Raw genomic sequence first — 278,855 nt, forward strand, 5'->3', positions numbered from 1 at the left:
TCTGAATGTAGGGTTTGTGAGACAGAATGGATATGTAACATCTGAAGGGCCAGGACTGCCCAGAAGGGGTGGGCAAAAGAGGCAGCTTGCCCTGGGACCCCTGTTTGAGAGGGGCCCCAAACCTGAGTGGCACTGGGACCTCATGCGCCAGGTTGTAACGCAGGGAGCTGGGGCCAGACCTGTGGGACTGGAGCTGTGATTGTGGGGTTGGCTCGCTCTCCAAGCCCCCCAATCTTCCCTCAATGTTTTGCACCCTTGTTTCATATTTTGCCCTGGGCCTCCAAAAACCTCTGCAGCCCAGGGAATTTTTTCAGTATCAGCCTTTCGGTGTCCCTGTTCTTTACACACACACATGGGTGAAACACGGGGACACTTTACTCTGAGTAACTGGAGGATCCCACTCTGCCTTGCCACATTTGGCCTCTGATTCCTTCCCCACCCACCAGCTCCATCCCTCACTCGTGACCCCTTTGTAGTGTATAGGACAGGGGTCGGCAGCCTTTAGAAGTGGTGTGCCGAGTCTTCATTTATTCACTCTAATTTAAGGTTTCGCGTGCCAGTCATACATTTTAACGTTTTTAGAAGGTCTCTTTCTATAAGTCTATAATATATAACTAAACTATTGCTGTATGTAAAGTAAATAAGGTTTTAAAAATGTTTAAGAAGCTTCATTTAAAATTAAATTAAAACGCAGAGCCCCCCGGACCGGTGGCCAAGACCCGGGCAGTGAGAGTGCCACTGAAAATCAGCTCGCGTGCGCCACTTAGCTTCTTTTGGCCTCATCATTCCTCCCTCCCATTGCTTTCTGCTCATTTTCCTCCTATACATGCAGTCTGTGTCCAGAGTTAGCAGGTCTCACCCGCTAGCTGCCTCCACTCTTCCCTACCCCAGTTGTTCCAGGGCCTTGGATCCCCACTCACTCCTGTGGTGTACTGAGGACTGTGTTTGAATAGTAAGCCATCACTTTAAGAGCGCGGGGGAGAAAAGGGCTGAGTAAGGGTGCAGGGAGGTCCTGGTCCTGTTTGCAATTGCAGGCTAGGGCGGGGGCTCAGCAACAGAGTGTGTGATCAGAGTCAGTCTGGAAAGAGCCAGGTTAAAGCGAAGTGCAATGGGTTATGCCTCGCTGCCTTAGGGAGTAGCCTGTTTTCTCTCTGTTTATGGGTCCTTGTGTGTTATTGTTCTGAATTCTAAGAATTCAAGAAGCGTTACATTACAACATTCCAGCAAGAGCATTTATGTTTTTATCTAATGTCTCTGTGTGTGTGCTGTGAACATAACCACCCTTTCCCTTGACAATGTTACCTCTCAGTCCTGGCATGACAGCCCTCTCCTGTGACTTTTCCCACCGGGGTGGCTCTATGTTTTTTGCCGCCCCAAGCACGGCTGTCAGGCGGCTTTCGGCGGCATGCCTGCGGAAGGTCCGCTGGTGCCGCGCCTTCAGCGTCCCCGCCGCCGAAGCCGCGGGACCAGCGGACCTCCCACAGGCATGCCGCCGAACGCAGCCAGACTGCCGCCCTCAGAGCGACTGGCAGGCTGCCCCCCGCGGCTTGCCGCCCCAGGCATGCGCTTGCTGCGTTGGTGCCTGGAGCCGCCCCTGTTTCCCACTCCTCAGTCTTGATGCATTAGCTGCTCTAAGGCTCTAAGGGTCTTCTTCACCTGCCACTTTCTCATTCCCTCTCCCATCTAACCATTCCCAGCCTCTCTCATGTCTCCACTAGCCATCCCAAGACTCTACAGTCCCTTGCAGCTCGGCCTCTCTGTCCCATCCATGTAGGGCACCAGACAGAATACACTGCTGCAGTTACTAGCGCTGACCACTGGATGTCACTGCAGGTGCACACACCAGTCACTGCCAGGGGTTTCTGTGAATGCCAATGACCAATAGCTGGCACTGACAATGTCCTAAAAATTTAACAGGGGGCTTAACATTACATGAGCCAGGAACGGAGCACTAGTAGAAAGCACTATGGGGGCTGTGGACTGCAGCGGGATCTGTGCTCCTATCAATTGAGTTTAGGTAGATTTGAGCTCTTGGGTTTTAGCATGGATGGATGAACCCCTGGTGATAAAAATCCACTTGAAACACAATCCTGGAAACGTCTCTGTATTTCAGCAAAGTTCAGGTAACTATTTCATCCAGGGGGGGAAAATCCAGCCCTTTGGTGCTTCCTATTTTACCTTGGGTCAGAAATGCTGAAATACAGTAAGGAAAACTGTTTGAGGATATTTCTGTTTGGAATTTTAGCTCCTTGGATACATTTGAACAAGATTTAGATAAATATCGGAACCTCTAAACATTTGGAATTGGTATAATGAATATTTTATATTCCAGTAGTTCCTAAAAGCCCCGTTAACATAGTATGAGACAGTCCCTGCACCCAAGAGCTTGCAATCTAAATAGACAAGACAAAAAAAAATGAAAGAATTTATACCCATTTTACAGAGGGGAAAACTGAAGCATAAAGAGATTAAGTGACTTGCCCTAGATAACACAGGGAGTCAGTACCAGAGCTGGGAAGTGAACCCCCATCTTTTGAGACCTAGTCTGGTGCCTTAGTCACAAGAACAGCCTTCCACCCTGGGAAAGATCCTCTCAGTAGTGATTATGTCCTCCACAGAGTCAGAACAGTCAGTTCCATAGTTCCAAGCACAGTATCTCATGGTCTCTCTTTACTCTTTCATGATCTATCTATCTATCCCCATACACACCCCACTATCTATCTATCTATCTATCTATCTACTATCTATCTCCATACACAGTCCACTATCTATCTATCTATCATCACCAAGATATCTGGTGTGCAAACAGAGACCCATCATCCAGATGTATCCAGACATGTATACATGATAATTACATTTTCCACTCTAAACTTTTCCACACAAGATGTAAAAACTGAAGGTGTTTTATTCCAAGTTCATCCTTCACTTTGTGGGCTCTTCTCTTCCATCGTGGGTAGCATGCCAAACAACATGAAATTTGCAAGGGTGAAGAATGACATATACTCAGACACAGCATCCCTTGCATGGCATCTCCCCAACTGCAACGTTTCACACTTGGATGTGGCACTGAATGTCATGGACTCAGAGCTCAATTGTGCTTGCACTTTTGAGATTACCAGTGACATGGTCACCTTACAGGAAGGAGACTTTCTTTAGGGCAGAAAGGGATTGCAACCAGCCACACCAAATAATAACCATCTGTGGGCAGGTCTCTTGTGTTTCAAGAGAGGTTATGCCCAGACCTGGCATTAAAATAAACCATTGAAGTAAAGGGAAAGACTCTCATTGACTTCAATGGGTTTTGTTACAGGACCATGAGTTTGCTCCACTAATGAGCATGAACCACTAATTGAGGCAGCAGGTTTAAAACAAACAAAAGGAAGTGTTTTTTCACACAACGCACAGTCAACCTGTAGAACTCCTTGCCAGAGGATGTTGTGAAGGCCAAGACTATAACCAGGTTCAAAAAAGAACTTGTTAAGTTCATGGAGGATAGGTCCATCAATGGCTATTAGCCAAGATGGATAGGGATGGTGTCCTTAGCCTCTGTTTGCCAGAAGCTGGGAATGGGCGACAGGGGATGGATCACTTGATGATTCCCTGTTCTGTTCATTCCCTCTGGGGCACCTGACATTGGCCACTGTCGGAAGACAGGACACTGGCTAGATGGACCTTTGGTCTGACCCAGTGTGGCCATTCTTATGTTCTTATGCATACTGGAGGAGTCCTTCTGGAAGGCTTCCAAAGAGGTGACACCAAGTCTCGTTAAGTTTTCCTGAAAGGCGGCTCTGGAAGTTCATGTAACTTAGATCAAGCTGGAGATGGGAGACGGAGCAAGGACTTCTGCAATCCTACAGCTACACAGGTATTGGGCATCATTCACTCAAGTTCCCTATGATTCTTTTAACAATCATGCATCTTCCACTTATGCACCTGGCCCAAAAAGCCAAGTATTATGACTGAGTGCCATGCTCTCAGTTTGGCACATCTGTTGGTGCTCATGGGCGGGCTGGGGGACAGCAGTGGGGTGGGGACTGGATGTGGGCAAGTAGGACTCTAGCTTGCATGGCAGATCTTGGCTTTATATCACACCCAGCTGCAAGAATAAAAGCACTTCCCTCCTGCCTTTAAAGCAGCAGCCCCTCTTACTATTTGCTGCTATTTAAAATTACTTGGGGGAGTACGAGTCTGTTCCCAGGGCCGTTAGTTGGAGAAGGAAAATCTTGTGCCTCTAGATCAGAGGTTCAAATCCAGCCTAGGCTGGTAACAAGCAAGCAAAGGCCATCTCCCGGCCCTGCCTTGCTTACTGACTCTGATTGCAAATGTACCTTCAGGAGTGGGTCCTATTAGCTCAGTGGGCTCTGGTGTAAATCAATTCTGAGAGGAGAATCAAGACCCTGCCCCCTCTTTGCTCCCCTCCCTCCTCTGTTTTCCTAGCAGCTGTCCCTCCCACAGAAGCTCATCCCTGTTGCATCAAAAGCCTTCTCCCCTGGCTGCCTCTAGCTGTCAGCTACAACCTCTTCCCCCCGCCAATAGCCCATGCTTCTTCATTTCTCCTTCTCCCTGCTCTTTTGGGTACAGCTTGTGCAAAGGGCACCCTATAAAATGAAGCCATATTGGGTTAGTGTCTGGTTCAGTGGGCACATGTACACTGAACCCATTGTTCATGGAGTATCTCCAGCCTTTTTCCAGCCCTACTGCACCTGAGCCCAATCTCCACCCCTCCACCCTGGTTCCCATGGCCTATCTGAAGCCAAGCATCTTCACCCCCTGCCTCATCTTCCGGGCCTGCCATCGGATCACCTTGATGGCCTTCAGGCTGATGTGCATGAGCGTGTCGTACTTGAAGACCATCTTGTAGAAGGTGTCGGTCATCAGGGCTCCAGTGGGGTCGGCGTGTTTCAGGGCCGTCATGGGCGTGTAGACGGGGTTGGTCTGGTGGCGGAAGGGCGGCTTGGCGGCACTGATCACCCTCAGCGTGTGCTGCAAGGGAACCGAGACAGCCCCACATGAGTCCTGTGATGCCCTTAGCTAAGCCGGGAGCAACATAATACTTTACCAGCATCATGCTTTGCAGCTCCATCCCAGAGCTCCCTGTGAACATCAGCCTCACCGTGCCCTGGGAGGTAGGTCAGCACCCATAGCCCTGCAGCGGGCTGTGCTTTTAAGAGAGATGGTAGCGATGCCCCCCTGGGACTCTGGTTGTGCCGCAGGTGGTGGGATCTCAGAGAGGACACAATAAAGCTCTGTGACTGAATCTCTTGGGTTCGTCAGTTGCCTCTATGTCCAATACCCAAACGGGTCCAATATGTTACAATCCCCTTTGTGCTGGGGGGAAACTGAGGCTTGGGGAAGGGAAGTGACTCACCCCAGGTCACCAGAGGGTCAGTGTCAGAGCTGGGAACAGAACCCAGGAGTCCTAGCATCCACTCCTACACTTTAACCACTAGACAAGTGGCAGATGTTTACAGTGTACCTGACTTGATGGAGCAGCGGTCTCATCTGACAGGGGGAACCCCCCCGTTTCCTATGCATCATCTTCCCACAGGGCGGGGGAGGAAGTGTTGTCTAAGGATTTGTGAATCATGGGGTAGGAGGCAGCACCATGAATCAGCTCAGTGCCTGACACACATCCACCAGTAAGCAAGAGAGTGGGCGAAGGGAGACATCCCAGACAGGGTTCCTACCGGGGAAAAATCCTGGGTTCCACCCCAAAACACAGCTCCTCAAACTGATGAATCTCATCTTGTGGAGACTAAATCCCTTCCCAACTGACCCCACCCCACCCCCAGCTCCCTGGACCGCTGCTGTGCCTGGGGTGAGTCACACAGAACCCTAGAAATGTCAGGCCAGATGGGACCTCAAGAGACCAGCAGGTCCAGCCCTCGGTGCTGAGGCAGGACCAAGTAAATCTAGGCCCTCCCTGACAGGTATTTTCCTAACTTGTTCTTAAAAACCTCCAGTGGCACGGATTCCACAACCTCCCTTGGAGGCCTATTCCAGAGCTTAACTACCTTGAGAGTTAGAAAGATTTTCCTAATATCTAACCTAAATCTGCCTTACTCCCATGGTGATGCCATGAAGGGCCGTGTGACCAAGTGCAGACCAGGGCCGGGAAGACCCACTGGACTTTGCATGTTGGTAGCAGGGAATCAGAGACCCCCTTTGTGCCTTCCAAACAAACCCAGGCTGGCCCCGCTGGGATTAGTGGAGAGGGAGAGCCAATCTAAACAGGCTCCTGATGGCTTAAAGATGCTAAGAGGCTTTGGGGCAGGATAACGTGGGGATTAGGGAGGATTATTTTGTGAATGTTGAGGGGGAGGGATTAATTAATTTGCGAACGAGCCGGAAGATATAAACAGAGGGAGGAAATATGAGCTAACGGGACATGACGTTCTTTGTGTAAAAGGAAAGGAGGCCAGATAGTGGCAGTGCTAAATGGAGGCTAAGTGGGATTGGTGAGGAGGTTCTGGGGAAGCTTGGCCTAGAGGGGAGAAGAGTGGACTTGCAGCTTTCAGTCACTGGGTTTAGAAACAGGAAGTAACTAGAGCAACTGGTGCCTGTCAGCTGTTGGGCAGCAGAATCCAGATGTTCATGGCAGGTGAGCGTGAGGAAGGCAGAACCAATAATTTGCCTGCCAGTAGTGGTGCTGGAACTAGGGATGCTGCTGCACCCCCTGGCTTGAAGTAGTAATAACAAACACCAAATCCACTTCCTGGACACTACAGTGCAAATAAGTGATGGTCACATAAACACCACCCTATACCGGAAACCTACTGACTGCTATACTTACCTATATGCCTCCAGCTTCCATCCAGACCACATCACACGATCCATTGTCTACAGCCAAGCTCTAAGATACAACCGCATTTGCTCCGATCCCTCAGACAGAGACAAACTCCTACAGGATCTCTATCAAGCATTCTTAAAACTACAATACCTACCTGGTGAAGTGAAGAAACAGATTGACAGAGCCAGAAGGGTACCCAGAAGTCACCTACTACAGGACAGGCCCAACAAATAAAGTAACAGAACGCCACTAGCCATCACCTTCAGCCCCCAACTAAAACCTCTCCAGCGCATCATCAAGGATCTACAGCCTATCCTGAAGGATGATCCCTCACTCTCACAGACCTTGGGAGACAGGCCAGTCCTTGCTTACAGACAGCCCCCCAACCTGAAGCAAATACTCACCAGCAACCACACACCACACAACAAAAACACTAACCCAGGAACCTATCCCTGCAACAAACCCCGTTGCCAACTCTGTCTGCATATCTATTCAATGGACACCATCATAGGACCTAATCACATCAGCCACACCATCAGGGGCTCCTTCACCTGCACATCTACCAATGTGATGTATGCCATCATGTGCCAGCAATGCCTCTCTGCCATGTACATTGGCCAAAGCAGACAGTCTCTACGCAAAAGAATAAATGGACACAAATCAGACATCAAGAATTATAACATTCAAAAAACAGTCGGAGAACACTTCAATCTCCCTGGACACTCAATAACAGACTTAAAAGTGGCAATTCTTCAACAACAAAACTTAAAAAACAGACTCCAACGAGAAACTGCAGAAATGGAATTAATTTGCAAACTGGACACCATCAAATTAGGCCTGAATAAAGACTGGGAGTGGATGAGTCACTACAAAAGATAATTTCCCCCTACTGTTACTCACACCTTCTTGTCAACTGTTTGAAATGGGCCACCCGGATTACATTGGCCTCATTACCATTACAAAAGTGATTTTTCCTCCCGTGGTATTCTACTGTTGAGAATAGCCCGCTTCCACCTTAATTGAATTGTCTCGTTAGTACTGACCTCCCACTTGGTAAGGCAACTCCCATCTTTTCATGTACGGTGTATTTATATCTGCCTACTGTATTTTCCACTCCATGCATCTGATGAAGTAGGTTTTAAGCCCAAGAAAGGTTATGCCCAAATAATTGTGTTAGTCTCTAAGGTGTCACAAGTACTCCTTGTTGTTTTTACCAAATACATGGTTTCCATCATCAGCACCCCTACTATAAAAATTGTTCCACCTGCCAGGTGAACTGTGGCCCTCGGAATCCATTCCAGGAGGGCACTGGTGCTCCAGTCCATGTGACAGTGACCTCCTTATTCCAAGTGACCGAGCAAGCTGAGGGAGCCCTCTTTAGCTCACACTTGCCTGCCCAGAATAGGGTGACCAGATAGCAAGTGTGAAAAATCAGGACGGGGGGTGGGGGTAATAGGAGCCCATATTAAAAAAAGTCCCAAATATCAGGACTGTCCCTGTAAAATCGGGACACCCTAGCCCAGAATGGATTGCGGCTATGGTGTACTGCTACCTGGTGTCAACGTTAAGACTTAGCATCTCATCATACAGCTGGGGCAGGGGCTCGGGCTGTCTCCTGGCACCACCTGTCTGCAGGGAGGGAACGTGGAGATCGGGTTGGACAAACACCTGTCAGGGATGGTCTAGCTAATACTTAGTCCTGCCAAGAGTGCAGGGGACTGGACTAGATGACCTCTCGAGGTCCCTTCCAGTGCTATGATTCTATTATTCTATGCCTGCTGCTGTGTGGGCGATGCATAGGGCATGTATGAACAAGGATAGAGGGCATTCCTCTCTGTGTTTGGGGGCACACCCGCGAGTCCTTTTACCTCTGCTATGTCATTGGGAGTCTGCCCAAGGCTGGAGAAAATCGCCTTGGAGTTCTTCAGGTAGAGGTTAGTGAACATGTCTGCCGTCTCAGGGTCTGTCGTGGAGTAATCTGCATTCTCTGCATCTTCATAGACCTTTGTCTCAAACTCGGTCACCACGGGGCCAGGCTCTATCAGGCTGACGCTGGAAACACAGGCAAGCATAACAGCCCTGTTCAGCATGCAATGGGTCTGGAGATTTTAAGACCAGAAGAGTCCACTGTGATTCTTTAGTCTGATCTCCCAGCGTTAAGGTATCATTCTGCCTCAGCACCTCCTACCATGTCATCCCTGGAGGCCAGACCTGCCTGTGTTAATGTCTCCTAGGTAACCACACCCTCTGACATCATGATGCCGCATTGGCATGGTACCGTGACAGTGCCCAGTGATGCTGTGTTAACGAGGGGGAGCAACACATCCCTATGCGGCGACGTCCCATCTTCATTCGCTGATGTTGCTCCTTCCCTCAGCGACGTTGCCTCGTGACACCTCGTCTTGCACTGACCGGATGTTAGGAGTCAAAACAGGCCAGGACAATCGCCACGACACAGTCTCCTGGGCAACTTCACTGCAGAACTAGTTACGGGAAAGCTGGCCACGCTCTGGGCCTTTAGAACCCAGACCGATCCCACTAGGGCTTTCTGGGGCTCGTGTCTGACCGGTTCTCTGCTCCCTCAGGTCATGTTGCAGGAGTTCTGACAGGAGCAATGGTAGGGCTAGAATAGCCTCACCAGCTGAGCACAAGTTCCCTCCCAGGCCCCAAGCTACCCCTCACCTCTGCATGAGGCACGAGAGGGGTCAGCCTCTCACTCCCAGGCCACTCTGCTGCCCTGCCTCTTCCTTGCGCCTGCCCCTGGCCTGCCTTCCCTTGGTGACTCCCAGCCTGCAAGACAGGCCAGAGTCAGATCATACTAGGACGGAGACTAGGCTAAGGCAAGGGGGTTGGGATTTGCTTCTCCTAAGAATCCAAACCCAGCATGCCCTGTAGTGGCCTCTGATGAACTCTGGAAATTAGCTAGCTCCCAAATGACACCTCTCTGGGGACTGGCCAGTATTTTAAGGGCCAAGCAGCAGTCACCCCCGAGGAAAACTCACCCTAGCCAACCTGATCTGCACAGACAAGGAATCTCAGCACAAGCCCAGAACAAAGGCCTCAGTATACTCCCGTGAGAAAAGCCTACACGGAAGTTTGGGCAGCAAGGTTCCCCTGCGAATGCCCAGGGGTTATTTCACACACTGAGCCGTGGGGGACTCAGAATATCTCAAGCACTTGTAGATTTAAGATAAAATAATGAATAGGCCAACGTGCATTCCTGGGGCTTGGTTCTGGCTGGATGGCGGCTGCCTCACCTAGCTTTCTGCTAGCATGAAAATGTCATTATTTCTTACCCACAGTATGGAGCAAAGGGGGGTGGCAGCTGCAGGCTGGCTGCAGGTTGTGAGCACTTGTCAAGAATGTCCCACGAGACAGGACCTTAGACCTGTGCACGGGAGCCCTGTTGCTTGCCAAATGAATGCTAAGGGTGTATTCCCCAAAGGGGATCTGTTTCCTATTTGAAAGTGGTACCGTGTTGTCTCCGGTTAGTTCCAGGGCTGTGTTCCCAGGGATATTCCAGGGTCTGTTTCCTGTTTAAAGGTATTAATGATTACAAAGGCTAATCCCAGCTGTCTGTTCCTGTAGAGCCCGCACCACCTGCGCCCCAGGGATGTCCCCCCACACCTGTGTGGTGTTTTAAGCTAAGACCCTCAGAACAGAGAACGAACCAGCACAGTTAATTTGGAGCCCCGGCTGTGTCTGGAACATCATAAAGCTGATTCCCGTAACTCACAAGATGTTGAACTTCAGCGCCTGTATGACGAGGCTTTCGCAGAATCCTTCCACGGCAAACTTGGAGGCTGTGTAGATGTCATTGAACATAATGCCTGGAAACAAGAGAGTGATGAGAGGCGTGAGAACAGAGCTGAACCATAGCGGGGGTGTGTCAGTTACGTGAGCCCACAGAGGAGTATCTTGCAAGTTGGATCTGACGTGGTGAGTAGCTGGTTGTGGGCAGGGGTTGGAGGGATAAAGTGTACACCAGGTAATAGTAGCTACACCAGGTGTAGCTATTGATGGGAAGCCGTCTGGGATGACCCATTGGCCAGTCATGCAAAGCAGGGTAGTGGCTTTGAATTGCAGACGGCCAGGGATCGGACTGAATGCCCGGCACAGTGCAGGCTTGTTGATTGGTGAGTTAGACCCAGGTGGCAGAACCCACTGGGGTGCGGCGCAGATACAGCTCTCTCAGCTCCTCAGGGGCAGCTTGAGAACTGCTAATTACCAGCCTGCAATGCCCTGATCAGCCTGCTCTGACAAGCACCGACGTTTTCATTCCCTTGCAACTCGGGTCCATGGAGCCAAGTGCTGGGGCTCATGTGGTCTGGTGGTTGGAGCACGAGACTGGGACTAGGGAAACCTGGGTTCTGCTCCTGAATTACAATGCAGCCCAGGGAATGAGACGCTCGGCAGCTCTGTGCCCCAGCTTCCCAGCCTGTGAAAGAGGGATAAATCTGACCCAACGCTGAGAAAGCCTCACATTAAATATTGTGACAGTTCCCTGATCTGTCTCCGTTCTTATGCTGAGCCTCCACACATCGGTCACTACGCTGCACAGCGTGGCCAGTCAGAACGTCACAGCAACAGGGCCAGAACTGACGCCATCCTGCTCCAAAAACCTTAGTTCCCCATCATCTGAGCTAACGGGCACTCTCCATTACCTCCTGGCAGTATGGGGCCTATGGCACATAGCAAACAGATCTGAATCCCTCCATCTGGGAATAGTGGTGACACCTGCATACCAGCGATTTCATTACAATGTTACCAATCAAGATGTCAGGATCAGTGGTGCAGGAGGTAGCTGGGGAGTGGGGTGGGTTGGGTTGGGGGGGGCAGAAAAACACCCCCCCCCCACCAAGGCTTTTGCACTTGCTCGAAGTTCCATAGGCCATGGAGCTGGGGGAGGGCCACAACCTGACCACTTTTAAGCAGTGGTCCCGTACTAAATCAGTCTGGCTGCTGCTGGAGCAGTCCGGATCGTCGCTCTGGCTGCGTGGTCACAACACAGAGTGAGGGATGGGTCAAATGATGCCGTGACCTGGCACATAGTGAACCTGTCCCTGTACCGCAGGGTGCAGGGAAGTCTGCTGAGAATGCTAAGGCTGGCAGCACCGGCTCATGAACTGGGTGGGTCAGAGAGAGGGGAGACTCCCTGATTGAGAGAGACCCATGTCCCTGAGTGGGGAGGTAGGAGGGGATGAGCGGGGACTGGAACAGGGCCCCAGCCGGTAGACCAGAATTCTGCCCCCTTCCCCCCCAAGAAATGTCTGAATTGGCACTGCTGGTCAGGAGTCTTTTTTGGGCGTGTAGCTTTTTGTGTAGCCAGTAGAAGCCCTTACTGGACTTTATTCAGTGTGTAAAGTCCCAAGAAGAGAGAGGTCACAGGCAGGATAACACATGTGGACTCTGCATAATTCTCCTCTGTAATTAGATTTGCATCAGGCCGATAAGGAAGTGCTTCCTGACACTTGTACTTCATACGGGATGGTTATTTTTATCCCCCAGACTTTACTGTAAACCCACAAAGTGCCTCACCACAGCTGAAAAAAAAAAAACCCAACCAAAACAAGCCAACCCCGCAATCAGCTAACTCAGCGGAGCACGTAACACATGGAAAGCTGCAAATTAAAGCAGAAATGGACTTGCCATGGCAACGGGAGCATGGAAAGTCTCAGGGGGTCTGTAACAGGGGATACTGGAGTCAGTGGATACTGGCTCCAGTCACATGACAGCGGTACTGAGCGGGGTTACCCTGCTCCAGGCCAAGATGCTGCCTGCAATAAACAGCTGTGCCCCATCGCTATGCTCTGGTCTTATTCCAGACCTGTCCATCATTGGGGGATTTTGCACCCTTTGCCTGAAGCAGCTGTCACTGATCATTGGTGGGGACGTACGACTGGGCTAGATGGACCTAGAGTCTGATATAGGACAGCAACGCCTATAGCCTTGAAATCGCCCAGGTACCTACCTTTTCACTGTTATTAATTTATTGGTGTTCCGGGGATGTGTAGACACCGTGACTGAGATCAAGGCTCCGTCGTGCACATACACCTAGTAAGAGATAGTCCCTGCTCCAAAAAGCTTGCATATGAAAGACAGACAAAAGATGGGAGGGGAAACTGAGGCACAGAGCGACGCCGTGACTGGCCCAAGGTCACCCAGCAGCTCGGTCGCAGGCCTAGGAACAGAATCCAGGAGGAGCCCTGATTCCCAGCCCTGTGCTTATCCGCCAGGTCAGTGGTGGCTGCTGTAGATCAGAGTCACAGGTGGACTGGGCCCTGTAAATGGAACCAGGTCCAGCCCACCTGTGCCTCATGAACAGCCTCCTGACGGGGCCTGAGCGAGGCAGCTGGTCTGTATAAAGAGCCAGAGAGGGAGAAGCAACAGGAAGGAAGCTGTAGCCGAGCAGCAGTGAGCAGGTGGCTCTTCTCTGAGACCCGGGGGGGGGAGAAAGGAGCTTGGGCCTTGAAGCCAAAGGCAGAGAAAGCTGTAGAGAGGTTTCAGAGAATGACAAAGGCTCCTGCAGCAGGCACCCCGAAACACCAGGGGAGTTTTGAGACAGTACCTCAGGGAGTAGGGGCCGCATCCAACTTATAAATCTGGCGGGGGGGGAGCTGTTTTGTGTGTGTTTATTTTGAGCTTTGTGCCAATAAAAGCAGACCCTGAGGAGAGAGATTATGGAACAGCGAGATGCCTTTTGGGAGTTATGGAGGACTCCAGGAGGGGAAACTGAGGCAGAGTGCAACAGAGACCCCCCAGGTCTTGAGGGGGCACTCAGGAGGCGGCTGTCCCTGTTACTATCACGTAAACAAAATCCACTTTCTCTACAAGCCAAAGCTAAAGCAGCCAGGTCCCCAGCTGGTGCAAATCGGCGTCGTTGTCGGTACCCATGTACACCAGCTGAGGCTCTGGCCTGAGATGTGTAGGGGCCTGACTTTTGGCCTGCTCTCGGGGCTTGGCAGTAGTTGCCTTCTTGTGACCTCTGCTCTGGGTAAAGGGGCCATGTTAGCCTGCCGGCCTCAGCACTAGGTGACGGAGAGTGTGAGGGCTGCAGCCCACGATAAAACCTTTTCCCCCTGGCCTGCCCCCTCGGAGCAGAGAGAGTTAGTCAAATCCTCACAAACCACAGGCTGAGGGGAGGCTGTGCCTCTCATCCTTTTGATGTCACGGAGCTGAGCCCTGGCTCCCGCAGGTGTGCTGGTGTTGCTGGGTGACGGGCCAGGAGTTCCGACTGTATCAGCAAATACCATCTGTGACGTCCCTGCGTGGGACCCTGCCGTCAGGTGCTCTCGCTCCGGAGGCGTGAGTGGGCCCCCCCTGCCCACCAAATAGCTTGCTGTCTGTTTGGCACCAGGTTCCAAACACCTTTCATCTTCTGGTGGGGGGACAAGCGGGAGATGATCCCAACCTACAGACTGACCTTTCCATTTAAGGTAGCCTCTCTCAATGGGCCTTTCCCTCCCCAGAATTCCTCCTTCCACCCTTCCTTGTTTACGAGGAGCCAGTCACTAACAAAGGGCTTGGATCCCTGATCCGTCCAGCTTCCCATGTCAGGTCTACCCATTCCCCACCCTGAAAATGACTGATTCGATGGATGTATTTATGTTGATTTAAATAATAACCAGAAAGATGCCTGTCCAAGAGGCTAGGCCACCTGTCCTGTGTTAATGCTACACTGAAATCTCAGCAGTATTAAATGATCAACACAACTGGAACTGAGCCTGTCACCTACAGAAACTTCTTTCCACCCCATCATCATCAAGCCCTCAGCCTTCTCAGAAAAATCCCTTTTTCTGGTTCTACCACCTAATGCGGTGGATTAATTTAACGCTAGTTTGGGGCAGACGAGATCTTAAAAGTGAGTAATTTAAATGGTAAGTTCCTTGGGGCAGGGACTGACTTTCTGCTCTGTATCTGTACAGCACCTAGCACAGTCTATGAGATTTTTCACCTAATCACCTGACTCCAGGAGTTGGGGCTTTGAGAAAAAACATGAAATAGCACAAATGTAACTCATAAGTGGCACTTAGGCTAGTGAGTCTCACACTGTGGTGAAACAGGAGGCATGAGTGCAGGGAGACTGGATCTCTGCTCCAAAAACTTTAACAACATTAACGCTTTACAACTGTAATGTATCAAATAGAAGATTACAACTCCACAGTACAGCTGGAAAAATCAGATCCTTTTTAGTGATAGACAGACACATACTTATCCAGAGCCAGAAACTGGCATCCTTATGTGATGGCTGCCATCTTGGATGACACACCAGGAATTGAACCGGGAACTCCACTACTAAATCCATAAACTTGCTACCATTAGGGCTGAAGACATAGGTGTAGTTTGACTTCTGTATTTGGGCAGGGCGGCGGGGGGCAGCTGCAGTCAGGCCAATGGGGCCACATCGGGGGGGGGGGGGCAAATTCCACGCCTGCCCGAGGTTTGCAGCTGGGGGAGGCAACACCAGCTCACAGCCAGCTTTGCATAGATGTAGAGGGATGTTCTCCTGGCCTTCACCTACCTTGCAGGCCCATGACACTGCTGATCACCACAATGTGCCCGCTCCGTCTCCTCTTCATATCGGGCAGCACCTCTTTGATCATCCTCACCACACCAAAGAAGTTGGTCTCCATCACACCCTTCATCTCCTCGATGGTCTGGCATTCGATGGGTCCAATCATCCCCACCCCAGCATTGTTAACTGCAAGATATGGACAAGCAGTGTAGCATCGCCACGGGGCCCTCTTGCATTGAGTTAGCTTGGTTTGCACGGGCTTGACCGTTAGATGCCCACGTGTAGTCTCAGGCCATGTCTGCACACAGGCTTGCACTGGTGCGAACCCCTGTGTGGCTGCTCTGATCTCAGTTTCAGTGGGTTATTTTGGTTTAGCTTAGGATTTCATTGCCTGACACCTGCTTTCAGGCGCGTTGGTGCAGCTTTGCCAACTCAAGTGCACAATATCACAAATAAAGCCCCACGAAATCAGGAGGGTTTTTAAAAATAAAAATCAATTCTAGGTTCTTCCTCTTCAGGGTTTTTGAGCCTTTCGGGTTCATGCTGTGCTCAGTGGCCATGAGGGCTGGGACCTTACTTTGAAAGCCGAGATGCTCATCTAATCCTGTGAATCCGGGAGATGGGGCTTTAAGAAAACACGTGGTAAGACTCCTGATTGCGAGAGTTGGACACACTGTTGGTGTGAGTCTCTGGTTACAGGCCCGCATAACAACTGACAAGCCCCTTGGGGTAGGGGTGCAACAAGGAAGGGGAGTCAGGCCTCCACTTCTATGGCCACTGACCAGAAGCTGGAGGGCCGTCCTGGCCAAATTTAAGAGAGTGGCTTTGCGACCCAGCGAGCCAGGACGCAGTGCCACTCACTCAAATTTGACCCCAGCTGGCCCTCCCTCAAGGCCAGGCAGGTAACCTGGGCCCCTTCCTTAGTTAGCAACATTCTGGTTGCATCCCTAGAGATCTTTCTGTTTGTGAGTCTGGACGGGCTACAGGCTTTTAACATGCCTGCCTTCCCAGTGCTGAATAATTGCAGACTGGCTTCCCCATGGGTCTAGCAAGCAGCACAATCTGGAGTGTACAACCAGGCCTGCTCCTCGGGCTGGAGAATCCCTGTGTGAACCTGGCCCAATCCGGCTCCCAGGCCAGCTCTGACTGGGCCAGTGGCATTGTAGTTAATGGGCCAGGTGGGTGTGACTGAGATGAGCTGCAACCGCTTCCACATTAGACCCTGGCTCCTGCTGTGTCTCCACTCCCTCGCCCTGCTGAGGGCGTGAGCCACAGCCCTGGCTGGGCAGCACAAGAGCCGCCCAAGAGGCTCTGTTTGAGCCTCAGGCTGCAGCTGGGCAGCGGCGTTCAACATGGCTCTCGGGAAGCAGGAGAGCCAATCTCAAGCTCCAGGGGTGCCAGCTCCACATTGCTCCGTAATCCCAGGAGAGGGGGCCCGGGCACGTGGGTCGCTGACCTACATAACTTTCACAGATCAGCCTTGGTGTGATCTGTGCAAGCCGGGAGCAGCAAATGGGTCAAGGGCTCCTGTGATTAAAGACGTGACTCAGTTCCAGCCAAACTGCCGGCAGCCTCTGACCCAGTTCGAGGGCTGAGAGTGCTGCTAGCATCTTCCCCCACCAGCGGAGTTAAAGGTCACGGTCCTGTACGATGCGCAGCGGAAGTGGGGAGGGCAGACATGCATAGGGCACAGGGAAAGAAGAGATGTGCATGGGGACAGCAGACATCTATAGGGGAGAAAAGGACATGCAGAGAAGTCCAGGGGCCCAGAAGAGGACACACACACATATATAGGGGATGGCATATAAGGGTGAGAGTGAGAATGAATATGCAGAGGGGAAGCTCATAAATCACAGACATGTAGGGCTGGAAGGGCAGTCATGAAGTCCAGCCCCCTGTGCCGAGACAGTGACCAAGTGAACCTACACCATCCCTGACAGGCGTTTCTCCAAACTGTTCTTAAAAACCTCCAATAATGGGGGTTCCTCAACCTCCCTTGGACGCCTGTTCCACAGCATAACTACCCTTATGGTTAGAAATTTTCCCCTAATATCTCACCTAAATCCCCTTTGCTGCAGGTTAAGCCCATTACTTCTTGTCCCACCTTCAGTGGACACGGAAAACAATTGATCCCCATCTTTCTAACAGCCCTTTGCAGACTGTTCTCAGGTCCTCCCCTCGGTTTTCTTTTCTCTAGACTAAACATGCCCAGTTTTTTAACCTTTCCTCACAGGCCTCTGAACATTGTTGTTGCTCTCCTCTGGACTCTCTTCAATTTGTCTGCTTATTTCCTGAAGCGTGGTGCCCAGAATTGGCCACAGGACTGATACTGAGGCCTCACCGGTGCTGAGCAGAGTGGGATGATTATCTACCCTGTCTCACATGTGACACTCCTGTTAATGGGATCATATTAGCCATTTTCACAGCTGCATCACACTGTTGACTCATGTTCCATTTGTGATTCACTAGAACCCCAGATGCCTTTCAGCGGAGCTACCGCCTAGCCAGTTATTCCCCATTTTGTAGCTGTGCATTTGATTTTACCTTCCTCAGTGTAGTACTTTGCACTTATTTTAATTGAATTTCATCTTATTTGATTTTAGACCAGTTCTCCAATTTATCAAAGTCACTTTGAATTCTAATCCTGCCCTCCAAAGTGCTAGCAAGCCCTTCCAGCTTGGTGTTGCCTGCAAATTTTATAAGCCTACTCCCCACTCCATTATCCAAGTCATTAATGAAAATATTGAATATAGTAGCAAACCCAGGACTGGCCATGCGAGACCCCATTAGATACACCCTCCCAGTTCCACAGCAAACCACTGATAACTACTTTTTGAGTATGATCTTTTAACCAGTTATGCACCCACCTTATAGTAATTTCATCTAGACCACATTTCCCTAGTTTGCTTATGAGACTGTCATGTGGGACTGTGTCAAAAGCCTGACTAAAATCAAGATATTTCACATCTACTGCTTCTTCCCTATCCACTAGGTCAGTAGCCCTGTCAAAGAAGGAAATTGGGTTGGTTTGGCATGATTTATTTTTGACAAATCCATGCTGGCTATTGCTTATAAACCTATTAACCTCTAGGCCAGGGGTTCTCAAACTGGGGGTTGGGACCCCTCAGGGGGTCATGAGGTTATTACATGGGGGGTTGTGAGCTGTCAGCCTCCACCCCAAACCCCGCTTTGCCTCCAGCATTTATAATGGTGTTAAATATATAAACAAGTGTTTTTAATTTATAAGGGGGGGTCACACTTAGAGGTTTGCTATGTGAAAGGGGTCACCAGTACAATAGTTTGAGAAGCACTGCTCTAGGCAGGGGTTATCAACCTTTTTTCATTTGCGGATCCCTAAACAATTTAAAATGGAGGTGTGGATCCTTTTGGAAATCTTAGACATAGTCTGCGCACCCCCAGGGGTCCGTGGACCACAAACCACTGCTCTAGGTGCTCCCAAATTGATTGTTTAATAATTTGTTCCAGTATCTTTCCAGGTATCGAAGTTAGGCTGTCTGGTCCGTAATTCCCTAGGTCCTCTTTGTTCCCCTTTTTAGGTAGATCTGTGTAGGGGAGGTCAGGTCTTGTAGGGGCATGGGGAGCACAGATATATATGGGAAGAGCAGATAAGCACAGGTGATAAGGGGAAGGAATGTGGTGGGAGGAATGTGGTGGGAGCCCCATGCAGGGGGCAGCAGCAGGGGCTTGGGCAGAGGCAAGCAGGGGACCTCACTCAGTATATCGACGTGCCGGTTAGGGATGCTGTTGATGCAGCTGATGATGGATCGCTCGTCGCACACGTCCAACTGCCTGATCTCCAGGGTCTTGTTGAGGGTGACGCCGGCGGCCACTTCCAGGCACCCCCTCTTGCCCAGGTTCCTCATGGTGGCAATGACTGTAACACAGAGCAGCCCGGTTGCAGGCACTGGGGTGTGCTGAAGCTGGACAGACCCCGGTGATGCTGCAGGGCTGGGGGCGGGGAGGGCGGGTGTAGAGGGGGCTGCGATACACGACGAGCTTCTCCTGCTATTCTCACTGCAGCAGGGGTTGGTCCTGGGGAGCAGCCCGCGAAGGCAAATCCCAGGGCCATGTACCCCAGAGGCTGCAGGGAGTTCAAAGGAGGTGTGGTACCCTCGGCTCAATGCGGGGCCTCATGGGCCATCAAGGGCCATGCTGCTCCTAGTAGGTGTTCTGGCATCATGGGCCCAGATGGAGGGAGGGGACTCCAGACTTGGCTTGTGTCTCATTGCCCCAAGCACATTCTTGCCCAAGGCTGCTGCAGGCCATGCAGCCATTCCCTCCTGAAAAGGCCTTCGGACCTGTATTGACCTGGGGAGATGGACCAGCTAGTCGGGGTTAGCCTCCCCCTCCATGTCCTAAAGGAAGATGGCAGTCACGCTAACTCAGATGCAGGCCACTGGGTCAGATTCTCCCCCTCCCCTTACTGGGATCCCGGCCACTGGATCACATTTAAGGTGCCCAAACCATCCTGGGAGGGGAGCAGGTAGGAGGAAGGCAGCTACTCCCACTCCCTTGTGTTGTCCCACTTGCGTTCCAAGCTGGGGCCCCTGCCCCAGAGCAGAGGGGCAGGGGAAGGACCCATCACCCTCTCCAGTTCTTTCCCTTTGGAGCAAACTATTTATTTTACCACCTCATGTTTAAAGACTTCTCCTGTGCCCCGCCACTCCTGCAACATGTTCCTAGTTCCTCACCCCTTTCCGGCTGTGTCCAATAGGCCGGGTACCAAATGCACCCATAGCCCGGCTGCATGCCGGCACAGAAAGGCCCCAGGACAGGCGAGGGAGCTGGTCAGCTCTTCTTTCCCCATCCTGCTGCAGTGCTCAAGGCTTGGCGGCATGGGGCAGGGAGATGGACTCTGCCGTTCTGGGCGTGGGGGTGGGAAGGCGCAGCCCCTCCCAGCTGCAGGGGAGTCGTGGGTCTCCCATGATCCCAGCCGTACCAGCTCTGTCCGGGCACAACCTGGGCATTCATGCCCGTGTGCCCGACACCCCGGGCACATGTGGGAAGCGCTCACCTTTGAACCGCTTCTGTTTGTCCCGGGCCATTTTCACAGCCAAGGCCAAGCCAATGCCGGAGGAGCAGCCCGTTATCAGCACCGTCTTGGGAGCCATGCCGTTCCCAGGAAAAGCGGGGCACCGGGGAGGTCTGGTCTGGATGAGCTGGGCAGGCGCAGCAGGGGTCCCTCAAAATCCTCCTGCCGAAGGAGAACTCAGAGTGTTGCTTTCAGGCTGGAAGTTCTCAAGGGGTCTTGGCAGCTCCCAGATCTGTCTTCACATCCTGCTCCGACCTTCCTTCCACCCCTAATAAAGGATGGCCTGGCTCCTAACTGGCCAGCACCCAAGACCGTAATCTTCTGGGCCTTGTTAATCTCAGGATGGATTTGCACGATGATTCCTGGCTAATCTCGTCTGGCTGCCACCACACGTGATGCACAAAAAGCGCCACTTGGACTAAGGCGGCAGGCAAAAACCTCTTACCCAGCATGCCTTGCATTTGGGCCCTTGTCCAAGTGAGCACTGTGCAGGAAGGTCACGGTCTGGGTCAGAGGCAGGGCAGTTAGTTAGCACAATGGCAGCACTGTGTGAGGTGGGAGCAGGGTGCTTTGGTGGGATGGGAGGGTGGATTTCTGTTCTTCCGGATAAAATACCTGGAAGGTTCTCGGCCGAGCCGTGCCAAGCCGGTGCAAAGAGCCCTCTTCAGGCCATTGCAAACCTCCTTGGTTTTGCATTGCCATGAACCAGCCTGAAACGCTGCAGGGGGCTGATTCCTGAGCTTCTCAGGGTGACAGACCAGGGTTGTGTTGGTCCCATGGGAACAGCCGCCCTTCTGCTGGCAGGCAACTGCAGGGAGTCGGTTAGTGAGCATGGCAACGAATGGGCGCAGTGAGAGCTGAACATACCTGAGCCCCTCTCGGACATCCATAGATTCAGCCTCGCAACCCCTGCTCTGCGAGGTAGGAAAAGCATCATCCCCATGGGACAGATTGGGGAACGGAGGCCCAGAGAGATGAGGTGATTTGCCCAGGGTCACAAGGAGTCTGGGGCAGAGCTGGGAATTTAACCTGGGTCTCAAGTTCCAGCCCTATCTGGGGGTGACTTTGCCCAAGGTCATCCCGAGAGCCAAGCATAGAACCCAGGAGTCCTGGCCAGGGCCGGCTCCAGGCACCAGCCCACCAAGCGTGTGCTTGGGGTGGCGCCTGGAGGGGGGCGGCGCGGCGGGGCGCTCCGGCCCGAGAGCGGGGCCGCGACTGGGCTTGCCGCCCTCCCCCCGGCGCTCTGGCCGCCGGGGAGAGCGGAGAGCCCCGGCCGGGCTCGCCGCCCTCCTCCCGGCGCTCTGGCCGCCGGGGGCTCTCCGCCCTCCCCCCGGCGCTCCGGCCGGTCGGGGACTGCGGGCCCGCGGCCGGGCTCGGCGCCCTCCCCTGCCGCAATGGGGGGGCGGCCGGTGGCTTTTTTGCCTAGGGCGGCAAAAAAGCCAGAGCCGGCCCTGGTCCTGATCGCACCTCCAGGCCCCTTTCCCTTGATCCAGCCCTCCTTCAGCTTAACCCTTCCCTGGCTGTGGCCTACGTGGAATTTCCCACGGAGTTTGACGCTGCATGCAGATCAGAAGTCAGCGCCAATGCGGGAAGGCGGCTGGATCCCAAATTCCCCCGACCCATCTCCCCACCATATCGCCGTAAGGAAAGCAGAGCAGCCAGGTGTGAAGTAGACGAGATTTATTTGTAGTGAGTAGATTTTGGAGTAGATATAAATAGAGATAAATCTGTCTTCTTACAGGGCTTGGTGCTAATTTGGGTTATTTTTCTCTTTTTTGTACAAAATAAAAGCAAGGATATGAAAAAATAACATTTATTACTTGTATAAAACACATCACAGTTCGACTGGCCTCTCAGGTATTTACAACAGAGATAGATCCGTTCTCTTAGCAAAACCTGGGATCCTTCTAACACGGCAACACCACACCCCTGGCTGGGTTAGCAGCAGCAGGAGGTGAATCTGGGGATCTTAATACCTGTCTCTACTGCCTGAGCTGAAACCCCCACCTCTGTTAGCCCTGCCGACAGCAGGCTTTGTATGTGGCCTAGCCGCCACTGAAGGGGACAGAGCTCTGCACCGAGTGGGTCACATCTGTCTCCCCCATAGGGCTCTTTGGTGCTATGCGGGTTGGTAGCACCCCAGGCAGTCCTGGCTTTGGGGGTCTCTGGTGTGTTGAGTTCAGTGCTTGCAGCACGGTGGAGCGCACAGAGATGGGTTTGGAAGGACAGTCGGCATCTAGGCAGTCGGAGATAGAAACATACTCCCCTCCCACCCCCGACTTTCCAGACCTGTGCACAGCCCCATCAACAGGTCCTGGCAGCCTACACTGCAGAGAGCGGAAGCCCCTTTGGGCTGACAGGAAGGGACAGGGACAAGCCCAGCTCTTTCCTTATTGTGGCTCTTTCACTTGTCTGCTCTCGCCCTTGACACCTGCCACCAAAGCCCCCTTTTCTCCCCCCTGCCATGTCCAGAGCAGGGCTTGGGACCAGCCCCCAGCATCTGAACAAGGCCCAGCTCAAAGCATGACCCTGGACTCCCTGCACCTCCAGGTTTTCCCCGCCTGTGGCTCAGCCTGAATGGACCCAACTGCACCTTGATTCCCATGGCCCTGGGCAAATGGCAGAGGAATCTCTGTATGAGTCACCCTAGCTCCTGGCCAGCCCCTCCGCCTCGTTCCCAAGGAGGGACTTCCTCCCGGAGGATTGGGAGCAAGGCCAGCCATGTTGGCGGAACGTTATCTACTATCAATATTGACGCGCCCCCCCCCTCCCCCCCATGCGGCCTGATAACCTGGGGCTAACTCCAGCCAGCACAGATACAGCTGGGTACTGTTTTTTGCTGTGACCGGGCCTGCCGGCTTCCCCCGCCAGCTCAGAAAGGGAGACGTGGCCACTCCCACACAGGGGGCACGTGCGTGGGATCTGCACTACTTATCAGGGTCCGCTGCCACCGACGCATAGTTCTCCATGGCCGGGGAATGGTGACTGCCCTCAGGCAGGTTGCTGCTATGGGGAGCAGAAAGGTGGGCCTCAGTCCGTGCACAGAAGGGTCCGAACTCCGACCCCCAGGGAGGCCAGTGGTCTAGGTTAGAAGGAGCCACTCTGGCACTGGTCTGACGGAAAGAAGTGGAAACCGGAAGAGAAAAGCCACCCCCCGGGCTCGGCTCCTAGCGGTCACTGGCCAGAGAGGTGGGAACCCAGGGGAGAAAGTGCACGAGTGGGTAGATCTTCCCAAAGGATGAGGAGCACCGAACCCAGCCAAGAGGCTGCAGGGGCCCAGGGAGGAGGGCGCAGAACAGAGCATCCAGGGTGCAGGGAGAGTGCTGGGACATACCAAACGGGGCCATCCCCAAGCTCCCGGCTTGGCTTCCCAAGGGCACTGAGAATACGACCATTAACACTGAGTAGCTGGTGGGGAGGGAGGAGAAACGCTAGGATCAAAACCGATAGAGCATATTGGGGCAGAGCTGGGGGCGCAGGGATACAGGTGAGAAGGGGAATACAGGCATGGAGGGTTACAGGACAGAGGGATATGGGGCAGAGAGAGATGGGAGCGGGGGTACAGGGGGAGGGGCAGCAGTGATCCGAGGCTGTGAGCTGGTGGAAGCACAGGGGTGAGGACTCCCTTTGGAACGGTGATTTTTCGGTCCTTCGGGCTCCTTGGGCGCCGGGGGTGCCATCCCGGCCTCTCACCCGGCCGGTGCTCACTTGACGGGGCTGAGTGGTGACTGACACCCCAGCAGTGGGTGGAGCACGAGCCAGGTCCGTTCCCCGCGGCCGCGCTGCCCTGGCCAAAGTGGGGTGAGGGGCGGAAATTTGAGTTGATCCTAGTCCTGCTGGCGGCGCATTGGCCGTGGCCCGTCGCAGAGTCCTGCTGCCTGCCGGGGGCCTGTCACAAGGCGACGCAGGTGCAGTAATGTCTGAGCTTGCAGGGCAGGATGCCCCGGTTGATTTGGTGAAACTCCACCAGCTGGATGAGATCCGCAAAGCGCGTCTGGCCATCGTCCATGGTGAAGTAAAGCTGCCCCTCTTCCTCGCTCTGCAGAGAAATGGGGTGGGAAGGTGTGTGCTTAGCTCTCCTGGCCCATGCTTGGACAGGGCAGGCCGGGAACAGCTCCCCTACGAACTTATTACGCTATTGCTCTCCTGGCAGGAGGCGACACTGGAGGGACTGGAGTGGGAGCGTTCCCAAGGTTAGAGTTGTCTTATTATAGGTCTCTCTTCAGGGACTCACACAGGGAGAGGCTGGGAGCTCCCCATAGCCAGCGCTCCTGCCCCACTCCCCACAGCGCCTCCTGCTGGGAGAGGCTGGGGCTGGAGTAGCTGTGAGCACCCCACAGAGGCAGTGCTCCTGCCCCACTCCCCACAGCGCCCCCTGCTGGGAGAGGCCAGGGCTGGAGCATACAGGAGCTCCCCCCACAGCCAACACTCTTATCCCTACAGCTCCCTACAGCACCCCCTGCTGGGAAAGGCCCGGGCTGGAGTAGCTGGGAGCTCCACACCATTCCTATATGTGAATCTCCTCCCCATGGGTTTGCTCCTTGAGCAAGTTCATAAAGCACCCTCACCCATATTGCTGGGAGGGCACAGTCCGTGGCAGCTGGGGCTGGGGAGGGGCACTTACTGGCAGGATGAGATAGTGCTTGACTTTCTGTAGGTGGCACAAGGACAGGACATACCCCTTGGGGTTCCGCTGGCTTTCCCGCACCAAAAACACCCTAAAAAATCAAAACAAGAGAGGAGGCTTTTATCAACACGCTGCTGCTGCCCACCCAACCTCTTCTGTCCACCAGGGGGAGCCCAGAGCAGCATCTGAGCTTTTCAGTCAGCTCAGCTGAAAACAACACAGCCCCACGTGGAATGCTGTTGAAAGCAGCCAAACTCATGCCATGACCAAGGGGTACTGTAACCCTTTGCAGTGAGAGCTGGCAACGAACTTGTCCCAGACAGTGGCCTGTGCTGGATAACTTGAAGGCATAAAATCCTACCTAATTGCACAGCCCTGTCTCAAGGAGGGACATTCCCTCCTGACCCCAGAACTGATGGGTGCCCTGAAGCATGAAGATCAAAAGCTTTATTATTTTATCCTCTCTAGCGTCGCTGCTGGTGCTCATATTATCCACAAAAGCAGTGCTGCCGACCTCAATTATTCAAAAACGCAAGTCAGGCCCCAAAAAGCATGAGATTTATCTTAAAAATAATGATTTAAAAAAAAAATTGGGGGTTTCTTATTTGCCTTCTTGGTTTTGAGCCTGTAGCAGGGGGTCACATTTTCTCTGCAACCACAATGGCTAGAAACTCACTTTAAAAAAAAAAAGCTGAGATTTTCATGTCATTACATGTCTCCAGAAGCCTGGGCTTTAAGGAAAATGCCTTTAAGGAAACTTTAAGGAAAATATTGTGAGACTGGGGATTAAATTGCTGTCCAAGTGTCTTTGGAACATTGCTAAGCATCTGGCCTCACTGACATCCTGCAGCAGGGAGTCCCTTGAGTTAATGCCTACTCCGAGTTAATAGAAGCCATATAATCAGTGTTCAAAGCCTTTCCGTACCCATCCACTAATCCCTGCTGGATTATCAATCGCTGTGTGTCTTCCCTTGAGATCCGCCCGTGAAACCATGGCTGCGTTCGATGGATGGCTGAGAAGAGAAAAGAAAAGAAAAGAAAATGGAGGAAGAAAAGCTTTTTTGATATGACTCTTACAAACCCTTTCACAGAGAAAGTTGGTATATCGGGGGTTTGCAAAACTGAAGGGGCATTGGAGAGAGCAAGAAAGAGAAAAAAAGGCAAACTCTTTGGGGCAGGGACTGTCTCTTTGTTCTGTCTCTGTACAGTGCCTAGCACCATGGGGTCCTGGTCTGTGACTGCGCCTCCTAGGTGCTATCTTAACACAAATAATAAATTAAAGTAGCACTGGCCCCAATTGAGATCAGGCCCCCGTTGTGCTGGGTGCTGCACAGACACACAGAGAGAGACAGTCCCTGTCCCAAAGGGCTCCCAGGCTAAATAGACAAGACAGACAAAGGATAGGAGGGGAAACTGAGGTATGGAGAAATCAAATGACTTGCCCAAGGTCACTCAGGGAGTCTGTGGCAGAGCCAGGAATTGAATGAGTCTCCATTGAGCACCTTAGCTACAAGACCATTCTTTGGCTGGCAGCAGTAGTAGGTCCTTATCCACCATGTAGATCAGATACTGGGGAAGGTTTCAATTCAGTCCCCAGATTTCCTTATAACCAAAGTTAGAAGAATATCCAGGGCGGCATTTTAGATTCTATAAAATCTTTTTTGTTTTTTTTTTAATCTCAAAATTCACTTTTGGAACAAGCCCCAATCCAAGTTCCCCTCCACTTTGTGTCTCCGTCTGCACCAGTGACACAACCACCCTGGTCTGCTAGTGTTTCCCACCCACTTGGTGTGCTGGGTGTGAGGAGATTCAGAGGAATTGGGCTCATTGTATCCCTTCAGCGTCTGGTTCTGGCTCCCCTTCATAGAATCACAGAAGATCAGGGTTGGAAGGGACCTCAGGAGGTCATCTAGTCCAACCCCCTGCTCAAAGCAGGACCAACCCCAACTAAATCATCCCAGCCAGGGCTTTGTCAAGCCAGGCCTTAAAAACCTCTAAGGAAGGAGATTCCACCACCTCCCTAGGGAACCCATTCCAGTGCTTCACCACCCTCCTAGTGAAAAAGTTTTTCCTAATATCCAGCCTAAACCTCCCCCACTGCAACTTGAGACCATTAAGTCGATCAAGCCTAGAATTCCTTTGGGAAGGACCTCTCCCTGTGTGACCCTCAGCCTACCGGAGCGGGGTAGAGGGGTCTCCACTCACCTGTGCTGAGCGGGGAGCCCTGGCAGGGAGTTGGCAGGCTGTAGCGGTGACTCGTCTTCTTCTGCGGCATGGAAAGCAAGGAGCAGGGCATTACTATGAGGTGTTGTTATTAGGCCTTAGTGCAATGCTACTTTCATGGAAAATCAAACCAGAAATGAGCGCCGGATAGGACAGACCCAGAGAGGGCGAGAGTACAGGCTGCAATGTGAGGGCTACTGTAGCCTCATTCCAATCTGGTGCAATGGCACTGTGCCTCCATACACACCAGAGCATCCCACTGGACGCTGATGGAGCTGGGCTGAGACGATCTCACCTTTCCCAGACCGGAGGAGGAGCTCTGTGGAGCTTGGAAGCTCGTCTCTCTCACCAACAGAAGTTGGTCCAACAAAAGATATCACCTCACCCACCTTGTCTCTCTACTATCCTGGGATCAACACGTCTACAACAACACTGCATCCACCAGCCCATATCACAGTTTAATTGTTTAAGTTAACCCGGTGCAGCTCTCTGTGCAGATAAGCCACCCGCTGGAAGCTGCTTGGACAGCTTGATGAAGATGCCAGGCCTGAACACCGCCTCCAGCCACAGTCCACTTCCCTGCCCGGCCTCTGACTTCTAGCTCCGCATGGAAGCATGGACTCACCCTCCACGACTGAGCCTCTTCCAGGGCCACCGTCAGCGCCTCGTTGGGGTTCTCAATCACCCGCCCTGTGCACCCCGAGAAATCCATGGCCACCAAGGTGTTGTCAGACATGCTCCTCTGTGGGATGAAACAGCAGCTGAGGAGAGACGCAGCAACGGGGGTGGGGAAGGGGGACCCTGTACTGGAAGACGGGAGCGGTCGGACAGGGACACCGCCTGCAGCTCTACAGTTCAGGGCCCTGTAAGCAGCTTTGAGAGGATCCCATTATGTCAGTGCTGAGTCCCATCAGTGAGGGGTCTGGGGGCCTCTCAGTGTTGAGCTGTAGCAGTTCAGAGCATAAACAGGGCTCTTCATTGGGCACCTTTCCCCAGCATGAAATTGACTTAAAAATCAAAGCACCATTATGGGCATGATAAAATCCCGCCGCGGTCCATGGATCCCTGGGTATTTTAAAGGAAACATTTCCTGGCCAGCTACATCGCTGGGTACCACCCAGCCTCTGCCTCAACTAACTGCCCCATCATCTGCATAGGTCCTGCAGGGAATGTCACTTTGGACTGACGCTCTCCAGTGACCGGGTCCGATAGATGCCCTCCAGAGAGGTCGCCCTCAGGGAGATATTGTCAGGTGAGCAGTGCAGACAGAACCTGATATGTAACCCCCAAAAGGGCTCCATCTGGTCAGACACCAGTCTCCTTGTCCTCCCTTGGGCACCCAGTGCTGACAGGCTCCTCCTCTAGAGGGCGCTGTCTGAGGCCATCTCGCCTTTAGTTCTGTTTGAACAACAGCACCATGCCTTGCTGGGCAGCTTGGCTGGCACCGCTCCCACGCCCTGGGAGAGGTGGAGGCGCCCAGGGAAGGGCTAGTCGAAAATTTCCATTGAAACTGGTTTTTTGATGGGAAATTGGGATTTTGATGAAACACATTTTTCACAAAATGTGAAATTTCTGAAAAACAAACTCCCCCAAGCCCAAAAAGGTTTGATTTGGAAAGGCTGCTACGGTGCCTCATGGGAGCTGTAGTTCAGTTGGCCCGTGTTGCCATTCTTCTCTATGGGCCAGGCTCCTCAGCTGGACTACATCTCCCAGGATGCACCCTGGCCAGGGCCTCCCATGATGCATTGCCACCCCTTTCCAAGGAAAAATCTCCATTTTTCAACCAGCTCTCTAGACTAAAGGCATTCACCACACCCCCAGTGGCGGGAGGAAGAAACAGCATCTTCTGCTGTGCTAACAGGAGATCCGGAGGTTTCGACACAGGAGAACATCGGCCTGGAACAACGAGGGCAGTGAACAGCTGCCGCCTGTCCAGATCCTTTCCAACCCGGGCTCTACCCTTTCGGTGAGCATGTCAGTGAGGAAGGATGTAGGGAGAATGTGGGAATGGGGCCTCCCCAGTACACTGCAATTTGGAATCCACTGAGCCAACGCAACCCGCTGAGCCAGCCAGGGGAAAATGGGGAAGGTGTCCCGTGGAGACGCTGCAAAGGAAGCTTCTCAAGGCGGCTCAGGCGAGGCGCTTACCAGGGGCGTGGTGCTGATCCAAGACTGGTGGCTGCGTCTGGACTGGGACTGCTGGTAGTTCCTGTAGAGCTGCACGCCATACTGGGAAGGAAGCAGCCGTCGTTAGCATCGGCAGCATCAGAGCCAAGAGGGGGGTGCTAAGCAGCAGCACTAACCTCACCAGCCCAGGTGGTGCTGAGCTCCCCCAGGAAACAGAACCGAAGTGCAGTCCCCGCTTCCGCCAGCAGGTGTCGCTGTCCGCTCTAGCCTGCCAGTGGGCTGGCAGCAAGGTGCAGGGGCTGGCGGGAGGCTCTTACCTTAAAGAGGCGGAAGGCGGCCATCCAGCAGGTGCGGCTCTGCTCATCCTCGCTGCAGAACAGCTTGAGGCCCTTCATGCCGCTGCGCACCTTGTAGGGCTGCAGAGCAGAGCAACAACGGTAACCGCAAGGGGCCGTCTCCAGCGCCAGCCGGAAGACGACGGCACAGAGCTCCCCGGGCGCTAACCAAGCCCCCCAAGTTGTTAGCCCTGTTTTGGGGGGGGGGGAGCGAGGCACGGACTAGCCCCAATAAGTCTCTGGGAGAGCTGGGAAAAGAACCCAGGAGTCCTGAGTTCCAGTCCCCCCGCCCCTCCAACCAGTAGACCCCAATCTCCTCTGATTGCTGGGAACAGAGCCCAGGAGTCCTGTATCCCAGGCCCCTCTGCTCTACACTCCAATCAAATCTGGCAAGTGAACCCAGGAGTCCTGACACCCAGCCCTCCTTTGCGCTAACCACACGGCCTTAATGGTTGCTGCTGGTCCCTTCCACCTCAACAGCGACCAAAAGGACTTTGCGCACTGGGCCCCTGGTGTAACCCTCCTCACTTCTGCTGGGTTTACAGCAGGGATGGATTTGGCTCTGTTTGGGCAGGGGTTGCTTCACCCGCTGCTGAGGCCTCTAGGGTGCCAGGTGGCAGCCATAACGCCTTGAAATCCCTTGGCCTCCCTCACCTTGATGCAGAAGCTGAACTCGGTGGGCGTGCCGTAGTGCTTTTTCCCTTGTGTGATGAAGTAGACATTGGACTCGTTGAGGTCAGCAAAATACTGTAGGTGCCGTGGGTCCTGGGGGAGGAGAGGAAGGAAGAGCATGTGCTGTATTAGGGGAGGCAGTCATGGGGCAGGGGGACCAGGGACCAGGACACTTCCCGTCCAGCACCCTGAAGGGCCGGAGAGACCAGACTCCAGACGCCGCAGTGACCCAAGCACATGGCACAGGGGACTCAAACCCAGGAGCCACCGTGGCCCTAGAGCATGAACACCAGGAAGGGAAACTGACTGGCCCGAGGTAGGGAAACCGATCGGTCTCTAAGCTCTTTGGGTCTCCCCACGCATTTGTACAGCACCTAGCAAAACGGGGCCCCCATGCTGACCAGGCCTGTGGAATACCCATAATAAACACTGATCATAACTGGCTCAAGGGAATGAAGGGCAGATTTAAATGGCATCAAAGGTCAAGGAAGGGTTTTAAAAATCACTTCTGCTTTAATAGCTCAGTGCGTGCTCATTCTGTCAGTCTGCTGGGCAGGTTCTCAGCAGGGGAACTGAACCAGGAACCTTTGGATTGAATTAGAGGGGCCTCTGGTGCCTGAGCGAAAAGCTCCCGCTCCCTTAGCAAGGGCTGCAGCAGGCTCATCAATATGCGTGTGTGGCCCAGCCACCACTAGAGGGGGACAGAGCCCTACACAACATGCACATGGGTGACGTCTGTGTAGCATCAATAGGGCATGTAGCACTTCATACTGGGATAAGAGCCTACTACTGCTACCAGCTAAGGGAGCTATTCCTTTAGTCCAAGGGAGGTACGTCCTGTGCTTTGAGCTAACTATCCAGGGTTCAAGCCCCACTTGTGACTCATAGAGGGCACAGTTCAGATCACTCCATCCAAAGTAACTAAGAACTAGCCACTTCTATAGGAAACCCATCGGTCATAGGATGTCTTCAGCCCCACCCCTCCTGCGGTGCCCCCTAGTGGTGCTGGGGCGACCTGTTGGAAGGGGAGGGTCAAATCTGCCCAGGGTGGGCTCAGTCTCACCTTAGATGTGCCCTTTGTGGAGTAGTAAAGTCCTGAGCGGCGGAGGGAGAAGTAAAACCTCTTCCAGACCTTGCGCCCAACCTCCTTCAGGTGCAGGAAGCCCTGGATCTCTGGGCAGCTGCCGGAATTGAGGAAGTTCTGCAGGAGAGGAGGGGTCGGGGAGAGCGTGGGAAGGAAGAGATGACACTGAACTGGCCCCAAAGGTTGAGGCTATCAGGCCTCCAGCTCAAGCATTAAGCTCTCTGACTAACAGGCTGCAGGGTGGGTTTATCCCAGGTGCATTCGCTTTCTCCCCACCCCATTGCAGGCTCGTGCTATGCCTGTTTATAGGGCGAAGCTGCTTGTGGGCGGTGCCTATGGACAGTCCCCAGGGTCACGTTCCTGCTTCAAACCATGTGGCCTGGAGTCAGAACTGGGCTCCGGTGATGAGTGCCAGGAGGGCAGGCTGGCAGTGCATACCTGGATGAGCTCCGAGTGGGACATGCCCTTGTTGGCATCCAAGCAGCTGGAGACCATCACCTCGGGGAACAGGGACTGCTGGGATCAGAGAGAGAGAAGATGGTTAGCGGGGACTCTGGGGCAAGCACAAGTGCAGCAGAAGGGCTCTGCACCATAGCAGCCCCCCGCGTCAGGCCGGGGACCAGGACTGGCTCCCCTGGGATCAGGACCAGTGAGCTTGTGTAAGGATGACCTCCTGGTGCCCTGGGCAGTTGTCCAATTAATGCCGGGTGGTGCTGGAATTAATCTCCTGGCAGTAAGGGGTAGATGCTTAGTCCAGTTGCTTTAGCATATTCAAAGCTCATTCCCAGCTGGGCAGCTCCAGGACCCTGGGGGTTCAGGAGAAGGGAAGGCAGCCAGATCTCCCAGCAGCTTCGGGGATTCTTCCTCTGAGCCCCACCAGGTCCCCTCTGGTCAGGTCAATGTGTGTCCGGGATTGGCTTCTATCCAGGCAGGGCTGTTCTGTGCCTAGGATGCTGCCTGGGTCCTGCCCACTGGAGTCCAAGACATATAAGGCCGGTCGCCCCCCACCCCTCCAGGTCATGCTGGGCTGGGTCGCCCAGTAGCAAGGTCAGCAGGCACTTACCGGTGAGCTTTTAAACAGCTCGTACTTGGCAAAGTTCTTCCGGAAGACAAATCTGCTGTCTCCCCCAATGGGCCAGGTGGCCTGGACCTCCACCACGGACTCATGGTCTTCCAGGCACCGCTCTGTGGAGGAGAAAGCCACAGGCTCAGGGAAGAGCCCTGCCAACCATCATGCACCACAGCACACTGGCTTAGCTTGGGTCAGCCTGTCTCCTTCTAGCGGCCAGCCTCAGAGACTACAGCAGCTCGTCACTGCCCCAGCTCAGCAAGTTGTTCTCTTAGCACAAGTGGTAGGAGCTTGTGCTTTGGGGGCTAATAGTCCCTCGGCTGATCTCAGCCAAGCCTGCAGTTGCACACACAGACCTGGCAGCATGAACCTCCCCAAAAGTTGTGTTTGCATTTGGGCATTAGTGGACACACGTGCCCAGAACCAGCTGTACACGTCTCTCCCCAAGCTCCTAGTTGCATACACACACTGGTGGCCATGTGCACAAAGCCAGCCGTGCAAGGCTCCCCTGGGGGTGTACGTGCCTCCTCACCTAGAGCCAAGTGCTGATGGCGCTCCACCAAGGACCAGCTTTCATCGTGGAGGGCGTGAGTCTTTTGCACCAGCATCTCGCAGACGTGGCGGGCCGTGGCGCCTGCCGTGACCTCCAGCGAGCGGCAGGTGCCGTCTTCGCTGAAGACCTTTACCACCTGTGGGGCAGAGGCCAGGCCAGGTTCATTCCCCTCTCCCACAGCCCTGCCCCCTCAGTCTGGACACTCCCTGGGCTCCCTCCCCTCCTCACGTCTCAGTTCTGAATGCACGAGTGGCTGGGTCAGTGCTCTCTGCAGTGGAGGACAGGGGGGGGGCGTGGAGAGCCAGATAGCCAGCCCCAAGGACAAACCCATGTTGGGCTGAGGTTTATCACCCTCCCAAGGAGAGGCAGTGATGTGTGCAGGGTAGCAGGGCGCGGGGCCGGCTCCAGGCACCAGCTGAGCAAGCTGGTGCTTGGGGCGGCAGATTGTTCGAGGCGGCGTTCCGCCCAATCCTAGGGTGGCACGGCCGCTTTTTTTTGTTTTGTTTTGTTCTGCTCCGGCTGCCCTGTAGGGGGCGGCGGCGCGGAGAACCTGAGTGCCCTGCAGGGCAGTCCTCTTCCTTCCCTCCCCGCCGACCGGAGCGGAGCCCTCGCGGCAGGAGGCGGCGCAGCGGGAGGGGCCACGTGGCAGCGCCCCTGCTGTAGCCCTGGCCACCCCCTTCTCTCTCTCTCCCGCCCGCTTCCTCCCCCTCCCCCCCCCAGCTGGTCCCCCTGCACCCGCGCTCCGGCCGCGCTGCAGGTTTATTTATTTATTTATTTATTTATTTTGGTTTGCCGTTCTGGCCGCCCCGTTTTTTGTGTGTGTTTTTGTTGTTGTTTTTGCTTGGGGTGGCCAAAAAGCCAGAGCTGGCCCTGGCAGGGCGACAGCAAACAAGCCTGCTCCCCCGCTGGCCAGAGCAATTGTCCCCCAAGACCAGTTTTGGGGTGTTTGCACTGTGGGATCATACAGGAACTGCCAGCCAGGATCAGCCCCGGAATCCATCTAGCCCAATGTCCTGACAGGGTCCAGCACCAGACGATTCTGAGGAAGGTGTTAGAACCCTGCAGGAGCAGTGGGGTAATCTGCCACCCCCCATGGTGGGTCTCATCTTGGTCTCTAATAGCTAAGAGATCGGAGTAAGACCTAAGCAGGAGAGTTAATATCTCAGCGGCGGTTTCAGGGTGGAATGAAGTGCTCCAGGCTGGCTGGCTGTAACTGCTCCATGCAGAGGATAAGAACCTTCTACTGCAGCTGCTTCTTTAATTCAAGTGCTAGCGGGCTGTGCTTTTGGAGCAAAAGGTCCCAGGATTGATTCCCTGCACGGTTTGGACCCTCCCCCCATCCAAGCCAGAGCTCCCCGACACCAGCTCTCTCTGTCTCCCTCCCGTGAGGCCGGGTTATAGAGCAGTTCTCAGGCGCTGACCCTTTGGCACAGGGAGGTTTGCCCCCCGGGAGCCCAAATCCCTCTTGCAGTTCACTGGCCTCAGCTCAGCTATGAAACCCCCCAGCAGCTCCCCCCTCTGGCTGTGAGCGCCCCCTGGCTCTCAGGCTCCCTCAGTAAGTGAGCAGGTAGCTTCGGAGTCCCTCTGCTCCCAGCGCCTGGGGAAGTGGTGCCAGGGATGTGGGTTGCCCAGCGACCCGGTTGCCAGGTAGCCTTAGCCTCCTTTTGTGTCACCGCCACAGAAAGAGCGTTATCTAGGGGCTAGAGCAGGTACTAGGGGTACAGGACTCCTGGGTTCTATTCCTGGCTCAGTTGTAATGTCCATGCTCATTACAGTACTTGGTAGCAAATTGAGGTGTGAGGTGAGTCAGTTAGGGGTCGGGGGGGGGGGGGGGAGCTTGTATGAACGTAACAAGCTCATTGAGTTTCTAGCCGTACAGCCCTTTCACAGGGCTGTCTCCCGGGAGCAGGGGTAAGGGGTGTCCCCCAGCACTGAACCCAAACAGCCCCCCCAGAGGGAGCTGGAGCATTGCCCTTAGCAGGGAAATGGAGGCAACGTGAGGTGGCCATGGTCACGCAAGCAAGCCTGGGAGAGAGCCAGGAGTTGAACCCGGATGTCCAGCCTCCCATTCCCATCCCTGTTAGACCGTCCGTCTCCAGGGGATCCTGGCAGGAAGCAGCAGCATGGCCGGACCCTGCCCACAAGGAATTTACAACGAAATCAAAGCGCAGCAGCACCTGGGGCTAGGCTGAAACCAAATCCTCCCTGCTAGTCCCCAGTTAACCCACCAGAGGGGGCTACGCACCTGCTGAACTGGGCCATACGTCTAACAATGCCCTTTGCAGAGCCGGCCCATTGTGCCTGTTCTCTGGGCACTGCACAGATACACTGCACAGATACTTGCCCAGCCTACGCAGACACCGGGGGAGAGACAGGCGCTCCCCAAAGAGCTCGTGACCCTGTAAGCTCTTCGGGGCAGGGACCGTCTTTTCGTTCTGCGTTTGTACTGCACCTAGCACCATTGGACCTTGCTCTGTGACTGGGGCCCCTGGGCACCACTGCAATAGAACTAAGAAAGAGTGGGAGGGGAAACTGAGGCACAGGTCACAAAGCAGCTAAGGGAACAGCACGCAGGCTACTTAACTCCCAGGCTGGTATCCCGCCCCTTGGATCATGCTGCCTCTACAGTTTTCTCACATTTCCCCCCCTTAAAAAATACTCCGATGAGGTGTTAACGCTGGTATTCTAGACAAACTGCTCTCGCCTTGTTCAAATCCTGCCCTACAGTTGCAGCTGGGGATAGGATTCGCTTTCACTTCCTGCCCCATTCTGTGGCGTTGCTGTTCACCATCTGCTGCATCCCACCCCAGAGGTGGCTGAATGTCAGCGGCAGGTGGAGCAATTCAGATTCAATCCCTTCCCTGCCTGGCTGGGGGACTGTGTGAATGTCTGAGATCTCCCCGTGGGCAAAGGATTAGGATTGTTAACATCCCTTGTCTCTCTGCGCAGTAACCCTTTTAGAATCTGCTTGAATTGATTTAGGAATCGGGGCCGAGGGATCCATATGGGTCCTGTTGACTTCTGGATGAACCCGACTAACCCGTCAGCTTCTCCGTTGGGCCCAACCCTGCTGCCCTGGGCCTTGTGTCGTCAGTAACACCAGTGCAAAGCTCTCATGGGAGTGCGCCCAACTCTGTACTGGTGCAAATGACTGTGCAAGGGGGCAGGGCGACAGAGGGCTGCCCTGCTCTGAACACCCAGACCCCAGCGGGGAAGGGCAGGAGGCAGCCCAGGCCATGGGGTGGCTTGGGAGGCTGCCAGCCACTGTCCTGAAGCCACAGGCTCCCCCTTCCCACGTGCCATGAAGTTTGTGACCTTTGCAGGGAGGGTTCAGGTTTCCTTCAGTACCTTTCTCCTCTCTCCCCAGCTGGTTCTACCTGCTAGGGGCGGGGGGTGGGGGAGAGGAGGCTCTTTCGATGGTTGGCTGCTCTCTACCAGCCACCTGAGCTGCTCCTTGCAGACGCCAGCCACGCCCTGAGCGTCTGCACACGGCGGGGGCAGACGGCCGTTAGGGCTGCAATAAAGCAGCTCCTGGGCTGGCCCCGCATGACACCCGCTGGGTGGCTCCTTTTATCTCTATCCAGCGGCCGTTGCCTGGCAGGAACCAGTCCAGGCGCTGATCCCTGCTGTCTCCAGGACATGTTTTGGCTACGTGTGCCACGGACCCTTTGCTCTGTGCCCCCAGACGGCCCCTGCGCGGCCTGCCATGGGCATTATCCACCCGGCACCACTGGAGCTCTCTGGCCCAGAGAGAAGCAAGGGGTAGAAAACTCATGAACATCCCATGCCCGCCTCCCCTTCCTTCCCTCCGATGATGGCTCATCTGCTTCCCTCCGGGAAGTGCTGAATTTCCAGAGGTTCCTCATCCAGCAGCCAGGCCAAATCAAAGCCAAAGGCACTTGGCTTCTTGGGCTCTGGCTGCTCCGATGCTGCCGACCCCAGGGAACAGGGGTCCTGCTTGGTCGTCCCCTCTGCCGGAGAGGCCTTGGGAATCATCTGCCCCCGAGCTCACAGCCTGGGGGCAGCCTGTCCTTGGCAGAGGGTTGCAATGGTAACAGTGACGTGGGCTTCCTGGGAATGGCCCTGACTGGTCTCCCAGGGCTATTGGAGCTGTGGGGGGGAGGGATGAAATACGGGGGGGGGGGGGGGGGTGCTGCCAAAAGGGGATCGATTTACAGTCAGGCCAGCAAGGCCCCTGTGTGGTAGGACTCAGCTTGGGGGGAGGGCGCTGCCCAGCTGGGGCTGTACTGAGGTCTCTGAGCTGCTGATGGTGGGAGGAGACTGTCACGAGCATGTTAGGCCTCATGCTGCAGGTCTCCGTCCCACTGGCTTGTGGCCTCCACAGCCTGTTGGGATGGCTGCACTGGCCTCTCAGTAGGACCTCCCAGTGTGTGTGGGAGGGACACCAGCTCCCACCCTCTAACCCAGCCCTGGGGGTGAAGGGCCGCACCCAAGCCCCAAACCCCGACCCCATGGCGCCGGGATACTGCCGGACCCCATCACCGTCCCAGGGAAGATTCGGGTCTTGCGGCAGCCATGGGTTGATTTAAGGCTCATTGACTTTCCAGGGGAGGGGGCTGTGCCGTCCCCTACCCAAGGGCTCCCCAGAACCACCCTGATGCCTGCGACCTGCACCGCGGGCAGGTGAGATGCCCCCTAGAGGAGACAACACCCCTGGGGGAAATGGGAAGGGATGGGGCCGGCACCAGGGTGACCCTGTGGGAAAGTGACCCATCCGTGGCTATGCGATCCCCTCCCCCTGGCCGTCTGCTCCTCGCCCCACTGCTGCTCCTCCTGACTGTGATCAAATCCCCCGGGGATTAGAGCACCCCAGTGCCCCCTCCTGCTCACCCAGCAGCACCCACGCCCCAGATGAAAGGCAAGGGAACCTTTATAGTTATTATTCTCCAAAGCCCTTAATTGTAATCTTATTCCTTGCCAGCGAGTCAGTAAATTGGCTGCGAGATCTGAGCACGTCGGGACACACAGACCTCCAAGAGACGTCCAGCGACTCTTCCAGGGGCAGACACATAATCCCACTCTCCCCACCCCACCCGGGGTAGCTGCCAGCATCAAAACCCACAGAGTCCCTGTGCTATGTCCAGTTGTCCCTCCGAACCTGAAGGAACAGCCAAAGACCGACACATGGACAGAGACTGACATGTCTACAGGGCTTCTCATCCAAAAGGATCCCAAAGCACTTTGTTCACATAGAAGAAATAGAGTCCGCTGTCCCAACCTGCTGAAATGCAGCCACTTCTGGGGTGGAACATGTCAGCACTTTGAGCAAGGCCTCGGCAACACTGCCTAATACTTTAGGGCAGGGAGTGAAGAAAGGTACTGATCTGTAGGGGGAGTTTAGCAAGGGGGAATGGAGCTTTCCAAATTGGGATTTGGCCAGAAAGGTGCCGTGAAATCTTCAGTGACCACGATTGGTCCAGATCTTGAGAAAAACAAGTTCCGGGGATCAGAGAGCAAAGCCAAGCAGATTTGCCAGGGAAAGGGAATTGAGCCTAGAAAGAGCAGCCACTTCCCTCCCTTGTGGTTCAGCTCATCTGCTCCCTCCGAGAATCCGCTACATTTCCCAGCTGTTCCCTGGCTCTCCTGGGCTGCTCCAACCCGTCTCATCCACCTGGCTTGACTGTGGGGTCTTTGGGGCAGGGATGGTTTATACAGCACTCAGCCCGGTGGGGCCCTGATCGCTAACCACTACAGTGACACAGAGGTTAAATAATAGTAACCATCCAGTCTCTCTCTCAGGGTTATTTCCCAGCCCTCACTGCACCTGGTTTAGTGGCATCAGTGAATTTCATTATCCCGTGCCACAATGTTACAGGACCCATCTCTCACGTGGGGCTGCCAGTCCCTTTCCCCGCCCCCAGTACCAGCCCACCAAAGTCTCTGCACAAGGGGGCACTGATCCAGGTCTCGAGCAGGGGCGGGGGCACTGGGCGGGCCACACCGTGTTGGGGTGCCTGGTGTTTTCAGGGTGCATTGTTCGGCACACCAGGGGTTAAGCGGTTGTGCTGGACCCAGCTAGGAGGCAGGTGATTGCCTGGGGAGGTGTCAGGTGGGAAGTGCTGGAAAGTTTCCAAGGGTGCCTGGAAACTGTCCCACCTATAATTACAAGCTTGCGGGTCGAAACACACCGGGATCCATGCCGACCATCCCTATGGAAACCAACCGCCTGCCTCGTCAAGCCCCGTCATGCCCAGCTGCCCTGCACATCCCAGACTGACCCAGCTCGGGAGTTCAATGGGGCACTAGCACCATTAGTTCTTGAGTAACACGACGGGGGAAATGACCCACCCAGGGTCAAACAGCAGGTCAGCGGCAGAGCTGGGAATAGGACTCAGGAGTCCTGATACCCAACCCCACTGCCCCAACCACTAGACTCCGCCCCCTGCCAGAACTAGGGAGAGAACCCAGGTGTCCTGGCACGCAGGCCCAATGATTCCCCATGTGTCCAACCACCGCTGTGGCCAATGCAGCAAACCCGTCCAGGAGCTGCCGTGCCCTCCCAGCCTCTGAGCAGGTGCACTTACGTGGGGGCCGCTTTCATGCTGCGGGCCTTGCCCTGCCGAGGGGCTGCTGAGGATGGGCGACTTGGAGGGGCTGCAGAGCTCGGGGAAGGGGTTGGGGATGGACGGCAGCGACGAGGCTCGCGGCTCCTCCTCCTTCAGCTTCCTGCCAGAAAGGAGAGGTTTGGGGTGAGGACGCGGGCAGTGCAGGGGCCTGGCTCTCCACCCCCAGCCTGCCACGGCCCTGCCCTGCGCAGCACGGTGTTTGGCCCAGTTAGAGGGTAAAGCAAACCCATGGGAGCCACACAGACCCCCATGTAAGAGACACGTGAGCCACCCTGAGATCACATGAGCCACACAACCTTCCGATGCAAACAACAGCACAAAGGGCGGAGGATCAGGCCCAAAGTATCTAGAGCCTGAAGGCAAACGCCCCTCCCCAGGGACTGACGGCTGTGCCAACAAAAGCTACCCCCCACACAGCAGGGCTGGCTCCAGGCACCAGCGTAGCAAGCCGCCGAAGGACCTGCCGCCGAATTGCCGCTGTAGAATGAAGCGGCGGTAGAGCTGCCGCCGATCATGATCGCGGCTTTTTTTTTTTTTTTTTTTTTTGCTGCTTGGGGCGGCAAAAACGCTAGAGCCGGCTCTGCACCCTAGGCAGCAGCAGCAGCCTGGTGATTTCACTCTGCTCTTAAAGGGACTCCGAGCACTAGAGGTGGGCGGGCAAGTTAATAATTAACCCTAAACCCCTTGGCTCTCCCTAGTGCTGTTCATCCAGGCTCAAAGGTGGGGAAGGTGCCTCCACAAACGTCCATTTCCCCATCCCAGGGGCTGCAGCACTACCGGATCCCAGTGAATAGGGGGTTAATGCCACACAGGGGCTGTACATTGGCTTCTTGGGAAGTAAAGGTGTATGGGACGGCCGGGGGCGAGGCCCAAGCCCGGGGGCTGGGAGATTCTGGTTTCTTTTCTGTTCATGTGGAGTGATTTGGTTGCCTTGTAACAAGCACCCCCTCCTTGCAGGCTGCACCCCGTCTCCTCCTGCTGGATCCCTCCACTAGCTGATGCTCCCCTCCCTCCCCATGGGGGAGGGTTGTGGCACAAGCCTCCATTTTGCAGAGGAGGAAACTGAGGTATGAAGAGGGGAAGAGACTCACCCAAGGTCACACAGCCAGTCAGTGGCAGAGCTGGGACTAGAACCTAGGAGTCCTGACTCCCAGTCTTGTGCTTTAACATGATCAACCTTCCAGGACCATGTGGCTTGGGGGCTAATGGTGGTGAGGGAATCACAGCTCCACAAGGGGACCGAGACACTCGCTCTCCCCCCCACCCAAGTGGGCAGGACAGACACACTGCTGGGAAAATCATGGGACCCTGTTGTTGAGGGAAGGATGGAATTTCCCACAATGCCCTGTTCCCAACCTGTTGACTTGGATGACCAGTGGCTGTGAGCGCTTGACGTCGCTGCCGGCCAGCAGCCCGGCCTTGTCCCGCTCGCCGGTGGGGAAGGCATGGCCATTGGGCAGGCTCCGGGGTCGGTCCTGCTCCAGGTGGCCCTGGTACAGGTTGTCCAAGGTGGTGGGCAGGTCGTTCCGCAGCGCTGCCAGGTCCATGGCATTATCTGCAGAGAGAAGGGGAAGGGAGGAGACTGGGATGGTTACTCCTGCCTCTGTGACTTCCTTCCAACCACTGCGCCTTCCCCGCCCGCCATGCTGAGCGCCAGGCTCAGCCACAGCCTGGGTCCCGCTGGGCCAGAGGCACCACGGCCGTTTGGGGACGGGGGGCACCCCTGCTCCGCACAGAAGAGGGCTGGATGCACCTTCACCCATACCCCGCGCTGCCGCTGGAGCTCCTGCCACGGGGAGCTGCACTGAGGCGCACGCCCCTCCTCCAGCCTGGGGCAAAGAGCGCTGCCCTGCGGCAGGAACAGGCCACGCTGGTGAATGAGGCCTAAACGCCCATAGGAAGGTTGGGCACCTAGCGACACCAGGGAGAGGCAGCCGGCAGGGAGCACCCGGGCACCAGCCAAACAGTGGGGGATTCCCTCTCTCTAACCTCCCACCCCCAGGTGACCATCTGTGACCTGGGTGCGGAATCAGCGGCACTGGGCAGGGCAGCGATCACCCCATCCCCATGGTGCCTGCGCCCCAAAGAGCCAAGCTGACACTTCATCGGCTCTGAAAGCTGCAGCTTACATTACCACCAGCTACTCTAGTCAGTGGGGTCCCTCTGGCTGGGCGCCGGAGTGGCTAAGAGCAGATTCTGGCCCTAACAAAGAGAAAGCCCCATCTGAGGCAAAGCACGAAGTACCCAAACTTGCCAGAACCCCTCCCGGCCCTGGAGGGCCACCCGCTTGCCCCTGGAGTGTGCCCTGAACTGGGGCTGGATTCCTATTAGCTCATCCCTGCGGTGCGAAGGGGTGCAACCCCTCCCCTGCTATCGCCACAGCCTCGGGCCACATCCAACAGCCCCCTTATTGAACTGGGTCCGATGACTCGGGTAGAAGCTGACGCCTGATGGTCCCAGATGAGGCCGGCTTGGCCAGAGGCCTGTGTTGCACCAAGACAGTGGGACTGGGTCTAGCAGGCAAGGGCTGGAGAAGTCCAGTGGTAAGAGGCCCTGCTGAGCCACATGGGCAAGCTGGCTTGTTCAGGAACCTTCCACTGCCTTTGGTGCTGTCCCGGCAGGCTCGGTGGGTGCACCTGGGGCCTTGGCCAGGAATTTTAAGCAATCAGGCAGGTCTTCTGGGCACAGTTATCCCGATTGCCCAAGTCAATCGGCTAATTGCACATGGACTCCGTGCACTCGCACTAAGTGTACACCAGTCTCACGCAGGTGTCACTCGGCTTGTTGCACGTGGAGTTGCTGCCATCTCAGCCCATCAGCACCACATTTGGTTTAGGCTAAAGAAACATTTGCTGAGGACGGGTATCATGCTCCCTGGCACCTCCAGAAACTGACCAGTGTCCCCTCTGAGCGTGAGCGGTTACCCTTCCATCTTGCCTGCTCCGTGCCTGCTTTCTCTGGCAGCCTGTACCAGATTTTTACAGGTGCCAATCTCCCAGTCTGGCAGCCCATGCTGGGTGTCAATCACTGACTCACCCTGCAGGCTGCACCAGGCTCAGCTCTCCAGTTGTCTGCGTTTCGGCAAGAGCAGCTACACTGCTGGCACGAGCTAGAGCCCATCTGGCTACACCCCAGTGTGCCGGGCGTCAGAAGGAAGAACTGCAAAGCCAGAATCAGAGGCAGGGGGTGCTGGCATCTGGCCCCTTTGGCCACAATCCGGCAGCTGGCCTCCACGGGGCACCGGCTCCCAAGCCTGCCCTTGGCAGCTCTCTTGGCCCATTGTTTTCCCTTGATCCACAACGAAGGGATGAGTCAGCGTGTGGGCAGGTGACACAACATAGCCCTGCCCTTCCCACTGCAGACCTCCTCCACTTGCTTGTTTGCAGGCGGCCTGGCTAGAGGCTGGTGGGATCTAGAGCCAGGTTGGAGGCAGCATTAGTGTTTCCTCTGTACTGGGTCCCTTTCCACCTTGCCCAGAGGTTTGTGTTGGCTGCGGAGGTCAGGGCAGGCATTGCCCACACACTCTGCTGTGGAGTAACTGCTACTGGGGTGGGCATGGCCCAGCCTACTAGCTCCGGACCGGGCGCCTCTGCCCAGGCTGACCCACAGATGCAGAGGCAACCAGTTAGCTGCTCTGTTATATCCTTGGGGGCAACCAAATACACAACATGCTCCATCTAGTTGGTTGCTAAAGGGGCCAATGGTCAAACTGGCTAGCAGCCTGGACTGCGATGTCCAGATGATCCCCACTGGCCACTCCTGGGCTGTTGCCAGGCCCCTCCAGCTGGCCCGACGACTCTCAGTTTTCCTAAGGTGCCCATCACCATGGTGGCTGGGCTCCAAAGAGCCACGGATAGGTTAGAAAAGCAGCTTTCTGGATTTGTCTGTGTTGCCGTGATGTTGCGTCTGCCTCCTTCCGTCTGGGTCCGGGCGCTGTGGTGAGATGCGGGGTTGAGCTGGAGAAGCTGTGATGGAGTCAGACAAGCTGGGGCAGCCGGATTCTCCACTAGGCCCGGCCCCGGTGAGCAGGAGCGTGAAACAGATATTGGGTGGGTTGGATAATGAGGCCAGTCCTGTGGACTCCGGGGACAGATTCTGATCCCTGTTACTCCCCTGACTTCACAGGATTCATGCCAACCCAGCTGAGACCAGGACACGACCCATTCAAGGCTCCCATGACACCGCTGCTCCTATCAGCTCAGCCGCCTCCTCTTCCTTCCCTCACACCCCGGGACCCCTGTTTGCAGGCTGCGCCCCCAGCGAGAGGGGACTCCCTCTCCCGCCCACAGCACTCCCTGGTGTCTCAGCACTGCCGACCGACCCGGGGATGCTTGAAATAATTCGCAGGGCCCTGCGCTGGAGGGATCGATCCGGAGGAAACAGGATCGTTGGCATCTTCGGTTGCTAATTACCTACGTGACCTCTCCTGGCTCCCAGGGAAGGTGAAGCCAGAGCATGGTGCCAGGGGAGTAAAGACAAGGGAGGCGTGCTCAGCAGGAGCTAGCCTGCCCCACTCAGAGAGATGACAGGAGAGAGAATAGGGTGTTTGGTGGGTTTTGTGCGGCCTTTCATCACAGCACCCTGTGCCGCAGGGGAGGGCTTTATCCCCAGAGTACAGGTGGGGTACTGAGAAACAGAGTGGCCAAGTGACCTGTCCCGGGAGTCTGTAACAGAGCTGAGAATCGACCCCAGTGCTCAAGCCAGCGTCCTGCCTGCCAGACCAGACTTGCCCTCTAGCTCTCCATGGGGACCGAATGGCTCCAGGGGGATGGCTGTGGGCCACAGAGCCCGTCACCAGTTTGGATCCCTGCTCCGGTGAGTGGTAGCCGGATGCTGTCATGCAGCAGCCCAGGCCTGCTATGAGTCTGGGGGCCTGCACCACCACAGTCAGCCCCGTTGTCTCTCCAGGGCAGGATAATCTCTAGTGGGGATAGTAGGGGACTCCAAGGGCGGGGGGGTGGCCACACATAAGCCGGCCCCTGGCCCCTGAGTTAACCCTTCTCGCACTGCGCTGGGGGGATGCTGTCTACAAGCTAGCTCTGCTCACACCCCGTTGCCGGGGGCACGGAAGGGAAGGCACAACAAGCCCAACTCATTCTGGCTGTGGCTGCGGCTGACGCAGTTTTGGGGAGATAAACAGCCCCCCCTCCGCCCAGTATCACTACACAAACAGGTTTTATGGGCCTGGGAGAACGTCATTAAAATCACTGAAGTATTAAAGTTGAGGCGTCTGCGGCTCCATGGGCATGACGGGGGGTGGGGGTGGGTGGCAAAGGACACTTCCCCTGCCACGCTGGCACTCCCCCTGCAATGTTAGGCTCCCTGCCAGCCGGTCAGAGCCCTCCCCACACCAACATCTCCAGCCACAGCAATGTTGTCCATCCAGCAGGGGGTCTGGGCCGGAAGGAGGAGGGAGCATCAGATGTGGGCAGGGGAAGGGGTCACCTGGATTCTCAGCTTGGCAACTTCTTGCTGTTTCCTTCCCTCCCCCGCACTGCTCTGACTCAAGCCACCCTGGCCCGAAGGGAATGGGGCAGGGTTCCTTTAAGGCGGGCCCTGAGCTGTGATTCACCCTCACGGCTTCCTGCCTTTTATATCCCGCTCGAAAACATCCACCCACCCCAGACAAACTGCAAAACAAAGCAGCGATCGCCAGGCGGATTGCGCAACGGGCACTGCCAGGCACCACCGAGTCACTGGGTGTGGGACCACAACCCACCCAACCATGCTGGGCGTTTGCTCCCGCTGCAGCCCCCTGGCATGGGGGGGCTGCCCCCAGGGGGAGGGGGGCGGGGGAGTGTAATGGGCAGTGGGTGGCAGATCCCAGGCCTTTGACTTGCCTTGGACAGAACAGGAGTGTTGGGGAGGGAATGGGACGGGAGGTGTGAAGGGAGGGAGTGACCGATCCCGCCCTTTGCTGTCTGGTTTCAAAGGAGCCACCATGTCAGAGCAGGGTGCACTAGGGATGGCTGCAGGGCCCCACCTTGATCCCTAGGGAACCTACAGGAAATGGGGTGCGGTGCTCCCTCCGCAGGGGCTGGGGGACTGGGAACCACCGACAGGTGGAACCACTCAGCTGGTGGCAGGAGTCCCCCATTCATCTAACACCCTCCAAGCAGCGTCAGTCCCTGGTGCTGGACTGGGCCCAGCGATCCCATTCCAGTTGCTAGGCTGCATCCAGAGCCCCTTCCCAGTGGGAAGAGGGATCCGCCCCTGACTTTGCAGCAAGCTCACAGGTAGCAGGTGCCCTCCCCATGCCTGGCTCCTAGGCGTCCTGGGAGAAAAGTTTTTCCCTGGCAAGATCATCAGTAAATCCTGGCTAGGATTTCTGAACCCGCCGGGAATGGACCCTGTCCAGTAAGGACTGAGGGTCAGATTTTAAAGGTACTTTGGTGCCTAAAGATGAGACAGGTGCCAAGTTATTAATTGTATCAACATAGGGCCCAAATGGAACCTGCTCAGAGAGGGGAGAATCAGCACACAGTGGATATGACTTAGCCCCATACACAGGCTCAGCACAAGGGCTTGGGAGCCAGCTGATTTTACAACTATTATGCTTGCCGCTGAGGTCCAAGCTAAGCAGTATTACACTGGGTTTGTGCTTGGATGGGAGATTGTGCTGATCCTGTGGGAGAAAGCGTGCTGGCGATCTGGAAAATGGCACTCTTCGCACGCAGGCACAGGGTGACTCTTCAGTAAGCGAGGAAGGCATGGCCTTCGGCACTGAAAGTCCAGGGGCCTTCAATCCTAAATCATTCGGGCGCTTGTGAACATTTTCCCCGTTGTCCCCATCACATGGATGTGATGCAAATCTGAGGCCCTTATAGTGATTAAATCCTGTTGTACCTTGTACTGGAATCCAGGTGTTCACCTCAGTATCCTGGCAAAATTCCAGTCTAGGGTAACTGGGTTCTGCTGACCTACATTCCACCCCAGAGATTCAACGGGGTGCAAAATTCTCCTTCACGTTCTGACTGCACCTGTTATATAGTGTTGCTGTGAGCTGTTACAAACAGCTGTGACCTTCTACTCCAAAGGTGGCTGCATTTGGGAAAAAGAGGACATGATTCCCAATCACAATCAATCTGCTAAACTTGGGATCCTTTAGTAGGCAACAAATTCTATGGTTTTAAACTAATTTATCATAAAACCTCCCCAAGGCAGAGCAATGAGTTTTGCCTCCAATATTTAGGTGGCGCTTAGACCCGTCTGCACAGGAGTGGATTCCCCCTGGAACCACCAGCAAAGTACCAGCCTGAGTGTGCTTGGAGATCTTTGCATAGCACATGAGCGGTACATGCAGTGCAGGTAGGACACTGCTTCACACAGCCTACTGGAGCTGATCACCTCTTCCCCCTACCCCGCAGCCCATACGCCGCCCTGCTTCTGGCTAAACCAGTTCTGCAGCTGGACCTCCCCAGCATGATGAACTGCTGGCTCTTCCCTACTACAGCTCACCCCCTTGGTATCTGGGACATCCAGCTGGCCGGGACGTTCAGACACCGGGTCGTAACGAGGGCGCTGTGTGGTCCTGAGCCTTTGTCAAGGGGGAGAACCCTGCTACACAAGGCCATACTGCTTCACACGGCACTGGACTAAGGGGTGAATGGGAGAAATCAAAGGGACTATCAGTCCAGAAGTCCATCTGGCCCAGCATCATCCCCCTAATCTGGAGTGCTGGGTGAGCCCACTGGCTCCATCCAGTCTGCTATCCCCTGTTCCCTGCTGCCCATCTAGCCCTGCATCACACCTGATCTGCCACAGCCAGGCAGACCAGTGGGCCCAGCTGGTCCAGTAACTTGCCTCAGATGGTGACTAAAGCTGGATGAGTCAGAGGAAGGTGCAGTTTTCCTTCCACCCACATGCAGCACACCGAGCTCTGCAATACTGTCCCAGGAGGGCAGGTTCCTTCCTGACCCCTGTAGTTAGCCGTCGCTTTGTGCCCTGCTGCATGAAGATCGATATCTCTCGCGATTGTATCCTGGTAGGTGCCAGGCTTATTCAGATAGCGCCTCATGCCGCATGGATGCAGGTGAAAATGAACAGCCGCCGGCTCAGACTCAGGAGGGAGACGCCCAAGCCCAGCCATTAGCTCCGGCTGGAACAAATCCTGTAGCTGCCACGGCAATAAACCTGCTGAGGGATGTAATCCAATTGGCTTGATTCCTTGGCTCCGGTTTAAGAACCCTTTTCTACGGTCGAGTGCGTTTCTGGGAAGTCCCAAGGTCGCAAAAAAGCAACTTCAGTTTGATGAGGAACAGCAGGCACTTGTAAACAGAGATGCCAGCTCTCCTCTGCAGGGTCTGCAGGTTCCCTGGGCTGGCTCGGCCAGCCCTGAATTGTGCCCTTGCTTCAAGGCTTCTATGGGGCTTTGCCAGGGATAGAGGACCAGCAGAGTGCAGATAATCTCTGGCCGTTCCCCACCCCACCTCACGGCTCCTGCGCCCAGCAGCCCCCCTAGCTAGGGCAATGAGGGATCAGGGCTTTGCCTGTTTATGCTGGTTCTGAATGTGGTCCAGTGGGTCTGTCCCTGCGCTAGATCCTCAAGTCCCTGGAGAAGGGGCTGCCCGTTTGTGCAGCGCCCTGCATGCTGGCGGCGCCCAGCAAAGCATGAAACATCCCGAGGCTGAGGTTCATGGCAGGCGCCTGGAATCTACTCTCTGCCCTGACTGTGGCACTGGGGGGATCTGGGAAAAGGAAGGAATCCTGGAGCCAGGCTAGAGTCACACGGGGGCATGTTTAGAAGATTAGGGGGATGCGTGGAGACGCATCTGTGTGTGGAACTCAGCCCAGCACGGCAGCTGCTTCGTAAACCTCCCCGCTAGCACATACCGTACTGCAGCGCAACAGAAACTTATGAGCTGGATTAGAACAGAACCCACGAGGGGCCGAGAGGCAGATAGAGTCCTGGGGTTAAAGTCCTCTGAGGAGCCAGAGGCTGCAAACGCAGCAGAATTTCCACAGAGGGAAAAACATTCTCCCCATAGACGCATCTACAGGTCTGGATCCAGCATACATATACGCTTGGAGCAGGAGACTGCTTAGGATGACCAGATGTCCCGATTTAATAGGGACAGTCCCGATTTTGGGGTCTTTTTCTTATATAGGCTCCTATTACCCCCCCGTCCCGATTTTTCACATTTGCTGTCTGGTCACCCTAAGACTGGTGGTCAGGACTCCTGGGCTCTAGACAGGCCTCTGCCTCTGGCGCACTGGGTGAGTCCCCTCCCTTCTCTGTAACTCATTTTCCCCAGCTGTAAAATGCAGGTGAAGATACTGACCCTGGATTGTTAAGCACCGTAATTTTCAGGGATGAAACTGCTATAGAAGCGCAAACCAAGGTAGCTACGTTTCTCTGATGTCATATCACATATAGCATCGTGCATGAAACACCACACAGAATTTTAACTCTTCCACGCCCGAAATACCTGATACATTAACTGTATTACACTTTACAGATATGATTTTCAAAACAGCTTAAGTGATTTAGAAGCACAAGCCTTATTGACCTCAATGGGACTTGTGCTCCTAAGTCACTTAAGGGGCTTTTGAAAACCCCACCCCAGATGTCTATCAGCACCTGGGTGCCGTAATCACAGGTACTTTCAAGATGTTTATAATAAAAATGTTATGTGAGTGTGAACCAATCATGTAAACTGCTTCAGTTTTATTAGTTGTTTACACAAACTTCTAAAGGATTTGCACAAGTGTACAGGAAATATTTGAGTCTAAAGTTTGACTGTTGACTAGACTGCTAATCCAGTAGCTACCAGCGACGATACAACCCTAGTGTCATATGAGACTAGAGTCCTGCTGAGGGCTAAAACAATGACCCCAAAGCTGAGGAATGACCCTATGTTTACACTGCATTGTGAATCCAGGTGTGTGGACTTGGTAATTCCAAGCCCGCGCTTGAGCGTTCACACTGCATTTTAAAACTGGGTTTACAATTGCTGGACCTGGTACTCATAGCCGCGCTAAGGCGTCCACACTGCACAATGATAGGGCAGGGATGCAAGTCGCAGTGGGACTCGGGCTCTGATGACCCACCCCCCAGCAGGGTCTGAGGACCTGGGTGCTGAGTGCTCGCTGACCTGTCAGACTGATTTATGTGTGCACAGAAAGGGGGGCTTGGGCTCAGATCAGTGCACTAGAGACATAGCAAAGGCTACAGGGAGGAAGGGTAATTTAGCCGTTAAAGAACTGGAGAATTGGATTCAGTGCCCTGTCTCTGCCACAGATGTCCTGTGTGACCGTGGGCAAGCCACTTAGGACCAGATTCCTAAGGTATTTAGGTAACTAACAATGCAGAGAGGCTCCCCAGCAGGTGCCTAAATACCTTTAACCACGTGGCCTTTAGTCTCTTTGCATCTCAGTTTCCTGTGTGTAACCGGGGGCAATAGACCTGCCCTGCCTCACACGGGGTGCGAGGAGGAATGCAGTATTGCTTGCACCGATGCTCCAGTGTCTCCGCGACAGACACCCTGTAGCTAGGTAGAAAAATAGCACGTGTCCAACGGCGTGTCTGCTACACAGTTTTATGCAGGAGTGTAGAAAAGGGTTAACGCCTTTAAGAACCTGGTGGCTGGTTGCGAGGACCCCCAGGATCCTCTCTAGTTAACATCTTTTCTAAAATATGACCCATCTTCCTCATCTAAACATGGCCCACATGGAAATACCAAGAATGCACCCACCCAGTATGTACTGTACAGCCCAGGAGCAAGTTACTACTTATAACGAGCACCAAGCCCCCAAAAGCCTCAAGATCAACAGCCTGTCATCATTGGTCTCCAGCAATTTACAGCTTTGCCGTCTCCCAGTAACTTTGGCTCTTTATTCCTCTACCCATTTCTTGTTTTGACATAAGCACCGGCACAAGGACTTTTGGTAACACTTTGCTGCGTCAGCCGATGTTCTTTGTCACCTCTCAGGTCCTGATCCTGCTTTTATCCTTTACACAATGCCGGATCTGGTCCCTTCTAAGTGTTAGAGCAACCACTGTACCAATGTATTGCATGGACACAGGGGAATACAAGTTCTCTCACACTGGTATAAATAGGAATAACTCCATTGACCAACAGAGCTAGGCCAGCATCAAACTGCGGTGAGAGAGGAGGATGAGGTCCCACAGATCACAGAGGTCCAACCCTGCACAATAATGCTCCTCCCTGATCCATACAGTCCAACAGGGGACATTTCCTTCCTGGCCCCCAGTTGGGTGAGGGGTTTGTAACCTGAAGCATGACAGTGTCCTGGTGGCCCAGGACTTCTTACCATGAAATAAATTCCTGTGGCCTGAAGTTGTGCTGAGCCACCATGCCAAACAAAACCAGCGAAGGGCTGAAATTAACCAGCTGGGCTGGGTAGGTTCTTTGGTTACAGGTTCAAAATGGGGAGGCTGGGGGCCCATGGTTCCAGCGCTCTGAAGACACCATAAGCCCTGCTGTGCATGCAGAGCTGGATGCAGCCACTTACACTGTGTCTACACTCCGGAGACTACATCGGCACAGCTCTGTTGGCGTTGCTATGGCGACATAACCCCATAGTGTAGACGCCACCCACACCGGCAGAAGGGGTCTTCCATCGGTGGAGGAACATCACCTCCCAGAACGATTCTAGCTACATCAACGGAAACATTCTTCTGCCCCCATAGCAGCGTCTACCCTGGGGATTAAGGCGGCCCAGCTGTGTCGGTCAGGGGGTTGCTAGGCACTGACCCAAGTTTTAAGTGTAGACCATTTAATTCCCTTTTAATGTGGATGCGGATTCTTAGGGTGTGCCTGCCGAGTCCCAGGCCCGATTCCTTCCACCCCTCACCCAGGGGACCTGCCCCAAAGCGTTACTTTACGTGACACTCACAGAGGCACTGGGGATGGGGCAGGGGTGTCACTCTCCAACCTGGCAAAACAGGGTTGAAAGTAACTGAATGTGTTCCGGTGAAAGGAGGCGGGCGCCAACCTGGGAGAGACACCACCAGAAGAAGCACTCTGTAAAGAGCATAGATAGACAGACAGATAAGGTGGGTGAGGTAATATCTCTTGTCTCTCTAACATCCTGGGACCAACATGGCTACAACAACACTGCAAACGGATAGACACTCGGAGACATCAATGCTTCCAGAATCTCAACTGCACCTCAGAAAGCCAGGTACCCGAATACTCCATCGAAAAGTCTGTTTCTTTGATCTCCAAGCACCTCTACAAAGGGCAGCTGAGAGGCCCAGGCATGAAGTGTAGCAGGAAGTTGGGCCACTTGCCGCCCACTCCTACATTTGCAAACTACGTATTCTGCTCTCTGCCTGGGAGCCTACTCCTGGAAAACAACTTCCTGGCTAAAGGCAAAGCCACTGGCTAGGATGCAAAACACATACCCACACCCTCCCACACACACAGAGAGAGAGAGAGATGCATAAATAAAAGAAGACCCATACAGACACACACCCACACACAGCCCATTAGCACACCGACACTTGTGCACACACAGACCGACCACACGCACGCACCTGCACGCACACACACCCCTCTCTAAAAAAAACAACCCTGATGAAATCTGTACACGGCCAACAACAGCACGTCCTGGAGAAAGCAGCCCCATTTAAAGTTTAATTTGTTCAACAGGCCAAGGCGAGAGGCTCATTGATCTCAGGGTTTAATCATTCATTTATTATTTACAGTCCCCAGGGAGGGGGGCATATTTGTCTCTCCACAGCCCTTCTCAGGTCGCTGCCTGCCTGGTAGGGCAGGAAGCTCAGAGTCCATTGTCTGTCTCTGGTCAAGGTCCCAGGCTCATGCTCTGTCAAGAGCAACTTCCCAAGATGTTTGTGCTTGAAAGTTCACGCGTGCCGCTGGAGGGGGGAGCAATTTCAAGGCCTGACGTTGCGAAGCGGCTTTCCAAACAACTAGGTTCAGAGCTCGGTTTCGCCGGTGGAAATCTAGAGTGGCCCCCACTTACTGTGGATTTAACGCAAGCCAAACTGAGGTTTGAGCCTGGTTTTCTAAGTGCAGGATTCCGCTCACTTTCCATTGAATGCAGCCACCTCTAGGGTGAAACACAGCAGCTGTTTTAACAGTCGCCGCAATGCTACACAAGAGTTGAAGTGACGATTGCCGCATCCAGTTGAAACATGAAGGAGAATTTAAGGAGGCAGAGCTGGAATTTGGCTAGAATACAGGCCTATAATGCGAAGCATGAGCGAAACGATATGGCCACAAGTGGCTGGGACCTCAGTTTTACATCTCCCCTGAAACACAGCTAGCTCGTTACGATTTGTGCTTATCATCACAAATCTTCAGATTCATGAATTCTGTAAATTCCAAGCTGTCAGCAAACAAGAAGGAGAGACAGGAGCCACAAAAATGGGTAGAGACACCTGATCCAAATAATTTTCCATTACTTGCATCTGAAGAAGTGAGGTTCTTACCCACGAAAGCTTATGCTCCCAATACTTCTGTTAGTCTTAAAGGTGCCACAGGACCCTCTGTTGCTTTTTACAGATTCAGACTAACACGGCTACCCCTCTGATACTTGACACCATGCAAGGCACTGCATTTAGCCGTATGGAATGGAAATCTATCAACCTCATGAAGAAACTTGCGCCATACTGATTTATACCTGCCTCTGGAGATTTCCATTACTTGCATCTGAAGAAGTGAGGTTCTTACCCACGAAAGCTTATGCTCCCAATACTTCTGTTAGTCTTAAAGGTGCCACAGGACCCTCTGTTGCTTTTTACAGATTCAGACTAACACGGCTACCCCTCTGATACTGATCCAAATAGTTTGAGAAGACGGCCCTCGAGTCGGCATCCTCCCCAGACCTTACTGCAATGGGCAAGTGCAGATTATAGAGCGGCATCCCGGTGTGGAAACAGCTTATCCTTGACAAAACGACAAGGCGGAAAGACTGTGACGGATCAGAGCTCTGCAAATGGGGAATCTGATGGGAGGGCTTGAAGTGGGGAAATGTACTGGTATATTGGAATCAAACGAAGCCAGACCAAAGCACGAGGGCGCTTCCTTAACCTCACAGAGAAACACTGTCTGATGCTCCAAGCAACCTGGATGCCATGCCTGAAACTCAGCCCATTATCTCAACCACCTCCTGTAAGATGCTGCCCCCGGGACCTCACAGATCTGTGTGATCTCCTGCCACAAGGGAGCCTGAACAAAAGGCAATGAAAAGCAGTGCTCCCAGGGAAACAGGGGTTCCAAGATTGAGATGCCTGAGAGCTCAGAACTGGACAGGTGGGAAGCCCCCAACCAACTACTGACAACATCCTGGGTTCTAGAGTATGTGCCTTACACGGGCAGGTTCTTTGACTTTCTAAGTTTCTAATCAAAACAAAGAATCTCTCAGGATAGTACAGGCTCTAGAACCTCAAACTTTTTGAACTTTGTGGGTTTTCAAACTGAGAACCATTTAGAACTTCCTGGGTTCTACAATGGAGACCGCTTTAAACCTCGGTGGGTTCTGGATTTTAGAACCCTTAAGAACTTTCTTTTGGACTGTAAGCGCTTTGGGGCAGGGACAACAGGCCGAATTCTCAGCTTGTCTAAATCAGCAGAGTGCGATGGGTGCAGGCCAGTTTACACTGGCTGATGCTCTGGCCCCATGACTTGGAGCGCTTTGTGCATTTATCAAAACACAGTTATATATCAATAACTTCATAGGCTGAAGGAGCTTGGTCCTTTTAGAACCTCCCAGGCTCTTGGATTTCGAACCTTTTAAAATCCAACCGTGCCCATGAAAGCTGTTTAAAGTTTAAACACGACTAGAGCAGCCGCCCAGCCTGCCCGTACGGGCCTTAGTGATGGTTGACAAAGCACCAGCAACAACCAGCCAGAGCGCAGCATTTCTTGGCTCACGGACGCGCTGCTTCTTTCATCCCTGCCCTGAATGCCCCAGTGGTCTGCAGCCTGCTGGTGAGCTCAGGACAGCCGTGCCTGGCTGAGCTGATGGGCTGCGGGTGGGGAAGACGGGTGCCCCAGAGCTTAATTCATTGGATGTTCTGTCCCTGCCACCCGCTGAGAGACCATCCAGCACTGACGGCCCCCCAGCAAACACAAACCAAGGGCTTTAATCAGTAACCTACGCCCTCACCTGCCCGCCACCCCCCAGCTCAGCCATTAAAGCGTCTCATAGAAAGGCTGTCTGCCTGCATTTCATGTGCAAGCAACTTCCAAGCGGTGCCAGGCCACACGGCCCAGCAGGGGTTGGTGTGATTTCGACCACAGGACTGAAGGGCACTGGCTGGGAGAGGCTGGGAAGTTTCCCCACCTCAGCAGGAGCAGAACTCTTCGCTTGGCAGCCACGTGGATAGCCAGACTCCGGTTCACGGACCTCGGGGGGGGCAAGGACATGTACGTAGGGTCCTGCCGGCCCTGAGCAGTCCCCGAGTGGGCGGGCAGCACTCAAAGGGTTAATGGGAGGGAAAGGGACGATTGGCTTTGGGGACAAAGCCCTGCTGGGATGCAGGAAGGATGCGGGCCTTTTGCTGACGTCCTTGGACACAGGCTCCGCAGCAGAGGAAATGACCCGAGGGAAGAGGCCAAAGCACATTTGCCCCAGCAGGGCTCAGTCAAGGGGTCCCAGGTGGGCTGGCTCGACCGGTCCCATTGGCTATACTGGAGCGGGCTTCCATTTGTGCCATGTCTTGCTCATCCGTTGCCCTGGCTCTGAGCAGGGTGACGAGAGACCCAGCTTAGGGCAGGAGTAAAGAAGGGCTCCCCTCGTCCCCCGGCTTCCGTGCCCTTCCTCTTTGCGAGCTCAAAATCCGGCCCTCAGAAAGGTCCTCCAGCCATCGCTGTTCTCCTCGGTAACCTGGCCCCGCTGGGATATTCCTGGGGAGAAGCCACTCCCGCTAGAAGCCTCCTCCCATCCTACTTTATTGTATTTCCTAGTCGGGCCTAACTAGGTCCTTACCCCCTGCCCATCACCGTGGCACCGGGTCAGCGCTCGCTAGCGTCAGATTGCTCAGTACCAATGGTGCCTGTTTGCCCTGGGTACCCCTAATACGGCCTGACCATCGCCTGCCCCTGCAGGCACTTTCCAGCATCCTGGGGCAAGCCCCACATCGCGGAGGTGCCAGATCCGCCCGTAACCCAGGCAGCTGGAGACGATCGATGGAGCACAAAGACAGAGGCCGGGGGGGGGGGGGGGGGGGCCCTCAGCCGCTGAGATAATAAACCCAGCACACAGTCAGGTGCTGGACTCCAGGCTTCCGGGTTCGCTCCCGAGACTCACGATCAGCCCCCTGGCCCTGCAGGGAAGAGTTTGTTCCCTAGGTGACGACGTCGCTGGAGGCCCTGGCTTCGTTAGGTTCTGCCCTGCAGTTGCTGCAGCCAGAAACAGGTGCTCCCCGGGAATCCCTTCCTGTGGCTACTCCCTTCCCGATGGCCGACGGGGGTCCCGTTCCCATCTATCACCCGCCTCTGCAGACACCCCAGGAGCAAGGCACCGCACGGGCCCCAGCTCTCCTGCCCCGAGGGCGTCTCCTCTGCCCGGTTCCCGTCTCGCTTGGCTGGGCCAGAGCGGCAGAAGCAGGTGGGAAAAGCGGGGTAGGGGGAGAGAAATGAAGGGAAGAAAGGTAGGAACGGAGGGAGGAAGAAGGTGAGGAAGGGGAGGGTGGAACAAAGAATCGACGAAGCGAGAGAAGAGCCATGGCGGAAGAGAGAGCGCGTTAGTCTGAAACTAGGGATATTGCCCCTGAGCCCTGCCGGCCGGAGGAGCATGGGGTCACACACCTGCCCTCGCCCCCGCGTTACAAACCGTGCCCCGCGTCCAGACTAGTGTGTGGGAGGAGCAAACCAGCCGCTTACCTGGCCCCAGAGGTGGGGAGACGCTCCGTCTCTGCTGGCTTGACGGAAAAACTGGGGATTCCTGTTTCGCTCTAATCCTTTATCTACCTGCCTCGCTGGCGGCTGGCAGCACACGCCCCCTGCTTGACATCACGCCGGGGAGAGGAAAAACAGCTTCACCGGCCCGTCAGGATCAACAAAAGGCCCCGTGGCAGGTGCAGGGCCCCGCTGCGGCTGCCTGCTTTGCTATTAACTTTGTAACTCGGTAGCTTTGTTGATAACTCCCCCCGTGCACACGCCCACGCCCAGCCCCTTCTCCTTAGCTGAGCCTCTAGGATTTGGCATAGCCGGGAACTGGGAGATGCCAACTATCCCCACGCACCCCAGGGTCCCGCTGTTTGCATCAGGCTTTGTCCCAACCTCAGGGGACCAGGGGAATGCTGGACCAGGAGGGAGACAGGGCCGTGGGTTCACTCAGCCCGTGAGGCCATGAAAGAGCCTGTGATCACCACAGCCCTGGAGAGGGAGGCTGACCTAGTGGCTAAGGCACCGGGCTAGCAGCCAGGAGAGCGGGGTTCGCTCTGTGTGACCTTGGGCCTGTCTCCCCCTCTCCCCCGTCACAGGCTTAATTCTTCAGGGCTTTCTTAGCAGGCTGTGTGTGGGCCCCCCCCCCCCCCCCGCCCGGGAACAGACCTCTCTGCGGCAGGCCCTGCCCTCTGGGGGTGCCAACCTGCCTCTCGACCCTTTGCGGGCATTTCGGGGGCCGCAAGCTGCCCTGAGCAGCTGGGGCGGGGGGGTTGGGTGGGAGGAAGGGCAGCAGTGCCCCCCGGAAGGCCCATTGCTCTGAGCCGCTGCCATGTTTGCTCTCCCTCCCGCCCACCCGAAGTCTCCCCTTTTGGGGCCATTCACCCTGGCCAGGAAACGGGCCCTGTTCTGGATCCCACCCAGGGCAGGCTCTGCCCGGTCACTAAGGAACATAAATCCAGGCTGTTGCCCCTCACCAAACACAGGCATTGGGGCTCCTACGTCCCGAAGGACGAGCCGGGCCTGCAAACCACCTCTGGGGCGCATCAGGCTTCCGCATTGCATAGAATCGACCCGGCTCCGAGCCCCATCGCCCTCGCTGGCAGGAATGTTCCCTGGCACCAGCCAGGTGCCGACGGGCCCCTCCCTGGCCCAGACGAGACTCCCGCAACTCCTCGCCCTGCCCCGAATCAATGGGCCCATTGTGCTGGGGCAGGGTGCCCATGCCCTCTGGCAGCCGGTGTGGTTAGTGCCTCCCCCTCCCTGCCCGGCTGGGTGCGTCTGAGAGCACTCCCCCCTCCCCCCCCCGGCGTTATGAACCCCTCCTGACTGATCGGCGGGTGTAAGGGGAGCTGGGGAGAGGCACAGCCCATTGGTGGGGATGCGTCGAGGTGTGTCCCCCATCCTAGGCCTTTTCCTGGCTTTATGGACCGACCCTCAGAGCAGCCCTGGATGTGGAAGCAGCTTTACCGCCAACCCCCTCCAGCTCTGCAGCTTCCCTGGGGGGGGTCTGTGTCCCCGAGTCCCACAGGCAGGCGAATGTCTTTCCATGCCACCCCTCCCCAACGCAGCGCCCCGACCCCAGGGGCGTGCGCCACCCGCCAGGACTTGAGATGCCAGGCACCCGCCCAGGCCCGGAGCGGCAGCTGCTTACAAGGGGCAGTTCCAGGGATTCCAAGGTGGTCGGCAAATCTGGAGTCTCCTGGGTCCAGGGGCGCTTGGGGGGTGACGAGAAAGGACAAAGAAGGCCAGGCCTAGCGTGGACAGATGCTCTGCAATATTCTCTCACGTGGCTGGCTGATGCCCCTCAACGCCAGCCCGCAGCCCCCTGGCTATTCCAGCCCTGGGCTGCCCCCCACAACAAATCTGCCTGTCCCTCGATCTCAACCCACTGCCCTCCTGCCGCTCCAACTCTGGGAGCCCCACGCAATGGAGGCTCTGTTGTGTCCAGTACCCCCTGTGCTCCATTCTCTTGGTCTGATCTGTCTCTTCCCCTGTCCGGGACTCTCCGTGCCCCTTTGAACTCGCGGGCGGGTGCCAGGCGGGGCCGGCACTCTCATTATGGATTTCATAACTCGCAGAGGGCCCTGTCACTGCCTGGCCCCTGGCCAAGAGCAACATATGTCTGACCTGCACCGTTCAGGGCTTACCAGGGAGACGGGCAGAACGAGAGCAGCCGTGTCCGGGCCTAATACACTCCAGGGTGTTTATTACCCTGCCTGGATACGGAGAGAGGGCTGGGAGGTGCCAGCCAGCCCAGACGTTAGTCAGGCACAGCTGGAAGACGAATTTGAACAGTCACAGAACAGAGCTGCCCCTAAGCGCAGGCTCCAACTTGTTATCAGTGGGGGAAATCTCAGGGCAGGGGCAAGAGTTGCCCTGCGTGTCGGGCCTCTGTACCGCCTCCAGGGGTGTCCCTCTCCATACACAGCCCCCTTCTGGGGTCCGGGCTGATCCCTTTGCACAGCAAAGGGGCTGGGAGTCCCCTGCATGACCTGACAGCGCGGCGCTGGGCTTCGTCCTGCTGAGCTTATCTGCCCATCTGTGGCACAGGTACTTGTGCTTGGGTGTATGCACAGTGTGCGCTTGTGTACCGCGTAGGTGCATGGCGCAGCTTTGCACACGGTGGTTGTGCATAGTGCAACTATGTGCACAGTGACTGTGCATAGCACATGTTTGTGTGCAGGGTCAGGAATCAGGGGCCTACTGCAGAGGCCGACTCAGGCGATCTAACCAGGGTAGCTGGTCTATAAGCTGCCTGATTGGTTGGGAGAGTCAGCGAACTGTTCTTAAGCCAGCAGCAGACACAGGTCACTGCTTGCTTCACCTGCTGGAATAATTTATTCACGGCTGTGATCAGGGGCGGCTCTATGTTTTTGGCCGCCCCAAGCACGGCAGGCAGGTGGCTTTCGGCGGCACGCCTGCGGGAGGTCCGCTGGTAACGTGGATTCGGCAGCATGCCTGCGGGAGGTCCACCGGTCCCGCGGCTTCGGCATAGCTGCCGCCGAATTACCGCTGAAGCCGCGGGACTAGTGGACCTCCCGCAGGCATTCCGCCGAAGGCTCCCTGACTGCCGCCCCCACAGCGGCCGGCAGGCCGCCCCCCGCGGCTTGCCGCCCCAGGCACATGCTTGGTGTGCTGGTGCCTGGAGCCGCCCCTGGCTGTGATAGTGCCTGCAGCCCTGCTCCTGCCTTCGATCCAGCCTTGCCTTACTCTAGCTAACCCAGTCCTAACCATTGGCTCTGATTGCTGACTTCTGCTCTAACCACTGGGCATGACTGCCCACGTCCTCAGTGGTGGGTGTGCATAGTCCATGTCTGAGTTCAGGGTTGGCTGCGTATTGCAGGTTTGTACATAAGACGATTAAGAGCAGTCAGACCAATGGTCCATCTAGCCCAGTATCCTGTCTCTGACAGCAGACAACGCCCAGTGCCCCAGAGGGAATGAACAGAACAGGGAATCATCAAGTGATCCATCCCCTGTCGCCCATTCCCAGCTTCTGGCAAACACTGGCTAGGGACACCTGATGGACCTATCCTGCATGAACTTATCTAGTTCTTTTCCGAGCCCTGCTATAGTCTTGTGCAGGATGACTGTGCAGAGTGCAGGTCTGAGTATGTGTGGTGTACACTGGTGCACGGTGAGCGTGCATTGTGGGCACACATAATATTGACTTGCATGCCGACGGCCTGTTTGTGCCCACACATGCTCCTGCCCAGGTGCCTTTGCTGCTGCAGTGGCGCCCCCTCCAGGTAGCTGGTGCTCTTAACAGAGAGATTTTGTGTGTGTGCCCAGCCAGCAGCAGCAGTAGAGTCGTAAATCCTGACAAAGTGCTGGGACAGCATTTTCCACCAGACTCTTGTGCAACGTGCAGGGATTAATGTTCAAAATTCAAAACACAATCAGTGCCCTCCCCCGCGCCGCCCTCTCTCAACCCCGGCCGTGGAAGAAACAACTGTGACGGATGGGGAGACGTCAGAGCTAAAAAAGACCCCCACCCACTCACCCATGGCTCTGCAGCACACATTCCCCACTTCTCCCTCTGCAGCTGGAGGAGAGGGCTTGGGTGGGGACAGGGGATGCTGTTGAAGCAGCCATCGTCCTTCATTGGGCGGGGGGAGGCGGCCCCATCCCCTGCATGTCTGTTGCCCAACACCTGGCCCCAGCTCTGCGGGCTAAGCCCGTTGGGGTGTTCAGTGCTGATCCTGGCTTTGCCCCCCTCAAGCTTGCATCAGGCAAGTCACTTTTCTACTCTGTGCCTCGGTTTCCCCTGCACTGGGGTCAGGACAGCAACATGGGGACAGGGACTCAGGCTTTGTCTGTTAATTCTGTGCAATGCCTGGACAATCCATGACAATGCAGAAGTCAGTGCCTCAGTTTCCCCTCCCGCCCTGTGTCTGCCTGGTCTGTTCAGACCGTCAGCAGTTTGGGACAGGGACTGTCTCACCCTAGGCATCTGTGCAGTGCCTGGCTATGCAGCTGGATACTCTGTGTTCTGCTGCAACACGAATAATAAACAATAATCCATTAAACCCATTCTGAGGGGCATGGGGAGCTGGTGTCTAGACCCCTGGTGACAAGAGGGCTCAGAGCACTCCGAGATGGCCAGATCCCTTGACAAAATGCTCCACAAATCGTGGCACCCAGTGGATACAAAGCTGGACTCTAGCAGCCGGATTTCCTGGCAGGAACCTAACGCAGAGTCCTGTCCTCCCCAGCCATGCTGGCTCCAAGCACTGCTCCATCCCGCCTGGTACTGCTGCTCCTGCAGCACCATGAGGCCTGGCACCCTGCTCCTGCAGAGGCCTGAGCCAGGAGAGGAGGGGGGAGTTGCCCATATTGCACTGGGGCAGTTGCTCAGTGCTGCCCTTTCGAGTGTGGGGAGTAGGTCAGGATGCCTCACTGGTCCCTGCGCAGATGGGTCCATGCTGACGCCCCTTTCTGAGTCCGGAACGTCCCTTCCAATGAAGCCCCTGTCCAGAGCACCGAGGACAGCATACTAACCCTCCCTGGGCGCTCTGCCAGCACACACAGCCTCAAGCAAGCAATCTCTCGGCTCTCTGCGCCAACGCCCTGCTGGGGAGAAGCATAGCCTGGAAAGCAGTGCTTAGGCGAGACCAGTGGCCTAACGACAGCAGCTGGCAGTACTTTCCCCCTTCGGCAGGAGAGCAGAGCCTCTAGTCTAGAGGATAATAATTGACTCTTCTGTGGCAGGATCTCTAAGCACTTTACAAGCATTATTCGCCTTCTGCTGGGAAAGAGGGGAGGGTCATGCTGCTCATTATTTGATAGATAAGGAAACCGAGGCACGGATATGTTCGCATAGCACCTGGCCCATTACCGGGGCTCCTAAGGGACCTAGCACAGAGAACTGGCAATAGAACCCAGGTGTCCTACTTCCCAGGCCAGGTGACTTGGCCACAGAGAAGCTGTAGCTAAGTCAGAAATCCTAGAAGTCCTGGACTCGCAGTCCCCTGCTCCGATGCGCTAGGAACCGCTGTCTTTCCAGAGCTAGCTAGGAATAGAGCCTGGAGTCTGGAGGCTCAGTGCTGGCCCTTAACCACAAACCACCATCCCTTCTTCCGAGAAACAGTCAGCCCTACATCCGGCCAGTTTGGGCCGCTCTGCCCAGCCCAGTGACCGTACCCAGGGCACCAGCCTTACCTCAACGTCTGCCCCCTTCCCCTGGACACAAGCCCCAGAGATCAGCTAAACCCAGCCCGAGTGGGTGCGTTCCGCCGCCCCCGCCACTCCACCCTCATCGTCGGTTGGGGCTGAGGCTGCTCCACCAGCCTGAGAAATGGCTTGCTGAGAAGATGCAGGGTGGGAAGGAATTAGTCAATCAGCCTGACCAGCCAGTGCCGCCTGCCAGGTGCTGAGTCAGCATCCCAGGCTTGGCCCTCGGACGTCCTGATGCGGGTTATAGCCCGAGGCTGGGACTCTGGAAACCTCGGTTCAATTCCTAGTTCTGCTCCAGATGCCTTGTGAGACCTTGGGCTAGTCATGTCCCCGCTCAGTGCCTCAGTTTCCCCCCGCCCCCATTTAAAGGGGGATAATGATCTTCTTGCTTAGTTAGCTCTTTGGGGGAAGGGACTGTCCCATGTAGCTGCTGCACCCAGCAGTCTCTAAGCACTAGTGTAATATTCCCAGAACTCAAGCAGACCCTCTGCTCAATAAATCAGCTGCAATCCAGCATCTGCTGCAGCTTCCCCCTCCCCTGAGGGCGTTGGGGTTCCCACCAGGAGGGGAAGGGAACAAGCCCTGTAAATTCCCCATCGCTCATTCATGCTGCCTCTCCCATTCGCTCAGGCTGCTCTTGGCCTGCTCCCCCGCCCCTCTGATGATCCCAAAGAGCTTTGCACATGTTAACCCCCTGCCCCTCTCGCTGGGAGTGGAGTCAGGACATTGATCCCCCTTTCACAGGTGGGGAAACTGAGGCAGAAGGGGCGTGTCCCACATCACAGAGTTGGGAATAGAACCCAGGAGTCCTGGCTCTCAGTCCTGAGCTGGGATTAGAACCCAGGACATCCCAGCTCCGCACTCACTCCACGGGGTCTCCCGTGTAGCCGCATTGGTGTGCTCCTTTAGCACCCGTGGGAGGAGGCTGGGGCTGTGGAGCAAGAGGTTCTGGGTTCTGCCTCTAACCATTGCCCTGCTGGTCTGCATGGCAGTGGCGGGCAGTGCACTGATGGCCGTGAAGCCATCTGTGGCCCGGGGTTAGGGTCAGACTTGATTCCTGTCTATAAACAGCCTCCTCTTGCTTTTACCCAAGTGTTGCAATCACACAGACTTCCCGCCAGGTGGCACCGGACTCGACAGAGGCCTGCGCCCAGCAGGGGAGCTGGATTAGTTCACTAACTGGGCGTTTGAAAGCGGGGTCCCCAGCAGAGAGTGCGATGGGGTGACCGAAGTCCCCCTCCGTCCCCTGTCGCTGCAGCCTTGGCTGGGCAGAGTGGCTGCCCCAGGTTCGACGGAGTGTAATCCGATCGCTGTGCAAGCAGCCCCTGCGTGCTGTGCTCCTTCCCAGATACATGCACGCAGCCGTCCTGACCTCCAGCTTCCCCTATCTACCCAGCTCTGCCAAGGGACCTCGCCCCGATCCGTTTGTCCTCACGTCCTCAGTGCGACAGTGCGCGGTTGAACAGCTGTCTTGTCCCCCCCCAGCCCACTGGCAGGCCAAGCAATTCCCGTGGGTGCAAAGGGCTTTGGGACCCACGGGGACGGAAGAGACCGAAGCCGTCGAAACGAGAGCGATGAGAGATTGTGGCTGTTGGCGTCAGAACAGTAAGATGGTGGCGACTGGCACGCTGGGAGCCTTAGAAATCAATCACTTGAGTGGATGGGTGTGGCCGGGGGCGTAGAGACGGATATTTCTCTAGGTAGCTTTGTCCCTCTAGCTGCGGATTATCACTAGGCCCGTAGGCACCTTTTCACGTTCTTGGAGTTTCGGACCCTGGCGCCGCCCCCAACCAGCAGCCCTCCGAGGACGGTCTCTGCCTCAGCGCTGTTTGAAACGCTCCTGAGCCGTCTCTTAGCAACAGTCCCCCACGGGTGCGGCAGAGTCGCCTGGCCAGGCTGTGGGATTGCAGTGCCCAGGGCCAGGAGCTGGGCTGGCCGGCGGGGATGGCAGGGGGCAGCGTCCGGTGCACTCCAGGGAGAACACAGCGCTTGTGGGGGGCTGGGGCTAGAGCCCAGGGCAGGGAGCCAGGACACCTGGGTTCTATCCCCAGCCCCGTTTCCCCGTGTGGGGCAGGGAAGGTGACGGTGAGCCGCCACGCGGTGGGGTTGTGAGGCTCCTTGGGACCCTGTTTCGCGGGAGGGTCTCTCGGCTCCTGTGGGTTTGTCACAAGCCACATGCAGGGCTGGATTTACGCCCTAGGCGCCATTTCAGCACTCCCTCCGCCTATAGCTGACTTTTGTATTTTCCATAAAAAAATGAAACTTTTAACCCACTTTTAACTTTTAGGTGCCCCGAGGCACGTGCCTACTGTGCCTAATTGGAAATCCGGCCCTGGCCACGTGCGGCAGGGCGTTCCCTACCTTTCCCCTGGCTCTGAGCGGCGAGGCGGAGCGATCTCCCTCGGATCCAGGCCCGAATCCTGCGCCCCGACATCCCCAGCTCCACATTCTCCTGTGGGAGAGGACAGGAAGGGTCCCTCAGCCCCAGCACACACAGCTGCACCCAGGGCGCTGGGAGAACACCGGGCACCCAGAGGGAGAACCACCAAGTGCAAACAGCGGTGCGAACAGCTCCCCCAACCCTCATGAGCCCAGAGCTTCTCTATGGCCCATGCAGCTCTCAGCTTCACTACCAGTGAGGGGAGTGGTTAGTGCCAGCGACGGGGGAGCGCCATGGGAACTGAGTGGAGGCCCCCCTCTGGCTGTCTAGATTCTTATACTGCACCCATCACCATGGTGTCTGGGCGTTGCTCTTAGACCGTCACTGCATCCCACCAGGCCCTGCCGGTGAAAGGCTCTGGCTCCTCCCACCCCCCAGCCATGGTGTTGGCTATGGCATTGTATGTGACCCCCCTTTCCCCTCCCTGGTGCCAATCGTCTATAAACAGCAATGTCCCTGAAATCAGTGCCAGGACCCCCAAGGGTGGGCCTGAGGGACCCACTGACCAGCCCCCCAGAAAGAGAATTAGCAGTAAAGTGAGAGACTAGAATCCCCCATCCATCGGGGGCAATGAGCCCACCCTACCTCGCCCATGGTGCCCGCTTCCTAGCGCTCCCCTTCCGCGTCCTCTTGTCCTCTCCTAGTAGTTATGACCATTTCTGTTCCAAACCACCGGCCCCAGCTGGGAGCCTTATCTGGGCTCTTGCTTTGCTGTAATTTCCCAGCTATAGCTCGCTGCTGCTGCTGGCTTTGTGCAGAAGGGGAAAGAGAGACTGAAGAAGAGGGATCCTTTGCACAGCAACCCTCCCACACCCACACCCCTACCAGCACTCTTGAGGTGCCCCCTGCGTTTTCTGCTGTGAGCTGGAGCACACGTCTTTCTAGACCCCCAGCGAGGACACGTGTTTTAACCGCCAACAAATATCTTTAATCAGAGAATCTCATCTTGCTTATTGACCGTGAATTAATCCAGCCTCAAAGCCTGCCCATCCTTCGAGGCTGAGATCAGTATCTTCACTTTGTAGCGGGGGAAACTGAGGCACAGCGTGCTGAAGTGACTTGCGTGTGGCCACAAAGTGAGTTAGTGGCAGACCTGGGAACAGCAGAAATTCTGCCAGCCAAACCTGTGACCTTCCACCTCACTTGGCAACACTCCCTCACATAGCTGGGAATAGATCCTAGGAGTCCTGGTTCCTAGTCACCTGCTCTCACTAGATTAAACTCCATCCAGCACGCAGGCCCCCAGCCAGAGCAAAAAGGAGCAGTAAAGTCAGCCTATAATAAATTCCATTTTAAGCAATGAGTTAATTTAACTCTGTGAGTTTTTCCTAGGAAGCTAATAAGATTTTAGCTAATCCTGCAAAATCTCACGTTTGTTCCCTGCTGGGGACCAGATTGGAACCTAAATTTTAACATTTGTGCAGTGCCTTTCACTGGGAAAAATCCCAGTCTGCGTCACAGGTTGTATACAGAACAAGTGAGGATGCAGCCACCTCTGGGGAGGTGGGGGTGAAAAGTAGCGATGGGGAGAGAATAGCTTGGCGAAGAACGCAGGAGCAAACCCCTCTGATTAGGAAAAGCACCAGGAGCGTCCATGGGGGAGGAGCTGGATTTTCTTTCTTTCTTTCTTTAAACTCAGCCAGCTGGTTTTAGTAGGCAGCTGATAAAAGGCACTGGGAAGGCTGTGGGGTCCATAAGGTGGTCTCTTTAGCTGTGGGTCTCAGGTTGGTTTCCCTGTCATGCCTCCTCCTTGTATGTTAACCCTGCAGCCATCAGGTGGGGAGAGATTGGTTCCATTCCTGGCCCCATCACTGACTTTCTGATGTGGATCTCGGGCAAATCTCTTCCCCTACCCCTTTGTGCCTCAGTTTCCCAATTTTTAAACTGGGGCTGAGGGTATTTACCTGCCTGCCTAGCAAGGGACTGTGGTCGTTAACTGTCTGTGAGTACCACCCCTGGCTTTTATAGAGGCCAATTCGCACAGACTTGTAGGGCTAGGAACTCGGGGTTAATGACCCAATGATTTGTGACTGCCTGGTCCCAGGCTAGGGTCCCTGTCCAAACATCCCACCCACCCACCCTACAAGTGTCACCTCATCTCTGCTTCCCTGTGGGCTTGAAGCCCCCTGGCAGACGTCTGACACTATCAGGAAAGTCCACCAGAGGGTGCTGTAGAACAATATAGGGTTCTCTGCTCTGCAAGGAGACCGCTGCCTCCACTCCCAGCTCAGCAGAGCAAGAGGCCAAACAGGGCCTGCACCCAGGTGTCCTACCTAACGGCCCAGGGCACTGGCGGGCAGGCCGGTAGGAGCTTGTCTGTGCAGGCAGCAGAGCTTTCTTGGGGGCCAGTCTCAGACTGGAACAAACTCCCATGGGAGCCAAGAGCCATCCCAGATCTCCCCGCCTTCGGCTCCTGGTGCAGCGGGCACTCCTGGGAGCTGCACTTGCTGATCTCTGCACAGAGCAGCATGGACGTTCCCCACCCAAAGCCTGCCCAAACGAGCCATGCCAGACCCAAGCCACCCCCAGGCAGCGGGGAAGAGAGAAGGAACCACACGGGACGGATGTTAGCCGTGTCGCTTCATGCACAGGTGGAGGGTGCTCAGGTACCGGTGATGGGGGCAGGATAAGAACCTGACTAGATTAGCCAGCCTGATGCTAAGGGAGAAGAAGGGTGTATAGGTCCTTTCAGAGGGGGGCGGAAAGTCCCTGAGAATCAGGAATGGGGAGGTGGAGTAAAAAGTTCCTCGGTGGTCAGCATGACAGGGCTTAGCTCAGTTCCCAGGTGGGCCGGCGTCCGCATCCCAGTCCTTGTCACCCGCCTACTGGAGAGTCTCAGTAGAGAGGTCAAGGTTCAAATGAGCCCAGGGCAGGGCCTGGAGGAAGTTCTGTGGATAATTAAGGCCCCCCAGTCTCCAGGGAGCCTTTAGTTTCACCAGGGCTAACTTAATATTTGGGAGGAGGAATTTCAGAGCCAGGGTTGCCACTTGGAGCCGGGCTCTTGCATGGAGTTAATTTGCAGAACGGGGTTTGTCAGCCTGGATCAGACCAGGGTCCGGTTAATTCAGTATCCCGGCTCCAACAGGGCCCAACATCAGGAGTGAGAACCCCCCCAGTGGTCACTTATGGAATAACCCCCATCAGTTAGAGCAGGGGTCCTCAAACTGGGGGTCTGGACCCCTCAGAGGGTCGCAAGGTTATTACACGGGGGGTCGCGAGCTGTTAGCCTCCACCCCAAACCCCGCTTTGCCTCCAGCATTTATAATGGTGTTAAATATATAAAAATGTGTTTTTAATTTATAAGGGGAGGTCGCACTCAGAGGCTTGCAATGTGAAAGGGATCGCCAGTAAAAAAAAGTTTGAGAACCAATGAGTTAGAGGCTGTCTTGGACCCTGAAGCCAGCAGGTTTATTTCCCATTCAAAGTTTCCTCCGGGTTATTTTTACTCCTTTCTGTTCTAATGCTGGATATGCTTGTTCTCTATGTAAATGCCCAGTCCCTTTTTTAAATCCTGCTAAGCTCATTGATATCATGTGGCAGGGAGTCCCACCGGCTAATCATACTTCATCTGAAAAAGTATTTCCTTAAATCAGTTTTAAATTTGCCGCCTTCTAGTTTCACTGACTGTCCAATTACCCCGACCAAACATCACATGCTGTAAAAAGCAGTGGCATGTGCATCCGAGCGGTGCTGGCATCCAGGTGGGATTCAAACAGGCTGAAATGAGAGGAAATCTATGACTCTCTCCCTGTCCCAAAGTCCTGCGCAAGAAGAAGAGACCTGGCTGGACCAGTAGATGGGGGCACAATCAGGACTGAGGCTGGATTGGAGCAGTGATGATGAATGAGGATGTTTCCTACAATCCCCAGAAGGGGGCAGGGGTCACCCCAAATTGATCAGAGTGGGGTTCCTCCACCACTACAGTCCTCCTCCCCCAAGGGCCCCAGTGGTTTGGATTGACAGGAGACATTTTACTCTCCCAAGATTCCCAGGCAAATGGTCCCGCTGGCAAAGCAGCAGTGAGATCTGGGTTGCTTTGGAGGCTGGTGCCTGCCAGCCTGCTCTGTCCAGCAGGGAAAGTCAGTCCTGGCATCCCGAGGAAAGAAAAAGCCGTTTATAGCTATACAATTACAGCGCTGGCTTGGCTGCTGCCACCTCCCATCCCCGCGCAGCACAGAGGCTGAGCTTAGGTTTCCAGGAACAGAAAAATGCTTTCCAGGAATGTTCAGGATAGCAGCATTTTCAGGCGCCTTCGCAAGCCCGGCCACCCGGGGAAAAACCCAACAGGACACTGCAGTATGGAGTGCCAATCCCCCGGGGCCGGGAGCAGCCGTGGGCCAGGCCTGGCGAGCAGGGGCTGCTGTGCATCAGACCCAGGCTGTTCTTTCACCTCCCTTCCGCGCCCCATCCCACTCCCGCTAAGGGGCCTGCGAGCCGGGGCCACATGGGCTTCTTAGCCCAAGTCCGCTGGCTCAGAGAGCAGCCATGTTCGGCTGGCTTTGCGTTGTATTGTCCCCCGTCATGCCCAGGAGCAGGGGCTCTGTGGGTTTGTCTACACTGGAAAAAGAGGGGTGTTCTTAACACTGGTTAAAATAGCAGAGCAGACGCTGTCAGCTCAGGTTAGCGGCTCAGGTTAAAGCCCGGAGGGCAGCCTGGGGTTGAACAAGTTGCTAATCCCGATTCAAAGCTGCAGTGCCGCCTCCTCACTGCTGCTTTAACCTGAGATAAAACCCCCTGTTTCTGCAGGGTAGACACCCCCTCCACGTGGGTCTGGTGGCAGCAATCGCGCAGTTCCCCTGGTCATCAGCAATCCGGCTGGACCATGTGGGGACTGGGGAGAGCTGGGGCTTGGTAATGTGGGGCCTGCCGCCGGCTTTGGCCCCCGTGGTCGGTGTGGCTTGTGGGAATGGGCTCTGGGCTGCTCTCTGTACTGGGCCTAGGATGGCTGCTCTTTTTGATGCCCGGAGGGGAGGGCGCAGGGTCATCAGAGACCATGGACAAGGGCGCTGGGTGAGGAGGATGGCAGCAGCCTGCTGCCGCAGCGGAGTGAGCTGGCAGCGAGGGTCGATGCCATAGGTGGGCACGGGGCAGGAGAGAGAAAGGGAGCCTGGGTTACCGGCTTTGGCTCAGCGGCTGATCTTCTGCACTGGGCAGCGCTGGCTGCTGCGGGTCCCCCGGAGCTCTGAGAAGCCCCTGACAGAGGTCAGTAAATCAGCAGCACAATGTGCCGTTACCACCGGCCCTGCCAGGCGGAGGGCAGGCCTGGCCAGAGCCTGCCCGGGATGTCTGTACTCCACAGGCCCCCTCTGGGCCCTGTGCAGACCCACTCCCACGCATCCCTGGGTCCCAGCTCCTACAGCCTGGGGCCCCATGTTCCTGGGCCAAACGAGAGCAGGCCACAGCGCTCCCACTAGCAGCCAGGACAACCCTATGCCTAGCCGTTCCCCTCAGCACCATGCACGCCTGTTGCCCCTCCTCCATGCACTGAACCCCCGTCCGTGTACACACACATGTGAGTTCTCCCCCAGAGTGCGAGGGACTCCAGGCGTCTGCCCAAAGCCGCAGCCGTGTGGGACCAACGCACCACTGGGCGAGTCGGCCAGAGGCGACAACCCTGGAGGGGCCAGACAGCGGATCCCATGGCAGGCAGCAGAGGGAGCGGCGAGGAGGAGGGAATGCAGAGAGGCTGGAAGGAGGCCAGGGGGCTGGGAGCTGGGCTGACATTATGCCTGGGACACCTGCGTCTGAATTCTGGGAGCTCATGAAGGAGCCGCCTCTTGTGATGGGAGGTGGGGCTAAATTCAAGGGGCTCCAGCCTACTCCGGAGGGGCAGGGAGCTGGAGAAGGTTGGAGATTTGGTTCTGAGGTGGGGATTGTTACTATGCTGAATCTGGGCTTGCATCCTTATGTGCCAGCACCGCTGGTGGCTGCTAACTAGTCTTCACACGGACCTGCTGAGGCTGCATAGCCAGTACCCTTGCAGTGGAGATCCTGCTCCCGCTGGACTCCATGGAGAAGGGAGGAGAGGGTGCTACTGATGACACCAGGAGCTGAATGGGACTGTGAGAGCCCTGCCGATGTGGCGCTGGAACTGCTGTGGTGTGGGCAGGACCGTGCACACACGCACTTAGTCTATGGCCCCATCGAGCTACAAAGAACTTTCGAGCAACTGTCCTGAATTCAGGGACAGACTGGGCCCGTGTGAACCACTTGATCCCCACATCCCTCCATTGTACAGGTGGAGAAACTGAGGCACAGAGAAGATTTGCCCAATGCAGGTGTCCGAGGTGGGATTAGAACTCCTGGCTCCCAGCCCAGGGCTCAGCCCACACCTCTGCACCTACATGTGCCAGTCGCTGTGTGGGTGCATAAGGATGTACACAAGTGTGTACATATTTGCATTCATACATGCACGAACACACATTAGTGCATGCGTGCACCTCCACACGGGCACATGCATCCGAGCACACACCCAGGCACACACATTTGTGCATGCATGCACAGCTATGTGTACATGCAAAAGATTTACACGCTGGCTTACACGCTGGCAGGGCTGGGTCCCCAGGCCGGCAGGCAGCAGGCCCAGAAGCTCCCAAGGCTGTCCTTTGCGCTGCCCCTGTGGTGTTGTGAGTGTCTAGGAGCAGGTGGGACCCTGCTCTGCAGAGAGGAGATGGCCCCTTGGGGAGGGAGCGATTACCTTGCGGTGGGAGGTCAGGCTGAGTGTCCTATTCTGCTCAGGGTACGCCTGCGCCTTCCCTGGGGGGCTCCGCTTGCCGAGACAGGCGCAGCAGAAGACCACTCCCACGGCCTTCTTCCAGTGGAGCAGCCTGCTGTCTTGCATAACCCGATTCATCTCTCCCGGAGCCGATGCTCTTCCGTGGCTTCCACCCGACGCCTTCCCAGGGTTCCCCCACCCCGTTCCTGCAGCTCTTGGGCTAAATCCCAGTGCCCTCCACGTGGCTTTCACAGGCTGCCTCCCCCCTCCTTTCCTCTTCCCCTCTTTAATTGGCAAACGGCCCCATTAACAAGGGCGGGCTCCGGGGGCCCAAGCTTTACTGCCATCCGCCCAGCTCCAGTCCCAGTTCCGAAATGACTCAGCTGGGAGCCGAGCGGGCAGCTCCCTTCCAGCCCTGCACACACGCAGCCGCAGCGAGGGCCCCGTACACTTCACACTTGTGTGATGACAGGGCTGGATGTTTCAAATAGTGACAAGACCAGCGCTGAGCCGGGACCTCCCCCCGCTCCGGCTCGCCGGCCTCTGCACCTGCCTGCCCCTGGGCTCCCTTCCTTCTCCCTTCACAACCAGAATAAAGGAGAAGCCAGTTGTTCCGTTGCACGCTGGAATTCCCATGTGCTGACGTGTGGAGCAGCACTTACCCCCGGATCCGCAGACTCCACATGGTGCCAAGCCATGTCATGAGCTATTTCTGTCTGCCGGAGGGTGAAGGGAGGCAGGACGTAAGCACTCAGGTATTCCTCGCTGGCAGGAAACCCTGGACTCTGCCGCAGACTGGAAGTGGCACATTGAAGAGCAGTGGGGGCAGGGAGGCACCATAGGGCACCCTGCTGCTTGCATGTGGGGCTACCAATCAGTGTCAGCCTGGTTTTTCCAGCACCCTGGACCCAAGGGCCTCCTGGCACCTTCAGCCTGCTGCCAAACATATTGGCTGCCAGCGCTGCCTCCCTGCCTCTACAGAGTGCTGTGGCAAGGAAAGGGTTAATGGCATCACCACTCTTCTCTGGTACCTCACCCTGCCCTGCGTGGGGCTTTAATTTATACCAAGGGCAGCTGCACTCCAGTGGGGTGGCCCCCTCCAGCCATTGTGCTGACACGGGGTGCTGGGGAGCTGGGGTAAGCTCGGGGGGTGCTCACTGGTTTGTACCTTGGCTTTGCAGGACGCTGATCCTGGCTCAGGACAGACCCAGGGACCAGCGGATCAAGGTCTCACGTAGGGTTGATCTAAACCCTGGAGATCATGGTGAAACCCAAGTGCAGTGGGCCAGCAGCATAGCTCATTCCCCTCACTCTCGGGGAGGGGCAAGGCCTCCCTTGACACCTCCCGTCCCTCCACCTGCTCAAGTGAGGTGTAAAATCTGGGGCTTGGGCCTGGGAGCATGGGGCGGGCTAGGGGGTACAGCAGCACCCTCTGGTTTCAAGTAAGAGTAGCAACTGAATGCGGGGCTCCCGCCATGTACAGGGGTTAGGGTTTTGTTCAGTGGCTTTCAGCAGCCGCACCATACAAATTGTTCCAGCCCCGTCCCTGACAAGCTCTGCTGCCCCCGGTGCCATGGGTGAGAAACGCCAGGGCCACTGATTTGCTGTTTTCTCTCCTCTGGCTTTATAATCTGAGAGCTGGATCTGCAACTCCAGGTGCCACCACAGATTTACCAACCTGCAGGGCGAGAGAGGGGTGGATTCTCCATCCCATGGCGCTTCCAATTACACACTGGATGCCTTTCTGGAAGGTGTTTAGCCAAATGATTGGGCTCAGTTTAGGGGTAACTGGGTGAGATTCTCTGGCCTCTCTTATGCAGGGGTCAGACGAGATGATCAAACGGTCCCTTCTGGCTTTCAGATCTATGCACCTATGGACAATGTCACCATCTCCGCACCCTGTATAACGGACCATCTGCACAGAGCAGGGTATCTTCGGCCTGTTGTAACACAACTCCACCTACTCCAGAGGCAAACGGCAGGCCAGCTGATGCAGGCCGTGGCTTGAAGAATCTGCCCCTGGCCGCTGGTTTTAAAAGTTTAGCTGGATTCCTCCTTACCTTCCGCCTTTTGCATCGTGCACAATTGCTACTTGAGGCAGCTTCCTCCCACACCCAGCAGAACCTATGTTTAGTGCAAAATAAATCTGGTCTCGATGCTGCCTTGCTGTGGAGATTTCACGCACCCACAGAACAGGAGGCATTAGGGTGAGAGAGAGGTGAGTGTGACGGGGATCCCCGGGGTGCAGCCTGGGACCGTGGGTCCTCTATGTCCCCTTAATTCTTCAGCCTGGGCTGTTTTTCACAATGCTTTGCTAGTGACCAGCATAAGGTTACTAGACAGCAAGTGTGAAAAATCGGGACAAGGTGTGGGGGGGTAATAGGAGCCTATATAAGAAAAAGTCCCCAAAATCGGGACTGTCCCTATAAAATCAGGACATCTGGTCACCCTAGACCAGAAGCAAACCCCGTCAGGCGCTGGGATCACTCAGAACAACCGCATGTGGAGCTCCACACCCAGCTAGATTGCATGAATGCTGCCAGAGCCACTCATGAAACACACAGAGAAAGGCACCAGCCAAATCCCCCCAGCTCCCAGCCTTGTATCTCAGGAATATACCGTCCTGCACTGCTCAAGACAAGCAGTGCAAATTTATTAATTGGTTCACCACTTCATCAATGGAAAGTGGAGATACACCAGCCTTCGCAAAACCTGAGCAGGTTTGCCACACACTTCATACAAACTCACTGGTAAAGATAAATAGTACAAGAAGTTTATTGCCCCCCAAAAAGGTAGATTTTAAGTGATTATATGGGATAGGCAAAAAGTCAGAGTTAGTTACCAAAATAAATAAAATATAAGCACGCAGTCTAAACTCTCAACCCTATTAAACTGGGCAACATCTAGATTAAGCAGTTTTTCTCACCCACTGGATATTGCAGTCCTTAATATACAGGTTTGTCCCTTAAACCTGGGCCAGGCTCCTCTGTTGGAGTCTTCAGTCTTCTCAGTCTCTTTGTGGCTTGCGGCATAGGTGGGGGGCAGGAGAAAGGCCCAGCATGTGGCCAGTGCCAATGTGTTCTGTTTTATGATCTTAGTTCACGTGCTTGGAGAACACAAGTTCGGGCACGTCTTGTGGGCCTTGCTTGTGGGCCAGGCAAGGTTGAGGAATTCCACTGGTGTGGCTTTATGCAGGTGAGTCATTGCATTGTAGCTTCCTTGCTGGACAATGGCTGGTGATTTCTGTTCAGCGGGTTACCTCCCTGTCATTGTCTCTGGAGAGCTAGTATCTGGGTACCTCCCAAACCCACAGCATATTTTAGTGACAACCATACAGGACATTCTCATAACCTCATGAATTGATGATCTACATATTTAGATGGAACAATAGGTTTCAGCTGATCATAACCTTTCCCCTGATACCTCACATGGCCTGCTTTATATGCAAGATCACAATAATATATAAATGAGGACTATGGAGGTTACAGGGTGCTCCCCGTGGTATAGAATGTCACAGTAAGAGAATCCAGATGTGCTCAGATGTCAGGCCTGGTGGGCATTTCAAACTCAGCCTTTATTCCACAACAAACTTTGTACTGTAGATAGGGAGAGGTCTCCAGCCTTTGGCAAACACCAGCAGATTTCACAAGCAAGGAGTACCTGGCTGGACTCCTCCCACTGCATTCAGGGGAAACTGAAACTTAAGCTCTTTGCAGCGAAGAACTGGGAACCAGGACTTGTCCCAGCGCCAGTGGGGCTGGGCTTTGCAGTACGTTGCTTCCTGTGCAGCTCGGACAGCTGTTGCCTTGAGGAAGTGCAACCCTGCTGGAGTGCTGGCAGATCCAGTTGTGGGGAAACACCACCGCTAAATTCCCATCAGTGCAGCTGAAGCAGCAGAGGGAAGGAGGGCAGTGGCTCTGCCATGGAGGCTCCTCAGAGGCACCCAGTGGAGCAGAGTGGTGGCAAAGAAATGGAAGACGTGGTCTGTAACTTCCTGGAAGCTCAGGAGGGTGTGGAAAAGCTCCGTTGCTCCTACAAGAAAAGGATCCAGGCTACTCAGAGTGGCCTGCAGTCCCTTCAGGAGGAGGTGTTGGAGGACTTCCGGAAGATGCACAGCTTCCTGTATGCTGAGGAGCAATCTGTGATGGCCAAGATTGGCCAAGAAGAGAAGCGGGTACTCAGCAGCCTGGAGGACAGGGTGACGGAGATCACCAAGAGGGCAGCTTGTGTTCTGGAGCTAATGGATTACCTGAGTGAGGTGGAGGACCATGATGGGCACCTAATGGGTATGGCTGATAGCCAGGTGGATCATCTAAAGACAGAGCTGACCAGGCACAACAAGGAGCTGAGACACTTCAGGCCCACGGTCCTCTCCAGCCCTTCTCTGACGTACGTGGTTTGCAGAAGGATGCTGGGGTATGTGATGCGGTCTGCACTGGAGCGCCTCACCCTGGACCCTAAGACAGCCCATTCGCACCTGCAGCTCTCTGAGGACCTGAAATCGGCAAAACTGGGACCCGGCGCCCAGGCTGTCCTGGAGAGCCCCCAGCGCTTTGAGCCATGTCTTTATGTCCTCTGCTCTCAGGATTTCCGCTCAGGCAGGCACTACTGGGAGGTGAGCGTTGGGGGCAAAAGCAACTGGGTGATTGGGGTAGCCAGCCACTGTGTCAACCGCAAGGCAACGGAAGATCTCAACCCTGAAAATGGGTACTGGGCCCTTCGGAAGATATCAGGCAACCGTTACTATGCCCTGTCCTCACCCCCAGCCCTCCTGACCCTGGATTCCAGCCCCACGAAGGTGGGCATTTGCCTGGACTATGAGAGCGGCAGGGTTGGGTTTTATGACGCCGAGTGCATGGCAGAGATCTGCACCCTCAGGGGCAACTTCCAGGAGCCGTTGCACCCTTTCTTCTGCCCCGGCCTGGTGCTTGCCGAGCAGGACTATGAGCCTCTCCGGGTGTGCAATTAGAGCAGGGAGAGGGAGAGCTGGCAAAGAGACCTCTGCCACCCTGGTTCCCTAAGCAAATGGGGGGTCTGGATTGGCTGAGAAGTAAACTATGAAGTGAAGGTATCAAATCACCGAAAGGAAAGAGGAGAAATAAACTAAGTGCAACTCTGTGACATCTGGGAGTGTTTCATTTGTGTGGGGTTTGGGGTGTGAGTAGGATCCCTGGATTTCCTTGTGTAGCTCCTGCATCATCTGCAGTGATGTCCCATAGCCCCCTGTCCCCAATCTCTGTCCTGATGTGACAAATGAGCTTGTGGTGGTATCGCCGACCTGACGGATTCCAGGATCCTGAATCAGGCCCCCAAAGATGATGAGATTGGCTTAAAAAGCACGAGATTTAAAAACAAAACAACTTTGGGCGTTGTTTAATCTCTCTTCCAGCAGCGTGGCCTTTAGGGGCCATGTTTAGCTGCTCTCCACAGCCACGGGGGCTAGAAACATACTCTTTTTTTTTTTTTTTTTTTTAACTGAAAGCTGAGATTCTCGCAGTATCAGTTGAGTTTAGGAGCTGGGGCTTGAAGAAAAACCACCAAATACTGTAAAATCGCAACCAATGGCCAGGTTAATGTCATTGCTGGAGGTAGCAAAATATTTCCTGGGGCTTGTATGCATTAGGGAAATTCAAATGGATGTCCTGAGGTGGACGCATTCACGCCAGTGCAAATCCCTACCAGAGGGGCTACAAGTGGGTTAAAGTTTGTCATGGAAAAAATGGTTCTTGGAAAGACGGGACAATTTGGTATGGTTGCCAACTTTCTAATTGCACAAAACCGAACACCCTAGCTCCGCCCCTTCCCCAAGGCCTCGCCCCCTTCACCGCCTCTTCCCAGAGGCCCCGCCCCCTACTCACTACATTCCCCCTCCCTCAGTGGCTCACTCTCCCCCACCCTCACTCACTTTCACTGGGCTGGGGCAGGGGGTTGGGGTGCAGGAGGGGGTGAGGGCTCTAGCTTGGGGGGTGAGGCCAGAAATGAGGGTTTCAGGGTGTGGGAGGGGGCTCTGGGCTGGAGCAGGGGGTTGGGGTGCAGGAGGGGGTGAGGGCTCTGGCTGGGGGTGCGGGCTCTGGGGTGGGGCTGGGGATGAGGGGTTGGGGGTGCAGGAGGGGGCTCCAGGCTGGGGGGTGGGGCCGAGGGATTGGGAATGTGGGAGGGGGCTGTGGGTTGAGGCAAGGGGTTGGGGTGTGGGAGGGGTCTCCCCAAAACAAACAAGAGACAGATATGTCTAGGTGGGAGGGGGGGGTCAGTCCGGGGGGGGGCGCCCCTGGGTGGGGGGATCAGAACCCGCGGGCCTCCCTGGGAGGGCTGGGGGTGGGGTGAGCCCCGCCCCGCAGGCAGGTGAGCTCGGGCCCAGCAGCGCCCCCCCTCCCCCAGGCCGCGCGCCGCGGCGGCTGCAGTTCCCCACCCCGCCTCCAGGGGCCGCTACAGCGCGGAGCCGGCGGAGGGAGAGGCGGATCCCGGAAGCGCCCCCTGCACGTGACCAGGGAACCCGGAAGCGCTGAGCGGGGAGGAGCCGGGGCCGCTGGCTGTGGGGCCGCGATGAGCGAAGGGTCGGAGCCGGCGGCGTCCGCCGGGGTCCGCATCGTGGTGGAGTATTGGTGAGAGCCCGGCCCCAGCCGGGGGCATACGGGGCGTTATGGGGGCTCTAGGAGGCGGTGTGGACAGCGGTGTTTGTTGTGGGGTCTAGGCCGGGTGCTCTGGGTCGTGGGGATCCTAGGGGGGCTGTTGGGAGCTTTGGGGGCTGTGTGGGCTCTAGGGGGCTGTTGGGGGCATTGGGGGGCTCTAGGGGGACTGTTGGGAGCAGTGGGGGTTGTGTGGGCTCTTGGGGGGCTGTTGGGAGCAGTGGGGGTTGTGTGGGCTGTTGGGAGCTTTGGGGGTTGGGAGCAGTGGGGGTTGTGTGGGCTCTTGGGCTGTTGGGAGCTTTGGGGGGCTGTGTGGGCTCTAGGGGGCTGTTGGGAGCTTTGGGGGGCTGTGTGGGCTGCAGAGGGGACCTTGTCATGGAGGGAATGTGGTGGGGGAGTGTTTAGTGGTGGGCTAAATTAGGCAGATGGGAGTTATTGGCAGTTCACAGTGAGGGGACTGTAGTGTAATGGATGCATAGGGGGATGGGGGGTTCAGTGGGAATATGATGGGGTGATGGTCTTTGCGGGGTTGCCCCATATCCATTCCAACCTCTTTGCATGTTGCTCTACAGTTCAGCTCCCACTAGATCTCTGCTCTGCATAGCAATGGCACTGAAATTCGTCTTCCCCCATGTTAGCCTCTCAGTATCTCCAGTAGCATCTCCAAAGCTTTACCCTGTGTGTGCCTTTTCTGACCATCTGTTTTTCTTTCTTTCTTATCAGTGAGCCCTGTGGGTTTGAGTCCACATACCTGGAATTGGCAAGTGCAGTGAAAGAAGAGTACCCAGATATAGAAATTGAATCCAGGCTCGGGGGGAAAGGTAGGATTTTCCACCAAACTTTCATAACTACTTAGGTGCTACCATGCCAACCTTGCAGCCTCAAAGCTTGGTCCTCTAAAGGCCACCTAGGTGACACAGCTTGTGTGTTGGCAAATAATTCAAGGGTGAAAGGGGTTAAAAGTAAGTGGGAGAAGAGAGGAGACAGCTTTGGTGCCATACACATGGTTTTCCTATTGGATATGTAACTCATTGGGCCAGGACCTGCTAACCACAAGAACTGCCTCTTTCTGCAGCCAACTGAGAATATAGGAGTCAACAGGAATGCAGCGAGTGCTGGATCCTGAGGCAGGGCTTTTTGGATTGAGATTCATGGCTATAGAATGCCCTTTCACCAGCGACCCGCTGGAATCTGCATCTTCTAGGGCCCTGGGCAGGACACAGCTCTGTGCATATAAAGAATCACCTTTGTGTTTGCTACACTACAGACCTGTCTTGTCTTATCACAAGGGTCTCTGCACCACACATGCATACGACCCAGTCCAGTCTGTCCCTGCTTAGCACATGGTGTCTGATAATGTCACTGCCTCAGACCAAGTGATGTGGGCAGTAATCTTAATGGGGGAGAGGATACTTAACATTATTCAGGTTGGTTCAGTTGTACGAGGATGTTGGGATATTATTGTACACAGAAACTGATCCTTCACTGCAAATTTGAAGCTGTGTAATCGAATACAGCAGGATTCCTAGGTTCTGTATCTGAATGTCATGCCTTTTGGGTGACCAGAGTCAAGTCATGTGGCTTGTTTTCCTCTTATGTAAAGCGAGGATAATCGTTCCTGACCTCATGGTGAGGTGTAGGACATTTTATGCAGCTCTTTGAGATCCTTGGATTAAAAGCACATATTTTAAGACAGGCCTAGCATAGGCTTATAACATAGCGTCAGTTAGAGATGTTATTCCTTGTTTGCTGTCTGTATGCTTAAACTGACTGAATGCCCTGATCTTCAGCATTGAGTAAGTGATCCTGTGGGACTGATCAGTGAATGAAAAATGTAGTTTGGAAGTGTCTGTGGATTGTTACAGCTCGGTTGTGTTTACTGTTTTTAAGGTACCTTTGAAATTGAAATCAATGGGCAGCTTGTCTTCTCCAAACTAGAGAATGGTGGCTTTCCTTATGAGAAGGATGTAAGTATCCAGATCCCAGCTTGACCCTTGCATCAGCCTGTGTGGAATGTGCCTATAGGGACGCTCCTGTTTACAACAACCCCCTTCTGACCAAGAAGCTTTCTATTTTTGGAAGTGACATGCTTTTCAAAGGCATTTCATCATCCTAGGGCTTTGCTACTCTCCCCATAGTGTATCAAGGCACGTTTCAAGCTGAAGGGCATGTTATTACGATCAGAACCCTGCTGCCTGTAACAAGAATTCAGACACCATCCTGAACTCTGCTTTAATGCCGCTTAAACCACAAACTGTTGCCTGCCTCTAATATTACTTAGCTTAGAAACGCTGGCCAGCGTTTTCAAAAATGAGTAGTGATTTTGGATGCCTGGCTTGAGACACCTTTTAAGGTATCTTGATTTTTCAGAAGGGGGGTGCATAGCATCTTCGGAAAGTCCGGCCCTTGAAACTCTTTCAGGCTGAGCCCACAAGATCAGTAGACGCTTCTGCAATCTTGGCCCATGCGTGTGGAGAGGGCTCAGTTAATCATCTCCATTAGAGACCTATGGGAGAATCTTTGATGGAGGGATTAATGCCTTTCCATTCTGTCTCTTGTTCTCTAGCTCATTGAAGCAATAAGAAGAGCCAGAAATGGGGAACCGCTAGAAAAAATCACCAACAGCCGTCCCCCCTGTGTCATCCTGTAGCCCCGGCAGCACCCTCCTCGTCACTACAGGCCTTCTGTTCTGATCACCTTCGACTCTGCCCATCCACTCTTAAATCTCATTACCTTGCTGCTTTGCTCCTCTCTGCCTTCTGGCTTAATTATCTTACTCTTTGGCCAGGCAGCGTCATGTGTGGAAGAGACATCAAGGTAACCTGAATCGCTAACATTGCTGTACAAAGAGGCTTGTGGGGAATAGCATCACATCAGGTGACTTGGGACCGGGGATGGGTTAGCTGAGAGCTAACTTGCTGTTGGGTAGGAATGACTAAACTTTGGTACTACTTTGTGCATGCCATCTAACCCCAGACAGCCACCCAAGCCCCAAGGAGGAGGAGAGCGTCCCCACGCCATCATTTTCTACCCCTCTTCCACTCCATAAATGTCCCCGTTTCTCCTATTTCTGTAGCACATACATGGGCAACTAATTGGCTTGCTGCCACCCTCCTTTAAAATCCTGGTAGGTTGGGTGGAGTCTACCAGAGACCAGGAGTTCCCACCAGGAGTTCTAAGTGCACTGAGAAAGCTGTGCCTGTTTTGCTTAGCACTGTGGTGATATGGAAATGAGAGAGGCTTCCTGCCATAGAGTAGGAGATAGTCAGTGTTTTGGGGCAGAGAACTGACCACAGTGGTTATGAAGACCTGGTGATTTGGATCAGAAGGTTTTAGAGAAGAACTGAATTGTTCTTAAATGCTAAATAGTATTGTTAATCATTTAAAAAAACCCTTGTCACTGTTTAAACCAGTGCTAAAGCAGGATCAATTAGACATCAGTTTTTGGATAGTAAAATCCCTTTCTTATTTTCTCTCCTCCTGCGAGAACCATAATTAGTGACTGACTTCTAATTGCCCATCTGCTCGCTGCAGAAAACTTCCCCCTCCACCCCACCCATTCCTCCTGTTTAACACCCAATTTTCACTTTCTATTGTCATGACTTTGCCCTTTGACACTGAATGCCAAGGGGGTGAATGAGCTAAAGGATAAAGTGCTAAGTGACTTAAGAGAATGCTGGTGTTAAAGATAAGAACCTGGCAGTGCCAATGAAATTCTGGCTACCCAGTGTCTAATTTATGCTTTAAGGGGGGTAATTCTATTTATTATAGACTGTGTATTAAAAAAAAAAAAAAAAAGCCAGTAGTAAATAAAATCACAGTAAAACCTTGCTCCATTTTACTTTGTCGGGGAGTATAAATGACCAGGGAGATTATCGCTTTGTTATAAGATAGGGGTACAGTGCACTGGGCTATGAAAGCTTTGAAACTCTAGCTGTGGTGACAGTAGCGCTCAGGGTGAATATTGTTTATGGATTTCAGTCACCTGGAACTCTGGGTTGCCCAAAATGTGTCGCTTGTGGGTTGCAACCCATTTGATTAGAAAGGTACGTTACGTACCTATCGTTCAGAGAAAACAGTTATATTTGCGCTTGTGGGTGCCTTATGTTAGATGAATAATTAGCACTTGTGCGTTTCATCTGTGCATCTGCATTCAAGGCAGTCCCTTGGTCTTTTGCCTCAGGTTCTCTCTTCGTAAAATAAAGCTGTCTTCGCTGCCAACAAAAAGTGTGTGTTTGCGCATTGAGATAGTGAATGATGTGAAATCCTAGGGGAGACAAAAGGCATAGGGAGTTTTTTTTACCTGCATGCAGCTAGACGAGGTCAATCCCAGTACCCCCTGGGGTTGACCTGGTCTAGCTCCATGCAGGTAAAAACTCCCTCTGCCTTTGTCTCCACTAGCATTTTACATCGTTTGCTATCTCAATGTACAACCGCGCTGTTTTTGCAGCAGATACTCAAAGGAGATTTTCCTTGTGGGTGGAAGGATTAGGCCTTGTCTACACTCTAACAGTGTACACTTGAGTGCTTCAGTGTAGACACTACCTACGCTGACGGGAGGAGTTGTCCCATCATTTTAGGTAATCCAGCTCTCCGAGAGGAAGCAGCACTGTCTACACAGAGACTTGGGTCGGCTTAACACCCTGACCGACGTTGTTAAACCAACCTAATTTTCTAGTGTAGACCAGCCCTACATTAGTGTTTAGAAATTGTGCATACACAGGAAGGTTAGGCTTTGAGTATTTCAATGCCGGTCGGGGTTCCCTGGTTATAAAAAGCAAATGAGTTAAAAGATAGAAGGTGAACAGCTCAGATGTGTTAATGTCACAGCTAGCAAGCTCCTTGTCTCAAAGCATAATGGCTGCTGGAATATACAGAAGACAGAGCCGACACGATGGGCCATGTATCACAAAATCCTCTTTCTCTCTAGTGAAAACAACATTGGCAAAGAAATTTGAGACTGTCTCCCTCAGATAGCTTGGCCGGAGACCTGCATAGGATTCCTAGTTCAGCAAATTGGGCAGAAGTATTTCTTCTCAGGTAGATTTTGCTTTAGTGGCCAGAAAAAAATGACTTTACTCTACCCTTTGGTATGTTTTCCATCTTAATGAGGATGGGGTCTAGTTTGACTGGCTATCAGGCTCAGAAATGCTGGTTCAGAGAGAATAGACATTTCTGTTCTATCTTTGTTGTTCTACTGTGCTCCCCACCACGATATCTAAGCACCTCATCGGCCCTGAGGAGTTTATAATCAAGGTTAAACGGAGCAGTTGGCCGATTCTAATCAAACCATTCATTGAAAGATTCCAGGTTGAGAAATGCTGTTGGTTACCTTCACTTTTTCCAGCAGTGAGTCAGAAAGGTGGAGGTCTTTTCAGGTAATGCAGGTGAACCTGCCCTCTTAGTAGGAGACATTAGTCATCTCTGAATGAAGACTGGCAGGGATTGGAGGCTTCAGATCTCCTTTCTCCCCATCAGATGGCTAAATTGAATTGAATTACTCATCGTAATCATCGTTTAACATCAAACAGATTTTAAAGTAGGCCTTGGCAGTAGGGCTTTGCCATGTGTCTGCCTCAGTTTTCCAGCCTATATAACAAATGACTTAAGCTAGATCCCAGCCCTGAGGGATAGGTAACGGGGTTACATCCCTTTGCTCCCCTGCACAGGAGGATGCTACAGCAGTGCTAGGTGTTACTATCTGCTTGGATGCTGAATGCTCAATATTCCTACTTCTAATGTTTGCTGATAGGAGAAAGTAAACAGCAAACACATCTGCCTCAGAGTCAAAAGGGGATGTGCACTCTGGGGGGAAAAACACTTCAGACAAATAGAGTAGAAAAACAATGTACAATCAAATATACAAATAGTTTTGATACAGATGATTAAAAACAATCCATCAGTCACCTCGTACAACGCATAAAACCAACATTTTAAAACAGGATCTGGGGATGTCTTATCACAAGTCAGCTCATCCCCCTGAGAAGTTTTGTAAGAGCAAACTTCTCTCTTGCACATGTAGGTCTGGGAAGGTTTGAACTGAGGCACACGTGGAGGGTTTGAATGTTATCTAGGGCATTGCATGACAAACCAATGTAAACCTAAATGGATACAGGGAGAGATTGAGGCTTTCACGGAAGTCTGCGGGATTACCACACTGGAAGACCCAAGCCAGTTTTGGAAGTGGATTATTGCTATTTAGTGTAATATGTGGCCCTCTTGAATAATTTGGAGGGGCAATGAGTGACTGCCGATTTAAAAAAGTAAATACTCCAGGTAGAGTGATGAGGAAGCCATCACGTTTGTGTGGACAGTGCCACTCCAGTGGGAACAGGCTGTGCTCCTGTCTTTTAGTTCATTGTCTTAAAACAGGAAGTCAAAGCAAGGGTGGCCAGCTCAGTGGGTGATCTCATGGTGTGAGAGGTTGTATCGTGGCAAAGCAATACCTGTCTCCACCCCCCACTCGTTTCACAGAGCTTGGACAGAGGCCTGGTTCCCAGCTCCACGGGCAGTTGGAATGAAGGTCTGTTAAGTAGGTTGCTGTAGCTGCTGGACACAACGGGAACGGACCGGTACCCTGATCTCTGTTCCTTGTCTCTCGTTCCCATCCTGTTCTCCAGAATGGGTGCTGAATTGGACAGCTGAGCTGTCCTGTCCTTGGCCAGGACCTGTGCTAATAGTGGTCTGGTCATACCTCCTCCCTTGCTGCTCTTGATTACTTATTACAGAGAAAGCTCTGAACTACAGTGCCTGCTGCATGCTTCACCCTAGTTCTGTCGGCATGAGCAACTCTGAATTGTTTAGGGGCAGGGAAGGGCTGCTCACCGTTGCAGTCAGCTCCGATCCTCCACCACTTTTCAACCCTGTCCTGTTAAAGCTTTTCCATGGGTGTCTTAAAAAAACATTACTGGTAACCCCCTTCAGGCTGTGAGAGCACATCCAGCCTTATCGGTACCCCAGGGGAATGAAGGCCTGTCCCCCACCCTTCCTGTTAATGATGGAGCAAGGAGAAGAGATGCCAGTGGTTTGCCACCCTTGTAGGCTTCATTTCACATTTTGCCAGTCAGTCAGAATCACTCATTAAAGCCCTTGAATTTCAACCCCACCATTGTCCCGGCTCTGGCTTTTTTAAGCCAAGCGGCCCAGTGGTTGGCACGTGGAAGTGGAGGGGTCTGACAATCCCTGCACAGAGAAGGTGGAGATGGAAGAGACCCCGTGTTTTCCATAGACACCAAAGGTATTTGTCAAAATGAATCCAGTTGCATAGATAAATGAAGGACAGGCTTGTTGAAAGCAGTGCTCAGTCCCTACATGCTCGCTGGAACGAGACGTGGACCAGCCCTGTTCGGTCCTTCCAGGTCATCTCCAAGCTTCAACCAGATCTAGTTTGAAGAGGACTGGCAGAGCTGCCTTTGAGCAATAGTTACGGGCCTTGGTGCTATTCTTCATTACAGGACTCCCGCACGCCGCATAGATGAATTGTTACCATTCATACACTGATACATATCCAAGCTGCCTTGGCTGAAATAGCTTCTTTTGCTGAGCAGGCCCCAGCCGTTAATCTGATGTGTCCTTGGGCGGCGTGATGGATGCGGTGAGGCCGAGGTACTCTGGATTCTCGGCAGTCGGAGTCGTGGTGAAGCCGTTGGTTGTGGAGCCCGGTTCGGCAGGGTTGACTTTGGAAGGGTCCTGGTTCCAGTAGTAAGGGTTGTCAAAGGCCTGTGTGAAAGCACTCGCCAAGGAAAGCTTGTGTGGGGTCAGGTACTCCGGATTCTCCACTGCATTGGTGAAGCTGCCTTGGAAAGGGTTCTTTGGTTCCTTGATTAGCCCGTTCTTTCCCAGGTGTCCCTTTGGCTTCTCGAGCGTGGACACCTGGGATCTTTGGTGCTTGCTAGGCGAGAGGCAATCCTCCATCTGGTTCACGTACTCTACAAATGGGAGACAAAACGTCTCATGAATCACAAAAACTGGGCCTCCTTTCCCAACGCCCCATGCAGCTTGGAGCCCTGGGGATGACGCAGGACTACTCCGGCCCGTTCGCTCTTAGTACTTTGCAAAGCCTAGCTTTTAAATCATTCCACCACTTTCCCACAACCAGGTAGCTTTATTCTGCTTTCCTTTGCAGCTTCCCCTACAGGCCATTACCCTTAGACAGGACAGGGGGCTGGGTGGCTCAAATTGTCTGGAAAGTCCTGTATTCTGGATAGATCAAACTTCCCCTGCTGTTCAGTCAGAATTTGCCCTTGCTTCATTTCATCCTCTTGCTCCCAGCTGTGTGACACTAAACGGTTCCTCCTGGAGGTTCACACCCTTTAGATTTCGGTGGGTGGGTGGGTGGGTCTCTTAGTGGTTTGGGAGGTGAGATTTTATACTTTGACTATCTCCCTTGCTGCCAGTCTTCCTAAGCTCATGCTCCCTCTGCCCCATTTTTCATTGTTTTACCTTTTCATCACTTTTTCCCCCCAGTGGAACCTGCAGAACAGCTTGTTTTAGCGCCCTCCTTTCCCCTCCCCCCCAACACCCCCCCCTCCGGGCCCAGCCTGGAAACTCAGAGAAATGGCCTAACTCCAAAGCTATAAAGCAACAAAGCTGTAGGCGACGCCAACACAGCATCTCTAGCGCAGGGCACAGGCATCTTTGCAAGCGTCTCAGGCGGGGGCTGTGGGGTTGGAGTGACCGACGTTGAGACGCAGGAGCAGCTTATCTAGTGCTGGATGGTTCCACCCAGTTGGCACGGTCTTTAAAATCACAACCGCCCTGTATCATGCTCTCTCATACTCCTTCCTTAGGCCACGATCAGAAATTGCTTGAGGCTGGAGTGTTTCTGTCTAATGCTTTGCCCTTTGCTGAGGCTCCCAAAGAATGGCTGAACCAGTGCTTAGGGGACTGGCCTGAGAGGTAGGAGACACAGGGTCAATTTCCTGCTCCATCACACCTCCCCCCTTGCCCTGAGACCTTGGGCAAGTCACTTAGTTCTCTGTGCCTCAGTTCCCCATCTGTGCCTCCCAGGGGGTTGTGAGGATAATTACATGGCCGTCGCTCACTCTGATGGAAATACTGGAGATAGACAGCGCTTTCCAAGTATTCATGAATTAGGTCTCGAAAGCTCCTGAGAGCCAGCTATCCTCATTTCAGAGGGGGAAACTGAGGCAGAGAGGGGCAGGGGACTTGCCTGAGGTCACCCAGTGTGTTGGTGGCAGAGCTGGGTACGGATCCCCCTCAGCTGAGTCCCAGTTCTGTGCATTTGCCCCAAGAACACCTCCCCTGCTGATGCTCAGCTTAGTCCCTGGCCAGAAAAGGGCAGTTTCCACAGTGGAGGGCTGGGCCCGACCTCCATACCTGGAACTATGCTGCAGGATGCCGGGCTGATGTGACTCTCCGCTTCCGGCCCCTCGTTCTTGTCACTTGAGACGCTGGTGGGGTCCTCGCTGTACCGCTGGAGGGTGCTGGCCTCCAGCGCGGGCGGGCTCTGAAGGGCTTTGCTCGCCACGGAGTCCCTGTCAAACGTGTCGGGAGTGGGGCCCTCCGACTGCTCCAAGAGAGCCTGGCCCAGGTACGGGTAGTGGGCCGAGTCCGCTGCCTCCTCCGCATCCACCTGGGTCTCTGTCGTGCTCTAGGGAGTGGGAGGAGAACAAAGCGGGAGGGATGAGTGCTGAGGACCCTCCTCCTGTGAAGCTGGGATTCAGGCACCCAACAAGCCCCAGGGAGAGGAGTTGCTTTTACCCCTCAGGTGAATGAAGGCAGCATTAGCAGCCGGGCTGGCTGGGGTCAGAGCCAGCCTAGAGGGAAGGCAGTTCCAGCGCCCCCCTCCGCAGCACCTGCCATTCTCCCAGCCAGTCCTGACCTGCTCTCACCTTGTGAATTCTCACCCGCCCGCAGCCCAGCGGCCGGCTTGGCAGCCTGGTCTGGAACGCCGCAGTATGGATAAGTGAAGGCCCCGCGGCAGAGTGCGCTGCACTTACCCTGGTGGAAGGGATCCGGCTGCGGTAGCTGGCGGAGGGGTCTGCATTGAAGAAACCCTGGTGAGGGACCAGGTACTCCTCAGCATCCACCAAGTCCTGCATGTCCTCCTCTTCCAGCAGGGCGCGGTAGAAGGTGCTGTCTATGGGACTGGCCGGCCCCATCATGTCGTCATTCTGTGGGGGGGCAGAGGAGGGGAGTTTAGGGCATTTCACCTTGTTCTCATGCTCTACAAAGCACCAAGGACTCCCCAGGCTGGGATCACAACTCCAGGGGAAGTGGGCAGGCAGGACAATACTGTTGGGAAATTAGCCCTTTAGCTGCTAGTCCTTCTGTGTATGGGTGATTAACGGCCCGAAAAGGACGTCCCTTGAAGCTTGGAACTATTCTTTGTGCTTCTCTGGCATGTTCCATCACAAGATCCCCAAGCACGGGATAGACTTCCATTCTCCCCATGTCCCTGGGAGTAGGTCAGCATTATCCTGCCGCTACAGAAGGGGAACGTGAGCTACAGCAAAGTGACTCGCCAGAGACCGCCCAGTGAATCAGAGTCAGGGATAGAACCCAGGAGTCCTGGCTTGTAGTTCCCTGCCCTACACCACACTTTAGCTTCCCAGCTGGTAGAGAAGAACCCCAAGCCCTGGACTTGCTGAGGAGCTGAATGGGGTGGGTGAAGCCAGCACACTTACTGTCTGGGTTGGGGTGCGAGTCCCCTAGTGGTGCCCCCACAGCAGGCCAAAGACTGAAAGGTTTTGGGAACCAAGCGGTGGGGAGGGAGATGGCTGCTGCCCTGGCCTCTCACTGAGAGACAGAGACACCCCCTGCTCCCTGCCAAGAGCTGTGTAGTGACCTAAGCTGCTTCCATGTACCTGGATGACCACAAAGCGCTGTGGGTCCCTCGCCATACGGGAGAACTCTGTGACCAGCTCCCGGAACCTTGGGCGACACTCCGAGTCGATCATCCAACCTTCGGGCAGAGAGCAAGGCGCCAGTGAGCCCAAGGCACGTGCCCCACATGCGAGACTGTGCTCACTGATACAGGAGCAGGGACTAGTGCTAGGGGCCTGGTGAAGAGACACCTCCCAGCCCTTACTTGTGACCCTCTCCTCGGAACACATGCCTGAGCGTCGCCTCGATCCCAGGAGGCTGCACCACCAAGGCTGGCTTGAAGGACTTTTTAGTGTGTGCTGGGGTCCATCTCGCCTATTTACCCTCTGTCCCAATTAGGAGTAGGCAAAGCCCCAGTCCCTGTGCCCAGAAGGTAGCCGAGCTCACCCACCCATGCCACAGGCCAAATGTTGGCCTGTCCTGCAAAGATGCCCTGCCCTCTAGGATTGGTTGAACAGAGCTAGCTATTACCCATCCCAGAGGCTAGGCCCCAGGGTCTTTACCCAACAAATTCACCCGCAAGCCTCGGTTACGTAGTAGCAAGAGGAACCCCATCCTCTGAAGTCTGGAGCCTTTTCTTCTGAGCCTCCAAGACCAAACGTGCCTCCCGCCAGTACAACCCAGAAGTGGAGAATGGTGGGGGGTGGCTAGCGGATGCCCATGATGGTTAGGGTCCTCCGTACATTTCACCATGATCATGTAGACATCGATGGTGCAGATGGGAGGCTGGGGCAGCCGCTCTCCCTTCTCCAGTAGGTCGGGGATCTCTCGGGCCGGGATCCCGTCGTACGGCTTGGCACCAAAGGTCATCAGCTCCCAGACGGTCACTCCTGGAAAGACAGGCTCATCAGGACCAGGAGCAATGGGACTTTCGTCCCATGTCCCTTGCAGCTAGGGATCCCAGAGACAACGCAACGTACCGTAGCTCCAGACGTCGCTTTGGTGCGTGAATCTCCTGCGCAGGATGGACTCCAGAGCCATCCACTTGATGGGAACCTGGGGCCGGAAAAACACAGAGCAGACTGAGCCTGTTCATTTCATCCTTGCCTTGTTATGTGTTCAGGAGCAGGGAGAAACAGGACGGGCACTAAGAGCTGCCTGCAGATATGGGCCAGGCTCCCTAGTCAGACTACATCACCCATGATGCACCAGTCCCCTCTGGGTGAGGGAACATGGTGCATCATGGGAAGAGCCTGGTGCATAGCGGAGAATGGATGCTGTAGGGACCCAAATTATAGCTGCTGTGAGGCCCCACGGCCGCATTTAGGAATGGAGGAATTTCGGGGTTGGGCCAAAATATTTTGGATTTAGATTTTGTGCTAAGAATTTGAGGTTTTGGACCAGTCTCAGCCAAGAGCTCGGCCATCCATCACAGGCCTTTGTCGGCACTCAACAGCAAAACGTCCAGCAGGACCCAATGCCAGGAGGGAGGTAGCAGAGAGCTGCTAGGTCCATGTACGGCAGGGCGTCTCAAACTGGGGGGTTGCGAGCTGTCAACCTCCACCCAAACCCTGCTTCACCTCCAGCATTTATGATGGGGTTAAATATAAAAAAGTGTTTTTAATGTATAAGGGGGGGGGAGGGTCGCACTCAGAGGCTTGCTGTGTAATGGGGGGTCACCAGTACAAACGTTTGAGAACCAATGGCATACGGCCACTGAACGCAGCTCAGACATGTACCGGGCTAATTCCAGCAGGGTTTTGACTGCAAGGTGTACCCCTGACCTGGCCTGTCCAGATGGACAAGACTGGACCTACAAGGGCTTGTGGGTGCGTCAGTTTGCTGCCAGGCCTCTGAATTGCAGAATGAGCTGGAACGGTGCATGGAGTCAGCACCCCCCTCATCCAGCACAGCCAGACGCTCGGCTCGCTCGCTGCTTCTGATGACCCATTAGAGGGACACCGAATGGCAAAGAGGCCGCAGGCGTTAGCACCCAAGGAATACATTACAGTGACGGCCCCTCCCAAATCTGTGCACCCCAGGGGGGCCCTGACATGGCCCTGGTTTGGTTAGCTGCCCCTTGCTGGGGGGTGGGATGGGATGGAGTTAATGCAGGAGGCTCTCAGCCCGGCCAGCACTGGCAGCTCATGGTTGCCACGTGATGCCAGTGAGCCATTGCTGTGGGGAAGTGTGGCACAGGGTGTCTCTGAGTAAAGGGTTGGGGTCTGGGCCCCTCCCCAGTGCCACTGGCTTCTCCCAGTCCAGTTCCCTCGTACCCCCCACCTGGCTCACCTTCCCCCCGTCCGCGTGGTACTCTGTTTCATCGATGTCCAGCAGCCGGGCCAGGCCGAAGTCCGTGATTTTCACGTGGTTGGGGCTTTTCACCAGGACGTTGCGAGCAGCCAGGTCCCGGTGCACCAGCCGCACGTCCTCCAGGTAGCTCATCCCCTGGAGGGGGAGGGGAGGGAGGAACCAGCATGGAGACCCATAAGCACCTCAGCCCCATGGTGGAGTTCTCGGGACCCAGCTGGTTTGAGCCGCACCCCCCCACCCTGCCCCTCCCCCCCCGCTAGTAGTGCTCTGCACCTCAGAAGATCTGAAAGCACTTTACAGACATTAGCCCCATTTTATAGATGGGGAAGCTGAGGCACAGAGCTGGAAAGAGACTTGCCTAAGGCCATTCAGTGAGTTAGTGGCATAGCCGGGTACAGAACACAGGGGTCCTGATGCCCACCCACCTGCTCTAATCACTAATCAATACTCCGCCTTCATTTATGGCTGGCCATCCTTCGCTTGTATACTACCCCCTGTGCTGGAAGCAGCCTGCCCCCTACGGCCGTAGGGCTGGCGAAGCAGCTGCTGTGGCCATGTATCACGGGTGGGGTAGGAAACAGCAGCCGGGCTTTGATATTGATCTCTTCCTATGTTTGCGCAGCACCTTTCAGCCTGAAAGAGCCAAACGGGCTTGACGAACGATGCGCCTACAGGGCTAATGCAGCCACCTCTGGGGAGTGGGGGGCAGTGTGAACGACCAGCACACTGTGCAATTTCAAGGAGAGATTTTTGGCCTCAGGATCCTGCGGCAACCCCCTTCCCAGCTCCATGCTTACAAGCCTGGCCATGGGGTCTCTAACACCCCCGCAGAGCAGAGGGGACCTCAGGGCCCAAACAGCCTGGGAATTCTCCCCAGTGGGACGGCTGAGTCAGCCCTGCTGGAATGTGAACCTGTGATTTGTGGGTGGCAGGAAGGCGCCTGATGCTGGTCGTCCCCCCGGCCTCTCTGGCAGGAGAGCTGCACCTGAACCCCCTCGCCCAACCCTGGGGCTCCTCCTACCTTTGCGATCTGCACACACCAGTTGAGCAGGTCCTGGGAGCCGATGCGGTCCTTGTTCTCCCGCACGTAGTCCAGCAGGCAGCCGTAGGGCATGAGCTGGGTGACCAGCTGCACCGTGGAGGTGAGGCAGATGCCCAGAAGGCGGGAGACGTAGGGACTGCCCACGCCTGCCATCACATAGGCCTCCTGGGGAGGAGAGAAACTGGCTTGGAGCAAAATCAACCCCGGCAGAACTCGACTTGGGCATCACAGGGGAGACTCCTGCCAGGAGCCCAGACCCGAGAGCTGGCTTCCCACCCCCCTGCACCACAGAAAGGCCACGTGTGGGTCCATGGGGCAGTCTCGTGGCCCTGCCCAGCTGCTCCTGCCAGCTGGGTTTTGATTTCCACAGCATGATCCAGCCAAGTCTGGGGCCTTGCAGCGGGGAGATCAAATTGCAGAGCTGCAAGGAAACGAGATGGGTCCCTTGCTCCCCCTGCCACAAGTAATGATTCTGCAACAGTGGGTCACACGACAGCCTGTCCCTCTCCAGCAAATGGACGTGCTGGGATGCACAGGCCCAGTTTGGGGGCGGGAGTGGCATATGGAGGCAGGGTAATACGCGTAGGCACCGACTTTGGTAGCTTAGCGGGGAAAGTGCCCTGAGCCGGAGAGTTTGTACCCGCTACCAACAGCCACAGATGGGAGCAAACCCAACGTGTGTCAGACTAGGAGGGACCCGGCGGCTCAGTAACTTTGAGCGAAGCCACGTCTGGTGGCCAGGGCACGGCTGAGCCTGGCAGGCCGGGTCAGCGCCCTTCTGCACCCGTGCAGTGCTGGCGCATGTGCCCCCAGGGCAGGTGTGCCCACCACAGCGCCCGTCTCCCACTCACGTCCAGGATCTCCTTGTTGGCCTTGGGCGACGTGTTCTCTCTCAAGACTTTAATGGCCACGGGGATCTTCACGCTCTCGCCGTCGGGGATCCAGATGCCCTGAGAGGAGGGAGGGACAGTGAGGGCACTCGCCGGGGCCGCACCTCAGGGCTCGAATGGGGGTGCACAGGCAGTGCTCAGGAGGGCTGAGGGCTCCAAGCGAGGATGCAGCCGTGGGGCCGGACACTCGGGAGGGAGGGTAGAGACGCTGTCCAGCTGTGTCCTTTAGAGTCTCTCAGTGCTGCCTCACCCCCAGCCGGCTCCCCATCCCTCTCCTAGGTCCTGCGGAGCAGCAGCCTGGCCCTGGTTACCCGCTGCCCCCCCCCCCCCGCTCCGCCCGTCCCCGCCTCACCTTATACACGGTGCCAAAGGCCCCGGAGCCCAACACTTTCACTTTCTTCAGCTCGGTCTCCTTCAGGATCCGCATCTGGGCTTGATTGGGGAGGGCCCCGCTGGGCGTCAGCGGCTCCACCAGCTGCGAGGGGTGGGGAGGAGGGTCCTGTGTCAGCGAGGGCGCGAGCTGGGGAGCCTCAGGCCCACGGGCTCCCCGCTGCAGCCCCCAGGCGACATGGAGACTCAAAATCCAGGATTGACCCCTCTGCATGGCACCTTCAGGCCCTGCCCCAGAGCTCACCGTGGGGCAGCTGTCTCTCCTGTGGGCGGAGGGGGAGCGTCTGGGCTGTCCCCACTGGAGGATGGCAGGAGGAGTGGCTGTGGGGTATGGGGACAGTACACGCTTGCCTTTCTAAGTCACCTGCACACTTCGCATGGGCGCAACCTGGGCACCGGTCATGAGGGACACCCAGGGTGGTCAACATCCTCTGTCCCCCCACAGTAACCCCCCCGCCTCCTCCCCCCACCAGTCACTTCTGCCCAGGGCCTCCCTTGGCTCAGCTGGGATCCTCTGGCCGCTCAGGTGCCCTGGGAGGCCTTGCCACATTACCGGGCACCACCACGAGTGCCACTGGATGCCTGCCTGAGTGTGCGGGGCAGGTCCTTGGGCTTGTGGTGCCGTCCGTACCTCGGTCTCCTGCAGGAGGCGCCGCATGGCGTGCTTCCGCTCCTGCTGCCGCTTCCGTTTGATGCACACGACGATGATCAGGATCAAGACCAGGGCCAGGAGGGCGCCAACCACGCCGGCTATGATGGACGTCACCTGGCTGGGAAAAGGGGGAGGCTGCTGGATGGGCTGGTTCCACTGTGGGGGCCAGTCTAACCTGCGGGATTGGCTCTCTATGGGGGAACGGGGGACAGGGACGTTTGATGGGGGGGGGGGTGTAAAATCCAGGGCCTTCTCCAGAAACGAGCCCCCACGGGTGGCCCATTTGGAAGCCGTGACTCGTGGCTCCTTGGTGGCCGGGTGGTTAATGGTCTGCCTAGGAACAGCCCCTGGGGCTGGGAAGGCTGCGAGGGGGACAGAGCATCTGGCCCCATTGGCCAAGCCTGGTCCCCTGCCAATCAGCTGCAGAAGGCATTCCCCTCTGGTGCTTCCTGGCCAGAGGGTGGTGCCTGGCAGAGCGCAAGGGGGCTGCAGAAGGCAGATGGCATCAGCTCCCCCCAGGGAGAGGTGGACCCTGGCTACTGCCCAGGGTGCCGCCTGCCTGGGAAGTTGGCACAGAGGGGGCTGGGCAGATGGGGGTGCAGTACCTCGGCTTCTGATCCATGGGGCAGCCGTCTTCATCCCGGATCGTGCACCTGGGGAAGGACCCAGAGATGTTGCTTTGTTACTCGACGGGAGGCAGACGCGCCATAGAAAATCCTCCCACAGCCTTGGTTTCACTGCCAAGCAGTAGGGCATCCTGCCGGGCTGCGTCCCATGGGCCCCCATGCCAGTTTTCCCCCACCTGCAAATCTCTGCCCATCCCCACCCGCTTCGCCCCACTTTGCTGTCCCCTCCTAGGCCAGACTTGGCTCTTGGGATGCGCTGAATGCTGCAAGCAAAGAGCGATGCTCCATGCCAGCCAGCGCCCGGACTCACGAGTGGCTGCAGTTGGAGGGGCACAACTGGCAGACGCCATGTTCATCCGGATACTTCCAGATGGGCACAAAGGAGGAATCGGCCTTCACCCCGCTCGGGCACCTCTCCACACAGTACTGGGCATCTCTGTAATGGGCGCAGGCCACGCACTGGTCCGCCTCCTGCCAGGAAGGATACAGAGTGAGCACCGTGTGCATTTGGGGGGGGATGAAGAACCCAGGAATCCGGGGTCAGCCCAAAGCCTTGAGCCATAGTAGAAACTGGTTGGGAATGCAGATTCCCTCCCCCGTCCTAAAGGGGCTTTCATGCAATCTGCCCACCCCTGGGGCAGCTCCTCACCGATCCATGGCAGGTCTCCGTGCCGTTCTGGGGCAGGCACTCGGGGTGGCAGGAGAGGCAGCGGGTCCCGTTGACGTGTTCCCGGACGGCCCTGCCGGGAGAAAGAGCCTGAGTCAGTCGCTGCACAAAGGCACATTTCGCCCTCACCCCGCGGTGCCCGCTGATGGGGCAGGACCCAGCCCCTGCCCCAGCCCAGCTGAGGAGCAGGCAGCAGTGGGAGAGCAGAGATGTGCCCCTTCCCCCCTCTACCCCCAGGGCTGACACAGCCGCCTCTGCGACCAGGGGCCCAGCTTCAGATCCCTAAACTCAGGGCTGGAATGTGGTGCCTCACGTGGGAGGCTCTGCCCGCTGTCCCGTAGGCTGACCTCTCACAGCCATGCCAGAGCTGGCCCGCGTCCTTCCCCACGGCGCCGCATTGTGGGCGGGGCTGGGATTGGGGCAGTGCCCAGCAGGGCCATTCCCTGCATTGGTAAAGGACCGGGCTGCCACTCAGGACCCTGCACGATCTGGGCCCCATCCCCACGCCAGAGAGGGAGGGTATGATGGGGCGGGGGGGCAGGTTGGGGATGGCTCCTAACCTGCCCCCTGCTCCCACCAGGCACAGGCCGCTGAGCAGCAGCTCCAGCACCCCATCTCCCGCCCCGCTGCACCCTGATTAGCAAGATCCTCCCTAGGGGAGATACCCAGGGACTTTCCTCCCCTCCTCTATCCTCACCCCAAACCCAAGCAGGGCCACGCTATCAGTGCCAAAGGAGAAGGGGCCTGGCCACGGCTGGGCGGATGGCCCAGGGACTTGGTGGCATCCTCTGCCCCCATCGCATCCAGCCACAGTACCAAAGCCTCCCCCTTCTCCCTCTCACCCGGATCCCCCCCTCAGGAGGCTTGCTGGGCACAGACACGCAGCGAGCCCAGCTGCTCAGACCCCCGCTTACCCGTCCAGAAGGTTGCAGGACTCCACGCACTCCTGCCCGCGCAGGAACTGCTCGCAGGCCACGCACTGCATCGGGCCCGGCCCCCAGCACTGCCCCTTGGCACAGAGGCGGAAGCACACCAGACCCTCGCTCTCTGGGGGGAGGACGCCACAGTTAGCACTTGGAACCCAGCCTGTCCCCGTCGTTCCCTGGGGCAGCCAGACCAAAGGCCTTTCCTGGGGGGAACGCAGCCTCCACCGGGCACAGGCCCGCCGTGGATTTCAGCGCGGCATTTGGTATCAGAGTGACAGCCAGGGACACATGGTACCACGTGGGACTGGGGGGCTGTGCACCAGCCAGCAGAGAGCACCCATTGGCACCCATCTAACATGGCAGTGCCAATCAAAGCCCAGGTGAGTTGGGCATAGGAGGAGTTCCTGGGCGGGGCAGAGAGCCGGACAGAGCCCTGGCAGAGGCCCCCACCCCTTACCACACTGCTTCACCGGCTTGTTGTCAGTCTGGAACAGCATCTGGCGCCGGTTCCTGAAGATGGCTTTCCAGGGCACCTTCTGGAGGAAGCAGAGGTTGGGGTTCTGGTGGACCAGCACCATCCCGCTGCTGATCTCCTGCAGGGAGCGCAGGCCCAGCGAGACGATGGACAGGTTCTGCAGCGTCAGGGAGTAGGCACCGCTACAGAGAGACGTCGACAGGCACGGGGTGAGCCAGGAGGGGCAGGACAATGAAGCAGGAGTCAGAGGGTCCCTGCCAGCCCCACACTCTGGGGGGCTCTGGAACTGGGTCACACCCTCCCACGTGCTCCCTCTGAACCACAAACCGTGAGGGTGGCTTTTGTGAGCTGGCCTCTGGGCTGAGATACACCAAGCTCATTCCACATCTGCCAAATCCCAGCCACTGGGTTCGTCTCTAGGTTTCCAACCTGAAAGGCCCCATCACCACTGCCCTTGGGGACAGCTGGCTAGTACCACTCCCCCTCCTGTGACCAAGAGAACTGGGCACATCCCCAACTGGCTTGCGAGGCCCATCCGTTCTCCGGACCCCGTCTGAGGGCCTGTTCCTCCCCACCCCACGTCCCTGCCTGCGCACGCTCACTTGTGAAGCACTCTGCCTCGGATGATCCGGAGGTTCTGGAAGATGCTCAGGTCTGGGAAGGTCTCTGGCCAGGACTCGATGTATAAGAAGCCTGCGAAATGGAGCAGGAAGGCACGTCCTTATTCATGCGAGCAGCGGCCTCCCACCAGCTGGTCTCCCAAACTCCTTGGTGACTGACAGGTGCAGGGCCCAGGCCCGCCTCCTATGGCGTCCCCCCCCCCCCCCCCACACACACGCTAAGCAAGGTGGCTTAAATTTCCAGGGCAGGAGTGTGTGACCTTTAGCTAAAGCCCCACCCTGGGGTGGCTTCGCTGCCGAGCCCCGTCCAGCGACTTTGCCAGCGAGCGACATGGAAACAGGAGTCGTTGGCACATCACAGATGGAGGCTGCATCCCGCTCTCAGTGGGCACCGGCAGGAGACGGGGATGAGCGAGCCCGGGCGCTAAGCAGTCCCTCACCCACCTGTCAGCTCCTCCAGGCTCCTGAAGCTCTTGAGCTGCTCCGGCTCCAAGGGGGCAGTGTTGGTGGCGGGATCCCTGTTGGAGAAGGAACACGGTCAGGGAGGGGGATCCTTAGAGGCGTAAGCCCTTGGGACCACGGACACGAGAGGCGGTGGCTGCCCTGCGGCCGTGCAGTCGCAGGTGCTGCCCAGCCTGATGGGCTACTATCTCTGCAAGGCCCAGCTGGAGATTTTGGAAGAGTAAACGGACGCTCCGGGGGGAAGCCCCCGCTCACACCTGCTTCACGCCCTGTGACCCGCTCACGTGCACACTCGCCTCGGGCCTGCACGACTAAGGCCCAAGGGAGGTATCAGTTTCCAAAAAGGCCAGATCTAGACAGGACTGTAATGGACTGGCTGGTGTGTGCACTGCTGCCCCCTCCTGGATAGAATCAGAACCATTCAACTGTGTGGCATAGGCCCTACACTGCTAATGGCGATTCCCCTTTGGCTCATGCATTAAGGGCTTGGGCTTTGGAGCAGAGACTCCCCTGGTGGCCAGAAAGCTGAGCAGGAGTTAGCCAGCTCCTGGTGTCCCCACACAGTGCTCCGACATGCCACACACGCACCTCCTTCACCCAGGACATCTGAGTCCAGAGCTGGGCCCCCCCACCCACAGGGCCAGTAGCTCCCCCGGGGCGAGCCAGCAGGAACTGTGCTGAGCTTGCCTGGGCTGGACAACTGGCAGCGGAGATGGGGGCACCAGGCACTGCTACTCACCCCGTGAAGGTCTCGGGCAGGAAGGCCAGGCTGCCAAAGATCTTGGTGCAGTGGGCAAAGTGCTGGATGTTGGAGGCGTTGACGGCTCGGACGCCCTTCAAGAAATCCACGCCCAGCCCGTAGCAGCCTAGGAGAGAGCAGGGCAGGGGCTGAGAGGGAACCCTGGTGTGGAATAACCCTGCACCGACCACCCATGTGCTTCCATTCCACCCATCGAGCCTCAGTACGGAGACACCCTTCCAGCCCCCCAGACCTTCATGCGGCTCCCTCTCCTCAAATCCAGAGAATCCCACGCTGCTAAGCTGCTGGATGTGCCTCCTCTGGTCCCTCCGGGAGAAGAGAGGGGCTCCCCAGGGCAGGGCACAGGGGATGGGGGAACGTTACCTTCCGGGCAGGGCTTGCTGCACTTCTCGCACTTCTGCACGCTGTCCGTGCTCACCTCCTGGTTGTCCTGGGGACACACCAGCGTGCAGGAGCCCACCTCCGTGGCCAGATAATTGTCTGTGGGAAGGGGAGACATGGAGAGGAAAGATGGCCCCGTGATTAGGGCATTAGCCTGTGACTCAGGAGACTTGCCGTCGATTCCCTGCTCTGCCACCGACTGCCTGTGGGACCTTGGGCAAATCCCTTCACCCCTCTGGGGCTCGGTCTCTATTCGCCGGGGGGATAAATGGCACCGAGGAGCGGGAGGCACCCAGAGGCTACAGTGACGAGATAGACGAGTCTGCCCAGCTCACATAGAGCCTGGGTCCGATCTGGGGGCTTCACTTTGGTCACAAAGCTTGGATCCTGCAAGCTTGGACCCCAGACTCTGACCCTGGGTGGGGGGAGGGGAAATGGCCCCACCCCCACCGCCTGCAGCTAAGGGCAAAGCCCCCTTGCTTCAGCTCCCTCCCCATTAACCCCTCGGCTGCTGCATTCCAACACGAAGGGCTTAGTTTGCAATGTGGCTGTCCGGTTAACGGGAATTGCATGGTGTGTTGTGGGGTTTTTGGAGTGTGTGTGGGGGTGCTATGGGCCTTGGAGCTCTGGGAGTTTGTGGCCCCCTAGGAGCCAGACCCGACTTTGGGAAGCGCCAGGCAAACGTCAATAGAAGCCCCTCCGACCGTCCTGCCCTGCCAGCAGGGGGCACTTTGCAAACAGGGCCCTGGGGGGGTTGCCCTGGGGGGGTCTCTCCACAGGGCTGGGGTGCAAGACCAAAGCCCAGCATACGCAGCTGGCAGGAAGTGGGACACCCCACAGAGCCCACCCCCCGGGATCTCCCCGGAGGAAGGGGCGCTTACAGGGGCACTTCCTGACACAGCTGGCTCCGAAGGTGTAGCGCCCGTCCCGGTTGGGCACCGACTGGAAGATGTCCGAGTTGTAGATGAAGAGGGGCGGGCAGTGCAGCTCGCAGATCCCGCTGCGGTTGACGTGCAGGCAGGCCTGGGGGGGGAGCGAGCCAGCCCAGAGCGTGAGCAGCTAGGACACCCCCCCGCACCAATCCCTAACCCTCTCTATGCCAACTCCACCAGCTTCAACCAACCTCCCCATTCCATCCCCACGTGAGCCTCTCTGCACCGATCCAGCCATCCCCACTGTGCCTACCCCCTCCATGCCCCCACCTGCCACCCTCCCACTCCCACCACGCTAACCCCCACCCCAACCCCCTGCCCCACCCCATCCACTGTGCTGACCCCCTGGCCACGCTCACACCCACTGGCGCTCACCAGGCAGTCCGAGTGCTTGGGCCCGGTGCAGCCCGCTGCGCACTGCTCATGGCAGCAGTCCGTGGGCTTTGTGCCCTTGCACCTGGGGCACCCGTCGCAGATGCTTTGGGTCACTGGGGCAGAGAGAGAAGTGGGGAGGAACCATGAGGACCTGGAGGTTTGGCTATGGCCGCGTGACAGGCTCTTGGCATCTGGGGAGCTCTGCTGGGAACTGTCGGAGCCAGGAACCCAGATGGCCACAGCAAACAACTGCCCCCACCCCATCACGCAGGGGGTTCCCAGTCTCAGCAGCACCCAGGGCAGGGGCTCTGCGCTTCCTGAAATCTCCCCTGTTCAATGGATCCATTTCCCCCTCATCCCGCCCCACTCCAATGTCTGTGCCTCCTTTCCCCACCCCTCAGCCACAGCCTGCGTTTCCCCAACGTGCATCTCCACCATCCGCCCAGCCACACCTCTGCCATCCTCCCCTGGCACCTGCCCCACCCCTCGCTCGTGGGGCGGTTAGAAAGCCACACAGTTCTCCTGGGCACCAACACGCTCGCTTCACCTCCCGGCGACACAGCCGGGACCTTGGCACGGTGCCCCTCCCTCCCCCCCAGCCAGGCTTTGCAGGGTCCGGGCCCTATCTGCATGGAGGGCGAGCTGGCCCCGTGTGCCCCTGCAGGCCATGGGCGGAAACCTGAGTCCAGCACTTCTCCCCCCGTGCCCAGTGCTCACGTGTCTGGCAGTACTGCGGCCCTTCCCCCCAGCAGTGCCCTTGGGAACAGAAGCGTCGGCAGTCAGCACCTGGGCGGGATGGAGAGAAGACCGAGGGCGTTAGAGGAGGCCCGAGACTCTGCCCCGGGAGAAAGATGCAGCATGCTGCTGCCTCGCCCCCCTGCCCCAGGCATGGTAACCCCCTCCCCAGGCTCCTCGAGCAGCCAGCCGGGGTGGAGGCTCCTGCAGCAGCTGCTATTCCCCACCTCCCTCGCTCCACGACTGGCTTGAGGCACCAACACCCCTGTCCCCCTTGGACAGGCCAGTCTGGAGCAAAGGACTGTGGGGCAGATGCGGGAGTGGCTGAGTGGCTGAGTGTCAAGCCTGGGGGAGTCATAAACCAGCCTATTGGGGTGTGCCAGGCTTTGGGGGGGGGGGGGGGGGAAGGGGGCAGGCTTGGTTCCTGAAGGGTGTAGAGGCTCCGCCCCTTGTACCAGGCCCCACCCCTGGCATCCCCGGCACAGGACAGTCCCACGTCTCCTCTCCAGAGCCAGAGCCCAACGAACTCGCCCGCAGGCCGGCACTAGATGGGACAGGCCAGATCTGACATCTTGTCAGCCCTGCCAAGGAGGCGGACAGTCCCTCCCTCCCTGGGAGCCGGGTCGCACGCGGAGAGACCCAACCCGGGCACGTACACGTCCTCTCCCTGCTGCTGTTGATCTGCTGGTGCTGGGCCAGGTCGTTGTGTTTGTGGAAGATGTCGCCCCACAGGATGGTCTCCTGGAAACACAGCTGGGGGTTGCCCTCGATGTGCACCCCGCCCTTCAGGATCTCTGGAGCAGGGGGAGAACAGGACAGTAAGCAGAGCAGCAGGGACAGCTACGGGCTTCCCACCCGCGCGGCCACTGAGGGAGACTGGGAGACACGGGCCAGCAGATGTCCCAGCCCGGCGATCCCTGGTGCTCCCCCATGACCCAGCCACGTGACATTCTCCTGGCGGCTGGGGAATCCAGCCCCCAGTCGAGGGGGCCGCAAGCTTATTTGAAATGACATTAGCCAGGCAAAGCGCTGAGGGATGCTCAGAAAGGCCTTTGACCTTGACAACTGCATCTGCAGCAGCACGACCGGCGAGGGCTGTCGATCCTCATGCTCCAGGGCATCAGTCAGCTCTAAGGGGGGCCAGGAAGAATCTCCCCCCACCAACCCCAGTGTTGGGCTACTGCATCGCTAGGAGCCTTGTGTATCTGGTACTGGCCACGCTCAGAGAAAGGGGGATGTGTGACTGGTTGGGCCTACTGGTCTGAACTGGTGTGGCAGGGAGGTCAGGATTACCAGGCGCTAGTCTAATCCGGTGCAGTGAGGGGGATGCCAGACTATATGGACCAGGGGTCTGATCCGGTGCAGTGAGGGGGATGCCAGACTATATGGACCAGGGGTCTGATCCGGTGCAGCAAGGGGATACCAGATCACATGGACCAGGGGTCTGATCTGGTGCAGTGAGGGGGATACCAGACCACATGGACCAGGGGTGTGATCCGGTGCAGTGAGGGGGATACCAGACCACATGGACCAGGGGTGTGATCCGGTGCAGTGAGGGGGATACCAGACCACATGGACCAGGGGTGTGATCCGATGCAGTAAGGGGGATACCAGACCACATGGACCAGGGGTCTGATCCGGTGCAGTGAGGGGGATACCAGATCACATGGACCAGGGGTCTGATCCGGTGCAGTGAGGGGATGCCAGACCACATGGACCAGGGGTCTGATCGGGCACAGGATGGAGGCCTGGATACCAGGCTACGGGGATCACCGGTCCAACAAGGTAGAGATATTGCACTAGACGGGCCACTGCTTTGCTCTGGCACAGTGGTCCAGTGACAATCAGCTCTTCTAAAGAGGTCCCTGGTGCATCCCCCCTAATTCTGAGTGCTCACTGGGATGAGCCCGGGCCCCCCAACTGGCTCCGGGGCCAGCCTCCCCACCTGTCAGATGCCTCATGCCCAGCTCCTGCAGCCCCACCGTCCCGGTGGGGTCGGCGTTGGCGAGAACAGCCAGCGCGTATTTCTCCTCGTAGAGCTGGGTGCCCCGGATGATGCGGAGGTTCTCCAGCTGCACGCGGCTCACTTGGTTCTGCGCCATCAGCACGTAGCCCTGGACCTCCTTGATATCCTAGAGGGGCAGAGAGCAGGGTCAGGGGGAGGCTGGGCACCCATCCGGCTGAGGCTGGGCCGTCAGTGGGAGCAGAACCTATGAGCCCTGGAGCTAAACACAGGAGCTGCTACTGCCTGAGCTAACGGGCAACACCCACGTCTCTGCCCACGACCACGGGCCAACCTTGGCAGAGCCCGCTTCAGGCTCAGCCACTTTCCTGGGGTCAGAGAGCCCAGGGGAACGCAGCAAGCACTGGGAAGATGGAGAAGACTTTCTGTGGGGAGAGCCGGAGATCTACCCGTCCCACTGCATGATGTGGGAAGGGAGGATGCTGAGCTCAGAGTCAGGGTTCCCCCCATCCCCGCCGAGTTGCTCACCTTGAGGAAGGACATGTCAGCGTCTGGCCCCAGGTAGGTGATCTCCAGGTTGCCCTGCACCACCTGGCAGTTCTGGTAGAGGCGGCTGAGGGTGGCGTAGTGGTTTTCTGGGCTGGAGGGACGCAGCAACTTCATGTCAGTGCCCGTGCAGACTGCAGGGGGTTGGAAAGGAAGAGCCAGTGAGGCTGGGCAAGGGTGCTGGTCAGAGCTCTGGACAGGGGCAGAGACGATGGATGCCATTCGGAGAGATGCTCGGCACTGTTTCTCCAAAGGCTGCTCCACCCCAGCTGTGGGCGTTCAGATAAACGGGGCCCAGCCCCCACCCGCCCCTTACTCTGCAGGCATTTCCCCCAGGGCACAGAGCTGTGACTGGAGAGCTAGCAGGCGCTTGGCCCTTCTGCAGGGCAAGAAAGAGGAAGGGGGGCCTGGCCCCTAGTTCTCACGCCTATGGGGCCAGATTTGCAGCAGAGCTCAGTTGCCATTTAGGCACCTAAAGAAGGGCAGGTTTTCCAAAGGGCTTGCTGAGCTCTGTAGCAAGTCCAGCCATTGTGTGCCTCTATGCCTCAGTTCCCCACCTGTAAAATGGGAGCAACGCGCCTTCCCGGCTGGTCTAGTTAGATCGTAAATTCCTGGGGCTGGGATTCCGTTGGCACATGTGGGAGCAGCACCTGCCACTTCAGCCCCAATCAGCTACGCCCCCTAGATGCTACCGTAAATACACAGAAGAAACCCCCAGGGGATTATTATGCATCAGTGGCTGCAAGGAAAACACAGGGCCCTGAACTCAGGTCTCAACAGGTAAAAGCGCCTGGAGTGGGGTTTTTAAACACAGCTGCCTGCAAATCCCCAGACTTCTCTATTGCCTCCTGAAGCCCCCTTTGGGCAGACTCTGCCCATCGTAGGCAGGTTCCCTTTATCCATTTCAAAGGTTGCCCATACACCCAACCACTGCTGAGTGGTTGTAAATCAGGCAGTGGCTGTCTAAAGCCTTGCAGAAACCCCGAGGGAGAGATTACAAAAAAGGAATTTACAAGCAACCCCCCCCCCCCCCCCAAATCCTTTTGCTAGCGTTTGCCAGGGTCAAGCTGGGTTTAAAGCAGAGATTCGAGAAACGGTTGATTGTGCGTGGGTCTTGTGCCAGGACTTGTGCCAGGCAGAGAGGAAGGGTCCGATGGGAATCGGTGCAATGGAGCATCCGGGCGAAGTGCCGGGTTTATTTTTATCTTGAAGTGGTTGGAGTGGATGCAGAGCAGGTTCGAAGTTGCAGGAGGATTGTGAGGCGCGTCGCACAGCCGTGCACGGTGCCCATGTTTGTTACAAACCCTGCTGATCTCTAGAAATCTGACAGAGAGGCAGAGACGTCCACCCGGTTGGCTATTGAGGCTCAGTATCCAAGCCAAGTTTAAACCCCCTCAGCTGTGGGGACCGTTCAGGATTTCCCCCCGCCCCCAACTTCTGGAAGCGTAGTGAGGCTGGCGTTAATACCCTCCGGTCACGGACTCACTCCCCACACGGTCTGGACGCCGGACGTGTTTAGGAAGTGTCACTTTCCACAGGAAATGCCATGGACTAAAGTAACATCCATTTATCTCGGGAGGGCTTTCAACAGCTTCCTATGGGCTTCCTGTATGACTTCTCCCCACCACAAGGCAGAACAATGGGGTTTAGCCACAACCCTGTAAATGAGCAATTTGTTTGGTCCCAGCCCCCGTTCTCAGCCCCCTCACTGCCTCAGATAATAGCTCCTCCTGAGTGGGGGAGGCCCCGGTGGGAGGCCAAATGGATTGATGGCTTCTGCGTGTCAGGACCTCTCACCCCCACCATTGTGATCCGCTAACAAAAGGCTCCTGTCAATTAATTAGACAGAAGCTGTCAACATGGAACTCCAGCAAGGAGAGTTTTATCTGGATGCCCTCAAAGCGCCTTCCGCACAAAGCCTTCGCACCGGTCAGGAACGCTGGGTGACTCTCCTCCCTCCCTGGGCAGGGGGGTCCCGTCCGCCCCACTTCACAGAGGGAGAAATTTGGCACTCGCCCCAAGTCACCCAATCAGCTGGAGAACAGAAACTCAGGAGCCCTGGTTCCCACTCCTGTGTTTTAGCCAGGAGATCACACGCCCTTCTCAGAGCCAGAAAGCCGGCCTCCGCGTCCCCAGCTCCAACCACTAACACCCCGCCCTTCCCAGGAGTCCTGTCTCATTCCCCCCCGCCCCCTTCACCCCAGACCACACTGGTCCGAACAGCCTCCCAGGCGAGTCAGACGGAAGTGTTCGGTTCAAAGAACCCTAGTTCCTGTTCCCCAGCCATGCTGCTTGTCCGCTGGCCTTGCTCTTTTGCTCCTGGCCCTGCTGGGGCTGCCCAGGCAGATGAGTCAGATGGGGCGGGGTGGGGGGTTTGTTTCTGGGGGGATGTTTCCATGTTGCTGCTTGAATCACTGGTGGGCATGAGCCCTTTGCTCCGCTGAGGGTAACTGAGGACAGAGCATCTGATGGGCCTCCATGGCTCCTCCCAGGGGCACAGGGAACCACTTGGTTTAGATCCGTCCCCTCCGACCCCAGAGTATCCATCCCCGGCTCCTGTCATGCGCCCTGTTTATATGCCATGGGGTCCCCCCCCCAGGATGGTAAGCGGAGGTTAGGATGGGTTGCACCACACTATTGCTATCCCTCAATCGCAGCTAAGGGACAGGCGCACATACCCCTGGATTGGCATCAGCTCGGCACCCCTGCACCACGTTTCCTAAAATCCCGGCTGCCCCAAACGGAACAGTCCTGATTCACACAGCCAGCACGGGGTGGGCACCCCGAACCGCTGCGGCCTGGATGCCAGCCAGTTTCCAAGGGCCCCGGGCATTACGTAACCCAGTTACGCTGGCTTCAAAGCTCTCGGCTTTGCTGCCTCCTCTGGAGCGGGGCTGGGGTGGAGCTGGCTGGGGCTGGGCTAGGAAATCAGCCCAGTGAGAGAAGAAACACACAATAACACAAACCCACGCAGTATCTCCACCTCCTTCTGGCTTGGTCTCCAGAGCAGCAGGTGTGACCAAGCGTGTGCACGCGTTCAAACTAAAAGGCCTTAGCAAACCGCCTTCCAATTCCGAGTAAGTTCCTATCCTGTGCTCCCTAGAAGAGCCCCCCAGAAGGGAGGGGGGAGAAAGGAAAGAGACAGGGTGATAAACGAGCAAGCTATTCCGAACAGGCCCGACTCTCCAGTCCTCGTGAGTGTTGCGCTGAGCGGAATGTCTGAAGGGACTGGAGATTGTTACTCCTATGGTACTATACCTCCAAGGTTAGCTGGTTTGGAGCGAAGTCCTTTGGGGTGAAACAGGCTCCAGAAGAGCCCAGGGTAGGAACCCTGCACCTCGACTTTGTTCCCTGTTCAGATCTACACTCCAAACCGGGATAAAAGCACACTGCTGCTGCGGGGCAGTTGCTCCAGGCGGCTGGAGATCGTTGGAAAACCAACACGTGATTCTGGCTCTACAGGGCTTGCATGACCGGTGGGACTCAGATTGGTTGACAGCAGAGTCCGGTGAGTGGCAGGAGCCTTTGTACAGGATTTCCTGGCTCTACTCACGACTCTGCGATCGGTGCACCGTGCGATCCCAGTCAAACGAGGAGTCTGGACTCACAAGTGTTTGTGCAAACCTCTTGTTTGCCCGGGAACACACTTATCAGCCCTGTGAGTTTCCCTTACTGCAGGAGGTTCAGTCAGAGTCAGAACAAGACCATCAAAACCAGCTTGGGGTTCAACAGTGAGACTGGTACATGTATTGGGGTAACGCCTCAGCCGAGATCAGGGCCCCATCGTGCGAGGTGCTGCACAGAGATAGCAAGAGAAAGTCCCTTCCCCAGAGAGCTCACAGTCTAAAGATGGAACTAAACAGCGCCCCCACGTCCTGCCAATACAAGGTACCCCGCTTTTGGGGCGGGGTTTCAGATCCTAACTAAATAACTAGCCCCTCTCTCTATTACCAAAACTCAAACATGGGAAAAACTGGGATCTGGATACAGACTCCAATTCCAAGCCTCTGGCGCACGGGTCCTGGCCTATTGTTCACACTTGTTCAGGGAGCTGCAGTTCTATATAACACAATCCCCGTCGGTGGTTTGTCGGCTGCGGGGATCAGATGAGGGACCGCCGGATCTTAGCTTGAGCGTCTGACTGCCCAGCCACCACTAGAGGGAGACAGAGCATCACACCGCGTGGGCATGGGTTACACCTACAAGCATAAGATGCGTTGGCATGGGCAGAACGAACGCCAGTCAAGGGTGCTGCATCTACAAACCTGACCACATGCCAGTGGGAAGAGAACTCTCAGGTTGGCTTTGGCTGCCTCACCCAACATCCCCCTATAGCATTGCCCCTATTGGATCCCCAGTGCGCACCCAGCAAATGAAACACCACTTATAAAACACATCTTAGGGCAGGTGATCTAAGACCTCATTTTTCTGATTGGCCAGCAGAAAGGAAGAGCACCTTGCGCTGCATGTACTGTATTCCCCTCCCACGGTCCCTCCCTGCAGACAGACACCCAAGGAAAGCAATGCCATGATCAGCCATCCGGCAGGGAGAAAAGGCGTCTGGCTCCCGCCAGCTGGGATCGCTGCCACTGGCGCTCTGGCATTTGATCAGATAAGCCTCCTTGGCGGGAAATTGACTCTGCAAGCCTCCTGATAAACAATCATTACAGCCATGCTGATGGTTGGTTGGAGTTGGATAATCAAGGGTGGGGCTCGTATGTGGATTGAAACCACCGGGCGCACTGACTCAAACTGAACCCCCAACTTCCCACGGAAGTTGAAACGCTTTGGGAGACCGTTGTGTTCGCTCTCCATCTGCTTCCAGGCTGTCTCCAAGCTCGTGCCATTGAAATACTGGGAGGCAGGAGAGTGTCGCCTGATAGGAACCAAAACTGGTGCAGAATCTGTCCTACATAGTCTCCACCTGGATTTTGCAGACACAAGCCTGGAGTGTTTGGAGAAGTAGCCAAACTTTGAAGCATTTATCAGAACTTCTGAAGGGCTTCCAAACCTGGTCCATGAGGGAGGAGGTTGGCAGTAGAATGGTTCCTATAGCCCCTCTCTTTCCAACACAAGTGCAGGTACCTGGGTGAATGCAGACCCCCTTGCTGCCAGAGTTCTGCTAAATAGCCAGTGCTCCATTGCAACAGCTGCACTTTGATGGGGTGCAAGGGGAAGCTATGGAGGAGCATGTTTTCCCCCGAGGCAGGCATGCTGCGGCACTGGAGGGGAAGCTGTGGGGGCCATTAGCGGATGGGGCATTGCAGCACACAGCGCTGGAGAGGCAGTCGTGCCCGGGATATGGCTGTGCCCGGTGCAGTATCAGAGGTACATTATTTTTGCACAGATCCCTCTTAACTCCCGCCCCCCCACACACACACACGCCAGGCACTGAAGCAGTTAAACCCAAGTTCTGTCCAACTGCAGCTCATGAAATCAGAGACATGGGTTTTGTAACCCAAGCCCAGCCAGCAGATGCTGGTTTAAAAAACCCAGGCAGTTCCGGAGGAAGCCACCGGACCGGAGGGGCACGCGAGGGCTCCATTTCTAATCACATCCAGAGAGGGACACCCACAGTCCCTCAGATCATAGAAACACTCACTCCCGTGGTTCACTCTGATGTCACAGGTGGCTCTCAAATCCCTGTGTCAGGGGCTGGCGCTAAGTGTGCAGTGAGGGGGCCGGGGGAGCTAGAGGGATGCGGGATTTTCTCCTAGAGTCCAAGTGGGAAAAAAAAAGACCCAATTGTTAAGAGAGCTGCTGGTCAGAGCCCACCCCAGACAAACAAAACTAGTAACAGTTGCTTCTCCAAGGAATGGCAATGGCAGAGATGGGCCCAAACCATAAGGATCAGACCCCAAAGGGTTGTGAGTTCTGGTTCGGGTCACTGAGCATACACATCAGCTTTTAATACACACCCACCCGGTTGCCCGACATCCCCAGCTGAGGTTGCGCTGATCACTGGGGGAGGGGAGTTGGAAGACGAAGGGCGTTGGGACAATCTCTATCACCAATGTATGAAATGAGGGGAAACTTGATGCTGTGGTTAGGATTCTAGTCTGGGCCTCAGGAGACCAGGCCTCGATTCCCTATGTCACCATGGGCAAGTCACTTAGCCTCTCCTTGCCTCCATTTCCCCATCTATAAAATGGGGATAATAGCACAGCCTTGCCTCACGGGGGTGTGAGGACAAATACATTAAAAGACTGTGAGGAGCTCCAGTAACAGAGGCCATAGGTCAATTAATCCCAAACAGGATGGTGGGTTTTGTGTGAGGTGGATGTTTGCCCGATAGGAACTCAGCTGAGACCCAACAAACTCATTGCACTGGGGTCAGCAAACAGCCCTTAGGCCGTTAATGTGCTCGCCCCAGCATCTCTGTCTCTGCACGCGCTGTGCTGAGCAACGTCGGTAGCAGCAAGTCAGTCTGGTTCTTGGGGTTGATGGGGGGAAGATATGAAGGCCAACAGGCTGTCTAGCGTTCACACACCACTGCAATTACTAGTTACCCCCTTGTTAGCATTTATCCTGAGACAAAACATTCCCCTCACCAGACAGGGCTGCAGCCTAGGAAGGGGTCAGTCTGGGCCCAGGTTTAAGGCGTGCTGCGCATGGCGGCCAATATTTTAAGTTATTCAGTCGATCATTTAGGGAGAGAAACAGAGGTGTGTCTTTATCCCTCCCTGAAACCCCACCTGTGGCTTTCCCTGCTGGGACGCTCTGGGAACAGGGGAGACCCTTGTACCCCAGTTTCTGCCCAAGCAACTCATGCCTGAGGGAGTTCTGAGTGATATGAGATGAGTTGTTACAACCTCCCCCTAGACAGCTATGAATCTTTAGCTCTAGCTGTAGCAACTCCTGCTTTTAGGGCTGGCGGTTTCCAGTTCAGTCCCCATTGTGTCAGCCAGGAGGGTGTCTGTTGCATCTGGGCCGCCCAAGAGGGAACGGTCAACCTGGAGATAAGTCTCTATGCTGGGGCTCTTCATTCCTTCTGCTGAGCTGTGGTCGTAGGATACCAGAGGCCTTGGTGCCCCTTTGGTTTGGGCAGATTCACAGAGTTTAAAACCAGAAGGGCCCATCCTGACCATCTACTCTGACCCCCTGCAGAAAACTGGCCCTGGCAATTCCTGCCTCCAGCCCATACCTTGGGGTTGAGCTAGAGCAGGGCGATTTTTAGACAATGCTAATCCCTGGATTGGGACAGAAACACAGGACCTGGTGGCTCAGGGACACAAGTGCTCCCACCTGAGGCCCCAGTCGCTACCACAGACTCCTCGCAGAGCAGTACGGCCAAGGCTCTGCCTCACCCTGTCTCCCCTGATTGACGGCGGCAGCAGGTCACCCCCAGGCTGTTGCAGTTTTTGACGGAACAGCTTTTTCAGGTTGGGCGTGTTTAAAAAGGCAAAGGACTGACGCAATGTTGTGGAGCCAAGCTTCCCCTCCCCGACACACCTCCGCCTCGCCTGCCCTGACGCAGCCTTCCCCCAGCCCTGCCTCCTGCAACTGCTGCAGCTGTCACCATATGCTGTGAGCTGCCTGCTGTCTGCTTGCCCAGGGTGGCGCAGGCCGCCAGGGAAGGCGTGGGGGCTCGACAGGCCATCGCCCTGACTCTGCTTGCCCAGGGCAGTGCGTGCCACCTGGGGGGCAAGCCAAGATTCTTCACCATGTCCATTTTGGGCCCCAACATTTATAAGAGATCAAAACCAAACGGGGGTAAAATAGCTGCAACAGGATAATAAATATTGAGCATTTTACTTCTTAAAGATGAGCCAGGGCCTGCATACAACAAACACACAGATAATAAGGCACCAGAAACTCAGAGCCAAGTCCCGTTTGAAGTCCTGGAATGTGGGATGTTTTCCTAGACACATCTGGTCCACGGGGCAGCACAATACACTAGTGGAGGCCACCAGTTCAATCCCAGTGTTTTGGTTGGCCAAGATGGGCACCATCCCTAGAGCAAGAGGCAACCGCCCTGCATTGCTGGGCTGCAGACAGACAGACAAGTCCCTTAGGGGACTTGGGGGAACTCTGCCCAAGGAACTGGAGAAAGGATCAGATCTTAGAGAGGGGAGGGGCTGAGTAACCAGAGGATGGTGATCTCAAGGGAGGAAGCAGCATGGAGATCTTCCTCCTTGTCCAGACTGGGGCTTGATGGGTCAATATCTATGAGAGCAGCATTCCTGAAGGGGTGGGGCTGAGAGACCCAATTCCCATAGAGATGCTGGTGTAACCCACTGGTGCATGCGTGTTACTGGTCCCCCTCTGAGCCTGACCCCCGCCGTACTTCCAGCTCAAATCCAGGATATGGTCTCACTTCTATGACAGCCGCCATCTTGGCCAACACCTCGCCGATTGACCTGGGGAACCTCCAGAGCTAAGTTTGAGCAAGACGGATCCTCTGTGGATCAGGCACGGGGGGGGGGCTGTACTACGCACTGACCAATGGGCTACACGAACGCACTGGAGGAACAGGGTCTTCCCTTAGGCTCAGCCGGGTGGGTGGCCCATCAGGATAGTACAGAGGGAAAACTCCTTTGGGGGCATGCGTCTCCCCTTGGGGAAGCAGCTGAGTTGCTGGATATCCTTGGGAGGGTTGACCTGAGTCTCCAGGAATTAAAGATTAAGCTTTAATTAAAGATTATGTCGTGATGAAATCTCAAGGAATACATCCAACCAAAACTGGCAACCCTCGCCATTGGCCCCCACAATGGCGGGGGGGTGGCACCACCGCACCATTCCTCCTCGGCTTCTCCCACCCGCCCCCCCAAAGAGGCAGGCGTGCTAAGGACATCTCATTCCCAGCATTCAGTCTGCAGCGGGGTCTCTACAGGGGACAATGGCCCGCGAGGGCCTGTAATAAAGTCAACTCCCCGCGGCCAGGCATTCTCTGGATGTTGGTAGCCAGTCTCCTAGCAACTGGCGGTGGTAGGCCTCAGGCCTGCGTGGCCCAGCTGAATGGGAGGGCTGACTCTGGAGCTCTTATCTGGCGCTTGGGCAGAGGGCAGATTCAAATTAACAGCCAGCAAACAGCCTGGGCCATTCCCAGCCACGAGAGATGGGGGCTACTGTGCCTTGGAAGCAAGATGGCTGGGAATCAATAACCCCTGGACCGCACTGCCCCTGTGCTACCTCTGTTATCCAGAGGGTCTTCACTCAGGATCTGTCCCCCTTGGTCTCCTGGGGGGTGATTTGCAGCTAGCCCAGCATCCCTCCCCCCCACATCTATTGTTGCACCAGTGGGTCTGTAAACAGTACCCTGCCCCTAACCCCACCCAGTCTGGACTGTGTAGGCAAGTGGTGACTTTGCACAGGTAAAATGGACGCGTGCCTGATTCCCCAGGAGAGAATCTAGGCTGGCAAATCCAGGGGATCGGATGGGAAGAGCAGGGAGTGAAAACTGAGGGACAGAGACTAGTTCGCCCAAGCCTGGTCCTTTCCCTTCAATCAGCTTGGTTGGTATCCCCTGCCTCCCCCCAGTCTTTCCACCAGCTGGGGTATCGAGCCTCAGGACGGATCACTGGGGAATTTTATATTCATGTCCCTTTGCCTTTCATGTGAGCAGATCAAAGCCCCGTGCACATGAACAAACTTTCTCCACACTCCCAGACGCCAGGCTAATTATCCCCATTTTAACGAATTTAAGCTTAAATTAAGGTATGCGCAGCAGGCGGTCGTCAAGTGCTGAATAAGGAAGTTATACCATTTGGCAGGTAGGGAAACTGAGGCACAGAATGATGACCTGACTGACCCAAAGTCACACAACAGGTCATGGGGAGAGCCAGAAATAGAACCCAGGAGTTCTGATGCCCAGTGCCCCTGCTCTAATCAGTAGGAAACACTTCCCTCTCCCAGACCTGGGAACAGAACCCAGGAGTCCGGACTCACCCCCCGCCCCCCTTGCTCTCACCTCCCATTCGGTAGCCTTGTAGATTTGTTTAATTTTGCTGTTCTCCAGGATGCAGAATTATGGGGAAAAATAGGAGGGGGAGCAAACATTTCTCTGTCAGCTACTGAGGTGGGGGTGGGGAGGAAGGAAAGGGGCAGCAGCTGTTGAGCCTTTGAGGTTCACTCTGTGCCCCCCAAGTCCCTCACAGTAAAAGCAAACTGCCTTGTCATGCACCCCGGAGAGCAGTGCTGGCATTTGGCCCGGTGACCCTACAGCAGAAGCTCACTGGCTGCTCGCCACAGATCACGGGAGCCGGGATTCCATTTGTCAGATTCCTGAAAAGCTCGGGCAGCGTCGGCTACGTGACTGAGCAGCAGGGATAAGGGATTTGTCCTGGGCTGGGCTGGGAAGCCTGCAGGCTTGGGGACTTGAAATCCAGGTTGGAAAAACCTGATCCGTTTTGCCTCCTCTCTCTTTGTCACAGACACACTGTTACTTCAGGGAGAGGTTCCTAACTCTCCTTGTTCCTACCCCACCTCCGCAGTAGTAAATTACCAACCCTCCCCAGCCTTCGGCCTGTGGGCTGGGACAGCAAACAGATGGCTCCCCATGCGGCCTGACTGACAGCTCGCCTGGGGCCAAGCAGCTGCCCCGCAACGGCATGCCTTGTGCGTAAAGCCAGCCGCGTCCAGCAGCCTCCCGCCTGCTCTGGGTCACAGGACCTGTCTGCGCAGCCTGCTCCTGAGCTGTCCCTTGTCCCGGGAAACGGGCAGCAGAGGTTTGTGCTAAATGTCAAAAGGCGAGGAGTTCTGGCCTGGCACAAAGGGGCTGAGCCGGGGGCTGAGTTTGGAGCCGTCTCCTTGATCCCCTTGGGGGGCTCCAACCTGCTGTCCAGCTCCCGGGCTCCTAAACTGGGTGTCATTGTCTGCAGCTTTCTCTCATGCTAAGCCTGGTCTCAGCTTCCTCTGTGTCCTCTGCCCCTTCCTCCTGCCAACCTCCGCGGCTTCGCTGCCATCCCCTCCGGCCTGCCAGAGTGCAGCTGCTAACGTCACCTTGCCCTGCCAGCACTCTGGGGCAGTACCTGACTCCGACGGGAGCAGCGACTGGACTCTGGTGAGCCAAAGGGTGTCCGACCCCTTCGGTTCAGTCCCTCTAGCCCTCCCCAGGGTGGCTGCCGCTCTGTGGAACCACTGCACCAAACACATATCCATCGATACATGTATCTCCAGCCCCATTAGCTGGGCCCCCCCATTTCCTGTCCCCATCCATTCCTTACCCACCCCACTACTCAGAGTAGCCCCTGCCCCTCCCCACTGGCTGCATTTCCCAGGGCCCAGCAGGCATTTAACAGCTGCTGCTGGGACTCAGGGAGGCTCAGGAGAGGTCCGAGTGTGGGGGATCCCTGCTGTGGCAGGAGTTTAAAGGTCACCTTCGGAACAAGCTGGGCCAGGGCAGATTTGTATTTCATGCTAGGCTAGCACAGAGAGGAATCCCCCAGAGGGAAAGAGAATCATTAATGCCAGGACTGAGCTGATCCATCCTTGTGAGCTTCCTGGCTCAGCCCTGCACCATCACAGGGGTTCCCCAGTTTCCCGACCCCGCCACTGAGTGCACGGAGGGCAGCATGATGTGGGACTCCCTTTTGGATTTCTCCCCTTCAAGCAGCACGGGTGCTATGCAGAGGGAGGTGGGGCTCTCGAAGGTATGTGTTGTTTCCTAGGGGATTCTGGGAGCCAACCAAACAGTCCTGGGGACCATCGTTTGACCAGAACAGATCCAAGCGCGTGCCCAGTGCATAAAGCAGAACAGAGTACGTAAAGGGGAATCATTCGAGGGGAAGGGTCCCATCTCCCAGAGATGGCAAGAAAGCGAAAACAAGCTATCACCTGCAGCCAAAGCTCAAGGTCTAAATCCACCTGATAATCAAGAGATTGGTGTAGGATTCCAGAGAACAATGAACTGTGGCAGCTGAGGTGGGGCTTTCGGTGGGGCAAAGGCCAGAAGGGCCCAGCACCTGCAGCCAGGGCCAGATTTTCACAAGGGTTCAGTGGGAGCTGCTGGCCTTTTACCAAACAACACCTGGCCCCAGGAGCACGAGTACATTTTACAGGGGAGGTTTCCCAAAGCTGGATTTGGATGCCCCGTAACAATTAAATGGAATCGGGCTTCCAAAATCCATGAGCTTTGGCTTCCAAGTCTCACCCTCCTATCTCCAATCCTCTCCTTCCCCTCCCCGCAGGGTCTGTTGACCTTCCTGGCATGAGGCAAGGCCTGTCGGTTTACTCTGCCTTTTGGAAGAGGGTCAGTGCCATGCTGGAAAGGGAGCTGAGGTTTGTGGGGGGACTGCTGGTGGGGTAGTGTCTGGCTTTAGTTTCATGGCCTCTCTTTTCATGTGCTCCTAAGAATGAGACAGGGCAGCTTTTATCTCCGTCCGGATCCATATAAATCAATAGCCTAGCCCCACGATTTGTATACTGTAATGTGCCTTTGAATCTATTTATTTGCTGGTAGGAACCCCAGCTGAACACCTCACAATCTTTGCATTTATCCTCACACAGCCACATGAGGCAAGGTACTTATCCCCACTGTGCAGATGGGGAAACTAAGGCATGGAGAGGTTAACTGACTTGCCCAGGGTCATGCAGGGTGCAGTGACAGAGCAGGGACTTAAACCCAAGTCTCCTAAATCCCGGGCTAGTGGCCTACCTGCTGGGCCCATCCTGCCTCTACAGCCATTTGTTAATCAGGGGCGGGTTGTTCAAAGGAGCCTATGGGAGGGAGGCATTTCCTAAGGGAAATTCAGTGGGCACTGAGTGCCTGACTCTCTTAGGATAGTCTCAGCTTCTGGACTGAAGAAACCAAACAGCACAGAGAAACATTTTGAAATTAATGGAGATATCCCATCTCCTAGAACTGGAAGGGACCTTGGAAGGTCATCGAGTCCAGCCCCCTGCCTTCACTAGCAGGACCAAGTACTGATTTTGCCCCAGATCCCCAAGTGGCCCCCTCAAGGATTGAACTCCCAACCCTGGGTTTAGCAGGCCAATGCTCAAACCACTGAGCTATCCCTCCCCCCTCGCACCTGAGCTATCCCTCCCCCATCACACTCGGCACCTGCGGATCCCTTTATTGGTAGCCTCCGCCAAGCACTAAGCAGGTAGAGAGACCAGACTCCCCTTGGGGGTCAGGCACAAGACAGGTTGCGGGGATGCTGTGTAGGGAGGGAAGGCGTGGAAAGGGCGCCCTGCTGGTTTCTGGGCTGTCCTCGTTCTGGGGATAGGCTAAGAAGCGTTGGCCTCCAGGGCTGGCCAGCCAGCGGTTAAACTAGAAAAGGAAGATGCCGAGCCCTGTCCTACTTGCTCTGTCCTCTCTGAGGGGAGGGGGGATTTATCCTGCTGTTTCAGGAGGTGGAATCAATGCTCTGACTATGCTCCCACATATTAGGGGACGGAGAAGTACAACGAGCACTCCAGGGAGAGTGCATCCCACCTACACAGCCTGAGATGCAACGTCCTTGAGCAGGTCCCAAGCTGAGATCCAGCCATCCATTACAGGAAGATTGTCCCTTTCCCCGCCCTCCTTCTCTGCTACCTCCCGCTTCACCAGGCTGGCCTGAGGGCAGTGGTGGAGGTGGGGGGACGGGGCGGTCTCCTGTCTCCCCAGCTGTGCTTTGCGCCCCTGGCAGTGAATCTGAAGGGAGCCGGGTGCCAAAGGAGGAGGGTTGGGTGCAGGTTGTTAAAGTTGCATAGGAATGTGAGACAGCCCAGGCGCCCAGCAAGGTTAGTCAATTATCAATCATTAAAGGCTCCTCATTCAGTCAGCACTGGACATTTCGCTGGGAGGCTAAGGGCCTCTTGTTTATACTGCTGTTAAATGCCTTGTGTGCACAGAACCTGTTTAAAAACCTGGGAGACAGAAAGCCTCTGTTTAACCACAGAGCAGGGCAGCAGTGAGGAGAGCTCCCCACACAAACATGCATCAAACTCTGCTAACAACTCTCAGACCTGACCTGGAGGGAACAATTCTTCAGCAGAGCAGGGAGTCTAGCTTTCAATCCCTGCTAACACTTCTCCACTGCAAACTGGACTGAGGTGTCACAAACTCATCACACATTTGCCACTGAAAAGCCATCAGATTGTAACTGCTACTGGCCTGGACTGGATTCAAACAGGCCACTTAGCTATGAAAGCCTCTATATTCTATTGACCCGCTGTGGAGAGCGTGGGAGATTCCTGTATTGTTTCTATTAATAATTATGCGTGCCTCGGTTTACCTGCTTGATATTATCTTCCCTGATCGCATGGCATTAAATCAGAGGAAGGGAAACAGACAGGAAACTAAACAATGATGGAGAGAAGGTACCTCCAGAGAGAATACCAAGGGTCTTCCAGGGAGCAATGGTGGGGATAGGGGAAATGGGGGCGTTATTCATTGGGAAATGCCCATCTGCCTGTCTCCAGCTCGGCTAGCAGGTTTATTTTTCCCAGGCCCAAGCCTAGGATCAAAGGGACGCTAAACTATTAAAATCCCCCCGCCTAGAGAGGAAGGGTGGTGAGTGGACAGCAGGAGCAGGAGGTGAATCTCTGACAGAGATGCACAGAGAGGATGCTGAGTGAGCTGTCTGACTCTCCCAGGCCAGGTGGAGGGGTGTCTGGGCTGAGTGCAACTTGCCCAAACCTTGCAAGGAAAGAACGAAGTGTAGGTAAGGTTCATGCGTGTTGGCCTTTGTTGTTTTAACCCAGTTCTCTCCCTACTGTGTTCCTGTTGAGTAATAAATACTGTAATACTTTGTTTTGAAAAGGCTGAACTGTGTGGCTGCAAACATTATCTGGTTACACAGCTCCTGAGAGAGAAGCCTCCTGCTCAAGGAGCCCTGGGGAGAAACAGGGGTGCTATCACCCAGGGACCCAGTGGCACAGGTGCAGGACTTCGCCTCGAGTGAAATGGGCCTATCACTAGAGGTCTGCAGAGGGGTACAAAGCAGAGCACACTCTGTGATCCCTGGCATCAGCCCTTCGGTCAGGGATTGTGTCTTACTCTAGGGCTATGCCTCGCCAAGCACAACGGGGTCCTGATCTCAGGTGGGGCCTGTCGGTGCTATTATTTATTATCTACATTAAAATAACAGCCACCATTTAAAAAAAAAAATCTAAGCAGCGTCTGGAGAGAGTGAATTGAAGAGATGACTCTACGGGCAAAGATTCCTAATGGAGGGATCCATTAGGCTGTGGAACTGGATCTTAAGGAAGAGTCTGGATGCTCCATCTCTACAGATGCTTAAACCTGGAGGACTGCATAAGCACGGAGAACAGACCCACAGAACAATCCTGAACCTGCGGGGAGGATGCGATTTAACAGGGCTTTGCCCACTGCTAACCTGGACGATTCCATAGCCTGACCAGTACGGTGGAGATAGTTAATTTAGTTAGTTAATTTTAGATGCACCGATTCCAGGATCACACGCAAAACATCTGCAAACATCCGAAGAAGTGGGCTGTAGCCCACGAAAGCTTATGCTCTAATAAATTTGTTAGTCTCTAAGGTGCCACAAGTACTCCTGTTCTTTTTGCGGATACAGACTAACACGGCTGCTACTCTGAAACAAACACACAGACTCACCCCAGGGAAAAGCTGCACATAAACCTTGCAAATCACCCATTGTGTAAACAGACGGGCCTGACCTTGTGCCCTAAATGTTATCAGACTCAGGTTCTCTTAGTGTCCAAAGTAATTCTACCGTAACCAACAGTGACTCTGTAACCCAGTGGACCGAGTCCTGACAGGCGCCAGTCCTGCAAACACTCAAGCACGTGTGTAACTTGACCTACATGAATCATCCCATTGACGTTAATGGGAAGGCACATGTGTGTCGAGTTATGCACGGGCTTCTGTGTTTGCGGGATTGGAGCATGCATATCTGTAAAGCCCTGCAGCCCAAAACTAGGATATAGAAGTGAACAATCCCCAGTGACTCTTTTTAATGTCGGGGTGTCATCACTGTTTATTTTGGAACATTGTAACTCAGGCCCTGCCAGGATGTCCCCATTCCCGGGAACAGGTTCTCTCTCCTGGGAAATTAGGGAGTACAATTAACTTCAACATTTTTTCAGATATTCTGATACCGACAAACACAAAGCACCTTATTGGCATGTGAACTGGAAAAGGCGATTCAGAATTCAGTGCCCACTTGCTGCTTGGATCTCACAAGTTTAGCAGGGTTGGGCCTAGATGGAATGTATATGGGACAGACAGATACACACAAGCCCACAGGAAAACCCAAGCAGTGCTCCCAAGTCAGTAGGTGATGATCTTTCTGAACCAATGTCCCACCATGGCAGTAAGGGGGACACTGGTGCTGTTTTTTGGCTGAAATATCAACTAAAGTAATTAAAGATCCTGTGGGATTTTCTCCCCTTGGGAGTAGGGGGGGTTAATCTGGCTGTCTTTGCCAATTCCAGTCTGAGTAAATACATTCTGCCACCCTACATCCCCCTTCACTCCTGCAGATTCAACTGAAGGAGTTTCCCCCTTCGCTTTCTCCCTCAAACCGTTGGATAGTATTGCTCTGTGCTGTTAGGCAGCTGATGTGTTCCACCCCAGAACTGGCTGCATCTCATCTTGTGAGTGAAGTTACTCCTGTATATGTAAAGTCTCTGAAGCATTTCAGGATGAGAGGTCCTTTATAAGATACTGTTCTCTGAGGGCCACATTACCCAGGAGCTCTTATCACTAAATATAGTGTATTACAGGGACCCTAGGGCCTAGATATGGGTTTAACGTAGACCTGCCCAATTTGCAGGTCCAATTCATACTCAGCTAAGACATCAGAAAACAAACACTACTAGTTAGTAAATATTTGGGTTTGTGCATAAGGTGCTATGGATTATTTACCTAAATCTGACATACTGGATAACTCCCTTGGGAATCAGCACCTAGAATTTCCTGTCTGTCCTCTCGCCCAACAGTCAATGAACTACAAAATGTAACTGCATCAATAAAGCTGCAGCCCCCCAGTATCCAAATACAATAAACAGCTTGACACTGTAAACAGCAGACAAGATGGATGAGGTGGTAACATTTTCAATAAACAACTTGCCTTCTGCATAAATCAAAAAGGCTAAAATCTTTTTGGCTTCACTTATTTCCTCATTGTAAATATTGAAACACGCCAAACAAGCATTCACTTCAACCAGCCCCATCACAAAAATTGGTTAGAATCCTAGCCTCTGAAATTCGTAACATAAATTCCTTTCCAGACTATTTAATTTGTGAGTGAGATATAAAATAATTGCCCAGGTAAACTATTACTGGACTCAAATTCATCCTCAGAGGTGATTTCGCACACAGAGCAAAACACAAATAAAGAGAAAAATTCAGCCCGTAGAGTTCATCCAACACCTCAGAGTGAGTAAAGTCTGATCCAGCCATCTACTACTGTACACAACAATCAGATGGGTAACTCTGTTCCCTTACAACGCAATGCTTAGATATACAACTCACTCCAGATCTCTGCATGCAACTTCAGTGTCTGCCTGTGATTGCTTTTGTGCTATTAAGCAAACACCATGGATCCTATTTTTGAAACCCACTCTGTCCTTGTAACAGCAACAACGAGAACAGGGAATGAAAGAAACCATTTTAAAAAACAGCCAAGTCTCCCCCTCCCTACACTCCTGATGCAACCGCAGTTCTCTGCCTCTCTAGTCACGTCTGGATGGTGTAATGGTCCCTGGGAAAGGTCCCTTTCCCTGCGTGTCTAAAACAACACAAAAAGACAACATCTAGAAACACGCTCCCCACTGAAGTGGCAGCCCTGCTCTGAAAGCTCCAGCTAAATCCTTGCTGAACCAGGACTCATGGGACCCAGTCAATGTCATGATCGCGAAAGTAATTAACAAACTCCCCTCCCCACTCCCCCTCACACCTCATTCTGCTGGGTGGAATGATTAATTTCTGCGTTCTCGGTAGATCTTTGAGTAACGACACTAAGATTGTTAAACTAGGTCAGCTTTCTTTCTGTATGCAAGTTACACAAAACTTCAGACAAAGTTTTTTTTTTGGGTTTGCACCCCCTCCCCCCTTTCTTTTCCGGGGCTGTGTGTGCTTGTTTGGAGTTTTCTTCGCCCACATCCTAAGATCTCTCTCCCTGATCTGAAGTTTCTCTTTCCTAACGTCCCACACAAGCTTGCTTTTCTCTCTCTCTTTTTCAAATCTGACCCACCTTCTGTGCTCCAACAGCCTGGCAAGAAAGAGGCTAAAAGCAGCTCCATGCAGAAGCAGCAGCTGCTGGGAAGGATCATCGTTTTCATTGCAGACAACAACCCATGGCTTCTTGCAGAGAGAGGTCTTCCCAGAAAGTTTGGGTGGGTTTCCCTTCCTTTGCACTCCCAGATCCACAACTTTATTCGTGCCCAGCACTTCCTCCTCTGGGAGGCGGGGACGTGCCGCGCGCCCCCGAGCTGGATTCCAACTCCCTTGGGAGTGGCTAGGCAGTCTCACTCCTTGTAGCATGCCAAGACCATTGTGTGCCTCCTGGGAAAGCACTTCTCGCTGTCCTGTTGCTGCAGGGTCATTCTGATTTCACTTTTCTCTTTGCCTCTTTTGTTGGGTCTCAGCCTGGGCTGCTCTGGGACAGATCCGAGTAAATGGAGATGTCAAGAAAAAGGACGAGAGCAAAAAATAAAAGGGCTGATTGAGGCGTACCCATTGGAAAATCTCTCCTAGGATAAGGCAGGCTTGCAAACTGCTCTAAGAACCACTCCATAGCAGGGAAACTCCCTCCAGATCAAGGGAACTGGGAGGTGGGCATTAGCCGCTACCCAGGGGTTCTGGGATTTAGGGACAAATCTCCAAAAGGGTGCAACTCTCCAGGCACCTAAACGAGCAGCTGGGTTTTCAAGAGGGCTTTCAACAGGAGTGGTTGGGTGCTGTGCAGTTTGAATATCCGACCGCATCTTTCTGTGCCAAACTAGAGGATCACCTGCCTTAAAAATCAGCCCTGATTGTGGGGGTAGAACCCTCCTGGAAATTCTGGCCTCCTGCTCGGGTTTATAAGGGTGCTGAGCTCAGAGTGCCCAGCCACAGTGATCTGTACCTGAGTCTGTGGACAGCCTGAAACAATAGCGTGAACTGTCCTCAACCGTGTCCTTTAACTCTGAAAACTAATGATCATTAATGATTACTTCATGTGAACATTGTTAACCATTTTGGTGCTGATCTAGGTATGTGAGAAAGGAGAGAGACGGTGAGACTATGCAGAGCTGGAAGTAAAGTGACTGGAGTTTGGTTTATGAGCGAAAGAACATAACAACAGCCATGCTGGGTCAGACCAATGGTCCATCTAACACAGTATCCTGTCTCTGACAGTGGCCAGTTTCAGATGCTTCAGAGGGAATGAACAGAACAGGGCAATTTTGAATGAGCTATCCCTGTTGTCCAGTCCCAGCTTCTAGCAGTCAGAGGTTTAGGGTCACCTGGAGCATGGGGTTGTGTCCCTGACCATCTTGGCTAATAGCCATTAATGGACCTGTCCTCCATGAACTTAGCTATGGGCAGAATTTGGTTTGAGGGTGGAACTTGGGAGAGCATCACTGCAGGAGATGTTGTCAATTCAACCCCTGATTGGTAGAGCTGAGCCTCAACCAAACCCCTGCATCTGAACACCTCACAACGTTAGGAAAGTTTAGATTGGATCAGAATTTAGTAGCTTAGGCCTATCACTGCCTATTGGGAGAGGAATCAGACTGCTACAGCCATTCTGACTGACTGGGACACATGGGAAGACCATGCATTGGAAGACCAAGGAGTTCAGTTTGGAGGTCAGACCACTAGACCATCAGAATAGCCTGAACATCTATGAAAAGATGCCCTCCAATCTTCTCTGGGAGGGAATCCTTGCCTCATACAGAAGGCGGAAGATTCCCTCAAAATGCCACACCATCCATCAGGGAACCACAGCACTAGAGGAAGGGACTAACTAGTCACTATCATAAGTAAAGAGAAGTTGGTCTAGTGATATGGGTCTGGGAAAGAGGACACCTAGGTTCAGTTCCTAGATCTGCCACTAACCCAGCTGTGTAACCTCGGGCAGGTTACTTCTCTCACTATGTCTCACTTTCCCCTGCTCTAAAATAGCTTAATAACACTTAAATAAGGGAGGTTGCAAGACTTATTGCTCTGAAAGCTTGAGGCCCTTGGATTAAAGGCCCTGGAGAAGGAGAAAGTATCTTGTTAAGAAGAAACTAGTTTTCTTTGTAGTTTTCTGGATTCTAAACAGAGGTCAATATCTTGAGTACAAGAGAGTATTTCTAGTCAATATCTTAAACCAACAGTGCAGGGTGGGGAGTCTGCTTGTTAATATCCTAAGTGGAGATGCCAGAGTGGGGCAGTTGGATTGTGTCCAAGAGTATATGTATCTGTATCTCTGGATAGCATGTGCGATCTGAATCTGAGCAGGTATTGGCACTTCTGGCAGGATCCCACTGCTGGGAAGTTGGTGCTTGATTCCTGTTCCCAGCCTCAGAAGACTAATAGGCAGAACTTCCTATATTTGGCAGTCCTCCATTCATTTCCTCGCGTGGCTGGAAGTCCTCATCAGGGCTATAATGGGCTGCCACAGTTCTGTCTCAGAGGAGAGGGTGGTTTGGGGGAGGAGTCGGCCTGAGAGATTAGACCCTGGGGAAGAAAATCTTGGAAGCAGGAAGGGCTCTTAGAGAATGAACTCCATTCACGCTTCTGCTGAGCCTTCCACGCAGCCAAAAAAAAAAAAAATCCATCTGTTGTTGTTATTGTTTTTCTCCCTTTCCTGCAGCCGTTTGAAAATGGGAGGGAAAAAGAAGGCAGGAAAACGAGTTTATTGCTCGTGTTCCCTGTAATCTGCACCTGATAATAGCCAGGCACCACTTTACAATCCGTGCAATTGTGTTGCAGTTGGGATGTGTGTGAAAGAGTGGGCAGGGACAGACAGAGACAGGTCCAAGGGTTGAGAGAGTGCAGGCAAGAGAGAAAAAAGAAGAGGGTCCCAGGGGGCCTTGTCACATTACAAGGATGGTTACAACATATTTGCATCTTGGAGTGTAGATAGGGCCAAGCCGGCTGAAAGCTGTACCCTGATTCAGGGACAGAATTTACGAACAGTGTGATCTCATCTACTCTGGAACTATTGGGCAGTGAGAGAGCGGCCTTGTTTTGAAGGGATCTTGGGGGATAGGGTGGAGGAACTGGAGTTCCTTTTGGCCTGGATATTTCCAAATCAAACCCTCTGCCAATTTGGCATTAAGGCATTACCTTGTGTGGGCCTTGTTTACACACAGATTTGCACGTGTTTAACTGAGGTCTTGTCTGTATGAGAAAGTTGCTGCTGTTTTAACCGAAGGTGTGATTTTAAACTGATTTAACTAAACTGGTGCAAAAGGCCACGTGGGTGCGCTGGCTTTGATTTAAACCAGGTTTTGGTTTGGCCGATGTTGATTAGGAATCAGTTTAAGATACATGAAAATAAACTACTCTTTAAACCAAAATGTGTCCACACCGGGTTTGCACTTGTCTAAGTAAATCAGTTTAAAAACCTATTTAAGTTAAATCAGTGTAATATGTGTGTGTAGACAAGGCCTTGGTTTGGGGCAATTTGTTTCCTCATCCTACCTTCATTCCCCACTTTTGTCCCCTGCTTTAGCATTAGACAATAGCATTTTCACTCTCTGATGTGCTGGGCCTGTCCGTCTTGGAGGGGGAAATGGGCAGGACCAGAATAGGACTCTGCACCTGTATTGAACACAGACCCGCCTGTGTGTTTGTGATCATGTTGCCATCTAGCAGTTGCAGCCAAGAGGATACAAGCCCTGTTACTGCAAACAGAATGTCTCCCAGGTTGCAGCTGCTGACTGTTATGGTATTAGGGCTTTAGGAAGACACCAGAGGGAATGGCTTAGAAATTGCAAACCAGAAGCAGTCCACTGAAATCTAGGGGCCTTGCTCTTGTGTGTGCTGAGATAGTCAAGCTCTGACAGGACTGGGGTCTAGTGGTTAGAGCAGGGGAGTTTGGAGAGCAGGATTATGGGAACCAATATCCAATCCCAGGATTCCTGACTCCCCTCTAACCAGTAGACCACGTTCCCTTCAGAGCTCAACTACCTCAGTGGAAACCTGGGGATTGGATATTCGTTCTCATAAGCCTCTCAACCTGGAGAGATAGACACCATTTCCCATTATCCTCTCTTCTCTGGGTGTGTCTGGGATGCTTTCCCATGAACCTCAGTGTCTGTGTACCTGACCCTCTCTGCTCTGGGGGGGGGGGGGGGGGGGGGGATAGACACTTTCCCATGAGCCTCTCTGCCCTGTTGGGCTGTCAGGCACTATTTCCCATGATCCTCTCTGCCCTGGGAGTAGACACTATTTCCCATGATTCCCTCTGCCCTGTGGGGCTGTCAGTCACTATTTCCCATGATCCCGTCTGTCCGGGTGGGGAGTTGGACAAATATTTCCCATGAGCCCCTTCGCCCGCAGCGAGGAACGTTTGTGCGCGGCCCGTGTTTCCGGGGGGAAGCGGTCCCTTCCGGTGCGGCCGGAAGCGGCAGTCCCATGGTCCGGCGGCGGGATGGCGGCTAAAGGGGCCGCGCTGCTGCTGCTGCTCGGGGCGGCAGCGGCGCCGGGCCCGGTGCGGGGCTCGCAGGGGGATCGGGAGCCCGTGTATCGGGACTGCCTGGCCCAGTGCGAGCGGCGCAACTGCTCGGGGGCCGGCCTGCGGCACTTCCGCTCCCGGCAGCCGCTCTACATGAGCCTGACAGGTACCGCCCCGCCCCTCGCTTCTCCCCCTCCCCCTGAGCCCCGCCCCCTCGGGGTACTGGCCACGCCCACTCCTCTTAGAGCCCCTCCCTTTTAGGAGGGTATCCGACCCCATGCTCCTCTTAGTGGCCTGGCAGCAGCCCCTCTCCTGGCTCCATTGCTGATGCCTCCCCCCCCCCGTGCCTCCCCCCCACCCCCAGGCTCCTTGTCCTCACCCCTGATCCGTCATCCCCTAGTCCCCAGCACGTGCATTCCCAGACCCCCACCTGTAGGGCACCTTCCCCCCCCCTCCCCCCGAGCCACAAAACCCCTGCCATCAGCATCCTCGGAAACCCAACCTGTTCTCCCAGAGCCCAGGTCTCTCCCTTCCCTGCCTGGAACCTGTTTCCCTCAAACCTTGTGATAAGTCACTTGAAAGGGGACAGGTTCTGGGCATCCTGACAGAGGTGAAATGGGGAGACGTTCAGGCTGACAGTGCAGTTAGTGAGCCAAGGTGGGTGAGGTCATATCTTTTATTGGACCGACTTCCGTGTTTACGTAGAGCACTTTTCAGATCTAGGAAAGGTAATCTGAGTGTCGCAGCTAAATACGGGGTGGAGCAGGTTGCTTTGCATAAGAAGTGAGCATGCAAGAGACCATTCAAGGTGAAGAGGGCAGTCAACACCTCTGCAGTAGTAGGACAAAGGAGGGTTAGTGGGTTATAAATTATTGTAATGAGCCATAAATCCAGTGTCTTTATTAAGTCCATGATTTTTAGAGTCTAACAAAATTATGAATTTAAGGTCCCAGGCTAGTGTGAGAGAAATAAACTGATCCTGAGGCTGTTCAGAGGAACCAGTTTTGCCCTGTGGGTCTCCTTGCTATATTTTTAATCCTGTGGGTGGGTTCAGTTGCTTAGTTACACCAGATGCCTCGGAGGTGCAGCGGTCATGAGAATGATAGATAACATGAGAGAGAGAGAGAGCACAAGTAGCAGAAATAAATCAGCCCCAACCTTTAACACAAACTGGATCACCCAGGGGAGAGGAGAGGTTTTATGGAACCGATGGGACCATCTAAATCCATTCGATAGCAGTAGTAAAAGTTGTGACCCTCTGATGGCTGTTCCGTTGCCTATTTACTAGGGGTTGGGTGGTTCTCAGCACGGTTCTAGTGGACGGGTATCCACATCCCACAACCCACCGCCCTGTTTGGCCTGCTTGTTGATAATCTTAGCAGGTGTACTGAGGACTAAATGGGCTGCAGAACCCTTTCCTATAGAGGTGTCGCTTCCTGTTCAGACTGAGGTATGTGGGCATAGGGTCTTGCAGTGCTGCTGCCTGCACTGTACCTGCTCTGGGCATGTCTACACAGCAAAGAAAAACCCTTGGCTGGTCCGTGCCAGCCAACTTGGGCTCGTGGGGCTCAGGCTGTGGGGCTGTTTCATTGCTGTATAGACTTCTGGGTTCCGGGACCCTGCGAGGGTCCCAGAGCTCAAGCTCCTGCCCAAGTCCAGAAATCTACACTGCAATGAAACGGCCCCACAGCCTGAGCTCTGCGAACCTGTGTCGGCTGGCACAGGCCAGCCGTGGGTTTTTCTTTGCTGTGTAGACGTGGCCTCTGACCAGTAGAAGGGCCTCAGAATCCGGAACAGTCACCTTTGCCTGTTGGAGATCATATTCTCCGGTTCCTTGTTTATTTGTGACTGTAACTTACTGCAAATGCACAAGAATAGCAGTCAAAAAACGCCACCTAGTGCCAGTGCCTTCAGAACTTAAGGCAGTTGATTTCCTTGTACGTTCGCTTAATACATATGCAAAGCAGGAGATATCAAAGGGGATGTTGACACTACCAAAGGGATAGTCAGATCAACTCGTGCAATAGGCACATGGGTGTTGAGCTACGTTCCACAGAGACCTTTCTGTCCCACCCTCCTTCTCTGTCTGTTGGGGATGTGAGCAACCTGAACTGCTAAAATAAACTCTACATGACATTGTTGTCACCTCCTAATAAGTGGCTCCGTCTCTCCTCTTTGTGTCTCTTTCAGGCTGGACCTGCAGAGATGACTGTAAATATGAGTGCATGTGGCTTACCGTGGGGCTTTATGTCCAGGAAGGTTACAGAGTGCCTCAGTTTCATGGCAAGGTGAGCAGTAATTTGGCACAGAGCCATTTGGCCCCAGATCATAACTCCTGTGACCTGTGCTGCAGCCATGAGAATGCCTCTATCTTTGCCTGGTTTGGCAAACTGCCAGCTGTTGGTTCTTGGATCAACCTTGTGGCAAAAGAGAGTCCTGTAATTTCAGGGAACTGCCTGTGCCCTGCCTATGGGCACTTGGTTCCAGTTCACCACCCTACCTGTGCCATGAAGTCCTTTGCTTCATAGAAAAGGATGACGTGGTTGGTACCATTAGCAACCTGCCAGTGCAGGGGGAGGGTGACTCGTTATTTAGAAACTATTCATCTCCTGCAAGTTCTTTTGTCTGTGTTTCTCTCCCCTTGATCTCTACATGAGAAACAGGATCTTTTCTTGTACAGGTGATTGGTACCTAGTGCTGTGGAAAGTAAGGATGGGCTGTGGTTAAGCCTGGGAGTCAGTAGGCCTAGATTTGACTTCTACCACAGACGTTGGGGAAATAGTGTATGGCCAGGTTTTCAAAAGTACCATCTAGTTTAGGCTCTTCTGTTTTTTAAGTGCCCGCCTTAAGATGCCCAGGTCCTGGTTTTCAGCAGTGCTGGATGCCTGCAGCTCCCATTGACTTCAGTTGAAGCGCTGGGCACAACGCTTCCTCTGAAAATCAGACCCGCAATGCCCCGGTATGAACCCCTCGTGGGAGAGCTGGGTAAAAGTAAAAATAAGCGTGGGGGATTAATATGAACGTACAGGGGGTGACGTGGCTCAATTCATGAATGTTTGCCAAGCTCTCGGAGAGCCTGGCGTCGAAGGGGAGAGGAAAGGCAAAGTATTCTGAATTAGTTATTGTTTTCAGATGTGCTTGAAGGCTCCCACTGAGAAGCCTACTGGGAGCATCCAGCACGCACATTTTTTTTATGAAGCTTCTAAACAAAACAAAAAAAACCCTTTCCATCCTCCGTTAAAATCTGCTGGCACTTCTGGGTTCACTAGAGAGGCCCCCAAATGCCATTTTTCTAGCCCATCCCTGATGCCAGGAGCCTGTCAGGGCTTTGTGGATCTTGTGACCTCTCTGAATAGTGCATCGCTACTGAACCCAGGGAGCCTGGCATCTTCAAAGAGGCTCAAAAGAATTTTAAACAAGATCATTTAACCCCCCGTTCCACTCCTGTTTCTGTGCCAAATGCCCCTGGTAACCTGGTGAGTGGAAGAGCCTTTAGCATGCGTGTCTGGGCTTGACTTAGCTCTGATTTCAGCACTGATCCTGTTTCCGGTAGGCATCCTGAGGAATGAAGAGGAATGTATAGAGAGACAGGTTTGTCTTGTGGTTCAGGCACTTGGAATGGGACTTAATTCTTGGCTCTTCCACAGACTTCCCTGTATGACCTTGGGCAAGTTGGTCTCTGTTAGGGATGTAAAATGTTAATGGTAAGTGTTAGTCTTACCAGTTAACCTGCCTTAACTGTTAATCCCCAGGCTGGCTGGCCGGCCTCAGCAGCCCCAAGCCGGCCAGCCCCAGCACCTAGAAAGAGGAAGATGAAAATGACTATGAAAGCAGGTGAGATTTAAAACATAGCTTAGAGTTGTTCCTAGAACAGAGTGTTTGAAATTTTTTTCACCTGGAGCTCCAGTCTGGCTGTTCCAGCAGGGTAGAAGGTTTAACTCCTGCCACCTCCAGCTAACAGGAAAGAATGGGAAGCGTGAATTCATTTTGTTAACTGTGTCCCTCTTTTCCCTTCCCCTTTTACTTTTATTTTTTAGTGGCCCTTTTCCCGTTTCCTGTTCTTCCAGGAACCTGCTTCTGCCTTTGCTTCTTTCCTTAACGGACTTGCCAACTTTGTGATGTTGACTAGATACAAAGCATCCGTCCCGCCTTCATCTCCCATGTACCACACCTGTATCGCCTTTGCCTGGGTAGGTAGCTTGAAAACTTCTGTGGAGTGTTCCCTCTCCTCATTCCTTTCATTCCTCCTCCCCGACCCCTTTATAGAACTTCCTGTTTTGTTTTGTTTTTAATAGTGACTGTTTATAATAACTTTCATTTAGATAGCGCTTTTCATCCCCAGCAATTTGCAGAAGGGATTGCTAAAATGCAGCCACCTCTGGAGTGGCATGCAGGAGCTATTTGAAAGCGCAAGGGGTATCCGATCAGTTGGAAAGAAGGGCATCAGATCTGTTGAAACTGAGGAGGTACTTGAGGGAGGAAGAATACAATAGCCCCAGGAGGAGTTTCTCCCTGAAAATGAAAGACTCTTGTGTAACTTGTGGCTTTCACGTTGAACGGTTTAGATTTTGTTAGGAAGCACATCCCTGCTAAATGATGGCAAAGATTTCACACACATTGCCCTTGATCCTGAAATTAACACCATGCAAGTAGCAAGTAGCCTGGCCAGGCACTGGGCAAAGGCCCATCCATGTCTTGTCCTGTGCCCGGCTGCCCAAGCAGTTTCTGTGATTCTGGAGACAGGGACCAGATTTTGTATTTACAAGTGTTGCCATCTTGTAAATACTGGGTGTAACAATTTGTGTCCAAGGAGGAGAGAGTCTGGGGAATGAATGAACTGCACAACAGAGTGCGTGTCTGGAATCCCACTTTAAGGGTCTTCTAGAAGCAGGTTCGCTGAATAGAGCTCGGCTCTAGCGTCGCTTAGTGCATAGAGAATTAGAAATGAATCTTGACTTATCTCTGTGTCTCCCAGTGTGCTGACCACAACTGCAGTTATAATGGAGCCTGACCGGGGTCTCAGCTGTAAACAGCTGCCATTCAGGGCATCCTTGTCATGAAGAGCCTTCTGAAGAGAAATCCTCCACAGCCCTGTTATTAATTTATTCCCAAGGACTAAATGGGAACTGGTGACAGAGAGATTTAGATCCTATTCATGGGCATTGAAAATATAATCTCCTCATCTTTGGCCTAAGGAATGTGAGTGGCTATCGTGCCTGGATTGGTGAATGTTTGTGCTGGTTTTTGCAGGGCTGCACAAGGTGGTTATGTCCATCTCTTCAGTGCAAGACTGCGGACTGCTCAAAGCACTCAGTCTGAGGCATCCCGAGGGACCATTCGATCATCTGACCTCTAACACATACCATAGAATCTGAGCCCGATTACTTGTGTTTCGCTACAGCATCTCTTCCAAAAGAGCATCCAGGCTTGATTTGAAGCTAGTTAGTTCTAATGGTTAATAAAACGCACTGCTTTAAAAAAAGAAAAGATAGATACATTGTCCTTTATTATGGGGTCCTATTATGAGGTCATCCAAGATGGCAACAAACCTAATGTTTCACCCCAAATTCAAAGTTTTTTAAAAAGGTGAGTTGGTGGATTAGCAAAAATAATTCCTGCTCAATAGCTTGCCTACTTCTAGGACTGAAAGCAGTGTGCAAACTGTGTACGTGCAGTGAGGACAGATAGATGGGGGAGTACGCTACTCAGGTTTCCTTTAAGATACAAGGAAACGTGACCTTGCACCTTGCCCAAAGGGGATTATGAATTCCCCTTGTGTATTGTTCCCAACCGCACATTATGGGACAGACTAAAGAACACTGCTCTTGAGTTAGCAATGAATAGTGCTGTGTGCGCGTGGAAGAGAACAGACCCTCTGCTGTCACTGTCTGAGGCTGTGAATTGCCATTTTAATGCAACAGATTAACTTGACTCATTCTGTATTGTTGAGTTCCTTGGGTCGCAGCCTCCTAGACTTGCTGCAGGTGCTGTACTGTGTGGTGCTGGATTATCCGTCTGCTCTGTGGCAGCCTAGTATAGCAATGCGCCTTCTCCCCCAGGGCAAATAAGAGTGCTGGTTAGTATTCTGGGTTCTGTTGGAAAATTGCTCTAGTTTAATCCAGTCTGGGTTTCGTCAGTTAAATCAGGATGAGCGCCATCCGAATGAATCAAATTACTCTGGCTTACGCCTGCCACTGAGAGCAGGATTGTCTGTTGCAAGGTGACTACGCTTCACTGCTCCAGCTTTCAGCACCATGCTATTCGATAGTATCAATTTTCGACTGATTAAACCGTGTTTGCTTCCTGGGTTTATTAATTTAGCCTCTGGCTTGGTTTTCCTTCCTCCTTGAAATGCAATTTATTTCTTACAGCTCCACGGAGGGTTTTTTCCCCTTTGTTCTTATTCTTCCGTTACCCAGCTGTCATCTACGCCTTAAACACTCCATCTCCTTCCTTTAACTCCCTTGATTGGCTCCTTCACAGTGTCCCTATTGACTTTCTTTGATGAGTTTACTAGTACCAGGTAGAAGGACTTTTGCTCAGATGGTCACTGGGTTATCTGTCCCCAGTAGCCAGGGCTCTGTCACTAAGTTTACAGTTGGAACTTCACAGGTGCTTAGAACTTACCCTGGTCCAGTAAGTCAGGATTCTGCCTCCAGCAGACGCCAACACCTGATGCTTCAGGGGAAGGTGGAAAACATTACGCTCCTGGCTAACTGTGCACAGTTGCATGTGGTGGGGAGTTTTCTTCCTGACCCTTGTGGTTGTCAGTCTGTTCCCTGAAGCATGAGATTTGATTTACTCTCAGTGCATCATTACAGATGATATTGATCATAAAGTTGTCCAGCCTTCATCTTGGCCCTTTAAACCTTGTAACAGTGCTTGTGTTGTCTGGCCCTATGCCTGTGCTTTAGGGAACTGGTCTTATGAGATGCTGAGTGTTGTCAGCTCCCTTGGACTTCAGTACAAGAGGAGGCCCTAGGTGGAGGGTTGGCTGGTATCTGTGTAGAACAGGCTTGTGTTTGACAGTGTTTTGTGACTGTTGTGATTCCACTGCTGGATACAGGAAAGGATTCTCCCGTAGGCTTTGTCGGCACTGGGAGTTGGAATGCTACTAACTATACAATCTGAAATGTGAAGGCACAAGTTCTTGAAAGTATCCAGAGTTCTCCTCTCAGCCTAACTCCTACGGGGCCTGCTGCCCAGCGCAACTCTCAGCCCAGAGCAAGGCACGCAGTGCATGGGGAGAGCTGGGTGCCTCAGGAAAGGATTTGTTTCAGCCGCTGGCTAGCTGGGTGGGGAGCTTCGTAAGCTAGCCAGAAGTGAATGCTGAGTAGAGGGACTTAGGCTCTGAAGGGGCTGGCTTGGTGCGCACGGTCTGAGAGAAGTGCCTTCCTCTGCTCAGAATCCTCAGCCCTGAGCCCTCTCCTGGAGGTAAGGGCTGACCTGGCTTAGGTGCCTAAGTCACCTGTGCCCTACCAGCCAAACTCCTGTCTCTTTGTTTCCTGTTTCACTTGATGCTTCTCTCACTCTTGTTCTGCATTATCCTGTACCCTGACTGTCTTGTGTGGGTGCTCTGCAGCCTCTCCACCGATTGGTGGGCTGCCTCCAGCCCTCCTGATGTCAGGGTGGCAAGGAACAGGTGTTAGGTGTGCTGGGAGCACGCCTGCAGGACCAGGCTCTGCTGGCGAAATTGGAGTTCCTCCACCTAGTCCGAGAACCCGGCTTGAACGAGGGCTCTGAGCAGCTGTCGGGCAAGGTCCGTGCTTTGCAAATGCCGACGGCTGGAAATGTAGGTGCCCAGGCAGCAGCCGAGCAGCAGTTTTGAAAATGTCAATGGTACCTAAATGGTGGATGTAGACAGCCGTGTGCCTCTTTAGATGCCTGGGTATCTTCTAAGGATCTGAGCCCAAGTGCGGACAAGGACTGTTGTGTGCTTAAGCCACCATGAGACTTGATGTGGGGTGGCAGTTTATCCTACACCTGCTACTGCGGGTTTCTTGCACATTCCTCTGCAGGACACAGGGCGAGATGGACCATGGGTCTGACCCACTCTTGGCAATTCAATGTGTTTAACATTGTGTGGGCTGGCTGGGGTTAATCCCAGTGTCCTATCAAGTTAACGACTTGCTGACATGCTGTTAAACACAACAGCATTCGCTGGAGACCAGGACTAAGCTGTGTTTGATACTGGGTGGTTAACGCATGTTCTAACACTGGGTAGCTTTCCAAGTGCAGACCATCTTTTCGTGCAGTTTTGCCATGGGAGGTGCAGCGACAGTCATGTGGGGTGGAGATGGCAGCTGATCCAGGAGTAGCATTGTAGGAAGTTCTACTACAACGTCTTAGCAGAGCCTACAAAGAGGCATTTATGGGAGCTCCAGCAAAATTTGACAACCTTTGGATCCGCTTATCAAAGCACCTGCAATTACGTTCTAGGGCAGGCGAGGCACTGTTAATAGTGAGCACAGGCTGTTCATTTGTCTCCAGAGCAGGGGAGGGCAAACTTTTTGGCCCAAGGGCCACATCGGGGAATAGAAATTGTATGGCGGGCCATGAATGCTCACAAAATTGGGGTTGGGGTTTGGGAGGGGGTGAGGGCTCTGGGGTGGGGCTGGGGATGAGGAGTTTGGGGTGTAGGAAGGTGCTCTGGGCTGGGACCGAGGGGTTTGAAGGGTGGGAGGGAGATCAGGGCAGGGGTGTGGGAAGAGGTGCAGGTTCCGGCTGGGACTGTGGACTCTGCGGTGGGGCTGGGGATAAGAGGTTTGGGGTGCAGGAGGGTGCTCTGGGCTGGGATAGAGGGGTTTGGGGAAGGGGATCAGGGCTAGGGCAGGGGGTTGGGGCGTGGGGAGAGGCTCAGGGGTGCAGGCTCTGAGCGGCGCTTACCTCAAGCGGCTCCCGGAAGCAGTGGCATGTCCCTTTTCCGGCTCCTACGTGGAGGTGCGGCCAGGTGGCTCTGCACGCTGCCCCGTCCGCAGGCACTGCCTCTGCAGCTCCCATTGAAGCACCAGAGGGGGCCATTGGAGTGCGTAGGAGCCAGAGCGGGGCCATGCTGTGGCTTCCGGGAGCTGCGTGATGCGGCCCCCGACCCTGCGCCCCGGCTAGAGCACTGGAGCGGGTCCATGCTGCGGAAGCCGTGTGGTACGGCCCCCAACCCAGCGCCCCGACTGGAGCGGGGCCGAGCTGCATGGTGCGGCCCCTGACTGGAGCGCCAGAGCGGCCCCCGAACCAGCGCCCCAGCCGGAGAGGGGCTGACCCCCATGGTGCGGCCACTGGCCAGAGCGGCCCCGACCCAGAGCCCCGGCTGGAGTGGGGCTGGGCTGTGTGGTGTGGCCTCCAACCCCGCTCCCCAGCGGGACCTAGCGGGCCGGCTTAAAACAGCTCGCGGCCCATAGTTTGCCCACCCCTGTGCCAGAGCATTTAAATAAACAACTGATCCAAAAAATGTGCACAGCCCCATTAGCTGCTGCCAGCCCTTGCTACAGGCTTCTTCAAATCCAGTTTTCGTGGACTCTTGATAATGAGATTGACGGGATGTTTAGTGGAAACGTGATTCAAACGAACAATTGGCACTTAGCTAATAGCGGTAGTCACTTAATCCTTTCCCATCCACCCCATGCCTCGGCTAACGAGGTGATGAAGCATAGCTGCTCTGTAAAGGGAAATCTTGCTTCTCTTTGCAATACACTGGGCCGTATCCCTCCCTTAGCTAACTCCCCTGACTTCCCTGGAGTTAGGTGGGGGTGCATTTGGCCTGCTGTTGTTTACCATTTCCGTTTCCGCTGTTTTAGAAATCCTGCTTTTCCTTTTCACCCCTCTCTGTTCCACGTGGAAAGCACCGGGAAGTTTGTGCTCTTCCCCTCCACCTGCTCCCCACGCTACAAGGAACTCCAAGAGGACATCTACACTGCAAAAAAACCCACGACAGCAAGTCTCACAGCCTGGGTCTGCAGACTGGGGCTTGTGCTACAGTTCTAAAAATAGCATGTGGATGTTCCTGCTCAGAGTAGAGCTTGGGCTCTGAAACCCACACTCCTCCCTGGGCATCAGCGCCCGAGCTCCATCCCAGGGACTCTAACCTTTGCTTGGATTGTTTCTTTGTGCTTAGTCAGTTTCTGGGGTTTCTTTAGTTCTGCATGATGATTGATTTCACTCTGGCGCTTAAAGCTCCTACCTGTGTCACTTAGGATCATCTTCTTAATCTAGTAATTGGAGATACCTCTGGACTCTGTTCCCTCTCTTCTAGATCACTTTATTTAGATTGTCTTCCGCCACATCCCCACCCCACGAGGCTGAGCTGCTTCAGGTTTATCCTTAATAAAATAAGAAAAGCTGGTCATGGTCCCTCTTGTTGAATCTTCACTGTGGCTTGTGGGCTGATACTTTTGAAAGAGCCAAAGGGCATTATTTAGGTGTGGGTCCTATGAACATCTCAGGTATGTAGCCCAAAGCCTTTGATTTAATGATCTTATAACCCTGTTTGAAAGAGCTCATTTGCATGCAGGGATTAAAGAGTTGCAGGAGAGAGAGAGAGACTGGAAAAAGCAGGTGTTAATTGTGCCTCAGGAGGCGTGGAACTCTTATATAAGATAGCAGGCACCGTGCTGGAGGTACAATGTGTTTTCACCTAAGGATCGCAAAGCTTTCTCCAGGCATTTAATTAAGCTCATTAAATCCCTGAAGAAGTAGGTATTATTATTGCCAGTTCAGCTGTATAAACAGAATTGCAGTAAATGTCATCTAGGAGCTATGCCTTGGTTCTGTTTTATTTTTAAATATATACACTGCAGTGGAAAGACAAAAATGTAAACAGTGAAAACCTCAAAACCACGTAGAAGCGAGTTTTAAAGAGTAAAAGAAATTCTCCTAAGGCATTTAGGAGCTTCGTGCTCTTGTAGGTTTTACCCAGAGGTCAGGAGAACAGGGCCCTCGTCCAGCCAGGAGGCATGGGCTTGACACAGGAATTACTGGATGAAGTTCCATGGCCTGTGATACTGCAGATCAGACTAGATCAGTGTAATGGTCCCTTCTGGCCGTAGGTATCTATGAAAGTGGTCGGACAGCGCTAGGGTCTTTGGCAATGGCTGGCGATAGAAGACTGTAGGTCACGTTAGGCCCTCAGTTACTTCTGTGCAGTTCTGTTGGTGTCAATGGTGTTGCAGGGTGTACATGAGAACAGACGTCGACCCATCTGTTAAACGTCCTTTCTGGTTCAATGGTATTAAACATTAAAGGGTTTGTAAAAAGTCTACCCCCAAGTTATCCTTTTGTGCGCGCTCTCGACTGAATCCCATCTCCTGTGTTTCTCTTAGACTGTAAGTTCTCTGGGGCGGGGGGCTGTCGAACACAGAACATCTAACTGTCTGCCTCTCTTAGGTTTCATTAAATGCCTGGTTCTGGTCTACAGTCTTCCATACAAGGGACACTGATGTAACCGAGGTGAGTGTTACCCTGCTGTGGGAGCTTTGCATGTCTTGGCAGTTGAGGATCTGCTATCTACCCTTGCTTCTCGACCCCCTGAAATCTCCAAGGCAAACTCTGGGTGCAAATGGGGGTGAGAAACACATGGCTATTCTCTAGTTCAGTGTCTGCTGAGACGTGGCTGAGAGAGATCTGCCTTTACCGCCATAATGTTTTAAGATGCCCCTATGCTGCTGGTGTGAAGTCGGGGGGCTGCAGAAAGGGATCTGGTGAATCTCTGACCTGAAAAATGGGTTTGTGTAACAAATCTATGCAGCCTCCGAGAGGTGTCAGTGCCCTCTGTGATGTGAGAGAAACCTACGAAAATGTGACTGTAAAACCACAGACTCCAGCACTTGTCTCTGACGCTTGGACTGTCAGCTGTTTGAACCGGGGGCTGTCTCTTTGTTCTGTGTTTGTACAGCACCTAGCACAGTGGGGTCCTGGCCAGGAGTGGGGCTGCCAGGTGCTACTGCCGTACAAATACCAGAAACGGGCAGCCAGTTGTAGCATCTGAAAAGACATTGAATTCACACGGAGACTAGCTGGCTGCATTTCTTCTTGTACCCCGTTGTCTTGTCTGTCTAGGCCCTGATCCAGATAGAAGTGTAAATCGATTTTACCAGTAGACAGTCTCTCAGCATTATGGCCCATTTATGTTCACTGTGTGCCAAGTCCTAGGAGTGCTTACTCGAGCAAACTGTCAGTGGCTCCTGAGTAAGGATGGAGTTAAGTCCCCTGGAAACTAATCTGATATTGTTGCCTTCCTGTGCACAACATATGTTCAAATGACTCTTGAAAAGAGATCGTGGTAAGTTCCATTTGTGGAACGCTCAGCCCTTTAAAACCCTGATCTGTCCGACGCTCATCAATGTCTGTGCTGTCCCTCCTTGGCTCTCTTTGTTGCTCTTCTACCAATGATCTAACCAGGCCTCTTGTCCCACAGAAAATGGATTACTTCTGCGCGTCCACCGTCATCCTGCACTCCATCTACCTGTGCTGTGTCAGGTGAGCTTCCTACGGTCCCTGTCTCCCTGAGATGGTGGGCGTGTCTCTGGCAGCCCTGCAGCTAGATAAGCTGTAACCTGGTATTTACTTTCCTCCTCCCTTCTTTGTGCTATGAGAACCTGACTGCGGCTTTGTTTAGCCAAGGAGCTGGGGAGTGCCACTTCTCCTCACACAGTCTGAACTTCTGATAAGGGACATCAGCATTGCTGCGTCCTAACCTTCAGGAAGTGAAGGAGAGAGACCCATCCTAGAATCGTAGGACTGGAAGGGACCTCAAGAGGTCATCTAGTCCAGTCCCTTGCACTCATGGCTGGACTAAGGATTATCTGGACCATGCCAGAGCTGGCGTGTGCCCGTTCTAGGGTTAGCCACTTCAGGAACAGAAGTAGCCATCTGTAAGTGCCAGCGAGGTTTGCATTCTGCTAAAGAGGGCTGCTTGTGTCCCAGGGCTTGGGGCTTCTTATTGCTGTCTGTCAGCACAGCCCAAAGCGTTCAGCTGCTCTACAGTTTATGAAGCAAGCACTGGCGTACACCAGTGCCTCTCCGTACCTGGCTGTATCTGGGGCAGGAAGGTGAGCTATGAGATCTACAGTAGTAAAGAGGCAGAAAGACCTCTGAGTTCACTGACTCCTCCCCTGCAAGGGCAGATCCATCCTCTGCCAGGGGGTTGTGTCAGATACTAAACAGCTTCTATACTTCCAAGAGCATACGGCCAGAAGGCACTTTTAGATCTGCTAGTCTGACCTCCTGTGTGGCACCAGCTGCCCTAGACTGAGCCCAATTGTGTGCCACAGGGAGAGAAACGAAGATGCCATCGAGGTCCTGGGCGGGGTGTGCATTTTGTTTTATCCCCTTCCTCTGAAGCATCGAGGATGGCCATGCCTGGAGATGGGCACTGGGCGGGGTGGGCCAGGGTTCTGAGGTGACACCGAACAGTCAGTCTCTCTCTCAGGGGCGTGGCTGGCGGGTTCTTGCTCACATGCTCAGGGTCTATCAGGTCTCCATATGTGGGGCTGGGGAGGAATTTTCTCCCACATAAGATTGGCAGTGACCATGGGGCCTTTTCACCTTCCTCTGCAGCATGTGGGGATGGGTCACTTGGCAGGATTATCTGGGGGTATCTCACTTAACATTTCTCTGCCGTTGTGGGGGTGCCCTGGGCATTGGTGCACCTCGGTCCCTCCTGTTCTCTGCCTGCGGCACAGAGTAATCCAGTCTCCTCTGGGCTGTGATACTTGGGTCTCGTTAGGTGGTTGGGGTTAGCATGCAGGTGCTGGGAGGAGTTGGTGGCGGGTGCTATACAGGAGGTCAGACAGGATGATCCTTTGTCCCTTCTGGCCTTGAAGTCTGGGACTCTCTAGTGGCTGGGAATAGATTAGGTGAGATCTCCTGGGGTTGCTGGAGCTGGGGTGAAGCCGCTGGTGTATCCTGCAGGAGCTGTGTGAGCTGCTGGAGTTTGAGAGCTTCTCTGCATTGTTTTGGTTTCCATTGTAGGACCCTGGGTCTGAAACGTCCAGCCTTTGCTAATGCCTTTGGGGGTTTTCTGATCCTCTTCCTGGCCTGCCATGTCTCGTACCTGACGCTCGTGCGCTTTGACTATGGCTACAACATGGCCGCAAACGTGGCGATCGGTAAGGCCCGGGGGAGGCTGGAAGGTGGGGGCGGGATGGGCGGGTTGGTTTTTGGTAGTGACTTGGAACGAACATAAGCAATGGAACTGTATATAATTCACACGCAGCCAGTTGGTGCTCAGTGTCGCCCCCTGGGCGGGATTTGGGAATCTATGGTGGTTGGAGAGAGTCTCTCTGGCTCTACTTTCTGGAGATGGTGTCTCCTAGCTATTCCACTGCACCTGGGTGCTGAGGGAAGAGGGGCTGAGCCATTCCCTGGGACTTGGTGTTTATCTCTGCTCTCTAGCACAAGAGGGGTGGCTGTTTGTCTGCTAAATCTAAGGACTGCAGCTTGTGTGGCTGGTGAAATCACCAGGACAGTCCTGACATGGTGCTAGACCAACTTCCCCCTTCGAGTTAATGGAAAATGCCATTTTCTGAGTAGCCTGGCGCTGCCCCAGACCCCTGCCTGCTTCAGAAAATACAGCCGCTTCAAACCGTTGGACGGAGTTCTTAATGGTCAGAGCAGCAGGGGGAGTGGGACTCCTGGCTTTGCCATTGACTTGTCTTGTGGTGTTGGGCCGGTCATTCTCCCCCGGTGCCTCCATTTCCCACGTCCCCAGCTCTCCGTGTTATCGCGAGTCTCACGTTACTTGATGTTTTACTTTGAGCCCCAGCTCCTGGCGTCATGTTTTGTGAGAATCGGTTTTCATTGTTTTTAAAAGGGTAACTTTGCAGCCCTCGCGACTTCAGAGGAAAGTTTGAAAACGTGACCCTGGGTGTGTCGTAAAGGTTCAAAAAGAGGAAGGCGACCAGAAGGCAGAATGGGCTGTAGATGGCTCCGAGAAGCTGACAGTGCAACTGAAGCCTGGGTGCCACATGGGCACCATGGCCATGCCCTTTCCTCTAGCCACGCTCTGCTTCCTTGCTACGTTGGCAGCAGGGAGGCTGATGTCCCTATAGCTCTGTGGCACTGCAGGATCAGCCTAGTACTGAGGCAGGGCCCAGAGTGCATTGCAGCACACCGCTGGGGCACTCTGGACGGTGGGGGCATAGGGACAAATTGAGAGGAGCAAAGTGATCAGGACACTGATTGGCAGGCAGCTTGTTAATTCCCCCGAGGGTGATGTGTTTGGGGGAATGGGGATAGGTGACTATGGGGAGAAGATCCGGGGGGGGGGGGGGGGGGGAGAGGAAGGGACATGGCAACGTGAAGGCATGGCGGGAAGGTTGGCAGTTGTGGCTGGAGGGGAATATAGTCTCCCCCCGTCCTGGATCTGAGAGCTGCCTGCCTCTGGGGCTAGCCGGGGAGAGGGGAGCGAACGACGTGGCAGGGGCACATTTAAATGACGCTCGTATCAGCTTGTGAGCCGTGCTGTGGGTGAGTGAAGCGAGGGCTGAGTCACTTACAGGGCCCAGTCTCTACAGCCCTTGGGCTGGCAGAGGACGGAAACACCCCCAAGAGGGTGAGCTCAGCCATTGGGGAAGGGGAGGGGAGGCAAGGCAAGGGTGGTCAGGGTGTTGGCAAGCTCTCGATGGAGCCCGATCCTGGATAGCGAGATCGGTAAGAGGAACTGAGTGCATGGAGAGGCTCCTGGAGTGGGGGAGTAACCGTGTGGATGTGGAGTAGAGGAGGTGACTCCTTCTCTGCCCTTCCGGCTGAGCAGCAAACATCCGCCCAGCCCAAAGAGCAAGTCCTGCTTCCTGTGACCATGAGATCCTCCGCCCTGTACCTCTTGCCTTCCAGGCCTTCTCAACCTCTTCTGGTGGCTGGGCTGGTGCGTCAGGAACCAGCAGCGCCTCCCGTACGTGTGGAAGTGCGTGGTGGTGGTGCTGCTCCTTCAGGGCCTGGCGCTGCTCGAGCTGCTGGACTTCCCGCCCCTCTTCTGGATCTTCGACGCACACGCCATCTGGCACATCAGCACCATTCCTGTCAACGTCCTCTTCTACAGGTCAGCCCCGGGTATGCGGTCTCTGGGGGGCGGTCTGGGCGACAGAACTGTGTCATTATTTACCAGGCGACTCCCCCCTTTGAGATCCACTCCCTGGAGTGGCTACAGCAGGAACGCAGACAGCACAGCAAGAAGCTCTGAAATGTAATCCCCCGTTATGCAGCCAGGCTGCCATATGCTACAGCTCCATCCACTCTCACCAGCTTGACAGGGTGGGTTAGACCAAGCCACACCTGGAAAGGGGTGCTCTTTACTCGCTAGAAGACACTCTCCCTTCAAAGTGGGAACTGTCTCTAGCAGTTTCATGGTGAGTTCTTCCCAAATGGGAGCACAGTCCGGACAGGCAGATCTTACGACCCACCAACACTGAGAGCAGGGAGGAAGGGAGATCTCGTGGTTAGGCTGCTGGCCAGGGACTCTGGAGACCACGGCCTCCCTGTTTGATCTTGGGCAAGTCACCTAATGTCTCTGTGCCTCAGTTTCCCTACCTGTACCAGGGGGTAAATGCATTAACAAGTCTGAGGTTCTCAGGTACTAGGGACGGGGGCCATACAAGTATCTAGACAGTGTGCAGGATCCCTCAGCATGAGTGTAATTCTGTCCCATTAGTGTCCCACCAGCCCACATAGCCTAACCCAGTAACCCAGCAGGGAAGTCCCCCGGTGCAGAGCCGCGTGTGTCAGCAGCACAGGAGCAAACGCGGGGCAAGGACTTGGCGTCGTTAATGTTTTCAGACGGAGTAAATGTCATGTGAGCTCATTACGGTTAACAAGCTAACAGGGTGTGAGCTGTAGGAACTAATTATGCGAGCGGTGCCCTTTAGAGCACTGCTCAGTGGCGGCCAGGTCTAGCTGCTGCTCCAGACAGGAGCTCACAACTTCACTTCTGCCCAAGGACGCTTGTGCTGGATAGGCCTGTTTGGGTCGGGGGTGGGGTGGGGGAGGGACGGTGTTGTGTCCAGTTGTGCAGGAGTCGGTCCCGTCCTCCCCTTTATCTCTCCCTCCCCAGGATCTGCATTTGGACATCACCCACCCAGAGTGTGTCTGTCCACCCTATCCCACCCAAAGAGAAGCTACATCCCATTCCCAAAGCTCCTCCCCCCCACCCCCCATGCCTTCCTGGTCCCCTGACCCAGCTGTCAGCACCCCCAACCTCCTTGCAACTTCTGATCTGAGTGACACAGTCAGTGCCAAAATGTATGGTGGATGCAAAGTGCGGGGGATTTCGCTTCAGAGCCGTGGCTGGGGTAATGCTGACTTCCAGCTGCTGAGGAGCAGGCCCTCAATAGCGAACACAAAATGGTGGGTTCAGAGTGCGGTTGCTGGGAAGAGGTGCTGGCCTGGTACAGGTCAGACTGGGTGACCTGGTGTCCCTCCTGCCCTGGCACTGACTCCATCTTGCATTGACTGGATATTTCCGACAAAAGAGACCCTTTTCTTTTGGAATTAGCCTGAACTAGCTGCCACTGTAATGGCTTGGGTTCAAACGGGGCAGGTTCTGGCTAGAACCCCCCCACGCCACGCCGCCTCTAACTCGCTCAGGCTGCTCTCATTATCCTTGCAGTTTCCTCCGTGATGACAGCCTGTACCTCTTGAAGGCGAACTCGGACATTCTGAAAATAGACTAAAGCTGTCGGGGGGCCTGCCGTGCGGAGAGGAGCTGTCCCCTCTCTGATGGAAACTGTCACGTGAGACCTTCTGAGCGCTTTTCCCAGCAGCATGCCGGGTCTCAAGCCAGCTGCTCTCGAGAAGCGGTGATGTTGTGCTCTTTCATCGAGTCCCTGTCCGGAATCTGTGGCCGTGCCGAGACCTGCTCTCTGCCTTCTTTGACTCCTGGGTGCACCAGAATCCTGGGTAAACGTCACCCTCCGCCAGAGCTGAGTTTTGTTTCCTCTTTTCTTGCCTTCAAAAGTTTTAATTCTAATCCCATGACTCGTTCTATTAGAACATCAACGATCCATCTCGCCCACACGCTCCCCCCCACACACTGTAATTAATGCTCTTCTGTGCTACCGGGCAACATGGTGTGTTTCCGTTTCCACTGTTATGAAATCTGTTTGATTCTCAGCTTGCTGAGGGATTTCAGACTAAGTGGGAAATGTTGGTGAACCAACTGGTGACTCGGTAGACTGGAAGATGTCGCGAGCACGTTGTGGGGACATCTGGTCATAAAGTTGTGTGGCCCACAGGACCTCAGACTCTGCAGTCAGCCGCTGCAGAAATGGGTTATTGTAAATCTGTGTAAATAAGATGGGTGGCCCAGCAACATACGCTGCTCCGTACATTGGATTCACTCGTCCTCTGAGAATCGAGCCTGTGGTTCCGTGCCGTGAAACCTCCTTCAGTAGTTGTGGGGAGGTGGATCTCCCAGGCTGTGGGGCACTTGGGGGGCATGTGGGAGCTCTTTGCTGTGCAGAGGTGATGTTTTTGAAATGGGATACTCGGCGCAGTGTGAAATGCCAGGCTGACTCGGGCAGTTCAACACTTATTTTTCCGCTCCTTGACAAACCTGCTCTGATGAATCCTGTGTGCCCTATAGAGGGAAATGCCCCTTTCTTGCAAGGGGAGGGGGCGCTAAGGTCCCCCAAAGATTCCCTAGTCCCTGCATGCCACTTTAAGTCACCCACATGTTGTGGCTAGTTCACCATCCTTTCCGGCTGTTAAGTGCTGAGAAGGGACTCCCTGCAGCGCTGAGATGAGGGCCTCCTGGCTAGAGGGGGGGGTGACCCCCCCCCCCTGTTATTCCAGTTGCTGAGGGGAGCAGATGAAAAACAGAACAGGACTATTCTGTGCGTAATGACATTCCTGGCTCCCCCTTTGCCATTGCATTAGTCAGGGGCCTGCTGTATGGTACAGGATTAAGGCCTGACTGAGTAAAGTGAAAGTCTGAGTGCTCTGGGCTCCGCTCGTAAAAGCAGAGAGACCAGGAATGCGCCGAGGGGATCAGCAAGTGCCTTCCTGATCGCCAAAGGAAGTCAATGAAGTAGATGATAGCTCATCACAAAAGGTGTTATGACTATTGCTGTATTGCTGTGCCACCACTAGGTGGCGAGCGTTGCCAATCCATTGACATTTCAAACTCTCCCTGTCTGAGGTTTACAACCGGCCAGCTGGGCTGGTCCATGTTTGCCTGAAAGCCATCTGGCATCCGTGTGCCCTGTGCCACCAGATGGGGCTTGGGACATTGGGTTGGAGAGCCCATGAATCTGGGTGTCCTCCGTTGTATTGTGCTGTACGGTCTCCTAGAGAATTCATGCCTTGTGTCTGAATGGGCCCAGCCTGCGTGTGACCCTGTTAGGACCGTTCGTGGTTCTGTTAAAGGCTTGGCGTTATTAGCTCAGACTTCTAGTCTGCATGGGGCTGCAGGGTTTGATTTGGGGGAGTGTGAGTGTGTGTGTGTGAGTGAGTGTGTGTGTGTGGCTTGTTTGCAAAATTAGATTTACTTCCATTGTTAAGATAAAGTCCAGGTGTGGGGGTTTTTTTTGGGGTGTGTGATTGCACTCCAGTTGGGAACTGGATTTTATTTTTGTGGGTGCAGCCCTGAGTAACCTCCATGGCTGGGCTGGGCTGCCCCCCAACTCACAGATGTGACGCGAGAGAAGGGGGTAATACACAAGCTGGTCCGAGCAAGGGACAGGAAGCCAAGAACTCGCCAGGGGCCTGAGGTGCAATGAGTCTGGGGAACTTGGTCCCTTCGGCACCGACCCCGCAAAGCGCTTGCTCCCCAGTAAGGACCTGAGTGGTTCCATTGACTTAGCTGGGACTGCCTGAGGCTCTGATCCAGAGCCCTTTGCAGTCAGTGGACAGGTCAGATGTCCGTGCTTGGCGGACTGGGCCATACAGAAGTCTGCGAGGACGATGGCTTGGAGAACATGAGCGAAGCTGGGAAGTCCTGGCAAGTGGCTCCCTAGAGGACTCGTATTTATGTTGACGGCAGTTAGCACAATAGCTTGTGTTCAGTGGAAATTAGAGACTATGGCAGCATGGTGGTAACCCTGGAGAAGTGTGTGTCCGTCCCCCAGATGTAATTGACTACATACCATGATGTTTGCCCCTGCCTAGGTGCAGATGTCTGTCCATCTGTATCTCTGTCGCTGCTTTGTCTCATTGTTCAAAACCCAAACTCTTGAACTTAAGTTGCCTGTAACATCCTTGTCCCGGTGATGAGGAAATCTTCCACAGCCCATATGTTTGTCCCAGCGTTTCGTATGTGTCTCTCTCTTCTCTTCTGCCTTCTCCCGTGTTTAACCTGCCCGTCGCCTTCCCAGAGAAACCACCCAATGCCCTGGCTCTCCTCCAATTCCAGAGCTTGTAAACTCCACCGCTGCCCAGCTGCACTGAGCCGCTTAATGCAAAGAGTGACTTCTGCGTGTTCCCCAGGCGGCTGTGGAAAGATCAGTCCAGACAAGCCACCTTGAAAGCTTTAGGAAAAGTAGAGGCCAGCACAATCCTGGTCCTTATCGCTTATTAGCCCCTGCTTCGAATTCCAAACACTCTTTAACCTGGTATCCTCCATTCATCTTGCTTCGCAGAGAGCCCAGACTAGCCATTCCCCTGGGTGCAGGAGCCCGTAACTTTGCAGAGCCATACCCAGTGTGAGCGAACGGAGGAGTTGTATGACTCAGCAGCACTTTGTTGTCTGGCTAGCGGAGAATGCCAAGTCCAGCCAGATACTGGGGCAGGGAAATCTCAAGGTAAACAAGTAGACTCCTCTTCCTGCCGGGTGAGAGCCGTTTGCGGAGGGGTGCAGGTCCTGCCGCCCAGGAAGGGTCATCCCCACACAGGTGGATCTGAGCAGCCCGGGCCAGGCTCTCCGTCAGCTCGGCGTTGACAGCGCTAGGCAGGCCCTGGAATTTCATGTTGGAAGTGGCGTGATTAGAGACAATGCTTAACTCTTGATGGGGGGCGGGGTACAATGTAAAGGTTCGGTGGGTGGGGGGGGGGGGGGTGCGGCTGCCTCACACATGTCCTCTGGGCTGAGGAGCAGCAGGAGGGCCGGGGCAGCGGAAAGCGAGGGCCTCAGGGAGCATCTCATGGCAGCTGGTTTCCACTGGCAGGGGCTGGCTCCTGGCGGGATCACCGGTCAGCGCTGACCTCTTTCAGGGGCCTCAGCTCAGAGCTGTGCCGCCCGCCCTGCCTGGAGAGCACCCAGCCGTGCAGAGGCCGCCCAGCTCGGGGAGCAGAGCAGCCGGGCAGCCAGCCAGCGCTCCGGCTCCCACAGCACAGAGAGCCGGGGGCCGAGCGGGCTGGGCAGCTTCCCACCAGCTTCCAATCCTCTGGCTCCTGGCAAGAGGCGCTGGGCCCCACAGTTTGAAAACCTGAGTGCTAAATGGAGGGCAGAAATCGGGGGGGCTCACGTGCCCCCCTCTGGGCGTGATGTGCACTGATCACGAGCAGCGAGAGGGGATGAGTGGAGCTGATAGGATGGCAGCTGGCGCCGGGTGTCTGGAACTGGCTGAAGCTTTTCCCACATTCAGTGTATTGTAGAGGGTTCCTTCTCTGGCAGAGCCCGGCTGGGCAGTGATGTGTCTGACTCGCTGGGACCCCTCTTGCAGCCAGTGGATTTACCTGGTCTCTTCCCTGGAGGGATTCTGTATCTTCCTGGCACTGGCCCATGTGGTTCCACAAGGCCAGGCCCTCTCCTCTCCCTTGTCGTCAGTCGCAGTCCCACCCTCTGGCCATGCAGGGGTCCAGAGCCGTGGCTCTCAACCAGGGCTCCACCAAAATAACCCAGAGAGCAGGGCCAGCATTAGACTCTCCGGGGCCCAGGGCTGAAGTTGAAGCCCAAGCAACTTAGTTTCGAGGGGCCCCCTGTGGCAACAGGCCCTGGGCCAGGCCCTGCTTGCTACCCCCTAACGCTGGCCCTAGCTTTTAATCTACTGGATATGCAGAACACTAGTTGTTGGGGCACAGGTGGGCCATGGAATTTTCAAAGCATGTTGGGGGGTGCTCAGAAAGAGAGGTTGAGAACCCCTGGTCCAGAGAATGGCTCCTTCCCCTTGGTAGCCTCTCCTGCCTTCCTTACACCGGGGCTGCAATAAGGCAGCTGGGCTCGCTTGCCAAGGACGGCACCCACTGGCGTATCTGCTGCCTCCTAGGTCGCTGGCGGGCTTCAGCCTGTTACTGGAAGGAGTCGCAATAGGCCTCAGTATCCTCCTCTTATGATAGTGCTGAGACATGGCTGGGCTTCCCCAGGTGGGGCTGGTGCCAGCATTCCCTCCTGGCACTCCAGCCCCTGCTCTGTCCCCTGGAGAGCCAGCGTCCCTTCTCCCCACTTGCTCCAGGGCTTGGCACCTGCTCTGCAGGTCCAGGGCTCTGACCTCACCTTTCCATCCAGCAGCCTTCCCAGGGCCTTGCCTTATTCCCGCCTGGTCTCCTGTAGTCACTGTGGCCTGGGTCTCAGGGGAAGCATCTCTGGGAAAAAATGCCCTGCCTCTGGCTTTAAACCATAGTTTTCCTTGTTCGCTGCGCTTGTGCGTGTGCTGGAGCAGATCGTTTTCAGGCCAGTTTAAAAACTCCTGTTGCACTGGGAGAGCTTGATCCATGAGCCCCTCCCTCCCCCTGGCTTTCCACCGGCATGCTGTACCCTAGCAAGGAGGAGGCATTTGGTGTGATGCTGTAGTTAGCAGGGTTGTAATGGAGGCTTCTCGTGGAAATTCTTGCCAAGAACAGACTGATGGCTGTGCGTGCCGGGGTGTACAACAGGTGATCGTACAGTGAAAGCAGGTGAAGTTTCTCTTGGGGTGTGTGTGTGTGTGTGTTGGTGTGAAACGCAGCTCCTGGCCTCTGAGAGCTCTGTGCCAACTTCTTACTGAAACGTCCCAGTGTGTAATTTTAGAAGTAGAAAACAAACAGCACATCCTCCCTAGATAGCTCCCAGCCAACGCAGCACATCGTGTGCTCGTCCGCTGTCCAGTCACCCTCGGAGCTATCGCCAGAGCCTGGCATCTGTTTTTCACATGGAAAATGACCGGACATTCTCCTGGCATCGCCCCTGCCAGCCACTTCAGCTGGGCTTGGTAACAGAATTTCCTGAAGGTGACCTGAAAGTGCTGTTGGTGGGAGCAGCTGCTTTGCTGCGGGGGAAGGGGAGAGCATAGATTTGTGGGTTTCTTTTTCCTCCGTTTCCGAGGATATTTCCTTTTCTGGTTGTACAGGTGATGGGTTGGGATAATCTGTATATATCATGGAAATAAGGGAATGGGGGCAGATTTTCTATCACTGTACAGCCCACACACGTGTCGTATGGGGATGTGAATGTGACTAACGTGTATTCTATTGCTGTTTCACTTCTTAAATCAGCTCTTTGGAGCGTGATCAATTAATTGTATTAGACTTGGGTCAAGTCGACAATTATTGCAAACGGTGCAAATGAACCTTTGTCTGTATTGTTGTCCTGGTTTCTCTGAGAATAAAATTGTAATTAATCTAATAATCTTCACCCCCTTCATCTGTTGATTTTTTTGCCTCCAAATCTCCACCTAAAGAAAAACCATTTGGAGTTGCCAAAAATATTAATAACCACTCTTTAATCCCCTCTCTGCCTCAAATCCTGAATTAAGTGGAGTGCTGTCACATGGCCAGTTGGGGAGCGGGGCTGGGAGGGTCACGGCGTCTAACTCCAGGCCAGGAAGCAGCCACCTCCATCTGAGGATCAGGTCCAGGAGTTACTGGTTTGGGATGGAGGGAGGATTGACTGGAAGAAGTGAGAGTGAGATTGGGTTGGTGGTGCCAGCTCTTAGACCTTCTGTGGTTAATAATGGACAGACCCTTCCACTGCAGTTGGGAGCAGGGTTGGGCTTCCTACCAGGAAACCTGATTAGAGCAGGATTCCAGCCACTCTCCTGGCCCCCATCCTCTAAACCGCATGGCCAGGGGCCAGCCAGGAGACCCGGAGCTGCAGTTACAGATTTGGCTTACACTCTGGATAAAGTTCGGCCCATATTACCGGCCTTTCCAGCGTTTGGATTGGATGGCGCGGTTATGATATTCTTTAGACAAGGCAGAAAACTCAGCAAGATCAAATCAGCAACTCAAAGGCAGGTGGACTCCGACCTGTGCTTTCCTGGGCCGAGGCTGACTAGATGTGAGGGAGCACTTGGCAGTCAGGCCATGGGGAAACTTCTGTGCTTAAGGATGCAAGATCTCTAAATAAAAGTAGTGGCTTTATTTCACGCAGCTTGTGCGCTCTCTTCCAAATCCCCCTCTAGGGACAGGAATTGGGAATGCGAGCGGGGGGGTGGGGGGGCTGTCACTGGGCACAGCAATGACGCAGCCAGACCTAGCTCCTGCCTCTAGCAGCTGAAGCTAGGGAAGGGAAAGTTCCACCTAACCTCCCTGGGGATCAGTTAATCCCTTGAACGGGGCTCGCTGTCCTGTCCCCCGCGGTTACGGACCGTGCTGATGGGTGTGATGTCAGTTCTCTGGATAGTAATGTTACACTCCCTGGCCTCACGCGCGAGCCTAAATCCCTCTGCGCCGTCACTGGGGCGGGGATTGGATTTAAAGACTGGATGCTCATTTGAAGCCTTGAATTCCTTCCCCTGCATGAACTGCATGAACTAGCCCCCTAGGAGAATGGGGCCAGCCCGGCGCCATTGTGACCCAATGGCTAAAGAAGCGGTGACGTCATTACCAACCCTGCTGTTTGTACGGCACGATCCAAGGCAGGTATTTGCGTGTGGTGAAGAAGGAGCACGAGCTGGCGGGAGACAGCCTGTGAGAGTGACTTCCCATGGTGCTGAGGAGCTGCCATGTCCATTTTCAGTGACATTGTGGGGCACGGAGTTGGGCCTCTGAAAGACGCTGTGGCTTTAAGCTGCCTCACCCCTCCCCAATGCGACCTGCAGGTCCTGCGTGTGCTGCTGCAGCCCCGAGAGGAAATTAGAGAGACTCACTTAAGCACCATAAAATCCCACCCTTGGCTTCCAAACCATTTTTTGCTAGAGAGAGTTAACTAGAGGGGGTCAACGTGGGGTTACTGTGCCCCCCACCTTGGGGAAAGACCTGTTTTTCCCCCCAAACATTTCTTTAAAGGGTTGGTTCCAAATTAAACATCCTGTATTTATTAAAGTCGTCAGCTGAACTATTAACCACGTTGGGATTACTTAAATATAGACTCGCAGCTGCTTTGTAGGCTGTTTGTTTAACGTTTACACTTCCCCCAACTCGGAGTGAATCTAGACAGCCCCGTTTGCCTTGATTTTATAGCTTTTATTTTCAATGGATTCTCATGCAGTAAAACAAAGGCTCAGGTGTATAGGTCTCAGAGAACAGCATGGAATATGTATCTATAGCCACAAAATAAATATCTAGATAAAGTGCCATGGAAATCATGAAAACATCTCGTCATTATTAGGTTCTCTGAAATGTTTTTTAAACATACAGTAAAAGTCTAACTGTTGGGCCTAAATTATCTGGGGTTCCCACTAAAATTCTTCAGCAGATGGGATTGGTACCAAAACTAAATTGTGCTAATTCTGAAGTTGGAATCCTGCTGAAATTCTACCTCGGCTAGTTTTGTCTTCTCCCTATACAGTGAAATTCCAGATTGGGTAATTTATATTCTGCCTACCTCCTACTTCCCTTTCACTTTCAGATGGAGTGGGAGGCGGTTTTTCATTACCTGGTCGAAACTCTTGTGGAATGTTACTGTCTGCCCTTTAGCAGCTGCTGAGTTCTGCCCCAGAGGTGGCTGCATGTCATGTAAAACGATATGGAGAGAGAGAGAAACTAGTGCATTGAGTGCAGGATCACGAATTGGCTGAGTTCTAATCCCAACTCTTGCTCTCTAACTCGCCCCTTCTTAGTTTCTGTGACTCGGTTTCTAAAACAAGGGTGGTAAGGCAGATCTGCTTCACAGGCTGGTATGCAGATTAATTGAATGATGTAAGAACTTTGAGCCCCCCAAAGTGCTGTAAAAGCACCTGGAGCCGATAGGGAGAGGCTCTAGAAATGCATGCCCCAAATAGGATTTCACTCTCTTTGTACTGCACAAGGAGAACCTGGGTGCTACAGAAAGCCAACCCTGCCTGATACTCCAGTAGCTGCTCAGGCCACGCGTGGCCCTACACAGACACAGGGGAACAGGACCTGCCATTAATAGAAGCCTAGAATTTATGAATGAAGAGACCCTCAGAGAACCAGCTAATCCACCTGCCTCCAGTTTTATTTAACCCCTTCACTGCTGAATCAGCTACCACATGCAAAGGAGATGCGCTCTGGAGCTGGGGGCGGACGGGGCGTTAAGGAGAATCACGCAGCATCTCAGGTTATCTGCCTAGGATGGATGCATCTATTGCATTACTAGCTACCAAGCTTCACTCTGCTGTGGGACGTGCATCTTAGCAAAGAACAAGAGGATTGGCCAGGCCTGCCTAGCCACGGGCCTCAGGCCACGGGCTTCTTCTGTGCGTGGACAAAGAAGACCCCACTCACGTCATCCACGCCGATTTTCAGGCTGGGTGGCATGAGATAGGAGCGGAAGTCGTGGATGTGGTAGCCGCTCTTGCTCAAGGCCTCCTTGACGTCGGCCTCGCTCACCGGCACCACTGAGAGCTTGGCCTCACCGGCCAGGTAGAAAGACTCCTCTAGGGCGCCAATGAGGAGGAAGTGGCCCCTGGGCTGCAGCAGGGTGGTGACGTTACGCAGGGCTCTCTCGAAGCTCGGCCGGTCGGGGCTCACCGCCTCCAGGCAGAAGGTGGAGACCAGGGCGTCGGCTGGCTGGCACAACTGGGAGCCCAGTGGCTCGGGCTGGTGGACGTCGATGGGAAGGATCTGCCTCAGTTTCCCTCTCAGCTTCTGCTCTTTCTCCTTCCACTGCTCCCTGTGCAAGCCAGAAAAGAATGAGGCCCGGCCATGAGAAAGGGAGCATGGGAGTCAAGCAATGGGCATCAGGGGGCAGTGTACCCAGCCGCACCCAGGAGGGAGAGGGGGTGTTTAGGGTGCTCCAAGGGGGATGATGGGATCAGAGGAGCCAAAGGGAAAATTTAGGCCGAACTGGCCCACGGAAAAGCGCCACAGGGGGTGGGGTGAGAATTTTATGCCCGCTCAAGGTGCTGTGGTGATAACACCAGCGTCTGACAGGGAGCTTTCCCCCGCTGCGCCCCTCTAGCCCGCCGCAGTGCTACAGCGATCAGAGCCATGGGTGGTACCTATGGAGAGGGACCCACCCATGGTCCAGTCTCCATAGCTGAGACTCCTAGGGGGGGGGGGTTTAGCTCGCTCCGGCCGGGTGCCCAGCCGCGTCCCTGAGGAGCCGTATAACGAGGCTAGACAGAGCCCTGGGCAAGCCAGAGCTGGGAGGGACTCCAGCACCGCTGGGCAGAACAGGCCTGACTTTCCAGGGGGTAGGAGCTCAGGGCTCTCTGCAAAACCAGCCCGATTCGGCCACGCGCTCACCGTGGCTGTTATCGGTTACTGAGCCCCAGCATCATGTCCGTGCTCCTTAGAGCTTCCAGCCTCTGAGGCAGAGGAGCCGCGCCGTGCTGGGGAGCCTGACGGAAGGGGAACAGCGGGTTATACAGCGAGATCGGTTCGTTTCCAGCTCCAGATTGTCCCAAACGCAGCGTGGAAGAAGGTGGGGTTCACGCCGACACGGCTGGTTTGGCACAAGGCTGTGGGCGACTCCCCTTTCTGAGTGCAGGGTGTTCCCAGCTCTGATTGCTGGGGTAACGAGGGTGGGTGTGTAGGTTTTACCTTCTCTGCACTCAGGAGATCATTTCCCCCCCGTCTCTCGCTGCTCCCAAGCAGGGGGCTGGCCCTGGGGAGGGTTAGCAATCTGCACCCTGGGGAGTGCCCTGGTTGCTTCACAGGCTGGGAGATCAATGCGGGGTCTTTGGAGTGATGCCGCTGGGGCCTGTGCCCTACCCAGAGCTGGAGCAGTGACCTTACCAGACCCACGAGTCCCCCCCACCATCACTGACACTCTCCGGTTGTTATTTGGAGCCAGCAATTTGCTTTCCCCAACCCAGCCCTGCTCCAGGAGACGCCCTCCAGCCAGGGAGGCCTTTTGGCAGCAGGGCTGACAAGCTGTGCCGGAGCAGGGAGTGGGGTGTGGGAGTTTTACTGGGACTGTCTGCGTTGGTGATGGGGATAGCAGGGGGTGACTTCACTTGAGGGACGATACCTGAGCATGTAACCTGAGCCCAGGAGTGGGGTTGGGGCTAGGTGACACCTTTCCCCGGGAAACTGGACAAAGGCTGGAGGAGGAGCCGGGGGGGAGGCTGGGTGAGACTGCTGGAGGGGGTTTCAGTTTGGAGCTGGCTGGGGAAACAGAGGGAGCCCCAGGGCTGGGGTCTCAGCTCCCTGCCCCGCAAGATGGACCTGACTGAGGGGGTCCTGTTGTCTGTACCTACAAGCTCTGTTTTGGACTGTGTTCCTGTTGTCTAGTCCCGGTGAATCGCAGGAAGTTGGGGGGTGCAGGGCCCTGCCTCCCCCCCACTTCCTGACACAAGCGAGTCTTGGAAGCCGGATCCCTGGTGCGAGCGCCTTGTGCTTCCAGCCCCCAGTGCCACGCCGCCTGGCGGGCAGGACAAAGCCCAGGGGGTGAGGCCAGGCGGCGGGTGAGCGGCCCCAGGACACGGGCTTGCCGGGCGGTAACTTTGTAAGGCTGACTCTGGGTGAGCAGAGGGGAGGGATCGACGCCCAGGGCAGTCACTGGGTGAGCTAAGCGATCGGGGGGGGGGGGGGTGAGGCTCAAAGGGGTGTGTGGGGCTGTCAGTGTGCGTGTGAACGTGTGGGACACGGCTGGGCGGCGGTGCGCTCCCTGTGACATGCCGCATGCACATGCGTGTGCTGGCCAACAACGCTGACTCCTTTAACTCTGTGCCTCAGCAACCCCCCCCACCCCAGCTGCCAGTTGCTAAATCCCCCCCCCACCCCCCAGTCCATTTCCACCCGGCAAACAGCGAGTTTGGGAATTCAAGTGACACCCTCAGGTCACACAACCAGCCCGGACCACGGAGCATCAGCCAGAGCGGCTGCTCCGTCCAGTCCTGCTCGAACGCCCTCGCTCCGGCCAGCTCTTCCCCCGGCTCTGGTGCCACCGACCAGCCTGGTTTGCAGGCTGCCCCCTCCCATCCCCCCCAGACGCCTACCCTTTGCCCTCAATCCGGCAGACGTGTTTGATGTACGGGCTCCAGTTGAAGCTGTCGGGCTCGCCCCGCACCCACCGGCGCAGCACCTCCCGGTTCACCTCCAGGTAGTCGGTGGCAATGATCTCCTCGAAGTGCTCGCAGGCGCTCAGGAGCTGGTAGATGGTGGGCCCGGAGCCGATGTCGATCAGGGTGCGGCCGTGGATGTCCCCTGAGGGGCGAGGGAGACTGGTACAGAGGGACGTGTGCTAAGGGGTGGGAGGGGGGGTGAGTTTTTGGGATACCCGCTTTGCGGTGGAGGAGGCTGTGAGAGCGGAAATGGAAGGAGAATTCAGCCCAGGCCTGGTCTCCGCTGGGAAGCGTTTCCCCAACAGCTGTCCGGGTACAGCAAACCCTGCGTGGAGACGCCCTCAGTCCGGCCAAGAGTTCCTTTGCCTGGGTGGCTTATACCCGGTCCCCACCCGAGCTGAGCCTTAGCCGCAAAGGCTTTTTCTGTGCTAGAAGCCACGAGACGTTCAGCCTAGCGGAGGTGAAGGGTGGGCACCAGGGCTCCTGGGTTCTCTCCCCCGAGCTGCCAGGGGAACGGAGTGTAGTGGTCAGAGTGTGAGGGGTGGGCACCAGGACTCCTGGGTTCTGTTCCCAGATCTGCCACCAGTGCTGGCATCAGTCTGTGCCTCAGTTTCCCCATCAGTAACACAGAGGCCGTGACACTCTCCTCCCTCCCAAGGCAGCTCGGAGGCTTCATCCACTGATGCCTGCAAAGCCCTTTAAAGGCTTATTTACAGCTTCTGTCTCACCCCAACGCTCACCTGTGGCGAAGGCCTCGGCCAGGCACCGCAGCTTCCAGGGCACCACGCAGTCCTCGGAGCTGAAGTCAGCCCGGGGGGGCATGTAGTTGTTTTGCAGGTAGGCTCTGGGGTTGAACTTCTGGTAGCTCTCCCCGACGGCCGCGATGCTGCTCATGGCTGGGGGATCGGCCGGGCGGCTCACGCGCAGCTGGGGCCGAGGGAGCCGCCTTTATAGCCCCTGCCCTGGGTGGCTCAGGGCGTCGCAATGCGCTAATTGGCCCAATCTGATTAGGGCCCAACGTGCGCCAGGCAGATGGGACCTGGTGCTCCCCGCAGGGCGGATGGAAATTGAGACCATTTCTCTAGCTGCCCCCCTCTGCCCCCCCAACCACGCCGGCCCCCTGGCCCAGCCAGGCGGGGAGGAAGCTGTCGTGCAGTGATTGGCTGGACATTTAGGGGAGTTAATGGAGGCTCCAGAGACACGTCGGGGGTGGGCTGGGAGATTAGTTTATCTTGCACCGGATGATCATTTGACAAGCGTATTGAAAGGCGACTTTATTGTGGCCGTTCATCCCGGCTAACCAGGTTAGTGTCAGCGCCGGCGGGGGCCGGAGCCGCATCCTGCCGCTCCACCCCGACCGGCTCAGCCTGCCGATGGGCTCTGGGTTTTCACAGTGAACGTAATGATTGTGAAGAGCAGAGTAAGGGAAGTGCCAGCTCCCCACACAGCTCTGCCAGTGCCCCTCACTCCCAACCCCAGCCCCCTGCTAGCCCAGCCCTGGGCTCCCCCCACAGCTCTGCCGGTGCCCCTCAATCCCGACCCGCAGCCCCCTGCTAGCCCAGCCCTGTGCTCCCGCCACAGCTCTGCCGGTGCCCCTCACTCCTGACCCGCAGCCCCCTGCTAGCCCAGCCATGGGTTTCCCCCCCCAACCACACAGCTCTATTGATTCCTTTCCACATAGACCCCTCTGGACACAGGTTGTTAATTGCTCTTTAACTGCAGGCTGGTTCTGTGATGTGCTCCGCAAGGAGGCAGCGTTCTGCACCAGCTGGACCCCAGCTCTCAGCCACCAGCTGGCCGGCCTGCTCACCCCATCCCTCTCGCTCCACCCTGGCTCCCTGGTGCGTCCCGTGACAGGGGCGAGATGGGGCTGTCCTGAGGACACCAGGCGTTAGAACCATTCCCAGCACTGGTTTGGCCGGGGAAGATCCATCGCAGCCAATGGGGAAGGGGCAGGGGGCTTCCCTTTGCCACCTTTCCTCGCCAATTTCAGCCTCTTCGCTTATTTCAGACTCCCAGGTGGGAACAAACCAACTCCCCTCCCAGCCCATTCATGGCAGCTGGATCCGCTCACAGCCCCCCACCCTCGTGATGGGAGGAAGGGGCTCATTGGCACAATGCAAACCAGGGCGGTAATGGAGTTAGCGGGCAAGGGGGGCCGGCCTCAGGGCCCTGTCAATTGTGGCTGTGAAATATCTCTGGTGCAGCTGATAACGCCAGGCCTGGAACAAGTTAGCGGCCCCAAATGCTTTCAGGCTGTTTTGGAAAAGCTGCCTCAGCTCATAAATTATGTCAGCAAAAGGCCATTAAATGAGACCGATCCCAGCGCTCTGGTGGGGCCAACGTGGTTTGATCCGTGAGCGGCTGGCGGGCAGGAATTGTCACTGTCGGTGCTGGCTGCATGGGGGGGGCCTGCCGGGGCCAGGCTGAGAGCCGATTCTCCAGCCCCCGCCATGCGATCTCGGAGCTGGTGGAAGGGCATCAACTCCACAGCCTGGGGTCCTCTGCTGACCCGCACAGCAGGGGCTGCTCCCCCCCAGCATGCCCAGAATGGGGGGCATCAGCCTGGTCAGTCATTGGGCTTCCTGGCCATGAAGGATCCCGGGGCCCTTTCTGCCAGCGGAGGAGGAGCACTGACCAGGCGTCCTGACGCCATTTACGTTGCTAGCCCTAGGAAAGGCCATTTCACTGGGGCAGGGGCAGGGAGGGAAATGGAGGTGCCAGTGGCGGGAGGGCACTTGAACAGAGTCCCACAGCAAGTGGGGAATAATAATATGAGTATTATGTCACCTGCCACCCAATGATCAACTTAGAACCCAGGAGTCCTGGCTCCATGTGGCCTGCTCTAAGCTACTCCCCTCCCAGAGCTGGGAATAGGACCCAGGAGTCCTGGCTCCCAGGCCTCTCCCTCTAACCACTAGACACCACTCCCCTCCCAGAGCTGGGAATAGAACCCAGGAGTCCTGGCTCCCAGGCCTCTCCCTCCAACCACTAGACACCACTCCCCTCCCAGAGCTGGGAATAGGACCCAGGAGTCCTGGCTCCCAGGCCTCTCCCTCTAACCACTAGACACCACTCCCCTCCCAGAGCTGGGACTAGAACCCAGGAGTCCTGGCTCCCAGGCTTCTCCCTCTAACCACTAGACACCACTCCCTTCCCAGAGCTGTTAATAGGACCCAGGAGTCCTGGCTCCCTGCCCCCCTGCTCTAAGCCCCAAGTCTCCACCTGGAAAGTGTGAGTCCTTCACATGCTGCCGCACCCCCCTCCCCCAGGAATCCTTGGACCCAGGGTGGCTATAATTAGCCCCATCCCCTTGGCCCCGGCGGGACAGCCAGACTGGGCTGCTCAGCACATTTTCTCCCGGCCGGGCGAGGTTTTCACATTGCGTCTCTGGGCCGGGGGAGTGTGCTGAGCGCAGGGGCTCACGCAGTTGTCACTGCCCCGGGGTGGGCTCACCGAACATGGGGCTGGGAGCTCGCCTGCCGGGGGGCCACTAACCCGGGGGTCTCCAGGGTCAGGTTTTAGGATGAGCTCATCCCCCAAACTTGGTGGCCAGCAGGCCCCGTGCTCCATGGCCTGGGGCAGCGCCGAGCCCGGCCCGTCAATGAAAAACCCAGTCTGAGAACCGCCCCCACCTCTAGTTCCAGCTCCCACATGCTCTCTGGGGACACCTGGGTTCTGCCAGCCAGGGGCGACTGGCTCATCTGGGCCCCTCCAGCCAGCCAGCCGGCCAGCTCCGGTGGTATCGCCCCCCCCCCCCCGCTCTGGGGCAAGGGGGAGACCTTTAAAAGAGCCACCACCCCTTTTCCCCACTAGTCCCGGGCCTTTGAAGTTGTGGGAGGGAGACGCGTGGGCTCTAGTCAGTTCCAGCGGGGGCAGGGTGGGCTGGGAGCCAGGACTCCTGGGTTCCATTCCCAGCTCTGGGAGGGGAGTGGGGTCTAGTGGTTAGAGCGGGGTAGGCGAGGGTATCAGAATTCCTGGGGTCTACTCCCAGCTCTTCTATTGAGTCCCTCTGAGACCCAGAGTAGACCAGAATGCTCTTCCCCCATTGGGCTGGGGGTTTGCAAAGGGTTAATTCACACCCCTAAAGGGTTGGGCCACCTGGTGTGGACAGTGGCCCAGGATTGCCCCCCCCACACACACACCCCATAGCTGAGACCCCTGCAGCTTCCCACAGGCTGCGTGAGTATAAGCGTTGCCCGGCAGGGTGATCTCCGGGCCGAGGCTGGTTTCCAGTAAACAACAAACGCGGGGGGTGTCCGGTGTCGGGAGCGCTGGCGAGTGACCGCGTGGGGCGGATATAGCCCCTGACGACACGGCTCGGAAATAGCCACAGGGAGGCTATATAAACCCTGGCCTGGGCAGCCAAGTACCAGGGCTTGGACACACACAGCCAGGCTCACGCACACGCAGCCGGGCTCACACAAACACACAGCCGGGCTCACGCACACGCAGCCGGGCTCACACACACACACGCAACCAGGCTCTAACACACACAGTTGGTCTCTCACACACACACAGCCAGGCTCACCGCCCCCCCTCAAGCAAGGCGTCCCACAGGGCGAGGATGTTCGGCAAGAGCGTGGTGCTGCGCAGCGCGGGGGTGCTGTCGGCGGCCGAGCTGGGCTGCCTGGTGAAGGAGGAGGACGTGGTGCGGCATGAATCCTTCACGGCCGAATGGAGGGACCTGTCGCTCTCCACCAGGCCCGAGGAGGGGTGAGTGTGGGGCGCGGGCACCCTGGGCAGCGGGGCAGGGCATTGGGCTCCCTGTGGCCCCGACCCCGGGGTGAGGGGAGCCCTGGGAGTTTCTGTGAAGGGGCAGCCGGGGGTGGGGGGCTGTGGAGCAGAGCAGGATCCCTGTCCTGGCCCCTCCTCCGTGCCAAGCCAGCCTGGGGCAGAGGGGTCGCAGCCCCTGGGCACAGCGGTGCCCCTTCCCCTCACCAGCCCCAGCCCAGGCCCGTCCCCCTGCGGCTGCCCCTTCCCCCTGTCCAGGAGAGAGGCAGACCCAGCTCTGGGGCAGTGCCCCCAGCCCCCCAGCCCTGGGTACAGCATCTGACAGGGAGCAGGGGGTTGGGGTGGAGCAAGGCCCCCATTGCCCCCCCCCAGCTCCCTGCCCCCGGGCCTGCAGGGCACCCCCCCCCCCCATCGCGGGCGTCTGTGGCGCTCAGGGCAGAAGGGGCCCCAGAGTCTCTCGCTGCCCCATGGCCCCAGGGGTCGCAGCCCCCCAGCCTCAGGGGGCGGGTTGGGTCCTTGGGCTTGTCTGGGCTCTCTACTCCCAGGAGGCGATGGGGGGGGGGCTGCCGGGGGCTGCTCCCTGGGTCCCTAACGTTTCCCCCCCCTGCTCCCAGCTGCTCCCTGCGGGAGGTGGACGATCGGCGCAAGGAGACGTACTGGCAGCAGCAGGAGACGCGCTTCGTGGTGCAGCGATCGCCCTGGCTCATCATGCGGCTGGGCCGGCTGGGCGAGCCCCTGGCCTGCTACCACCTGCCCTACCAGCGGGCGCTGCCCCTGCCCCTCTTTGTGCCGGCCGACCTGAGCGCCAAGGCTGAGCGGGGAGCCACCCCGCCCCAGCTGCGCCACATGATGGACTTCGAGACGGCGCTGGCCGGGGGATCCCCACCCAACGGGCAGTGCCGGGACAAGAAGGCTGTGGCGGAGATCACCAAGGAGCTGCCCCCCGTCGTCCAGCCCAGCCGGCCTGACTTCGGCAAGGGTGACTTCCATCGCTCCCTGTCCCGCTCCCTATCCCAGGAGGCGCAGCGGGGCTGAGGGTCGGGGCACGGACCTGCCCGTAGGGCTCTGCGTTCCCAGCTCACGGCTCCCCCTGCATGAGAAATACCCACGGTGAGCCGGGCAACGCGGAGTTACTGTAGAGGCCCATTCCAGGGCCAAAGCCATCCCGGGCGTAAGCTCAGCGAGGTTACGCCGTGGCTGCATGTGGCTTTTCGAGTTAGACTGTGAGCTCTGTGGGGCAGGGACCATGGGTTCGTACAGCACCGTGCATGCTGATGGTGCTGCAATCGGAACGCTGTCTCTTTAAGAACGGTCTTCCCGGCTGAGCTGTCAATCAGCTGTCAGCAAGGCTGTCACAGCAGCTGATGCTCTTTGGGTCTAACAGCACAGCAGGGGGGAGGGGAGTGTGGGCTAGTGGTTAGAGCAGTCAGGGGCTGGGAGCCAGGACTCCTGGGTTCTATTCCCAGCTCCAGGAGGGGAGTGTGGGCTAGTGGTTAGAGCAGTCAGGGAGCCAGAACTCCTGGGTTCTATTCCCAGCTCCGGCAGAGGAGTGTTGGCTAGCGGGTAGAGGGGGCTGGGAGCCAGGACTCCTGGGTTCTATCCCCAGATCTGGCAGAGGAGTGTTGGCTAGCAGGTAAAGGAGTAGAGGGGGCTGGGAGCCAGGACTCCTGGGTTCTATTCCCAGCTCCAGGAGGGGAGTGTGGGCTAGTGGGTAGAGAAATGGAGGGAGCTGGAAGCCAGGACTCCTGGGTTCTATTCCCAGCTCCAGGAGGGGAGTGTGGGCTAGTGGGTAGAGCAGTCAGGGGCTGGGAGCCAGGACTCCTGGGTTCTATCCCCAGCTCCGGCAGAGGAGTGTTGGCTAGTGGTTACTGCAAGTGACTGGGCATCAAGAGAGCTGGGGCCTGTCCCTAGCCTGGGGAGGACAAATGATTACGTGGAGATGAGGGCAGAGCCAGGAAGTTGCAGTTGCCGGCATGGGGGAAGCACAAGGCGATGCTCAGCCGGCCGGTGCTGCAGGAGAAGGATTAGTGCATGAGAGGGACGAGCAGCTCCCCGCAGACGTCAGGACATGGGTGACCCCAGGAGCTCATTTGCATCCTCAATCCCCTGGGCTGATATTCTGGGGCAAGGAATTCACCGTCCGCGTCCCCGTGTTCCTTGGCCTGCTGCTGTTACTGGGGCGCTCGGGGTATGAGGCTGTCTGGCTAATAAAAGGAGGAAAGGCGGCATGACTCTCTCCTTCCATTCGCCGTGTTAGCCGTCCTGGCCTGGGGGAGCCCGGGGGACGGGCCAGAGCCGGGGCCCCCGCACTTCCCCTGGCATCTGCTGCTGGGGGTTGGCAGAGGCGAGTCGCTCAGCTGAGAAAGAAGCCGTGATGCTGACCCTGACTCTTTTCCTAGTGGGGCCTGGTCATTCACCCCACATGGCCCCCTCCTAGCTCAGAGGAGGTCACGTACGCCACGCAGGCAAATGCCTGAGTCGGGAGGCCCAGCCCAGCCCTGCCTGGCTCCCAGGAAGCCCCTGGCACCCCCGACTTGGCTTCACTTGGAGAACAAGGCAGAGAGCAAACGCTTCCCGCTGGCCACGGCTCCCCGGCAGGGGCGTGTCCTGTGCCTCACACTGATGCCGCAGTTCTTGCGCGCGAAGAAGGTGACCAGGTAAGTCTGCCACAGCTGGTGACTCCTGCTGCCATAACGCCACCAACCCACAGGGCAGCACCTTTGCTGCCAGCTGCGTGGCTACAGCACATGCCAGGCACATGGCTAATACCCCCAACCCCTCACAGCAGACGGGGGAAGCCTCAGGCCCTTTGGTTCACCCGGTACAGGCCTTTGGCAGCTGAGCTCAGGGAGACGCTGCAGGGCAGTGGGCCCAGGCCATGCTCCCACCCCAGAGCGTTTTGGGGATCAGGGCAGACTGGCAGGCAGCTTCCCCTTGAAGACTGGTGGCCCCCCTGGCACCCAAAGGCTCCTGGGCGATAGACGGATGCCACAGATAGGAGTAGTTTGCTGCCTTTTGCCGGGGGGGGGGGGGGCATCACTATCCCTCCCCCCCAGGCAGGACTTGGTGGTGTCACGTGGAAGAAAAATGAGGTGAAAGGAAGCGGTGTGTGTGTGTGTGTATATTGTGGCACTGGAGGGGAAAGAGGATGCAGCTGCTGATGTGTGTGTGTGGGGGGGGGGTAGGGGCTGCACCCAGGTGTGTGGTCAGGAGGTGGTGGTGCACCCAGATTGGGGGGGGGGGGTGCTAGGCGCTTGGGGGGAAGGGCTTCTGCTCTGAGCAGCTGCATGACTGACCCAGCCTGCTTGGACGCAGTGGGGCGTACAGTCCCGTTCCCCCCCCCCCAGGCCATCACCGGTCAGCACAGCCTGGCCGAGAAGCTCCCATAGGACAAGTGGAGCAGGGCTGGCAGCCAGGGAGCTGGGGCCGGAAGGGCATGGCCAGGGCATGGCAAATACGGGCTGGGCCAGACCAGCTGATCCAGGCGTGGGGGCCCCTCCTGCACCGGGCAGGCCCCAGTGGGCTTTGCCATTATTTGGGGGTGGGAGGGGTGCAGCCAGACAGCTGGGCTGTGCCCCATGTCCATCCACCCCCCATCTCCCCCTTGCAGGGCTCTGGCCAGGCCCAGGCCACTTTCCTCTGACCTCATGCTGCCCCACCTGCTGGACCAGCGCCCAGAGAGCGCCATGCCAGGTGCCCCCGTGCAGAGGTTAAAGAGCCTCTGGCCAAACCTCCAGTCCTTCCCCTGCCCGCCAAATCCCGGCCAGCCAAGGACAGAAGCTGTTTATGGCCTTGTTAACGTTCTGCGCCCAGGCCAGGAGCAGGTGGCAGCTGCCAGGTGGCGCCGGGGGGGGGGAAGAAAGAGGGGGGCACAGACACTTGCTCTGCCCTGACGCAGTCCCTGCTGCAGTAGTGTCCCGGCCCTGGCAGCAGGCACATGGCTGGGCTGCTCGGCCCCTTGGCCACGTGGAGCAGCCCATGCGGGTATCGCATCCAGTGCCCGCACGGGGCAAAACGGGGCGGGGAGACATGCTGCCTTTAAAAGTAACAGCGCCCGGCCTTCGGCACCGTCCCCTGCAGGCTCTGGGCCCTTGCCGAGCTCCTCTGTTTAGCGCCATCGCCTTGACAGCGCCCCCCCACCGGCTGGGCACGGGACCCGGCCTGGGCCCGGCGCTGAAAGCGGCTCCCTGCCCGGGCTATATTTAAGCACAGGAGGCCGTTCTGGATGGGCCGGCCCCAATTCCCTCATGGGATCGTAGGCAGGAGACTCTGGGGGCCAGTGCCTGCCTCTGCCCGCCAGGGGCTGATCCAGGCCAGACCCCAGCGAGAGCAGGTCCTGTCTCAACTGGGCCCGGCAGAATTTGCTCTGTAGCCAGCCCATTAACCCCTTCTGTGAGCCAGCCTCTAGAGGGAGACAAGGAGCCACAGTGCACCTACGCCTGCTGCTACATGTGTGGGCGAGGGGAACAGAACATGGACCCCCCGCCCTAGATCCTTGTCTCCTCTCAGCCCGGTCCCCCTTGGCCCCGCCCAAACTGCTGCTGCCTTCAGGAGGCCTCACACCACCATGGCTTCCGTGTAGGGTGGGACCAAGCAGGGCCTGTGAAAAGACAGTGGGGAAACTGAGGCACCGGTCTGGAGTCACATATCAGAGCTGGGAGTGGAACCCAGGAGTCCTGGGTCCCAGTCCTACATTGCTACAAGCCATGGTCCTGAAAGCATCCATGCCCCTTTAATAAATGCAGCTGTAGCCTCTGGCCCCCACCTCGACCTCCCGGAACCCCAGCTATGGGCTTTCTCCTGGCTCCCTTTAACTCTTGTCCTGCTGCTTTCTGTCCTGCGGTCCCCTCCAGCCGGGCCTGAGTGCAGCGTTCCCCATGGGACCCTCTGACCTAGCTGCTGGGACGGCTCCTGCATTGCGGGCAGATTGACAGCTGGGAAGCCCCCTGCTCCTTTCCCCACCCTGCCCCTTTCCAAGGAGAGGGGCCAGCAGGGGGCTCAGCCCCTCTGCTATCAGCCCAATGGCCACCTCTCTCTCCGTGCAAATCTTCATCTGCCTTTTGGCTGGAGTCACTGGGCTGCGACTGGGGGAGCAGGGTACGGCGCCGGGCCCCTCCAGGAAGCAGGCCTGGCCACGCCAGGCGGAGGGCAATTCCAGCTGTGACCAGCACCACCGCTGGGCTAGCTCAGAGCCCACCCAGCTGTTGGGGTCAGGATCAGTGCAGGCCACTCCCCCCTCCCCCCCCAGCGATCGCTCGCGCATTTCAAAGGAAGAGGACCAAGGTGGGACATTTGGGTCGAGACTGGAGTTTTATTGCAGTACAAGGAAAAGTCACGTGGATAGAAACCCACCTCTCCCCCTCCACCCCCCACAGGAGCTGGTACAACCCTCACCTCCGGAGCCACACCGCAGCAGCTCCCACCCCTGGCTGATTTCCCCATGGTTCCCCCATCGCGGCCCTGCAGCCCCCAGCGCGCGCCTCCCCGTCTCACCTGCGGTGGCCCCTTCGCTCCATCCCTTCCTGCATTGTCCTTTGGCAGCCAGGGAGGTGTCCCCCGTCCCCCTGGGCAGGACCTCGCCTGGCCCTTCCTGCCCCCTCTGCTCCCTTGCCGTCGCCACGTCTGCCCGCTCCTGATGCCCCCGCACAGGGAGGGGCGTGAAATCAGGCTGGTCCCAGCTCCCTCCTCCTCCAGGAGCAGGGATGCGAGAACCTCGCCCCCCCCTCCCCTCTGAGCCCGTAGGGGAATCCCCAGCCCCAGGGGAATCCCCAGCCCCAGGGAGGCAGCTCAGTCACCCTGTCACAGTGAATCTGCCCCAGGCCACCCAGTGAGTCAGTGGAAGAGTCAGGCAGAGAACCCAAGAGTGCTGATCCCCCTGCTCTAAAAACCACTAGACCCCACTCCGCTCCCAGAGCTGGGGACAGAACCCAGGAGTCCTGATCCCATCCTCCCCCCTCTAACGTACTGGAACACAACCCAGAGGTCCTGCCCCATGTCTACACTGCTCACCGTGGGGACCCCGGCTCGTTTCCAAGCCTGCACTTGAGGCTCCACAACTGAGTCAGAGTAACGGCTGTGTGGGCAAACGGAGCTTGGGGCTTGACCCCACCTCAGACCTGGGGCTTGGTGTGCCATGTAGACATACGCGTTGTGTCCCAGACCCAGGAATGGGACCCAGGAGCCCCCATTCCCAGCTCTAACCAGGAGCCCACTGGAGGGTTTAACAGCTGGGAGTGGAGCCCGCTTCCCGCTTGTCGGCTCCTACCTTGTACAAATCCTTGGCAACTAAGGAAAGCTTGGTGAGGGGCACTCGGGGTGGTGCCCTGTGCCCATGGCAGGGCACAGCTCCAGCCTGGCACCCGCCGTGGGTGCCACACAGACACAGCGCTAACACAGACAGCACAAGGGGGTCGCGCCTGGGCACCCCTAGCGCTAGGCATTGTCTCCCCTCAGCCCCTCTGCGCCTCCTGGGACAGGGAGCGGGGGAAGTCACCCTTGCCGAAGTCAGGCCGGCTGGGCTGGACGACGGGGGGCAGCTCCTTGGTGATCTCCGCCACGGCCTTCTTGTCCCGGCACTGCCCGTTGGGTGGGGAGCCCCCGGCCAGCGCCGTCTCGAAGTCCATCATGTGGCGCAGCTGGGGCGGGGTGGCTCCCCGCTCGGCCTTGGCGCTCAGGTCGGCCGGCACGAAGAGGGGCAGGGGCAGCGCCCGCTGGTAGGGCAGGTGGTAGCGGGCCAGGGGCTCGCCCAGTCGGCCCAGCCGCATGATGAGCCAGGGGGATCGCTGCACGATGAAGCGCGTCTCCTGCTGCTGCCAGTACGTCTCCTTGCGCCGATCGTCCACCTCCCGCAGGGAGCAGCTGGGGGCGGGGGGGGGGGAAACGTTAGGGACCCAGGGAGCAGCCCCCGGCAGCCCCCCCCCCCCGCATCACCTCCTGGGAGCAGGGAGCCCAGACAAGCCCAAGGACCCAACCCGCCCCCTGAGGCTGGGGGGCTGCAACCCCTGGGGCCACTTCTGCCCTGAGCGCCACAGACGTCCGCGATGGGGGTGTGTGTGCCCTGCAGGCCCGGGGGCAGGGAGCTGGGGGGGGGCAGTGGGGGCCTTGCTCCACCCCAACCCCCACCCCCTGCTCCCAGTCAGACGCTGTACCCAGGGCTGGGGGGCTGGGGGCACTGCCCCAGAGCTGGGTCTGCCTCTCTCCTGGACAGGGGGAAGGGGCAGCCGGAGGGGGATGGGCCTGGGCTGGGGCTGGTGAGGGGAAGGGGCACCGCTGTGCCCAGGGGCTGCGACCCCTCTGCCCCAGGCTGGCTGGGCACAGAGGAGGGGCCAGGACAGGGATCCTGCTCTGCTCCACGGCCCCCCACCCCCGGCTGCCCCTCCACAGAAACTCCCAGGGCTCCCCTCACCCCGGGGTCGGGGCCACAGGGAGCCCAATGCCCTGCCCCGCTGCCCAGGGTGCCCGTGCCCCACACTCACCCCTCCTCGGGCCTGGTGGAGAGCGCCAGGTCCCTCCATTCGGCCGTGAAGGATTCATGCCGCACCACATCCTCCTCCTTCACCAGGCAGCCCAACTCGGCCGCCGACAGCACCACGCTCTTGCCGAACATCCTCGCCCTGTGGGACGCCTTGCCTGGCGGGGCGGGGTGGGGGTGGGGAGCCCAGTTGTGTGTGTGTGAGCCCAGTTGTGTGTGTGTGAGCCCTGGGTATTTGGCCGCCTGGCCGGGGCCGGGGCCAGGGTTTAAATAGCCGTCCCAGTGCTATTTTGGGAGGTGTTGCTGGCACTGTGTGTGTGCGCATGCTGCACAGTCATGCTCTGTGTGTGTGTGTGTGTGTGTGTGTGTGTGTGTGTGTGTGTGTGTGTGAGAGAGAGAGAGAGAGAGAGAGCCAATGCTCCAAGCCGAGATTAACAAAGCCCATAGCTGGGGGGGGGGCACTGCCCCCCTGGAAATCATCCCCCCGTTTTCTGACTCCAAGTTTGCTCAGGTGAGTGATTGCAGGCCTAAGGCCCACGGAGCTGTCACAGTTTCAGCGAGTGACGCGTGGTGGCCGCAGGACGCTGCAGCTCCAGAGAGGTGCAACCCTGGGAAGCGGGTGGCTGGCGAAGAAGCCAAGTGGGGACTCCGGGCTCTGTGCTGTGAGCACCCCCTGCCTGGCACGGAGGGGAGCAGGGAGCGTTCCCTCTGGCCGCAGAGTGAGGAGGACGCTGCTCCTGGGGCGCGCGGGGGCGGACGGGAACGGAAACACTCCCCTGGAGCCCAGACCAAACCTTAGCTGCCTGTCCTGTGACTGCCATGCTACCCGTGGGGCTCCTGGAGTGCTGGGCGCCAGGGCTGGGCGTACCACCTCGCCCAGAGACTGCGGGCTGGGGAGCCCTGTTTCGACATGGCTTTGCTTTCCTTCACCCCAGTCAATCCCCTCTGGAGTGGAGATCAAACCTCTTGTGCTGGGAGTGGGGGCAGGGATGCAGCCTGAGAGCCTGGCCGAAAGACCTTTGGCCTTGTGGAGAAGGAATCCCAACCCTACAAACCCCCCATGAGAGCTGGCGGCACCACCAGCTCTGAATCCACCCCCCCCCCCGGGGACGAGAAGACCCATCCCTCCCCATCCCTCCCCTGCCCCCAGCGGGGCAGTAGGACCGGCCACTCAGCAGAGTCAGAAATTCAAATCTGCCACCCACTTCCAGAGCTGTGGTGATGGCCAGGCCCACAGGAAGCCAGGTTGTCTTCCTCCCAAATTCCCCACAAGACCTGAAGCTTGGCCACTGGCACGTTGCATAGCCTCTGCAGCTTACCTGCCCTACTAATGCTACGACACCCTCCACCAGGGCAACGCCATGCGGCCTGATGGACCCAGGCCCCTCGTAGGAGTAGACCAGGGGCTACAAATAGCTCTCAAAATGGACACGTGTCATGTCTCCTTCTCATAAAAAGACTTGAGCAAGCTCCCCAGCCACTTACGATAATGTCGATCACAGGGAGGTGAGAGACATGAAAGGTTCATCGATGCCGTCGGATCTTGGAACTCACAAAACAGCTCAACCGAAAATGGATTTTCCTCAGTCCAATATTGGCGGTGCGCTGCGTTGCTTTAGGGAGAAGTGGCCCCTGAACCCAGCCAAGGTTGGAAGATGCCGGGAAGGCCTTTTGTTTGCCTGCTCCATTGGGTGCATGCCCCGACCACGCTGGTGGAACGGGAGCTGGCACGGTTTTTATCACATCTGGATATTGCAATTGGAAAAATGCACTTTCGCGAGGCAAAGGTTTCATCAAACCGGAAAGCTGCTTAGCCCTCTTGGATGCAATGGCTGATTGAATTGCAGCAAGGAAAAGAGAAGCTACAGGTAACTGCTTGCTATATCGACATTTGTGTGACACCCCCCGGGGAGAACAAAGAACCTCAAAGAATATGCAGTTGAACCAACTGGTTGTATTTTGTATACAATGTTATTGTGTAATAAATAGATGTTGAGCAAGATTTCTTATGAAAGCTTGGACTGTTCTAAACCTGAGGGTCATTCTAAGATCTGGCTACAAACCGTGGTTATGAATTTATGTAGTTGTGTATATAAAACTGCTCATAATTTGTGCTGCTAAACTCCAGTAGTACAGGGAGGAGAAGGAATCAGAGACTGGGAAGGACTGGGAAGGACTGGCTCCCCAACTAGCTCCAAGTAGCATTGTACAACCTAGGAACAGACACTAAAGTTAATGGGAAAACACTGAAACAACTTGAAAGTGAAAAGAAAACCCTAATGTCGGGAAACTAAGAAAGGAGGAAATTTTAACTATGAATCACCTGGCCACGAGGACAAAAAACCAAACCAGCCTTTTGAAAACTGGCTTTCCATTAGCACCTACAAACGTTCAATCCTCGTGCTTGAGGAAAGCTCCACAACTTGATTGCAAGATCCAGCATGCAAAAAATGCCCTGATTGTATTATTTCAGTGTGTTCATTTGCTCGAGAACATTCCCCAATTATAAATTTTATTTTTATATTTATTTGATCACAACTTCCTTTTTCAGGTGCCACAATGGCTGCTTTGGTGTCACCCTCACAAATGGAAAGAAACGGGTAGTATTTAAAAACCTTGGCAAAAGTTCTGCAGTTTGCAGTGATAGATCTTACGAACAATTCATCAGGAATTGTCATCAACTTACTTAAGTTTATTGCAGGACACGATCCAGAAGTCAAGGATGAGCGGCAAACCGTTCCGAACAATGCGAAGTACACTGCTGCTGAAGTTCAGACTGATAGCGGTGATATTATGAAGATGGTTTTGAAAGATATTGTTGAAGATATTCAGAAAAACAGTTATGTCAAGTTGTTCTGCTTAAAATATGACACGACAAGGGATGCTGTGAAGAGGGTGACCAGACAGCAAATGTGAAAAATCGGGACAGGGGGTGGGGGTTAATAGGAGCCTATATAAGAAAAAGACCCAAAAATCAGGACTGGCCCTATTAAATTGGGACATCTGGTCACCCTAGCTGTGAATGTAGAAAATGTATCCACTGTTTTATGTTACTCTGTTGGTGGCAAAGTCCTTGTTGGAGTAGCCCAATTGCATGGCCTCACTGCTGAAGCTATTACACAACAAATTTTGAACAGGGCTGCCCAATATTGCAACTTTTTTTTATGGAAGGGGCCCCCAAAATTGTTTTGCCCCAGGCCCCCTGAATCCTCTGGGCGGCCCTGATTTTGAAAGATCTCCATGAACTGGGTCTTGACCCTAAAAACACTTGATGTTCTTGCTTTGATGGCGCCAACCTTATGTCAGGCAGTGTACAAAATGCCTTGATATGAGAAATTAAACAAGCAAATACCTGACACGCACTGCTTGAATCACCGATTACATCTGGGGCTGACTCCCGTGTGAGGAGAACTCAGCAGTGCCAGCTATGTTCTCAAATTGTTCATCTCTAGCTGAATTTTTTCGCAGGCATGACGGGAGTGTGCCGTACAAAGCCAGCACCTGCAAAGACTCACAGAAACAAGATGGCTTGGAAATAATCCCCAATAATTTGATAGCTCAGTGGTTTGAGCATTGGCCTCCTAAACCCAGGGTTGTGAGTTCAATCCTTGAGAGGGCTGTTTAGGGAACTGGGGTAAAACTCTGTCTGGGGATTAGTCCTGCTTTGAGCACGGGGGGTTGGACTAGATGACCTCCTGAGGCCCCTTCCAACCCTGATATTCTATGATTTCTAAAAGAAGCAATTCAGAGTATTCTGTCAAACTTTGTGGATGGATCTGGCGACTGGTCCATTGAAGCAAGAGGGCTGTTGGATGTTTCAGAATCATCCAAATGCTTGTGCTGAGCTTAAAAGAATGGTTTTGAGAGTTTGCTCCTGTGCACAATGACCTTTGAAAGGAACGAACGCACCTTGCGAAAGGAGTTGAATCGATCACCCTTGCCCGTGAAGCACTTCAACAAGCGTGAGTTTTTCCTCAGCGATTTCATCCATGCACCCTGTTTTGACAGGTGAACGTGATGAGGCAACAGCATTAAAATGTGCCACCAAAAGGGCTAAGATTTCATAGGCGCTGAGCACTTACCAGGATGTCAAAGCATCGGTGAGCCTCAGTGGCGCCAGATGCCCCATGAACTGATTGATGAACACAGGGGTGAATTGCAAAGGAGATTGTCTGAGAACGCCGAGTCACACAAAACCTTCTCGGCAATGTATTCTACTCCACCGGCACTCCAGACTTCTTGAGATTGGAATCTCTGTGTGCTTTGACTGACTTGCTTGGATTAGAGATTGAGCAGGTGAAAATGGAAATGGCTGTGCTTAAAGCAGGGGCGTAGCCACGGCCCACCCGCTTAGCATCCAGGCCACCCAAATCTGAGCAGGGGTGTGGTGCTGCCACAGCGACCCGGAGCATCTGACATCCAGGACGGAGCTCTGCATCCACCCTCCAGAAAGCTAATCGCCGGCAGCTCTGCCTTGCCATGTTCTGAGCCGCACCATGCGTGTGCCCAGCTCAGCAGGTGAAACCTGTGTCTGGGGGCACCGGGGCTAGGGACAGGGCGTGGTGTTGGGGGAGAAGCTGAGCTGGCACCGTCTGTCATTGCCCAGCCACCCAAAATGCCCACCCAAATTTCCTCGCTACGCCACTGACTGGAAGCACTGCTAGGGAAGAGACAGTGCAAAGAATATGAAGACGTTCTAGGGGCTGCCAAGGAATTAAAGGAGGCGTTCGTTCATATGTCGTTCTGAAATGTCTGCAAGGTGTGAGAATTCCTTTGCTTGTTTGAGAAGATTATCACATCAAAGGACAAGCACGACCCAGGACAGACAGAAACCTAATTCGCCTGTCATAGGAAAGTGATTTGACTTCAAAACTGACCCGGATTGTCTTTGTGGCAGAATTCAGACACCATCGCCAGGAAGGCATCAACGTTAGTTTATGACCAGTTTGGGCATTACACAACACTTTCACGTTATGCTCTAGACTTTTACGTTTCTGACTCTGAATGTTTTGAATGCTTGAATATTCTTAGACGGAGCAAACACATAAATAGGGCTTCATTTTTTAATTGCATAAAAATAAAGTTAAAAACAAGGGTTCTGACCGACACTGCGTTTTTCACGAAGTACATATGAACTTCTGAGGGCACCCACAACTGTTCCTCTTGTCATACAGTCTGGCCCGTCCCTCGCTTAGCTGCAGGCCTGTTGGGCCCCCGCACTCCAGCGAGGTGGGTGAATGGAGTTGGCCTCCTTCCCAGCAGGCCCCGGGGAGGGGCCCATCAAAACCCAGGGATTAGCTAGGAATGCCTGGCACTCGTTTAACAACCGCACCTGACCCTGGGAGCAGCTGGCCCCGGTGCTGCCCGAAACAGCGAGGACTCTGGCTTGGCAGTGCCCTGGGACACAGCTTATCGCTGTGCACTCTGCCCCAGGCCCAGTTGCATTCCTGACCCCCTACCAACACAGAGGCCTATGTGATTAGTGGGGGGGGGGGTTCAGTCCTCCCCTCGCAGTCACAGCTGAACCGTGGCACTGTGGGCTCAAACAGCTAACCCAGAGCAGGGGGGGCACAGGGGCTGTCCATGCGGGGGTGCAGTAGGGGGAGCTTGGGAAAGGGGGGACAGGGCAGAGCAGCTGTTGCCGGTTTGCTTACAGCATCTGCGGAGCCCCGTCGCAACGCACCGCGGGCTTGGCCCACCGGCTGATTTCCCCACTCCCAGGATAGAAGAGCTCCGTGCCCTGCCTGAAGGCCTGGTAGCGCTGGCTGCTGGGCCTCACTAAGTCATGGCATGGGGGGGGGGAGTGTCTCAGCTATGCAACCCCCCCCTCCCCCCTCCCGCTGTGACTAAGCAGACAGCAGCCTGTTAGCGCCTGGAAAGCGGGACCCTGATTTCCCCCCCCCCCCCCGGCATCATGACCTCTGGGTGCTGAGTGCCAACAGCTGCAGTAGCCCATGGGTACAACACTGGCAAAGACGCCACTGTCTTGTGCTCCAGGGGCGCGGAGAACCACATGGCTGCCATTGCCGCTGGCTAAGGGCTACCGCAGAGCAGTGGCTCTGGCCCCATCCACCCTATCCCCAGAGCCCAGGGGCCACGGCTGTGAGTACTGACAGCCCAACAGCCACCCTAGCCGAACCAAGGCAATATGGGGCACTAGACTCAACCCACCTTGTGCCCCATAGTCCCACCTGCAGGCCACGGCCCTACCCCTCCATGGGGTGACGGCAGCTGTCAGCGTTAAGATGAATGGACCAATTTCACCCCTCTTGGCGCTGTTGTTTTAGGCTCTCTGCAGACTCAGGCAGGCAGTGGTGACACCCCCCACCCCAGGTCACATTTTCAAACTTGTTCTTTGCATCCTTGAGGACTAGCAATATGTTTTCTTTCTTTTTTATTTTTTTTTTAAAGCCAAACTCTCAGCCCATGACTCCGGAAGCTGGAGCTGTAATCCCTGTGCCCAGTCAAGGGGTTGTAAGAGCCCCTTCTGCATGTAACACCCATTCCCCCCCAGGAGACAGCCCCCCACTAATGCGCCTTCCCAGCCCTTTTAGGGCTGCTTGACCCGGTCATACAGAGTCACGTAGACTCTGGGCTGGGGAAGGGGGCAGGAGCACGGGGGTCAGGGCAGAAGTTACACCATTACACCTAAGATCAGGGAGCCCCTCTTTGCCGAGGGGCGGGGGGGGGGAGATGGCCTGTCCTGATCCCGGCCTCTGCCTCGCTCGTCTCCTCTTGAGGCCACAGGTGCCCCGCCAGGCAGCAAAGCTCCCCCTGTCCCTTTGCGCCCCGGAGGCTGGACTCCGGCCCTGCGAGGCGGCCTCTAATCCCAGCCTGGCGCATAGAGTGTGGCTGACCTTTCCCCAGCCCGGGGACACCGCGTGCTTGCCCTTTGGACCGGCCAGCTGGCCGCCAGCGCCCACTCCCTGCCACTGAAATAGACGAGCCCTCGAAGGCAATCTGGCCCTACTTCTCTTCCCCATCCCCGGGGGCTCTTCACACACCCCCACTGCTGCTGGCTCCCCACGCAAAGCTCCAGGGAGCACCCAGCCCCCTGCTGCAGCCTGGCCTAGGTGCACGGGCAGCAAAGGGAGGAAGATGGACAGCGAGGGGTCGGGTAAACAACATAATCAGAGACTTGTTAACTGCTTCACGTGGCCCGCTGCCAAAGCCGGGGTGTGTGTGTGCTTTGAACTAGCACAAAGATAGACGCCTCCTAAATCCCCCAGCTTGGGGGTGACACATGAGCCAACCCTGCAGCAGCAGCGCCAGCCACAGCCGCCCCTCTGCTGCCACGTGCTGGGCTGCAGGGGAAGGGGAACGGCACCGTCTTCATCCCCGGCTCTACTGCGTCATTAGTTAGAATCGGGGTAAGGGCCAGAGGCACTGGTCAGGGATCAGGTCCCTCCCTCCTGTGCCAGCACTGTATGCGCACACACACACCCCTCTGTACACACAGAACACACAGTTTCAGGCCCACTCCCGCCCATGCCAGGCACTGTACGTACACACACACTAGGGTGACCAGATGTCCCGATTTTATTGGGACAGTCCCGATTTTTGGGTCTTTTTCTTATATAGGCTCCTATTACCCCCCACCCCCATCCCGATTTTTCACATTTTCTGTCTGGTCACCCTAACCCATACACACAGTCTCAGCGCCCCCCCAATGCCAGGCACTGTACGTACACACACAAACACACACCAGGTGCCTGAAATAAACAAACAGGTGGACGGCTGCAGCTCAGGGTTGTGAGTGTGCTGCACGGCTCAGGACTGGAATAGCAGGGTGGAGGGCTGGAGTACAGGGCTGGGGCACAGGGGTTGGCAGGGGGGGGGAGGGGAGGAAGACGGGTTGTGGCAGGGAGTGGGGGATTGGGTTGGTGTCAGAAAAGCCACATCATTGCTCTGAACCATGCTGAGAAATTGAGGCAGAAACCTACTGCAGGGAAGTCGATGATAAAAAATTTGGGGGGCCCGTGCAAACCCTGCCTCTTTGATTGACGTTCATTACGCTAGAATGACAGCCCCGCCCCCCCCCCGTTCGTTCCATTGTCGGTACACTTGGAAGGGAGCCACGGGGGGCGTGACCTCCCTGCCCACACCCACCAACTGGCTTTGGCAGGGAACAGTCACACAGCACTAGCCAGTCCAGGAAAGGATGAACAGCAACAGCCCGACCTGCAGGGACCCGTCCCGCTGTAAGTCTCCAGCCCAGCTCCCAGTTAGCCCAGTATGAATCACTGCAGCCCAGGGCCAACGCCCGTAGAAAAGCCTAATGGTTTGCAGGTGATGGAAGTGGTCTAGGGCTCCCCGCTAACCGGTTGAGTAGCATTGCTAGTAAGCAGCTGCTATGTTCCACCCCAGAGGTGGCTGCATGGGAGTGGGGACAGCAGGTTGGAGCGACCCCTTTGCCTAGAGCTGGCACATCCCACCCTGTTCCATACGACGGGCACCACTGGACCCTCATTCCCAACAGGCCGGCAGCTCCCCCCCCCCCCCCCCCACTTAGCAATACGGGAAGGGCCCGATGGCCCCAAGCCCAGCTGGAGAAGTGTAGGGTTCTGGGGAGGCCAGGCAGCGGGAGGGGAGGGGGTTCTGCAGGCGGGTAAGAGGGCAGCAGAGGGGGGCACACAGCAGATTCAGGCTGCCAACAGGCCGCGGTGCCATGAGAGGGGCCGTGACCCCTTGCTCAGCACTGTGCCCCCCGCCAGCAGCAGCAGGACACGCTGGGGGCAGCTCTCGGCCTAACCTGACTGCCCCCGAGGGCAGGCCTCACTCTATCAGCTTGACCAACAGGGACTCTTCATCCATCACTGCGGCCTCCTTCTCTTCCTCCTCCTCTTCCCCGCCTTGGGGTGCCGGGCTCAGCGTCACCAGCACGGCCTCCTGGCTGGGGGGCTCCTCCTCGCTGGGGGGCCCCTCCTCGGCCTCCAGGGGGTAGTAGCAGCGGGCGGCGGAGAGGAAGTCATCCCCGGCATCCAGGATGAGCAGCCGGTCCTGGGGAGGGGGAGAGACAGCCAGGCTGGGATGGGGAGGGGCACAAGGTCAGGGGCAAGCAAGGGGCTATGGCTAGAGGGAGGGACCCACATCCCCCTGTGGGGGGAGCAGCAATTACTCATCATCCCTCATTGCAGCTGCAAACTCTACACCCCACAGAGGGATTGCAGACACAGGGAAGAAGGGGGCCCCGCCAGCTGCCCCCCCGCCCCACACACCAGGACGAAGAGGTATCGCTCGGGGAGGCTGCAGTGGCGGTCGAAGAGGCTGGTCTGCTCGGCCAGGGCGGTGAGGAGCTGGCGGGCCTGCAAGGGCTGGCACAGGGAGCTGTAGGAGGCCGTGGAGGTGATGTCGAGCAAGCCGTCTGCCTCGGCGCTGAACCCTGCCCAGGGGTGGGAGGAGAGAGGCCTTTGAGCCCACGCCCCAGCTCCACGCTCGCCCTCGCTAGAGCTGCGTGGTGCCTGTCTCTTCGAGGGGATAAGAACCTACTACTGCTACCAGGCGCCAGAGGAGTTACTCCTCCAGCCCCGGGTCAGAAGCCTGTTCGGAGGGGCTGGCGTCATTGCCCTGGGCTCGTTAACGCTCTCCCCAGATATGGGTGAGGCTCAGAGACTCCGGCACGCAGGAGAGGCAGGGTCAGGCCTGCTCTCTGGGTCCGACGGCGCGTGCTGGGCCCTGCGTCCCATGAACAAGCCCCTCGGCCGCACTGCCTCCCGGCGAGAGGGCCCAGCCCAGCCCCTCAGCCCTGGCTAAGGCTGCAAAGCAGGGCCAGGTGCAGCGGGCAAAGCCTGACGCCCACCCCGCGCCCCTCTCCGCCAGCACTGAAGCGGGCGCCGTACCCAGGACCTCTAGGATCTGCCTCCATCGGTCCTTCACCTCACGGCGGATTTGGCGGTGGGCGCTGATGTCGAAGCTCAGGCGTCGGTAGCCCTACAGGAGAGAGACTGGGGAGTCAGACCCCGGAAACCACAAGGCACCAGCTTCCCCCCCCTTCCCTTCTCTATCCAGTCATGGCTGCCGTGCACCTGCGCCACTGATTGGCCCACAGCCATGCTCCCAGCCTGGCCTTGGAGACTGACTGGGAGTTTCACAGGACAGTGCTGCTTTGGGGACCGGGAGCAAGGACTCCTGGGTTCTATTCCTGGCTTTGGGAAGGGAGTGGGGTCCAGTGGTTTGGAGGAGCGGGGGCTGGGAGGCAGCTGTCCTGGATTCTAATAACAGCTCTTACTCCACTGCGCCTTAGTTTCCCCACTGATACAGTGGAGATCCGTTGTGAAGGCTCTGAGAGCCCAGGATCAGAGCAGCCTAGAGCAGGGCAGAGCATTTCAGTGCCTGGTAGATGTGCCAGCCAGGGTGAGATCCCATCCAGCCCAGCTGGGCCTCCCATTGGTCTTACACAGCCATTCGCTCATCCCCTTCCTCTAAGAGAATTATGTTCCAGTAGCACCCAGAAGAGCTAAGTGAGAGCAGGGCCCTGTTGTGTTGGGTGCTGCCCAAACGCCGCCAGCTCCAGCCCAGAAGAGCTCCCAGGCTAAGCAGACAGGCTGGGAGGAGAAACTGAGGCAAGGACTTGCCAAAGGTCACAGCACCGGTCAGTGGCAGAGCCTGGCATAGCATCCTGGGGCCCCGTTCGGAGCCCTACGTCTCCAACCCCAGGGAAGAAGAAAGCTCCCTACGGTTCGGCATGCACAGTGGGGCCCTCCGTGAGTCCCAGGGGCCCGCGTGGGCCGGGGGCACCGACCTCCGAGCCCCGGCGTAGCCTGGCCCGTTTCTGCAGCAGGTTGTAGAGCTCGCGGTCGTCGTCGCGCTCCATGTGGGTGTCGTCCGCGGGCTCGTTCCACAGGTTGGTGGCCTGGGCCCGTTTGCGCTTCCCCAGCTGATCGAAGTACCGGAGCATCTCACTGCAACGGGAGGAGAGCGGGCGAGACAGCGCGGGGCATGCACCCAGGCAGCACCAGCAGCAGACACTGCCATGCAAATGGGGCCACCTTACAAGGCAGTGGGGCAGCTTTGCCCAGGCACCTTGGGGTGGCCCCAACACAGCAGTCATGGACCCCTCCCTTCCCAAGCCCCTCACTGCAGGACTGGGGCTGGGGGAAGCCAGACGGGCGCTGAGGAGCTGCGGTTGCAGGTTGTAACAATTGCTCATCCAATATCCTCCTCCAGTGGTAGCCCAGAGCCAGTGGCTGAAAGGGAAGGGGAAGGGGACTCCCCCAGCCCCCCCCCCCCCCCCACACACACACACTCATGCGGCCTGGTGGAGAATGCAGGGTCATGGCAGGTAACCAGGAAAGGGAGCTCATGCCCCCACGAGCCAGCAGGAATCTTGCAGTCACTGGCAAGGGGTGAGTGGGGCTCTAGGAACATTGACTGGGGAGAAAGATCCCAGCTCACTAGTAGCAGCCGTGGAAACGCTCCCTCTGCAAATCCCGATCCAAGCGGGTGGTTGTAGGACCTGGCTGGACAGCCCCTCTCTGTGCCCATCAGCCCCCCACCATTGTAGAGGAAAGGGGAGCAAAGGAGATTTGGAAGCGGGGTTCAGAGGCGTCTGCCCTGCAGCCATGAGCGCGTCTTTCTCCATCCTGCGCGGCTGCCATGTCTTGCTTCTCCCAGGGCTCTGAGTTCCCCTGACACACGCTCGGTGCCGGGTTCACGGCACAGAAATGCAGCTGGCCCCGCTGCGGAACATGGCGGCTGCTGACCAGCATGCGGGGATGCTGTTTCAAGCAGTTTCGCACAGGCATGCGGGAGAGAACGCCTTACCCAAGCGTGGGACAGGAGACGGTAGGAAGTGAAGCAGAATGTAATCAGCCAGAAAACTTGGGCTAAAGTTCTCTGCTCTTGTGAAAAACAATTCGGGATTTTCAAGAGCCCCCCGCACTGGGGTTAAGGGTGGACTGTAGTTGATTCACCATGCTGTGAAGACAAAGGATTTTGCTTCACGGGGCTGCTACCAGAACACTGGACACAAACACGGAATTCAGTCTGATGTAGAACAGAGGGGAAGGAAGGACGTGGTTTAAAGTGCTGAACCGGGACTCAGCCACACATACCGTGTGTCGTGTCCTGGCTCTGTGCCTCAGTTTCCCCACCTTTAAAAGGAGGCGAATAATGCTTTCTTTTGCATCCAATTCTACAGAGAAGGGACTGCCTCTCACTCCGTGCAGCGCCTAGCGCAACAGGACTCCAATCTTACGACGCTAACGACATTAATAAATACCTGAGGAGCGGATTGTTCTCTGGCTCTTCTTGTTCACAGGAGCAGCAGCAGATTTGGTGCCAAACATCCATATTAATTAACCCCAGAGGAACAGCAGTACAAGTCTCATCAAGGGGCAGCAGACTCTCTTCTCCTGCAAAGAAACGGCTCTGAAGAAGTGAGTGGGAAGTTCAGCGGGTTCTAAATTTAAGAAAAATGCAAGTCATAAGCCCTGATCATGTGAGATCCCCCCTTCACCAGGGCTCACCGCCTTAAGCCAGGGGGGACACAGCCTTGCTAAAAAGGAGGCTCTTCTCTGCATCGCTTGGGGTTACTGGGCAATGAAAGCAGGTTTGTTTCCTTCCTCGCAGAAAGCAAACCCGTGGTCCGTAATGGCTGTAAATACACGCCAGGCCCGGCCCAGGAGCGACGACTGTGTCCGGGAAGGCTGGGGGATTAGGGTGCAAGTCAGGGATGTCGCCTCTCCCAGTACCTCTTGGGGGGAGCTGCTCAGATCCCGTGGGAAAGGGGTTGCTTTAGCAGACAGGCCATTCAGTGCTTACCGGCCGAGCAAGAACTGTCTGGGGCACGGAAACCAACCTACTCCTGGAGAAATGCCCCTCCCCTGTGCGGGGTGGCAGCCTTCATCCCCCCCACTCCGAAAAGGTGGTGACCCTGCTGGAGACAAATACCGGGGCTGCGTCCTGTGGAAGCTAGGTGCCTGCCGGGGTCTGGAAGAATCCCTCGCACCCCTCTCTACCCACCCAAGCAAAGCACAGGGCAACTTTCCTCTGCCTCGATGCACCTGGGCCCCGCTCCCAACTGGAGAGGGCCTGGGCCAGGTGATCAGAATCCTGCTGGAGGCATGTGCCGTTTACTCCGCCTTCCAGCAGGAGCCCCAGGGGACAGAGAACTGCAGGATGCACTGGACTCGGGCGCAGTCACCTTTCCCTGGCCCCGGAGTTACCCCTGTCGACGGGGGGAAGGGTGGGACTTGCAAGTGGCTGTCGCCCCTGCTTTGAAGGCCCTTTGGTAAGCCAGGGCCAGGCAGGCTCGGCGCTCCCAGCCGGCAGGGACAGTGCAGGTGTAAGTGGACTGTTGGCCCCTTACTAAAACTCAGTGGGGGGGTTTTGGTGGCTAGCTCCCAGCACCAAGGGGAAGGGTCGATGGGAAATCAGGACCGAGACTGACAGTCGCCAGGAGCAATGGGGAGAGGCCAACGCTCCAGGTCAGCCTGATGGACAGGACAGGCAGATTGACAGACTCAGACAGCGTGGGGCCGAGCTAAGAAGCGAGCAGGAGCCCGAGCTGAGCTGGGAGCAGGGCCTTGCCGGCTAGAGAAGCGGGCTAGGGAGCTGGAGGCAGAGCTGGGGTAGAGTGGAGCTGGAGCTGGAGCAGTCCGGAGCCAGGTGCGGGGAGCAGCTGGGGAGAGCGAGGGGGACCCCGGGCAGCGGGCCCAGTGCAGGGAGACGCCCCCGGCCAAGACACCTGGTGGGCCAGACTTGGGGGGGGGGATCATAACCCCCATGAGGCGGGGGCAACGCGGGGAAGGATCCTGCCACCTAGAGCCTGAGGGCATGTGGGAACCGCCAGAGCGAATGTCCGACCCGCAGCACCCCTGCAGCACAGCCAGGGCCTGGGACGTGTGAGGGACAGACTGAACTGCCCTGACATCCCAGAGACGCTGGTTGTGATGTCCCCATGCCGCAGAGCGGGGTGACAGCTTTCCCTTTAACCTTTCCCATTTTTTTTAAATTGGTTGCTGTTTAATAAATGGTATTTGCTTTGAACTGTATGTAATGATCAGTGGGTCAGGGAAGCATCCAGTGCAGAGAGCCCCCCAGAGTGGGGACACCCTAGTCCCTGCCCTAAGTGACCATGACAAGGTTGGGGGTCGAGCCCCCAGGAATCCTGGGCCCAGCCTTGTTGGGGTTCCGAGGACTCTGCCACATAGGAGAGTGGAAGGGGAGGCCTCGAGGGCAGGGAGGCCTCTCGGTAAAGGAAGTGGGAGCGAGGACTCAGATCCTTTCGCCAGCCCACGTCACCGGGGTAGTGCATAAGCCAGGAAAGTTCCCCACAATAGCGGGACCATCCCCCGCTTACACAGGCTCTGCGTTTTACTATAGGATTAAAGGGGCTGGCCTGGGAAAGGTCCGACTGCTCCCCCAACACCAGGGCTTCACACCCTTTAGGGGACGACTATTTGTAAGCTGCCTCTTGCCTTCGTCAACACCAGCCAGGCGTGGGCAGAAAGGTGCCAGAGCGTCAGTGCAGCCACGGCGAGCACACATCAAGGGCAGGGCAGGATTCACGCAAGAGAGATTCGCTGCCAAGTGCGGTTGAACTGGCTTCTTCGCCGAGTTGTCGTCTGGTTCGTTTCACAGGTTCAGGGCTTCTTAGTTCTTTGCTTCGTTTAAAAGAGCAGGATGCAAAGGGCCAAATGCAGCCTTGGTGTACAGAGGGGCAGTTCCAGAGCCTTCAGTGATCCCACAGAGACTTGACTCGTTTGGAAAAAGCAGGGGCGAATTTGATCCATCATCTTCAGCACCTCCAGCGACAGAAGCTTCCAGAATGCAAGCCAAGGTGCATGGGAGCCCTCTGTCTGTCTCCCGGCTGTTCAGATTCATAACCAGCCACAGGTGTCACTGCACCGTGCTCTTAGCTACAGCACTGGCACAGCAAGATCACAAGCACTTTACCCAAAGGACGGGGAATGGGTTAGAGGTGGGGAAACCAGGCACAGGAAAAGACACTGATTTGCCCAGGGTCCCACAGCAGAGCTGGGCACAGAACTCCGGATCCCCAGTCCTCTGCGCTAGCCACTGGCCCACACTGCCTGAAGCAGGGAACCAACCCTACAAACACGAGGCTGAAGGGCAGCCCCATCGCCTCTCATGCTCACGCTTAAAGTTACTGCAGATCTAAGCACTTGCAGCTTGTTTCTGTCATTATCCCAATGCACCAGGGCTGCTTTCTAGCTGGCCAATAAACATCTTCCACGCATCCCCCCACCCCGCATGGCCCTGCTCCAGGAAAGCATGTAAGCACATGCTTATGCAGGACGCCCACTAGGCTACAGCGGCTTATAGGTTAGGTGGCTTTGAGAGGCCCAAATGACAACACAGTGGGGCGCGGTGTGACGTTGGGCGACACGGGTCAGAGGCTCTTTTCTGTTGTAGGTTTTTATTAGACGAAGGTACAAAGGTTCCAGGGGGAAGGCAGCAGGTTATTAGAGCGACAGGCTTTCTAACCAGGCTCAAGGGGAGCCCCTGCCCACCGCGGAAGAACCACAACCCCCCTGGAACTCGCCACACAGTCCCCGGGGGGGTGCATGAGGTCCCCCAAAGGCGCTTCGTGGCAAGGCGATCGTTCAAAAGCCTCACGTCCCTGTGTGCGCCGCGCGGGGGGAATCGGGGTTAGGGGAGCGAGTTAACGGTGTTTTCATATGTAAAGAAGCTGAACAAACAGGATGGAGATCGGTTTCACAGGCCCTGTGGAAACCAGTGAACAAGTGGAGGTTAGTATTTCTTCTTCCTCCCCCCGCCCCCACAAGGCTGTATCATCCCCCCTCACCTGCACTCCCCTCTCCTTCATGCTCATGAGCATTAGTCTATCCCCAGAGCAGGGGAATCCTGCACTTCGTTATGAAAACGTGGTCACAGCCTCAGAGGCCCAGTAGCCGTCGCCTTCCTTTGACTGCCCTACGCAGCCAAAAGGGACTTGCCAAGGTCACTCGTTCCCAGACTGAAATGTTTCCTCGAATGGGGCGATCCTTCTCCGAGTTTAGAACCGTTCCCTCCCCAGCACCCCGCCCACAGGTGCCGCAGCTGGTACGTCAGTGAACTACGGCAATGGAACACTGCTCGGAGGCCGTTCGCCGGAGCTCGTGGGGGACACGACTTCTCCACAGGGAAAGAGCTTCAAGACCTGGAGAAGCTGTTACTTGAATAGTGTTTTACTGGGTCGGGCTGCTTGTGGGTGCCCTTCCCCCAGGCCCAGTCACATCGGAGACCCAGATATGCCCACAGCTGGGGCTGCAGAACTGTTCTAGACCTGCAGAGACGCTGCCCTGGGTATATTTCACAGCCTTTTGTGGACCACACGGGCCTAAACTAATCCGCCACTGCCTGGCAATACTCTTATCAGTGTGTTCGCACATCCCAATCACTGGCAGCTGAGGAATGACAAGGGGTAGCCAAGTGCCCACAGGGTGCGAGCTACCGGCCATGCCATGTAAAGCAATGCCTGTCAGCAAAGCAGAAGCAAAGGCTGTCACATGCTACCTGATGGTGCAAGTTCCTCCATTTCCCACTTTAACCATTCGCCAGCAGCTAAATGAACAGGGATGCCCGGCCCCGCCCTTCCCTCTCCTCCACAAGGCGTTTGGGTAAATACAGGATGAAAGTCACACCCAATTATCAGAATATTTAAAAAAAGGACCGGAGACAAATTGGGGCAGTGGAGGGCTTAGCCAGCCAGAAACTGCCACCTCCGCTGGGTCTGGCGAGGGAAAACAAAGTGATCAATAAAGGGGGTTGGCACACGTTTAAAATCACAAAAGGCTCCATTGATTCCCATAGCGGCTCAGTTAGTTTGATCCTTGATTGGAGGGGTGAAGAGAAAGGGATCTGCGGGAGTGGGGAGGGACTGAGGCCTCTCAAGGCATCCACCCCCCTTTCTGCATTCTTGCAAAGGTTGCTCCAGTGTTAGTACTGTTGCCAGGATAGCCATCTCCCTGGTACATGGTCTGGCTCAGCCCTTCCTGGGGGGAAGGAAGAGGTCTGCATTCCACGCAGGCGGCTCCGTGGCAGGCTCACTCCGGCTCCTTGGAAGTTGTTCCCCACTCTGCACTGAGAGAGGGTAAAGGACTGTCCCGTGGAGGGTCGGGCGCTGCTGCTCAAGGCCTGCCCGACCCCTCGCTGACCCTCTGCCGCAGGTGGAACGCAAACTCGAACATGGTAGCTGCCAGGCTTTGATGGATAAGGTAACGGGGAAGCCGACCCTACAGAAAAACAACAAAACGGGAACACGGGGTTTATTTTGCTGGCTAAGATTGTACATGGTTCCTATCCTGGGGAAAGCTGCGCTACGGACCGTGTCTCAGAGGCACTGCTTGTTTTAAGTCCCACTCGAAGCCACCACCACGTTTGCAGCACAGGTCTCTGTGGCCGCTCGAGGTGGGTTCCACCGAGTATTAACCAGAGCATCTCAGAGCCTTTTTAAACGACCGCATCAGTGCGGTAACAGGACGGGCCCTGTCTGGCGGATTGGCGAGAATCACCGCAAAGAGCAGTGACAGCTCCCAACTGCTTCGGGCTGCTTTTGGGTGTAACTTGAAGTGTTTTGAGGTCTATAAAAACCCCGCATGGTTTGAGTCCTCAGTTGCCCTGTGCCAAACTGTGGCAGTAGCCAGCAGCAGTGGCATTCAGACTAGTCCTCACCCAACGGAGGGGGCTGAGGGCAGAAGGTGAGGCAGAGGCAGTCTGTCTCCTGTGTTTGTGCAATGCCTTGCGCAGTGGGTGCTGGTCCGTGACTGCGGCTCCTAGATGCTACTGCTAAACAGATCATCAATAACAGCAATAATTCACCACGGGATCCCGCAAGGATCCCCACCGAGGCCCAGGTCAAGGGCACGCTCCAAGGCCCATTTTGCCAGCCCGTCCCTGTGGGGACTGCACGGAAGGGGCTGAGCGGGTGTTTGGTGGGAGGTCGTTCCACAGGGTACTATGACGTATTTGCACTGCTGTACCACCCCGGTAGCCTGTCATTGACCAGGACCCTGTGGGTCCACCTAGCTCGGTAGCCAGTCTCAGACAGTGGCTAGCCCCAGATGCCTCAGGGTCAGGTGAGAGCTGGCTAATGGGCAATTCCGAATAGCTTGGCTGCTACAGAAGTTTCTTCCTCACAGGCAGCAGCTAGCAGGGGCTGAAGGCCTGTTTCACAGAACTGTGCAAACAGGCGATTTCTTTAGAGGCTGGACAAACTCCAGAGCCAGTTCCCATAAAGGAAACCCAGACACAAAGCACTGGACACAACAGCCCGCGTGAGAGGCGCAGCTGTTTTTTGCTGCTCTCGGCTCTATCCCCACGTTTGATACCCCAGCAGGATGGTTGATTTTGCAAGTGCTTTTCAGTCATGTTACGAGCAACGGAATAGCCGACCGACTTCCCCTGGAGGGGGCAGGGGGAGATGGCGCAGGCCAAGCGCCCCGATGAATGAGGACTTTGTGCTTCCCTGCTGCAGCGGCGGGTTACCACGTCAACAATGTGAGTACTCAGCAGGCTGGGTCTCTTCTCACCTCCCACCAGCCCCCCGCACCGGACCCCGGCTGGCAGCTCTTTTGTATGCTGCCCTTGTCCGAGCGGACCGCAGGGAGCGAACCCAGCAGTGCAGCCAATAACTCCAGCTCGGAGTCACTCGCCGTGTTTAAGGCGCCTTGCTCCATGCGTGCAGACGCTAAGCGTGCGAGGGGAGGCGGTTTCGATTGCAGGTTACTGGCGGCAACGGACACAAAGGTGGGCAAGCTTTGGGACAGCAAGACAACTGCACGAGGACAGTTGACTTCTGGTATCCGAGCAGTACAAAAAATACAAACAATTCTTCTCCCGGCTAGTCTATTCTGCACCGAGAGCTCAGATTTATGGCCAAGATTTTTAGGAATCAGTAGTGATTTGGGGGGGCCAGTTCGGCACACCTGAAAGGGGCCAGATGTTCCGAAAGGGCTCAGCACCCACCCCTGGAAAAATCAGGCCCCGTTAAAGTGTCCCAAGCTGGGTTCCCAAGATCATTTTTGAAAGCGCCCGATACACCCACGTGTCTGTCCTCAAGGGCTTTGTGGCAGGGTGTGATCCGGCTGCCTCTGGGGAACAGGCCCACGAGGAGATGGGTTTGGTTGCACCGTTTGCACCACAGGTTTGAGTTCTCCTGGGTGGGGATTAGATCTCACTGCTTGCAAATACTGGCAGAGCCGCGAGGCAGACTCTCCACCTTGTGCTCTGTGCTGGGTGCGAGGCACACGCCGACGTGGAACCCACTTTACCTTGAGCTCCGTGTTGAGGATCCAGATGAAGGTGCAAACTTTGGGATTGTTGGCACATTTCAGTACAATGAAGCCTCCTGGCCCGTTCTCGCCCCTTGGAAAAGGAAGAGCACAAAGATTGCACAGCTGTGAGGCTCTGCAGACACCATGTCACATACACACACGCATGCAGCCTGGATCCTGAACGCGCCCATGCAGCGCAAAGACACCGGTACGTTCAAATGATCCATTACTGCACTTGGGGGCACTGAGAGGCAGGATGTCGGAGCTGGAGCAGTCCTTGGGCAAACCTAACTGGGAAACAAACCGGGAAGGAGCTCGCTAGCTCTGCTACCAGAGAGAACGCCGCATCTTCAGCTGCCATGTGAGATTCCCGCTCATCCCACACCTTCAGCTTTTATTTCCCACGGGAAGAGCTAAGCGAGGTCCAGTGGCCTGTGGGAAGGGACTTGGTGGGACCTAGTAGGCGTTTTCACATCACAACGTGCCCTGCTACCTCCACTGGCACCAGCAGAGAGACAGACATGGATGGGCCGAGACGACGCCTCCCTATACCTGCTGGGGGCGCTATGGCAGGATTAGCTGCCTTGCAGTCCTGCTGCTTGGGCTCTGCTCTGCAGACAGAGAGGGCCTTCAGTCTCCAGGGCAGTGGTTCTCAACCTATTTACCATTGTAGGCCGCATATGGAGCTCTCCATGTATAACGTGGGCCACATCCACACAATATATATACTACCTGTATGGCAGGGAGGATGTCACATGGGCCACAGCTGTGTGCTGACTGGGCCGCAGGTTGAGAACCACTGCTCCAGCGGCTGTCGGTGGGGCCTGTCTCACCAGCACTGCATTTGCTGGATGTTGAAAGGCAAACCCTTTTTGAATGCAGATGCTGGTGAAAAGGTCCCACGTTGCTGAGAGCTGTAGAGAGAGAAACCCTTCATGGTCAGGACAGGTACTGCATGGGCAGCCTCCCCTTCACTGCTCTTGGTCTGCTTAGCAGGGGTAGATACCGACCGATCCCTACTGATATGTGCCAGATTTGTGACTAAGAGGCGAAAGGCCCCATCCATCCAGATATGTTGAAAAGGAGATGCGTGTTACCACTTCCCAGCTTTGCGACGCTACGTGTATTTCTGCTGGATAGGGCCTTAAAAAGATTCTCGAGGCCTGAAAAGCCCCAGCACCTAAATAGACTGAGGCAGTTACTGAGCCTGTGAGTTAAATGTCAATTACTTTAATCAGATTACTCAGAAAAACAAAGTCAGTCAGAGAAGCAGCTGAGCTGGTCACTAGGCACCTGAGGCACAGCCTGACTGTAACAAAGAGGCCTTGTTGGAAGAGATTCAAACCCAGATTAATGCATCACAAGGCAGCCGGCCACTGTAGTTTGGAGTAGAGAAATGCCAGAGAGCTTGGCGAGTGCTTTGAGAGAGGCTCCGTATGGAAGGGCACTCTGTTTACACCTCCTGCTCCGTCTCTCCGTGCCCTGGGCCTTTATTAAAACTAAGGCCAGGCAGGAGAGAACGAAAGGGCACATGCATAACAAACAAAACACAGGAGGAGCTCAGCTGCTTAGTCCCCCTTTGAAGTTGCAACTGTCCCTGTGTGAGAGCTAATTCCACAGCACGGGATGCGGAGTCGGTCAGGGTCCCCCCTACCCTGCCCCCACTGCCTCAACCCGAGGTGCTGCTGACCTCCTAAGCAACACGCTGGTTCCACACCAATTGTTCTTTAAACAAAGGAAGAGGAACACAGGAAGTAGAATACAGTTCCGCAGACAGATGGCCTGTCAGAGTTTTTGTAAAGCAGTAGTTTCCTTTAAACAGTGACAAGAAACTCCCTCCCACCTTTTTTTAAACTCAAGCATCTGTTTGCACTGATCATATAATATTATACAGCAGCGTGTGCTGTAAGAAAAATTAGACATTTCCCCGTGCCCAAATCAAAACTCTTACCTGACGTATTTGGACAGCGGAGGCTTCAAAGCGTGAGTGGTTGACATCCCTGAGGAAATATAGCGGTCTCGTCTTCTTTCAATGCGACGCACGTTTACAAAGTCCCTACATAAATAAAGGGGAAAGCAACTGCTCTGGGGTCTGCATGGGAGCTTTAGGATGCACAGACATGGAAGGCCCAACATTCAATCTAAGCCCTATGGCAAAGGTGTGGCGAAAATATTTTAACATGGAGAAACTATGTACATTTATGGTTATTAAAGGGACAGACCAGGGATTTAGTGACTCGGACAGAGGCTTGGAGCCAAGCCTCCTGGTTCTTGTCCTGGCTTGGCTATCAATTTTGGCATAGGACCTTGGGCAAGTCATTACACTACATACTACACTATGTTACCCACCCACAGGGCAGGTTAGAAGTGCCCTCTTGGACCCATTGTATGTTTCGTGCATAAGATGATGGTTGGCCTGGAGCTCCCTCACACAAAATCTCCTTGACTTATTCTAGGTGCTTGTTTGACTAGGCACCGGAGTGGAATAAACTCACCTGGGTGACACTACACCCCCTGCAGATCCTGCTGCAACATCGTAGGAGATAATGGTGTTATCTTCAACCCGCTGTAAGATCTGAGTGAAAGAAGGACAGAATAAGAGATGTTTCCCCTCACCTGCCTGTGGATCCGTACATGCCAACAGCTAGGAAATAAGGAGCCTCCCTCAAAATTGCCCATGGATCCAAAACAAGTGAAGAGCCTTTAGTGGCAGATCTGACGAATACAGGCCTTGGAGAGTCCAGCATTAGTATGACCACGTTTGCCTTCTGGTGTGAGAATGGTCTGCTCTGCCCTTCTGTCTAGCGAGCAGGCATTTCCTTCGCATCCTGGACACAGCAACTGCCTAGGATGAGTAAGTGCCTCCAAGCCAGGGCAGCAAGAACGACCTTGGCTCTGCGCCTCGGCCCGCTCCCTGGGGCTTCTGGTGCAACTAGCTACTTCGGCACGTTCAGACTGCCTGGATGAGCAATGCATCGGGATTACAAATGCAGCCAACCCAGCTCCTGCAGGGCCAGGCGCTGCATGCAGCAGGCTCTGTGCCGGGAAGTTCCAGCCCCAAAGGGTTATTAAAATGCCATCTCCACAAAGCACTTACCTGGCAAGCTGCCACCGTTTTATTCCACAGGATCATCCTCTCAGGTTGGAGAATCACCTCCTGGTAGACTGTTTCAGCAGAACACTGCATGAAGGCCTGAGAAAAGGACTAGACAGTTAACAGTTTGCCCCAGTTGCCTTCCCTGGGGCGTGTATTCAACAGCACAAGATAAAGATCATTCGGGACAACCAATGGAGTGAAACAAGTGCTCATGAGAAGCGCTAGCAGAGCTCCTGGGTGCAGCCAGACAGGAATAGCGTACTTCCATCCTGAACAGAACAATCCCTGCTATTCCACCCCGGGCTACTCCGGCGTCTACCGCTTATACCGAAGCAGGCAGCTGTTTCAGGAGGTTCACTCGCATTCATCTGCAGCCTCGGGTGGGTCTTTAGAGGCAGAGGGACAATGCAGTAACATGGGGTCACCCAGATCTCCGTTCATTAAGAGTCTTTTCATGTGCAGTTCTTGCAAGTGTGGCAACGTACGTACTGACACAAAGAAAAGTCACCACAGCAATGGGCCTTCATTAAGAGATTGCTTATAGCCAAGCCACTACAATGAGTCACTTTCCAACATCTGTTAATGCCCGATTGCATCTGAAGTGGGATCAACCCTGATCTTGCTGGACAGGCAGTCGCTATCTTCTTGTAGTCCTGGAAGCTGGGGTTGGAACAGGATTCTTTGGTCACCTGGTCCATCTATCTGCCATTGGATGCCAGTGTATTTGTGGGGGGTTGGATTGGTCTAGTTTTGGATGGCAAGCCTGGGTGTTATCCGGGCACTAGAAGAGAGCTCAGTGTAAGAATGCAGCGGAGTTGTATCACCGGAAGTCCCACCAACCAGTAGAACGGGCTTTACAATGCCACATGTGTTGCAGTTTGACCTGTATTGCGGTAGCCACAGAAGAGCATGAGTGTCCAGCTGTGCCGGGGCATTAAGCAGTTACTGCACATGGGTTATGCCCCTACAACAAAGCTGCACCTTACCAAGCAAGGAGGTAGAGGCCATAGGTCCTTACCTTTAAAATAAAGGTCTTGCCGTGGAAAGGAATTTCAATGGTGTAAACAACATCGCCAAACTCCTGTGCAAGAGACAGTCAAGTCACACTTCACATGCACAATACTTTACGCGCCTGTAAGACCTTTCACCCCAGGATCTCCAAGCACATTTTAGACTTGTGTCACTAGCCAGGCTGCACAACAGGCAGTCCCGCTGCCATCACTAGAATCAGCACTGAAACGCAACCCCCTCCATGGCGGGACCTTTTAAAAGTACAGCTCGACACTGTGCAGCAAGTTTAGGACAGGAAGTGAAGACTGTCTCCAGCTGCATTTTAACACACTTCCAAAAATCCATGTGTATAGATGGCTGCAGACAGAATGCAACACGCTGTGGCATAAGCGTGACAAGACACAGAAATGGGATGAATCTGTAGCTGGATGCGTAGCAAAGGGAAGGAGTCTATTGCATGTGACAGCTCCCTTAATGCCGGGCATGGTGTTTTTCAAGATGGCACCACTCACTCCCCAACAAATGCCTTTGATCCTTTCCCACTCGGTCAACCGCAGTTCCACACCATAACTGCAATTAAAGGCTAACCACACTCCTCTGCCTGCCTGTGGCTGGGGTGGTGGTGGGGGGAAGACTGATGGGTTCCCTCTCCTGTCAAACACGAAGGTAATTGAACGTCTAATTAAATAAGAGGCGATTTACATTTAACTGAACTGGAATAAGATTCCTAATTCAATCCTGTCATTGTAACGCTTGTTAATTTTTCCTGGTGTAACCAGGTTCTGAAAGCCCCATCGTTCTGTGCTAACCCCTCTGTGCTTTCTGCAGGCAAAGAGGGGAAATACTTGCATTGTTTTTTTCAAATTTCCAGTTTTCCTCCTGGGCGAGGATTTGATCCACAACCTCCATTGCTTCTTTGCCTTGTTGGACGTATTCCTTCTCCTAGGAGAAAACGCAATCTATTTACTGCTCCCTTTAGTCATGATCCTGAGTGTGCGAACGAGTGATTTTGCATCCTAGTGGCTGGGCAACAGAGGAAGGGACTTTCCACTACTGTGCCTGCTACAGATATCCTCCTTTCATTCGGGTGGCAGAGGCAAGCGTGTTGCACCTAGCAGGCCCAGCTGTGTCTCTCCACGGTTGTGATACCTTTCATCCCGAGAGAGTCCCCCACCATTTTTGCCAGATGAAATGGTACAAACCACAATGAGATCACTTCTCCCACCGAGCTGCAGCCACCTCTGGGGTGAACCAGCAGCTGCTTAGCTACACAGCTGTTTTGGAAAGGATGTGAAGAATCTTGTGTCCAAGTGAAACTACAGTGGGACGTTAGGGAGGTAGAAGGCTGTTACCCAAGCTGGAATTTGACAAGAGAGTGGAGTCAATACCCCCTTCCTCCTTCAGCAAAGTCACCATGTAACCAGTAAGAGCAAAGGAAACTGGAGGGAGCAGGAAGGAGACGAGCTGCTGTCAGGGCCACAGACGCCTTTAAAAGCCAACTACAGGAGGGGGGTGAAGGGGAAAGTAACTGATGCTGCACATGAGGGGTGACTGGATACTGAGTCAGAGCAGTTTTTCCCAGAGCACATGAGCAACATCGCTTGGCTAGGGGAATGATTTGCCCATGTTTCTTGGCAGCAAGCAACATATTTTGTGACCTTCAGTTCTGAGAGGAAAAGAAGAAAGATTCTGTCCCCTTTCACCCCTCGATTTATTCAGCACCCTGATGGGTACGTGCTGGTGTAATTAGCTGACCCTCACGTCAACATGCATTGGGCAGCTATCAGAGCCAGACACTGAGAGATGCTCGGAACTAACAGTGGCAAAAGTGGGTCTCTAAAATGGCAAGATCACCGCTCCTCCATTTACCTGGGCTGTTAACGCTTTCCTCCCCACACCTTCTTCATCAGACTCGTTGTCCGATCCTAAAGAAAGGTACAGAGTTGGGAGGAAGCTACAGATCCTGCTGGTATGATTTTATGAAGGGGAGGGCCCACATCGGGTCAGCCCTCCCTCCCACCCCACCCCACTTCATCCTCCAGATGCACAGATTCATGCAGGATACTCTGTGTGTTCTCTTACAGGAACAGCGACAGTGGTTACAATGGGAAATGTGCCAATCCCCCTGCCCCAACGCAGTCCCCTCTGAAAACGCACCAAAGCCACCAGGTGAACACCTTTTTTTGCAGCAAGTTGTGCAGTTCACACTAGCTCTTTGGGTGTCCAGGGTGAGGCCTTTGTTCTTCCCAGAGCAACCTCCGACTGTGCATTTCAAACCCTGTGTCCTGAGGCCTGGAGCTTTGGTTTAAACACAGCTGAGAATGGATTTTGGTAGCACAGGAAAGTCAGGCATCAAATGCAAAGTAAGTGGCTACTTCTCCACCTCCTGACAATCGCTTTCCGACCCCACAGCTGGGCACAAAAGCAGCTACGCAACATAACCTTCCCCCGACACTGGAAGCAAAGGGGAGTTCGCAGCACTGTGCTGTAACAATGCTCAAAAGGTCGGTCTAATTAGGCACAGCTCAGCGAGGAACTTCGAGAGGCAATAACAGGGAAAAGGAAACCTAGGGGATCCTGCAAGCGGAACAAGCTGAGAAAGCAACTCAACCCACATACAAAGGTCACCGCATGCCAAGAAGAGGCAAAAACATTCGTCACCTGCAAAGGACTCCGGAGGGGAATAGAACTGCCCGTCAGAGAGGGCTCCGGAATAGAGCAGAGGGCCCCGGGAGGCTGCGGCCTGCGCTGCCAAGTACCCTAGGGAACCAAGAGACACAAAGTGTAAATATATACAGAAGCCAGAGTTTACTCCTAACATTCATCCAGGTTAAGCTACCCCAGTTAACTAACGCTTGGAACACAGCTCTGTACTGGGACCCACAGCCCAGCCTAGAAGGAGCTTTCAATCCCTGTTCCCTCACTTTTCATTTGAGACACAGCACTTTATCTGCATGGAGATCAATGAACTCTTTTGCCTGTCAAATCCAAAGGTGATTAAGCGCCTAATTAAATAAGAGCTTTCCCTCGAAGCAATCCAGAACACACTCTTAATCCAATAGAGGCATTAAACACTTGCTCATTTTTCATCTTAAAACCTCCTCACAAGACCCAAACGTCCTCTGGTTTTTCCCAGCCCATCGATGCATTTGTGATCAAGTCTCACTCGACAAATTCTTCCTGGTTTAGACGCCATTCCCCCCCCCCCCCACACACACACACACACTCTACCCGTTTGGAAGACAAGAGTGAGATGAGAAGCTCCTTTGGAGAGCTACAGGTCAGAGTGGGACCCTGGGCTGAGCACGTGGACCTGATTTTCAGTCAGGGTCAGCACCCTCCACTCCCACTCGCGTCCATGGGACCTGTGGGTGCTCAGCACCTTGGAAAAAGTCCTAGCGTTTGAGGCCAGAAGGGCCCATTCGATCATCCAGCCTGAACTCCTATATAGCCCAGGCTGGAGAATTTCAGCCAGTCTCCCCTGTGCTGATCCCAACAACAGGGGGTTGGCTGAAGCATCTCTTCCAGAAGGGCGCACGGTCTTGACTTCAAGAGATGGAGAATCCAACTCTCCCCTTGGGAGATTGTGCCAGTGGCTAATGACCCTCACTGTTAAATGTTAAGGCCTTATTTCTAATTTGAATTGGCCCGACTTTAAACTTCCAACCACTGGTTCTCATTCTGCCGCTCTCCTTTACGGTAAGGGTCCTTTTAGCAGCTGGGATTGTCTCCCTGGGAAGGCATTTCTATACCATAACCAAGTCAGCCGAGGCAACTGATCTCCACAACCTGCCTGGAGAGAACTTCTAATCCTGGTTCCCCTTCCCACACACCACCGGGTGACAAGCTGCTGCCAAAGCCCCAGCCGGTTTGTTTGCTCCAGCCGCAAAGAAGGAAAGTGACTTACATCGTTCCTCTTCCGCCTCCTGAGATAGGACTTTAAAATCCAGGAACCAAGTTTCTAGCCAGGCGATAACGAAAGAGACGATGGGAAGTAAGTACCCAAAAGCCCCCTTGGCTAGCAGCTGGGGGAGGAAAAGAAAGCCACAGGGCGTTTACACAAGCTGGGAAGTCACAGCATGAGACAAAACAAAATCTCCCATTAGAGCCCTTGAGAGCAACTGACCTCAGAGAGGATGACCTTCACGATGAGGAAGACACTGGACACCAGTGTAGTGAACTGGAAAAGGGAAGACAGTTACACAAATCTACATGCCAGCTTCAGTTTAGAGAGAAAAAGTCCTATACATCAACAACAGGAAATGGATTCCTTACCGCGATGACCCACCAGTGGCGCAGTTTTAAGAGTGCATAGCCCAGAAGTAACACAGAAAACCGGAAAAAAGCCAAGACCTTTAAAAAACAAAAAAGGCACAGATAAGGAGAGAGTCATTACTATTTCCATTACACTCATGCCAAACTGAACATGCAGGGTGCCGCACAGACACAGCAAGACACAGTAAGATCTTCAGGGCACGGACTATCTAAATGGTCAAGACAAGAGGTGGGAGGGGAACGAACGGCCCAAGGTCCCTCAGCAGGTCAATGCAGAGCTAGGCACAGAAACCAGGGCTTCTGAATTCCAGTCCAGTGCCCTAGCCGTTAAGCCACCTTGCCGCTATCTTAGAGAGAAATGTCTTTCCCTTTGGCTGTTTAGCATACTTACAAATATATCAAAGAATGAGGTTTTAAACCGGTACTCAATGATTTCGCTCTCCAAGTTCTTCTGAATGCCATTGTTGGTCTGAGGGTTAGAGAGAATGGAAACAGAGAGATGTTGAGTGCAGAGATAAACTAAAGAGGATAAAAATCAGACAGTTCTGTTTAAACATTAGTCAGCTCAAGTTAGGTATCAGGGTTGTCTGCTGAATGCATCAGTGGACTCATCAGCAAACGTTTAGCCATGAATGTATGCAACACTCCACTTCACTTCCATTTCACTGTCTGTTTCACACCCAAGTAACACAGAGCAGAAGCAGCATGTAAATGCATTAAGAAAGTGCTTGAGTACTAGAAAGTATTGAAAAAACACCCACTGATTTAAAAATAATCTCAGACACTGAAAAATAGCTTCCTTAAGAAAACTGCTTTTGTGTCTTTTTTCCACTTGGTTCCTGATGCTAACCAAGGACCCCTTGCAATCCCACACCCACGGAATACGCAGCCACTTTGACTTGTAGGATTTCAAACAAACATTTTATTTTCAGATCCAGTTATTGGAAGTGTGCTCTGAATGGAATTGAAAAAAATAACTGGTTTTCTTAAAGGACCATTGACTAAGAAAGAACTCGGAAGGTTGTATGATTGATGTTGCTTCCACAGAATGTTGTCTACATAAATATTCCTTTTCTTTTACAAGTTATTCCATACAAGATCTCTTCAAGACTACTTCAGATCTGTTCTCGGACGCTCTCTCTTAACAGGCATTCAGTCAACTCCCAGCTAAATGTGCTGTGGCTCGAGGCAGACAGGAAAAAAGGAAGCCTATTCATTCTGTATAGGAATGCTATTAATGGTCTAGCATCTATTGTGTCAAAATGACTCCGCTTCAGAGCATAGTTAAGGGCCTGCCAGTGGGATTTTTGTACCACAAATCCTATTTTTAGAGGCTTGGAACTGTGGCTTATGAGGGACTAGATGGTTCAGGTAATTGGAACCAGCCTTTCACCTTCAGGCTATTGGGTGGAATACAGCCCAACTGGACTGGAAGTTGTTACAATCTGACAGCTGTTTCATGGTCTATGAGAAACCAGTCGGTGGGTCTTCGTCCATAGCGGACAGCCATTCGTATCCTAAAAGCCGCTGCTGTAACGCGTACCCGTTTGCTGGAGGAGAGGCCAAGGACTGACTAGGCAGCCATCAAAAAGCATTCCCTATAGATCAGGGCTGGGGCACATCGGAGGAGAGCAGTGGTTCTGCACTGCTGCCGTCATGCTGTATCTGTTCTGTGGCGAGAGGAGTTCAGTCTCCAGGGCTGGCAATCCAGCAGGTTTCACAGAGCTGCAGCTTAAAAATTCATTCCACGACTGAATTTGACAAGAGATCTCACCCCCGGAGGGAAGGGATGAGGGCTTTGGGCTAAATTTATTGGGAAAAAATGAAAGTTTAAACAAACATCGCTGCCCTGAACAAACAAAAGAGACTGTTTGGGGAGTCCCTTTAACTCAGAAATGGATGCGCTTGGACAATTCAAGTTTGCAGGTGACTGGTGCACTTAATGAGAACTGAAGGAGTTGCCAATATTGCAACAAGCGAGCGTTTGAGTGTTTTAGAAGCATGAGTCACTGCACAAACCTGGCCATTTTCACAGCAGTGCAAATGAGCCTTCTTAACATTTCCAAACATACAGCTTCTGGGTCAAGGCCCATAGGTTACCAGTGTGACAGTGTACCCCATAAGGCTTTATGGGGGGGTGTTTATAAATGTATGTATGACATAACTGAAATATGTTTTGTGCTGCCTGTGCCATGTAACATATCTCCATAAAGGTTATGGTCTACTATATCTATTCATCCTATTTGTACATATATATATATCATTTTCTAATTGAGGTTAAGAATATGGGCTGTATGCTTGCTTGATTTCTAAGTAAGCTTTGTGAGGCATTTGGTCAGCTTCTTTAGGAATGAATTCGCCAGGTTAAGTACCTGATCAGGAAACACTTGGGGAACAATGCATCTTGGAATGCTCCAATCCACATGAGAAGTCTTCCTGGAGACATGCAAGATACCATGTGGACAATGGCGTCGGCCTGTAAAGACTGAGTCATGCAGGGGCATGTGACTTGCCCAGGTGACTCCAAAACTCCATCTTGGAGCTGGACTTTGCATAGGAGGGGGGTCTCCACCCACAAGAGAGAAGCCATCATGAAGAATCCCCTAGCTATCACCTGAGCTGGAACAAGAGCTGTACCAGGGGAAAGAATTGTGCCCAGGCCTGGAAGGTGTCTAGTCTGAGAAAAAGCTTACTGAAGCATCTCTGAGGGTGAGATTATCTGTATTCAGTTTGATTAGGCATAGATTTGCGCATTTTATTTTATTTTGCTTGTGATTTACTTTGTTCTGTCTGTTACTACTTTGAACCACTTAAATCCTACTGTCTGTATTTAATAAAACCACTTTTTATTTAGTAATTTACTCAGAGTATGTATTAATACCTGGGGGAGCAAACAACTGTGCATATCTCTCTATCAGTGTTATAGAGGGCGAACAATTTATGAGTTTGCCCTGCATAAACTTTATGCAGGGTAAAACGGATTTATCTGGGTTTAGACCCCATTGGGAGTTGGGCATCTGAGTGCTAAAGACAAGCACACTACTGAGAGCTGTTTTCAGGTAAACTTGCAGCTTTGGGACAAGTGATTCAGACCCTGAGTCTTTGTTAGAGCAGACTGGAGTGTCTGGCTCAGCAAGACAGGGTGCTGGAGTCCTGAGCTGGCAGGGAAAACAGAAGCAGGGGTAGTCTTTGCACATTGGGTGGCAGCTCCCAAGGGGGTTTCTGTGATCCAACCCGTCACAACCAGTTAGACTCAGTTCAGGGCAACTCACGAGCTAACATAGTTGTGAGCAAAACGGGAGCATGAAATATAATTTGGTAGCTTGGACACTAGTTTTATTTCCATGAGTCACGTTGCAAATCGAAATACAAGAGACCCTTCCCACCAGCCCCGGAGGAGGGCAATCCCACAGGATCAAGGGGATTCACAAGAGGACAGGAAACCACAAGGGGTTTCTACTGTAACCCATTGGCCCTAGTGGGACACTGGCTGTTAATTTCCTTGCTGCTGTGGTTCCTAGACAGACCCTCAGTACTACTCACATCATTTCTGGGGGGTAGCGTGAACTGAACTGCAGACTGAGATAAATGGTTACGTGCAGACTCTGAACGAGGTAAACAGGACATGAAGATAATAGCTGATATGTCCTCAGGGATCCAGTCATAATAAATAAGGCCAGACCGGTGAGGGCTGCACGTAGAACTGGAGATGCATCTCTGATCATCTCCCTTCTGTTCCTACCAGAACAGGCTAGAACAGCAGCACATGCAGCTTCAAAGCCCAATCGCAAATGTGTGAGCAAGAAGTCTCTTCCTGCAAAATGTGACAACACCATCACCTGGCAGAGGGCAGGGAACAACACAACCCGAGACACAGGCAGTGGCCAGCAAAAAGTCCATCAGTTCCCCTTTACTAAGGGGGACACAGTAGAGGAGGTTGGTCAGAACAGACCCGCTGCTCAGACTGAGCAATGCAGGTATCCACAGGATCTCAAAACAGACTCGTTTCCAGCTGGGATGGAGGCACCAGGCTGTTGAGATGCTGCTTTTCTGACCACTTATTAATATCACAAGCAAGGTCACTGTGACATTCTGTCCCTTGGGGGAGCACCCTGTAACCCCCATGTTCCTCATTTATATACAATTGTGATCTTGCATATAAAGCATATAAGCCATGTATAGGTGTCACTAAAACATGCTGTAAGTTGGGGGAATCAGCCAGATATTAGCTCCCCAGAGGCAACAGCAGGGAAAGTGACCCACACCCGAGCGGGGTGTCAAACAACCCATCACCAGCCATTGTCCAGCAAGGGAACTACAATTCAATGACTCACCTGCACGAGACCACACCAGGGGAATTGCTCAACCTTGCCTGGAGACCCAGCAATGCCCCCCAGACATGCCTGGACTTGTGCGTTCCCCAAGCACGTGGGACTGAGGGTATAAAATACAACAGAGCAGGCCCATGATTCGCCTTTCTCCTGCCCCCACCCATGCTGCAAGCAACAAGGACACTGAGAAGACTTAAGCAGAGGAGACTGGCCCAGACTTTAAGGGTGAAATCTGTATACTATGAACTGCAGTATCCAGTGGGTGAGAAAAACTGCTTCATCTAGATGTTACCCAGTCTAATAGGGTTGAGGGGTTAGACTGTGTGCTTATATTTTCTTTTCTTTTGGTAACTGACTCTGACTTTTTGCCTATCACTTAAAATCTATCTTTTGTAGTCAAATTTGTTTTACTGTTTATCTTTACCAGTGAGTTTGTATGAAGTGTGTGGCAAACCTGCTCAGGTTTTGCGAAGGCTGGTGTATCTCCACTTTCCATTGATGAAGTGGTGAACCAATTAATAAATTTGCACTGCTCATCTTGAGCAGTGCAGGACGGTATATTCCTGAGGTGCAAGGCTGGGAGGATTTGGCTGGTGCCTTTTCCTGTGCGATTCATGAGTGGCTCTGGGAGCATTCATGCAATCTAGCTGGGTGTTGGGTCTCCACGTGCAGTTGTGCTGAGTGATCCCAGCGCCTGGAGGGGTTGATGCTGGTCACTAGCAAGGCATTGTGAAAGGCAACCCAGGCTGGAGAGAGTTCAGGGGGCCCAGCGGTCCCACAGTCCCAGGCTGTAGCCTGAGGATCCTGTCACAGTCACCGTGTGCCCAGTGCCGAGCCCAGGGAATGGATGAGGATCTCTGTTTGTAACAGCTTTATGGGCCAGATCCTCAACTGGTGTGAAGTGGTGCAGTGCCCTGGAAATCAGCTGAGGACCTGGCCCCAGGGTTTTAGAATGGGGTGATGGCATCCCAAAACCCAGGGCTGCCCAGAGGGGGGGGGGCAAGTGGGGCAATTTGCCCCAGGCCCTGGGCCCCGCAGGGGCCCCCCACGAGAATACAGTATTCTATAGTATTGCAACTTATGGAAGGGGCCCCCGAAATTGCTTTTCCCCAGGCACCCTGAATCCTCTGGGCGGCCCTGCCAAAACCAACAGGAGAGAATCATTCACTGCTTCCCCACCAGAAAGGGCCCAGGACTCACATTCAGCTCAATTATCCACAGCAGAGAGACAAACAGCAGGTCAAAGGTGACAAAGAGGCAGAAAGTCCTCCTGACGTCCGAGATGGCTTTCCTCTTCTCCGGGGGGAAGTAATAGTGCGGGGAGAAGCCCTGGCTCTGTGAGAGGGAGGTGCTCATGGACGCAATGGCTGGGAGGCTCCGCTCCAGGTCATGCTGCAAGTCTCTGGGCTTGTTCATCCTCGGCTGAAACAACGACGTCCGGCAGCGATCGGGGCAGCATCTGTGAGTTCGTCACCGTATCACCTGCGGGGAAGATGGAGGAGACCTTTAGACACTTAAGGGGATGCTTGGTTTGCTTTACTAGCTGAGACAATTCTTATTAACTGCCTTGCAGCCCCAAAGGATCCCAAGCTAGGAGACTGACCCCTCCAATATATTCAGCCCACAGAGATGATCAAGGGCAAATGGGAGCCAGCTGCCTCACTGCCTTCTTCACCTCTGAAAATCACCCCCACCCCGAATTCAACAGAATTAATTCCCCCAGCTAAAGCAATACCGGTAAGGGAGGCCAACTTTGCTCTTTGGTTTATGAGAGCTCGTGTCATCAGCAGGAAGCATCCTGCCCCGTTTCACACTTGTCCTCGAGCCTGTCAACATGCGCAGGAACCTCTTTTGCCTCCCTCAGCTTTCTGCCACGCCCCACATTCACACTCGCTTCAGGGGAGTGAGGATGTGCCACAGAAGGGTCTGGTTGAAAGAGAGTCCCGGTGGTCACCAAGTGCAATTTCACTCCAAACTAAATCTGACCATGCTCTCCTGCTCCAGAGCACGCTTTGCCAGCCCAGAAAGCTGGCCTGCTTGCTTCTTTGACCGCAGAATCTTAGCCTTTGCCACCGACGCGATCAGGGTGGCATGGCCTTGGGGAAAGACGCGCATGAGATGTTTTTGCAGAGGCAGAGCGATGGGCAAGGGGTCCTTTAATATAGGATTCCAGGAACAATCCCAAGCCACCCAGCTGTGGTGGAACAAGTCAGTCTAGTGGGGATGGATGGTCCCCAAGGACTAACCGTTCCACACGGCTCTTGGATATTCACGTTACTTTGCGCCATTGACAGAAGCGTGGCCCGTGTTTCAGTCGCGTAGCGGAGCCGCTCCCTGTGCGCCTGAGTCAGAGCTGCTGACTACACAGACGCTTTTTTCAGAACTCCGGTTAGAACGGCAAAGTGAGGTGGATTTTATTCTGCCTCCTGTATTGACTACCGACAGCCAAGCTCTGACTGCAGCAGAGAGAACAGCTGCATTTTCACACCCAGAGAAAGCTGGCGGTGCTGGGCATTTAGAACAGACCTGTAAGCAGAGCAAGAAGGCATTAGGCTGCCCTACAACACCTGGTTTAAATGCACTTGTGACCTGTTGCACTTGATCATTTTTTTCCTTCTCTGTGGTCAACAGGAAAATGCCATGTTGCAATCATGTAAAGAACTGGGTTTAACCTTGGCAGGTACCGGCATCCTGCTTCCTAAAAAATACTGAGGTGCAGCAATTCATGAATGCTGGATATGACTGGTCAGTGAGATCGTCACTCTCGTCCTACAGTGGGTTTTTAGAATGTCCTGTGTGACTGTAATGCTCCAGCTTGATAGGGAGCTGGGGGAAGAGCAGACAGAAAGCAATGCAATAGATCTAGATAAGAACACCCCAGTGCGCAGGCACAAGACAGAGGGGCAAGCTGTTAGCTTCAAAGAGCCTGTCTCCAAGGAAGCTGCAAGTCTGGTTTTGCCCAAGCTAGGAGCCTGGAGAGCAAGAGAAAAGAGTTTTAAAGTCCATTTTAAGGGGAGTCACTTGTCAACAGCTATGTATGGAGACAGGCTGCCAGAGAGAGGACGGAGAGGGAGTCTGAAGCAGCTGGGCCCTCCCACTTCCAGGGAATAGCCAGCCTCGGGGTAGACTTGGACACAATGTTTTCTCTCAAATGCTTTTGTTCTAATTTACTTTTTGCCACAAGGCGGCTTTCTGGTCACCGCATTAACCACAGTCATTGCTTGCGGAGGGAAAAGACTGTAGGGCCTGAGCCTACGACTTGGTCTACACTACAGAGTTAGGTCGCTGCTTACGTCGACCTAATTATGTCAGCGTCCACACTAGAGCCTTGCTCCCGCCGATGTAAGTGCCCTGCTGCACCGATAGAATAACTCCACTGCCACAAGATGCGTAGGGCTTATGTTGGTGTCGTTAGGGCGACGCCCTGTCTGTGTAGACACTGTGGGTTACTTATATCAGCTGTTGCCTGTCATTCTTGTCAATTTCATGGCTCCCCGCTCTCAGCCGGGCTACGCCCACCCGGCTCCCTGCTCCCCACAGGCTCCCCGCTCCCAGCCGGGCTATGCCCACCCGGCTCCCCGCTCCCCACAGGCTCCCCGCTCCCAGCCGGGCTATGCCCACCCGGCTCCCCGCTCCCCACAGGCTCCCCGCTCCCAGCCGGGCTATGCCCACCCGGCTCCCCGCTCCCCACAGGCTCCCCGCTCCCAGCCGGGCTATGCCCACCCGGCTCCCCGCTCCCCACAGGCTCCCCGCTCCCAGCCGGGCTCCTGGCAGCGGGGAGCTGGGAGCTCGGGGGGCAGCCGGGCTCCTGGCAGTGGAGAGTTTCTAGGATAGACATGCCCTAAGTGTGATATTCTGAGGCCATCACAGTTAGTACCATGGGCCTGCAATCCAGAGCCTGGTCTGAGAGTGGGAGAGCCAGGTGATACCACCCCGAGCCGGGTGACGGCTCAAGGCCGGCGAGCGGGTGCACCTGATGAGACCAGGACGGCTCAGAGGTGCAGTTTGCACAGTAACTGTGACAGGTATCTTAACATGGTTCAAATGTGTTTTTTTCTGTCCATATATGCAAGAAGCCGCCATGTTCTAACACTGATGGTGCTCCACCACGTTCCCCAGCTGTGTGGATCATTGTAGGACAGGAAGGGCCAGAGAGGGAATAAACACGGAGCCCTACAAGTCATTTTTACAGTCACGTTTCTGACAATAGCAGCACTTTAGAAGAGAGATGTCACTTTATATAAACAGTAATAACAAGCCCTTCCACTGCTACGAGTGATGGGGAAGAGTCTCTAACTGAAAAAAGTTAAGACATCTGTGAGTGCTAAATAATATATTGACACGTACACAGTGCCCCGTTCTCTACGTTAGAGTGTCATCGTGTTCTCAGCTCGAACAACACTTTGCACTTACAGTCCTCTGCAACTTCCAAGTACTTTGAAATCATCCATCAATTCCTCACAGCCGCCGCCCCCCCAGCCAGATACATAAATAGCGGTACCCCCTTTTTTACAGCTGGGGATATGGGGTGGGAAGTAACTTGCCCAAGATCACACGCAACCAGGACTAAGAGTTCAGAAATTCCTGGTTCCCACACCATGCTCTGTCTAAAATAGCTCACTGCCTTTCTAGAGAAAACCAAAAGAGACCTCGTTACTTCGTGGATTTTTTTTTTTTTTTTTTTTGAAGACTTGACCTGCTGCGAGACCAACAAGCTGATTAAGAACACGTGAGAGAAAACTAGCGATAGTCCACTTGCCCTTCGATGTACAAAGACCAAGTCGAATTTTGCATTGAACCCAGCTAGAAACAGACCTGAGGGAAAGATGACTTTTTGTTTCCAAGCAATTCTAAAGAGATGAATTCCAAAGCCCAGGGATAAGCACAGGTTACGGTACTGCAGAATTCTGATAAGCAAGTGAGCTTAGACTCTCATTAGAAGGTCTGATGTGATGCATTTCTTTTCTGGGTGCTCCCAACACAGGCCTGTCCCATTAGACAGGGATGGCGTTTGGAGAGGGAACAGCAGCACACCAGAGGGTTGTTGTTGTTTTTTTTACACAAGCTCTCTTCTGTGTGAAAGATTAATTATGGAGCATCCGAGTGCTCCATTACATATTTATATATTCTCTGAAGTCTCTCTTTTTGTAGCAGGATGTCAGCTCAATCCAGGGGAGAGAGACACTTGGTTTTATGGTGCTGCTCAGGGGGTGATGCTCGACTTCCAGGCAAGACAGGGCTTGAGAAAGAGCAGCAGAGAGAAGAGAAACAGCACTGGCTGCCTTGAGAAATTCCATGGGCAATGAGAAGACTCAGAAAAGGCACCAGGAAGCTAGAATGTCCCATTGAAACTTTTCTGATTCAAAAAGCAGCGGTAACATTATTAACATCTTTAAGGAGGAGAGTTGGGTTTTTTTCTTACTCCTCAGAGTTCGTGTTTCAAGCACGGGCCGTACACTGGGATAATTCACTAACCAACTTTGTCCTCTCTGATGAGGAAGTGTTTCTAGTGATTTGAGCAGGAATTTGGGAGACAGGAGGCTCCTGCATCAAACATGAAGTACTTGTCTTAATTTTCAAGGCCTTTAATGACTTATCACATCATCTTCCATTCTCTGATCGAGATATTGACTCCTACCTCCGATGGGCCAACAGCAGCCTCTATTGCCCACTTGTTAGATTTTCAAACAAGTGCCTTCTTGCTTTCCCCCATGCTGCCCCTCACTGGCAGCATCCACAAACCTACTTCACTATCCTCCTGCAAATCCCTCCATAAGCGGAGACCACTGCCTGTCCTTCCAATCAGTACTGTCTTATTGTCTCCTTGGGCTCCTGCTTCTGTCTCCAGCCACCTGTTGTTTCTCATCTCATACTTAAATGGTAAGCTCCTTGGGACAGACCCTTCTTTGTTCTGTGTCTGTACAGTGCTTAGCACAACGGGGTTCCAGTCCACGACTAGGGCTTCTCGGTGCTACTGCATACCGATAATAAAAACCCAGCTCCGCCACTGACTGTGTGGCCCTGGGTGAGTCACTTAGGGAAGCTGAGATAGGTATTGTGCACCTTGTACAGATATAAACTACCTCACACAGCTGTATTGCAAGCATTACTTGGTGTTTGTATGGTACTACTCAGTGCCAACTATCATCTAGAGATGCCAAGAACTCAAAGACAGTAGTTACATTGCAAGTGAAAGGGGACGTGCCTCACCCTAGCCAGCAGCAGATCAATATTCACCTCATAAAGACACCTCAGGATTCAGTGAGATTGGCAGTGGCTGTTCATCTGTTTGAGAGGTCCAAGCCTGGAAGAGCAGACAGCGCTGCAGGTCAGGGTTGAGAGACACTCACATAGCACCTGTCCACACTACTCTGGGATCTCGCCAGCCCCTCCCTTTAGTCAGCTGCGAGTAGGGCCAAGAATCTGAACTTGTCAACAGACTTTTCAAGTATCAGATAAAGGTGAAGAGAACACCAAATGCAAACAACACACTGCCTTTCACGCAGATCTGTCCTACAAGGCCTGACGTGCTAACACACACAGATGTTATGACCCAAAAGGGACACCTGTGTCAAAACACTGCAGGGACTTGTGTGGTTAGGTCATATCCTATGCACTGCACATAGAGACACTTCAGGCCGACCCTGTCAACATCCACTTGGACTGCCTGGCTTCTGCTGATTTAAGTAATAAGCTTCCCATTAGCACGTTTGCATGTTAATTACATGTCTTGCAGTAAGAAGACTCTTTGCCTCTCACTCCCTAGACTTCCTATTACTGACGTGTCTTCTCAGCTCATAAAATGGCTTTAACAACTAATTCTCAAGTCACCTCCTTTGATAGTTGCAGATTTTACACCAAATACTGTATCAGAAGACAAACTGCCTCAAGAGATTATTAGACTTGGATCCTTTCAAAGAGATGAACTACAGAGGATTTACAAGAAGTTAAAAAAAAAAAAAAAAAAAAAAAAGTCCTGGATTCCCTAGAGAATAGACACGTTTTTAAATGTAACCACCACTGTACTCCCTAATAAAGGGGAGAAATCCACATTGCAGATTTCTCTGTTTCTTTGCCAGAGTGACATAGCATCGACAGCTCAGATCTCTCTCTCTCTCTCTCTCAGGATCGCAGAGAGGTAATTTTGTTAACACACAGCAATTACATTTTTGATCATAACAATAATTAGCACTTACACACCACTTTACAAATGTTAATTAATGTTCAACACCCCAGAAGGCAGGTACAGATTATCTACTGAATACACTTTCCCCTGGTGCTGGAATCTTATAAAATTTGGGGCGTGATTTTGAAAGCAAACTTTTGCAGCTTCTCTTTAAAGTCTTCCAGGACAAATTAGCATCTGTACCAATGCTTCTGAAGGTTACCACCTGGGTCATATTATGTATTTGTTTCTGGTAGCTTCCACAAAATGCTAGGGCAAGGGTAGGCAACCTATGGCACGCGTGCCAAAGGCGGCACGCAAGCTGATTTTCAGTGGCACTAACACTGCCCGGGTCCTGGCCACCGGTCCGGGGGCTTTGCATTTTAATTTAATTTTAAATGAAGCTTCTTAAACATTTTAAAAACCTTATTTACTTTACATACAACAATAGTTTAGTCATATATTATAGACTTATAGAAAGAGACCTTCTAAAAACGTTAAAATGTATTACTGGCACGCGAAACCTTAAATTAGAGTGAATAAATGAAGGCTCGGCACACCACTTCTGAAAGGTTGCCATCCCCTGTGCTAGGGCCTGTCCCAAAGAGCTAACATTGTAAAGTGACAGAACAAAGACAAGGCTGGAGGGAGGGAGGAGAAAAGTGAATAGCAAAGTAGCAAGGTAGTATATTAACCCCCCCCCCCCCCGCTGGGCCTTTTCCCCTGAACCCCGAACCTACCCAACCTAACTGAATCCCACCACGTGAGGGTCGCCCCATCACCATTACCCAGCCCACCTACTTGTACCCATGACTATTTGTACCCCCTATGTGGATGATTGACCCTCACCGCTTACCAACTGTGTCTTGATCTCGCCCACCGCTTACCCCCCCATTGGAGACATCACAGTCTGTATGTATTATGTGTGCTGCCAACCCCGACATAACAACATCCCCCCCATACTCTGTATGTTCCCCCAATGATCGACAACTGACTCTTCAAATCTTCTGTACCGTTTATTTTTAAATATTCTCTAATAAAAATTTAAATCTGGTTCTTGACTCCATTCTGATAATACAAAGTTTTACTTTTAACACAAGCTTTGGGTGGGGGCTTATCCATAGAAAAAGCCTCTCAAAATCCTTTATGAACTCCGCTATTAGCAGCGGGATTGTTACTTGAAGAGGTGGGCTTGTGAACTAGTTGAAGAAGGGTGCTCCACGCCTGGGGGGGAAACAGTTGCGGAGATGTTTGTAGAAGTGCAACACAGAAATCCTTCCCCCCCCGCCTCCCCGAAGAGCATCCCTATTAAAAGTGTGAGCTGGGAGCAGGGCTGGGCATAAGTATATTGGTGCCCCACACAATATTATTTTGGTGTCCTCTCACCTCTGCTTCCCTTAGGAATCCAAGCACATGCTTTCCATGGGGCACCTCCAATCCTTCTTGCTCAAAAGGTGCTCTCCCACGGCATAGCTGATTGCCCATTGCAAAGACAGCTTCTTTCTGTAGCAGAATCCTTCCTACAGAGCGATGCCATCCAGTCTATGCCTAAATCCTCCGCCACAGCTGGCAGCCTGACCTCTGAATTTGAAGGGGAAGCAGTGATCCTGTTTCATGCTCCAGGCCACAATGCTGCTGAAGGGCCAGTGCCTCAGACCCCTTGATCCTGGTTCATCTCATGAAAGCCCTGCCTGGGTGGGACCAAAGGGCAAGAAGGCCACATACCAGCAGCACCGGTGGAGGAGTGCGCCTGTGCTGGATTTAACCCCAGGTGGTTTTCGGTACCCCACCTGAGTGCTCCCCTGCAGAAACAGCTCTTCCCTTCCCCTGAAGGGCAGATCCCCACAAACTGCCACTACCCCCCACCCTACCCCACCCCACGAGAAGGAACAAGGAAGAGCTCATACGGTTTCCTTTCAGACACCCAAAGCTTGGTTTTGCAGCCAGCTCTGACCCAGGGACATGCATCTTCTTTGGGAGTCAAACGAGACTCCTTAGTCCCCGCAGAGCAGGGATGGCTACTCAGGGATTGAGGACCCCGCCTCCCCACTTCATGCTGCACAATTCCAACCCCATCACGTCCCAACTGATCCAGACTGTGTATTTGACTGTACAATGCTCAACTCTTCGAGTCCTTATTCCCTGCTCTTGCTCCCCCACAGGAACAGGGTGAAGCCTCCTCATGGAGCAGGCCTGACACTAATCAAAGGGGGATTTGTTTGATGGGCTTCATTTCCCCCTTCCCAGTTAAGATCTTTGCTCAGACCCGGATGTAGACAGGCCCCTTGTTTCTCCAACCCCACCCCCTCCGGCAGCAGTCACAATCCCAGAGATCCGAGGAATTGCTGTCAGAGTTCTAGCGACGACACACTCCTTACCATGAGGCTCGGTTTCCACTGGCGACTCTCCTTCCCCTACCCAGTGAGATGTTCCATCACTGAACCAGATGCTCCCAGCGGGGCATTACAGCCATGTGACTTAACAGTCATCAAGTATTTGGCGTTACAAGAAGAGGTTAATGTGCGTCCTCCCCCACAAGCAGGAGAGCAGTGAACTTTAAGCCACTTTATCTCTGGAGCGTCTTTCGCTAGACACCAGGAAGACCAGACAAGGGATTCTCAACTCGAGAATTCACTCTTGGTCAGAGGGCTGTTTTAAAGCAATGCACTTGGGGTTACTCAGTCACACGGCGGTGACTCAACAGCAGCACTGCAGAAGGACAGGCCAGCCTCCTCTCCTTCCTTCACACCCCAACTTCCTCCTGCTACCAATCGAAACTGACAAGGCATCAGCAGTCTTCCTAACAGTCCTGGGTCAGCAGCGGGCCCGGGTACGTTAGGAAACTGAACCCAAACTGCAATTTGGATCCAAACGCAGACATCTGAGTGGGGGGTTCGAGCCCGTGTTCTCATTCAGGACCATGCAGCACACGGATACTCAGACCTCAGTGGGTCAGGAGCCAAATTAATGATCAACATTACCCAAAAGAGCCACAGCTGTGTGAATTCATTATTTACTATTTATATATATTGTATATTTTCTCGCAGCAAAATGACTGACCAAGTATGATTATTTTAGCAACTACACTTGGTTAACAGCATAGTAAAAGCATCCTGACTGGTTAATAATTAAATCACACGGGGGTTTTAATATGTGCTGCAAAGAGGAGACACATTAAAGAGCCACCTGCGGCCGCGAGGCTCAGTCGGAGTATCACGGATCTAGCAGAATGATGGGGTAACCCTGCAAAGAACCGTTTTCTGGCATTTAATCTCACTGCCCACAAGAGCCGTCCCCCAAAGCCCTGTGTTCTCTGAGCCATGCAGCCTACTGATCCTGACGGACTGATCCCTCTCCTTTCCCAGGGGCAGAACAATCTGCACAGCGCATGCTGTGTGACTCACCATCCCTGCCAGCACTTAGGGCAGCCCCCTCCTGCCTCGGGAGTGCCACCCCGATTTACTGCATTCTGGCTAGGTCACTGTTGTGTGTGCCCGAGGCCATCCAGAGCCGGGCAAAGAATGGCAACTGGCTTTAAAAGGGCCGTGCTAACTGCAGAGAGCCACTATAAAGACGGACGGCACCTCTCAACCGTGCTCTGCGACTAGGGGATCAAAAGAGCCCTCCACCCAAAGCCTTGTGGCTCACCCCATTTTTCCAACATCCCTTGAAACCTATAGAAAAATCAGGATCACACTATGCAGCCATACCTAGGTTCCTTCTTTATTCAAAACTACAGTAGCCTGTCTGCATCCAATTTGCAGTCTCCACCATTCGAGCGAACACCCCCCCAGTGCAGCCGCCTCATTAGCCCTTCACACTATCAAAACAATTTTCAGAACACTTCAGTGGCAACTTAATTGTTCGAGCCTCTGATTCACACCAACTCCATTGTGCTCTCTGATCATAGCAACTTTGAGTCCGGGGGGGTTTACGCTTCTTCCCTTCCCTCCTCCCCAGCTCCCCTGGAGTTTACCGTCTGACACGACCACTTCCCTCCCATCCCTGCACCTACAAGTCAGCAGAAAAAACACCCTGCCTAAATATTCAGGAAGGCTGATTTCCATGCCACTGCAGATCAGCTGCGAACCTCCAGCGTGCAGACTGGCAACTCAAGGTCTCACGACTGTGCGATGAAATCTCAAGGTCTGATGTAATTAATCACTGTTTTTATTAACGATCACCAGCAGCTGCCAGCTTGAGTTTAGAGACCGACCTTAATGAGGAGACTCTCAGGGCCTCAAGATTAGAATTAAACATGCAACCGATCAAGTTTATCTGAAAGTAGGTTTAGGAAACATAAGATTTGCTATTAGGCCATTACTCCATTAAGTTTCTGGCCTCCGGCAGTGACCAATATCGGATGCTTTTAAAGGAAATAAAATTCACCTCATATCCACAAACTACTCCTAGCATTAAGGGGCTCATGGGTGGAGAACTGTCATGACCCCCTCAGGCCCCACATTAGCACTTCAGATGTTACTATGGAGTCGTGGATAAAATCCAGTTTGCCACTAGCTTCCTGGAATTGTGACTGCCACAGGCCGATTACATTCCATGCGAAGTAGCATTTCCTTTTATTTCATCTAAATTTAATCTGCCATTAATTTTACCAAGAGACCACTTATTCACTCAAGGGCTTGGGTTCAGTTTGTATGCTGCTCAGAACAGGGAACTGTGGATGTATTTGTCTACGAAGTTTCATGCACTCAATAGCAGTGAATCAATAATAAAGTACACAGTGTAAAGAGACTGATCGGATTTCACTGTACTTTTAACCGGAGATTTATTTAAAGTTACAAAATCCCCTCTCGCTTGCGTCATTTATGGCTGTGTGATCACCTTTCCCTAGGTGCTCAGATCGGATGATGATCCATGTGACACAAACGCTTAGAAAGATTCAGATTTATAAATACATGAGGAACTTCACACTGATCAGTACAAAGTTCTTCTAGACTGTAACCAGCATTACTGTAGGGCGGGGAGAGTTGCAACAGTCTTCGCAAAGTTAGGTCACTTTGTTTGCTCATGCAGCTGCTGCCAGGGCCAAAGCACACCTTTGAATCTTTGCTTTCAAGCAGACCAACAAGAAGCATGCCGCATTGTATGCGCTTTCAGATCAATGCAGCGCTCCAAGACACACAGCAGCATTTTTCTCACGCCATAAAGTTTTACAGCCCCCAAGTTTGGACAATACTCGTAGCAGCACCCAGTGAAAAATCATTAGCAGCAATGGCAAAAGCAGACATATCCAACACTTCTGCTGTGCAGGGATCCCAGGGCTGAAGTAGAAGGGGCGAGGTATATCAGCAGAGGTTGGTTGTGGGGGGAAAGCAGTATTGGAAAGCAGGGACACTACCGGGCAGGTTGGACAGGCAGACCCCTGAAAGTCCTGCCTTCTAGCCTTGTCCTTAGCTTGAAAAGTAAGGGCAGCTACAATGCAAGAACAGGAAAGTGGAGAATCATAAAGGCTCTGAGATGATGACTACACATCATGTTGGAAAACATGTTAACTAACAAGTTTTTAAACATGACTTAGTAGCTAATGGAGACAGGACAAGTTAGGGTTAATCACAACGTCCTCATTAAGGACAATATTGCATTGATTAATGGGATAAACATTTCCTACCATGAGTCATTCTCCTGGTGTAAACATAGTCAGATCCCTGTGAAATGCCCTCCTACCCCCAGAAAAGAGAAACAATAGTAGTATTTAGACTTCAAAAAAAATAGCACCAAGAAAAAACAAAAACAAAGACTTAATTCTGATAAGCTGCCCAGCAAAGGCAGTGTTTGGATCACTCATTTCCCTGCATAGTTCAGGGTCTCAATATGTTTTGCAACACAAGCCTCTAAAAATAGAATATTTCACTACTATATAAGCACCAGCCTTTCATGTTACATGTTACAGATGAATGACTACCACATAGCTTTATCGACACTGGAAGTCACAGCAAGCTCTAGGGATGTTCTTCCCTTATTCCTTCTGGTAAGTGTTGTTAAAGAGATAGAGCGGGGGTCTGCAAGTCAGGAACTGAGTTCTGATCCCAGCTCTATCAGTGATTTGGCATGACTTTAAGCAAATCACTTCATCTCTCTATGCATTAGTTTCCCCATCTGCAGGCAGGAGAAGATACCACTTCCCAGCAAGGGTTGAGAGGCTTAACTAGTTAATATTTATAATAGCACCTTGAGGTCTTTGGATGGAAGCACAAGGTGGCATTAGGAAACATTGCTACAGCTTTTAGCTCGACATCTCTCTGTCTCTGAATGCTTCTAATAAATGTTTACTGTCTACAGAGCGCTCTCTCCTCTCCTCACTGCTAGGTTGACTCGCCTGTTTATTATCACTATTGCCAAAAAAACAGATCAGATAGTTTTAAGCCACTTAAATGTAATGGTGCCCTTGGCGAATTAGTGCATAAAGCAGCTTTGGAAGGATTTGATTTAAATCAGAAAATCATTGGTAATCATCAGTTTCTCCCTCACCCAAACATCAAATTCCATTGCCAATCAAGATTTACAGCGAGAACACTAAACCATAGCACTGCTACTCTTCTAGACAACTGGTGTCCCTTATTTGCTCTCAGTTTTATCTATTAATCAATGACTAATGTGAAATATGATCAAGTGTGATTTTACTCATTGGATCTACCTATCTTTAGCACGGGGTGGGCAAACTACGGCCCGCAGGCCACAAGCGGCCCATCAGACCATTTAATCCGGCCCTCAACTCCTGCTGGGGAGCGGGGTCTGGGGCTTGCACTGCTCCCGTGCTCCAGCCAGGGAGTGGGGTGTGGGGTCTGGGGCTTGCCCCGCTCCGCGTGGCTCTCAGGAAGCAGCCAGCATGACCCCCCTCCGGCTCCTATGTAGTAGGTGCAGGCATGGCCAGGCCACTCTGTGCGCTGCCCCATCCACAGGCGCCGCCCCCACAGCTCCCATTGGCCACGGTTCCTGGCCAATGGGAGCTGCAGGGGTGGCGCCTGCGGACGGGGCAGTGTGCAGAGCCGCTTGGCCGCACCTCGTAGCTGGAGGGGGGACATGCTTCCGGGAGCTACTTGCGATAAGTGCCGCCCGGAGCCTGCACACCTGAGCCTCCCCAATACCCTAATCCCCTGCCACAGACCTGATCCCCCTCCCACCCTTCAAATCCCTCAATCCCAGCCCAGAGCCCCCTCTTGTGCCCCAAGCCCCTCATCCCTAGCACCATCCCCAGCCAGAGCCCTCACCACCACCATCACCCCCAGGCTCCAACAGCCTGCCCCATCCTTGATCCCCCTCCTGCCCTCTGAACCCATTGGTCCCAGCCCAGAGCCCCCTCTTGCACCCAGAGCCCACAGCCCCAGCCAGACCCCTCACACCCCTGCCCTGATCCCCCTCCTGCCCTCCAAACCCCTCAATCCCAGCCTGGAGCCCCCTCCTGCTTCCCAAATCCCTCATCCCCAGCCCACCCTGAACCCTCACCCCCCCGCTGCACCCCAACCCAGAGCCCCCTCCCGTACCCTGAACTCCTCATTTCTGGCCCCACCCCAGAGCCCTCACTCCCTCCTGCACCCCTACCTCCAATTTTGTGAGCATTCATGGCCCGCCATACAATTTCCATACCCCGATGTGGCCCTCAGGCCAAGAAGTTTGCCCTCCCCTGCTTTAGCATGTTGCAACCCTTTCCCCAGGCCCTTCATCTGTTTTGTTTAGCCAGACTATAGGCACTTTGGGGCAGGGACTTTACTTACTCTTAACTACGTTAGTATTATTTCTTCTTTGTAATCCTGTCGCATCTAGAGGCCCCAACCAATACAGAAGGATGATCTAAGGCAGTGGTTCCCAAACTGGGGTTCGTGAACCCCTGGGGGTTCACAAAATGTTATAGGGGGTTCTCGGGAAAAAGTTCCCTAGTGGCGGCCAGAGCTGTCCCTAGGAACCCCGAGCAGCCTGGGGCCAGCAGCCCGGAGCCCCTGGACTTCCAAGAGCTAAGCAGATCAAAGAAAGCATATCTATCACATTGAGGAGATTTAAACTTCAAGACTCCTTATAAGAAATGGAAAGGGAGGTGGAAAGTTTTTGCTGTTTTTAAAATTAAATAGGCAGCTAGTATTGTTTTTAAAATTATTATGAAGAACAAGTTTAAGCTTTGTTGTAACGTGTGTTGTTTGCATGGACTGCTCAAGACCTGACTGCTTGTGTAGGAGGAATTCTTTGAGTTGGCTTCTTAAATACCTTCATGCTGTTTCACATCTGATACTCCTTGATGAAACATAGGCGCCTTGATACAAGCTACGAAAGTGAGATCTGGGAAGTGTGTTGCCATTTTCATAATGTAATAAAAATACTGTAATGATAAATAATAAATATTGTGTAATAAGCATGTCATAAAAACAAATTTTATATTTCCACGATCACTACTTTTATAATTTATACTCCGGTAAAGGAGAAAATCTCTGGAAATATTCATTTTTAGGAGGGGGTTTGCGAGACTTGACATTTTAGTGAAAGGGGTTCACAGGTTGTTAAAGTTCGGGAACCACTGATCTAAGGGATAAGAGACTGGATTTGGACTCTGGAGATCTGTGTTCAAATCCCTGTTTAGCTCCCGACTTCGTATGTAATCTTGGGCAAATCAATGAACCTTCCCTGTGGGAATAATATTACCCTCCCTCACAGTGGTGTTGCAAAGATAAAATACATTAATAATTGCGATGCACTCAGATACCATGGGATGACGGCCAAGGAAGTATCTAGATAGATTGGAGCCCTATTATACTAGACAAACAGAATAAGAAACAGCTCCTGTTTTAACAGCTTAACAATTTAAATTATACAACACTCAGCACAATGAGACTCCAATCCTGAACATGGCCTCAAGCTCTACCGCAATCCCAATAATAAGAGTAATAATTATTGAGGGGTTTGTTTTTTTTTTAATTTCCTGCTAGTACAAAAATGTAAAAGGGTCAAACCTGGCTCAGATTTTAAATTCCATAAGTTTTAAAAAATTCCAATAGAAACCTAATACATTCTCCTGTAGAACGGAAAACATTAGAAGTGGAAGTGACTCAAAGACTGACTGGAAAGAGTGAACATTTTCATAATCCGTCTGCTTAAGTGTTTATTTGCAGAACTGTGAGAAACATTCATAAAAACTAAAAAAAAAAAAAAAAAACCCACGAAAAGTACATTTTAAGTGTTGTTTTTTTTAATCTAAAATTATTAGAAACTTGGGAATTTTTAACACTACCAAGAATCAGGATAATGATAAAGTTTTGAAATAAAGATTTGCAAACACTTGGGTGATTAATGGGAGAAAAATCCAGAATCTGAGCCCACAGGTAAGCCATCACACTAGGATAGCTGGTACCAAGGGACCAGCGTTTCTCAAAGACTTTTCGGGACCACCAGGACAGAGAGAATATGAAGGTGGTGTATTGGCAGTGGCCGATGAGAGAAATCTCTCTTATATGGATGGCGCTGTCCTGTGGATGAGTAGGAGAAGTGATACACAGAGACCACTTCTTTCCCCTGTAGACCTCAAAGCAATTTACAAATGGAAGCTAGTATCATTTTTACTTAAACACACACACACAAAGAAACTGGAGTACAGAGAGAGGATGGGACTTGCCCAGTCAGGAGTCCTGACCCCCAGCCTTGAACACTGTTACATGTGTCACCTCCAGAGGATTTGTGGGAATCAGTGCTCTCGTATTTCTCCCCTCCAAACCAGCTGCCTTTCCATGGGGCTAACAGGCACATCGTGCACAATGAGGACAACACACCAATGACCGCCAAAGCGTCACCACAGGGCCACGCAAAGGGGTCAGCTGGGCCCCTCGGACACGGCGCTGAACAGAAAGAGCTGACCCTCGGGCATCCCCCTAAAGTGGGGCGGCTCCATTAGAGTCAGACCGAGCCCCCAGCTCCCCAGGCCTGGCACAGATCACAGCCTGCAGCCCCGGCCCCTCCTGGGTCAGAGCAGGGGGCACAACCCAGGAGCGGGGAAAGCCTGAGCCCTGACCCCCCCCCCGAACATGGCGAGGGGGACGGACAGACAGACACCAATGGCCGGGGGGGAGGGGGGAGATAAAGGCACAGACATGGGGGTACGAGGACAGACACACCAAGCTGGGGCGGGGGAGGGGAATAAGGGCTCCTAGGACAGACAGACGCGACGCGGGGGGGGGGGGGCAGGATAGACAGACGGACGCGGGGGGGCGGGACAGACGGACGGGGGGAGGCCGGGACGGACGGACGGACGCGGCGGGGGGGGGGGGCGGGACAGACAGAAGGACGGACGCGGGGGTCGGGACAGACGGACGGGGGGAGGCCGGGACGGACGGACAGACGGACGGACGCGGGGGTCGGGACAGACAGACGGACGCGGGGGGGCGGGACAGACAGACAGACGGACGGACGCGGGGGTCGGGACAGACAGACAGACGGACGGACGCGGGGGAGGTCGGGACAGACGAATGCGGGGAGCCCGACGCCAGAGCCCGGGGTCTCAGGGCGGGCGGACCCCGGGGGTCCGGGGCCGAGACAGCCCCATCGGTACCTGCTCATGGCCCCAACCGCCTCCCGCGGCTCTCTCCCTGCGCCGGTGTCAGCTTCAGGCCGGAAGCAAATCCCGGCTCGGGACAGGCAGCTTCCGCGCCCCGCGCTACCCATAGGGCGCTTTCACATGGCGTCGGCGTGACCCCTGACCCCGGAAGAGATCGGGACTCTCCCTGCCTGCTTGGGGGAGAGACCATCCGGGATCGGGGCGGGGGAGAAACCATCGCGGGGAGAGGGGGACTGGAGCCGGGCTGCTGGGCATTGTACAGCCAAAGCAGGGGAGCCCCTGTTTGTGGGGGGAGGACACCCCTTCATGGGGAGGGGGAGCCACTGTTTGTGGGGGGAGGACACCCCTTCATGGGGGGAGCCCATTTGTGGGGGGAGAGAGAGCCCCTGTTTGTGGGGGGAGGACACCCCTTCATGGGGGAGCCCCATTTGTGGGGGGAGAGAGAGCCCCTGTTTGTGGGGGGAGGACACCCCTATGTGGGGAGGAGGAACCCCTGTTGGGGGGAGGACACCCCTTCATGGGGGGAAGCCCCATTTGTGGGGGGAGAGAGAGCCCCTGTTTGTGGGGGGAGGACACCCCTACATGGGGACGGATGGCACCCCCCTCTCACTGCCCTTTCGCTAGGAAGGGTCTCATGTAAGGGGCTCCCTGTGGGGATGGGCGCAGCGCAGGCAGACGCTGGCATAGGGCAGAATCTCTTCAGGCTAAGGAATCTGCGGAGGTGCCAGCATCCTGGTTCCTGCTTGGCTCATGGAGATAGGAGCCCTAGGACACCTCCCCTCCCCCCGATAATAGAACGTGACTGTGAGCTGGGGCCAGCTCTCCGTGCTGCGGATGGCCCCCCTTCTCCTGATCAGGGCTGTCCGCCTTGATTTTCAACTTTCTCAACTGACTGGGACAAGCTGTGATCTGAGCACGGGACCAGGAGCTTGTCCTGAGGTCCAAGCAGCAGCCGGGGGAGGCAGAGGACTGGGAGAATGGACAACTATCTGTCTAGAAATGGTCCAAGGCTTTAATCAGCCTCCGTTCTCCCTTTGGAGCCTCAGCACTTCGCCTCAAACTCCTCAGGCCCGTCTTGCTTACGCTGGGGCAAATCATGAGTAACTACGTAAGTTAGTGGAGTTGCTTTGCTGCAAAGCAAGCGTAACTGAGAGGAGAAACGGGCCCTTGAGGCTGTGGGGTGAGCACAGGCGCTCGGAAAGAGATGGATAGGGATTGCACATCACCTGACTTTCAGTTCATTTGCTGGTAGCCATTGCTAGTGAGGCAGGCAACCCACGGAGGTCATTGGAGTCTGTGTGGTTCTCTGGCTAGAGGACTGGGAGTAAGGAAATCTGTATTCAGCATGACCTTGGAGAAATCACTTCATCTCTGCCCCCAAATCCATGTGCCCTAAGTGGCAGTACCATATGGTAGCCAGCCTCCTCTGAGCCAGAATTTCCAGCCCAGAGACGTGGGTAGTCCACTGCATTCCTTATTGGATCAGCCGAGAACAAGCCCTTACAAGTCTGCCACCTTCCCGCGGGAAGGGATCAGGAAAAGAAACAGGCTTGCGTTGACTGGAGAATGCAGATTGAATTTGTTAATAACATGAAACCGGCCCTTGTCCACAGTGGGACAGGTGCCAGGACACTGCATCTTGGCAGCTTTATTTATTTCCTTGTGAAAAGTCAATTGGTGGAATGAGGGTATTGCTGGCTTCACTCAAGACGCTGCTCCTGACCAACAGTGTCCTTGCTGTGAGCAGTTCCGATGCCAGCCAAAGCAAAAACCGGTTCCTGGACAAAAACAAAGGTGCCCCTTGACGACGCTGCGTTGGGCAGCCAAACCCGTGTGTGTACTTAAAACACAGACTGGGAGGAGCACAATAAGGTGTAGTGAGGCGGGATTAGCTGGACTAGTAACCTCCAGAGGCAAGAAAACAGACTAGGGCCCAGATCCTCAAAACTATTTAGGCACCTAACAGTTGTTGATTTCAATGGCATCTCTTGAGTACAGCATATGGGTCATGGGACTTAATGGCCAACTCTTACCAATAGCACTGCAGAATTCAGGGGGCTGGTGGTGGATTACAGAGACCCTCAGACCTAGGTCACTGCTTCTACTCTGGCCCAGCTTGGGTGGGAAGTTGTTACTGTCTGATCCTAGCAGGTGTGGCTCCATATCACAAAACCCCACCACCACTCCACCTCCTTGCTGGAAGCCTCAGCAGAGAGGCCAAAGACTGACTGGATTTTGACTGCCCCTTTCACTCTGAGCGGGGAGCCTGGCAGGTCAGTATGAGGAAGCTTGCACAGGTCCTGTACCTGGCCCTATTTCCCCTGCCTTTCCCATCCTTGTACAGAGAGCCTAACAGCCATTGTTCTGAGTCTCAGACAAGAACCTACTCTTTAACCATCTGGCACTGCAGTGACTCCAGCCCACGCTCCCTCTGCCACCATCTCTGCAGCTCTCCAAGGCCCTAGCACCCTATGGAGCATAAGGGATTGTGAGTTGCGGACGAGTCTTCTGCTTACCAGCAGGGAGGCATTAACCAGCCCCATAGTTAGGTGCCAGCCTCATGCACTTACTGTACCCTGGCAAACCTGCTGTTGGGAGGCCTTGGAGTTGTTCCTGGGCGCTTGGTGACAGAAGGACTAGCCAGGCCTGTTGTATCTGAGTGGCTCCTCCTTTACCCTCTCCCAATAAAACACACTGCAAAGATTTATTTACAAAGCTTTATTACCGCAATGAGGTGCATGGAAGGGGCCTTGCTCAATACAGGATCAAAGGGTACAGAATGAGAGAGAGAGAGAGAGACCTAAACTAAACTAAGAAGCTGCCTCTTGCTCGCAGTCCCCATTAGGGATGATATAACCATGGAAAACAGCATTTTGAATTTGGCAAACAGGAACTTCTTGCATTTTCCACGTTAACGTTCCCTCCAGGGGGCTGGTACAAATCCAGCTCAAGCCGCTAGCCATTGTAAGATATGTGGTGGCTCCTGTGAAACAAGTTAGTGGGTTCTTGGCTCAGGTCCCAGTAGATAAGTGGCCACGTGACAAAAATCACCCTCACTGGCACAAACTGGCCTCTTTTGGTAGACAGCGTCAGCAGAGAAGCCAAGGATCGAGTGGGGGCCTTCTCCCTTGCTAGAGACAGGGGCTCAAGGGGAGTTAGGCACCTACAAAAGCTTTGAGGATCTGAGACAGGGTCCTTCCTGCAGATCCAGCTTGAGGCACATTGGTGGGGGAAGCTTGACCCTATCTGCCCTAGGATATAAACTAGAGGACTTCAGTCTCCAGGGCTGGCGAACCAATACTATGGTTTGGCTCCACCTCTATTCAATTGTCCAGTGCCATTTCACCTTTTAATTTTAAAGTAATCCCACCTGCCCTGTCTCCCCTGTGTTCGGTGCCCCTACACCCAGACTCTGGTCCACTGAAAGTCATGGAGATGCTCTAGTGGGTGGAATCATCTTCAAGCTTTCTCCTCTGGTCAGCACTCCCCTAGTAGCACTGGGCTTCCCCCACCACATGGAGCTGGAGTTTGCTCCCGTGTTCCTCTCTCGCTCTGTGGTCTTTCAGAGAAGCCCAGGGCTGGTTTGCTTTAACGAAATATACAAACAAGTGGAGATAAAGACCAGATCGTCACCCTGCTGGAAGGAAGGAGGGAATTCTTGCCCAGCTTTGCACGTTCATGCACCCACAAACCCTCCCACACAAGCCAGGATTCCACATCCTAGGGCAGCTCTTGCTAGAACAACTCTAGCAAGTTGGGCAGGGTCTCCACCTCCCCTGCACCACCATCACTGACACTAATTGCCCCCCACCACACTTTTAGCAGGCTCAAGCAAAGAGGGCAAGGACTAAATGGACCAAAAAGACTGAACTGTCCAAAGGAAGGGCCTTTCTTTAGGGTTGAAGACATGGGGAAAGCTTGCATTGCTGCCACCTGTACTGCACTGGGATGTGTGATTGTCTCCTAAGGGAAGGGGCGGAAGCCGCATTGTTTGGCACAGTTAGATGGACAGGACAGAGCACTAGTAAATGGAGACTAGGGGAAATCTTGCATTAGCCTCCGGGCCTGGGATGGATTAGATGCCCCACAGCAAGAGGACTTGCCCATCTCTATCATCTAGATGGACATGCAGAGGCTTTCAAACATCTGTCCAGCTGCCACCTTTCGCCAGCACTAAATTCACTTAACAGAAACAAGCCATCCATTGGCAGATAACGGGAAAATCAGAAAGATGAGAAAGGAAGTGTGTGGGGGGAATAAAGTAAACGAGGCCGTTAAGGAAAGAGAATCCATAACATGGAGCGGGAAGATGAGTGCGTTCCACCTCTGGGACGGCTTCCTCCATCTTCCTTCCGCCACCCAAGCTAACTGGTGCCGCCGAGTGGGGAGGTGGCGGGGCAGTTCTCTACGTTAACCGAGCGGGGAGGTCTCTCTGCAAAGCCAACGTGTCTCCGCTCCTTGTGTTCTGGGGAGGGGAAAAGGAAAAAAAAAAAAAAGATGCAGAAGCTGTAGATTGTGAGCTCCCCAGGGCAGGGATCACCTGCTATTTGTTTGCATGTTGCCTAGTGCACAGATCCTGGATTGACAGGAGTCAGTTTATGGCTTTGAGGTGCAGGTTCTTAGAGCCTGGGGCTGTGGGGGCGCTGGGTCTCTGACACTCCCTTGTCACCACCAAGGGAGATTGGCAAAGCAGCACCTCACCAATCCTGGAAGGTCAGGCCCCGCAGGAAGTCCTATCGGAATGGCCAAGGTGTGCAGCCGCCTGATTGGCTCGCACCCACTGCTTCAGCCAGGAAGTGACCCGAGGGGGTGTCTGATCTGATGCAGCAGCTCTCCATTGCTGCTGCATCAGATTCCGCTCTTGCCTATCTCCTGCAATCTGCGTCCAGCCCATTCCCACTTCACTCCCGCCCAGGGCCGGCTCCAGGGTTTTGGCCGCCCCAAGCAGCCAAACAAAAACAAACAAACAAAAAAGCCGCGATCGCGATCTGCGGCGGCAATTCGGCGGGAGGTCCTTCGCTCCGAGCAGGAGTGAGGGACAGTCCGCCGAATTGCCGCCGAACAGCTGGATGTGCCGCCCGTCTCCGAAGTGGCCGCCCCAAGCACCTAATTGGAGGACCTGGCTTCCCCCAACACTCTTTGTCATTTGCAAAGCAGTTACCATTTGCAATCCAGATGTGTGATTAGAGGGGGGAAATCCATTCCATGGATCCCACCAAGCAAACCTCTGGAGCAGGGATCCCAGCTTGTGGCTGTTAAAGAGCCACATGGCTCTTTTTGTGAGAGTCTGGGTGTTAACCAGAGTGTCGTGGCCAAACTCTAGCTCAGGGGAGGCCTTTCTGCTGAGCCAAGCTTCTCCATGCGGTTTCAACAGGACGCAGGTTCCCCCTTCGCTTTGGGTTCCCAGCTGTTAGTTGCCGTGCGCTGTTAAAACAGCCACGTTCCACCCCAGAGCTGGCTGCATTTCAGCACTGGGGATGTGGCTCTTGCGTTTTCCTTTGCTTACCCCACTGTTGTGGGTTAGATGAGGCTTCTTTAATGAATGTTTGTGAAGCTGTCTGAGAGCCGCCCAAGGAGTGGGTACCCTTGAAGCATTAATGTGCTCTGCATTAACTGGCTCTATTTATGGACTCTACATCCAGCACTGATTAATTCTGTCATTGCTCCCTGCTACACAACATACCCCCCCCCCCCCGTTCTTGCTCCTCAGGCTCATGTCGTTACCGCTTGGAGAAGGACTGTCCTGTCCTGGATCCGGTTCCTGGGCCTTGGTCCCGTCTCCTTCAGTAGCTTCAGGTTTCTCCCATTCAGCGAGCGAGTTCAGCTCATCCCCGAGCTCCGCTATCCCGCCAGCGAAGGACACTTTCTGGCCACCTACCGAGAGTAAACACCCGCATGTTAAATGATGGACGTCTCCATCGCCCATCATTGAGGGTTCCAGGCTTCATGCAACAATCAGACAAGTGCTTTAAAACATCACCATGAATCAGTGAAATCCTGATGATCGATCGAGCCCAGGGCAGACCCAGATCCAAGCCCTCCTTCCCCCCAAATTAACATTAGGATCCTCTGGAAAGACCCTTCCCCTAGTCCCTTCTACCCAAGGCTCCAAAGTTCCTCCCTGTCAGCCCACCAATCTACACACTCAGGGAAGGCTAATGAAAGACCTTTGGGACCCTGATTAATTTGCAGCCACAAAAAGCCACTGATTTGGGGTATCTCAATTTCTGAGACACCTTGGCCCGGGGCCCAGCTTGCTGAGGAAGAAGAGGTGAGATGGACAAATCGACGGGAGCTGCGGATGATCTATGTCCTCTGAAAATCAGGCCCAGCCTGCCTTAGGCCTTGTCTACACTACAAATGCCATCCCGGCAACCCCCCCTGTGTAGACGCAGCTTGTGCCAGCAGATGGCGTTTCTCTGTTGGCGTAGCAAGACCACCTCCCTGAACAACATTAGCTATTCTGACAAGACTTTGTAGTGAACACCAGGCCTTTGGGTTGGGGGCTTGAAAATGGTGCTAATTTTAGCCTTGATGCTTCAAAACCCAAACGAGAAAAATGCAAAGGGAGACCAAAACCAGGGCTGATAAAGCCTGGGCCCCAGGTTAGTGCCAGGCCAGGTAGGTGCCTCCTCTGAAAGCATAATGGAGATGCTAACTGACCCTTAACCCTGGAGGCATTGCTGGGTCTCCCACCCACCGCAGCAAACCCCCACGGATCCGCCATTGTCTATCGCACCGGCAGATTACCTTTCCTTTTGTGTGATTTGACGACAGCTGGATAGATACGTGGTTCAAATGCTCTGGCCTCATTTCCCGGGGCTTCTCGGGGGGTCAGCAACAAAGGAGAAAAAAGAACAAGACGCATTGCACAGAATTCTCCGTCGGCAATATTAACAAAGGGGACAAACAAATCGGCAAGGGGGCCAAACTCAATGTGCTCTGAGCAACGGCCCTGCAGGGCTCCCCTCTCATAGCTAAGCTGAACGGTGGGACATGCTTACCATGTCCAGGCACAAATCAAGGATGGCTGATCCACTTAAGTGGGTAGATCCTGAGCAGCACAGTATTAGGGGCGATCAAATGCCCAGTGAGAGCCCCGACTCAGAGTGAGGGGGTTGGGGGAGAGCACCAATATCTCCTGAATGATTCTCTGATTTACACTGGTATCAATCTGAAGTGACTTCTTTACAGTCAACGGAGCTGCACTGGATTAGCCCCAGCATTAGCACCTGGAGAATCAGGTCCCCTAGGCCGGGAGGAACCCAGTGCTAGGACAATCATGTCTGAGAGCTATAGGATACTGGTGCCCTCTGAGGGATTCCCCCACCCAGGGGAAGTGGGTTGTGGCACTGCCATTGGTTTCACACAGCATGAGACCACCCCCTAGGTGAGTTACGCCCTCAGTGTTCAGCTTTCCCTAAAACTAGAGGTGTTGCCTGCACTTTGAATGGGGAGAGGTCAGACTTTTGTTGTTTCCCTGTCAATGAAAACACCACCCTCACCCTTTATAGGGTTAACATGCTTCCCTGCAGTGGGAAGAACCCAAATCCAAGGGGAACTAGCTAGTTTGGGAAAGCCAGAAAGCTGAGAGGGGCTAACCTCCAAACCAATGGGTTACACCAGCCCCTCCACACACACAGCTTTGGGGGCTGAGGGGGAAGGGAAAATGGGACCCAGAAAGGAACTGCCTCCAATTTGAGAATCACAAAGCAAACTCCTCCTGAAGGAGGTTTTGCAAACCCAGGGTGTCATCACTGCAGAGTTAACTCTGGTGGTGTCTCCAAGCCCTCTCCTGTCCACACAAAATCCTGTTGCCCAAGTGAGTCTATCTTCACTGCAGTTAACCCAGGCTCTTATCCAATTTTAGCTCAAACCTCTCCCCACCAACCAACCCTCTCTGACTTGGGTTTGGAGATGCTTTAAGCCCAGGCTAGCTGACCAGGATGGGACTGGGTTAGCGTCTGGGCTCTAGTTTAACCCAGGGGTTAAGGCTGGCCAAACCACTTGAGTGCTTATTGTCCTCCAGTGCTTTCCCACAATTCCCCCCATGCGCCCAGAAGGACAGACCGATGCTCTCCATGGCTGACTGGCAAAGAACCCTAGAGCAGCCCAGCTTACTGCACACAAAGAACCAAGGGAGCTTCCACCCTGAGAAGTCCTAGCAACACACCCAGGAGTGCAGCGCCACCAGCGCGGACCCATTAACCGGGGCCTGACTGCGGCTCACACCAGGGCTAGATTATTATCTCTGCAGTGCAGCCCCACCCCAGGAGCACAGCTGGGTTTTGTCCCTTGCTGCTGCCCAGTGAAACTGAAGTAGTAGCAGAAAGGGAAACTGATCGGCTTAGTTTCCTTGTGTGGGTGTAACTGTGACTACCGGAGTCCGGGCGGGCTGCTCCCTGGCCATGTGACAGGGCTGTTAGCCCTCGTCAGCCTGAGCCAGCGCACTCCAGAAATGGCAATGAAAGTTAAAATGGCACCAGCCACAAAAACTAAACTGAAGGTTGGGGTTTTGGTTTTTGATGCTTTCAATTCTGATCCTCGAAGGGGTTTGTAGTGACCCAGAGAAGGAAACATCGGGCCAGATGCTGAGCTCAGTTAAACCAGCATAAATCTGGAGTAATTCCATTGCCTTCACTGGAGTTACTCCAGATTTACATGGGTGGAAATGAGATCAGAATCTGATTTTGTTGCCATACGCAGGGGCCAGCGTCTGTTGTGAATTACCCCAGTATAAATCCAGAGCAACTCCATTCGTGTCTTTCTGGTTTTACCCCAGAGGAACTGACAGCAGATTCTGGCCCCCAATTTTTTCTTGGCAACCTCCCTTTCAAAACAAAACCGCACCAGCCAAATCAATGATCTGTTGTGGCAGGAGAGAGAGGGCACTCTGGGGCAGTGAATGCAAAGGGGGTTCCTTTATTACGCCTGCTGGATGCAGACAGACACCACAGTTCTCTCTGACTCCAAGACTTGCTCAACAGCCTGCGTTCCGCCGTGTCAACCTTTCTACGCTCCACCTGCCCCTCCTCCCCCGCACACCAGCCTTGCCGCCCCCTCCAGAACCTCTGGATGTTGTGTTTGCAAGAAGCCTGGACACCAGTGCAGGCGTGAAACCCCAGGCCCGGCTCCCCGAGGTGAGAGACGCCGCCCGCCGTGATGACATGTGCCTCCTGTCCCGATAAAATGTCTCTCTGCTGTAATCACCAGCTTCCCGGCGCCTCTGGAGCTTAGCAGCAGGGCGGGGAGTGTGCGTGCACACTCGGGAAGGGGTGCGAGCCTGTGAAAAGCAGCGTCAGCTGTTTCCCCAGTTTTGGCTGGAACCGTTTTCTTTCTTTCCGTGGTACTTCTTTTACAATCCCTCTTCCCTGGCCTCTCACAAGAGGGAGCCATTCCCTTACCGGAGTGCTGCTTTGGCAGAGCTGGCTTGGGACGGGCTGCCACTGCCTCAGGTGCCAGAGGCAGGTCCTTCATCGCCTGGGCTCCTGGAATGAATACAGGAGCAAGATAAGCCATCTGGGGAGCGACCAACGAAGGTCAGGGCGGCTGGCGCGCCGTCTGCGGAGCACAAATCCTGTCCCTCCCCCACTCCGCCGTCACCGGCACTTTCAGCCGCTCTCTGTTACCCCAAGGCCCCAGCGCTCTTGCTACCCTCTGATGGCCGTTTGGTGGGGTGAGTTTGGCAAGCCTTGGCCCAGCTGCAAATAAGACAGGCGTCCCCGCTGGGGAAAAAATCTCCCCCTGCCGCAGGTGGTTCTGCTAATCCCCCTTTGTCTTCAGCCGCAGCAGAGCAGGCAAGGACTGAACGGGGCCTGGAGATCGGCTGCCCCTCTCAGCCCTAGACCGTTGCCACCAGGCCAGGCCAGATTCCTCATGGCGGTCTAGTAGATAGGCCTGGGGGGGTTGGACTCAGGAGACCTGTGCTCTGGTCCGAGTTCTGGCAGGGGCCTCGGGGCAACTCTGTGCCTCAGTTTCCCCTCCCACCCTTTACCTCCTCTGTTCAGACAGTAAGTAATTGGGGGGCAGAGGCTGCTTCTCGCGATAGGTACATACAATTCCCTGCCCCACAGGCCCCTGATTGCTGCCGAGGCCTCTAGATACCTCTGTAATAGATCTAAATCACAGAACACAGGGAGAACCCTTGGCAGCTGCTACCCTCCTTTCCTTCCTTCAGATGCCTCCGCTACCATGTGGCCTATCAGAAACCAGCCAATTGGCGACGGCTGGAGGGGCAAATTGGGACAGCTGGTGCTCTGGCTATTGCTAATTGCAAAGGTATCGATGTCTATAAGATTGTATCTGTCTGATTATATCCTCTCCCCTCCCCCCCCCCAACCCCCTCGACTTCATACCTGACTTGTCTTCTTAGACGGTAAGTTTGCTGGGAGTCGGGATAGGTGCCAAGTTTTCCCAAGTGTTTGTGCAGGGCCTCGCCTCATGGGGCCCCGATCCTGACCGGGGCTTTTAACTGCTACTGGGACACAAATCTGAAATGGACACTCAGATGCTCGGGGGAGGGGCACATTACAGCTTCCTAAATAGATTTCACTGCCACTGTGTTGGCAGCGCTGGGTGTGTATGGGGAGCCCAGGATCGGAAGGGGAGGGGCTGCGGGGTAGGACTGAGGGGCACTGGCAGAGCTGTGGAGGGGGGGAGTCCCAGGCTGGGATAGCAGACGGGGGATGTGCGTCTGAATGGAGCAGCATCAATGGAGTGCTAGGGTGGGAGCCCAGGACGATAAAAGAAACAAAGAACTTAACTCTAACCCCAACCAGCCTTTCCCAGCTCTCGCTGCCCAGAGCGGAAGGGAGCTGAGATGCCGAAGTGCCAAGATAAACGTCCCCGATTCCCACCCCCCTGAATTTAACCGGGGGGGGGGGATCTCGCCATCCCCCAACAGTGCAGGGAAAGCAGGTGGGTGGGTTGGGGTGGGTGTGTGTCTCTGACTGAATGCCAAGGCACCAGGCTCACCGCTCCTTCGTGCCAAGCAACAGTGATGGTTTCCTAGGTGACTGACGGCTCATTGTACCAGGGAGGGAGCATATGCGTGGCGGTGGTGAGGAATATTTACAGGTTTCTCCCTAGCAGCAAAGGCGCTAAATGAAGGGATATTTTAGTATGCGCAGCGGGTCCCCGGTGAGTGGGATCCGAGGAAGGCGGGGGGAAGGGGGGGAATAGTGAGGCCTTTAAATAGACTTTTGCTATGCTGGCAGCTCCCACCTGCTTCCAAACTCCTTGACCGCCAGACTCGGATCCAGGGAAAACTGCCCTGGACTAAAGCAAATGAGCAGGAATTTCCTTCCCAACTGCTCTCCCTTCCCCCACATCACTTCCTTTCAGGGCTCAGAGAGGTCAGAACCCCCGGTCCCCCACCCCACCCCCTGCTTCCCATAAATGGCCAAGCAAGCCCCATCTGCCCTCTGCGCTCCTGAGTTCCACCCCAGGGCCTTTGGCCTGCCTATTCTGGGCTTCTTCCCCCAGCTCTGATCGGGTAGCATTGCTGAGCCACTTTGCACTGGTGTCACTGCTGGAGTCTGTTGGTGCTCGTCCCCGGAGTATCTGAGCATCTAGGGAACCTAAACAGCTGAGCCCTGCACAGGGATACATTGCACCCAGGCACCGGGCTTGGAAACCTCCTTCTTTCAAACAGGAATCTCAGCAGAGCAAGGCCAGCAAGATGCCCTGGGAAACGCTGAGCCACCCTTTGAGTTGGAGAAGAGATACAAACTCTCCACCAACAATGGCAGCCAGGAGTGGGACAAGTCATCCCGGAGTTCCCGCTGAGCCTAAACCTGCAGCCTAAACCCTGATGGCTCATCCCGCTCTCCGGTTCAGGGACGGCTCCTCAGGCTTCGCGAGGCGCCTCGGGGATGGACTCAGCACAGGGAGGAAAGCCGCGATTCCCATCGCCGTGATACCGAATGGGACAACCCTTCTAGCTAGAGAGCTGTGATTTGTGCTGGCGTCTATCACAGTCCCCACATGGAGAAACTGAGGCCCAGAGCAGCTCCCCAAGGTCAGCCGGAAAGCATCTCTCCTGAGTCCCAGCCTGGCAGGGAAGGGAGAGCTGCAGCAGCCACCAGCCATTGGCTACGTCTGTTGGCTGTATTATTTGCAAAGGACCATTCTCCCGGGGCTGTTGGAAACACAGCGCCAACCTTATGGGATCCAGGACTGGACGCCCGTCTGCCTGGCTCCCAGGCCTGTCCTTGTAGGACATGATCACGCTGCATCGCACGGCCTTGGGCTCCCCTCCTTAGGGAAGATCTAACGACCTGAGCTTCCCTCTCTGGTTTTCCATTACCCCTCTTCCCAGACAATGGCACTGTTGTGTTACAATGATGTACGGCAAGTTGCAGTACCAACTGCTGCCACTGGGGGCATCAAGCTTCTCCCGGCCTGGGGGATGCAGGACACCTAGCTGCCCCTAAGGGGGAATTTTGGGTGCTGCAGGATGTGCAGACACAGAGCAGGGAACCTGGTGGGGCCGAGTCCAGGGGCGCCTGCCTGCACCCACCCCTGCAGCCCTACCCCACTTGCTTTGGGCACCAGCTGCTCCTGCCCCTTGCCTCCCCCCAAGTGGCTATTTATACTGCAATTCTCTTACCAGGAACGACACTGCTCTCTAGTTCACACGGGCCGGGGATCTCGGAGTCGATGTCGTCTGGGTCACATGACTTGTCGTCCTCGGCCTCCCCTTCGGAGCTGTCCTCGTGCTCGGCAGCCTCCTCGTCCTCCAGGCCGCTGCTGGCCTCCAGGTGCGACTGCACAATGCGCTGCATGGCTGGAATGCACAAGGAGGGAAGAAGAGCCAACTCGTGCCAGTGGGAGCCGGGTTCAGCCAGTGCAGGTTCCAGGCGACCCAGCCTCTGTCGTCTCTGGCACCAAGTGATGGGGTGCAGAGGGATCCGAGAGATGGGAGCCACACCCCACTAGCGATCTCTCTGGGTGTATTATACTGTAGGATCTCAAAGCACTTCACAAACCCCAGATCACATTCACAACCTGCCTCACAGCAGGTCAGTGCTATCCCTGCTGCACAGATGGGGGAAACTGAGGCACAGAGAGAGGAAGTCACTTACCTGAGATCAAACCCAGTCAGTGGCTAGAGCTGGAACAGAACCCAGGAGTCCTGGCTCCCAGTCCTGTTTTCTAACTACTTCACCTTTCTCTAGGTACTCCACACAGACCAGATTCTTCTTTCACTCACATCAGTTTTATTCCCAAGTTTACACACTGATTTCAGAGGAGTTAAACCTGATTTCAATTGCCGAGAGAATGTTATCAAGTCCGATATCTATAAAGGACATTACCAATCTATTCTTCACACCATTGGTGGTACAGTAACACCACCTGTGAACCTAAAGTTTGTTTCCTGACCAGTTTTTTCCCTCCATCACGTGTGCATGCTGGCTTGTTTGTTATAGGGTTGCTTGTAAGTGCTGTGACATGTGAACACTGCTTGGCAATTGTGGGTGGCTAGTAAGCGCAGGACCACGTGCACTGGTTTGTCATTGCAGGGCAGTTCCCCGAGTGGTAGGCTCGGCAGGTGCTGACAGCGCCTTCATAGAAGCGTCAGTGCCTGAGCTCTGATACCCCTGCGCTCTGGGTGTGTTTGCGGCGCTGCTTTCTGGATGCCCTTGGTTCTCCTCGGACTAGCGGACCCAGTGGAGTAGGCAATCGCCTCCTGGGAGCAGAGAAGCCTGGTTGCATGGTAGAGATCCACCAGCCCTGCACAAATCAGCCCTCTGCTGAAACAATCTGCACGTGTGCCTGTCAACCCAGGCATGGCAAACCTCTGGGTACGCAGGCTCAGTGCAGTACACAGGGCAGCCCTGCGACAACAAATGTCAGTGCATGCATACGCTCGCCCCCCCTGCCCCATACCCCGTGTGTGTGTGTCTATGCTCCGGATGGACGCGTCTAGCATGCTAACGGACCGAGCGGCAGATCGGAGACACACAGCTTCAGAGTAACAACGCAATGCTGCAGCTTCCTATGACCTTCCCCCTGCCTGCCTGGGGATCCTACGAAAGCTCAGAGGTCAGATGTCCACGGTGCATTTACTGCATTAAAAAACCCGCAGCAGCACCCAGTCTCAGAGCCCGGGTCAGCTGATCTGGGCTTGCGGGGCTCGGGCTGCGAGGCTATCACATTGCAGTGGAGATGTTTGGGCTCTGTCTGGAGCCTGGGCGATGAGCCCCCCACTGTAGACACACCCCTAGCACCCCTCTTTGAAGGGCTCCGCAGTATCTCATGAAGCATCAAACGAGCCAGAGTGGGAAACCTGGCCAGGAAGTGAAGTGGGGAAGCACCCAGGAATTTAATACGGCGCCAGCTCCGACCGGGATGATTGTCCTGTCAGCAGATCCCGCTGCTGCTCACACCCTGGTTTGCAAGAGGAATTAGCTTCAGGGCCAGTGAAACAGACAAAACCCTCCCTCCCTCCCTCAAATGAATCCGGTGCTGCCTCAGCACTTTGGTCACTGGACATGCTGACCGGGTCCGGGTCTTCATCCACCTCCTCCCCTTCACCACCATGGGACGAAGTGGGGACTATCCTACCTGCTCGCCCTGGCTGCGATACGGAGGCGGCTCAAAAGGGTTCCAAGCAGCGTGGCAGCCTTCATGAAATCTGGCTTCCCGGGGACCTAGTGCCCCTGGCAGCGCCAGCCACTAGCTTCCCAGCCAGGGGAGTTTGCAGCTGGGTGACCCTAGGCTATAGAGCTCCGTACTGCCCCAGGGGAACGCGCTGGGTAATGTTCACACGGCAGCTGGGAACCAGCCCCCTGGCCCAGGCAGACAGACTCGCGCTAGCGTGGTGAACATAGCTGTGTGGATCTTCCGGCTCAGGCAGGTGCCCGGGCTTTCGAGCCCACCCGACCCCCTTGGCTTGAGAACCCGAGTCTGCTTACGTGAGCTGGGCGATTCGCTCCCAACTGCAGCATAGACAAACCCTCTGCGGCCTGCTCCTCCACACACCCTCCCGACAAACCCTGGTGCTTTATCAGTGACCGTGAGACGGTCCGAACAGCACGGAATTTCCACACCGTCCAAGACAGCATCTGCCCTCCCAGGCCGGAGTCACCACTGGCCTGAAAAATCTGGCCATGGAGTCACAGTGGGGGGCTGAGGCCTTATTTAGATGCCTCAATGCGAGCTGAGCTCAGCTGAAAATCTGGTCCCGGTTGGGGCTGCTGAGAACCCAGCAGGTGGGGAAATCTGACCCCGTTTTGGGGGGAGGACGGAACTTGCCACACAACCCAGGGCTCAGCTCAGATTTGGGGACTTTTGTAAAAAAAAAAAAAAGGCAGTTTAAATGTATATTTCAGGGATGAAAAATAAATGGATTAGGGCTAGATGCAGTAGAGTGGGTGTGTTGGGTCACTGGCAGGAAGCAGAGGTGGCTATAAACACCAACACGTAATAAGCCACTGTCAACAGTGGACTATTGTCTCTGTCTCTCGGATCGGTTTTATTTCCCCAAACAAGGCTGGTCACATTCCTTGTGAGGACTACATCCCTGCCAAGGCTGAAGACCAAGGAAACATTTGCTTTGTGTGAGCTAAGGGCTGGGTACAAAGGACCAGAAAGGCACTCAGAACCAGTGGTCTGAAATGGAAGTGCTATCGCAACTTTGAGCCGAGGGAAAATATGGGTTTGGGGATAAAGTGGGGGACAGGGAGGCAGGACTCCTGGGGTCTCTTCCTGGCTGTTGATTACAGCAGGAGGCAAGGGAGTCAGGTTTCTTGGTTTGTAACTGCAGGAGGAAGTGGGGTACATTGGTTAAAGCAGGGGCCTCCTGGCCAGGGGCAGCTCTGTTTTTTGCTGCCCCAAGCACGGCAGTCAGGCGGTACGGTGACCTGATGTCCCAATTTTATAGGGACAGTCCTGATTTTTGGGTCTTTTTAGGCTCCTATTACCCCCCACCCCTGTCCCGATTTTTCACACTCGCTGTCTGGTCACCCTATCAGGCGGCCTTTGGTGGCATGCCTGTGGGCGGTCCGCTTGTCACGCGGATTTGGCGGTGTTTCTGCAGGTGATCTGCCGGTCCCGCGCTTTTGGCGTACCCGCCGCCAAATTGCCGCCGAAGCTGCGGGACCGGCGGACCTCCCACAGGCATGCCGTTGAAGGCTGCCTGACTGCCACCCTCACGGCGACCGGCACGCCGCCCCCCGCGGCTTGCCGCCCCAGGCGCCCGCTTGCTGCTGAGTCCGGACTGCTGAGTTCTGTTCCTGGCAGGGAGCGGGAATACAGTCTAGTGGCTGGATCACAGGGTTGGGGGCCCCAACTGGCTTCTATTCCTGGCTCTGAGAGGGAGTATGGTCCAGTGGTTAGAGCAGGGGCCTGGGTTCTATCCTTGGCTGGTCAGTGTAGGCGTCTCAACCCCCTGACCCTACTGCTCAGTTTAGGGCTGATTTGTTTGGAAACTCGATCCTAGGAACTGAGGCAGCGGGAACCAGGAGGCCAAATTCCAGCTGGACCTGGGCAGAGTGCGACCTGAAGCCACTCTCCCTTTAACACGCCGGTGAGCTTGTTCCACCAGTAAAGCAGGACTGATGGCAGGGGGATAGAAGAGAGAGAGGCTGTGCCAGAGACCCCCCCGGGCCACACTTCAGCCTCCACTGGCTCCGAGGCAGCTAACCCGGCAGGCCAGCCCAGCTGCCTCCAGTGCACTGAAGGGGAGTGGGGGAGGTTGGGAGAGGAGCCAGAGAACTTAGTGATAAGCTCAGGGGGAGAGATAGAGTGATGGCAAAGGGAGGAGGGGGAAGCACTCTCCTCCAGCCTTGAAGGCAGCACAAAGGAGCCTGCCCGGCCTCCCCCTCCGGCTGGCCTTGAAACCAGCCAGTGCCTGCATGGAAGCCAAGAGGCAGGAGTGATGCCAGAGCGGCCGGCTCGGCGGCCGGAGGGCCAGCGATCAGCATGGCAGACGTTCGGGGCTCCCCAACACTGGCTGGGATGCCCTGAGGCCTGTCTGGGACAGACCCTCCCAGCCCCTGCTGGACTAAGGGCCGGGCGATATTGACCCTCTCTTCATTCCACTGACCCTTGGGCCCTGATTCACCCCAGCGCTGGCACGGAGCGTGGCCCGGGGACCGAAGGGAGAGAGCGATGCGCCTCTCTAGTCCTGGGGCCTGCTCTGGCCCTGGACAGAGTTAGAGGGGCCTTGAGACCCCATGTCCAATGGGCATCGGAGCCACCCAGGGGAGCGGGGCATACCTCCTCCTGTCCTGCTCCCAGCACTGGCCGTGGAAAGGGGACGATTCATGGGGCACGGGGCTTACAGATCACAGGGGCCATAGGAAGCTGAAGAATTGGCCCTTGGGTGGGTCATTTTAAAGGCACAAGGGTGTAAAACTTCCCGGGGGGAGGGGTACAATTCCCTGGGCTCGGCACAGGGGTAATTGGGTGAAATTTACAAGGGGCCAGACTACAGGAGCCAATTGTCCCTTCTGGCCTTAAACTCTGATGAATCCTATGACTCTTTGGGTCCATCTGCACAGCAGGAAAAGACCCATGGCACGGCCACGGCTGGCACGGCTCAGCTGACACAGGCCTGGGCTGCAGGGCGCTTTGGGGGTTTTCCAAGCTGTGTGGCCTTTGCTGGCCCAGGATCATCCAGGCTGGGCCCTTCTCTAGCCATGCTCCCTCTGGGATGCCCGTTTTGTGAGCGATAGCGACCCAGGGCATGATTTCCCCCAAATTACACACCCCTCTATAGCCCCATGGGCCTCAGCTCCAGCTGAGGGAGCGAGTAACGCAGCCCCCCAGCACCATCTGGGTCCTTCCCTCTCTCGCTGCCATGCGGGAGGCAACGTGCCTTCAGAGGCAGCGAGGGAAGAAAGCAGGGGGCTGGGAGGGAACACGGGGGAGGGAGAGCAGAGCCTGAGTCCTGGCAGATTTCACAGCACCCGAGACGTGATCGAGACAGGTGAGAACAATAGGTGCGTGCAGATGAAGTGGGAGCAAGCGGCTGATGGGAAATTGTTATGTACAGTACAGAGCGTGTGTGCACGTATGTGCGAGTTTGACGCAGTGTGTGCGCGTGCAAGAGAGAGAGAGACTATGTGTGTGCGCGTAGGTGTGTGTGCAGGAGCGAAACTGTGTGATTGTGTATGTGTGAGAGAGGGAGAAGCAGCAGAGCAAGAAACGTGTTGCCTAAATCCACTCCTCATCCCCACTATCCACCATTCATGGCCCCGCTCCAGGCCTCGGTTTCCCCATCTGTAACATGGGAGTGGGGGGTGAGCCTGAACTCCAGGCTGTCTGCCCTGCGCACTGAGATCCCCAGGGCGGCAGTCAGAAGGGGCGAGCTAGGCAGAGCGAGGACCCTCTCTCTGCATCTCACCCCCTGTTGAGGCGGCCCCATCGCCACGCACCCTGCAATGAGATCCTTGCGGGGCAGTAAACTCTTAAATACCTGGCAGTGTCTGCAGCGCAGACAGATTGTCGAACGCACACACGGCATCAAATTAGGGCTTTAAATAGATCATGTCAGTAAACACGCTGGGCCTGATTCATCTCGCTCTGACACTGGTGTAACTCCACCCGCTCCAGGCACGTCGCTCCTGATTTACACTGGGAGGGGGAGAGAGGAGAACTGGGCCCTCTGATTTTGCCATTGACGCTCGTTCAGATCAAAAGGTGCTAATGAGAGATTTGAGTTTGGTGTGGGGTTGGTACATTACACTCTTTCACCTGGCAACATCTGACAGCTCCGATAGGGACACTTGCTGAGAAAAACAGGGCCAAGCCCGTTAACTCCACTGAAATCAGTCAGAAGAAGTAATTTGCTCTGTGTTTGTACAGAGCCTAGCGCAACGGGGCTCAATCTGGTTGGCCTCTACAAGCTCCTGTAATATAATAATGGGAAAGAACTTGGGAGGGAGCGAGAGACATTCGCCTCGGCAGAGAGGGTCCTTCCCAAACCTCATGTATCATCTCAGTCCCATTTAAAGACCTAAGAATAAGGCTTAAGTGGGATATCAGCAATGCACAAAATATATGCTGGCCCATTGCTCAAAAAAGGCAATAAAGGTCATTTTTTTGCTGATGAAGACAACTTGGCCATAGGCAAACCCAGAGAGAAAAGCACAGCTGTTTAACCCCCAAGATTGGACCATATAATTGTCAGAATCGCAGAGGGAACACATTCTGGGTCTAAATCTGTCTCTTTTTTTTAAACACAAAGCCTCCGTAAAGAGGGAACCAGGACTAGTGGAGCGAACAAGGGTCTGGCAGCCAGGATCTTCCTATTCTAAGCTCAGCTGAGCCACAGACTTGCTGTGTGGCCCTAGTGCAAGTCACTGCCCCTCTCTGTGCCTCAGTTTCCCTACCTGTAGAACAGGGATGGAATTATTTCGCTCCCTCTTCAGGCTGCTGCTGAGCTTATTTGATCTCTGTAGAGATTTTAGCATTTTTAAAGTGCTGCACAATTACCATCACTCAGCTCTGAGGCATTTAAAATAAAACACACTGGCTATTTTTAATGGGGTATGGGGTGGGGGGAACTAAACAATGTGTCGGCTCCCCCTGCTAGTCCAGCTCTGCAGCAGCAGTTGAAGCCCCAAAGTTACGATCCAAAGGATTTTGTGGCCTTTAAGGATTTGAACTTTTCCCTTGTAGCTTTTGGAAACCTAAACTCACTGCAGGGAAATGTGAAACTGACTAGAAGCAGGAAGTGAAACTGACCAGGTAAGACTCACTGCCCCCAAGCCGATGGAAGACCAATAAGGTGTCCATCAACAAGGAGGTGAGTGAATGAGGATGGAACACGCCGCTGTGCAGAGGACAATAAAAAGGCCACGCATCCCTAGGGGATGAAGCAGGACTTGAGTGATACATAGACCTTGTGGGTGAAGTGGGACATAGGCGATGCATAGACTTTGCACTGTCTCTCGGCCCAGGGGTGAATTTCACTGCTGCTCCCAAGCTCTCTTTTTGCAAGGGATGAAATGAAAGCACATGTACCTTTAAGAGAGGGAGGCGTGTAGACACACGGGTTGGTCCTCTTTGTTTTAAGCAGGTGGCCCTCGCCCAGCGTTCTCTGGAAGGAAGGAGAATGGATTGTCAACAGTACCAGAGCAGAGAAATCAAGAGAGTCTCCAGTTAACATGGGCCTACGAATGGAGGGCCAAGCTCAGGGCTGGGACATCAAGTCGAGCAGCCACCCAGGTGACCCAGCCAAAGAGGCCCCTGCTCAGCCGCCTTCCCCTGCTCATCATGGGGAGAACCCACATGTGCTGCCCGGTGCCCCTCTCTTGACAGGGACAAAGGCTGCCTGGGAGACCTTGGATGCTGGTTGTTAAGCACAGAGGCCCTGGGTGGGGTGGGGTGGTGGGGAGCAGGGGCAAAGTGCAGGGAATCCAAAGCAAACCTTGGGCGCTGAGCAGAGCACACAAACTTTTGAACAACGTGGAGTGAAGATTTCCACGCTCCTTTGCCAATGGCTCACCCCTCGGCCCTGGGCCTCACGTTAAAAACAAAGTCCTGGGCCCAGATTCGAGGCTGGCGAAAAGCACTGGCTCCACCAGCCTAGACACTGAGGTCCGGTTCCTCAAAGACTGCAGAGATGTTAGTTGCCCACTTCATGCCGAATGGTTTCTTGCAACATGTGTTAACTCCTTATGTTTAACAGCCTGTTCCATCTTGTATCTAGCTGTGACGCTCTGGGAGTGCCTGAAGAAGAGCTCAGTGTGACGTGAAAGCTCCTCTCTCACCAACAGAAGCTGGTCCAATAAAAGATATTCCCTCCCCCACGTCGTCTGTCTCATATCCTGGGACTGACACAGCGACAACACTGGAAAGGTATTTAACTATCTCTGACATCACTGGGAGTTTGGCACCTAAACATCTTTGAGGATCTGAGGGCCTCTCTGCACAGAACAGGGACGGTGCGGTCACTGCACTGCCAATGTGTGTCAGACCGGAGCACAGTTCTGCTCACTCCCGGAAGCAACTGGCTCCTTACTCCACCTGGGTGGGAGAGAAGTGGGAGTGGCTTTCTGGAGAGAGAGGATCTAGAGGGTGGGCTGAGAATTCCTGGAGGAGCAGCCCTAGGAGCTGCCAGCCCTGAGGAAAAGGGGTTTGAACTAAACTTTGCTTCACTGTCAATTCCCCAAACTCCAAGGAGTGGGGATGGTGGTCGAGGGCTTGGGGGGAGGCAGGGTGAGTTTGGATTCTAACTCATGTGAGTGGACTGTGTCTGAGAGCAGGTTGTGGGATGCCCCTTCTCAGACAGGCCAGTTAGTGCCACTCGCTATTGTGGGGCTGGGCTGAGGCCCAGAGCGTTCATGTCACATAAGTTGTCAAACACCCATTAGATGGTTACAAGTTTCATTCACTGTCAATACCGAGCTGGGGCAGGATTTGAACTGGCCACACGGAGGTGAAAGGTTCCATATGGCACTGTCCATGGCCGCCAGCAAGGGGCTGGTTTTGTTAGTACACTGCGAGGTGGCGAAAGTATGCGGCAATTACGAGATAAGTCGCAAATCCGCTACAGTAACGAACTGTGAGTTCTCTGCATCATGGGGGGGCGGGGGGGCTTGAAGAGCAGCCAAACCCTTAACCGGTTCCTAAGCTTCAGATTCCTGGCTCCTGTTCACTTCTTCATCTCCCATTACAGTTTAGCACTTTGCCATGCACTAAGGAATTTAATTTCATTCGAGATCAAGGAGAAGTCATGGAAAATGTGGGCAGAGATAATCTCTCGTTGCGAGCTCCTGGAGCGTGGGGATTGAGCCGGGCTTTGCAGCAGCTCAAATTGTTTGGGAACTTCCAAGGTAACTTTGCACCGCGCAATCTATCACTGTCATGCTGGCTTCACAAGGGCAAGGAAAAGGCCCAAGGTCATGAGCCGGGGGTGCCCTGACATTTTCTCCCTTAATCAATGCTGAATAACCGCGGTGACTTGCAGTGCTCCTGAAAGGTGGCAACTGAAAGCAGCAGCTATACGCGACCGGCGCAAGCTTCCCCTGCCAATGCCCCTCCATCCTGACCTACGATCCCCCACTATTCCAGTGCACAGCTCTGCCAATGCCCCACACGCCTGACCTGCCATCCCCCTGCTATTCTGATCCTTGGCCTCTGTATGTCCCATGCCCTGAGCCCCACGCCCAAGCTCGCCAGCTGCTTTGGGGAAGAGGGCAATGCCAGGGTAGCAGGTTTTTCCACCAGTGGGTGAACTGGGATGAGGCTCACTGGAGACAGGTCATGCCCCTGAGGCTGCGTTTGTGCCTGTCCTGAGCCAGTCACACCACTCAGGAGGAAGGGGTCTTTGTAGCATCCGTGTTGCCACTACCTCCACCCTCCCTCTGGGGCTGCGGATACAGGTCAGAGCCTGGGCTGGTCGTTTCACTGCATCTCCATTCACCCAGCCCATCCTCTCCGCTCCCTCCGCGCAGGGCTCCATCACTGACCTGGTATGGGGAATAATCCTCTTCTGCAGGAGGAAGAGGGCGGGAGAGAGGAGGGAAGAAGAAAAAGACAATCAGGGCACAAGCCAGGGCAGCGGGACGACAGCAGGGGGCGCCCACTCCTGGTCAGAGAGGGGCCCAATTCCCCGGACACTTGGGGCCAGAGCTGCCCCCCTTTTGCCCCACTCGCCCCAGCCCCCATGCCAGCCTCAGGCCAGGCTGCAGCGAGATCGCCAGGCAGGGAGGTGCCCAAATGGGGAGAGAGTCACCTGCCAGCACCACCATGGAGCTTCCCAAGGGCCGCGGCGCCAGGCCATAGCAGCCCAGAGCCAGACCCGCTCTGCTGGGCACCGAGAACCACCTCAAGGCCTCTCAATCTGGGATTCGCCCTCCGGGCTGGGAGGGGAGGTGGATCCCCTGGGACCAGGAGGGGGCATTGGGGTGGGGAGTTCTCAGGCTTCCATCCCAATCCCTCTTCTCACCGGGAAGGGGTCGCCCGCCCCGCTGCCCCGGCGCGCCTCAGCTTGTTGGCGATGGCCACGAGAGCACACCCCCCCCCGCCTCCAGGCCCTGCCACCACCAGCTGTGACCTGGCTCCCCCCAGCCCTCTCCTCCCCTCCAGAAAGGCCGACGAGGGCCCTGATGGTGGCTGAGCCGTGTCCCCCCCGGCTGGGATGGAGGCCACGACCCCCGCCCAGAGTGGACTCACCAGGGGACGAGTGCTCCGACATCTGGAAGAGCATGGCGGGCGTGGGCCTCCGGCGGCGGATCTAAACAGGGGTGCGACGGGGAGGAGAACGGTTTGAGGGTCACCATTCGGGGTGGAGGTGAGGAGAGGCGATGACGCCTTGCTTCCCCCCACACACACACACCTCGCTTCGTTCTGGCCCACAGGGAACAGGTTTCCCCTGCCTCCACTACCCACCCCCCATCAGAGCCGTTGTTGTGGTCCCCAGGACATGGCACTGTGGCCGTGGGATGCTCAGCCAGGGAGCCCCCTCTGACATCCTTGGTGCCGATCCCTACGAACAGCACGGTAACGGTTCGGTCGCAGGGGCCCGGATATCACAGCTGACCACGCTGACCAATATTGTCTCGTTGTTTCCTGGCGCTCCCCTGTCTGACCCCATCTCTTGTGTTATGCTTCTCTTGCCAGCTCCTTGGGGGCAGAGGCGATCTGTTTATTGTGTGTTTGTACAGCACCTAGCGCAACAGGGTCCTGGACCAGGACTTGGCCTCCTGGGTGCTACGGTAATACCAATAATAAATAATAATAAAATCCTGCGCCCCTCAGGTAACCCATCACCATCACATGCCCTCTCCAGCCCCCCACTGGCCCTCTAACCCATCACTCTAAGCCAGGCAACTTCAAGTCCACCACCTGGCTGTACCAAAAAGCTTCAGCCAAACCCTTACAATGTACGTATCATCATCGCCCTCTATTGGTCAGCATTGGACTTGCACATATTTACCCTCTACAGGTTATAAGCCCTGCAACACCTACAGCCAATGGGGATTCCCCAAAGGGTAGGAGCAGGTTTCCAGCCCTGCCACGCTGCCCTGGACAACGCACATCCTCTGGGAGCCCTTTGAAGATCACAGAGCAGCCAGCGCGCGCGATTTTATCCCTCGACATTGGACAGCCCTGGCCCTTGGAATCACAAACATCTCCGATTTCAATTTTTAAAAATAAGGACGTTTGCAGCCCCCCCCCCCCCCGTGGCTGCTGGGGAAAGCAGGGAAACGTGACGCAGGTGAAGTCTCAGAAACCGGCAGGTGAATAAAAAGAACCCCCAGTTTATTTAGTTTAAAAAAAATCTCATGATTTTTTAAAATCTCATGATTTAGCTTGTGATATTCTGGGGGACTTTGACTTGTGGTTTTGGAATGCCTGGGGCTGGCCAGGCTGGCTGACAATCCTAACACCCTTGTGGGGAGGTGTGTGAGAGAGAGAGTCTGAGAGTGAGCTAGTGTGTGCATTGATTTTACATGGGTGTCTGGTGTGTAAGTGTGTAAGTCTGGTGTGATTTTACATGGGTGTTAGTTTTGTGTAGCTGTGTGTGCGTGACCTTGTGTGTGCGCGCACGTTGGCTTTGTGGGGGAGTGGCTGAGTGGTGTGTGCCTTGGTATGTATCGGGGTGTAAGTGATTGTGTGTGAGAGGGGTGCTGTGTGTGTGTGTGTGTTGGTGTTGTGTATCAGTGTGTATGTACACGATCTAGCGTGTGTACATGCGTGTGAGACGGGAGATGTAAGGGGCTTGGACCTGGGGATGTACCAAGGTCTCCGCATCCCCAGGTTATTAAGCAGGGAAGCTTCTAAGCCCAGGGACTCCCTTGAGAGGTGGTAGCAGAGGATGGGACAGGCAGTCCAGCTGCAGGGGCTGGTCAGTCCAGCCCAGCGGGATGAAGGGAGAGAGACCAGCTCTCGCAGAGGCCAGGCTGGTGGGGCCGGGCACCTGGAGGAAGTAAGATCAAAGCTGAGTGCATCTTGGGGGGGGGGCAGTTCGGGCCATTCTGGGGGCACAGGTGGGGCCGCATCAGGGCAAGCTGCTGGCACCACCATGGCAACCTCATCCCTCGCCTGGCTGGCACCCCCACGTGAAGGGAAGGGAAATCAGTCTACGCAGCCCTTTGGCCTCCCTGTTGAGGCTGCTAATGGAGGCCAACTGGTGTGAATGGTGCGATTTGTCACATGGACACAGGTCTGCCAGATGGAGGCCCCTGAACTCAGGTCACACGGGGCATCCGACTTCCATGAGATGGTAACTTGACGGGCCATTGGCCTGACTGGAGCTGCCCCGCAAATATAGGAGTCAAACTACTCCCATGCCTAGAACGGAAACCAGGTTTCATTTTTGACCGATAACCCTGAGGTCACGCTCCTCTCGAGTAACACACCGGCGCAGGGCCGGTGATGTGGCTGGAGGGGGGAATACATTGGCTAGACTTGCAATTCACGAGGATCACCAGTGCTAGCGGAACCCGGGTTCACTCGTGAAATTGCATCTGGCATCATAGGTGCTGGAACGAGGGGTGCGGGGGGTGGCGGTTGCCCCCCCCCCCCCGGCTTGAAGTGGATTCCATTATATCCAGGGGTTACAGTTTGGTTCAGTGGCTCTCAGCACCCCCCATACACACACACTCACACACACACTCTACAAGTCGTTCCAGCACCCCTGCCTGGCATGCGCTGCTGGTAATCTCTCCTGACCCAGCTTGGAACTCGAAAGCCACCTAGCTCAGTCAGTCAGTAAGGAGCCCCCCCAAGACAGAGGGGCAACTTTGATCTGACACCCTCCCCACCCTTCTGCTCTTTGCTGGGGGCTCCTGGGACCCAGACCCAAGTCGCATCCGGATTCAGCAAATCCTAATCCTCAGTGCTGCCTGTCTGGAGGCACCTGGGCTTGACAAACACAACTCACTCTCACCTGTGCAGCTGGGGTAGGTTTTTGCAGCCGGATTTAACCCTGCGTGGTGACTGGCAAGCACCGGATTTAACCCTGCGTGATCACTGACCAGCACCAGATTTAACCCTGCAAGCACCAGATTTAACCCTGCGTGGTGACTGGCAAGCACCGGATTTAACCCTGCGTGGTGCCCAGATGCCTTAGCCCGCTGACCAGCTCTAGGACAGTCCCGGCTTGGCGCATTCTGGGAGGGAAATGGAGTTAGAGCTGAGCAGGGAAGGCAGGGATGGGGACATGGTGCTTTCAAGGGGCTGTGCTCAGCCCTTGGCTAACCAGGGATCGGGTTCGGGGGTCATTCTGATGCTCAACTGGTGTAAAACAGCCTCATTGATGTCAATATAACCGCAGTGATTCACATCAGCAGTGGATCCTGCCCGCTGCTTGTTGGCGTGTGAGCGTGAAGGACGCGTGTGTATGTGAGTGTGCGCTGGGCTTGGGTGGGTCGCGGCGGGGTGCGTACCGGAGCGGGCTTTGATTTTTTATTTTTTTTTTAGCTGGAGGGTTGTTTGGTGTGCCGGTGTCCTGGGTGACTGGGGGTGTGAGGGATGCAGTGTGCACACACCACTGTGCATTTTAGTGCATGCACGGCTGGGCGTACGAACCTGGGGTGCGCACGAGTGGCCTGGGGCGTGAGTTTGTTTGCACTGGTTTTGTGGGTGTGTGTGCAGGAGGGCTGGGTGTGTGCGAAGGGCTAGGCGAGTGTGTGCAGGGGCGAGTGTACCCGAGCGGCTGGGTGACCAGGTGTGTGAATCGTGTCTCCTCACGTGTGTGTGTGACTGGACCTGTGAGGGAATGTCTAGAGCATGTGCCTGTTCGCACGGGGGTGCGTGTGTGTGTGACCCTAGCAAACAGGCTCTAGCCCTAGAACCCAGCATTTCTCCGCTGTGTCACTGCCCCCCGCCCTGTCACCCCCCAGTCCCGACACGCTCCCCTTACCATGTCCACTGCCCTGGGGTCCAGCTGGCTGGGGGGCGCCGGGACGGAGAACTGGATCTTCTTGCGGTCCTTGGGGTCCATCGCACCGTCGCTCTCTCCCGCTTCCCAGCGGAGTCTCCAAGTCCACGTCTCGCTCTCCCCCTGAACTGAGCGCAGGGAGAACCGTGCTGTGGGGCCCCCCCCCTTCTTCCAGCCCAGCAGGGTCTCTCCCTCTGCTCCTCAGCGAGTGAGCCTGCGCCCCGTCCCCCAGCAGAGTTAGACAGCTCCTGAGCCCAGCTCCATCCCCGCTGCACAGTGAGTGGTGGAGACAGGAGGGGAGAGGCAGAGAGAGAGAAGAGGAGGAGGGAGGGAGGGAGGGAAGAGCCGAGTTACTACTGGCTCTCTGGAGTCAGCCTGAATTATTAATCTCCCTGGGCAGGGGGGCAGAGGGCTATCTTAATGAGCCCTCGCGGGGAACCAACTGGCAGGGGGGGTTCAAACAGAGCCACCCACGTCCAGTTTTAACCCTTTCACCGCCCGGCTGCGGAGATGCCCCCCAGAAGCAAATGGTTTCTGATGGGCAGCGTTGCCCAGTGGGGCAACCAGGCACTGGATGTTGTCCAGTAGCTAAAGCATTAGGCTGGGAGTCAGAAGACCTGAGTTTTATTCCGGTTCTGCGCTGAGTTTAGGCAAGGCATTTAGCTGCCCTATGCCTCAGTTTCCCCAGCTGGACAGCAGGGGCAGTGATTAGAGCTGGTTGGGACTTGTTCAGTGAATAGTTTTGTCATTAGAAAAAATGCCAGTTAGCGAGACAGGGTCGGGTGCAATGAATTTCCCAGCTTGAGGAAAAACAAAGCAACCAAACGTTCAGGGTTTCAGAATGCTGACATTTTCAAAGGAAAAATTCCGTTTTCCTGGCACAAAACAACGTTTCAGTCCCAACTCAAAGCTCATTTCACTGAAAAGACGTTTCAAGAAGAAAGGCTGAAATCTAAACCAAGCGCTTCGACCTGAGCCAAGTGAAAGTTTTTGATTGACCTGAAACAAGGGGAAAAATCAAATTGGTTTTTTGGTTTGCGAATTCTTTCGAGGTTTCAATATTTCAGCCCGATTTGAGATGGGAAAAGAATGTCAAACTCTCAGACTCATTCACCGCTGCCCCCCGAGCCCTCCACATGGTGCTGTTGTAATTTGCTATGGGGATGTGTATGTGTAGCTAAGGCTGCTTTGGTTGTGCGTGTGTATGGCGTATGCTCTTTTCATGTGTGTGCATTGGTTTTGTGTACGCATCAGTGTGTGTGTATGCGCGCACGTGTGCATTGGCTGAACGTGTTGGCATGGTGAGTTATGTTGTGTGCAGGCGTGCATGTGCGCACTCTGTTTGAATGTGTTCACATGAAAGCATGCATTTTTTGCTCTGCCTGCAGGTGTGTTTGTGTCAGTTTTGTGTTTGTGGAGTACCACACCCCTCATTCAAACACTCTCCCCCCAGCAAAAGCCTGCTAATTTGGAAGCTGCTGCATTTGAAAGGGCAAGGTTAGTAGATACAACACTGGGCAGGGGCAGAGGAGAGCTGGCTCTGCCACTGACGCTTTGTGTGACTTTAGCAAAGTCACTTATATCTCCCTGAGCCTCAATTCCCTATCTGCAAAATAGGGATAACACCTACCTCACAAGGATATTGGGAGGGGGTAAAAATCCATGAATGAGTATGAAGATCAGCTAAATATCTAGTAGGGCTGGTTTTCAGAACAAAAGGTCAAAAGACTGGAACTTATTTTGGAACGAAATGGTCTAAAAAAACCTCGACGCAGAAATGTCGACATGTTTCGGTTTCCCCATGATGCATGGTGGCCACGCAGAGGCAAGACCACAGTGCATCCTGGGAGATGCAGTCTAGGTAGGGAGCATGACCTACGGGGAGAATGGATGCATGAGGGATCTGCAACTACAACTCCCATGAGACACTGCAGTGGGCAGCTGCAAAGATTAATGGAGACCCGATCCCAAACTAACCATTTTGTGTTGATTTTCCCGCAGAAAATTCTCCCGGAATTGATCTTGCCCCTCAGAAAAGACTAGATTTTTGGACAAAACCCCCATTTTCTGATGGGAAAAATATTTCACTTGAAATTTTCCCACTGGCCCTAGAATGCTGATAACTAGAATTCACTGGGATCATGTGGAACAGATGATACCAGTGAATTCTAGCTGCATGTGGAACAGATGCGGCTCCAACTTCCCCATTAAAACTTTGATTAAAACTTTCCATAGCTACACATCAAACCCACCCGGGGGACTTGGAGTTATTTAAGATCCTTTCATCTGAAGTCTTTAACATCGAAGCTGGATGTCTTTTCTAAAAGATTTGCTCTCATTCCGCTGTGGGCTCGTTAGTGTCACTTACATGGCAGGGGAGAATAATTCTCCTCGTCACAGGATTCGCTGAGTGGGAATCTCTGGCTGGTGTTATGCAGGAGGGCAGACTAGATGGTCACAGTGGTCTCTTCTGGCCTTAAAAAAAAACCAAAAACCCTACAAATCTCTAGACACACACTGTACATTATTATTTGCATTGCATTAGCAACTCGCAGCCCCAGTCACGGACCAGGAGCCCATTGTGCCAGGGGCTGTACAAACACAGAACAAAAAGACTATCTTTGCCCCCAAAGTGCTTCCAATCTGTACCTAAAGCCATTGGCTCAGTCTTCATTAGCTCTCAACGTTGCTTTGCAAGTGGCGTCTTTGCTCTCTCCAGAATGCCGGGCTTAAAACCTAGGGGCCCCCAGCCGGTGTAAATCAGCGTGACTCCATTGAGTTTGTGGCTTGCCACCAGCTGAGGGTCTGACCCAACAGGCCTAGGACCAGGCCATTCGCGCTGTTGCATGGTACAGCTGAGAATGGGACGGCTCTGGCTCCAGGGGATGCAGGAGGGAAGGGCAGGGCCTTGGATGCTAACCTGTGATTTCAGGAGCCGCCAATTGCAGAGGGGAAGCGGGGAGCGTGCGTGCAGCCAGCCAGTTCCACACACGGGGGCGTCTGGGCTGCGGACCTGACTGCCAGTATCAGCAACACCTAAGGGGACTTGCCCAGGTCATTCTGGAACACGTTGGCTCTGCCAGCCATTGCCCAAGCAAGCAGCTCACCCCCAGTCTCTATTCTAACCCATGCCCTGCCAGCTTCCCACTGTCCTGCTCGTTTAGCCTGCAGATCGAGGGCCCTTGGGGAGAGAAGGCAAACCCCAGAGCTGGTCGCACGCCAGAGTACAACCCCTCCCGCTTGGGAGGCACTGCCTGTAGAGATCCACAAAGCTACATCCTCCTCCTTCAAACTTCCCCCAAATTTGACAGCGGCGAGGCTGCTGCTGAGCTGAGACGCCGCCTGCCACACTGACCGATGCTGTCGCATTGTTTCCTCGTACTCCCCCATGGGTCTGTTTGCCTCCATCAGGTGTCTCTTGCCTTGTACTTAGATTCTAAGCTCCTGGGGGCAACGACTGGCTTTCTTGCTCGGCGTTTGTACAGCACCTAGCGCCCCATGGTCCTGGCCTGCCACTGCGGGCTACAGTAATGAAATAAGAAACAATGAGAGAACCAATTTCCTGATAATGCATCCAACCAGAACGGCACTGCCTGCGGAGTGTTCAGTCAACAGTGGAGCCCAGGGGGATCGAGCCCCAGCATTTTATTTTTCCAACAAAAAATGACTTTTTTGGAAAAAAAAAACAGTGAAAATCTTATGAAAATGCTTGTTTTCATTGACATTTTTCAAGTTTTCATTGGCAAAAAATGTAATTTTTCAATTTCTCGCTTGTCAAAAGTGGTCCATTTTGGGTTGTTGGAATATGGGGGGATCATTTTTTTGGTTTTTCAACCGAAAGCTGAAAAAATCAGTGAAAAGAGTCACGATTTTTTATTCTGTTGGGAAATAAAATCCCTTTTCCAACCAGCTCTTGAGAAGAAGACTCAGCAGCCACGCCTCTCTTCTAAAAACCAAGGTTTGGAACGTGAGCTCTTGATACTTGTTTTAATCTCTTGCTCCCGTATAATGCTTTTCAGCAGGCGATCTCAAAGCACGTCTCAGCCTTTATTGCATTTATCCTCACGACACGCCTCTGAGATAGGGCAGGTGGGAAACTGAGGCACAGAGGCTCCGTCAGCCAAGGTCACCCAGGAAGTTTGTGGTAGAGCAGACTCAAACCAGTCTTTGGCCAGGGCCCACACCACTGCACAATCCTGTCTCAAGCTCATTCAGCTCGGAGCCCCATCTGTTCCAGGTGTTTTCAGCTTTGGCCTGGTCTTTGCTGGGACATGAGATGTGTTTTTGCCACACGTTGGCAGCTAATTAACATGTGGCAGCGTTCTAGTGTGGACAAGGGATCTGGTTTTAACACGTGAGCATGTCACCGGAGAAGCTTTTTGTCTCAACTAGAGTTTGTGGCCCTGTTGTAACTATGCCCCGCCCCACACACACCCTGCACCAGACCTTTCTGTTTTCTATAGAGGATCCGGGTGAACAGGGTTTGTGATTACTAGATGCCCTACCTGGGTAAATATTTTGCTGGAACTTGGCCACTTAAAGTGATTGGATCACTTCAAAATCCCAGCACCTGAACCAGTCTAGTGGCCTGCAGTGATCTCAAAGGCTAAAACTCCCACTGACTGGAATGGGGAACAGAGTTAGGTCAACACGGGGGGCTTCAGAAAATACCACCAAGCGCCTGAAACTCGGTCCCAGGGCTCAGTTAAAGGACATGCAAATGAAAAGCAAAACTGAGCGTTGCTGGGTTTTGCATCTTGACAGTGGAGAAAGCCAGCCTGGAAAAGTTTTCCTCCCGAATAATTGTGGGGTCTTTCTTCAGTTTGGTTAACATAAATCTATCACCCCTGGCTAATGAACAGTTGGGAGAAAGATTGCCTTGGTTAAATGTTTAGCACCACTGCCCCTGCCATTAAGGTATGAAAGGCTCCCTGCACGTGCTCAGAGAGCCCCCAGAAGGTGATCCGGAGGGAACCAGATTTGTCATTCTTAAGGTGGAAGCAGATCACTTGGTTTGGGCCCTCTCTACCCACCTTAAGGAAGCCAAATTAAAGGCATAAGCCCCCTTGTTTAACACTCCCTTGTAAGCGACCCGCTTTAAGTGGGCATCTCATGCTAGAGGTACCTAGATCAGTGGAATGCAGCACAAGGTATTCAACAAAAGAGAGTGACTAAAAGAAAATAAATAGTTGTGGCCAGCTGCGTGGAGAGTGGTAAAATCCAACCCTGCTGTTCAGTTCCACTCACTGCCAAATTTCAGGGGCTCCCCTGGGGATGGGCAGGGCCAGGGCCCAAGTCAGCATCAATGGCCCCACGACAAAGCAGGTGCAAAAAGCTGCCAGCCAGGGTAGCTTTTTGCACTGGTGCAAACGAGGGCACGAGGTGTCCGGCAATGGTGACCCGAGTCCCTTGATCGCCGGTTCAAACCCAGCCCAGAACAGTCAGATCCAGAGTTAACGCCTACCCCAGCTGTTCAGCATGGGTGAGTCTCAGGCCAGTTCCTAGTCCTGGGGCGTCTCCACCCTCGAGATCAGAGTCACCCCTCTTGTTCGTGCCAGCACTGCAGCGGGACCTAGCCGCTGGATGCTGCACAGACACAGGGTCACGCAGCAAAGCATGAACTAGAGGCCAGGTCTCCTCCCTCCTCCAGGCATGCCAGTGCTCTCACCACTGGACCATGCCACCTCCCACAGAGCTGCCCAGGGCTGAATGGCGTGAGAATGCTTCGCAGGGCCCAGCGCTCGGACACTGTAGGGGAAATTGATTGTGCTGCCGCCTCTGCTGTGCCTGCCTCTCACAGCGCCCAAGTCTCCTGGGGCGGGAAGCTGGCCCCAGCACCAGATCCGCTCTGCATCGCAAAAGGAACTAGCGCAGAACCTCTCCCCTTCCCCACCCCCGTCGCTTCGCGGAAGGCTCCCGGCCTCCCCCGCAGCCCGCCCCCACCTCGTGCTCCCCGGTGGACTCCGCTCTGCACGGCTCCGTGCCAGCTGGGGCTCTGTGCCTGACGCAGGTGGGAGCAGCAGCTTCGAGGCTCGTGACACAAAGAGCTGTGAGTCACCCGGGGCCCTCCGGAGACCTGCGCGATGACTGCTACCGCTGGGGCATGCTCTGGAGGGAAGGAGGCAGCTGCCTACAGCGAGCTGGGCATGGGTCTGGTCCAGCCGGGCTGTGGAAACGCAAGCTCACGGGGGGGGGGGGGGGTGGAGCAGCTCCGCTGGGACACCTGGAGGCTGCCGGACACGGCTAGACCCTGCGAGTCTCTCTCTGGTTCCGGGAAGGCCGGCTGCTGTCTACACTAGTGCTCCCACCATCGCAGCCTGGGGGGGGGGAGCCACCCCACTGCTACAGGGAGAGTTGGAGGATGTCACCAGCCCCTCAGGAGGCAGAAGCGAGAGGCAGCTGGAGCCTGTTCCCGGGGCATTGCCAACGGGATGGCTCCAAGCTGGGAAATGTGGACAACCCCACTGCAGGGAGTGGGGATCGCTGGGGGGCCCTGAGGCTGCACTCTGGAGGGGGGCCCTGGTGAGTAAGGGGGGGCTGGCTGGGGCCCCCCAAAGAGATGCCCTGGAGAGCAAGCGGAGGGCTGCTGAAATCTCCAGAGTCAGTCCCAATCTAGCCCCTTATTCCCACGGCCCCCTTCCTCATTCCCAGCCGAGGACTGGGACAGGAAGAAGCGCAGTGACTGGCCTAGGGTGTGTCTAGCACAGGGGAGGACGAGCCCGTTCTCTGGCTGGATCCACAGAACCAGCGTTGTGACCAGGCACTTGCCACCCCCAACACACTTCCACAGTTCTTCTGATGCCCCTGTATTGTAAGGGGGGGCTCCCAGTTAAAGAAAAAAGCTAAGGTGGGGCATGATTCAAAGAAGGTTGAAACCCCCCTGGCTTGAAAGGAATCACCCAAAGATCACCCAAGATATTGACAGAGCCCAGCTGAGGGCCTCCCTCGACCGCTGGTGACCCCACGCCTGCCCACATGTGTGACTTCCCACCAGCAAGGGGGGTTTGCCAGCTCGTCACTCCGCGCCCTCCCGGCGGGCAGCACGGCCTGCAGCACAAAGGGATTTTGTGGCTCTGCCGGGGCCCATGCAGGAAGGGCCTGGGCCCCCCTGCTCCTTTCGTGCCCACGAGCGCCTCGGCAAGCCGGCTAGTGACGCTGCACAAAAGGCCCCCTTTAGAGGCTCATCCTGAGCCAGGATCAGAGAGCCAGAGGGTTACCAGACTGCCAGCCTGTGAATGGGGCTAGGATACATTTCCCTGCAGGCACCCTGCTGCTCTCCCCTGGCACCAAGCAGGCAGCAGGGTGGGATCTCGCAGGGGGCTAGCACACTCGAGTGGAAGGGACCGTAAGGTTGTTATGGCAACAGGTTCTTTTGTATTGTTCTTAAAGAAGATTGGAACTTTTTTTAACCACAGGAGGTTTTTCCGTGGTGAATTCTCTGTGGCAGGCGTTCAGCACAACCGGTTTCCTGGCCACCCAAGAGAGCCGTGGGTTGGAAATATCCCCCCTGGCACATCCCCCCAGCTGGTCTCCTCCCCAGAGGGCAGAGCGCACACGCCAGCTCATGCCATGGGGACGCGAACCTGGCGCACGGCAGGTAATTGAGCCTCAGCTGCACAGCTCACCACAGTGCCGACTAACCACACGACTCAGGGGGCATGGCCAGGGCTGGGATAGCAGGGTGCTGGGGTCGGGAGTGAGGGGTATCAGCAGAGCTGGGTGTGTCGGGGCCAGGGCTGGGATAGCAGGGTGCTGGGGTCGGGAGTGAGGGGGTATCAGCAGAGCTGGGTGTGTCGGGGCCAGGGCTGGGATAGCAGGGTGCTGGGGTTGGGAGTGAGGGGTATCAGCAGAGCTGGGTGTGTCGGGGCCAGGGCTGGGATAGCAGGGTGCTGGGGTCGGGAGTGAGGGGTATCAGCAGAGCTGGGTGTGTCGGGGGCAGGGCTGGGATAGCAGGGTGCTGGGGTTGGGAGTGAGGGGGTATCAGCAGAGCTGGGTGTGTCGGGGCCAGGGCTGGGATAGCAGGGTGCTGGGGTCGGGAGTGAGGGGTATCAGCAGAGCTGGGTGTGTCGGGGGCAGGGCTGGGATAGCAGGGTGCTGGGGTCGGGAGTGAGGGGTATCAGCAGAGCTGGGTGTGTCGGGGGCAGGGCTGGGATAGCAGGGTGCTGGGGTCGGGAGTGAGGGGTATCAGCAGAGCTGGGTGTGTCGGGGGCAGGGCTGGGATAGCAGGGTGCTGGGGTCGGGAGTGAGGGGTATCAGCAGAGCTGGGTGTGTCGGGGGCAGGGCTGGGATATCAAGGGGTCAGGATGCACATTGGAAAACATAATCCCAACTATACATATAAAATGATGGGGTCTAAATTAGCGGTTACCACTCAAGAAAGATCTTGGAGTCACTGGGGATAGTTTGTTGAAAACATCCACTCAAGGTGCAGCGGCAGTCAAAAAAGCGAACAGAATGTTGGGAATCATCAAGAAAGGGATAGATAATAAGACAGAAAATATATTGCCGCTATATAAATCCATGGTACGCCCACACCTTGAATACTGCATGCAGATGTGGTCGCCCCATCTCAAAAAAGATAGATTGGAATTGGAAAAGGTTCAGAAAAGGGCAACAAAAATTATTGTATAGAACAGCTGCCATATGAGGTGAGATTAATAAGACTGGGACTTTTCAGCTTGGAAAAGAGATGACTAAGGGGGGATATGATTGAGGTCTATAAAATCATGACTGGTGTGGAGAAAGTAGATATGAGAAGGAGTAAATAACACTTCCTTAACACAAGAACTAGGGGTCACTAAATAAAATGAACAGGCAACAGGCTTAAAACAAACAAAAGGAAGTATTTCTTCACACAATGCAGTCAACCTGTGGAACTCCTTGCCAGAGGATGTTGTGAAGGCCAAGACTATAACAGGGTTAAAAAAAAAGAACTAGATAAGTTCATGGAAGATAGGTCCAATCAATGGCTATTAGCCAGGATGGGTAGGGATGGTGTCCCTAGCCTCTGTTTGCCAGAAGCTGGGAATGGGCGACAGGGGATGGATCACTTGATGATTCCCTGTTCTGTTCATTCCCTCTGGGGCACCTGGCATTGGCCACTGTCGGAAGACAGGACACTGGGCTAGATGGACCTTTGGTCTGACGCAGTCTGGCTGTTCTTATGTTCTTAGGATTGAGGGGCATCAGCAGAGCTGTGGGGGGGAAGAGGCTGGGATAGCAGGGGGTCAGGATTGAGGGGCATCAGCAGAGCTGTGGGGGGGAAGAGGCTGGGATAGCAGGGGGTCAGGATTGAGGGGCATCAGCAGAGCTGTGGGGGGGAAGAGGCTGGGATAGCAGGGGGTCAGGATTGAGGGGCATCAGCAGAGCTGTGGGGGGGAAGAGGCTGGGATAGCAGGGGGTCAGGATTGAGGGGCATCAGCAGAGCTGTGGGGGGGAAGAGGCTGGGATAGCAGGGGGTCAGGATTGAGGGGCATCAGCAGAGCTGTGGGGGGGAAGAGGCTGGGATAGCAGGGGGTCAGGATTGAGGGGCATCAGCAGAGCTGTGGGGGGGAAGAGGCTGGGATAGCAGGGGGTCAGGATTGAGGGGCATCAGCAGAGCTGTGGGGGGGGAAGAGGCTGGGATAGCAGGGGGTCAGGATTGAGGGGCATCAGCAGAGCTGTGGGGGGGAAGAGGCTGGGATAGCAGGGGGTCAGGATTGAGGGGCATCAGCAGAGCTGTGGGGGGGAAGAGGCTGGGATAGCAGGGGGTCAGGATTGAGGGGCATCAGCAGAGCTGTGGGGGGGAAGAGGCTGGGATAGCAGGGGGTCAGGATTGAGGGGCATCAGCAGAGCTGGGCACTTGCTCCCACTATTCCTGCTGGAGTCTGGCTCTGAGGGAAGGCAGGAGGGCAGGGTGACTAGCAGGGTCCTTCCAGGAGCCAGAAACCAGGTTTAGATGCCAGCTGAGTGTCTACTCTGCATGGTTCCCCTCCTCACAGGGACTAGTCGCTGAGACAACACCTGTCAAACCCACGCACTGCAGTAGCCACCCTGCGGGCCCTTAGCCGGCAGGTTGGGGGGAGGTGTCACTGATGCAGCAATAAGGACCCATCTCTGACGGATGATCCTAGGCAAGAAGCCCTGGGGAGAGAACTTGGAAAATCTCAGGATGTCCTTCCCCAAATACCCCTAACACCCCTGGACACACATTCATGTACACCCCCTCACCCCCACACCAACACACACATCACAAACACCCCTACCCCCTCACACACCCCCACACCCCAACCCTAACACACACATCACAAACACCCCTACCCCCTCACACACCCCCACACCCCAACCCTAACACACACATCACAAACACCCCTACCCCCTCACACACCCCCACACCCCAACCCTAACACACACATCACAAACACCCCTACCCCCTCACACACCCCCACACCCCAACCCTAACACACACATCACAAACACCCCTACCCCCTCACACACACCCACACCCCAACCCTAACACACACATCACAAACATCCCTACCCCCTCACACACCCCCACACCCCAACCCTAACACACACATCACAAACATCCCTAACACCCATGGACACGCATTCATATACACCCCTTCACACCCCAACCCTAACACACACATCACAAACACCCCTACCCCCTCACACACCCCCTCACCCCCACACCAACACACACATCACAAACACCCCTACCCCCTCACACACCCCCACACCCCAACCCTAACACACACATCACAAACACCCCTAACACCCATGGACACGCATTCATATACACCCCTTCACACCCCAACCCTAACTAACACATCACAAACACCCCTAATACCCCTTGAGACGCATTCATGTACACCCCCTCATGCACCATACCACATATACCCCCAATCGCCTAACACGCACACATCACAAACACACCCCTAACACCCATGCACACACACACACATGCACCCATCCCAACATGTGCGTGCACACACATACAAGCGCCCACAGGCCTGGTCACACCAATGCATGCGCACACACACACCCATTGCTAACACACAACCCGCCCCCCCCCCCCCAAACACACATCACCCACATGCTCTGGGGCCGATCCTGCTCCCACTCCCACCAGTGTCACCCCGCCAGAAGCGCCACTGACCCCAGCCCAGCGAGCTTGGGGCGGCAGGAGGGCAAGACCCGGATCTGCTTTCGAGCTGGTGCAAAGGACTGCGCATTGTCTCAGCAGCAATTTCTCTTGCAAAAAGCGAGTAAAAATAGCAGAACATTTCGGATAATTGCCACTTACAGGCTCACCCTCCTCTAGGAATTAAATTACATTTTATTACTTTGATTTGCTTTGATGGAACATTACAGGGCTGCTTTCAGCGGAGAGAAGCCTTCAGCTCGTGGGGGGCGGGGGGAGCGAAAAGAAGGAAGAAAGAGGAGGGGGGCTCGGAAGCTGAGGTGGGGGGCTCACAAAGGAAGGTGTTTGGGGGAGGGGCTTGGAAGGCGAGATCCTTAGGGATGGGGCTCATGGAGAAGGGGAGATCTGGGGAGTGGAAGAGAAGGGAGGGCAAAGCGGAGAAGGAGACAAGGGAGTCGGAGTCCTGGGGCGTCATCCATTGTCCCCGGTCCCTTGCCCCGGCCTTTTCTGGGCAACTCTGGGACCCCAGCCCCCCAGATCAGCACGAGAGGTGCTTCTCGCCCACTCTGCGCTGGTGTCAATGGCCAACGCACAGGCGCACTAATGATCTAGGCCTAGCGTCGTGTTAATGACACGCCTGCCCATGCTCAGCTCCGCCCCAGGGCCGCCTCCCCCCCACCAAGCCGCACACTGTATGTTCAGTGGGTTTGTTCCCTCCCCCGACCTTGACAGTGCAAGGAAGGTCTCTGGGTCAGGGCACGTGGTGAAACGACAGTGACACCCCCAACAGGGACCTCCGGATGCACAGATTCAGCCCCCACCCCTCTAGCACCCTGGGGAAAGGCTGCACGGGTGATGTGGGGGGGACAAAGAGCCCACACAGTATTCCCATGGGTTACACACACCCTCTCCCGAGATCCATGGGTAATGGAGGGCAGAATTTCTCCTGCCCGGGAGGGACCCGCTCCGGGGATGGGAACAGTTCTCTCCAGGGCCGGCAAGCGGGAAGGAAGGGGGGGACAACTGAACCAGGGTCCCCCAAAACATCTGTAATGGGGGTGAAATGGGAGCAGATTGATGCAGTGGGGCCCCAAATTCCTCTCCCTGGGCCTGGGTCTATCTCCATGGCCCATGTGCTCCTTGGCCCTTCTGCTGAGACTGTTGCCAAAGGGGGCTGGGCAGCAGCGGTGTAAGGGGGATGCCACCTCCAGAGTGCCCCCTCATGGCCCCTGTAGGCTCCCCACCCTCCGCTTCCTCCCAATGCCTTTAAAACACAGTTCCCCTTCTGGGGTCTCATTTACCAGGTCTTTACACTTTCCAGTGGCCTCGAGATTCCAACCCGTTCCCCCGTGGAGAAGGGATCGCGTGGCCCCCCCCTTTACGGGGTGTAGGCTGCACCCCTCCCTGCCGCCTTTCAATTCCCTTCTCCGGTTCCCAGGCAGGCGGTCAGGAAGCAGAGCTGAGCACGAAACCTCCCTCTCCCGCCCAGGCGCAGTCTGCCAGCCGTCCGGGGCACACGCCAAGCCTCAGCTTCCATCTCCCTGGAGCTGCTGTTTTACCCAGGACGCTCCCTTATCACCTACCCCAGCCGAATTGCGTCACATGACCTTCATTTCCCCCACCTGGGGAGGAGAGGTGGCATGTCCCAGGTGGGGCTGAGGCCCATCTCCCCTTAAAGGGGCAGTCCCCCAGCGACAGGCAGCCTTGCTGGGCCAAACCTCTTGAACATCTGACTGCGTCCAGTCCGAAGGAGGGGGAGATGCTGAAGGACCCAGTGCAGGGGTATCAGAATGGGGGGGGGGGCGAGGCCATGGCCCCACCACTTTTTACCAGTTGTAAGGGCGAGCAACGGCAGGGAGGGGTGGAGAAGGGCAGCCTCTTGGGGTGAAGAGACAGTGCGGGGGCAGGGCCTAGGGGGGAACGGGTGGTGAAGGGGGTGGGGCCACGGTTCACATGCCGGTGGCCCCCCCACTTTTAGGAAGCTTCTGCCACTCCTGAGACGCCTGCTGAACGAGTGACGCCCACAGAACAGGCAGCCCGAGTCACTTGCAGGTAAATGGTGGCGTCTCTGTAACTTGAAGGCTTTAACTCACGATTTGAGGACGTCGGTGACTCGGGTCGAGATTAGGGGCTGTTACAGGCGTTCTGTGGCCTGCAAAGTGCAGGAGGTCAGACAAGGTCCCTTCTGGCCGTAAAGTCTCTGAGGGAAGGCGACCCCCCAGCTGACATCATCCTGGTTAGAACCAGCTGAAAAAACTGAACTGCTTTGGGGTCTAGAAATAGCCTTCCCCCTCCCACCCCCCAAACCAACACTTCCTGTGAAAAGCCGTCGGCGTTCTCAACATTTTCCATTCTCACCCACTGTTTTTAATCCAGCGTTTTCATTTGCTGGAAAAGGCATTTTCTTGCTGAAAACCGGCTTTTTGGTAAAGAACAACTTTCGAAAATGACGTTGGTACAAAAATTCAATGAAAAGTATCTCTGAGAACTGGGGGAGGGAATCCCCCAACCCAGAAAACGGCTCCATTTTGAACCTTTGGAAAAGGAAACAATTCTGAAATTTATCTCAAAATCATTTCCCCCTTTTTTACAGCCAGCTGGAGAGCCCTGGTATGGGTGGGACAGTCCTGGTCTCTTGTACCGCCACCAAGGAGGACGGTGAACGGCTCCCGGACTTCCCCCGGCCGTTGTGCCACCTTGAGATGCCATGATGCAGCATTGATGTTACAGCTGGGAGGGGGGAGCCCAGAACCATTCCGGGAAGTCGAGATGCTCCCAGGAGTTCCGGATTCAGTTGCGCGGGTGGGAAGCGGGTACGGACCATTAACCAGACCACTATCGGATACGGTCTCCAGTTCTGGTGACCACACTTCAGGAAGGATGTTGGCAGCTTGGACAAGCTACAAGAACAACTCGAGCTGGAAAAATCTGCCTGAAAGTGAGACACCAAAGAAGCGCAGCTAGTTTATCCAAGCAAAGGTTACGAGATCATGATGTACAAGTATCGACATGGGGCAGAAATCTCCGAGAGCAGAGGGCTCTGTAATCCAGCAGACAACGGCAGAAGGAGAGCCAATGGCTGGAAGATGAAGCTAGACAAATTCAGACTAGCAATAAGGGGCACATTTTTGCCAGTGAGGTTGAATTAACCATTGGAACGACTTACCTAGAGTCGTGGTGGATTCTCTGTCGCTTGAAGTCTTTAAGACTGGGTGTCTTTTTAAGAGAGACACTGTATAGCTCAACCTCAAGGTATGGGCTGGAAGAAGGAACTGTTGGGAGAGGCCGTCTGGCCTGTATTGTGGAGGAGATCAGGTTAGATGATCAGACTGGGCCCTTCTGGCCTGATAGCTCAGTGGTTTGAGCATTGGCCTGCTAAACCCAGGGTTGTGAGTTCAGTCCTTGAGATGGGCCATTTAGGGATCTGGGGCAAAAATCTCTCTGGAGATTGGTCCTCCTTTGAGCAGGGGGTTGGACTAGATGACCGCCTGAGGTCCCTTCTAACCCTGATATTCTATGAACTTCTATGACCCTGGCCCATCCCTACTGGCTGTACGAATCGGGGAGACTCCAGGGACCAGAGCTAAACTTCACTTATTAAACCCTAGCTCTGCTATGGAGGATTCATCAGGGGTCTGCAAAATGCCACGTGTTATAGGCACCTGAACCTTGGGGGTCTGATTCTTCTGCTAAGGGCCTTTTAAGCAGCTCCGGCAGCATAAAGGGGCTTCAAAGTGGGTATAACGCCCCCCCCCCCCGGAAATCCCACCTGCTCCCTGGCTGGTGTAGCGCTGGCAAAAGGCTCTGTGCTCCCCCCTTCTCCCCCCGCATTAGGGTGTGTGTTAAGGGCGTAGCCGGGCTTTAGAGCTTGTCTCTGCAGCCTGGGGTCATGGGGAACGGAGTGCAGGTTAGAGCAGTCCTGGGGGTGCTCTAGCTGACACTGGCAGGAATGGGAGAACTGAGAATCAGGCCACAAAGCCTGAGCTAAGAATCAACAGGAAACCCTCCCTGCACACTGCTGGGCCCGTGGCGCCGGCAGCACGACAGCCTGTGCATTGCAGCGGAGACTGCACTCGATCTAAGCTGCTGCACACGCCAAAGGGACGTCAGCAGCTACTCCCAGGCTCAGCGTCTCTCCCGTGGTCCCTGTGCGTCCGGTTCCAGACAGCTCTCTGGCTCCAGCAGGGAATTGTTCCTCGGCCTTGGGAAGGGAGGTGGCCGTTTGATTTGCCAGCCTCTCCCCCGCCTCAGCTCTCTGTCTCTGGGCTGCGCTGTCCATTGAAGCTGGGCAGCTGGGTAGGTTTGGTTGGAGTGAGAGCACTCCTGGATGAGGAAGTTGGCACCGGAGGCTTCAGCAAACAAGAGGCTGGGGAGGAAAATCTCACATGGCTGGTGACCCAAACCACCCTACCCACTGCCCCTCACTTAGCCCCCGGCCCGTGGGCTCACACACAGGGAGTGCTGGATACCAGCCCACAGTTGCACAACCGGCATTCGAACAGGCAGTGAGGGTCTAGTGGGTAGAGCCGGGGGAGAGTGCTGGAAGGGCAGGATTCCTGGGTTTGATTCCTGGCTTAACCACTGACGTGGCAGGCAACCTGACGTTTCCCCTCTGCCACAGATTCCCGGAGACCAAGACCTCTTACCAGACCCTCCCTACACTTGTGGCTGCTTGGATCCTAGCTGCATGGCCTCAGCTGGCCTCTGCTCACTGCACTGGGAAGGGAGTTAATGAGGAAAGCCTCATGCTTCAGGGCCTAGCAGCCCACTGCTTGCAGGGGTCAGGAAGGGGATTTTTCTCCCTACCCTCTTTGCAACATCACACTGTTCTCAGGGTGAATTCCACCTTCCTCTGAAGCACCAGGGCCACCCCACTGCCAGAGGGAAGGACACTCACATGCCAACCAACACCAGGGATCGCTAGACACACACATGTCTGCAGCTTGAGCCATGCTGCCCCCTGGATCAGTAACTGGGTTCCCTCTTAGCAAACCTTAAGTTCCTCTGGAGGAGTGGATCAGCGCGTACGTGACGGGCCCAGCCGCCCTGGCAAGGGGAATATTCCCAGCACTGCGGAGGAGGCAGAGCAGCATTAGAACAGGGGTGGGTGGGGAGCGCATTGAAGAAGTGGCGCGTGGGTGCGGTGCGTGGGGGGGTGAGGTGGGGTGAGTTTAACTCATTCCTGTCTGGGGGCGAGCAGCCCGGAGCCCACATGGGCCTCGTGTAGCTCTCTCGCCCCCTCTAATGGCCAGATTGTGGAGAGACTTTTCTCCCAGCTAAACGGGCTGCCCTGTTAGCTCAAGCCAGAGCCGCACAGGTGCCTAGAGCCAGAGGCCCCAGGGACAAGCCCTGCCACTGACCCAGCCGGGGTGTTGTTGCATCTGCATGAGATTTACAAGGCCTCACAGAGTTTAGGGCCAGAAGGGAGCATTAGCTCATCGAGTCTGACCCCCTGTAAAACCCAGGGCAGAGAATCTCCTGCAGTGACCCCAGGACTGAGCCCAAGACCGGCAGCAGCTCCGGATCCGAAGGCATCAAGTGAGGGAGACTCCACCACTTCCCTTGGTCACGAAGGCAGTGTTACGACCCGCCCCTTCCCCAGGAGCTAGCACCCTGTTGTCATCCTATCCCCCTTCACTCAGGTGGGGAAACTGAGGCACAGAGGGGGGGGAAAATAACTTTGACAAGGTCCTAGAACTGGGAACACTGCCCAGGAGTCCTGTCCATTAACCTCCTTCTCCTGGGCAGGGCTAGGGCAATGTATTGGCTTAGGCTGTAGGCTTGGATTTAAGAACATGGGTCCTGTTCCCAGCTCTGCTGCTGACCTGCTGGATGAGCCTGGGCCAGTCATTGTGCCGCTCTGTGCCTCAGTTTCCCCTCCCACTTTTTTTCTGTGGGGTCTATCTGGCCTGTAAGCTTGCCTGGGCAGGGACTATGTGCCCAGCCGCACAGGGCCTTGACCTTGGTTGAGATCTCTGCTGCAACAGGAAAATTAATCAAGCCTCCCTAAGCAGCAGGCGGGGATGGGACCGATCGCTCAGCGCTGCTGTCTATTTTCATACCCTTGTGTTGCCCAAGCGAAGGTCCGAATGCTGCAGAGCCAGCGACAGCCAGCAGGTGTCAGCCCTCAGCCGTCGTTTGCAGGCCGGCCAGGCGTTTGGCAGGCAGAACCCTGCAGCCGGCTGGCACGGCTGGTGCCTCACACGTTAAAAACTGGGCATTAGATCAATGACCTTGGCGCGGGGGAGCCGGCTTGGAGACAGGCTGGATCAGAGCAAATTTGGCAAATTGTCGCTGGCCGGCTCTGCCAAGCCTCCCTGGGCAATCAAGGTCCTTTCCCAGCCTGTCCGCTAACAGCGGCCTGTGTCTCTCCCTTCTCTCTCTGTCGCTTTCCCGGAGCCTGACACTGGCAGCGCCCTGCCTATGATCCAGGGGAGAATGCCAGCCTGTGCCCGGTGAGCCTGGGAAGCTTGCTCCAGGGAAGAGATGCCACCCCTCAGTGCCCCCTCTTTGCCAGGGGTGCCGTTGGAGCCAGCGTCCGAGTAGCAAGCAGGGCATAACAGTGGGGGGGGGCACCCTCTCCCCTCCCTGGCAGATGGCATTTGCTGAGGCAGGGTTTGCCAGCGAATTAACAGACCAAGGGGGCCCTCTACCTGCCGCCTGGGGATGCAGGCTCTGCCGGCTGATTCGCTTCGAACACTTGTGGCAAACACACGTCAGATTGCAGCACTCACCCTCGGGGGCAGGGGGGTTCCTGGCAAACGCCCCATCTCTGCACACAAAGAGCTGGGCACCGGGTTGCCCGTGAGGGCAACCAAACCTTCAGGTGCTTTGGCTCGGGGTCAGGAAAGCAGCAGGTTGGGCTTGTGGGCCCTGAGCTGGCTTGGAAAAACTCATCGGCAGGGGCTCAACTTGGGAAGGTCACAGGGTCTAGTGGTGAGAGCAGAGTAGGCGGGGGCTTAAAAGCAGGACTCCTGGGTTCTCTCCCTGATATTGGAAGGAGAGTGGGGGGTCTAGTGATTTTAGAGCAGGTGAGACCAGCAGTCAGGACCCCGGGGTTCTTTTCATGCCACCTTGTCTTTTGCCCCTCTGTTGACCTGTCTATACAATGGGGATAACCCCGCCCTGTGCTCCCTCAACAAGGGGAGCGGGGAAGGACCACCATTGTTGAGGACCAAGCCACAGATGTTGCTTTGAGATCGTCAGCTGGCAGATGCTACAGGTGGACAGTTCTGCACATTCCTCGGTACTCAGAGCCCACACGGGCCCCCACACACAGCAGGGCCATGGGTGGAGCGACCCCAGCTGGGATTTGAACCTGCAGCTGCAGGGAGTGCCAAGGCTCCAGACCTGGGCCTGGAGATCACTTGAGGCCCGGAGCCCCCGTGCTTTGAAAACCCTGCGCTCTGCTGCTCCTCCCCATGGCGGAGACCCCACTGGGGGCTACCGGAGGCCTCCCCAGCTGGAGCCAGGCCTGGGGTCAGGAACCCACCCTCCCACGCCACGTGCCAGGCTCGGGGGCAGCCCGGCGGCCCCGCCACAGAGGTGGCAGCGGCACAAGGAGCTTGCTCGGGCACCAAGATCCCAGCGGGGCATCAGCTTCGGCTGTGACCTCCATCATTGTCCCCTTGCAGCAGGGCTCAGAGCAAACAGCCCCCCGGGGCGGGGGGAGCCTGATGAGGGCAAGAATGGGGCAGGGGGGACGAGCGTGGCTGCGGACAAAGGGGGTCACAGCATCCCTTGGAATCACAACGCCGGCGGTGCGGGGGGAGGGGGGCGCGGCTGCGATCCGGACAGGGCCGGAGCTCCCCGTGGGTATCCCTGGGACAGGGGCTGGGCTGTGATGGGGAGGTGGTGCTGCCATGACTGAGCGTGAACAGCTGAGCCTTGGTGAGAACCAAACCCCCTGGAATAATAAATCCAGTCGTCTCCCCCCAGGAAACAGGGCAGCCTGGGCTGGGAGTCAGGAGGCCCGGGGTCTACTCTTGGCTCTCCAGGGGAGTGGGGTCTAGTAACTCGAGTGAGGGGGGAAGTCAGGACTCCTGGGTTCTATTCACATTACTGAGAGAGGAGCGGGGGTTTGTTGTTAGAACAGGGGGGCAGGGAAGCAGGACTCCCCAGTTTTATTCCTGCTCCTGGGAGGCAGCGTGGTCAGTAGTTACAGCAGGAGTCAGGACTCCTGGGTTCACTTCCAAGCTGCTGCGAGTCCCTTCCAGGCTCTGTGCTTCAGTTTCCCCATCTGCGAAGTGGGGGTAATGATCCTGACTCCCCAACAGGGGGCATAAAAATACATGAATTGACATCTGAAGGCATATCTGCATAGCGGCCTAGGGGTCTGAGCCTCATTCTGGGTGCCAAACGGCCTGGGATCAAACTCCACCTGAGCCCTGGGGGGGAAGTTATAAGCACCTTCCTGGTTTCTGGGGGGGGGGGGGGGGGGGGGATTCTGGCTCAGCTCCCAGAGCAGATCAGCTCCAAGATTAATTTGGCCCAGTGTCCTGTCTCTGCCCCCAGCCAGCCCCAGCTGCCTCAGAACAGTGCAAGACCCCCCCCACACACACACACCCCGCAACTGGGCAATTATGGAGTAACCAGCCCCTAGGGTAAGTTTCGTTCAGGCAGTTAGTGGCTGGTTTTGTGCCCTGAAGAATGAGTGTTTCTCTCCTACAATAAAACGTTTCATCCTGTTTCTAGTAACTGTGGCTGGGCTTCTCCCTATCAACGTCGCATCGTCTCTTTTTAAAAGTCCTGCTAAATCTCTTGGCCTCACTGCAGATCCTGGGGCAGTGAGTTCCACGTGCCACCTATGCTGTGTGTACAAAAAGCCTCCCCTTTGGCTCAGGGCCTCCTTTCAGATGCATTGGCTGTCCGCTAGGGTGACCAGCTGTCCCGATTTTATAGGGACAGTCCCGATTTTTGGGTCTTTTTCTTATATAGGCTCCTATTACCCCCCACCCCCGTCCTGATTTGTCACACTTGCTATCTGGTCACCGTAGCTGTCCCCTAGTCCTTGTATTACAAGGACAGCACTGGATTGGATCTGGCCTCATTCCACTGATAAACCCCAAGTTACCACCTGGTCCTCGATACACAAAAGGCAGATGGCACGCAGGAGAAAATGACGGTACAGACTGGGCCAAACTCATCCCAGGTGTAACACGACTGACTCTAATCCAAGGACAAATTTGGCCTACTCTTTATTACATATATTATGGTAGAACCTAGGGTCCCTAATCAGAATCGAGTTGCTGCACATTCACAGAGGAGGAGACAGGCCCTAGCCTGAAGAGTTTATAGTCTACGCCACTAGCAGATCATCTAACAGGAGCAGCCGGCCTCCCTTCTGGTTGTGTTTTCATCCCAAGTGCTGATAGCTTCAGAAAATAATGAACCAACACCACCTCTCCGACTGAAACGTGCAGGGTTTGGGCTTGCACCCAGCAGAGGGCATCACCGAGAGCCCAGGAGAGGTTGCCCAGCACCACAATTGCAGGGGAAGTTTTGCACAGCCCCTGCGGCCCGAGCAGGAGCATGCTCAGTCACGCGGTGTGGATGGCGGCGGGGGGGGGGGGGGGTGTCTGGTTAGTGTATAGGAGCTGCGAGGGGCTGGAGCATGTTCAGGGGAGATGGAATCTTTGGAAAGTTTCGCTGCTAAACCCTAACAAGTCTCTACTGAGCATGTGCAAACGGAAGTGTTTTTTTTTGTTTTGTTTTTTTCTTAGGCGGCTTATAACTTGGCCAATGTTGGGCAGATTTTCACAAGGACAGCCAAAGCACATCCCTGACCCCAGAGCAACTCCCTGGCCAAATTTCAAGCCTTTACGTCACAGCCTGGAGGCACTAGAGCCTCTCACTGAAAGGGTTGTAAGAATTTTTTTTTTTAATATGGACAAAAACAATGCATCATTCCTTACTTTCATTCTTGGAAATGGCCGAACTGTTTTAGCTTAAACGTCTCCCCAGAAAATTAAGCCTGAAGCAGACATCCAGCATGGTAAATTTCCACCTAAATGGTAACAAGCAACTGAAAACAGGTTCTTATAATGGAACGTGTTGGGGAACCTTAACTACATGTACTGCCTATAATTAGTGCAAGCTACAATGGCTTGGTGTGGTACATTGTCCCCCCCCAGTGGTGGCTAGGCCAACTAGCGATTGAGAAGCCTGCTGCAGCCACAGTTAACAGCTGTAGAGGACTGTGCATTAAGAGCCAGATTCTATCCCTGAAGCTGATCATCTACCCAGGGGTTCGGGCTTACATTAGAAGCTCAAATCAAACCCCTGAACTCTGGGGGGGGTGTCCAATTTTTGAACCCCAATTCAAATTTGAGCAAATGGCCCAGTTCCTTATTTTGGACTGAACCAAACATCTTTGTCCAAAGCTGCTTGAAATACAGACTTGGGATTCATATGGAGATGGGCATCGTTAGAGCAAAATAAAACAATGGTAAATTCCAGGTCCATAGTACCTTAATTGTGAATTATCTCTAACCCACTTTCCCAGCTCTTAGAGTTCCCAATGGAATGCAAAACCCACAATAATATTTCTATGTATTTTTTTGCTTTGAATTTTCCCAAATGGCTCAATTTTGTGGAAAACCTTCCATTTCCCCCCTTGGAATTAAGACCAATTTTTGAGCAAAAGTTTAAACATTCCATTAATTCTTTTTTTTTTTTTAAAGAGAAAAATCATTTTGCATCAAAACACTATATTTAGAATTTCGCCTGGGTGAGGTTAAAGATACCGATTTTGTTGAAAATGACATTTCTGGGTTATGGAATGGCCTGAAGGTTCATGGCCAAAACAAACAAAATTAGGTGCTTTCACACTGTTTTCACTTCCTCTACTATTGAAACGCAGCCATCTCTGGGGTGGCACACAACAGCTGCTTAACCACCACACAGCAACACTACACAACTCAGTGTGGGACAAGAAGTGAAGAAAAATCCTGTATCCAAATGAACCTGCCCATTCTTCTTCATTAACAACCAAGGACTCCAGTTGCTGGTTTTTCTACCTCTGAATTCTTTCCCCAGGCAGTCTCACCCTGATGTCATAGCTCATCCCTGACTTCACAAATAGTTGCCATGGAAATGACTGCGATGCAAAGCATTGTGGGATGTGCAATATCAGGCTGCAGGGGACGGCAGGCAGCAGGAGCTCTGAGAGAATCTGGATTTGTTACAACCGTCCGTCTGTGATGGGGAAAAAGATGTGGGAAAAGCCTCGCTTAGCTTAACAGGGCCATAGTTCCATGCATCTCACACACAATTGCCTCAGCACCCAGCATGGAGCCCTCCCTCAAGCAAAGCCACCTTGAAGTCAATGCATGTGTTCAGGATGCAGCCCAGTTAGACCCGTCAGCCTGGTAAGAGATCCACACCGCACAGCCACAGGTGAGGTCAGGGCATCACGCCTGGATTTGGACTTTGAAGAACCTACAAATTCAGGGGATGTTTGCACTGAGGTTTCGGTTCAGCTCGTCTTGAAGAGACTGAGAAATAGTCTCCCAGGTTGGGTGCTGGGGGCTCCATCTGGTTGGAGGACCATTTTTTGGTTGTTTGTACAGCGCCTTGCCCCATGAAGTCCTGGGCCATGACTGGGGATGTGAGGTGCTACAGCAAAACACACACCAAAAAGCTGGTTGAAGTATGCAAATAATGGGAGAGGTAGTTCTGAAACATTTGGAATTATATTTGTTTTAAAGACTTTTTTCAGTTTTCCCCCTGTTTTTTAAACAAAGATGTTCAGCTTTTCAAAAGAGTGTTGGTGTCATTTTTCTGGTTTGGGGTTCCTTATTCCCCTCTTTCTTCCTTTTCCATTTTGCCATGGAAAAGGGGGGTGGGGGGGAAAAGAGAGAAAGGGACATTTTCCATTTAGTTGAAAAAACTGGAAAATTTAAGAAAACCCACCAGCAACCCAGACGTTTTTGGTGAATTTTTTTTGTTAAAAAACTGGCTGTTTCTCATCACAAAACGTTTCATCCTGCGCCACTCGCAACCTTTCAGAGTGGACTCCATGAAGAATTCTCTGGCCTGTGTTATACAATAGCTCAGGCTGGGTGATCGTCATCGTAGAGGTTCCCTCTGGCTTTCATATTTATCAATTTACCTTCTGCAGAGAACAAGATAGGGTGACCAGACACAAATGTGAAAAATCGGGACAGGGGGTGGAGGGTAATAGGAGCCTATATAAGAAAGACCCAAAAATCAGGACTGTCCCTATAAAATCGGGACATCTGGTCACCCTAAGAGGAGAGGAGTTTAGCTGGGACCCAACAGCCTTTTCCCCCATCTGTCATTTCCATGCAAGGAGGAATCCAGAGCCCTGTGCAAGGAGAGAGACCTTCTCATGAAGGTCTGATCCCATCAGAACCTCTTTCTGGAGTTGTGACTATCCCAAATGGGAATCCGGTTTTCTCTACGTGGGAATGCATTTCCAGTTATACAGCTACAGAGGTACTGAGATGTGAACACATTGTGGTACAGGGGACTTTCAGGGCTGAGTCCAATTCCAACTGGCCACACATCATAAAGCAGCAGTCGTACAAGCACTGAATGCCAGGCTGCTATACCAGTAGCCCAGCTCAAACCCCTTCCCCAGGAACATAAGAAAAGCCCCTCTTCTACTGAACTAGCGTCCCCACCGGGGTTATTCCGGTGTAACCAGATTTGTTTACATTCATACCTCGGCTTATACTGAAAAATCAAGATCCCCTCCGGTGCAGTGCAGCTGTGAAACGCCACCGTTCTGATCTCACTGGTGTCTGTGACAATATGCGGTGCAAGCCAATGGGGATCTAGGCCCAGCTGAGGAAGGCGGATGCAGTGGCCGGGGTGCTAACCTCGCTGAGCTGGCTTCAGATCCCTGTTCTGTCATAGCTTCCCTGGGCTATTAGGGAATGCATGAGTGGTACAAGGAAGGTGGGAAAAGGTTCAGAATATCAAGTAGGGAGATGTACATCTTTGCTCTGAGTCAAAAAGGGGAAAAAAAAAAAAAAAAAAAAAAGGACAGACGACCTTGGACAAATCTGTGGGCTCGTCTACATGGGGAAATTGGGAGTAATTACTCCACTTCCAGAATGGCGTGTTCCCACAGGGGAGTTCTATGGGCATAGCTATTGCAGAAGGATCATCCCCCCCCATAGGCAGGTTAGCCTAGGGGATATCAGCCTGGACCTCAATAAACCTGGGCTCTATTCCCAGCTCTGCCACTGGCCTGCTGTGTGACTTGGGCAGGTCATGCCCCTGCTCCGTGCCTCAGTTTCCCCAGCTGTAAAATGGGGATAATGATCCTGCTCTCCTTTGTAAAGCACTTTGAGATCTACTGATGAAAGGAGCTAGGCATCACTACAGCTATGCTGGTGAGTTTCTCTGTACGTCACTCAAGATGGGAACAGTGGCACTGCCACACGGGGCTGGGGAGGTGAAACGCACTGAAGGTCGGGAGGGGCTCAGATCCTACAGTTAAGGGGCTTGTTACGTACTGATCACAGCTAGATTTCTGCCACAGAGGAATCCTGTGACTTCACCAGGGAGAAAGGGCTGGTGGCCAGCACCGAAGCAGGAAAGCACCTCACCCCTTCCCCTCTCCTCCAGCAGCACCGGGCCGGAGCTACAATCACAGATCAGTTTGCTGCCTGCATTCCCAGAAGAAAGAATAAAGTTAAAACATCTGTTAATTTATAAACCAATTTAACCATGACTGGTTAATAAATAGCTAACAGCTGCCAAACCCACTACCCCTCAGCTCAGGAGAGGGGCACTCTGGGATGGCAGAGACGAACAGATTAATCTAGATGGCTTTTCCATCTCTCTCTCTCACTCTTCCCTGTGTATTTATTATTGTGGATTTCCCCCCCAAGAAAATCCAATTGCACCCGTTAGGAGGAGGAGAGGTTTCTAGATCCATAAGAAGGGATGTGTGTAAACAACAAAGCATACAGGCTGTATTCCTCCTCTTTGCTATTTTCCTGCTGGATTTTAATTTGTGGTTGTGGGGTCAGTCGACTCGTTCAAGTCGGTCGATCAAGTAACCGGGAGATGGAGACAGTTGTCGGTTCAAAGCCACCCCAAGAGGCGGTAGGCCTGGATCAGGAGCTCCGCTCCAAAGGGCCTGGGCAGGAGGCAGCTTTACAGCTGGTTCCTGTTCTGTGTGTGTGGTGCCACGAACATAAGTTAGATAAAAAACATAAAAGACTCTTGCTGGAAAGCGGCACCCTAACAACTTGATTCCTTAGAATTCAGAACAATCACACATTGGAACCCAAGAGCAGAGGGAAACAAAACAGGCTGCTCCCTAAAGCAAAGAGGCACAATTTACCCCCACCTTATTCTAGGTTGGCTGGCTGCAGAACTGACTCAGATCACAGGCTGCCCTGCAGAGGTCCCTAGCCTGCAAGCAGGGCCAGGAAACTCATTACAAAGGAAAGGGATCGCTTGTAATTTTAACATAGTTTTCCATTCATCACTAAGGCCAGTTGTTTCAGGGTTGGCCATTGATACTGGCAGCCTCCATTTTTGAATCTCCTTCTTCTGAGATCAGCAGGGACCAAGGAACAAACAAAAAAAGTTGGCCATACCGAGCCCATGTAGCTAAATCAGGACAGCACAGGGGTTAGAGCCCTAGCCTGGGCCTTTGGAGAGCTGGGATCAATTCTCTGCTCTGCCACAGACTCCTTGCCTGCCCTGGAGCAAGTCACTTAGCCTCACCGTGCCTCAGTTTCCCCATTTGTAGAATGGAGATAACAGCACTGCTCTACCTTAGAGGGGCATCAGGGGGATAAACACAACAGATTGTGAGGTGCTCATCCTCTGGTGATGGGGGCTATATAAGTACCTAAGAGAGAAGATTGTGGCTAAAGTCAATCTATGGGAGTGAGGGTGAAAGCCAAGCCCATGGTGTCCCGGGGGGGTGGATCCCCCAAAAAATCAGAGGCTTCCTTGAAAATAGGCCTAATTCTATACTAGGCCAGACAGAAGCCTGAAATCCTACCACCCACCTGCTTGCTGAGAAAACCCGGTTATGGACTCCGTCGCTCAGGCCCAAACTCTGCTGGGAAGGTGTCTCGGCTTCAGGCTTGCGTGACACCTCCTGGTGTTTTGAGGTCTTCTGACTTGCGGCCCAGATCTTGCCCTCCTATTCGTGAGCCTCGCTGGAGTCAATGGGAGGCCAACACTGCAGTCAGGGCCCAGGTAAGGGAGCCCTCATCAAAATCCAAATGCAGGGGGAAAGTATCCGGTCTTTTAATGATCCACTACAAACTCAAAGCTCAGAGCCAGGGCTACCATGAGCCTTTGGGAGGGATAGCTCAGTGGTTTGAGCATTAGCCTGCTAAACCCAGGGTTGTGAGTTCAATCCTTGAGGGGGCCACTTAGGGATCGGGGGCAAAAATCAGTACTTGGTCCTGCTAGTGAAGGCAGGGGGCTGGACTTGATGACCTTTCAGGGTCCCTTCCAGTTCTATGAGATAGGTATATCTCCATATTTGCATGAAGCAGGGCTGAGATAGGAGTGGGGGTTTGAACTGGACCCAGATAGAACCAGCTTCCTTGTGAGCAGAGGGCACCTTGTGGTCCTGGAGTCTTGGGATCCAGTTGGGAATCTGAAGTTCAGGGGGTGAGCTCTGTTGAGCCCAGGATGAGGTTGGGGGTGGGGTAGGGTAGGTATAGCCGTAAAGCCCAGATCTAGATCCAAACAATCCCAAAGCCCAAGTAAGTTTGGATCCAGAGATCAGGTTTGGGGCCCATCTCCAGTTCTGGCCAAAATGAGAAGAGTTTGGGGTGAATTCTCTGGGTTTATTTGAAGCCTGCATGAAATGAGATAATGGGTGGAGGAAGCAGACGCTTGATCACGGAAGCTCAAAAAAATTCTTTGGGCCAGATCCTCAGCTGGTGAGAGTCTGTGGTTTCCCCTGAAGTCAGAGCTACCTTGGATTTACGCTGGCTGGGACCTGACCCTTTACACGGTTCTGCTAAGCCCTGCTCCAAAGCTCATTGGAGTCAACAGAAGACACCGACTGACTTCTCTTGGCTTGAGATCCTGTCCCTGGTGTAGATCACCAATACACACATGTAGCTCAGCCCCTCCCCTCCTGTAATTCACATGAGCTCCAAAAAATGTAAAACTGTAAAACAAATAAACCCACAGAACTGCACGCTGGGGGGAGTCGTGGTCTGCAGAGCGTGGTTTAGATTAGATGGCAAAGTCTCATAGGAAGGGTTCGATGCCTTGGAAAAAGGAAAAGACAAAAGGCAGAAAAGTAGGGGAAGGGGGGAAGGGATGAGAAAGAAAAGATCGGATAATGAGTTTGATGGAAAAGAAGCTTGTCCTTTCATGAAGAAATTGCACTTTTAAGTTGGCTCCACACAGAGGAATCTCAGCTAAGGAGACTTTCAAATGCAAATCTCTTAAAAGGGACGGAACATATGGGCAAAGCACTTACTTTTCAGAATGAAATTATTCAGAGGGGTTTTTTGTGTGTGTTTGTTTTTCTGCACGTGTGAAGGAGTGGGGTGGGGGGAACCCAGCCTGTTTAATTGGCCTCCCAAAGGGATAGGGCCCTGTTAAGACACTAGGCCTTCGTTAGGAGCGATTGCCACCATGGCAATATGGAGGAGGAGGGGGCCGCATAATTATTGGCAGACTTGGGGGGAAAAAATAAAACCAAACTCTCCTCCCAAACCAAAGGAAACTCCCAAATCTAAACCCCACAGGCCAGATACAAACTGGCCATTGAGTCCACTGGGGGACACAGGGAATCTGGCCCAATAAGTGAACCAATGGGATTCTTTTGGGGTTAGCGGCATCCATGGAGAGCAGGGAGAACGGGTGAATCGTGGCATGCACAGGGAAAGGAGTTGTGTGTGGAGAGCTGTATGTCATTTATGGCCAACTATTACAGCAGTTCTGTATGCAAGTCTGGGTGTGTATACGTGTGCCTGTGACTGATTAGTGTATTGGCATGCTGTGTATCTATTAATGGTTTTGTGTGTGTGTGTGTGTGTGTGTGTGTGTGTTGAGCACGGGGCTGGGTTCTCTTCCCAACCCCGGCACTGACTTGCTAGCCCACTGCCTCAGTGTCCCCCTTCTGTAAAATGGGGTGGTGACATCAACCCTCCCTTGTAAAACTCTTGGAGATTATCCGATGAAAAGTGAAACAGACGTGCAAATTATTAGTGGGGCTTCTACTATAGAGCAGTGATACTCGGACTGAGGCTCGCCAGCCGCGTGGGGCTTTTTAACCTCTCTCTTGCAGCGCTTTGCAACATGGGATATTAAAACCCTGTGTGATTTAATTATTAACCAGGCAGCCGGCTTTTACTAGCTTATTAACCAAATGTGGTTGATAAAATACTTGATCGTTTTTGCTGTGAGAATAATGTATATTTAAAAAACAAAATATCTCCAGTCCCACTGTTTAACTAGGACTATAAAGCACTATAGTAAATGAACCAGTGAATTCCCACGCCTGTGGCTCTTCTGGGTAATGTAGATGCTAATATGACTCCTGAACCCCTGAGGTCAGAGTATCCCTGTTCTAGAGCAACGCCCAGCCCCTGTGCATGGTACACGCCTGGCCTAGCTACTGTCACACGGCTCTGTGCGTGCTCCTCTCTAGTATTTGAGCTGCTGCCTGATGTGTAGCAGTCAGCCAGGTTGAACCAGAGGTGTTTCAGGGTGGAGGGTGGGGGGAGGATGCTGCACCTCACTTCAGTCCCTCGCTGCTGCCGAGGGGGTGGAATGGCATTCCTGGCTGCAGAGGTGTCAAGGCCAAGACAGACAGTCCTACTCCAAGGCCTGTTCCCCAAGCCCCTCCTCCCATCGGGGCATGGCTGGGGAGATACAGGGGGGCTGTTGCAAGGAGCCATTGTAAGTTAGAGCAGCCAGAGTACTCTGGGACCCCGGCAGCCCTGGGAGAAACTGAGGATCCTAGAGCCCCAGAAACTATTATTTTTTTCTCTCTCCACCCCCCCCCCCCCCATGCATCCACCAGCCTGTATCTCCTATGAAGTGCAGCTCAGAAGCTGGATCCATTTAGCAGCCCCCACTCCACGCTCTTTGGAGCAGGCATGACGATAAACACAAAGAATCCCATAAGTCTCACCTCTCCGTACAAGAGAGCATCTGATCCCTGCTGGACAATAGGGCACAGGCTGAGCACGGGGCTGTGTGAGTGAGAGCACCTGGCTGTGGATATACACAACTCTGGGAGGCTGCGGGTTGGTGCGTGTGTATGTATGACCCAATGTGTGTGTACAACTGGGTGTTTATGGCACGTGTACATGTAATTGTGCAACTTAGGGATGTGCAATCAGGTGTGTTCAGGTGATATCTAGAGACAGACTAAGCACGTGTGAGAGACTGTGTGTGTGTGTGAGAGAGTCACACACACACACACACACACACACACACACACCGCATGTGCATGCACAGCCTTGAATTTCTTCCAAGCACTGTGGAAGTAATTGACTGCCACTGCCCCTTCCCATCTGGATGGGAGGGGAAACATTTAGCAGCTCCTGTCTCCTTGGGCTCCTAGAGGTATCGCAGCATTAGCCAGTCCAGCCAGACTCGGTCCCACCTGCCTGCAGCATCCCCATGGGGCAGATGGACACAGCCTTCATTGCTCGCCACCTGCCTTGTAGCTACGGCCCTGTATTCCCTTCCCGGCTCCTTGGGGCAGGGACTGGCTGCCCGGTGCCCAGCACAAGCCCCTGATCTTGGATGCAGCCTCTAGTTGCTAGTGGAAAACAGATAATTGCTTTGTTGCAGGGGGAGCGGGGAGGGAGGAGGAAGGTGCCTGGAAACCGACCTCTATCTACCCCCAGACTGGATGCAGCATCACCAACAGCCGTGCCCCCGACCTGGAGGCTCCACCCAAGAAGGGGGTGAGAGTTCAAGTCTTTGGCTGCTCTTTAGAGTCAGTGAAGGCCAGGCGCTGGGTGGCTTTGTGCTGTGGACACGTCCCCAGTGACCGATTGGGCTGAGACCCACCAACTCATTGCAGAGGGAGAGTTGTTGGGACGAGCAGTAAGGCAGCAAGCAAACACTCGGGGACTTCATCCGCAGCTGTAACGAGGAGCTGGCTCCCATTTCCATCCAACATGCTGGATCAGAACCAAACCCTTCTTGGAGATATTCAGTATCACCAGTAAAGATGTTAACTCCAGCCTCCCTGGCATTACCCAGCCTCCCCAGAGGCATATATGTTATTTCCATACCTAGAGGAAGGTTGCTCTAACTTGGGCTGATCCAAAGCCCATTGAAATCAATGGGCCATAGATGAGGATTGTAACCAAAAGAACAGACCCCAGCTCTGCAAAAATCAAAACCAGGGCTTCAGTGTTGTTTCCTTTTAAGCCTGAGCTGCAGAAAGCTCAGAGTTCAGGGGGAGGAGCTGGATTAGATGCAACATTGGAGACCTGCACGGTGTCCAAACTTTCCCCCAAAGTGCGGACTGGAGGGAGGGTAGGCAGTACTGCCAACACCTGCTGTTCTACTTTAAAGCCCCAAGCTCCTGGAGTCATGTGATCATGAGAGAATCTCAGCTTTCATTTAAAATAAATAAATAAATAAAAGCGGCACTCATGGTTGCAGAGAAAACTTCAAAGAATGACCCAAATGCCCCCAGAGGCTTTGAAACAGGCAAAGAAAAAGAACCCAATCTCTTTATTTTTAAAGGTTTTATTAAAAAAAAAAATCATTATTTTTAAGCCAATCTCACAATTTAGGGAGGGGCCCTGACTCCTGATGCTCAAAGGTTTCAGAACCAGGTTGCATGGAGCTGCTGTTACTGATGGGTGCTTGGGAGAGGGAGGGGGCTGCAGATTAAGACAAAAAAATAAAATAAAAAAACCTCCAACCCCCCTCCCTAGTGGAAGGCAGGGCTTTGAACAGCCCAGCAGAAGAGAGACATGGTCTGCTTACTGGGGCATTCGATCTAACCATTAAAGCAAGGAGATCTTGGCTTTAATGTGAAAGACATTGTCCAGATGAGTCCAGACTGAGAATTCTTCCCCCCAGCCCCGAACCTCCAAAAAGGATTTGGTTGGAGATCCTGGATGGAGATTCAGAACTGGGGGACGGGGGTTCATGTTTAAGGCTACCAGCTGCCTCACCCAGAGTCTCAAATGGGACTTTTGTGCCTGAGGTTTAGGAAGTCCCAGGCCCTGGTTCAATCTGTCTAGAAGGGTTAAATTCTTTTCCTGGTGAACCCCTTCCCAGCAGCTGGGTACAACAACACATGTCATAATAGTAATGTAATTTGTAAGTTAACAATGGGCAGATTGAGGTTTATATTTAATTACAACGTTTGCACCAACCTGAACTCACCCTTATTTCATCAATAATGCATGGGTTTGTGTTTATCGCTGCTTAATTAATCCACGCTTACGACAATTAAAGGCTTGCAAAATCCCCAAAGGTGGCTGTAGGGGGAAACTCTGCAGTGCCTGCTGCTAGAGGCTGCAGTGTGGGGCGGGGAAAGGACAATGGGCCCCCCTTGTGCCAGCCTTGCCCATCTGCCTGCACATTCGTAGACGGATGCCCACAACTGTGGTATCTGAGCACCTCCCAGTGCAAGGAGGAGGAGAAGGTAGCAGGAGAATCTAAAGATGTTGATCATCTCTGGACCAAAGATCGGAGATCCCCAGACCTGGAACTCTGAGGCAAGCCAAACCACTCCAGAACTTTGGATCAGAACTTCCCTAGGCTTATCTCTGCCATGGCAGCGTAGACACACCCCAAGGTGCCTGTGTGGCCCCATTACTGTCCTATCCAAGCATCTCGCAATCTTTTAACATAGTTTTCCCCCCCAGTCTCCCTGTGAGGCAGGGCTATTCTTCCCATTTTAGAGATGGGGAAATGGAGGCACAGAGAGAATAAGTGACTTTGCCCAAGGTCACACAGGAAGTCTGTGGCAGAGCAGGGAACTGAACCTAGGTTTCCCAGGCCAATGCCCTAACCACTGGGCCATCCTTCCTCCCCAACACTTCCTGGCTACGTGCGGACGGTTGTTACCAGAGTGTTCCATGTCCATACGTATGTAAATAGTTTACTAGATAACATGCCAGTAGATGGCGCTCAAGAACACACAGCGTAGTACCTGGGGTTTGTAGGCCCGATAAGATCTGGTGCTGTAGCCCACTACACACGGCTTCCTCTGTGCAGCTCTTCCCACGGTGACCAGACTAGCCAGTGCTCGCAGGCTTTCCACGGCTGGTGGGAGCCAGGAAGCACAGAGAAAGTTTGGAGGGGGATGCTTTTATTTACTCTACCTATGGCACATCTTCCTGCTGAAAGGAGGGCCCAGATCGGTCCACCCCTGTCAGGATTTCTGGATGGGCAGCAACTCCTTGTGAAATGGAAGATACAGGATTCGGCTGGAAGAATAAAGAGCCTTTGTGGAGGCTGATGGAGGCAGACAGACCCTGTAGTTCCCTTCGGTGCTCTGGTTTCCAGCAAGACATCGCCCTTGGGCTCAGCCTCAGGCCTGGGCTGGGTGTAGCCCCCGGAGGGGCTGAAAAGCCAAAGAGGGGAACATGAAGTGAGACCCGATGGGGTCCAGGAAAGCAGCCCACAGGTGGAGGGCAGTGGAGAGGGGGGGGGGGGGGGGGAAAATCAATGTTTTCAAGTTCTTGTGCCTAGTGAGGAACCTTAAGAGGAGATCTGGACCTCTCCTCAGCAAAGCACTTAGGCACCTGCTTGAAGTTAAGCACACAGTTAAGTCCCTTGGAAGCAAACGGGGCTTAAGCATGTGCTTAGCTGAACTGGGACCCAGTGTTCCTGCTAGTCGGCACCTGCACAAGGGATGGAAATCTCTCAGGAAAAGGCAGTTCTTGTGCTTTCCTCTGGGTTCCCCACTTCCAGATTAAAGCCTAGACACAATAGGGCCATCACTAGAGCCCATGTGATTTCATCAGACTCCACTTTCGTTTAAAGCCAAAAGGAAGTTTCTAGACCTCATGGTTGTGAAGAGAAGATTGAGAATGTATAACATCTGCCAGAGTCTGCAGAGAGCCTGAAACAATTGCTCGGAGAGTGGGGGAGCTGCCCCTTTCCTCTCAATGGGATGTTAATTCCAATGCCACAGCCCTCGGGGAGCCCCCGCCAACACCCCCTAGCCCGTGAATGTGTACTCTGTTTCCACCAGCCATCTTTGGTGGGGGTGATACATGAGTCTAAATCGCTATTGAGCATCCAGCTCCTTTGGAAGCTCTAAACTCCACTCAGATTTGGGTGGAGCTGGTTGAAACGTTTCAAGTTTCAGAATGTTTGATTAAAAAGTGAGGGGGTGTGTGTCCCTATTTTTGACCAACTAGAGCCAGCTACAATGTTTTGTATTTCAAAATTCTGATGAAATTGCAAATCCAGGGAAGACATTCACAACCCCCCTTCCCTGCCCCTCATTTTTCAGTCAGCTCCACCTTGTCCAGGTGAATCAACAATCAAACAATGCTTCAAAGCTGGCCCAGAGACATGCAAGAGGCACATGAACAAGCCACTGGTAGGCCAAGCAGTGGGACAAGCTAGTAAAAGGCCCTCGGCAGAGACCTAGAGCACAGGACTGCCAGGCCCAGAGCTAAACTCTTCCCTAGTTGTTTATAGAAAATAGAGAGATGAGGGAGTAACACATCAAACAAGGGGGCTGACAGAGAAGGGGCAGCTCAGCTGTCACAAGTACAGGGCAAGTCCCACTCTGGAGAATGCTGCACTGAATCCAAGCTCTTTGCCAGATCTTCCAGCCCAAGCAGGAAAATACCTGGGCTAAACTTAGACTGCGATGATTCCCCCAAGGGAATGAACGGTTTGTAAACACACTGAAGAAAGAAGCTGCTACAGAACAGCTCATGGAGTTGGACAATGGGAGGGGGAAATGGGCTTGCTATTAAAGCACTAGGCTGGGAGCCAGGAGACTGGGGGCTGGACTTGATGACTTCTCAAGGTCCCTTCCCCGTGCTACATCCCTAGGAGATCTGTGTACAGCTCTCAGCTCGGTGTGCGTCAGCATCACACCTGTCAAGTGGCGAATAAGCCTTCCTTTGTCTGTTTTGACTGCAAGATGTTTAGGGCAGGGGACCATCTCTCGCTCGGTGTCTGCACACCATCCAGCACAGAGCAGCGGGGGTCTCTAGCTACTACTGGAATATCAACAATAATAATGGCCAGCATGTGACCTATGAAATAGAGCCAGAAGTCCAAGCGAAATAGAAATCGAGCCAGCCGCAGGACGGCAAGAACTTGAGACTGAAACTCTCAGGTCAGGAGCAAGTTGCAGTCCCAGCTGAGTGTGACCCATCGCTGAAGTACAAAAATGGGATGTTGGGGTCATATGCAGAGACTAGCAGCCCACCCTGGGTGTCAACAGGAGAGGGAGATCTCTGGGTGGCCTAGGGAAACCTGGGTTCAAGCCCCAGCTGTGCACCTGACCAACTCACATGTTCTCTGCATGCCTCAGTGCTTCCATCCGTACAGCAGGGATGTGGAGACTTCCCCACTAAGAGGCAAGAATTGATCAGCAACGGTGAGGCAGCTCAGAGACCACAGTGATGGTCACAGCTGGACACAACCCTGGAATCAGTCTCAGGCTGAACAGAGCCAAAGGGCAGTTTTAAACCCCTGAAATCACCCCCTAGGAGGGCAAAGGCTGATAATCAAGAAACACCCAACAGGGAGCGAGGGAAGTGCCCATAGCCCAGGGGAATCAAGTTTGCTTAGCTGCAGGAGGGGGTAGAGCTTGTGGCCTTTGTAGGTAAGCGCAGCTGTCACCTGGTGGGCCAGAAAGAGATGATCCTGCTGGAAAACGGGGTGGGGGCAGGGAGCCAGAGACAATTTAGGGTGTATTTATATTTA

General features: G+C 54.6%; 11 protein-coding genes across 15 annotated transcripts; 3 read left to right on the forward strand and 8 right to left on the reverse strand.

Annotated features, from left to right (window-relative positions):
* Positions 1 to 4,743: 4,743 nt before the first annotated feature.
* LOC135894638 (retinol dehydrogenase 8-like) lies at positions 4,744 to 20,437 on the reverse strand. The gene is made up of 6 exons (XM_065422776.1): positions 20,341 to 20,437; positions 19,039 to 19,200; positions 15,312 to 15,491; positions 10,527 to 10,620; positions 8,659 to 8,842; positions 4,744 to 4,983 (listed from the first exon to the last, which is right to left on the reverse strand). The coding sequence occupies exons 1-6, from the start codon at positions 20,435 to 20,437 to the stop codon at positions 4,744 to 4,746; spliced, it is 957 nt and encodes a 318-aa protein (XP_065278848.1).
* Positions 20,438 to 24,250: 3,813 nt separating this feature from the next.
* Positions 24,251 to 39,746, reverse strand: GRB7 (growth factor receptor bound protein 7). The gene is made up of 13 exons (XM_065422598.1): positions 39,594 to 39,746; positions 33,028 to 33,184; positions 32,490 to 32,611; positions 31,865 to 31,942; positions 31,406 to 31,543; positions 30,325 to 30,435; positions 29,653 to 29,751; positions 29,357 to 29,437; positions 27,834 to 27,950; positions 27,191 to 27,251; positions 25,911 to 25,998; positions 24,983 to 25,076; positions 24,251 to 24,397 (listed from the first exon to the last, which is right to left on the reverse strand). Exons 2-13 carry the CDS (start codon positions 33,101 to 33,103, stop codon positions 24,251 to 24,253), a joined length of 1,212 nt encoding a protein of 403 aa, XP_065278670.1. The 5' UTR covers positions 33,104 to 33,184; positions 39,594 to 39,746.
* Positions 39,747 to 77,808: 38,062 nt separating this feature from the next.
* On the forward strand, positions 77,809 to 81,739 carry MIEN1 (migration and invasion enhancer 1). The gene is made up of 4 exons (XM_065422606.1): positions 77,809 to 77,891; positions 78,639 to 78,736; positions 79,806 to 79,882; positions 80,482 to 81,739. The coding sequence occupies exons 1-4, from the start codon at positions 77,833 to 77,835 to the stop codon at positions 80,563 to 80,565; spliced, it is 318 nt and encodes a 105-aa protein (XP_065278678.1). The 5' UTR covers positions 77,809 to 77,832; the 3' UTR covers positions 80,566 to 81,739.
* Positions 81,740 to 85,472: 3,733 nt separating this feature from the next.
* ERBB2 (erb-b2 receptor tyrosine kinase 2) lies at positions 85,473 to 121,656 on the reverse strand. The gene is made up of 27 exons (XM_065422740.1): positions 121,569 to 121,656; positions 103,441 to 103,592; positions 102,895 to 103,081; positions 101,606 to 101,743; positions 100,932 to 101,000; positions 100,215 to 100,327; positions 99,789 to 99,930; positions 98,890 to 99,006; positions 98,506 to 98,632; positions 97,749 to 97,822; positions 97,287 to 97,377; positions 96,667 to 96,866; positions 96,198 to 96,330; positions 95,266 to 95,356; positions 94,927 to 95,087; positions 94,596 to 94,643; positions 93,970 to 94,108; positions 93,301 to 93,423; positions 92,910 to 93,008; positions 92,038 to 92,223; positions 90,996 to 91,151; positions 89,684 to 89,759; positions 89,447 to 89,593; positions 88,745 to 88,842; positions 87,878 to 88,051; positions 87,255 to 87,528; positions 85,473 to 85,843 (listed from the first exon to the last, which is right to left on the reverse strand). The coding sequence occupies exons 1-27, from the start codon at positions 121,654 to 121,656 to the stop codon at positions 85,473 to 85,475; spliced, it is 3,774 nt and encodes a 1,257-aa protein (XP_065278812.1).
* Positions 121,657 to 125,942: 4,286 nt separating this feature from the next.
* PGAP3 (post-GPI attachment to proteins phospholipase 3) lies at positions 125,943 to 143,719 on the forward strand. 5 transcript variants are annotated; one of them, XM_065422710.1, is made up of 8 exons: positions 125,943 to 126,132; positions 128,157 to 128,254; positions 130,004 to 130,156; positions 137,343 to 137,405; positions 138,373 to 138,434; positions 139,929 to 140,065; positions 141,792 to 141,996; positions 143,560 to 143,719. In XM_065422710.1, the coding sequence occupies exons 1-8, from the start codon at positions 125,943 to 125,945 to the stop codon at positions 143,621 to 143,623; spliced, it is 972 nt and encodes a 323-aa protein (XP_065278782.1). In that variant the 3' UTR covers positions 143,624 to 143,719. The 5 variants fall into 5 exon arrangements, with proteins under 5 accessions (XP_065278782.1, XP_065278783.1, XP_065278784.1 ...); XM_065422711.1 differs by lacking the exon at positions 137,343 to 137,405; XM_065422712.1 differs by lacking the exon at positions 130,004 to 130,156.
* Positions 143,720 to 152,384: 8,665 nt separating this feature from the next.
* On the reverse strand, positions 152,385 to 156,052 carry PNMT (phenylethanolamine N-methyltransferase). The gene is made up of 3 exons (XM_065422772.1): positions 155,899 to 156,052; positions 155,093 to 155,300; positions 152,385 to 152,820 (listed from the first exon to the last, which is right to left on the reverse strand). Exons 1-3 carry the CDS (start codon positions 156,050 to 156,052, stop codon positions 152,385 to 152,387), a joined length of 798 nt encoding a protein of 265 aa, XP_065278844.1.
* Positions 156,053 to 159,725: 3,673 nt separating this feature from the next.
* Positions 159,726 to 160,927, forward strand: LOC135894648 (telethonin-like). The gene is made up of 2 exons (XM_065422785.1): positions 159,726 to 159,874; positions 160,507 to 160,927. Exons 1-2 carry the CDS (start codon positions 159,726 to 159,728, stop codon positions 160,925 to 160,927), a joined length of 570 nt encoding a protein of 189 aa, XP_065278857.1.
* A 5,414-nt stretch (positions 160,928 to 166,341) lies between these two features.
* Positions 166,342 to 167,498, reverse strand: LOC135894649 (telethonin-like). The gene is made up of 2 exons (XM_065422787.1): positions 167,368 to 167,498; positions 166,342 to 166,750 (listed from the first exon to the last, which is right to left on the reverse strand). Exons 1-2 carry the CDS (start codon positions 167,496 to 167,498, stop codon positions 166,342 to 166,344), a joined length of 540 nt encoding a protein of 179 aa, XP_065278859.1.
* Positions 167,499 to 176,138: 8,640 nt separating this feature from the next.
* Positions 176,139 to 178,512, reverse strand: LOC135894417 (melanoregulin-like). The gene is made up of 4 exons (XM_065422493.1): positions 178,105 to 178,512; positions 177,203 to 177,293; positions 176,582 to 176,745; positions 176,139 to 176,363 (listed from the first exon to the last, which is right to left on the reverse strand). The coding sequence occupies exons 1-4, from the start codon at positions 178,510 to 178,512 to the stop codon at positions 176,139 to 176,141; spliced, it is 888 nt and encodes a 295-aa protein (XP_065278565.1).
* Positions 178,513 to 184,098: 5,586 nt separating this feature from the next.
* Positions 184,099 to 217,106, reverse strand: STARD3 (StAR related lipid transfer domain containing 3). Its single transcript, XM_065422569.1, has 15 exons — positions 217,030 to 217,106; positions 200,519 to 200,800; positions 195,379 to 195,456; positions 194,988 to 195,065; positions 194,839 to 194,892; positions 194,620 to 194,737; positions 193,374 to 193,472; positions 192,582 to 192,637; positions 191,562 to 191,654; positions 190,720 to 190,782; positions 189,702 to 189,797; positions 189,100 to 189,179; positions 188,556 to 188,660; positions 186,602 to 186,695; positions 184,099 to 184,564 (listed from the first exon to the last, which is right to left on the reverse strand). The coding sequence occupies exons 2-15, from the start codon at positions 200,732 to 200,734 to the stop codon at positions 184,460 to 184,462; spliced, it is 1,335 nt and encodes a 444-aa protein (XP_065278641.1). The 5' UTR covers positions 200,735 to 200,800; positions 217,030 to 217,106; the 3' UTR covers positions 184,099 to 184,459.
* Positions 217,107 to 221,399: 4,293 nt separating this feature from the next.
* On the reverse strand, positions 221,400 to 243,940 carry PPP1R1B (protein phosphatase 1 regulatory inhibitor subunit 1B). The gene is made up of 8 exons (XM_065422816.1): positions 243,860 to 243,940; positions 240,166 to 240,226; positions 239,460 to 239,482; positions 237,010 to 237,085; positions 229,646 to 229,822; positions 226,440 to 226,523; positions 222,760 to 222,909; positions 221,400 to 221,500 (listed from the first exon to the last, which is right to left on the reverse strand). The coding sequence occupies exons 1-8, from the start codon at positions 243,938 to 243,940 to the stop codon at positions 221,400 to 221,402; spliced, it is 753 nt and encodes a 250-aa protein (XP_065278888.1).
* Positions 243,941 to 278,855: the final 34,915 nt, after the last annotated feature.

The sequence above is a fragment of the Emys orbicularis genome, chromosome 25, assembly GCF_028017835.1.
Source record: "Emys orbicularis isolate rEmyOrb1 chromosome 25, rEmyOrb1.hap1, whole genome shotgun sequence".
NCBI classification, from domain to species: domain Eukaryota; kingdom Metazoa; phylum Chordata; order Testudines; family Emydidae; genus Emys; species Emys orbicularis.

Excerpts from the sequence above, each read along its gene's own strand:
- ERBB2 (XM_065422740.1), bottom strand. The coding sequence starts at position 121,656 with ATGAAAACGATGATCCTTCCCAGCAGCTGCTGCTTCTGCATGGAGCTG. Across the intron at positions 88,052-88,744 it reads AGCGCTTTGTGGTCATCCAG|AATGACGACATGATGGGGCC; the intron begins GTACATGGAAGC and ends GCCCCCCCACAG. Across the intron at positions 85,844-87,254 it reads ATCCTGCAGCATAGTTCCAG|AGTACGTGAACCAGATGGAG; the intron begins GTATGGAGGTCG and ends TCCCATTTGTAG.
- LOC135894638 (XM_065422776.1), bottom strand. The coding sequence starts at position 20,437 with ATGGCTCCCAAGACGGTGCTGATAACGGGCTGCTCCTCCGGCATTGGC. Across the intron at positions 8,843-10,526 it reads GCGCTGAAGTTCAACATCTT|CGTCAGCCTGATAGAGCCTG; the intron begins GTGAGTTACGGG and ends CTGTGTTTCCAG. Across the intron at positions 4,984-8,658 it reads CTCCCAATGACATAGCAGAG|CACACGCTGAGGGTGATCAG; the intron begins GTAAAAGGACTC and ends GTTCCCTTGCAG.
- GRB7 (XM_065422598.1), bottom strand. The coding sequence starts at position 33,103 with ATGCTGGTGCAAAAGACTCACGCCCTCCACGATGAAAGCTGGTCCTTG. Across the intron at positions 30,436-31,405 it reads CCACAAAGGGCACATCTAAG|GACCCACGGCACCTACAGTA; the intron begins GTGAGACTGAGC and ends CTCCTCCCCCAG. Across the intron at positions 27,951-29,356 it reads GGATCAGCACCACGCCCCTG|AGGAGCATGTCTGACAACAC; the intron begins GTAAGCGCCTCG and ends TTCATCCCACAG.
- LOC135894648 (XM_065422785.1), top strand. The coding sequence starts at position 159,726 with ATGTTCGGCAAGAGCGTGGTGCTGCGCAGCGCGGGGGTGCTGTCGGCG. Across the intron at positions 159,875-160,506 it reads TCCACCAGGCCCGAGGAGGG|CTGCTCCCTGCGGGAGGTGG; the intron begins GTGAGTGTGGGG and ends CCCTGCTCCCAG.
- LOC135894649 (XM_065422787.1), bottom strand. The coding sequence starts at position 167,498 with ATGTTCGGCAAGAGCGTGGTGCTGTCGGCGGCCGAGTTGGGCTGCCTG. Across the intron at positions 166,751-167,367 it reads TCCACCAGGCCCGAGGAGGG|CTGCTCCCTGCGGGAGGTGG; the intron begins GTGAGTGTGGGG and ends CCCCGCCCCCAG.
- PGAP3 (XM_065422710.1), top strand. The coding sequence starts at position 125,943 with ATGGCGGCTAAAGGGGCCGCGCTGCTGCTGCTGCTCGGGGCGGCAGCG. Across the intron at positions 137,406-138,372 it reads GGGACACTGATGTAACCGAG|AAAATGGATTACTTCTGCGC; the intron begins GTGAGTGTTACC and ends CTTGTCCCACAG. Across the intron at positions 138,435-139,928 it reads ATCTACCTGTGCTGTGTCAG|GACCCTGGGTCTGAAACGTC; the intron begins GTGAGCTTCCTA and ends TTTCCATTGTAG.
- MIEN1 (XM_065422606.1), top strand. The coding sequence starts at position 77,833 with ATGAGCGAAGGGTCGGAGCCGGCGGCGTCCGCCGGGGTCCGCATCGTG. Across the intron at positions 77,892-78,638 it reads CGCATCGTGGTGGAGTATTG|TGAGCCCTGTGGGTTTGAGT; the intron begins GTGAGAGCCCGG and ends CTTTCTTATCAG. Across the intron at positions 79,883-80,481 it reads GCTTTCCTTATGAGAAGGAT|CTCATTGAAGCAATAAGAAG; the intron begins GTAAGTATCCAG and ends CTTGTTCTCTAG.
- STARD3 (XM_065422569.1), bottom strand. The coding sequence starts at position 200,734 with ATGAACAAGCCCAGAGACTTGCAGCATGACCTGGAGCGGAGCCTCCCA. Across the intron at positions 195,066-195,378 it reads CCTCATTCTTTGATATATTT|GTCTTGGCTTTTTTCCGGTT; the intron begins GTAAGTATGCTA and ends TGTTTTTTAAAG. Across the intron at positions 189,798-190,719 it reads GCAAGACCTTTATTTTAAAG|GCCTTCATGCAGTGTTCTGC; the intron begins GTAAGGACCTAT and ends TCCTTTTCTCAG.
- PNMT (XM_065422772.1), bottom strand. The coding sequence starts at position 156,052 with ATGAGCAGCATCGCGGCCGTCGGGGAGAGCTACCAGAAGTTCAACCCC. Across the intron at positions 155,301-155,898 it reads GGCCGAGGCCTTCGCCACAG|GGGACATCCACGGCCGCACC; the intron begins GTGAGCGTTGGG and ends CTCGCCCCTCAG. Across the intron at positions 152,821-155,092 it reads TGCCGGATTGAGGGCAAAGG|GGAGCAGTGGAAGGAGAAAG; the intron begins GTAGGCGTCTGG and ends TGGCTTGCACAG.
- LOC135894417 (XM_065422493.1), bottom strand. The coding sequence starts at position 178,512 with ATGAGCAATTGTTACAACCTGCAACCGCAGCTCCTCAGCGCCCGTCTG. Across the intron at positions 176,746-177,202 it reads GCAGATCCTAGAGGTCCTGG|GGTTCAGCGCCGAGGCAGAC; the intron begins GTACGGCGCCCG and ends ACCCCTGGGCAG. Across the intron at positions 176,364-176,581 it reads AGCGATACCTCTTCGTCCTG|GACCGGCTGCTCATCCTGGA; the intron begins GTGTGTGGGGCG and ends CCCCCTCCCCAG.
- PPP1R1B (XM_065422816.1), bottom strand. The coding sequence starts at position 243,940 with ATGGACCCCAAGGACCGCAAGAAGATCCAGTTCTCCGTCCCGGCGCCC. Across the intron at positions 239,483-240,165 it reads GTCGGAGCACTCGTCCCCTG|AAGAGGATTATTCCCCATAC; the intron begins GTGAGTCCACTC and ends TTCCTCCTGCAG. Across the intron at positions 226,524-229,645 it reads AGAGAGCAGTGTCGTTCCTG|GAGCCCAGGCGATGAAGGAC; the intron begins GTAAGAGAATTG and ends TATTCATTCCAG.